Source organism: Phocoena sinus, chromosome 16, assembly GCF_008692025.1.
Source record: "Phocoena sinus isolate mPhoSin1 chromosome 16, mPhoSin1.pri, whole genome shotgun sequence".
NCBI classification, from domain to species: domain Eukaryota; kingdom Metazoa; phylum Chordata; class Mammalia; order Artiodactyla; family Phocoenidae; genus Phocoena; species Phocoena sinus.
Window position 1 is genome coordinate 68,518,645 of NC_045778.1, and position 214,605 is coordinate 68,733,249.

A 214,605-nucleotide genomic window follows, 5' to 3' on the forward strand; every position below is an offset into this window, starting at 1 on the left:
CCACAACAGTGAGAGGCCTGCGTACAGAAAAAAAAAAAAAAAAAAGAGAGAGAGAAAAGGGTGGAATTCTCCAGGCACCAGAGGTGGGAAAAGACTTTTCTCTGGCAGGGGAACCACAATTGTAAATAAATGAAGGCATCGGGCAGGCCTGTGGCTGGAGCTTAAAGTGGGTGTTTAGGGTGGACGTCAGGGGAGTGGGATGAGAGTTGGGAACAGAGCTGGTGGGGAGAAGGGAAAGCAAGTCACCAGAAGCCAGCTTAGGAGGGCCTCCTGTGTCATGCTACTTGGTCTGGACTTTGTCCTGTAGCCAATGAGGCACTGCTGATGAGTTCTAAGTGGGTGAGTGACACAACCGGATTGGCATTTTATAAGATGGCTCTCCGGCCCGGTGAAAGGTGGGTTTGAGGGCTGGGCTGAGAAACCGGATGCTACTGTAAAAGTGCAGGCAGGGATGTTGAGGGCGTGAGCGCAAGTGTGGAGGTGAGGGCAGAGCTGAGAGAACAGATGTGAAGGATGTTTTGTGGAGCGCACACTCAGACCGACAAGCCCATGTGCATCCTTTGTAGGGACCCTGCCTGGGGGATGAACTAAGCTTGTGAGCTGGAAGAAGCACACTTCACAGACCCTGGCCGGTTGGAGGAGAAAATAAACTCTGGAGAAAGGGGGCTTACCCAAGACCCCCTGATAAGCACGGACTACACAGATAGCTGCAGAAATGGCTGTGGGATGCAAGGCGTGGCGACAGCTAAAAAATCAACATTTAACAGTTCAGGGAAGAGGGATATCAGCCCGGGCAAGAAAAGAATCAAGCCTTGCCTTGGGGAGGTTATCGTGCTTGTGGAACATTCCAGCCCTTCATCACCACTTGGCACAATTGGAAGAATGAAGGACACTTTTGCAGTTAAGAAAACTGAGGCTCAGAGAAGTTGCTGATTTGCCCAGGGTTGCCATGCTGGTATGAGAAGCATCTAGAACTCAACCCTGGTCTCTGGAGACCAAGTTTAGCTTCTGGCCACACTGTCCTGATTCCCTTTTGTCAAATTCTGTGACTCAAGTCATCTGTTCCATGTGGTCTAACACTTGACCCGTCTTTAGTTCTGTCATAAGGCTTAACATTTGAGGTCAAGGCTATGTGGCAGAAGATGCTCTAAACACTCTAGATGCTGTTTGACCTAAAGCCGTGTGTCCATACAACAGCTGCCGGGCTCTTTGGGAAATAGCAGGGTCTCTGCTAATTAGAGGAGGGGGAGCTCCATGGCTTCCCCTCTCAACCTGCTACCTGGCAGCGTTACAGTAGTAGTTCTGCCACAAGTACCAAGAGGCTTAAAGTCACCCACGTGTGGGTAGGTCCCCCCTCTCTGCCTTTTCAGGCACCCTGACGCCACTTTGCAGAAAAGGGTCACTCTGCAATCATAGCTGGATGGCAGGGTGTGCTGGTCTTCTGGTTGGACCAGGAGTCAGAGACAAGACTGAAAGGAGATCTAGACCTGGAATTCTTCTCTTAAGGTGTTGGGCGGCCAGCTTCACCAGATTCTTTACTTTTGTTTACGCCAGGGCCGCGGTGCCCGCTCCGTTATTTCAATTAACCATCTATCGTGAATATCGCTCATTTTATCCACAAAACTTTAATATTTAACATCCTTTATGCTAATTAACTGAGCCTTTGGTGCGGCTTTACATAGTAATATGTGAAACCCCACCATAGACACTCTGGAGGGTGGGTCATTTAATGAATGGCCTTAGAGCAGTCACTATGTTCTGAAATGATGCCAAGCACTTTGAACTTGACACGTCATAACCCATTTAATTATCTTAAGAACCCCATGAGGTACCTATTAACATTGTCCTCATGTCCCAGATGAAGAAACTGAGTCACAGAGAAAAGTTAAGGAATATTTCCCCAGATGGGGTGTGAGGACCTTGAAAGTGAGCCTGTGGGGGTCTGTCCTCCAACCTCCATCCACAGAGCTAAGCCCAGTGCTGGACACACAAGAAATACGTGTTGGTGATAGATAGGAGTCACCCATATGGCAACTGGCTTTACTGAGCGGCCTGAGGTTGGAGTGGGTGATTAAGTATGTGTTAGCTGAGAGCTATCCTGTAATGACTAATGGAACCCATTTTGCACTTATCATTTTTCTAGTATGCTTTCCTCCAATCTCCACGGCTCAGAATTGGCCTCCGCAAGGACCTGTTTTCCTAGATGTCTGCAGATTGACCTACTTGGTCTTTTCTCAACAGAGACAGAAGTCTCTTAGGCATCTTAGGCTACCATAGCACCCAGCACTCAATGGAGTCTCCTAAAATGAATGAAAGGATGCATGATTCAGGAAGACAAATCACATAGGTGTGTGTGTGTGTTGTTGTTTCCAATTCTGTCTAGCTCTTTTTATAAAAACTTGCTTCATTGACTACCATGCCAATTTGGAGAAAGATGTACAGTTTCCATAATAAATGACAACTAAACGAAGAAATGGAATGGAAAAAGGGAGAAAGATAAATGAACACAAATCCAGTGCATGCTGTGTGCTAGGCACTTTCACATATATATTCTCATTTAACACAAAACACATATTTAAGACAAGCTCAGAGAGGTTAAGCAACTTGCCCGAGCTCACACAGCAAGTAAACAGCTTTGCCACTGGCTCTTTCTGATTCCAACCCTGGCTCTTGCCACTGCACCACAGAGGCAGCAAGAAAATGTGCTTAGGAAAGATGATGTCAATGTCAGGCAGTGTCTAGAAAATGTACAGTTTAGAGAAATGCTCAGAGGTCTGCCTTCCCCAAAAGAGAAAAGGCTTTTGAAAATTTCACTGCACCTTCTATTCAGAATACCCACAAGTCTAGACAGAAAGGGACACCTAAATCTCAAGATCCCTCCTCTCTTTCAGGTTTTCTATTATATTGGAGGGGAAACTTTCCAACATGTAAAACGTATGTAGAATTTTATTCAAAAATGTTTAATAAATCAAACACACACTTAGAACAAGAAGCATCACACAACCCAGGTGATAGCTCTTTGTGAGGCTGGAGATCCAAGGGGGATCTTGTGTTTCTGTAGAACTGATGGGATGGGAGAGATTGGGGGGGGGGGAAAATACACTCTCTGCCATAGACAACCACCAAACAGAGGAAGTTCAAAATGAAAGAGGGAAGATTGAAGCTGCAGTGAAGGACCAAGGAAAGGAAAGAAGCACAAATTGTCACATCAATTATCGCGTGAAGATCCTGAGGTGTTTAATTCACATTGGGCTGCGTTGTGTTTGGAGGTTACACAGTTGTTTTGCATCAATGGTTCTTATATTTTTCCAGGCTTCATAGATCACAGGAGCCAGAGCTACCAATGACCGAAGACCGAAGGGATCACTTTGGCAAGAGGGAGACAGCTCTGAATTTGGAGTCCGTGCTGAGCCCTTTGCCGGAGGAGAGGCTTCTGGAGTCTGATCAAACACGGCTGCCCACTGTCCCTTCATCCATCCATTTATCCAACCAACCAAGCATCTGTTCATCCATTCAGCCAACAAATAAATACTGAGATTCCATGCCAGGCCCTGGGCTAGGGGATAAGTTAGGGCAGTAAACGCAACAGACGAGGTCTCTGGTCTTACAGAGAATACTGCATATCTGAGAAGAACCCACAATGAGACCAGATCAAACGGGATCTCCATTAGAATTTGGGATTTCATTCTAAGTGCAAAAGGAAGATGTCAGAGAGTTTTAGGCTGGGGCATGACATAATAAGATTAGGCTTTTCGCCAATAATGCTATCATACGGTGAAGAATGGATTTAAGAGCAGGCAGGAGTGAAAAGAGGCAGAGCAGTGAAGGAGTTATTGCAAGAGATTAGGCAGGATATCATGTGGGCCTGAACTAGGGTGGAAGGTGCTAGAAGGATTTGAGATGCATTCTGGAGGTGGAAACGTGCTGATAATTTGGCTTTGGGGAAGGAGAGGAAGAGTCAAATGATGATTTCCAGGTTTCCAACTTGAAAAGCCATGTGTATACTGGTGCCATTTTCTAAGATGGAGAGGATTGGAAGAAGCTGTTGATTCTTCCCATCCTCCAGATGGCATTTCTTGAGCATCTACTATGTGCTAGAGACTCAACACCTGCTTCTGAGAAAAAGAAGCAAATCTGTGTCATAGGTTCATCCAGACTCCTGACTCGGCCTGAGAGACAGAGACCCTTCATGGATGATGCTGAGGTACCACGTGGAATTCAGGATCACCAGTGTGTCCGCAAGGTTCCCCCTCCTGTTTACTCAGCTCCAACTTGTGCTCATCAGATCATAAGGTGTTTAAAAGACGAAAATTGACCTGGAATTGGTCATTGGAAAAAAATCTTTATTTTTCTTGTAAAATTGACTTAAATATAATGAAAATCATGCCAAACGATCAGGGTTTTCAATTTCCTCTGGCCAGCAGGGAGCTTAGCTATAAATTTGTAGCTTGGCTTGCTTAACAACTATGTCGAGTTTATGATTCTCATAATAGCATTCTGGTTTTCTCCTTGATATTGATTACCTCAACTAAACATCTGTCACTGTCTGCGCCATGGACCTGGAGCAGTCTGGCCACGTTTGTGGCTCCAGCCATCTCTGATTAGACCAAGTATTGACTATGGATGTTCATTCAAAACTTGGCTATGCCATTCAGGTTTCCTGAATTGGATATTTGAACTAAGGGATGTGGGGTAAATTCCCAGTTAACAGTTGGAGGGGATGTTCTGGGGTGTGCCACCAGATCCCCACTTCACAAATGAAGCCCTCTTTTTCTCAGCGGCCAGGTGTTGGCTGTTAGGGGCTCTCAGCTGCGTTCCTCTCTGAGTGTTCCTCTTAACCAGGGTTGCCTTGCCCAAACTCACACCTCTTTCACAGGCAGAGTCCCTAACCAGTGACAAGATGGTCCCAGTACAAAGTCCCAGCCCGCCTTGGCTCATGGCAGGACAACACTGAAGGCCATCCCAGCTCCAGAATATTCCGTGAAATGGGCGTCTGTTGTGACTGCCTTCCTTCCCTCCCTCCCTGATGGGTGTTGGTCCTGAGAATACCAACTTCCCTCCCTCCCTCCCTCCCTGCTTCCCTCCCTCCCTCATGGGTGTTGGTTGAGAGTACTACCCAACAAACTTCCAGCCCACAAATCTCAGCATCTCTGTTTCCCAGGAAACCCAGCCTAAAACAAGTGGCTGCTGTTGCTGGAGGACACGATTTCTGTAAACACTGGGCACATTGCCACCCCTAAGAATAAGTGATAGTAAGGAAGACGAGAACAGGGAAATTGGTCACGCAATGGGCAATCTTTGCTCTTAGACAAGTTGTTTCCTTCAATAAGTTCTTAGGTGGCTTGGGGTAAAGGGCAAAACCACCACCCCAAGGCTCTCGAGTCCATGCAGTAGAGTAGGAAGAGCTTCAAACCTGGCTCTGTCTCAAGCTCTGTGACCTTGGGCAATTTACTTAACCTCTCTGAGCCTCTGAGTTTCTTTATCTGTTAAATGAGCCAAGTCACCTTTCAGGGTAGTTGCAAAGACTGTATGAGCTCAGAATTGTAAAAGCACCTGGAACACAGAAGCTGCTCCATAAATGCTGGTTTCTTTTCGCAAACATGGGGTGAGGGGCACCCTAGTATCTTCCAGGTCAGAGACTGGGGCGTGTGGTACAATGGATCTGAGCATACTGAACCATGCTGGGTTGGTGGGGGGTGTGTGTGAGGTAGACTGGGGAAAGGTTACTGCCCCACGCCAAGTTAACAAGCCATCTCCCCTTCCCCCCAAAAGAGGGTGCCCCTGGAAGTGAATGGATCAGGCAGAGGTCCCTGGGAACAACGGGAAGGAGCAGTGACATGTCCCTACAATGATGTCATCTCTGATTAGGGATGGCTTGAACAATTTAGCCAAAGACCAGCCACGTGACTCTGAGTGAGGATCATCATGGGAAGGTAACTCCATGAGGCTGGCACCTAGTCTGTCATCTGTATTCCCAACAGCACCATCTGGCACATAGTAGGTGCTCAATAAATCCTTGTAGAAAGAATGACGAAAGATCTTTAGTCCCCCCACCACACAAAGAAGTTCTGATGATTCTGGGGTTTGGAGGGCATAGTTTCTGGGTAAACACTCTGAGGCCAGCTACATCATCAGCCCAGGGCCTCCTCCCGTGTTCCCCAATGTGTCTCCATTGTTTTCCAGGACCCCTCAAGTTGCGTGATGCTCTGGCTACATCTTCAGCTCTCTCTCCTTGAGTAGTGATCCACAAACTATGGGCCTCTTTCTGCAAATACGGTTTTATTGGAACATAGCCAAGGCCATTGGCATAAGTACTGTCATCCCTCGGTGTCTGGGGAGTATTGGTTCTAGGACCCTCCGCAGACACCACAATCCATGGATGCTCAAGTATCTTGTATAAAATGGTGTAGTATTTGCATAAAGCCTACACCACATCCTCCTGTATACTCTAAATCATCTCTAGATTACTTATAATATCTAATACAAAGTAAATGCTACATAAATAGTTGTAAATGCTACGTAAATATTTGCCAGCATGCAGCAAATTCAAGTTTTTCTCTGTGGAACTTTCTAGAACTTTTCAAAAAATATTTTTGATCCGTGGTTGGTTGAATCTGCGGATGCAGAAGCGTGGATATGGAGTGCCCAATGGATCAGCTGTGGCTGCTTTTGTGTTAAAATGGCAGGACTGAGGACTCACAACATACACTGGAGGGCCAGAAAAAACTAAAATTTTTATTACCTGGCACTTTCAGAAGTCTGTTGACCCCTGTTCTAGAGAGAACAAGTGAGGCAAGGGTCCCCCCAAGAAGGCAGTCATTCCTGTTCCTGGATTGGAGATTAGACTCACTGAACACAGGTCCTTTCATCTGTGAGGGTCTGGGGGCTCAGGAAATACCATCCCTGATACCAAAGCCAGTGTGTTTTGCAAAGTCTGCTCCACACCAGCTGCTGTACTTAGCCCCTTACCTTTATGTTCTCACATACACCTCGAGGTAACTCCATGAAGTGGGAACCACAGCATCTCTATTTTGCAGACAAGGAAACCAAGACTCAGAGAGAGTAAACGATTGGCCAGCTATCCACAGCAGGGGTGTGGTGGAGCCGGGGCTCACCCCAGGTCAGTTCTGAGTCTGGGCTGCTGTTCCTAGGCCCTCCCCTCTGCTACCTCCCCGTACGGAAGGCCTAGCAAGAAGAGGACTGTTGTTACTGGGTTGGCCAAAAAGTTCATTCGAGTTTTTCTGTAACATGTTATAAGCAATAAACATGAAGCAGGTTGGTCCAGGCCCAACAGATGTCATGTGATCCAGTACATCAAAGGCTGGGTCTCCAGCAAGGACATTGTGAGAGAGTCTTCCCTTAGGGTGGAAGAATCAGTCTGCTAGAGAACCTGAGTTCCCAAGGCCTCCTGAGGCAGGACAGAGTCTCTCTCCTGCAGCATGTAACCCTACACATGAGAAAAGGTCCCCCAGAGCTCAAGAGAATAGATTGACTTGATCACATCTGAAACCCCCGCTGGGGTGAAGGCTGAAGTCTCTGTGTTTGGATTTAAAAAACAGAGATCCCAGGTAGGTTTGTTCTAACTCCCCAGATAAAACCATATCACATGATAAACTAGTCTTTTGTCCTTCCAAATTAAAAGGATTAAGCATCTTTTAGAGAATTCTCTCTTTTGGGGCTACGTGCAGACGTTTATTCAACTTTAGGGACATAAGACAATGTGTGAGAGACCTGTGGCTACTACACAAAGAGCACAAGTGTTCACTTTTTGCTAGAGATAAAGGGAAGATTACACGTCAGGGAAATGAATCCGGATTCTAAAGGAGAACAACAGACTCACTGGGTCACTTCCTGTTCATGCAGGAAGAAAAGCTTCTGGTTTGTTTTCTGGGAATCTCTCCACAAAGTTAGACAGTCACTAGTTCACACAAGGCTTTGGAAGCTAAAAGAGATGCCTAAGTCGCATGGCTGATTCAGTGATTTGACTTGCCTGGAATTTCCATTTCCACTTTTTTACAGGCTGAGCAGATGCTACGAGGGCTCGAGCTTTGAATCTGGAAAATAGCAACATCGTCGTGCACGCTGTCTCTGTGACCCTTGCTCTATGACCAGATAACCAGCAATGGTGTCAGCGCCCCACCAAGGACCCACTTAGCCACTATCCCCACCTTCGCCACCTCCTAGTCTACGGAAGCCTCCCACCCACAAGGATTTCTGTTCCGTCACCTTGCTTCATTCTTTTTCAGACTTATCACTAACTAAAATTAACTTCTTTACTCTTTCATGGTCCGCCTAACTCCCCCTCGACCAGAATGCATGTTCCTTAAGAGCAAAGTTCACGTCCACCTCCTCTATCCTGGTGTTGCCAATGCCAGGCTCACAGCAGATCATCAGTGGATAATCAATCAATATTCATGTAGTGTTTGTGAATAAATTGAAGGGAGTTTACAAGTGCACAAATACTTTAGCTTTCCATACCCAGTTTTCCTTTTCACGTTGAGTTGGCTATGCTATCTAAGGCGCCCAGGTTACAAAGTATCCAACTATCACTGTAAGACAGTGGTTATTCCTTTGCTCATTCATTCATGATGTATTTATTGAACACCTATCACGAGCCAGCCATGTGCCAGGCATCCCTGCCAAGAATTCAATGGTGAGCAAAACAGAGCGCCCACCTCATGCGCTTTCGGTCCATCGGGGCCAGTAGGGAAGCAGATATTAATGGAAGAGCTATACAGGTATGCAAGTACGACCCTGATAAGTGCCATGAAGGAAAAACTCATGCAGGGCTTCTGAGGAAGTAACGTTTGGGTTGAAATCCGAAAGATGGATCAACTAGGTGGCTATCTAAATGAACTTGCTAAAGAGTGATCAGGGTTAGAGTTAGGAACAGAGTTAGGGGTGGAATAAGGATAAGGGGAAGAATAGAGGAAGGTTAGAGGAGACCTTTTCCAGAAAAGTGTGCATGTATTATAGGGATCAGATGGATGTTGACCAAGAGTGAGTTGATGGCTGCCTAAATGAGGGCGGAGACAAAAAAAAAAAAAAATGGAGAACAAAGGACAGATTGGGGGTAATTTAGGAGGTAAAGTGGCAGGACCTGGTTTGTCCTTCAAGGGTTGTCTATCTGGTGGCTGGGGCACTGACTTTGGCCTTCTCCTGGGCTGGTACCTTTGGGGCCCTTCATGACCAGCAACCTGGCCTCCAAAGGTGGAAGCAGCCACTGAGGAGTCCAAGTACACGTGCCAAGTAGGGATGGCAAATGGGTGAACAGGAGGCCCAGGTGAGCACCCGTCTCAGTCGGCAGCAGGGTTTCAGAACCTGGATTTAGGACTCAGGTGAGAGGATTCCTGGAGCCCTCGCATAGACTGTTGTGCGCAGTGAGGTGTTTACGGGAGCTCACAGTGATGCCTATGAAAGAGATCAGTTGTACCCACGAGCACCCACACTTCACAGGTAACTGTTGCTCTACGTGTTGCTACCTGTAACCAGTGCAGCTATAAAAGGAACGTAGGAAACAATTGGCCCCGAATATGAACACCATGGGTTTTTTTCCCCCTCTTGATCAAAGAAAGACTCCAATGAAAGGAGGAAAAAAAAAAACTAATTAAAAAGTTAAAACCTTATGTAATGAAATTTAAAAGAAAACTTTTGAAGCCAACAAGCAACCATGGGCAAGGCTTCAAAGGGCCCAGAATCAATGTTTGTCAATAGCAGTTTTGCATCCTTTAATTTATTTTTCATGAATATAAAGCGTGATGTTATTAGGAGCCCATCCATGCCTTAATTCTGTTTGAGATCTGGTGAATCCAAACTCTATTAACATTCTGTTCAATCAGCAAATGTCAGAGGCCTGTGGCAGGACTCTCACCCTATTAGGGCTCTCACCCTGTGGCTGGGATGCTAGGGGACCATCGGGCCTTCTGCGCCGAACACTCAGCAGCTACCCCCTCACCCCCAACCCCAGGAGCCAGGGCCACTTTGCTGCTTTCTCTCCAGAAAACAAACCACCCCCATGGCTCAGCCCAGCCCCAAAGTTACCATTTGTTTAATCAAGATAGTTGGTTTGCAAAACATTAAACATTAAACAGTATTTGATGCCTAGTTAATAATTTGCGTCCTCTTCATTTGTTCCTGAATCCTTGGAGACTGACACTTTCCCCCCTAAAGGCATAGACAACAAAAGAAATTGTTTTTAGAGCAAAACAAGAGTTCTTACACTACAAAGATGTTTGCCAGAATGTCTGATCTCCATGTTCTGCTGTTAATGTTTCTGGCGGGAGAGACAGCCTTCGGGGTAAGTGTTCTTTTCAAATATCTGTAGTTGAGAGACTCTGAGGTTATTAGCAGGACCAAACCAGCTGGGCCAGGAGTGATGAGAAACTTTAGTCGTGAAAGGCTGGTGTTGCCAGGTGGAATATGTCCTGATTTCAAGGGCTAATGCAGGCCTGGCATGTTGGTTGCTGTTAAGGGGCCAGTTCCATGAAGCCATGCAATTGACATGAGCCCTCTTGGAGCACAGTCTCCATGAACACCTTCCAACTAAGGAGATCAGAGCAAGAAACTCTGCTAAGGCAGTGTGTTGTGATCTGGCATGGACCTCAGAGATCCCTCTGGGAAGCTGCCGAAAGCTACAAACTCTCTCTCTGTACATGCCAACACACATACGTGTTCTCCAGCTATTTCAGGTGACACTAGGGTAAGCACCCCTGTGCTTTGGCTCTAGAGGAGAATCCGGCTGGCAACAGGTTTACTTAGATGGATTAGATTTGGAGAGAAGCTTTGTGGGCAGCACTTTTTCTCCCATCACCCTGTAACCATGGCTGTAGTGAATGGGGCAGAGAGGAGCAGGGGCCCCAGGAAGGTCATGGTGAGAATGGAAGGAAAGGGACATCAGGGGTTCTCACACGGGGGACTCAAGACATCCGGGAGCAGGTGAGTTGTGGAGGTGTCGGCCCCTGCTGTGTGCTGTTGTGGTCCAAGAGTGTTAGCTGGGTCTCTGTGGACATGTGAGAGAGGGCCTTCACCAGACCTCGCGCCTCTTGGATGGGTTGGAGGCATGAGTGTGGGCTTGGGAGCCAGGGTTTGAATCTCAGCTTTGCCGCCTTCTAGCTGTGGAACAAGTAACAAGTAACGTCGTCTCTATGAGCCTCAGCTTCCTCTACTGCAAACCTAGTGATAATCTCCCCCAGATTTGGGGAGGGTCGAGACCGATTAAATGGGGCAATGTATGTGGCTTTCAATAAATGTTAGCTCTTTTCCCTTGAGATTTCCAAAGTGAATATGAGTTCTCTATAAAAATCAGAGAATGCGCCCCTTTGTTGGAGTGGAGGGGGTTTGAATAGAGAACAAGAAAGGGCTGAGAACTGAAATAACAGTCATAACCTATTTATCTCATTAAATACCTTTGTATCTTATTTTCCATTTCACTCCATAGAGATTTTCCTGCAGGCAGCAGATTAAATTCCAGGTTTTCTGATTAGCACACTTTAAAAACAACAGCTTCTCCTCCCCTTTTGGTCAGCTGTACTCAGACATCTACCTTAGTTCCATATTAAGCTGCCAATGACTCACCTCTGGAAGAGTTTTCTTTTCCAGAGATGACGTGTGTGTGTGTGTGTGTGTGTGTGTGTGTGTGTGTGTGTGTGTGTGGTGTGTGGCTACAATGACCAGTTGTTATCAAACCCCCTACATCACTGATTGTTGTTGGATGTCTGGGGCCAAGATCCTGCAGAAATACCGCAAGTCTAGAGAAAAGCGATGGAAACTATCAGAGGTTCACAAGGGACCCGGAGAAAGTACCAGTCAGAAAGAATTAGATCCTAAAGTTTGCAGGCAAGGAAGAGAGTGGATGCAGTCTGTTTGAAATTCACCAAAAGGTAATGCTCGCCCCAAATCCCTTTTTTGCAAGCCCCAGTGAATTTTTAGGGTTAGCGATGAAAATATAAGTCAATAATGGATAAAAGAGAAAATACGAGAGATAGCCTTTAGGCAATGAGATTAGTCAATTCCAAAGAGGGGATTCAGGGCTTTGGAATGTTTTCTTACTCCAGATGTGTGCCAGACAGGTGGTCGGGAGGGCAGCTTCTGTCCCATAGGCCAGTACACAGACATCCAGGGGAAAGTGGCCAGTTCACTCAGATGTCTAGAGAGTTTGAGGCAACACCAGGAAGGAAGGGGCCACATAGCCCAATGGACAGGGTGGCCTCTCCTGCCCCATGTAGCTAAAAATAATAACCAACTGCTACCATTTGATGAAAAATCCTGTGTGCCAGGCTCTGTGCTTTTGACGCATTGGTCTTTGGGTCCTCCAGAAGGACCCTAAGAAATAGGTACTGTTATTGATCTCAGTTTACAGATCAGGAGCTGGGTAATGTGTCCTCAGGTCACAAAGCTGGGAGGTGGCAGAGCTGAGTCCTAGACTATGGCTGGTGTCCATCTGTCTGGATAAGGTCTCTTGCCTGGGGCCCTGGCTAAGGATGAGATTTCTTTGGTCCATATAGCTTCAGGGCATTGTCCTTCCTGTAGGGATGGGAGGCACTTGGACCAGGGGCCTCTTTCCTGGGTGGAGTGTAACAGATTCCATGTGCCTCTGAAACTTTAAAGCAAAGGGTCTCTGATTGCTGCCCATTGGAAAGGTGCCTGGAGACCCTCCCATGAGGTCAGATCATGCAACAAAAATTATGAAGACTTCTCTGTAGGCTCGTCTTTAACTTAGGTTTTCATTCAGATAGCCACGATCCAAAAACGGTACAGTCAAATATAGTTGTCGTGGATTCCAGGGAATCCTTCTTAGTGCCTTCCTGGTCTGGTCTAGATTTGTTTTCCTTACCTGTCAGTTTTGAACACCTGTCCCCAGCACAGTCTTGTATTGTTATTCCCATTGTTTGAAGGAGAAACAAGCCCAAAGACGTTGAACTAACTTCCCAGCCGGGACAAAGACCCAGCTCCGTCCAATTCCTTGTGCATCACAGGAGGCCCGCTCAACTGTATGTGCCCCGTCCCCAAGGCTTGGACATCTCTTCTTACTGTGGTTCTTAGGGTGATTTGAGGTGCCACTGGCCTCAGCCATAATGTAACTTGACCTCTTCTAGGGTCATAAGCCAGAGGACAAGCTTGTCGGGCCCGCCCTGCTTATCTCAGCCCATGGCAACAGCGGCCTTACAATTAAAATGCATGTTTGCTCCCATTTCTAAGCTTTTTAAACCCTAGAGTTTAGAGTCCAAGAACTCTAGAACTCCAGCATCCTCCTAGATAGAGAGTCACAAAAATGTCTGCACAGACCAGAGGTTGCAAATTGGCAGCTTGGGGTACATCCTGCTCACAGCCTGAGTTTTATTTGGTGGGTAGAAGTTCAGCCTGAAGAGTATTTTCATTTCCTTTCAATTGCTGGGTGACATCTGAGAATCAGAACATTTCACATAACAATACAGATCCCCAGCTTTTCTTGAAAATCAGGCATTCTAGTGACACAGGCTCCCATTCTTGCATGACACCAAGGGGAGAAGGAACTATTGCTTATTAGAAGCTGAATTAGAAGCTTATATTAGAAGCTGAAGCCTCCCAGATCCCACAGGCCCCAGCACCCTCTCTTTCTGACACCCTCTCTGCTTGACAGGTGTACATTATCTACCTCATTCTACCTTGGAAAGAGAGAGGCAGAAAGAGAAAGAAATGGAGAGAGAGCCTGCTTGTCCAGTTATTGTTTAGCAACACTGTGGGTGCTGAGGTATTAGAGCCAATTTTGGATGGTCAGGTAACAGGGCTCAGTGTCTGATTAATTCAAGTATCCAAATCTACCTGGCCCCCAGGACCAAACGAGGCCATGGATGGGATAACACGAACCACCTTTTTCAAAGTGTCGAGGCTCTGGAATGTCAGAGTCTCTTTCAGGCCTAGGAGACATCACTTCCTCCTGCTGTAACCCATTCAGAGTCTTCTGGAAAAGAGAGGGACTGAACTGCACTGCATGTTCTTATAGATTTTAAAGAAACCTGGTCCTAAGCACAAGTCCATCTCATTAGCTTTGGCAGTGTACACTGGTATTTAGGGAAATCAGGTCGCAGGAAATCGCCCGTGTATGTAGGCACAGATATATTTATATTTTCAATTCATTAGAGTTTCCTAAATGCAAAAGCAATTCTGCTGTCACAGAGAAACAGCATGGCAGAATATTCGGCAGCCAGGATTTTAAATAAAACATGCTTTTTCTTCATAATTAATATAACAAGGTTTCCTGGCTTAGGACTTGGCAAAGATCCCAGGAAAAATGAGGGGAGGGGGTTGGTGTGACGTGCTTGTGACTTGATGAACAAATTCGAGGAAGAGTTTGTGCTGAGTGAGCTCCCCTCAATCACTTAATAATTTGAAAAAAAAATTCAAACTCATTGACAACAGTGGCTAATCATAATCATAGCAGCAAGTATTTATTAAGTTTATCGAATCTTTACCACATGTCAGGTATTGTGTGCTTTATGTTTATTATCGCATGTAAAGCTTCCCAACAGCCCTATGAGTTAAGGACCACTGTTATCCTCATTTTACAGATAAGAAACTAAGCTTTACAGAAATTAAGTAGTCTGTGCAAATGGCCCGCCTGCGAGGTTACGGAGCTGGGATTCAAACCCAGGTCTGCCTGATGCCAGTTCCATGCTCATAACCACTGTGTTAGAGGTTGCCATGCTGGGCACTACCCCGAAACGACTGGGACTCTCAATGTGGAATGGAAGGTGTCCAGGGGGACAGTGGCCTCAGACTCCAGTTTCAGGCAGGAGGAAAAGCCACTCCCATCTGGAGGCTCCTTCAACAATCCCCGGAGCTTTTCTTTCCAACACCAGAAGGATCAAGTCTTGCTAGATGGCAACCCACTAGCTCAGTGCTTTCAAAACTTTAGTCATGAATGAATCCATCTTCAGAAATTTTGCCAAAGCCCAGACTAGTTTCTTAATACTTTTGTTGAACAGACTCACTTTTTGCCTACCTAGATAGATATATTTTTAAAGGAAACCATCACTACTATAAATGGGAAAATCAAAGAAGATGAAACAATGCCATTGAATTCTAACCGGCTGCAGCTGTCACGCTAAAACGCAGAGCTGACTCCTGCTTTCTCCTTATTAGGAGCAAGAGGTAGAGGGGAGGGACTTACCAGGGCCACCCCAGTCTGTCTTTGTGATGGGATTGGAAGAGATGACAGTAAAACTGAGAAGGGAATGACTCTCTCACGCTGTGTTTTGATGTGATGACTCTCCCTGGCCAGGCACCACCCAAATCAGCTTGGGTACCAGCAGCGGTTCATGTCCCACAACAGAGAAAGCACAGAAGTAAAGACAGCTTCAGGGGTGGAGTTGGTGCCCATCAATGGGGAAGTTACTTTCCTGAGAACCGACTGGCCAAGGAGGTGAATATGGGGCTTGTGCCCATGTGGTGGGCCTCAGACTCCACCCCCACAGGCCCTTCTGTTTCTTTTTTTGTACACCTGCCTTTTCAAAGGGTTCTGAAGTGCATGGTCACATCCAGAAATGAGTGTTTGTTTTTATCCAGTCTCCTTATCCTGGATGGTCTCACCACCAATCCTTCAGCCCCCTCCCCACAAGTCCTGGGATGAGCCATCCGTACCAATACTTCTCACTAAGTGCTTACCTGAAGAGTAACCCACTGCAAATGCTGTGCTCTCCCTGAGCAGACAAATCCCCCTGAATCAAACGTCAGGTTGGGTAAGGGAATTCTTTCTTTTATCACTGGGGAAACGAGGCACAAAGAGATTCAACAATTTGCACGGGAGCAAAGATAGACTCACCTGTCTCCTTGGCCAGGAGCTTCAGGCCCAAGAGAGGTAAAATCGAAGCGTGGCCAACGGCAGAGTGAGCTGGGGGCTGATTGAAAATGCATGTTCTGGGCCCACTCCAGGCCCATGGGAGCACAACCTGCAAGTGGGGCCCAGGGATCTGAATTCTTATCAAACGCTCCCCAGATAAAAATGGAAATTCCCAGGGTCTACAAACGGGACTCTCCTCTCTGCCCTGCCCCGGCCCGGCTCACCGCATGAAGCTGCAGTCCAGTCTCCAGTTAACTGGGCAGAGGTCTGTACAGGTGGCTCTGAGCCAGGCACGGGGGATCAGCCTCACAGGGAGGCGACCTGGCCTTGAATTCCTCCCTGGCCCAATCCACTCGCGTCCTTACAGGAGCCATGTCACCCTGCTGGGCCTGAGCTTCCTCCTTTGCACATAAAGGGTCGAGGCCAGCTCCTCTTCACAGTGCCTCCTGGCTCATCGCTGTGGTCCTGTGAACAGCTTCATCCAGGCCCTCGAGAAGGAAACCACCCACAGGGACCACTGGCTGGTGCCTCTCCTTTGGCCTCTGAATTTTCCCGTTAGAGCCATCCCTCCTCACCCTGAGCTTCAGATTAAAGCAAAGCCACAGTGAAGCTGCCGATCCTGGGACAGCGTCGCACAGCTTGTGTGCTAAAGCAAGGATGAGATTCCTTGTGACTACAAAGGACTGAGTGGCACCACCTCATACCTGCTAGGATGCCTCGAACCTTTTAAAAATGGAGGGCTTCCCTGGTGGCGCAGTGGTTGAGAGTCCACCTGCCGATGCAGGGGACACGGGTTCGTGCCCCGGTCTGGGAAGATCCCACATGCCGTGGAGCGGCTGGGCCCGTGAGCCATGGCCGCTGAGCTTGCGCGTCCGGAGCCTGTGCTCCGCAGCAGGAGAGGCCACAGCAGTGAGAGGCCCGCGTACCGCAAAAAAAAAAAAAAAGGAAAATAACAAGTATTGGTGAGGATGTGGAAAAATCAGAACCCTCATTTATTGCTGGTGGGAATGTAAAATGGTGTAGCCACTGCGGAAACAGTATGGCGGTTTCTTAAAAAGTTAAACACAGTATTACCATATGACCCAGCAATTCTACTTCTGGTACTGGCCCAAAAGAATGGAAACCAGAGAATCAAACAGATATCTGTACATCAATGTTCATAGCAGTCTTATTCATATAGCCAAAAGATAGAAACAACCCAAGTATCCACCAACAGATGAATGGATAAACAAATTGTGATATATAATGGAATACTATTTAGCCATAAAAAGGAACACATTTTTGAGATATGCTACAACATGGACAAACCTTGAAAACATTATTCATAGTGAAATAAAGCCAGTCACAGAAGGACACATAATGTATGACTCCACTTATATGAGGTACCTAGAACAGGCAAAGTCATAGAGACAAAGTGGAATAGAGCTTACTACGGGCTTGGAAGAGGAAGGAAGAGAGTCGTTGTTTAATAGGTACAGAGTTTATGCTGGGGATGATGAAAAAGTTTTGGCTATAGACAGTGGTAATGGTTACATAACATTGTGAATGTAATTAATGCCATTGAATGGTATACTTAAAAATGGTTAAAATGAAAAATATCGTGTAGCATGTATTTTACAATTTAAAAAAAATGACCGAGGCTTTGCACAGTCGTTCATCTCATGACATAGCTTTTTGCAGGAGGGGCCAGAGTGGGAGGATGTTGTGAGGCAGCAGTTGGGATGGTGCCTGAGATACTGGCAACCCCTGTCCTCTGTCACCTCCGCCTCTCACCCTAATCTTGAGCTGTGTCCAGCAGTGGGGACTGGCTCTGCTGAGCTGTGCAGTCCTGTCCCTGGCTTGCCTTCCAGCCCAGCAGCCTCACCCTCACCTGGCCACAGTGCAGAGTTCTCTCCTCCCCAGCTACCTTTAGGAGCAATGCAAATCTTTTCCTGGTGTGCAGTGACATCTGGTCTACCACCCGGTCATGGTAGAATAACTGCAGAGAAAGAGATGGCTGGAATTTGAGTCCCAATGTCTTACTTACCAGGTGAAAGATTTTTCTGCTATTGGTTCATTCTAAGTCAAGCTTCTAGCCCCAAAGGTCAGGTCTAGCCCCACTTCTCCCCTCTACTGCTTCCCAGTCCTCTGAGAATATTTCCTATCAGTTAATTCCTGGAACCCATCAAGGCAGGTTTTAGCCTCTGCCTTTTTGTTTTGTTTTCAAGAAGGTCTAGAATTGTGAAAGGTAGAGGAAGAAACTGAGTTGAAATAATTACTAGAATAAAGATAGGACAGAAGAGATGAGACCTCAACTCCCTCCACCCTCAAGGAGATTACACTGTAAATCAGTAAGACTCAGTAATCAGTAAGCAGGATCCTTCTCTCTGCCCCTCCCTGCCTTGCCCACCAACCACCTTGAGCCTAGAAGACACCAGATCATGAGACATGCTCCCTGGTGACTGGGCTGGGGGGTGGGATATTAACATTGCTAATAATTTGCTTCTAACTGGAGAAGGCCAAAGTCCTGAGCCACGGGTCCACTGTGAAAGCCCGATTGTAGATGGACCAGCAATTGGATCTAGAGAGGTCTCTCTGAACCTATTGCAAAGCAGCTACCTTTCCATGTGCAAGAAGCTGCTATTCCCAGCCCTCTAAGAGGAGCTGAGGCAGCTGTGACCACTCATCCCTGGTGAGACTGGGAATAAATGTGGTGGACGAAACAGGCAGTGGCTTGTGTGCCTTCTGATCGGGTGAAGATGTTTGCTGAGATGTGTTTGTCACAGTGGACTGGCTGAGGCTGCAGATGACTTTTGTCCCTTCCCCAGATGTCCATGGGACCTAGTGGCCCTCTCTGTGTCTTCCCAGGCCTGGGCAACTCTGGACAAGATTTTCCCAAAGGTTTCCAAGAATAAGGACCCAATCTCTTCACCGGGCACAATGTCCTGCTTCTCTTAGCATTAAGTAGCTCTCCCATTTCCTTCTCCATCTTTTCAACACCATGTTTGCAGGCTGTGGGTCCCTCATCCCTCACAGCAATGGCTCTGGTGTTAGACTGGCTCTTTTCTGGCCCGGCTCTATCATTTACTAGCTGAGTTATTTTGGGCAATTTAATCTCTGCAAATGTGTCTTCTCACCTCTAAAATGGGCATAATTATAGTACTTCAATTATCAAGGATTCTGTGCAATGAAAGAGACAAAATGCACATAAATCATTTAGCACAGTCCTTGGCAACTGTCGGGTCTTAATAAATGCGAGCTGAGATCACAGCTGTCCCTTCCTGCGCCTCTTCCTACTTCTTTTGCATCGATGACCTTCCTCTTTAGATTTGCAAGTCCCAGGCATAGGAGTTCTTACTTCCCTGTCTCTTTTGAAAACTGGAATGGAATAATGGGATGAAAGGAGGCATCCATCCCCCTCAGCCCCCCCCCCCCCCCCCCCCCGCCATCATCCAGGTTAGTTTCAGGATCCAGGTATACGGCATAAATCACTGGCTATTGTCCTAGCCTTTCCGGTTTGGTCCCCCAATATCCAGCCTGGTGTTTGGGCTGCCGGTGCCCACATTTCACCACAGCCGCTTTCTGAGGGTGGATCCAGTGATCCACAAAATGAGTGGGTCTGCTTCCGACCCCTGGGACACCCTGACATGCAGCCCAGGCTGCACAGCTGGGCGGCAGCTGCTTCAGACCCCCTGAGAGCCTGTGGGATCTGAAGGTGCCCCCAGGCCAGGAAGGTACTGTTTTCTTTCTGTTTGCTTTCCGTCTGAGCCCCAGCTCCAGCTCCAACTCCTGGGAAGGGCACGTCTGCCACCTGCTGGCTGTGGGCAGCGCAGCACCTGACTCTCCCTCAAGCTCCAGTTTCCAGCTAAGGGGTCTCGCCCTGGCTCCGGTCCTGAAGGGCTGGATGAAGACAGGTAGAGAGTGACGGGCCCTGACGTCCACACAAGCTTTATGGAGGGAGGATGAGGCAGGCAAAGGACCAGGACTGGCTGTGACGAGGGAGAGACTGAAGGAGGTGTAACATTTGTCCTCAGGGTCCCCTCATGCTTCTTCTATGTCACCTGCCTGCCACTCATGCCCAGAGGTGTCAATGTCAGCTGCTCCCTGTTCAAGCACTGCAGCCCCAGAAACACCCTAAGACCTGAACCTGCCCTTCTTCTGCCAACTCCGCCTGCCACTACCAACCCCCACCAAACAAAATCCCCACCCCTTGTCTATTTCCTGCAGAAACAGGGCAGGGCAATAGTGATGCATTTAAATAGTCACTGTCCAGACAACAGATGGCATCTATCCCTTTCTTTTTTTTTTTTTTCCTTTTTTTTTTGCGGTACGCGGGCCTCTCACTGTTGTGGCCTCTCCCGTTGCGGAGCACAGGCTCCGGACGCGCAGTCTCAGCGGCCATGGCTCACGGGCCCAGCCGCTCCGCAGCATGTGGGATCTTCCCGGACCGGGGCACGAACCCGGGTCCCCTGCATCAGCAGGTGGACTCTCAACCACTGCGCCACCAGGGAAGCCCCCTCTGCCTTTCTTTGCATGACTTTCTCCCCCACAACTTTTTATTTTGTAATTTGTCAAACCTCCAGAAAACTGGAAAGAATAATTCACTGAATATCATTCACCCAGATAGATGCAACACAGAACCTTTGCCATAGTTGCTTTCTGCCATGATCTCTTATGCATTGGGGAAAAACCCAAACGAACTTTTTGGCCAACCCGATATATACATTTGTTTTGTTTGTTTGTTTGGTTGGTTGGTTGGTTGGTTTTCTGAATCGTTTGCACCTAAGTTGCAGACATCTCCCTCCCTACTTCAGCATCTTCTAAGAATAAGGTCGTGTTCCTACAAACCACACTACCATTATCACTCTCAAGAAATTCAACACTAACGAAATAATACTGACATAAGTCTATATTCAGATTTCCCAATTGTCCCAATAATATCCTTTAGGGCTTTTCTTTTCTTTTTTTTTTTTTTTTTAAATCTAGGATCCAATCAAGAACCCACGCTGCATTTAGTTGTCAGGTGTCTCTAGCCTCATTTAATAAAGAACAGTCTTCCCATCTTTTTTGTCTTTTGTGACACTGACAATCTTGCAGAATCGAGGCTAGTTATTTTGTAGAAAGCCCACAACTTGGGCCTGTAACGTTCCCCGTGAGTAGATTTAGGATAAGCGTTTTTGTCCAGAACGCTACAAGTTGATGTTGTGCCCTATTGTGCGTACATCACGTCGGGATGCAGTCTTTCTTTTTACCATTTTACCCAAAAATGACTGAGGAGGCTACAGTAAAACAGAAAATTAAAACTTCTGCTGAGGGTAGAGGAAGCAAATATACCAAACTGCCTAGACTGGGTATGAGGAAGATACATCACACTGACGGCCGCTTCCTGGTCACTGAGACCCACCCAAAGGGAACCCTGTCAGGAGATAGAACTCTTGTTTTCCAAGTCAGAGGTCAGCAAACTTGGTCTGTAAAGCACCCGATAGGAGATATTTGGGACTATACTCTCTGTGTCAACAAATGCCCTGCAGTTGCAGCACAAAGGCAGACGGGCAATGTGTAAGCAGGTGGGCGTGGCCATAAATAAAATAAAATAAAATAAAATAAAATAAAATAAATAAACTTTATTGGCAAAAACACAACTGCCAGGTTCGGCTCAAGGACCTTTGTTTGCTGACATCTGATGTAAGTGAAAGAAAATATTCCAGCTATTAAATAGGTAAAACTTTCTTTTTCTGGTAAGTACTGCATTGTAAAAAAAACAAAAAACATTACCACCACCACCAAAAAACACTATTCCTATCATTATTTACTTTTTTATGCAAAACTTTTTGAGGCATGCCATGTGCCAAGCACCGTGCTCAATATTAGGTAAATACGTCAGTGATGAAACAGACAAGAGCCTCAACTTTCTTGTGAGGGCAGAGCTTGATGTGAGAGACAGATAACATGCAGATAAACATACAAAACTACAAGCTGTAATGGGGACCATGGAGGAAATGAATGGGTGCAGAGACAAAACAATGGGGGCATGTCATACTGATAGGGGAGTCGGGGCAGATGACATTTAAGCTGAGACCCAGTGATGGTCATTGGAGGGGTGGGGTGGAGAGTTTTCTAGGCAGAGGGAACAGCAATTGCAAACGGCCTGAGGTGGAAAGAGCTTGGCTAGTGTCATTTTGAACCTAGGTGTGGCTGGAGATTAGTGAAGAGCAGCAGGAGAGAGGGGTATGGGAGGAGGTTTACAGGTCATAGTTGGTGTTTGTATTTTATTCCAAGAACAGTGGGAAGTAATTGGAGAGTTTAAGCATCTGTCCATCTCCAACCTTAAGGAACTGTCACCTGAGACAATCACTAGACTTGGGCATGAATCCAAATCCTCTCACGGCTGGCTGTGTGACCTCTGAGCCTCAGTTTTCTCATCTGTAAACAGGCTCATAAAGCCTCTTCATAGGGTCGTTAGAAGAGTTAAATGCAGCAATGTGTAGTCGGCCAGAGGAGATGCACAATACATGCTGATCACTGTACCTGACAAGACGGTCAGTACCTGGGCGGCCAGGTTCCAGCATGGGAACAGGTAAGTGCAAGCACTACACATCCACCCCGGGGAGAAAGAGTGATGCTTTGGATCACTCAGCCAGCACAGGAAGAGTGGGGAGCATCGTCAAATAGGCCGCAGCCCCTCTCTCTCCAATCCACGACACCACCGCTCCAGCCATCAGGAAGTACCCCGTGCTCCTGTGTCCTAGCTATGACTCCGAGAAGGCTCGTTTCAGCTCACAGGAGCTCAGGAAAGCACCCAGCCTGCTCAGAGGACTCAACCTTGCTCTGCTCTGTGTCATTTTGTTTTTCAGTTCTCCCTCCTGTCTTTACTCACCGACCCGGACCCAGGTGAGTGTGCGGACCCCCCTGGGGCTTCCAACCCCACAGGCTGGTTCTGGGATGGAGAAAAGGGGGCCCGTACATGCGAGTGTGGATGTGACCTCAGGGTTCCAATGGTTCAGAAGTGTCACGGACCGCTTTGAAGATCTTCCCAGAGAAATGCATTCCTGGGTATTTGTGTGTCCACACACACACACAGTGCTTTACACAATTTTGAGTTGCCTGTGGACATCCCTGATGTCCAGTCTCATGACCCCAAGGGAAGAATTGCTGAAGCCGTTAAACCCCTTCATTTTATACAGAAGGATACTGAGGCCCAGAGAGGGGAAGCATCCTGCCTGAGGTCACACAGCCCATTAGTGTCTGAAATGAGACCAAAAGGCCAAGGCAAAGTGAGGGTGTCTTGAACAATGGCTCCAGGAAGGCCAGCCCTGTGCTACCTCACTCTCTCCACCCACTTCGGTGGGGAGCCAGCCCCTCTGTGCTGAGAGGGTGGTGCCGTGCAGGCAGCCCCCGGCTGGCCCACCGCTGCTGATGGCCTCTCACCAGCACCCCCACTGGGTTGCTCCTCCACCCGGTGTGTCTCCTCAATGGTCTTCCACACAGGCTCTTCTCTCACAGACACACCTGCCACCTCTCACCTGTCCCACTTCCTCTGCCTGGTGCCCTCAGCCAGGCCTGGGCTGAGCAGAGCTGCTCCTTCCTGCCACATCGTCCAACTCTCGGTCTCTGTCTCTGGGTCTGAGTCTCCCTTTGCTGCTCTGAGGCCCAAAGGAGAAAACTCCACTGATTATTTCACTGGGGCAGAGGACACATCCCCCACTGGTAACGACCTGTGTTGGTCACACACAGAGGACAAGAGCCAGGCACATGGAGATCACAGTCACGTCTAAACATTGGATCAAGGGTCTCTTCGGAGCAAAGAAGGTGATAACTGGGTCAAATTCAGCTTGACAGTCAATATTCTCCGGCAGCAAAGCCCTGGATGGGCAGACAGATTTGTGCCGGCTCAAGGCAAGCGAGGCTTGGAACTTGTCCTGCCCTGCAGGGAATGTTTGTGGAATTGGATAGAAATGTACATGAGCATGGTGTGGGGACTGGGGAAGGATCTGTGTCTTTCCCCAAAGCAAAGGAGAGTGTTGAATTCAACAACATATAATTCAGTTGCTTGGAAGAATCGTATTTCAGGGGGCTCCCCCAGCTGGCCAGACCAGCAGCGTACATGGAATCCAGGGTGGGTCCAAGGCCAAGAGATGGGAAGAGCTGCCTCCTCCCCAGCCTTCAGCGCGAACTTCTCAGGCACCACTGAAGGGGCTGCTTTGGTCTGGGTGCCAACGAGACAGAGCTTCGGAACTGCGGGCTTGCACAGAGGAAGAAACAGGACATCTAACACTCAAGGGACCTCACCCTCTTCAAGTGTTTAAAAAGCAGCCCCGGGCTTCCCTGGTGGCGCAGTGGTTGAGAGTCCGCCTGCCGATACAGGGGACACGGGTTCGTGCCCCAGTCCGGGAAGATCCCACATGCCGCGGAGCGGCTGGGCCCGTGAGCCATGGCCGCTGAGCCTGCGCATCTGGAGCCTGTGCTCCGCAACAGGAGAGGCCACAACAGTGAGAGGCCCGCATACCGCCAAAAAAAAAAAAATAAAGAAAAGCAGCCCCACCCCTAGTCCACAAGGTGGGCTTTGTGGGAGTTAACAGGAGTATTTACCTCAAGAAACTTTACTGCCACCGGCCAGAAAGTTTCAAAAGACATCTACAATGACTATGAGTTTATGACACCCTGGATTGTGCAGTGAACAACACGAACAAATGTATGCAGTGGCCCTACTGAGCAGACCTCACAGAAGAGGGAGTGGATACATTCTTTGTGTCCATAAGGCCTTCAGCTTCTATCAAATAGATTGGAAACTTTAGGGTCAGATTTGATCTGCAAACAGGAAGAACTTCCTCATCATCATAGTTGTCAAAAAATCTGAATGGGCTTTTGGGCTCTTGAGTGGTAGTGAGTTCTCCATCACTGGCGGTATTCGAGCACAGGCTGAAAAACCACTTAGTAAGGAGTAGAAAATGTGGGATTTAACATACTGAGATTCTGGGCTTTATAAGAACCCTGCCAAGGGCTTCTGATAGTTTGGTTAAGTAGATGAAGGGATCCTGGAACATGCATGCCCCCGAGTCCATCTCGAGGTGTTCTGTCAGCCTCTGGCTGTGGAACAGGGTGAGATGTAGTGGCTGGGTCTTTCTGCAAAGAGCAGGTTAGGTTCTAAAAACAGCCCTGTTCGCGTCTGATTTAATTTCACCTGAGGGTTGTACTTTGATGGAATTTGTCAGATTCCCCGCCGGCTTTGACAACAGTGTGGCCAGGGAAACGCTGTGCTCAAGTCCACGGGCAAGCTGCTACTGTAGTTGGTCTTGCTGGAGACAGTACATGGTGAGGGCCTGGCTGGAGCAGATGGGCCTGGGCCACAGTCCCCAACGGGTGGCAGAGGAGGTGACCATCAAACAACACAGACTCTGCCCATCTCCCCAAAGCAGGTGACATGACAGCCCACAGGCCTGCAGAAATGCCTCTTCAAAGCCAGCTAGATTCTGCCCAGCAACACAGGCTGAGCCCATCCATCAGCTGTCCTGATGCCTGCCAGCAAGGGTCTCTGCTGGGCTTGCCCTGTCAGCCAGAATGGAAGCATCAAATGCAGGCTGACAGGGATGGGGTTTGGGGGAGGCCCTCGGAGGAACTGTCTGTGCCACAGTGATGGATGGTGCCAACAGGGACGGCATTCCAGGGATTTTTATTCTGTTCCACACATCTGGCAAGCTCTTTAACCCAAGCAGCTGCAAAACCCCATCCCAGGAACTCTTGAGTTTTTCCGAGAGACCCCATGTATGGACCACGATAATCCTGGTTGAGGGACCTGGAGGATGTGACAAAAGAGATTTCCCAATGGTGTTACTTCCTGGAAGCCAAAACCCATGGAGTTTCCGGAAACACAAACCCACAAGAGGCTCCAGGGCTCATAAGCTAGCAAACCAGACTTGGACTTAGGTAGACCTGGCTTCTGATACCATCTCCTTCTGCCTTAGTTTTTCCTTTTCTGTAAAATGGGAATAATAATACCTATGCTATAGAGGTTTTTTTAAAGTTAAATAAGGTTGTGTGTGACCACGTTTATTTTGTATAGTCACCAATACATAGAAAATACTCAGTACATAATAACCTATTATGTGGAATATTTGAGTTAACTCGGGATATTCTTTACCATTCTTCCTGATAAATTCTAAAAACAGACTCTTATAATTAGACAAATCCACAAGGGTTTCTTTTTATACCTGATATGAAATGCTTCTGACAGCTCCCCTGTTCATCCTGCAAAGCTTTCTCCTTCTCTATAGCCTAGAGAAAATCTCAAGTAGTCTGTATTGGAACCTGGAAAACTTTAAAAAAATCTACCAATGGAACCAAATTTCATGTCAGCCTGCATGCAGTCCCTGTCTCCCCAGGAAAGCCCTTGGACAAATTTCTATACTCCTATTAGCTCATCAGGCATTTTCTTCACCAAATATCTATGACCCAAATCTCAAATAGTTTTTTTCCCTGAATTCCCTGTTTACTCTGTACCAGGCAGACACCATCTTCACTGGCAGAGCTATGTGCCCACTGTGTGCCAGCCAATCAGAAGGAAGGGAGGCTTGGCCATAGAGGGAAAGGTTGATCTGTCCAACACATATATTAACAGCATATAGGGCTCTGTGCCGGGCCCTGTGGGGTAGAAAGAGGAATGGACATGGCCCTTTCTCTTAAGAAACCAACTGTCTAGTTGAAGGAAAGAAATCAGATAGACCAAGTTAAATACAAAACTCAAGAGATGTGCCCTCTGAGATCCAGCCGTGAAACCTAAAATTCTGCAACCACCCGGGCCACTGAGGAATTCTAGTATCTAAAATTCGTATCCCACCAGCAACTCAATATTAAGTCATGTGTGTTCATTTGTTATTACTACATGATATGGTTGGCTCTTGAACAATTCAAGGGTTGGGGGTCCTGACCTCCCCATGTAGTCAAAAATCCATTTTGACTCCCCGCAAGCTTAACTACTAAGCGTCTACTCTTGGCTGGAAGCCTTACTGATAACATAAACAGTCGATCAACACAGTTTTGTATGTTATATGTGTTATATACTGTATTCTTACAAGTAAGCCAGAGAAAAGAAAATGTTAGTAAGAAAGCCATAAGGAAGAGGAAATACATTTCCACTGCATGTGCGTATGTATCTACTGAAAAAAAATCCACATGTAAGTGGACCCATGTGTGCAGTTCAAACTGTGCTGGTTAGCAATTTAGACTGGGTTCAGCTGGGCAGTTCTTCTAGCCTAGACAGGGTCAGCTGATCTTGGCTGGGCTTCCTCATGTGTCTGTAGTCAGCTGGGAGATTAGCTGGGCTTTCTTACATGTTTGAGATCTTGGCTGGGGCCTAAGGCTGCCTCACATGTTCCATTATCCTACTTAGAAGAGTCCAAACTTGTTCACACGGCAGTCATGAGAGAGAGAAAGAGAAGCTTGGAGCTGGCACACAATGCATCCACTAGAAGCTATTGGCAAAGCAAGTCCCAAGGCCAGCCCAGACCCTAGGGATGGAGAAACTGACTCCATCTTTTTCCTTTTTTGAATTTTATTTTATTTATTTTTTATACAGCAGGTTCTTATTAGCTATCTATTTTATACACATCAGTGTATACATGTCAATCCCAATCTCCCAATTCATCCCACCACCACCATCCCCCACGCCACTTTCCCCCCTTGGTGTCCATATGTTTGTTTTCCACATCTGTGTCTCAACTTCTGCCCTGCAAACCGGTTCATCTGTATCATTTTTCTACATTCCATATATATGCGTTAATATTTGTTTTTCTCTTTCTGAGTTACTTCACTCTGTATGACAGTCTCTAGATCCATCCACGTCTCCACAAATGACCCAATTTCGTTCCTTTTTATGGCTGAGTAATATTCCATTGCATATATGTACCACCTCTTCTTTATCCATTCATCTGTCGATGGGCATTTATGCTGCTTCCATGACCTGGCTATTGTAAATAGTGCTGCAATGAACACTGGGGTGCACGTGTCTTTTTGAATTATGGTTTTCTCTGGGTATATGCCCAGTAGTGGGATTGATGGGTCATATGGTAATTCTATTTTTAGTTTTTTTGTTTGTTTGTTTGTTTGTTTTTGTGGTACGCAGGCCTCTCACTGTTGTGGCCTCTCCTGTTGTGGAGCACAGGCTCCAGACACGCAGGTCAGTGGCCATGGCTCCCGGGCCCAGCCACTCCACGGCATGTGGGATCTTCCCAGACTGGGGCACGAACCCGTGCCCCCTGCATCGGCAGGCGGACTCTCAACCACTGCGCCACCAGGGAAGGCCTATTTTTAGTTTTTTAAGGAACCTCCATACCGTTCTCCATAGTGGTTGTATCAATTTACATTCCCACCAACAGTGCAAGAGGGTTCCCTTTTCTCCACAGCCTCTCCAGCATTTACTGTTTGTAGATTTTTTGATGATGGCCATTCTGACTGGTGTGAGGTGATACCTCATTGTAGTTTTGATCTGCATTTCTCTAATGATTAGTGCTGTTGAGCATTCTTTCATGTGTTTGTTGGCAATCTGTATATCTTAATTGGAGAAATGTCTATTTAGGTCTTCTGCCAATTTTTGGATTGGGTTGTTTGTTTTTATAATATTGAGCTGCATGAGCTGTTTATATATTTTGGAGATTAAGCCTTTGTCCATTGATTTGTTTGCAAATATTTTCTCCCATTCTGAGGGTTGTCTTTTCGTCTTGTTTGTAGTTTCCTTTGCTTTGCAAAAGCTTTTACGTTTCATCAGGTCCCATTTGTTTATTTTTGTTTTTATTTCCATTACTCTAGGAGGTGGATCAAAAAAAATCTTGCTGTGATTTATGTCAAAGAGTGTTCTTCCTATGTTTTCCTGTAAGAGTTTTATAGTGTCTGGTCTTACATTTAGGTCTCTAATCCATTTTGAGTTTATTTTTGTGTATGGTGTTAGGGAGTGTTCTAATTTCATTCTTTTACATGTAGCTGTCCAGTTTTCCCAGCACCACTTATTGACGAGACTGTCTTTTCTCCATTGTATATCCTTGCCTCCTTTGTCATAGATTAGTTGACCATAAGTACGTGGGTTTATCTCTGGGCTTTCTATCCTGCTCTGTTGATCTATATTTCTGTTTTTGTGCCAGTACCATATTGTCTTGATTACTGTAGCTTTGTAGTATAGTCTGAAGTCAGGGAGTCTGACTCCTCCAGCTCCATTTTTTCCCCTCAAGATTGCTTTGGCTATTTGGCGTCTTTTGTGTTTCCATACAAATTTTAAGATTTTTTGTTCTAGTTCTGTGAAAAAATGCCATTGGTAATTTGATAGGGATTGCATTGAATCTGTAGATTGCTTTGGGTAGTAGAGTCATTTTCACAATATTGATTCTTCCAATCCAAGAACATGGTATATCTCTCCATCCGTTGGTATCATCTTTAATTTTTTTCATCAGTATCTTATAGTTTTCTGCATACAGGTCTTTTGTCTCCCTAGGTAGGTTTACTCCTAGGTATTTTATTCTTTTTGTTGCAATGGTAAATGGGAGTGTTTCCTTAATTTCTCTTTCAGATTTTTCATCATTAGTGTATAGGAATGCAAGAGATTTCTGTGCGTTAATTTTGTATCCTGCAACTTTACCAAATTCATTGATTAGCTCTAGTAGTTTTCTGGTGGCATCTTTAGGATTCTCTATGTATAGTATCATGTCATCTGCACACAGTGACAGTTTTACTTCTTCTTTTCCAATTTGTATTTCTTTTTCTTCTCTGATTGCCATGGCTAGAACTTCCAAAACTATGTTGAATAATAGTGACAAGAGTGGACATCCTTGCCTTGTTCCTGATCTTAGAGGAAATGCTTTCAGTTTTTCCCCATTGAGAACGATGTTGGCTGTGGGTTTTTCATATATGGCCTTTATTATGTTGATGTGGGTTCCCTCTATGCCCATTTTCTGGAGAGTTTTTATCATAAATGGGTGTTGAATTTTGTCAAAAGCTTTTTCTGCATCTATTGAGATGATCATATGGTTTTTATTCTTTAATTTATTAATATGGTGTATCACATTGATTGATTTGCATATATTGAAGAATCCTTGCATCCCTGGGATAAATCCCACTTGATCATGGTGTATGAGCCTTTTAATGTGTTGTTGAATTCCTTTTACTAGTATTTTGTTGAGGATTTTTGCATCTATATTCATCAGTGATATTGTTCTGCAATTTTCTTTTTTTGTAATATCTTTGTCTTGTTTTGGTATCAGGCTGATGGTGACCTCATAGAATGAGTTTGGGAGTGTTCCTTCCTCTGCAATTTTTGGGAAGAGTTTGAGAAGGATGGGTGTTAGCTCTTTAAATGTTTGATAGAATTCACCTGTGAAGCCATCTGGTCCTGGACTTTTGTTTGTTGGAAGATTTTTAATCACAGTTTCAATTTCATTACTTGCGATTGGTTGGTCTGTTTGTATTTTCTATTTCTTCCTGGTTCAGTCTTGGAAGGTTACACTTTTCTAAGAATTTGTCCATTTCTTCCAGGTTGTCCATTTTATTGGCATAGAGTTGCTTGTAGTAGTCTCTTAGCATGCTTTGTATTTCTGTGGTGTCTGTTGTAACTTCTCCTTTTTCATCTCTAATTTTATTGATTTGTGACTCCATCTTTTGGTGAGAGGAGCTGCAAAGGCACATTGCAATAAGCATGGCCACAGGGAGAGGTGAAGAATCAGGTCTCATTTATTTCATCAGATTGGCTCATACCACACCAGAGTACCAATGTGGAATTTGAGGCTGTCAGCTAGACTTGGCCACATCCAGCTCTCCTGCCTCTTCACTACCCTTTCATCTCCTTCCTTGGCTGGCTTTCTTCCCCCATCCACCCCGGATTCGAGGGTCCTTTGACTGGAGGCCACATCCCACTCTTTTTTGTATAATTCTCCATTGTTCCCAAAGCCTTCCTGCACCTGGCATAATACTTGTCCCACTGTAGGTGCACAATACATGTTTCTTACATAGGCAATGGGATGAACTACCAATAGAATAGAAAAGACAAAACAAGCTTTAAGTTTGGAGGTAGAGAAACCCTCCCAGGTGACTCTTCTAAAAAGCATTTTCAAAACATATTGCAACCCACCCCGAATGTCAAGGATCTTGGCCTTCCCTTGCACAGTCTTCCAACTGATGGCTTCTGGCAATCTGGGGCCACTGAGCCTCTGCTTCTTCTATTCCACCTCAACCAAGGGCCCTGGACCCTGGAGAATAGTAGGGACTTAAGGCCTCACTTGACAGGAATGTAACTCAAAGTCTATGTGTTTTATTCCCTCCTTAGCTTCACTGAGAGGTGAACAGATCTTGTAAATAGGGCTGGATTCAAATCAAAACCCAACAGACATTTCATCCATCCTCTGTCACCTGGAAAAATCATACTATTCCATCTTTATGAAAAATCTTCCCTCATTTCCAAATATCTGCAAAAGAAATGATTCTAAACGGTCTAACCAAGATTATCCATTCTGACCCTCGACTTGTGGGAGTGATGGGAGAAATTATAGGAGCGATTCGAAGGCGCTTATCTATAAACACCTGTTGGAAAAACAAAAATCAATTCTCCAAAGAAAAAAGAAAGAAAGAAATGGGGCAATCATCTCATTACCAAACTCATTGTCTCTTCCAAATGTCTGTTTGAAATCTTTCATGTCAAACTCAGAAAAAAAAATTTTTCCCCTTACTTTCTCACCCTTTCTCTGCTTTATCATGCTAGATGGAAAGAAACTTTATTTGCTCCAGGAAGACAATGGCCTTATCTTCAACCTAGATCCTCATGCCTGGAAAGGTGGCCTCCTCTGAGAGCATTTTCATAGTGAGGAAAAGCAGCTCGGGAGAAATAATGAGGAGGCAAAGGGAGTCTTGACTTGACACTGTGATAAATGAGGTGAAACTTTGGCAAGGAACCAGAGTTGGCGTATTCAAAAAGGAAATAAAAAGATAGTTCCATTTTAATGGGAAATATAAAACAGCCATTGTGCAAAAGTCGATTTTTCAAAAGCCAAAGAGATAAAGACTATAAGGGAATGACTGAGAGACGAATAAGATAATGTGGTTGATAATCGGGCGTAGGTAAGGTGCCATCCTCCGGGCCATCGCTGTGGCTCCGTGGGAGCGCCTTTTCAAGCCGGCTATCTGCATTTGCTCCTGCCTCATTATCATATGCATCTCTGGACAGCTTCCTTACAGCTTCAACTTGCTGACTTGCCATACTCCTGCCAGCTGGAGAGAGCAAAGTCAACCCAACCTTCTTCAAATCCCAAACTCCTCTCCATCAGCCACAGAGCTATCAGCATCTTCCAAGGCCCCAGACAACAAAGAGCTTGAGTCCAGGCTTACACACACCTGCTCTTCCTAGTGGATTGGTCTAGTGTAAGGTTTACAACCATGGGCAACGCCATATACTGCCCTTTCTTTCAGTAGGCAAGATCCGTGAACCTTCTCAAGGCTGTCCTTGGACAATCCCTAATTAGCAGGCTGGATATGCAACGGGACTGATAGGACCCCTTTCCCAAGGGTAACTGTGAATTATCTGAGGCAGTATGAGAGGCCCGCTGAAGCAGTTGAGGGAGTGCAATTTAAGGGATATATGGAGATAAACTGCCTTAGCTCCTATGCTGTCATTTGTTAGCTATGTGACCTTGGACAAGTTACTTAACCTCTTTGAGCCTCAGGTTTCTAAGCTTAAAGTAGAGATAATAATACATCTAGATTTTTATGAGAATGGAATGGGGTGGTTCATGTAAAATGCTTAGTCCAGAGCCTGGTACATAGTAAAGACTCAGTAAATATTAACAGTTACGACGATTCTATATAAATAACTCGAGAGTAGTTTGATGCTGAAGCTGAAAGAAAAGGGACAAGTTTCTTTGACTTTATTCAGCTAAGGTGACTGATAAAGTCCCACTGAGAAACTTCATTCACAGAACCACCCAACAAGGCACTCAAGTGCCACTGGATCTGACCCTGGGCAGATCTCATACAGGACCTTGGAGGTTCCCTGCACCCCAGTCATCTTCCTGCTATTTACAGGTGAGAAAACTGAGGCACGGAGGATAGAGTTGGCTTGTCCAAGGTCACGGTTAGTGAAAAGCCATTTCCAATCACGTACTCTTGACCCTGCCAAATGCCAGCGCTGGCTCACTGGGTCATGACAGCCCCCTCAAATGAAAACTCACGGTGCCCGACCCCTTCCATCTGCCCCGTCAGCGTCAGGAGCTGGAAAGACACATGAACCCTCCTTCAGGACCTAGAAACCGTTGGGAAAGGGGGTTTTCAGTGAAATAAAATGGTGACTTCTTTAGGTCTGATGATTAGGGTTGCTTCTGTCCTGTTCCCACATCTGTAGATTGGACTCTCGACCACTATGAGTACAGCCAAGAGTATTACGACCAGGAAGGGAATGCCAGCAGCGCTCTAGGCCATCCCGAGAATCCTGACTGGTACTACGCGGAGGACGGTAGGTACCAGAGCTGTTTGGGGGGGCCCTCCTGGGAGGAGAGCAGCACACCTGGAGGGGAGTTTATGCGTGACCACATGCAAGGGCTCTCTCTTCTCTTCCTCTCTGACCAGCATCATAAAATAGGTATTAAAAATTTATTTAGACTGGCTTTTTTTCAGTTAGAATTACATACTATGAATACTGGGGAGGTTCTTAGAGACCATCTCTCCCACTTTCAAATGACAGGTGAAGCAAGTGAGGCCAAGAGAGGAGCTGACTTAGCCAAGGTCACTCAGCAAGTTAGTGCATCATCATCTAGCTCTCCTGACACTGTGGGTTAGAGTCACGTTCAAAATCATCCCCAGAGCTTTCATGACAGGTAGTCCTAATTATGCAGAAGAGTCTGTCTTAGCATTAGGCATCAAACTGTAGCATTCACAAATTTGCCATTGTGCTGTGCTGGTTTTTTTTTCTCTTTTTCACTCTTCAGAAGATTTGCACAGTTGTGTGTGTGTGTGCACACACGCTCACACATGTGTGCTTCGGCCACGTTTGTTTTTGTTTTTGTGGCTTCTTGAGACAGAAAGGAAAATGAGAAGCTGGGCCTAGGCAAAGCCATGTGACTAAATCAGTAGAAGTAATGGAAAGCACTTAGCAGCTGGAATAAAAGCTGTGTAACTGCGAAGTGGCCTGGAAGGCAGGGCCAAGATACGGGGCATCAGGGGAACATCAGAAGGGACCATCAAAACAAGAGCCAGGCCCAGGGATCCTAGTTCCTGAACCAAAGAACAATGTGTGTGAACAGAAGGATAAAGAATTCCCCAAGGGAAGATCCATTCAGACAACCATGAAAAGCCAAAGGCACAGATGAAATATGACAAAATCTAACTGAACAAGTAGTTGAAGAAAGATGAAGGCCACTGGGTCATTTCCTCCTCGCCGTCAATTCTTCTGTCCCCCTCTTGCCTTTGGTCTTCTTTCCTGATGTTCAGAAAGCTTGTGTTTCATTAGGGGTGGGATTTCGTTCCCCACTTCTGACCTCCACCCCTGGGCACTGGGAGTAGGGGAGGTCTTCAGGCTTGTGAAATGCCTTCGGCATCAGAGACAGACCCCGTGGCAGTCCCAGCGAGCCTGGGAGGAGAGAGACACTGATGACGGGAAAGGGGAGTTACTCAACGAGAAAGGCCCCATCCAAAGCCAGGCTGAGGGAGACAGTCACGATTCCTTCTTGCCTCTCCTCTTACTAACCTGAATCCCTCCCTCTGGTCTTATGATGGCAGTTTTCCCAGCTCTTTAAGGTCAATGCATGTTTCCCCCTTTCCCCAATCACTGGCTAGGCAGTTCCTCTCTCATTTGGGGCAGGAGATGGAAATTCAGTGAGCAGACAGGGGGCTTCTTGCCTGCTGTTCATTGCAACATTGACCTCTGCCCACGTGTTTTAGATCCATGCCTGTCCAACCCCTGTGCACATGGTGGGGACTGTCTCATCAGCGGGGCCACATTCACCTGCAGCTGTCCAGCCCCCTTCTCTGGAAACAGGTGTCAGAATGGTGAGTGGACCTTCACTGGATCCAACCTTCCCTCCATGTTGAACAAGAGGCAGTTTCTCCTCCAATTCTAGGGGGTAAAGAAGGGTTCAGTAATCCCGTGAAAAGGCTGACAATCACACATACTATGTTGTGCATAATAGGTTCCTCAGCATGGTCACAGGCAGCATCTCACTGAGTCCTCACCCTTACATGTTAGATAGGACTAGTATGTCCATTCCACAGATAAGAACATTGAGGGTAAGAGGAGATAATAGCTGGGTTCTGACCAAGAGTGTTTAGACCAACTTCAACAGAGAAATGTTGTTCATATACAAGAGCAGGAAGGCTCTCAGGGCACATAAGGCTCAACCTTGTTAGAGAAAGGGAGCCCAGAGTGTACAGGGGACTTGCTTGTGGTTACACAGCTAATTAAGAGAAGAGCAGAAATTAGAGACCTGGTGCCTGACTCCCAGCCCCATGCTCTCTCTTCCTGCCATCCTCACTCGTGGAGACTCTGATAAACGGTGTGTCCACTTTTAGTGACCTCTTGTGGGCATAACATGAGGCTATGTAATAAGGTATTGGGAATAGAATTCTTACAGGCTAATTGCACCCTTAGAGAGAACCTGGATTCTGTCGCATCTAGCAACCATCTAAGTGGGGTGGGGGAGGAAGTGAGGGTTTTGTGGTTGACTTGTTTTCTCTGTGCCCTCTTCAGTTATTCCTACCATTTTCAATCCTACAAAATCTTTCAATAAATTTTTCAGGATGGTTTGGGATATCAGGCACAAACATAGTCACTGGGTTTATCCCTCAACTTCTTGGAAGAATGACAAAATTGTAAATGGAATATAAAATCAGCTATACAATGGAGAAACTCAAATTGCAGCTCCACTTTTCTGAAGGTGTAAAAATGATCAAGGTTTTTATAAAAATAGCATAATAAAGACTATGAGCCCTAGAAGCTCATAAGGAACTGGGAAGCAATCATCCATGACCCAAGGACAAGAGAGAAGCCTTGTCTAGGTGGGGAGCATGATGTTTCAGAACCATGGACGGGGGCATATGCTCTATCACTCACCAACACCACCTCTCCCCACGCCCCTGCACTCCCCTCCCGAACATTGTACTGTACAGGTACCTCTCAAAGTAAAATGTGCCCCAAATAATGTCCTGTACTTTGTCCCTACTTCCCTATTGATCTCCTACAGTGCAAAACAAATGCAAGAACAACCCATGTGGCCGAGGAGACTGTCTCATTACTCAGAGTTCTCCTTACTACCGCTGTGCCTGTAAACACCCTTACAGGGGTGAAGACTGCTCCACAGGTAAGTGCTGGAGGCCTCTTCTATGCTAAGCTCTCTCTACCGTGGCTTGTGCCTGGGATGTCAATATCCTCCTGTGTGGAAGTCCAGATACATCCAATGTTTTGGCGGCATCCAAGATGGCCCTTTTAACTAGGACTTTCTAAGATTCATTACCTCTGGAAAGTCCAGTGAGAATTGACTTGTCTGTGTCTCTTCCCAACAAAAAAATAATCATCTTGAAACTCATTTCATCTAGGAAGTAAGCCCTGGTCTTTTCCTAGAATGGGCCATGTATATTTATTCACTGCTATGAGTCAGGCATTGTCCCAGGAGATTTACATTCTCTCTCACATTGTCCCCAAAACACTACAAGAAACAGTTTTACAGGTGAAGAAATTGAAGTTCAGAAAGGTTAGCTAACTTGCTTATGGTCACTCAGCTGTCAAGAGGCAGAGCTAAGTTTCAACCTAGCTCAGACTGGCCCCCAAATTCCTGCTCAGTCTATGCATCTTGTTTTTCCTCACTGAGCGACTCATCTACTTATAGACTCTTTTTTGCTGGCCTCCATCATATTGCTTCATCCATGTTTGCTTATGTTCTTAAGGTCTGTGTGTATGTTTTCTTGCATGTCAGTGGGTCTCTCTTTCCCCTTTGGTGACCCATTTTTGTGAAAGGATGGACACCAGAAAAGTGCCACCAATACCTCCTCATCAGCTCAGATGTAGCTGCAACTCCTTCTAAAGAGCCTTCCTGGACCCACTTCCTGTGTTCACAGCGGTTCCTGCATGCAGGCCAAATCCCTGCCAAAATGGCGGCACCTGCTCCCGGCATAGGCGGAGATCCAAGTTCACCTGCACCTGTCCTGACCAGTTCAAGGGGAAACTCTGTGAAATAGGTATGGGTCTATAGTACCACTTCATCAGAAACTCAGGGACATGTGTGAGGCCTCTGGACTCCTTTATCTGTTTGCATTTTGTTGCCAGAACAGGGTTCAAGTCAATTCCCAAGCTCTGCTATTGCCTCGGCCTTCCAGCCTAAGGGCGTAGGGTATGTCTGGCTCCATGTAGAGGAAGTCATAAACTGGGATATAGTGCAGGCAAGTCAAACACTCCTGGGTATCCTTGGGCCTCAACCTACCTACCACTGGTTCTTGTTTGAGCCAAAATTAAAGAACTCAGCTCTCACCCCCCACCCCCATGATATTCCTTGTTTTTAAGCTGGGTTGAATGTGGAGCGTTCAAACCACCTTATTTCTGGGAACTCGTAGTGAAACCTCAGGGTGATCAGCATTCAGGCCCAATCCTCTCACCACCTGATATACCTGCCAAGTCCTTTCCAGGCATGGCACACCAGCTGGTCTCAGTTCTCACATTCCCAACTGCTCTCTCCAAGGTTCTGATGACTGCTATGTTGGTGATGGCTACTCTTACCGAGGGAAAGTGAGTAAGACAATCAACCAGCACTCGTGCCTTTACTGGAACTCCCACCTCCTCTTGAAGGAGAATTACAACATGTTTATGGAGGATGCTGAGGCCCATGGGATTGGGGAGCACAACTTCTGCAGGTAAAGCTTACCATCCTCCCTGTCCTCCGTCTTGGCCACTTGTCAATGGAGGGATTTGTTTGTCCCTCCCCTCTGCTCCTAGTTCTCCTGGGCCAGCTTCGAAATTTTGGAACAGAACACTGAAACTCATCAGCTTTCTCTCTAGGAAGATTTTCCAACTCAGGATAGGTTAGGTTATGCTGCTGTAATGAACAACCCCCAAATCCCAGTGGCTTGAGCACATCAATGTTAATTTCCCATTAATGCTACGCGTGTCATGTAGGTTGGGTGTGGAGGTAGCGGGTATTCTTAGCTTCACTTAGTTACTCAAATACACAGGAAGGGCAAGGCGAGACTGGAACATGGAGCGTGAGGTTTTTACCACCTCAGCCTAGAAGTGACACATCATCTTACCACACATGTTTCATTGGCCGGAAATAGTCATATAGTCTCACATAACTTCAAGGGATAAATGGAACTTCAAAGGGATAAATGGAAAATGGAATGTTTGGTTAGCATGACAGTCTCTGACACAAGGATGTGCAGGTTTTCCCAAATAAGAATAATGCCATTTCTATCCCTGGTGATGACTGGTACCTTCTTCCCCGTCTTCCTGACCATCCTGTTGGCTTCCTCCCACAGCTCATTGTCTAACCAAGACCAAGGACATGCATGGTCTGCATATAGAAACAGAGATTTTTTTGTATGGCTTTAAACTGGTTCCATTAAGCAAGAGGATTTCCCTAGCACAAGACACAGTTTTCCTTCTACTTTCACTTACCTTGAGCTGCCCCCTCCATGGGACTGTCTTCAGGGTGACCCCCAGCAGCCGCTCTCAGAGAATTCCCATGCACAGAACTTGAAGGTTTGGGCAGAGGAGCCCTACTCTCACCATGTTTCTGTAGTTATTTCACTTTCCTGACAAAGAAGGATCTTCAACAGGGATCTCATTTATTTTCCTACAAACAATGTAATATGTCCCGTGGACCTGGCACAAAGCTCGTGAACTACTCCCTGGTTATTGAGATTCTCCTCTGGAAGTTAAGATTTGGCCCCCAAACTATAACCACCCTAATATGTCAAGGTTTGCTAACCTGTTGGAGGAATGGAATGGAATGTGGTCCCAGGGGGATGCGAGAGCTTGGTGCTCTCTTACTCAAAGGACTTTTAATGAGGTCCAGCGAGTTCACCAAGCCTTGACTCCGGCTTACTTTGTTTTTTTTTAATTTTAGAAACCCAGATGAAGACCAAAAGCCCTGGTGTTTCTTTAAAGTAAACAATGCAAAGGTGAAATGGGAGTACTGTGATGTCCCCGCCTGCTCAGCCCTAGGTAAGTCTGTGGCTGTCTGGAGGCCCGGGTAGTGGGGAGGTTGCAGAGCCATAGACAGATGTTCCTGGAACTCCCTCTCTGTCCTACCCCGGTCCTTCCACAACTCCTGCTTTACCATTTGCCATCCCAGTGGCAACCCAACTGCTCAACCCTCTGCTCCCCTCTCGGGAGGTCGAGCAGACTTGGATACCTTTGTAAACTCAGGCTTCCTGACTCCCAGTCAGTTCACTCAGCAAATACTGATCGATTGCTTGCTGGATGCCAGGCGCTATGCCAGGCCTTCCGTGTACAGTGGTGATCAAACAGTGGCTGGGTCTCCACAGCCTCTCAGGATACAGCATGGACTGAATTCCAGCCTCACAGTCTTCCTGCCTCGCTGCCTTAGCCCACCTCTCTACCCACGTCTGAAGCAATGCACCCTCCCTCTGCTCAATGGAATTACTTCCCTGGACAGTTTCATTTCTGTGCCTTTGCTCTTATGGTCACCTCTGTCTGTAATACTGTGTCCCATACCCGCTTTTGTTCATATCCAACCATTCTTTGAGAATCAACCCAAGTAACCACTCCTCCAGGAAGTCCTCCAAGATTTACCAAGTGAAATATTACCTCTCCCTTCTTACAAACTGCATGGGATAGATTGGGCACCATCCATGCAACACTTGCTGCTCTCCCCTTTGCATGACAGTTATGTGTGCAAATGTCTTCTCTCCCCCGCTCTACTTCATCTGAATATCTTCCCCTAGGCACCAAAAAAGCCTCCAGAATATATGTGTGCATTAACAAATAGTTAAATACATACCCAGAGATGGAGTTATATATTTATACACACATTTTTTATTGAAGTATATTTGCTGTACAATATTATGTAAGTTATAGGTGTACACTACAGTGATTCACAATTTTTAAAGGTTGTACTCCACTTATAGTTATAAAATATTGGTTATATTCCCCCGTTGAACAATATATCCTTGTAGCTTATTTTATACCTGATAGTTCATACCTCTTAATCCCTACCCCTGTCTTGCCCCTCCCTCCTTCTGTCTCCCCACTGCTAACCACTAATTTGTTCTCTATATCTGTGAGTCTGCTTCTTTTTTTTGTCACATTCACTAACCTGTTGTATTTTTTAGATTCCACGTATAAGTGATAAACATTTTTTATGTGTCTGTCTACATGTCAGAATAAGAAGGAAAAAGCAACATCTTCATCATTAATCCTATAGACTCGCTTTGTATTAATCAATGTATTCCACAAATGCTAACTGCACACGTGCCTATCCTATATGCACTAGTATAGTCTCTTAGCTCTGGACACTAGTTAAGCGTCCGGATGCAGAGCCATGCCTCTGACAAGGTCCTTCTGAGGATCTACAGGGAGGGTGAGAAGTGTGATTTATTTTTCTTGTGCTTCACAGATGTTGCCAACTCAGAGCCCCTGACCAAACTTCCCGAGTTTGACTCATGCGGGAGGACTGAGACAGCAGACAGGAAGGTCAAGAGGATCTACGGCGGCTTTAAGAGCACAGCGGGCAAGCACCCATGGCAGGCGTCCCTGCAGACCTCGTTGCGACTGACCATCTCCATGCCCCAGGGCCATTTCTGTGGGGGGACGTTGATCCACCCCTGCTGGGTGCTGACTGCCGCCCACTGCACCGAGTAGGTGCCTGCTGGGAGCAGAGGTTAGGGTGGCTGCAGTCTCCAGGAGTGTTCTTCTCTCCCCATCTGAGCAGCATCTTGGCAACTCTGGCAGGACCTGGGGGTCGGATCTTGCTCCAAGGGCAAAAGGATGTTTCCTTACAACCAGATAGAAGAGAGCTCCCATGTGTAGAATGCTCACCACGTGCATTACATGTGTTATGACATGCAAGCCTCGAAACTAGCTACTTAAAGACGAGCAGGAGAGTTCTTTAGCAAGACCATGATTACAGATGGGGATGCTGAGGTGCGAGAAGGTCAGGTCATCTGTCAAAGGTCACACAGCTGACCAGGAGCAGAGCCAGGGTGTGGCTCCAGGCTCTCAAATTCCAGGGCTAGTTCCTGATCATCTTACTTTCCCTTGTAGCTTAAAAGCCAAATATCTAAAAGTGGTGCTAGGGGACCAGGACCTGACGAAGACAGAATTCCACGAGCAGAGCTTTGGGGTGGAGAAGATATTCAAGTACAGCCACTATGACGAAAGAGACGACATTCCCTACAACGACATTGGCAAGTCTCTTCTATCGTGGCTCTCCCATGGGTCTTGTCCTGGGTGGGTTTCTCTACTGATGGAAAGCTGAGGTTTGGTTCTAGAAGGTGCTGTTGCCTTCTTGGTCCCTCATAGACCCTGTAAGGTAGAGTGTTTTAGTTCTTCAAGATCTGTGTTAGCTTTGCAGATACATGGGCACAAGTTCTTAAACTGAGGGGAAGAGATGCTAGGAACATTGCGTTGTGGAGAGAGCTCAGCCTTGAACTAAGAGCTGGCTCACCTCTCTGAGCTTCAATTCCCTCTGCTGTAAAACGGGCACACTGATGTACAGTCTCCACTTCCTGTGTGCTAAGCGACGTGATGTTCACGTATCCCCATGCACACCTGGCACCTGGTAGGCAATGACGTACTTGATCTGCCTCCTGCTTAGTTCTGTCCCCTATTTCTCCATTCACAGACCTCTCACTCCTTCTGCTTCCTCGATATCGTTTTTTCCCCCTTAAAGCCTGTTTTTTTAAAAAAAAGGATTAGAAGTAATTTAAAACTCAGCCTGAAGTGTTATTACTCCTCCGAATTGAAAGTTAAAAGAATGAAATGACCAACGGAGAGTCCTTTTAGTTATTGGGAATGGGGCTTTGCTAGGTCCACCTTCCAATCAAGTTGAAGCTGATGCTTCTTTGACAGAGAGGATATCACTGCCCATTTCCCCTTTCTCTACCTAGCTTTGCTCAAGCTAAAGCCAGTGGATGGTCACTGTGCTCTGGAATCCAAATATGTGAAAACTGTATGTTTGCCTGATGGTCCCTTTCCCCCTGGGACTGAGTGTCACATCTCCGGCTGGGGTGTTACAGAAACAGGTGAGTCTGGCCATGCATTCTCCTGAGGCCCAGGTGAGTTACATCCACCAGACAAGAAAGGGTTACACTCAACTGCCCTCCTGAACTAGATATCAGTGTTATATTCAAAATGTATAAACCAAAGAAAGGGATTGCCCCATCTCTCAAGCTCCAGTTAAATCTCATCACCTTCAAGGAGTCTTCTCTGATCTCCATATCTGTCCTTGGCCCCAACCCTTAGATCTTTGACTTTCAACAAGCCTTGATCCTGTATCCATGGAGAACTTTTTCCTTTCCTAGGTACATTGGAAAGAGGATACATTAGAAAGAAGATGGATTTTGGAGTCAGACAGACTTGTATTAGGTTCTTGGCTTTCTCACTTGACTTGGACAGCTGGGTTTCGGTTTCCCAATAACATCCTAGGTTTGGAATCATGATAACAAGAGACGATAGAATTCTCCAGATATATTCATTAAGTCAGCCCCTGGAGGGCAGGGGTCAGGTTTCATTCACCTTTGACTCTACTACGGTGCTTTGGTCAAGGCTCTCTACATAGTAGCATTCTAGAAACTTTTGTTAAGTCAAGCTATTGATTTATCTCTAGGATTTGGTCTGATCTTAAAAAGTAACCAAAGGGCTACTTTTCTTATAGTACTGACAAGGTTACATCCTCTCACATATGAAATTCAGAAGTGTATATCAAGTCTCTCTCAAATACTCAAAATAGATTTCTCTTCCCCCCAAATCTTGTTCCAAATAATGGAAAGCAAGAATCACTTTAAATAGGCCCATATTCATGAAGAAAGTGAAATGTAATACACACATTTGTCAGAAGGCTTCTGGGAAAGAAGATTTCTGATAGATAATTAGATTTAGGGTTAACCAGGAAACATTTTTGTAGCTAACTTCACTGGAGTCCATGTAAACCTTTCAGCATCGTGGTGCTGACGAGAGCAGATCGAGAAGAACAGAGGTTCTGTAGGCAAGGAAAAGTCTTCTCTGGGAAGCAGGCACTCTAGGTGATCAACCAGGGCACTTCACGCGTCATGAAGTCTCTACTACGTGCAGCCCTCTGTCAGGCATGGGAAATTAAAAATAGGTTTAAGACACCATCCCTGCTTGCCCAACCTCACCATCTAGCTGGGGAGACAGAGGAGGGCATAAATGATTCTGCTGCATGGGATAAGCACAGCACTGAAGGTCTGTAGAACCATCGTGAAGGCTGAAAGCGAAGAGTCCCCAGCCCTGAAAGATGAGGCTGCTCTGCCCATCTCCTGTGAAAACCCTTCCTGCCGAGCTCAGGTCTGGTGGCCCTCTTCTGACTGCTGCTGGCTTCTGGTGGGGCAGGTTCCAGCCTGGTCTCTGCAGTGGCAACCTCCTTTCTCTGCCCCTCAGGAGACGGGTCCCACCAGATCCTGGACGCCAAAGTCAAGCTCATCAGCAACACTGTGTGCAACTCCCGCCGACTGTATGACCACATGATCGATGACAGTATGATTTGTGCAGGAAACCTCCAGAAGCCTGGGCAAGACTCCTGCCAGGTCAGAGACTCCAAATGGTACTTGAAGAAGGAGGGGCTGACAGGACCTTACACCGGGCACAGAGGGCCCTTAGAACCCTGGGCTGGGAGGTGGGTTCAGAGACCCACCTGCCATTAAGCTAGAGGGGACACGTCTGTCCTCTGGCAAATCTGAGTCCACATCAAACCAGGACGACCCAGCATGATAACCATAGCTGTCACTTTGCCCACATTGTCCAACTTAATTCTCACAACCATCTGGTGAAGGGGATGTCATTATCACCGTTGTACAGATGCTTAGAGAAACCATCTTGGCCTATAGCACCTGGGTGGCAAGTGGCAGAGCAGGAATTTGCTCCACTGTGTTTAAATGGCCTCAGCACTGGGCAGCTTGTCTGCGAATCCCAATAAGCAGGGAACAGTCCCAAAGACCAGTGCTTGGAAGGAGAGAGATGAGACGCCAGAGAATTCACGATAATATTGAGTAACCATTAGGGTTTAAGTGTGTGTGTGTGTGTGTGTGTGTGTGTGTGTGTGTGTGTGTGTGTGTGTGTGTAGGGGGAGGGTGATTTAACCCTAATAAACTAATTGGCTGAGCGGCTTCTCTGTGGCCAGAGCCAATTTAGAACCTGCCTGACACCAGCCCCCATATAGGACTTTGGGGGACCAGCATGGGCACATTCAAATCTGAGCTCCTCCCTACAAAGGGACCCAACAATGATCTCCCAGCCTTGAGCCCCTTTGGGGATGGGAAATCACGATCACTCTCCCCAGGGTTTGTGGCTGTACTGTGACCCTCTGCCCCTTCTCAAGGAGCCACAGATATCCACCTAATCAAAGGAGGCGTGTGGGCAGATGGGATTGATTTTCCCTAAGTCCCTAGAAGACGAATAAGGAAACAGATTGTTCAATTCTCTAGGCATTTCAAGGGCTTCCCTTGTAGGCTTTAAAAGCAGATGGTCATGGGTTTGAAAGCTGCTTCTATCCTTTACTTTGTGACCTTTATCAATCACTGAATGGCTTAGTCAGCTCGGGCCTCTATAAAAAGTTACCTTAGACTTGGTGGCTGGCTTAAAAAACAGACATTTATTTCTCACAGTCCTGGAGGCTGGAAGTCTGAAATCAGGTGCCGGCATGGGTGGGTTCTGGTGAGGACCCTCTTCCAGGTTGCAGACTGCCAACTCCTCATTGTGTCCTCTCATGGTGGAGAGAGAAAGCTAGTTCTCTAGGGTCTCCTCTGTAAGGGCACTAATACCATGCATGAAGCCTCCACCCTCATGACCTAATCACCTCCCCAAAGCCCCACCTCCTAATAACATCCCAGTGAGGATTAGGCTTCAGCATATGAATTTGGGGGCAGCGGAACATAAACATTCAACCCACTGCACCGAAATAATTCTCCAACCTCAGGTGTCTAATCTATAAAACGGAAAGAGTGTATCCATAAAATCAGCAGATTGTAGCTAAGATTGAAAGAGACAATTCATTAAAAATCCTACCAGTCGCGGTGCGTAAGCAGCAGTGTGTGTGCGTGTGTGTGTGTGTGTGTGTGTGTGTGTGTGTGTGTAACTGGGGGTTTAATATGAACCAGGCACTGTTCTATGTGTTTTACAAACATTAGTCCTCACATGACCCTCAGGGCGGGGCAGGGGTTCTGTTACTATCCACGGTTTACAGTGTGAGAAACCGAGGCCCCGTTGGCCAGCAGGCGGTAAGCCTGGTTTGGAGCCCAGCAGATCTAACTCCATGGACCATGTTAAACATCAAGGTCATGCTGCCTCTGAGCCCCATCCTCCTTGCCATGTGTGTGCCCTTGTGGGCCCTGGAAGGGCTCTATCCAAACAGGGCACCTCTCAGCCTACGCCAGATCCCTGCCGGAATGAGAAGTTGAGGGCCCCTTGTAATACCTGTATCACTAAGAGTCACGGCGGGTCAGGAAGTAGGGCTGGGCCTGGCACTGGGCCCCGGCCCCGTGGCTTCACTGACTCAGGAAGCCCTCACTGACTCAGGACGTAGGTCGGTATTTGTTTCTCTCCCTTCAGAGCACTGCGTCACATGAGGCATTGGAAGAGCCTTGTTGTTACTTTCCCCAGGGCTGGCCAGCAGTCTCCCCCAACCCCCGCCCCACCCCCACCCCCGGCATCCCCTCACGGAGGGTGGGGCTGTCTCTGAATGTATTCCTATTCACAAGGCTGACTCCTGCGTCTTTTTCCCATAGGGTGACTCTGGAGGCCCTCTGACCTGTGAGAAGGACGGTACCTACTACGTCTATGGGATTGTGAGCTGGGGCCTGGAGTGTGGGAAGAAGCCAGGAGTCTACACCCAAGTGACCAAATTCCTGACTTGGATCAAAGCCACCATGGAAAGGGAGGCTAGCTTTTGAGGTGTCTTCCAAAGCTCACAGCCCATCCTCCTTAACACCCAGCCAAGGCGAGGCCTCACGGGCAGCCGTGGATAGCCCGACGCCTCCGAGTATCCAGGCTCTAATCAGAGACCACTGCTGCCCAGCCTGGGGTGCCCTGGACCAGCATGGCCACCACATCCTCAGGCTCCCTCCTGGGAAACCCAGAAATGAGACACTCAACCTGAAGTATATGATGTTTGCTTCCCTTCCAACAATTGTAGCTTCTAGAAAATCAGTGTTCATCGACTGCCTTCACCTCGGACATGGACATTTGCAAATGTGAGATTTCAGACGGCTTAGCCTCAGTGGGGGTCACCTTTACATCTTTATTCCTCATCCCAGACACTCAAGGCACGCAACAGGGCCACCCACTTCTAGGTGTCTGACGGGACCAAAATACAACATTCTCCACCCACTTTCAGAGGGTTGTTATTTTAATAAAGGAGGATCGGAGCATGGGCTGGGGTGCTGTTTTCACAGTTGGCCCCAACTGAAGCCATGTATGTCCCTGGCGTGCAAACTTCCTCTCCAGCTTCTCTCCCAAGAATCCCAGGTGGACGCCGCCCACTCACAACGGCAGGGCCTTCCTCCTTTTGACGTGAAGAATCTCGGTGGCATCTGGGTTCACATCTCCCCTCTGATCATCTCCAGTCTCTACAGCCTCCTGCCCCCCCTGCAGAAATCAAACACACCTCCCTGAGTTAAGACGAACCTTCTGTCCTGCTCCCATAGGACAAGCTGTCTAAAATGCTGGCACTCCCCTTCCTTTCTCCCTCCTCCGTCCTCCCCAAGAAGAAGGATCCTCAAGGCAAGAAAGAGAGAGAAGTAAAGCCAATCTCTCATTTAGACGTGGCATCTTTCTTCCGAACAAAGTAGGGTTCAAAACCCAGACTGTTGTAGCCAGCAAGTCCCTGACCCCTTCCGTGAATGTAACGAGCAAACAGCACAGCCTGGGCTGCCGCGGCTGCTACTGATGTAGCCCCGGCACGTTTTGTCTCCGAAGAACTTACGGCTGTGACTTCAGAGAAAACCCTGCAGGAAGTTTAACCCGGGTGTCATCCTCCTGGTCACCTCAGACCCATGAAATTAGGCGCCTTGCCTGAGCTGCATTTCACATGTCTTTAGAGCCAGCTGACCTTTGGCCAAAAATAAAGTTTGAAAAGAAACAATGAGTATGCCTTTCCCCCATGGTCTTGCAAGCCAGCCCGCTACTCACGTAAGCTCCCCGGAGACCCAGGCCCCTCGCGTTGGCCAGCTCTGCAGCCCGCCGAGCCATTTCCACTTTGTAGGAGCCAGGAGGTGTCCAGCCAATACCTCTGGTCAGGTTCAAGTCTGATTTGTACTTAACCTTGGGGGGAGGAGGGAGGCAAGAGGAATAGGTCAGCAGGCTTTGGGGGGAGGCTTAAAAAGCCTGCCCTGGAGAATATGCTGTCAGTGAAGCCCCGTCAAGGGAGGCAATTCAGCTTAAGCAGGAGCTCCCTGGCATCGAGGACCCTGTGTGCTGGGAGCTGGGCCAGCATAACGCTGTCCTCTGCATCTTTCCATTCAAGTGATGGGGCTGTAACGGGGGTGGAGGGTCAGAGACCTGGCTCAAGGCCGAGCTCCCATGTTGACTTGCTCTGTGGCCTTACGGAAGTCATTTCCCTTTTTTGGGTTTCAGTTGCCCCCCAGAGAAAGGTCACGGTCCAGGCGACTACTAAGATCCCTTGGAAAGAGTACAGCACAGCAATGAAGAGCTTGTGCTCTCGCATCAGACCAAATGGGGCTCAGATCCCAGGCCCGCCGCTTATTTGCCATGTGATCTTGAGTTTGTTACTTCACCTCTCTAAGCCTCAGGTTCCCCATCTGTGAACTGGGGCAGTGATGGGCTGGTTGTGAGAGCTATGTGGCACGGCGCTCAGAAAGCATTCGGCACAGAGCCTGGCCCACAGGAGGGACTCAGTACATTGCAATTCCTGTCATTTCTTCTGGCACTCTTGAGTTAGGTCTCCTGGGTTCTATCTCAGCCCAGGTCCTCCCTGAAGGTAACATGGGACATGGGATTCTGGCCATCTCTTATGAAGAGGCCCCAGAGGCCGGGCCTCGGCCAGGGAGTGAGGGCAGCCCACATTGCTCTGCAGCTCGTGGGCCTTCTCGGCATGCTTCAGGCCCGGCTGCTCTGGGTCTCAGGTGGGCTAGGGCAGGGGCTGCCTGTAGCACACACTGCTGGCCAGCTGCTGGCTCCTCTTGGCTTAGAGGAAGCCAGGCCGGTCTGGGCGGCTGTGGAACTGGGACCGACTCTTAGCGAAGTCCTTCCTGTACTCGTTGTCACTCTGGAGTTTGCTGACACTGAGGAAACGCTTCATCCTCGGGTCGTCGTGGATGCTGCAGTACCCAGTCTGCAGGCCCCAGTCCCGCAGGGAGGCCTCTCTGTACCGGGAGTGCAGGTCAGAGGTGCAGAGGGGGGTCATGGGTGCCCACCTCCCTTCTAGGACCAGTCCTCAGGATCTCAGCAGGAGGTTCAGCCGTGGGTTAAGGGCACAGCTTTGGATTCAAGTAGACCTGGGATCTGGATCTCCCTCTGTTGCCTACTAGCTGTGTGGCCTTGGGTCAGTTACTGAGTCTCTCTGGTTTCTTGGTTTCCCCATCTGATAAAATGGGAGAATGAACCTCCACCCCATGGGACATTGAGAGGATTCAGTGGGGGCTGAGCTTCATGTCTGGCACAGGCTCATATGCCCACCGAGTGTTGGCTGCTGGTATTATTGCTGCTGTAATGGTTAATAATCCAACAGCAAGAAAAATGTGCCCACTCTCTCAGTAGCCGCTCATCCTTTGATTCTTTCCAGCTTGCAGGGACCCAGTCCAATGCTCCTCAAACCATCTATAGTGAAGGACAGGATTCATTTTGTTTCGATTTTTAAAATTTCCAATCTGTCAAAAGTCCGATATGCGGTCCTCCTGCCTGGGATTAGTATGTAGTGGTACCAGGTACATTTGACAACACATAAAAACTGGCCTCTACTCTGCTCAGCCAGAGAAGTCCACCAGTCACAGGCTTGGAGGTCATAACGTCTAATTGCTAAGAACGTTTCTGAATGCTTGCTCTTGATTTCTGTACTTATCTCACTTTGGACCAGTAACAAGCCACTCGTGAATGATGACGTATCTAGTTAATGATATCTTCCTATTCAGTAACGGAAGCTGCCGTGTTTTGTCATGTTCTGTACATGACACTATGAACCCTTTTGGTTTCATCCCTACATCAATCCTAGGAGACCAGTATTAGATGTCTATTTCACAGATGGAGATATTTGAGTTCAGAGAATTTAAGCAACTTGCCCAAGACCATAGAGCCAATTCCTAAGTGACTGAGCCAGGATTTGAACTCAAGCCAATCTAGGGGGGAAACCCAATCTCTTTCTATCCCATCACGGTGCACTTCAGCTAAAAAAAAATCGTCCCTCAATTAAAGGTCAACAAATCAACCATACGTTAATTGACTTCTAGGTACTGTCCACACGCATCAACCTATAAGAGTGCCTCTCTTAAAACAGAGGGAGTGGGAATAGAACCCTCCCCAATTCCAAATTTCTGGCTAAGATGCTAAAAAATAAGGCCAACTTTTTTCTTTCATTTGAAATATTTGTTCAGTTTTGGTTGCCGGTGGTTTGCCTTTCAACAGATCTGGGAAAACCAGAGCAAAACCTATCAGTGAGAGAGAGAGAGAGAGAAGAGGGAGAGAATGTGAGGTCTTACGTCACTGGCAATCTCCCTGGATGCCCGGGCGGTCTGGAACGGGATGGCGTCCAGCCTGAAGTCATAGCCACCATCCCGGGTCTGTTCCCAAGAGTTTCTGTAGATTTTCTAGTTGGGGAAACAAAGAAATGAGTGAGCGGGGAGTGAGGAGCTCCATGTCTGGAATGCTGCTGGCTCTCAGTGGGAGTGGTTCCTAAACACGCACCCTCTGTCTTGCTGGTGCCCAGAATGGCAGAGCCCGTGGTCCCACATCCATCCTGAGGACTTGCCCAGCTCTGGCCACAAAGGGCTTCGGCTCTCAGCCCCCAGCCTGAGCATCAGGCCCTGCTCTGGTGGGTCTTGGGGTCTGTGGGTCTGGCTCATTTGCTACATCCCACTGGTACCAGGTGCCCCTGACCCCCTTCTTTCTGTCTTTGCTTTTATTTCAGTGTTTCAGGTTTGCAGCTTCTAGATGCCCAAACTCAAAAGTTCAAGAACCCTGTTTCTTCCCACATGCCGAAGGTTCTGTTCCTTGGGTCCTGGCACCCACATGTTCACTGGCTCCACTGACTTCCTGGGGGCCCCTGGGCTACCTCTGATGCCATGTCACAGCATCCCTATGAAGCATGCTGTATCCCACATGCACCCCTGGTGCCTGCACTGAGGGGAGAGCCTTCCCCCGAATTAAATTGATTGTCAGGAACCTGCCCGAGTTCCTGACCCCCGTATGTCACATCTTCCTCTTTCATTTTTTTCCCTTTTCAAGTTGTTCTCACACACCCTCGGGGAGTCTGTAATCACATCCTCTCAGTCCTCAGGTAGACCCACATCACCGATGGAGGCATCAAAATCTCCCGTGCCTTCATGTAGCTAATTTTTTTTTTTTTTTTTCAAGATAAGGGAATGGCTCCATGAAAGGAGTCATCTGGAGATCCCAGCGGAAGGCTGTTCTTTATTCCGCCACAGAGAAGGGAGACAGCAGGCGAGGCACATCGCCAACAGATGACAAAGTGACAGCCCCAGAGCGTGTCGGTCTCTCACTCATTCCCAGAGCCAGGGCAGGTGAGGGGGCCCTTAAGAACCTTACTTTTGTCACTTGGAAATAGAGGTCAAGGCTGAGGCTCTGTTCTACAGGGGATTCGGGGGATTAAGCCCAGGAAAAGTGGCACAAAAAAAGCGAAGTGCCCTCACGCCACCCCACAACCGGGCCTGGAGCTAGCGGGGACCATGGAAAGCTTGAGCCAAGCGCGGTGGAGCTCATCGTTCTTCCCTGCTGCTGTTCGCCACCTCCACCTTCATCCCCGCCTCCGGCCCCAACACCACAAACCAGGAGCCAGACGCCTATTTTGCTCAAGCAGCGAGAAATACAGAACCAATCATCGCTGGGGTCATCACCTTACGGACAGATCACAATCAGGGCCCAAAGGATTAGATTTCCTGGGTCACCACTGAGTTTAGCCGGCGGGACCGAGAGGTATGAGGAAGGGGAGGGGCATTCAGACAATGACAGACTAACCAGCCCCTCCAGCATTACGCTTCCTGTTCTGATGGTCCCGCAAATGTTAGACTAGCAAATCGAGTCAAAGCCCTTATCATTCCCTGGAAAGGGGTCTGCTGCGGTGCCTTCCTAATGAGCGCCTCCATGCCAGATCTGGGCTAGGGAATGACACCGACCCATCCACATAATCAAACTCCGAGGTCAGCCCACTCTGGTGTTCAACGCATCCCAGCCTCTGAGGCTCTGTAACAGAGGGTCAACTCCAGGGCACGGCCCAAATTGGTGTTCTCCCAGAGGTGCTGGACCCCCGTCTCCTGTCTCCCTATATACTATTTGCTTGATTGTCATCACTTCCTCCCCGGGTTTTTTTTATTCTGTTGAGGTTCTTGCCTTGCCACTGGGAGCCTTTAGACTTCGCAGGCGCTTTGATTTGGAACCCTGGGTGCTCCTCTTCTTTATCACAGTGGGCACAGCTTTGCCCTCATCCTCACACATTAGAGTCATTTGATTCTTTAGTTATTTCGGCTGCCTTACACATCTCAGTGGCTTTCTTTGCCCAGGAAGGTCACCTTCCCTCCACATCATCCTCACAGAGCACTTGATCCAATTGTGCGTATCCTCCACGCCCCCGAAGAAGTGCTCTTTCAAAAGAGGTCCATGAGTTCTCCATACCCGCATGCCCTGGCGGCTAATTTCAGCTCCGGAACTCGGCAGACTGGCATCCCTCGTGGGAGGAGAGATGCTTCCGCCACCAGCCTGGGGTGGCTGTCCTCCTTAAGCTGGGCCCCAGATGGGCTGGTAGTTTTATCCCAGTTTCCAGGGCCATGGGCCTCCAATAGTTCCTCTAATGGGGGCCTTGCCGCATTAATGAGATGGATGTTTTGTCCGAGCTCCGCTGAGGGGAGGTCCCGCTTCCCCAGATGGAGGTCAGCCCACCAGCTCCGCGGAGGGGAGGTCCCTCTTCCCCAGATGGAGGTCAGCCCACCAGAGCTGCTGTTCTAAAATTATCCCTCCCACAGCCCTCAAAAGCATCAAATGGTCATAATAACTCATATTTACAAAGCACCATCACATTCACTGTGTGGGATCCCACAGGGCTTTACAAACGCAACAAACTAATACACACGCTAACTAGAAGGCGCCTCTCGCCAACCCCCTGTTGATCTTCACGGAGCCCCAGGACACAATGGCCGGGCCAGGGCGGGGAAGAATGGCCAGACTCTGGGAGGCCCCGCGCTGCCCCAGGCCGACACACTCAGCCTGTGTTATTCTGATCTGACAGCGTCTTTTGATTCTGCCGCCTCGATACCTGTTATCCCAGGATCACAGCTTTGCTGGAAGAGCGGCCGCCTATTCTATTACAACCAGGGGCCTCCAACCCCTGCCAACAAGCCTGGGTTTAGGAAACAGCATCTCCGTGATGCATGCAAAGGGCACACATCCAAGGGAAACAGACGTGTTGGGGTCTACAGCCTCACACACAAAGGAGCGGATTGTGTTTGGACCAGATGGACTACAATTGCAGCATCTTTCTAAACGGCAGAAAGCAGAGAAAGCGCCACTTTGTCTCCAAACTTACACTGCTCTGAATGGCTAAGGAGAGGTGTCCAAAGAACAAACAGAGCAGGTGTCTACACCCGCGGGGCCAGGGCACCGGCAACACTGCTCTGGCCGTAACCCAGCACCTGACTGAGGTCTCTGGAGCCATGCCCAGCATTAAGATTTGAGAGCTAGAAGGACCACAGGCATCGGCTAGCACAGCTCCAGCCCCATTTTACAGCTGGGAAACTGAGGCCCAGCGAGGAAAGTGGCTCAAAGTCACACATGTCGCTTGTCCCACTCTCAATCCATGGTTCTTTCCACTCCAGCCTCCCTTCCTGGGACATTATTTTTTTTTTTTTTTTTTTTTTTAACAAATAAAATCCCGTTTGGACACAGATCATTTTACAGAAACAGGCACACACCACACGAACCGCTGGTTCACTTACATCGCTCAGATGCAGCGCGTTGAGGCGGGCTCTAGTGAAATCGGGGTGGTCGGGGACCAGGGTGTATCTGTGCCGGGATTCGGCATCCCCTGACCTGTACAGGCGCTGTGGGGAAGAAGGCTCACAGTAAATGGAAAACCCGCACTTGCTGCAGCCAAGGTGAAGAAGGGGCCGATTCCCTTTCCTGCCCCTCCCTCGCCCCAGGGCACAGAAGCCCATGGAGAGCATCCCTCCAGAAGCCACCCAGGAAGGGAGGGGCCCATGTGGCCAGGGTCAGGCGGTGGCGGGGTTGGTTTTTTTTTTTCTTTTAAGAAGATGTTGGGGGTAGGAGTTTATTAATTAATTAATTAATTTTTGGCTGTGTTGGGTCTTCGTTTCTGTGGGAGAGCTTTCTCTAGTTGTGGCAAGCGGGGGCCACTCTTCATCGTCGTGCGCGGGCCTCTCACTATGGCGGCCCCGCGGCCTCTCTTGTTGCGGAGTACAGGCTCCAGACGCGCAGGCTCAGTAATTGTGGCTCACGGGCCTAGTCGCTCCGCGGCATGTGGGATCCTCCCAGACCAGGGCTCGAACCCATGTCTCCTGCATTGGCAGGCAGATTCTCAACCACTGCGCCGCCAGGGAAGCCCCCGGGGTTGGTTTTAAATAAACCCTGCTTAAAATATTCATCAAGATTTGCCCCAAAAGGGTCACAAACCATCACTCTGGCTGGCTGTACCTGTGTGTTTCACAAACAGTAAAAGTGGGTGGATATTTCAGAGAACCTTTGCAACTGGTCATTGCTCAAGCTTTTTACTAGTGACAAGATGCCTTCATACCTCTGCTACTTAACACTAATAGTAATAATAAAAAGACACAACAGCTAAAAAGTCTTAGATGCCTTAATATCTGTTCAGAAGTGTCAAGTTTTCACAGTCCACCCTGTGTCCCAAGAAGACACAATTTTAAAACTCAAGCTTGGGCTTCCCTGGTGGTGCAGTGGTTGAGAGTCCGCCTGCCGATGTAGGGGACACGGGTTCGTGCCCCGGTCCGGGAGGATCTCACATGCCGCAGAGCAGCTGGGCCCATGAGCCATGGCCGCTGAGCCTGCGCATCCGGAGCCTGTGCTCCGCAATGGGAGAGGCCACAACAGTGAGAGGCCCGGCCCGCACACCGCAAAAAAACAAAAACAAAAACAAAAACAAACCTCAAGCTTTATCTTAGTTGCTATTTTTAGGGCAGCGATCTAAGAATTGCAAACAATTTTAGGAAGCGGTTGAGTCTCATCCAGTTTTAGAGAGGAAATATAATATTTAATATTCCAACCCTTTCCCAAATTCAATTTGGGTTTTGCAAATGTCAACTGGTCAGTACAACATTTGGGCTCTGTGAACATGGGGCAGCTTTGTCAGTGTGCAAAATCCAATCCCTGGACAATTTCAGAGAAAAAAATATATATGTAACTTCCTATTCTTTGAAATTAATACAGAGAGAAGAAATGGGGCTAAATCATATAGAGAGTAAAAGCAGAAAGAAGCTTTTGATATAGCCGTTTTGTTTTGTTTTGTTTTTCTAATTGGCTTATGCTAAGCTTTTAACTCCATTATCATTTATCAACAATTAAGATGTATCTGATCTAGTGTTCGGTAAGGAATCATCAATAATACTTAGTATTACTATTGTTATGATTATGAGTCAAACTAGAGACATTTATTGAGGACTTACTATGTTCCGATACTTGCTAAAAGCTTCACGTACTTTTATTTATTTAACCCTCATTTAATTCACTCAATCTTACGAAATGGTTGCTATTATTACCCTCCTTTCAAATAAGGGAACCGGAGTTAGAAGACATTAGAAAACTGACCCAAGATCGCCCGGGGAAGGGACAAAAGGTTTGCCCTCACATCTTAAGCACTGACCACTGCACAGCACTACCCACTCCTGGGCCTGGGATGAGTGAAGAGAAAACACCCACCTCATTGCAATGCATGTAGCTGTTCTTGGCATGAACTAGGTCTGGAGAGTCAACCACCGTGGTGAATTTGATAGTGTCTGGTTTTTTACGGTATTTGGTCTGTAAGAGAAGGACCAAGATTCTCATGAAACAATCAAACACCATGCACTTTTCTGAGTGCAGCTTCACCCCATCTACTCAGTACCAAATGTGCCAATGACGTGATTGGAAAACACGTCTCTCTTCTTGGTGGGCACCTCACCAGCATACGGAAGAGATCCAAGCTGCCTCTGTGATAAGGAACATTTTCCGGGTATTTACATTCTTGAAAAGAGAGGCTGCAAAATGCCACAGCTCATCACAATAAAGGAATTCAATAAAGGGAGGGATCCAGCAACAAGGTGGCCCTGCCCAGACCCTATAAAAGTAGGTTCTGTCATTAAGGAACTGAAGAAAGCTGTGGCACCCTCAACGAGCTCCCAGGGCAAGACTCTCTAGGTCATCAATACGGCGGGGAGTTCAGTGAACGTAACCATCTCTGTGCAACTTTTCACAGCCTCTGAAGTCAGACGACCCCCAGACACTGGACTCTGTGAGTAAACTCAGGAGATGGGTGGCAAACCCTCTCCCTGCCTCTCCAAAGATAATGGGCCACCTTAGATCACAATTGTACATTAACGCCTCTCTTGAGAATCTTCTAATGCATCACCCCTCTTTCACTGCCCGACTGGAACATGCCTTTAACTCCCCCGCAAGTGAATTCACTGGGAGGGAAATCTTGTTCTGTCTCGGGATTTGGCTGAAAATGGCCCCAGAGAAATATCAGGAGTCCAGTGGCCATGGGGCCCTCTTGGGATCTCCAGTCCATCTGCAGTTTCCCTGGTCAGGAGGACATAAACGCCAGGTTGCGTCTGTGGTAGAGTCAGATTAATGGTACCTCGCTGATGAGCTCTCCGGCTTTCTTTGCACTCTCTATCTGTGGGGAACTCAGCGCCAGCCATCCTGTCCCCTTCATGCCCATCAGGTCTGATCTGTAGTGCAACTGCAGGAAGAAAATCATTGGCTTTTATCAGGAGAGGGTCGAAGACTGTGGGGCGTTTGTAAAAATGCTTCATCGCAACATTTCAACATCTTCATTGAGGTGCGTTCTGCATGTCATCGAGTCAAACTGTTTGAGTTTGTGCACTCTGTCCAGAATCAAATAACGGGTCCAGTGTACGATACAGGAAGGTCCCACCCGTAAACTGGCTGGATTTGAAGCAGAAGGTACTGACCTGCGGGAACGATCCCTAAGAACGACCTGAGATATACACCCCAGCCCACACATCAGCCCCCGTCATTTTGTTTCATTCTGGCAGTGAGGCGATTGACCGCCTGCCTAAACAGAAACGTTTTTATACACTTTCAGTTGATCAAAGGGCTTTGAGCTCTGGATCAAACCTGCTGTGACTCGGAGCAAATCTCTGTACCAAAATGTGACTCAGTTTCTCTCTGTGATACCTGAAGGTCATGACAACCCCTCTGTTCTCATGAAAACACCTGAGAGTCCTGAGGGGTAAAAGCCACTCTATGTGTTAGATTTGTTTTTTTCTTGCGGTGGTGGGGGGGAGGGGAAGACGATTACAGCGGGACTCTCAAAACTGGAACAAACCTGGCTACACCTGGCGAATGGCGTGCAAGCCATTTTACTCTTTCTGTGCCTCGGTTTACCCCTTCTCCTGCTTCTACTCAAGATTTGCTTATATTGCACAAATGGGCTTAAGGTTTATCCACCTTCTTCCTTTTAAGGACTCAAAAGAGCAGGAGTACAGCATCAATTCTGGGGAGAAAATAGTAAGTGCGGTTTTAAGACAATGGGTCCGTAGTAGGTACTGACCATGTAACCTGCAGCCTTTAACACCTGTGTATATAAAAGGGAAACTTAAGGCATCAAATGAACTCAGTTCTGACATTTTCAAAACAAAACAAAAGACAGTGGGTCTGATTAGGAGTCCCCTAAAATGATAAATCTAATTACCATTCTTTGATTTGCCCACCATTACCTACGATGAGACAGTTGCTTTTCTTCCTCTCCGTATGGAAATTAGGCATTTTTAAAGGTGGAAGGAGACTCTCTAAGGAAATCTGAAATTTGGATCTAAACGAAGTTGCTAGCCTTTCTCTAATTTAGATATAAGCTCTGCTGTAACGCAAAACACCCACTCCTGAAATCAGCCTTTTCGGCCTTTTTAGTTTTCTTTCATTTCAGGAATCACAGTGCCCCTCACAGCTGGCCTCAAAGAGGGTCCGTTTCTGATCTACTGTCTGCTGGTTGAGGCCCCTGTGCAAATTCCACTCTGCTTTCCAACTGGTGCAGGGAGACATCACTCAGGTCCCAGAGCACGTTTCAAAACCCCATGTCAGGGAGATTGCTTTTTATACCGCGATCTTTCAGTCTACACCGGCAAAGCTTTTGCCTTCCACTCTGATAAAGAACAGAGAAAATTGGATAAATTTCTAAGTTAGAGAGAATCATCCTACAGGGCCTCTTCACAGCCAGGCCTTGCTCCTTTCATAAGTGAGATGAAGCGGGGGAGCACGCTTTCAACTTGTCTTTTGTGGAGCTGAACAGTGCGAGCGCAGGTGAGTCAGAAGGCAAGACGCAGGTTCCCCAAAGATCTGACTGCGCCTTAGACTCTCTTATAAATGAATTGTCTATTGATATTTCTGCTCCCAGCCCAGCTTTGACTATTCACGCAGACCCTAAAAACAACACGCCTGCCCCAGACTTCACGATAAAACAGGGAGAGAGAGGAGGGGAGTCGAGGAGAATCGGCCCAAAGACCGTTTCAAAGAAGGATTCTAAGATAATAAGAGACCTTCTCAGGATGCCCAGCTGAATTTGGCTTCCCCACATGGCAGCCTCACTATTTGCCCTTGTATATATGAAGGCCTAGAAGCCACCTTCGGAGTCCCACGTGGGGTTTCCCGGCACCCCTATCCTGGAGCACAGTGCAGCAGACACACGAGCTGCAGCTTTCAGCCCCTGAGTTCTAACAGGAATGACATAAGCAGATGCACCCAGGAGGCGGCCAGGGGAAGGGGTATATTCGTCATATTAAAAAGAATCACCATAACCACTACCTCGCACAGGGTGTGGTTTGCTTTAGACTCATTATCTCATTCAGTCCTTGCGCCATTCTCAAAGGACGAGCTCTTATTCCCATCTACAGAACAATGTCGGGGTTTAAATGTTTGTTCGGATTCTCAGAAGAGTCACCAGCTGCTGTCCTGTGGGGATGCTGCATGGGTGGTCCCTAAGAGAACACTCGGGAGCCAGGGCACCTGGGTTCCTAATCTAGCCACCAGGGGGAGCCAGAGAGCACCGAACCCAGAGTCGGGAGCCCAGAGCCCCACTTTGCCTCTTACCAGCCGTATGGTCTTGAGCAAATCATTTCCCTGCCGGCTTATGACCCTAAGCAAGTTACTGAAGATTACAGGTGCCTTAGTTACCGCAACTGTAAAAATGGGAGTAATGCCAGTACTTACCTAGATACTACATGACATGGTTCGCGCACGATATTTAAACAAACGCCTGACCCAGGATAAGCATTCCATACCTTTTAGGTATTCTTATTGTTGTTGTTGTTTGTGATGGTGGGGAAACTGAAGCTAGGAGAGCTTAAGGAGTCTCCTGAGGCTGGGTAGCCATAAAGGGCAGGGCCGGGACCGTCCCTTTGTCCCTGCTTGTTCTTTGCAGGATGCCCTGCAGCCCCTGCGTGAGATCACGGAAGGGAGTGTGCACTGGCAGATTGGGAAAGACTAAGAGGTGACTGAACCAGCACCGATTCGTGGTGGAGCGTGGCCTGGGCGGAGCACACGTCTCAGATACATCCCTGAGGTTAGCGTGACTTGAGCAATCACGGCCTTGAGGACCTTCTCCCCAGGGGTGAGCCCCTAGTCCCACAGCATTCTTTCTGGCCTGGGCGGAAGAGGACAGGAGAAATGGCTGAAGGCTACTGAGGGCTACTGTTCCTACCCTAGATTCTGCTGAACTGAGTGAGCTCATATTAAGCCTCTGTCTCCTTTTCGCTATAACATAACCACATGGAATTGGACTTTCAGCGATGACTCTGAGAAGACTAAAGCCTCAGAACCATCTGTGGACACTGTGCGGGGCTACTGTTCACAGCATCTTAGAGTCCAAGACCCCCCAGTTTAACAAACCTGAAGTTTCAAAACAATGCATGAAGCACAACACAGTCATTTTTCAATTAGGCAATAATTTCTCAGCACACGTCATTCTAATACATCTCCCATTTGGTAAAATGTCAGTCTAAGATTGCCAACTAGCGTTTCTTGGGAAGGATCCTCTGTCTTAGTTTGTTCTTCCTCTTCGGCTTTTTTTTTTTTTTTCTTTTTTTTAGTGTTAGACTATCCTTTCTTTTCAGAAGTAACAGTGATATAAATGGTAGTCTGAGGGAGGATTTGGTTTTTGGTATTGTTCCTTACTTAGTTAAATAGTCTGACATTATGTTGATGCCAGCATTTTAAAAAACATTAATCTATGAATCCTGAAATCTGAGATCACCAATTAAATCAAACCTCTTTGCTTTTCCAGTGGAGACATGGAGGCCTAGAAAGCCAAGTGGCCGTGGAAGGACTGCCAGTGAGTGACGAAGTTGGGCTTCCAGCTTGGGCCCCGACCTCTCCCCGGTGGCCTCTGTAACTTCCTCAGGCCCTGTCCTGTCCCAGGAGGTTTCTCTTCTCCCCAGGAATAGGCCACCGACAAGAGGGTCCCGGGCTGGGCACCAAGTCATGCTATGAGTTCTTCGTGGACCTCAGGGTGGCCTTCTAGCAAGCGGAGGGCTTTCTAAGTGGGTCCTGGGCTGTGCTTCAGTGACCACGTGCCCTGAGTGGGGACCGATAAACTCACCCTGCTCTACACTCTGCTGGTTGGTGCCCAACACGACACTGCAGTTCCAGCAAATCTCGAGGCATAATTAGATGACCCTGACGTTCATTAAGTCACATCATCGGTGTCACACTCAATCATCCGTTAGGTGTTTACAACAGAACCAAACTAGAAGCAGCCGCTTCTCTGAAGGCCACCAGAGTCGGAAGGCTTGGTGGAGAACATAGCCCGAAATGCTCACACCCACTGGCGCGTTCCTGCAGACAAGGCACCGTGCTCAGTGCATCATATAGACCAGCCCTCAACTGAGAACCGGGTTCTCAATCGGGTGCAGATTTGTCCCCCGGTGCATTTGGCAATATTTGGAGACATTTTTGATTGTCACGCTAAGGGGGTGCTGTGGGATGTAGAGGGTAGAGGCCAGGGACACTGCAGTGCACAGGACAGGACCCCGCGACAAAGCATCCGGCCCCAAAGGTCAAAAGGGCCTCCTGAGCTGGGAAACCCTGATATGGATGATAAGGACTGATGTGACCACAGTCTCTTGAGTTCTGCTCTAACGTGAGAGCGCCTTCCTCCTAGGGGAGCCACGGGGCTGGGGAGACGATACACGGACGCCCGTGTGGTGCAGAGCCTGCCACGCGCACGCGCCCGGTAAGTGCTGACCGTGACCACATTTTCACCGCGGCCCCGGCCCGGCTGAGGGAGCCGAGGCTTGGAGGGGCCTGGGACTGACTCCAGAGCCTTCCACCACGGGGGCAGTGGCTGGTGCTACCCACCTACAGGCTTGATGACCTTGCGTGGGCCAGGACCTCCTCTCTCTGGGCCTCAGCGTCCACACCTGCCTCGTAGGAAGCGTGACTCCCCTGCACCGGGTGGCAGGAGGGTTGGGAGTGTGGGCCCTGGAGCCAGTCCTGCCTCGGCCCCTCCCACGCGACCTCGCCTGTGAAACAGGAGCAGCAACGGCCCCCACCCCAAAGTGCGGTAGCGAGGGTGCCAGTACTGGCAAAGCAGCCAGGGAGTGTCAGCTCTGGGGGCAATTCTTCTCCTCGCCTCACCACCACGCCTACTGCACACAGTCTAGCCCTGAGCCTCTGTCTCGGACCCCATCCCCATCCCCTGCGACAGCCTCTTCACCCACCCACACACTTGCTTCACTCCAGCCTCAAATACGCTGAGGCTGCTGCCCCTCAGGGGCTTTGTTCAAATGTCACTTTTGCAGTGAGAGCTACCCTGACCCCCATTTTAAGTCGCACACACACACTCACACCCCCCTGCCCAACTTCCCTGCTCTGTTGGTCTCCATCTGGCATACTACACGCCTCACTTATACTTTATCTCCCTCCCACAGAACGGAAGCTCCATGACCCTGGGAGTTTTTAGACTCTTTTGTTGACTGTTGTATTTTTAGACTCTTTTGTTGACTGCTGTATCCCCAGGGCCTTGAGGGATGCCTGCTACATAGTAGGTGCTCAACAAATATTTGTTGATTGATTGAATAATTCCAACCATTCCAACCTAGATGGCACAGACCAAGCAAATCATTTGGGGGATCCGAAAGGCTAAGGAAGAAGCAGAGATTTACACGCAGGCCTGGTGGGAGGAGGAAGGTCGGGGACTGATGTGTGATCCACGGACCACCCCCCCACCCCTACCTCACTCTGCAGGGCGTGAGCTTTCTTGGCCCAGGCCATCTTCAGGTCCTCGGGCAGTGCCGTGAATTCGTGGCACCGTGTCCTGTAGTCGCGGTCGCTGGCCAGGGCCTGGGCCTTCCTGGCGTGGACCAGGGGCACCATGTCCATGGGCAGGTGGCACTGGGCTCTGTTGCCCGCCGCCTCCCTCCTGTACTGAAGCTCACTCTGCAGCCGGCCCATCCGCTGGCAGTGCTGGAGCCGGGGGTCGTCTCTCACACTCTGGGCCCCGATCAGCCTCCCTCGCTCCTTCACAAAGTCGTGCCTGTAGAGAAACTGGAAGGGGGGGGACCAGGCAGTCAGGGGCTGGCATTTGGGATGCTTACATTCCATTTATGCATTTTCCTTGCAGACTGTAAGAAAATCACCTGTTCTTACACTAGGAGGAGAAGATTATAAGAAAAACCACAGTGAGGCTGGCCTGAGAGCACGGCTTCCTCCCTGGGGGAGAAACACCGCTCCCTTCCTCCCATCTAATTAAAACCAGATCTTTAGAACCAAAGTGAGGGGCCCACTCCCCTTACTTGTCCTGTGCCCAAAAGGAACTTATCAAAAAGGGTAAAAGAGAAACTTGTGCTTTATCCCCTTGCACTTGGTAAAAACATCAAACCCCAAAGACAGGATCCATTTATTTGAAGTCTACATTTTCTGCGATTTGTTTGTGGGAAACAGAAAGTCACCTTCATGTCCCAAAGCTATGGATGCTATCAACAGAGTGGCTGAAACACAGCTGAAAATGCTACCGCCGACGCGGGAAACGACAGAGAAGCAGAATCACAATCTCGACCGCGAGTTCTCTTTCTAATTCTGGGTGGAGCTAGAAAACGGACAGTTCACACATTACGGGGAGATCGTTGCCTAGACACTGCAATTAGAAATAAATCGTAATCTTCTTCCTGCTAGAGACTTTTGCCTGCATTTAGCTTCTGATTAACAGGGCCTTTCTTTCCCTCTCTCCGTCAAAGAATCTCATTCGTGACTAATATATTCTGCAGGTGACATCCTGTCTCACATGGTGATAGATTTGCTTTAATTCAGGAAAATCAGCCGTAGACATTGTTTTACATGAAGTTAACAGAAATTAGGCCGGATGGAAGGTCGTATCATTCAACTCACATCACTGGCTATATCTCCAGAGACCCGAGCCGCCTGGAAGGGGAGGGCGTCTATTGTCAGCTTGTAGCCTTGAACACGGAGATTCCGCCAAGACTCCTTGTATTTTGCCTACGGTAGGAACACATGTAGATCTTCTTTAAAAAAAAAAAAAGTACATGACTCAAAGAACAAATGCTACCCCCTTTTATTTGTAGTGTGGTGTTCCAGAATCAATTCCTGACAAGCAAAAGCTTTCGATTTTGCAAAGAAAATCTCATTAGCACCCTCTCGGAAGTGGGCTCTGACACGCAGGTATCAACACATCTGTGTAAGGTATATTTCACATGAGTGTCTACAGGATACATTGTTTAAAGTTTCTGTGAAAGTCACCAGGGTCACTGTTAGGTCCCGTCACAGACACAGACACATGTGGCCCTGGAGCACATCTCAACCTCAGCAACGGGAAAGGCTTACATCACTCAGGTTGGCTGCGTTTGTTTTCGCTCGGACAAACTCGGGCAGGCCCAGGGTCATTGTGTACTGGTGTCTCGCGTCCTCGCCTGCTGCTTTATAGAGGCGCTGGGCAGGGAAAAAAAAAAAAAAAAAGGCAAGAAGGTAAGTGCTGTGCATTTCTGCAGGGCTGGAGTTCCCTCCTTTGCAATTGGGAAATACGTTTGTAAAAGGCCATTTGCTGTGTCATGGGTACACCTTCAGCCTGGAGAAGATGTTTTTTTTCAATAGAGATAGTCCTTCATGAGTCAAATTGAGTGCTGTGAAAGGAATGGGGACAAAACTGCAAGTTGCTTGTGATGGGGCTCAGGACATGTTACCCAAAATATGGTACCTTGGCATAGTGCGTATTTTAAGCTGAAGGAACCTGGAAGCAGCAGGAGATGGAAGACCTCTCTCTGACCTTCTCCCCTCCTGTGGGAGCTGCCCTCCCTCTGACACAGGGAAGGAACAAGCTCATCTCTGACCTCGGAAGGACCGAGAGGCATTTGAGCAAACAGACCTCGCTAAGTGTCCCCCAGTTCCCTGCCCTTAGCTCACCCCCTTTTGCCCTACACATTTTCCCACGACTGTCCACTCTTCATCAAACCTAGAATAAAAACGCTCAGGTTTAACCGTCCCTCCCTCCTGGACTCCATTTCCTTGTGAAGACTCCTGCACCACCTAAAGCCTATATTATATACATTTGTATGCTTTTCTCTTGTTAATCTATCTTTTGTTACAGAGCCCCAGCCGACAACCTAAGATGGGTAAAAGAAAACATATTTTCCCCCTTCCCTATACTTTGCTCAATAATAGGCCGAGGGAAGAAAAACACCTTTAAGAATACTATCGTGGTTCTTCCCATTGCAGACTTTTTTTTTTGCTGAGGACACAGTGTAAAGACAATACTAAGATCTGGGAAATTTAGGAGAAGCTCTGCCGGTTGGAAGGGAGGTTCCCAAACCCCAGTCTGCATCCTTTACTAAAATCCCGGGATCCTCCCATGGGCAGACTCACACCACTGCTGCGCGGCACGGCCTCAGCCGTTGTGAAAGCATCTGCTCTCATGATTAGAACTGGATCTGTGGTTGCTGAGTCCTCCAGGGCCAGAGGCCACTGCAGGAGGCACTGTTACCCCTCAGCACCCCAACGACAAAGCAGGCGAGAAAGGTTCAGTGGGAATTTTAACTTGATCATGTCACGCTACACAGCCCTTTGGATTTTCTTATCCCAAGCTTGGAACTAATGTGTAAATACCCAAATCTCTACTGACTTTGAAAAGTCAGAGTCAGGAGGAGAATTTTAAAAACGAAATTTCATTCTCTGCCAAGCTCACTCGATATTTCAAACTTGTCAGAGGGCCACTAAGAAGACGTAGAGCTGGAATGATGATTTTATGGAGTGAGATTCTTTCCCCTGGGACCCACCCCTCTGCTAGAATATTAAAATGATAATTGGGTAAGTGGTGAGTGAGAAGAGGAAGCAGAGAACTAAGAAGTTTGGCAAACATCACACTGTATCACTGTCCCCGGACAACCACAAATCTTTCCCGTCATCATCATCAGAGTGACAGCGGAGAAATGATTAGCCGACATGTGCCCAGCCAGAAGAGACGAATGGCAGACCAGCACGTCTCCAACTTTGACGTGCACAGGAAACCCGTGAGGATCTTGTTAGATGACCGTGTGGATTCGGTGGGTCTGGGGTGGGGCCTGAGGTTTGGTATTTCTAACAAGCTCCCAGGGGATGCTGATGCCGTCGGTCCGTGACCACATTTGGGGGGGGCGAGACGACAGACTAAACCAGATTTCCTCCTGGGCCTTTATTCCTTCTGGAAACTGTTGAGGCTCCATCTAATGACATTCTTTTCTTTCCATGCAAACACCCATCCTTCCCGCGACCCCCGCCAATCCCACAAATAGTCACACATATTTTTTTAGCCATCCAGCAGTTTTTAAAAAGCCCATCCCAAAGCCGTCCGAAGATTTTACCTCGTTTGTAATCTGGTTGCTGAGTTTTGCATGAGTGAGGCTGGGAGTGTCTGTCACGGCCGTGTACTTGAATGACTGGGGATGCTGACGATATTTACTCTGAGCTCACACACAAGAGGCAATAAGAAGACAAGGTAAGATGCAAAAGCAGCAGAAGAACGTGCTCATTAAGCACTGGCTATAAAACCTCGTTTTGCAAAGGCTGCTAGTCTGTGGCCCAGAATCCAGTCCGTCCCCTGCTCTTGTGACCTCAGAACCCAGTGGGATGAAGCAGCAGAGAGGAGAGGACGGATGGAATCAGATACTTATCAATGGGAAAGGGAGATCTAGTCCTTTGCTACGAATGTGAACACGACTATAGAAATTCACGTTTTGCTCCCAAATTTCCTTTGCTCGCTGGAAACCCTGGGCTCCTCAGCTTTGGCGGGGGTGGGGGGGGGGTACCAGAAACAACCGTGCAGCTTAAAATAATCCACATGCCTGTATGCCACTCCAGGGGATGGGATTCAGTAAATCGTCAGTGGGCTCTGTACTTTGTTTAAGTTCCAAAGGGGATTCTGATGCACCATGAGGTTTAGAAACCACTCGCTTTAGAGATTTCATTGGAAAAGCAAAGCACAAAATTAAATCTCAACTCCCACAGTGAGGCCAATTCCGCTTGCTCAGAGCTTCTAATCAATGCGTAAGCCATTCTGAGGCACCCAGGCTGGATGCTGATCGCCTTTTGCTTGCGGTGCCTTCCATTATGCCTATCTACCGTGAATGGAAATCCCAGAGCCCTCCCAGGGGTGGGCAAGATTCCTCAGGGAGTTCAAAGAGCTTAGAATTCCAGACTTCGGTAATTTACCAAGAAGTTATCACCAAGCTTATAGCCACCATTTCATATACAGCCGCCAGAGAAGCACAGGGCTTAGATTAGCGCTGACCCTCAGAAAAACCAAATGAGAGAGGTCTGCGCATTCCCATTTGACTGATTAAGAGGTTGAGGCTCAGAGAGGGCAGGTGACTGACTGGCTTGAGGTCACACAGCAAATGAGTACTGGCCTGGAATTTCAGTCACTACATGTGTCTCCAAAGCCCGCCCTCTTTTCATTGTACCACAAGCCACTCTTCAAAGGGACCCTAGGAAAGTACATCTTAGGATCCAGCAAATAATTCTTATATGTTAATATAGGAACTGGCTCGAGATCTGCAAAGCTATCTTAAACGGCATCCAGTCTGAATGGAGAAGGGAGTAAGGAGAGAGGCTGGGTGAGCTACCACTGCTAACAGTGTAGCATCTAACTGGCTTTAGTAAGAAACAAACAGATTGTTGTGTAACCTCTACCGTGGAATATACTTGACACCCCCAACCCGTCCTGGTCTCTGGTTACCTCACTGATGAGTTCAGATGCTCTCTTTCTCCCTTCAATGTCTAACGTGCCTGGAATGACACAGGCAACGCCTCGCATGAAGTTCAGGTCCGACCGGTACAAATTCTACAAGGAACAACACGAGGAATCAGAAGAGCCAAGCTCGCAGAATGAGGAAGGACCCACAACAGACAGCATCGTAATCAGAACTCAAGGCCAAGGCAGTCTCTCCAGATACATCACACTCAGCAAATACACACACGCTTCTTACTTAAATGCTCATTAGGGAGACAAAAATGTAGGTCAGAAGAAAATAATTCTGCTGTCACTTGTCTCCGTAGCTGTTAGAGGGATGCTTGGCGGATTTTTATTTTAATGTGGGCTATCAAAAAATAAACGCTGGAGCGGATTGTGGTTAGAAAGTCAGCTGTCTTGGGGCAAGTGTGGAAATGGTTTAATGGGTCTTCAAAACAAAACCCAGCAGCAGAAGGCGGCATTAATTAATCATGGGTTAAGAAAGAACTAATAAATGAATCCAGAATAATCTGGCGAAGGCCCGAGTCTGTGTGGGTGGAGGCGGTGTGTGTACCTGAGGGGTCTGGGCTGACAGTTTAAAGGGGGCCCCAAGTTCACTCCCCTTCGGCCACCGAGGCGCCCCGGTGCGTGCCGCCTTCCAATTGCTATGGCAACGAGAGGCAGGGGAAGCCAGGGCTCTGCTCAAGTGACGAACGGGCCCTTGAGCTGAGCGTGGCTGCTCCCTCGTTCCTCCACCTGCTGTCGGGTTCCTGACAGTTTACGTCACTTGGTAAACGCTGTACACAGGCGGAAAACTCCAGTGGACAACAGTAACCCGGATCTGAGCACCGCTCAGCTCTCAGGCTCTGCCAAACCAGAAAGCGGGTTTTGGGGGGGCTGTTTTATTTTCCAGCAGAGGCCGGTTACTCGCAAATCTCCCGGCACGGAAACGTGGTGGCAAGCTGGGAGATGAGGCGGGTACCAAAAAGGAGGCTGCTGCCTGTTGGGAAGACACATTCTGTATCTCCTTGGGAGTGAGGAAATCCTCCAACGCTTCCCAACGCTCCCGGGCCTGCCTGCTTCAGAAAACAGGTGGCATGAGCTAGAAATGCCCTCATTGGGGTGGGGGTGGGGGGCGTGAAGGCCTCCAAGACCCCTTGGGAGGACTCAGGAAGGGTCTCTGGGACCCTTATTTCCCTGCCCTCTGCCCAACACTCCCCTCTGCCCGAAGTGGGTCAGTTCCAAAGGGGCTCTGAGCAACTCTCCCAGCAGACCTCAGGCCTCTTCCGAAGTTGGGTGGCCCGGGAACATACGATGCACCAAGAAGAACCCCCAGCTCAAGCTGGGGCCAGAGGCAACACCGTTGGCAAGTCTTGAACATGCAAAACCATAAGCCTTGAAAGCGTCTTCCTTGGACACCATCCGAGTCCCAGCACCCGCTTTCTCATTTATAGTTTTATGATCTTGCATGAGCTATTTAACTTCTTTGAGACTCACTATAGCTTCTCTGTAGAACGGGGATAAAGAGTACCGATCTAGGGTCATTTGGAGGATTAAATGAGATAATGCCTGAAAACACAATGCTCGGAATTCAGCAGAAGTACTCAATAAACTGCTGTCGTTGCTGTTAACAGATTCGTGCAATTGTGCTTATGAAGAGCTAGGCAGGAACAAGCAGGGTAGGTGCTTTAAAAGAAAACCCAGGTACGGGGTTCCTCATCTCCGGAAGCCCCACTGAGCCATCAGCAGTTTGTGGGTCACTGCCTCACGGTCAGATTTAAGAGGAAAAGAGCCTGGAGAGAGAGGCCCGGTCCCCTTACCTCACTCTGCAACCTGTGAGCTTTCTTGGCACAGCTGAGCCTCAGGTCCTCGGCCAAGGAAGTATACTGGGGGAGTGGGTGTCTGTAGTCCTGGTCGCTGGCCAGGGTCTGAGCCTTCTTGGCATGCACCAGTGTTACCATGTCCAGTGGCAGATGGAACTGTGCCTTTGAGTGTTCAAAGTCTTTCCTGTAATTCACCTAGATGGGCAGACAGATCAAGAGCAGCTATTTCAAAGCCGCCATTTGCATCGGGACCATGAGGGAGAGCAATGCGACGTGATTGTCCCAGGTGAGCCCAGGAGGCTTTCCTGGCAGGGCCAGGGCTCCTTTCTTGCAGCGACTGGCTTAACAAGCAGGGCTCGTCTCCAGGTCCTGCCACTCACCATCTCCAGCTCTTGGATGATCAAGGCCCATGGTTCCCCTACTTGGGGAAAATACGGAAGTTCAAGGGACAGATATAATGTCAGTGGTTCCCTTGCTCAAGTCCTTCGATCTTCCCATTTTCCAGAGGCAAGAAGACACATGGCTAAGCCGCCGCCCGCTCCACACGCTTTCTCCCCATCACCCTCTCAAGTTCAGACTGAGACACCAGGGGCTCTCCTCTCATGCTAGGTAACGGAGAGCTTCTTCAAACATCAGATGACATCCCAGTAAATCTGGGAGCCAGGAGCAGTGGGCAGATGCTTGAAAAGCCAGTTCTGAGGGGTGGGTATTCCCGACAGCCCAACATGCATCCTGAGGGAGGAAGGGAGAGGCCCATTTCCAGACCTCAAGCTCTGCCCCAGTCCTCGGAGGAGCGTTTGAAGGTCCACAAAGCTCACTCTGGGCTTTCTGGGGAGTCAGATACATAAGCGCCGCCTCTTCCTCCACCCTTCCCACTGCCCTCCAAGCTCCAGCCACTCGTCCCTAACCTCCGACCCCCACCTCCGCGCACCCTCCCCACCCCTAGCATACAGCCAGGGACAATTCATGTCCAATCCCGCCCCAGTACCGAAAGCGGAGAGAAGTGTTAGAAACAGGGAAACTGAGGCAGAGAACAAAAGAGACGAGAACGTGTGAAACCGTGGAAAGAGCACGCGATGGCGAGCTGGCTGCGCGTTCTAGTCTGGCCCTTGCAAGCTGACCTTGGGCAAGGGATTGAGACACTCAGAGTCTAGGTTTCCTTATCAGTAACCAGGATGAACAAGTGATGCTCCTAGAAATAAGCTGATGATTAAATGAGACACTGCATGTAAAATGTTTAGTCCTCTGCTACATGTTGGACACATATTCGATTTCATCACAGCCATTAGCCAACTCACGTATGGGCAAGGAGATACTGTATACACACATGTGCCAGCACCCAGGGGATCAAATCAAGGGGTGCAAACTCAGATGCCACCAGAGACCAGACAGGTAGCATAAATGAGTGAAGGAGGAAGGCGGGGGGCGGAGGGGTTGGCTGCATGACTAGGAGAGTACAGATCCCTTCTAAATGGGGCTCTCAGTAATCAACTTCAACAGTAGCCTTGAGGAATCCAGGTCTGGCTTCTGCACAGAAGTCTCAAACTTTTATGTAAAGTTTTCCGTTTTGCAAGGTTTGCAATTAATTCGCTCTGCAGACCCAACAGAACACCTCTGCAGTCCAAATCCAGCCCACAGGCCCCCATGTGTGGTCACTGGTCAAAATCCTAGAATGTCCAGCCTGGAAGGGAGCTAAGGGGTCAAGTAGTCCTATCTCTCACTTGACTGAGGAAGAAGCTGAAACCCAGAGGGGCCAAGGGACCTGACCACGCCACCTAGCTAGCTAGGACAGAGCCAGTACCCTCAACCGGAAGGACACAGGATATCTGTCGGCTGTGCGTCATTAGGTGGGGGGCCCCCAGCTCCACTGCGTTCTCTCCCACTTACTTGGCTCTGCAGAGAGCTCGCGTACACTGAATGCGCAAGGCTGATATCATCTTCCAAGCTCCGGGAGCCGAGCATCTGCCCTTTCATTTTCTCAAATGCCTCTTTGTATTTGTACTAAAGGGAAAGAGAGCGGGAGAGAGTAACAGCTCGAGGACAAGGGACACGGAATGGAAGAGGTGGGTATTGGGTGAAAATGTTTTGTTCTTTTGACAGTAACTGGGTGAGTTAAAAGAAAAGGCGCGGGAGTCGTCAAAAGGCCTATTCTTTCATATGCAAGCCTCCCAATGACTAAAGGGCTGGGATATGAAATGGCAGGACATGAGAGCGCTTGGGCCGCCCACACTGGAGGAAGGTGGGTACATTGTTAACAGTCTCTTCACGTGGACTTGCTTTAGGAAAGCGCTTGGTGGAGGGTGCATTTCATCTGCCGGGGGTCCATATTTACAGTCCAGCATCAGCTTTGTACCCTGGCTGGGGGATTTTTGCTGTTGTTGTAAGGCATGTTCCTTCTCACAGTCAGTTGGGAGAGCAGAGGATGTTATCCACAGGCAAAAGAAGGCAGGGGTGAGGGGCAAAGGGAATAAAAATTGGTGAGTATTAAACATTGTCCTAGGAATGGAGGTGGAGGCTTACATCACTTATGATTTCACCAGAGGCCTTTGCCGCCTGGAACGGAATGGCATCCAATCTCAGTTTATAGCCACCGTCTCGAAGTTTGCTCCAGGATTCCTTGTAACGCGTCTGTCGAGAAGATGTACACCAATAAAGACCCTCCCGTGACCTGGTGGTTTCCGGAACTCCCATTATCAAAACGAGAATCTGGTTTCTTGTGGAGTTTTTTTCCCCCAGTGAGAGATCACTGTGGCTTAGCAAAAACCAACAAAGTGTTGGATCCTGCCTTATGTCCACCCCTGGAGGGGAGAGCCATGGGGGTGGGTTTAAAAAGCAAGAGCTTTGGAGTCAGAACCAGATCGCTCTGAGCAGCAGTTGATGGGAAGAAGCAGGCATGAGGTGCGTGGGCACAGCTCTTGATGGAGAATAAAGATGAACGACTGTCTCTACTGAAGAAGAGGAAAGCGGGTGCTGATAGGGAGGATGGAAGGGAAGAGTTAAGTCTCCCAAGTCTCTCTTTGGCTGGATGTCTATATTCCGATGCTCCCATATTCCAGCCCCTCAGTACAAATGTCCTTTGCACTCAGGAAGTTTTCCTAGTCTCATCCTTATCAATGAGCTTGAATCTTCTGCAGGACCAGCTACATAATTTGCAGGGCCCAGTGCAAAGGAAAACATAGGGCCCCTTGTTCAGAAATCTCAACAAATTTCAACATGGTGACAGCAGAGCATTAAACCAAGTGTGGAAGAACAGGACGCTTCTGAGCATGGGATGCAGTACAACTGTGCAGGTCCCTGAACCTCCAGTAATTAAAACCAGCCCCCGCCCCCTCCATCAGCCTCACCTCACTGATATTCATGGCATTCAGCTTGGCCAGCAGGACTTCCGGGAGATCCGCTGTCTGTGTGTAATGATGCTTTATGTTTTCTCCTTGTTCCCTGTATAACCTCTGTGGATGGAGAGAGGTTTTGCATTAAACCCAGAAGCCTCCCCCATACAGCCGTCAGCCAAGTCACACTCCAGGAGACAAGGGCACTGCAGCTGCCATCTCAGCACAGAGACAAGATCTTGGGCGCCCTGCCTCTCCCTGGCTCGTACGGCTAAGCGCGGTGACATGTACTTCATTCCCTCCGGAGTTCTAGTTCCCAGCCCAGAACATGACAGGCTGAAACTTCCCTCTCAGTTAATACTCCACTTGTAGCACACTGCTGAGATGGGTGTCAAATGAGAAAATGATGGCTGGTTAACATCTAGTAATTTCGTTATTAACTATAAGCTAGGAAAGGACATCAAAATTCAGCAGGCACAAGAGAAAATGGCTCTTCCACAGGCGAGATTTTCTCTGGACCTTCTACCCTCCTCCCCTCCTGCCACCTCAAGGAATCTTGTGCTAATAAACGTTTCCTGGGTGGGTCTGGGGTGCTATTCATCTAGAACTCTTATCTGGGCTTATGATAATTCTAGTAGTTAGCAATGACACATGGAGTTGGCATCTGCCACCAGAGAAAGTTTCTAAACCAGGCTTTTCCATCCCAAATCTTATTAGATGTGTCCAAGTTTCTACGTATCACAGCAGTGCCCCCTAGAGTTGGTTAGGATAAGGAAAAAAGCAGCTATTTTCTTTTTTTTTTTTTCCATACAAAAGTTCTTGTTTGACCATCTGTGTTTCTCAGAATTAAATTTGCTTCTGAAGGGGTGATGGTCAAGAAATTATACATTTCTAAACCCGTAAGTTTGTAAATCATCCCATAACATATTCTGACAGGCACTCAAGCCATCTCAGAATGCCTGTCGAATAAGGCCCAACAGGAATAATCTGGTCAATTGGGAAGCAAGGGAGACATTTTGAAAGCCCTCCCCACCAAGTTTTGTCAATTACCCTCATGGCAAGTTAAATGGTCTGAAGATATTTAAAAGGCACGTCCACCCTGCGCAATGACCTGGGGGCCCCTCTCAGTAGAATCAGCCGACCAGGGCTAATCCATGTCTTAACATGAATTTTTAGAGGACCTCATCATTCCGTCTAGTTTACAAGGAACCCTGCGCTGGGAGGGCAAAAGGCCAGATCTTGGCTTCATTTTATAAAGGGAGTATGGGAAATGGCTCGAAAGTTAGTCTAATGTACATAAATCAGACCCAAATCCTTTTCAAAGTCTTTGGGAGAATTCGGAAAGCAAGAATTCCTGCCGTGTGTCCCAAGAAGCCCTAGGCATTCTAATTCCTAGGTGTTATAATTACCAAGAATTTCGCCCAGAAGTCCCATGTCCGAAAACAATGCTTCAAAACAAAAGGAGAGGGGAAAAGACCTCGACCACAGACAAATCCTGGAGACATGCAAATGGGGAGGAGTGAAAGCATGGGGCAGTGGGGTGGTGGAGCCCTCCTTGGTATCCTAAGAGCAGCGGTTAACACCCATCTACATCCTGATGAGGAGGCCCCGCCACTAAGGTGAGCCCTCAACAAAGGATAAGAAGCTCCTTCATCCTTAGAACAACAGAAGGAGCAAGCCAAGAACCCCTGGGCTTCAATCGCAGGGTTGAAAGAAGAGCCCACTCTTAGAGTCATAATGTATATACATTATCGCTTACATCCACTGCTTGGGTGTAACTAATTCTGGCCTGGACCATCTCCGGAGTGTCTTTAATACTGGTAAACTTCAAAGCATCTGGATGCTGACGGTACTTCTTCTGTTGAGCAGAAAAAGATCAAAGCTGTGAATTTTGTGCTGTTCTTTCATGCCATTTGAAAGAGAAAATCATAGGTTGTCTGAGATTAGAGTGAATTTGTGAACATAATTATTATTCGGCTTCCTCCATCTTTATATCCTAGGTGCCTTCAGGTTAATATTTGTTTCAATTTAAGAATAACCTCGTGTCAATTAACATTAAAGGATTTCTACCTGGTGCAAAGAAAACATCTCAAAATTAGGTTATACCAGTAAAATACTAGAGGATACACACTTAGTAAAGGATTTTTTTATATAGCCTTCAAATACTGTCTTGCAGTTGTTTACATATTTTAGTTCAGGTCTCCCAAGCAAGAAAGAACACTCACAGTTACATTTATCAGTTGAAGCTTTCTATTTTCCTTCCACAGAAGAATTGGGCAGAGACTACCAGAGTCAAAACCCTTGCATTTAAGTCAGTGACTGTACATTATCTAATCACTTTAGAAACCGGTTCAGTTAACATACACAATAATTCTATAAGGGTTATAAGAAAAAGGGTGCTATTATTGAAAGGAGTCATCATACAGTTTGAAAGAGGCTGAGTAAAACAAAAAAAAAATTACAAGAAATACAAATGCTAACAAAGTCCTAGATACCCAATTTTGAAGTATTCTGAAAATTATGCTTCAATTCATTCCTTTTTTTTTTTTTTAAATTACAGTTCCAGTAGACTGAAAACAGTGGCTATCTTAACGGGATTATGAAGTATATCTTTTCTCCAATCAAACAATTATTTTAGAAACACTTCCTTATTTATTGGGTTGGATATTTGTATACTGGGTTGTCTTAAGAAGACAGTTCAATATCCAGCTGAATTTGACCCATCAACTGTTTTTGTAAATAAAGATTTATTAGAACACAGTCGTGCCCGTTCATTTACGTATTGTCTATGGCTGCATCATGCTACAATGGTAGAGGTGAGCAGTTACAACAGAAGCAGTGTGGCCCACAAAATGAAAAATATTTACCATCAGGTCCTTTGCAAAAAAAGGTTTGCTAACTCCTGCTTTAAATGACAGGTGTGTGTGCATTTGTGGCTCTTTCACGGTGCCTGGCATTCTGTCTGAAAATTTAGAGGCCAATCCAATTTGACACTAAACTGGAAATGTGCCAAACTGGAATGAGATGGTTGGGAAAAGTTGCTGCAAGATGTCTTGCCTTCCTGAAGTTTGAGGACTAAGTATAAAGCACGGAAGATAAGCAAATCTGTTGAATAAGTTTGCAAAATGTGGTAGAAGATTAAGACCACCATGGGACAAATGGTTCCAAAAAGATCCCTTGGATGCCAGACTTTGATGCATGAAGGAATCATCTCGAAGTCTAAGTGATGTGTATAATGGGAAGCAGTACCATTAGCATCTAGTGCGTAGAGGCCAGGGATGCTGCCAAACATCCCACAAGGCCCAGGACAGCCCCACCGCACAGAATTATCAAAACGTCCACAGGGCCAAGGTTGAGAAACCCTGATCTAATCTTTAAAAGATCTGCTCAGGGATACTGCCCTAAAATGCGAGGAAAGGGCTCCTTTCATAAGCCTTCAGGTCCAGCGAGGGTGGCTGCAAGTAGACGGGAGTGAGATTCAAATAGAAATGAGACCCTCCAACAAAAAAGAACCAGAACCGTGTCACGTGTTCGACACCACATGAATATTCAAAAACTGTTAACACTGCCTGCTGCAGAAAGAAAGAGGGAGAAAACGTGCGTGAAGTCACAAAAGGGCTTTCTAGGTGCAATAAATGTATCTTTTTATCATCTGTCCCGTGTTGCTTCATTAAAAAGGTAAGTTGGTGGGTAGCAATTGAGCTCTGTTTGATTGTCATTATTATTCATAATATCATTTGTCACCCACTTTGTTTTGGCCAGGGCTCTCTGGGCCCCTACTGGGGTGTGTTTGGTATGTAGTTTCCCTCTAATTACCAGCCTTAGTCTGGGTTTTGAGGCCTTTCATGTAGCTTTGCCTTTTGAGTGGAAATTATTTTAATTTTATACAGAAATGCCGCACGCCTAATGCAGCCAGGCCTGCTGCACGCTGTCAGGGAATCTCACCTCGCTAATGAGTTCTCCTGCCTTCTTCGCCTGCTCCACATTTAATGACCCGGTGGCGACCCAGCCCGTGCCTTTCATCCACTTCACATCTGCCCTGTATTGGTTCTGACAAAGGAGAAAGGAAAGAAAAAAAAAAAGGCAGGCCATTGTTGGTGTGCGGACATTTAAAGGGCTGTTAACAGCTCCCCAATGTCGCCTTGGTGCCAGCTGAGTCAAATTAGATGCCACTTTTGTCTTATCTATTTCTGCACAGTCACAGGTAGGGCTCCAAAATGTAAATTAATTTCCCGCTTAATTGGAGCCGCCCTGCTGCCAGCGGCTTTGGCCCCGCCCGACGCCATTGGGGGTGGGGCCGCAGGAGCCAAATGAGCCGCATCCCTCATTACAGGCCACGCAGACCTCCGGAAGAAGCCCGTCCTCGTTGTCTGCTTTGCCTGGTCTCTTGTTTAAAATGACATGCAGGGGAGAAGAAAATGAGAATTCACAACAGAACCCAGGTGGGGAGCTATTTGAGGGAATATCACAAGACATTCGAGGCTTCCCACGGTGCCAGTTCCTTCTTAGGAAGCTCGGTGCGGGGTGGGGGGTATTTCTCATTTTTTCCCTTGCCATTGAAGGAGTACTTTTAATGGAAAGCCATTTAAGTGGACACGTCTCTAAAACTAGCATATCACCTCTCGATCGGGAAAGAGCTCTACCTGGAAGGGTGTGTCTGCGCTGCCTCCACCCCACGCCCACGTGTGACAGTCTGGTTGCAACTGACCTGCCTGTTCGGTTCACCCACTTTCTCTTGCAAGAGTCAACCGAAGATGAAAGAATATAACGAGAAAGGGGAGAGGGTTGTTGACGACTAGCAAGGTGCCCTTTCTAAAAATGGGACTACCAACGTTAGAATGAGTACCAGGGATGCTCTCCCAGAGCAGGCCACAGTTAAGGTCACAAATACATGCCTCCCACCCCACTGTCGCCACCACCCTGCAAGAAAAAGAAATACGGAAAACATATGTAGATCAGAATTCCAAGAAGAAAGGAGTAACTGGATGATTTTTGGGGGTAGTATAGAATCTAAAATGGGCATAGTTTGAGTAAAAGTTAAAGCACTAGGAAGCTAAAATGTTTCCACTTAGGGATCCAAAAACAGGTATCTCAGAGAATAAACGACATCCTGAAGGGTTTGGGAAAACCCTGGCACCAACACCAGCACACACACACATAAACCCACACACAGAGCTTACATCACTCTGTAAACCGTAAGCCTTCTTGGCCCATTCCACTTTCATGTCTGTGGGCAAAGCTGTAAAGTGATGGGATGCCGTCTTGTAGCCTATGTCTGTGGCTAAGTGCTGAGCCTTGCGGGCATGCACGAGGTGGATCATGTCCAGGGGGACATGGCACTGGGATTTGGTGTCCTCGAATCCCTTCTTGTACTCCAGTTCACTCTGCACCTTGGACATTTGCAGTGAGTGGCTCATTTGCGAATCCCCCTGGGCACCCTTAGCCCCAATGAGTTTCCCTCTGGACTTTTCATAGTTCTCCTTGTACTTCACCTAAATGAGAGGAAGAGAGCAGGGGTACATTAGCATCTCCTAAAGGAATTAAGTATCAAGCCATGCAAGAAGGTTAAAGCAAAGCCATACAACAGAATCCTATCAGAATTAGTGTCATAAAAAGCTTGCCTCCTTAGAACAACTGATGTATTTCCTTTGATCAAACAGTGAAAACAAATATTACTACTCATTATTTCCTTTTACACCTGGACTGCCAGAAAGCTCAGAGCTAAACTGAAAGTTCAGCTATAGAACAGTCTTCTCAATTTCCTGGTGAAATTCCATCTTGTCTCTGTATTTCTGGGTTTATTTTTAAGTGGCCTGTTGCCTTCATGAAAGCCACTTTATAATCTTTTTTGGTAACAGTGAGAATATTATAAATAGAAAGTCATCACAAAATGAAAAAGACAACAACTGCTGTTTCAGAAAGAAGCTCAAATTAAAGACAACTGAGGTACATATAAATATTTAGGAGTTATGGGGAGCAAAAGGGAGCACATTGGCCTGAAAAAGCACTGGGCCAAAAGTAATGAGGATCCGAAAAAAGAATAAATATAAAAGTGCTTTGAAAACTGTAACAGAATACTGGCGTGTGGCATCATTTCAACATCATCATTACCGTGGCCTTCAGGAGACTTGGGCTCTACCCTCAAGTCTGCCAGCAAGAACAACGGTATTAATATCTGCCACAATTTATTGAACACTTACGATGAGCCAGGCACGGTATAAATCTGTGTCACTCAAAGTGCATCTGAAGACAAGTGCTGGTTTGTAAAATGTTACCAGTTGATAAGATAAGAGGCTTGTGTCATAACGGAAATCAACCACATTGCCAAGCCACTGTTTAGTTCAGCTGATATCTATATACATTTACGGATATATTTTCTGTATATATATGTACTATATATATATATATATATACACAATAGATACAGAATGTATATATATATATATATATATACACACATGTATATATATTGGGGGTTTTTCTGGAAGCAAGACTTTCTCGATGAAGGAAGCAGAGTTTGACTTACATTCTGTCCTAGGCTCCTCATCTCACATCAGACTCATAACAGACAGCACTGGACTACAGAACACTTAATGTACCTCAATTCATTTCATTTCCTCATAACCGTTTTGCAATTACCAATTTACCCATGAGTTAACTGAGATTTTGAAAGGTTAAACAACCTGCCCCAAATCACAAACTGGTAGGTGATGGAGTTGGGATTTTATCCCAAGTCTATCCGACACCAGAGCCTGTACTCTTAACCGTCAGCAGGCCTCTGCAACCTTAGAAAGTCATGGAATGTCTCTGGGCATCAGCTTATCTGTGAAATGAGTGATTTGGATTACCACTCACACAACCACTGCTCATAATAATAGTTACGACTTACCAAAAACCAGTGTGCAGCAGGCAGCGTACCAGACACTTCAACGATTATCACTGCAAGGTGGTCATATTTATCTACATCTTACACATTAGAACCCTGAGGCTCAGAGAGACTAAAAACCTGCCAGGACACTTTCAGACCCTCCCAGATGTAAATGTCAGGATTCGTGGTGTCGAGTACAAGCTGGGGACTGGCTTACCTCGCTGGCCAGGTCCCTCTTGGCTTTGGCTGCCAGGAAGGCCAAGGAGTCAAGACGCAGCTCAAACCCTTTGGCCTTCTGCTTTTCCCAGTTGCTCTTATACAGTTTCTAAGGGGATTTAGGAGAAAAGAGATCATCCTCACGTGAGAGGGCTTCGCTTAGACTCTTCAATGACCTCTCCAAGAGGCAAACACCTATTACATCCTTCTGTAGAAACCCTGAGAGCCAGAGAAACCTGTAACTGGCATACAACCAGGCCTTCTTGTTCCTGCCTTAAGGCCTCTTGCCACACAGGGCTTTGGCCAAAAGAGGCAGAAATTGAACTCCAGAAGACTTGGAAAATACTAGGCGTCTTCATGGAAGTCTTAATGACTTGTCACGGGTGGAATAACATTGCACAACACACAGCAGCATGTCTGAAAATTCTCTTCTCCGTCTCTGTCCACACACCCCACCAGCCCAGCAGCTGCTCCAGCTGCACCCCTTTTCCTTTCCGATCCCAGCCTCTAGTCCATGTGGGTCTTTTCTTTGTTCCTCCCATTTTTTGTCCTGCCCCCCCACCTCCAGATTTCAAGTTCTTTCTTCTGGAAGGCTCCCTCCATTTCTGTGTGTGAATCAGTTTAGCTTCTGTTGCTCCTTCTAATTCTCCCCTCTACCCATTCCTCGGATCAGGACCCTAAAGACCTGGGAGCCAAGCAGAAGAGCCAAGAAAGGCCCCTCCTTAGAAGACAGAGAAGGAAAGCTGGAACTGTGCAAGCTTTCGTATCTAAGGAACAACTGCCCTGTGAACGCTCCTCTGAGTGTTTTGCATACATCAGCTCGCTGAAGCCTCAAGGCGACCTAATGTCGAGGAGACTAGGAGTGCCCTCATGTCCCGTTTTGGGACAACCAAGAGCGAAGAAACTGGTTAAGCTTGCACACCTAGTAAGTGTTAGAAACAAGGATCAAACCCAGGCAGTTTGAAGCTAATGTCTGAGCTCTTATTTACTCCCCTCTTAACGCTGTTTTAACTCCAGTCCCGGAATAACCACTTCCTCCTACCCCATCCTAGAGTCAGTGGTTCAAATCTCCCACCAGCTCATTCCTACCAAAGGCTGGTCTTCCCTCCCCCTAAGATACTGGTCACGAGCTGTTTACAATGACCAGACGTACGCAGCCTCAGCTGACACAGACACACCGACATGGCCGGTGGGTTCTGTGGACCAGGCGCCTACACGCAGGGAAGCAGAGCCCTGGGCTGCTCACTCCCTCTGGCTGTACCTCACTGAGATTGGCGGCGTTGGCTTGGGCCTGTAGGAAGAGAGGCTCGTCTTTGCTGATGCTGTACTGATGGACAGACTGCTCGTGCCCTGCTTTGTAGACCACCTGTAGGGAGAGAGCACTGAGTCAGAAGCAGGAGGCAAGGGAGGAGGTGGCTGGCCGCTCAGCTCCCTGTGTCTTACGTGGAAAGTCCACTACCAGACCAACCAGACCTGATGCTGCTGGCAGCGTGCAGGAAGCGAGGCTTAACGCAGAAGAGGTGATGCAGGAAGGAGCAACAGCGGTGAGGGGCTGGGAGGAGAATGTAGCCGGGGCGTCAACCTGAGACCCCTCTAAGGTTTTCGTTTTCACACCTCTCCCTTGAGGAGGCGTCGACTTCCCCAAGCTGTTCCCATCCACAGTGTCCATGGCCACAAAAAGTAACCCACCTGAGGGCTCAGATGAGCACAGACTCCCCAGGTGGGAAAAATAAGAAGCATCCCCTGTCACCTGCACCCCATAATCAAACCTAATGTTTCCACAGGTACTGACACCTGGAAAGTGAACAGTAACCAAAAAGGCAACATGAGTGAACATCTCCTCTGTGGAAACCATATCACTCCTGCTCTTTCTCTCTTCCACCCTCTCCCACTCCCCAGCTTGAGTTTCCATGCAGTGGCTTCCTGCTGACTCTGAATTATGCTGATTGCATGCTTTCTGGCAGGTGTACCTGGACCTCTAGGAAGGAAAGGTAGGAACGTCCTGGCCAGGTGGTAGCAGCTACACCTGTTCGGCTGTTGACCACTAACATGTAAATAACATGTGGTGTTTCGTTGTCCCACCTTCCACATTTGAGCTCAAGTGGGCATGAAATGCACACATCCCACAAGCAAATGTTATCCTCCTCTCTCCTGGCTCCAGAATTATGGAGTCTTTGATAAGACAGAAAAGAAGGAGAAAGAAAGAAGGAACTAGGAAAGACTGAAAGCTGAAAAGGAATAATGTCAGTTGACATCTGCCCTTAACAACCAGAGGAGAAGTGTAGTGGGGTGGGGCAGGGAGGCCTGGAAGCCCATAGAGAGCTGGGTCCAGCCTATTTAAAGGAAAGGCTCTTCGGTCCCTGGATCGTGCATGGGCAGCACCCGCTGTTGTCCCTAGAGGTTCCCAGGCCCATGACACAGCAGCCCAGTGGAGAAAGGGCAGCCTGGGACTCACCCCGCTCTGCAGCTCTTGGCTCCTCTTGGCGTGCTCCATCTGGGAACTGTCGGCCACACTGGTAAACTTCAGCTCGTCCACCCTCTGCCTGTAGTTTTTCTGTTTCCAAAGAAAAGGAACCCCATGGCATTAGGATCGGGCTGTCCCCACCATCACACACATGCATACACACGCATACCTTCTGTGACCCAAGCATTTCCCCAGGGGGGATGCTCCAGCTGGTCCTATAGCTTAAAGAGGACGATGCAGACCTGAGACTTCCAGCCCTGGTGAGCTGGTTTTAGTTGCTACTACTGAAAGGGGACTCGAATTTTCCCTTCTGTGAACCCTGTATGTTACCATGAGCCCTGGGATGGATCCATTTTATAAACCTAGATCTGACATAGGACAGTGAGGTGGAGGGAACTTGGACTTTGCAACCATGAATCCCAAGGTCCAAATCTCCCGTCTACCTATTCGGCTTCACGGCCTTGGGCACATCACTGGATCACCTGAGCCACTCGGGCTTGGACTGTACAGTGTGGAAAACACTAGAAGCTGCTTCACTGAGGGTGGTACAGAGGCTTCAATGCCACACTTCCCACGAGTCGAGTCCCTGGGCAGAGTAAGTGTTCACTACGCTCGCCATCGCTGTTATTCACGGTGCCGTCAGGATGACCCAGGAAGTATCAGCTCTAACGAAGGGCAACACCAAGAGTCACATTCAACAGGTGGGTGGCAAGGTGGGATTTGCCCTCCCAGCTCTCCGTGTGCCAGATCACTGGGCTTGTCTTCATCATGTTGCCATCTCACAGCCACAGTGCAACTGGCAAAATTTGAATGTGCTAATTCTGTCCCCCCACGGGGACTTCTTGTCCCTCCCGGAGGCTGGTTCCTCTGGCTTTTCCGTTGGAGTTGCCAGAGTTGATGGGAAAGGAAGCTGCTGAGAATGGCTTATGGAAGCAAAAGCTTCACGTGGTGGGGAGATCAGAGACGAGCAGAGCCCCCAGTGCTGTCAGCAAGAGGGTTGTCGATACTAGTCGAACCCAAAATAGGGACTGGAATATGGAAAACTCCAAAATTTCTTCCCTTCGGGAAAAAAATGAATCTGCAAAAAATATTCCAAAGAGACTTGTACTTTTTCTTTCTCATTCCAGTGTGTTGAATGGGAAAACTCCTTCCCTATGTAATTGAAGGAAGTCACAGTGCCCCTCCCATGGCTGGAAATTCCCGGGCATCCCAGCCTCTGCATTGGTCAAATCATAAGTGTGTAGGGAGGAACCAAGAACCCACTCTGCCCAGGGCAGAGCAGGGACATGAAAAAGGCAAAGGAGCTTGAGGAGCTTGAAAATTAGTCAGTATAGGAAGTGAGACAGGAACGGGCATTCCTAAGGCAGAAGGTCCCCTTACTGCACCCCATCCAAGTCAAATGGGGTTCGGCTTGCTCCACCTGGATTTCAGTTGGTCTCAGAGAAGTTAAGTAATGAGAACCCTCCTTATTTATGCACTCTAACTTGCAAATGTAAAATGGAGATATTAATAGAATACTAGTGTCTACTCACATAGCAATAGTAAATGTGAGCAACGAATGAACAACAGGTATGTAATACACTCAAAGTCATCAATGAATGATAGCAGTGGTTACATAATTATTACCAGTCCATAAATGGCAGCTGTTATCGTCACTATTATTACCATACGTGAGAGAAATGCCAACTCAGCCTTCCTGGCACCGAAATAAGAAACCCCTTTGAAGATCCCAAACAGAGCTCCCGCAATAGTCCCATTTCCAAAAGAAATGTCCTTCAAAAGTCCTCCTCTGCCTGCTGCCAACGCGAGCTCTACACGGTATAAAGAGAAGCACAGGCTTGGAGCCGCAGGGACTTTGTAGAGCATCCTTTCCAACGTTCTCATTTTTATAAGAGAGAAAGAGGATCGGCAGTGTTGAGTGACTTGCCCGAAGTCTGCAGTGAGTTTAAGGCACACGCACCATGAGAATGCCGACCTCCAAACACCAGATTCTCTGATTCAGAAGGAATCACACACTTCTTACACGACAAACATGTTTCCTACGTGACTAACCGTATATCACAACCGTTCCGAACGAGGCTTTGGATCCAACTCCTACTTTTAGTTGGCTTCTTACAAAATGCCTCCCCGGGAAGCTTAAGGGTATGAAAGTTAGTTCAGGGTGTGCTATGCGTGCAAAATGAAGAAGCGCTCTTCTGAGTCTCACTCAAAATAAGCGTGGGGCTGGGGGAGGAATCAGAGGGAAAGGTGGCTCTCTCGGTGGTGACTTGGGCTGAGAGAGACTAGAAGCTGGGGGCCTGGGCTCAGGTTACCTCGCTGACCAGCTGCCCAGCCTTCTTGGCCTGCTCCAAAGTGAGGCTGCCTTCCGTCAGCCACCCAACGCCTTTCATCCACGAGAGGTCGGCCTTGTACTGCAGCTGTAAGAGAAAAACCAAGCTCTAATCAGACACGTGGATGCGGATGGGGCGAAATTAACGGGCGAGTTAGGAAAGCCCTCGATCCTGTATCTGTCTCTGTGGAAGAGCTGCTCTCCGCTCTGTTATAGTCGAGCAGAGCTCTGCTTGGGGGTGAAGCCACTGGCTCAGCTTGTAATCAGAAGAGGCTGTTCTACCTTAACTCTGAAACACCTCACTGCCTTACCGAAGAGAGGGCTTTGCAGACTTTCCGCCTAAGGATCTTATCTGCCAACCTGCTACACTTCCCAGATGTACTTTTTAACATTTACCAGATTTACCATTTTCAACACTTGCTTCCTCTTTGCTCATCCCGTTACCGACACATCTTGACTTTCGCAATAGCTCTGAGCCCCAATCCTCCACCCTTTCGTCTCCACCGTCCTGACTCATTCTCCATCTCTACCTCCCCATCCATCCTCCCTGGGCCTGGCACATCTCCAGAAATTCTTCTTAGTCCTCTGAGTCACCTAACAGACTCATGCACACGTTCTAAATCACTCTGAAATTGTCACTGTATCCAGTGGCAAGAGATGCGTGGGGAGAGCTGGCAAAGGGCCAGGGCTCACCTCACTCTGCAGCCCATAGGCTTTCTTGGCCCAGCAAGTCTTCATATCTTCAGGCAGTGCGGTGTATCCATGCAGCTTCTTCCTGTAGCCCCGGTCACTGGCCAGCGCTTGGGCCTTCTTAGCGTGCCTCAGGTTGACCATGTCCATGGGCAGGTGAAAGTGGGTCTTACTCTTTTCGAAGCCTTTCTTGTATTCAACCTTGAACGCACCAAAACACGCTATATTACGTGAAGCCTGCCTTGGCAGGAGTGATGTGAAAACACCGGAAAGTAGGCCAGGTTTCCATGAGGAACTGGCACTCTGGACGATGGCACCTGTCTGTCCAAAGGATGTGATGCAAGTCTTGGCTCTGTAAGGTGGTGGCACCTGGAAACTGAGGTCTCACACTACTTTGTCTCTGGGAGGAATGCCTCCTAACTCTTTTTCCCCAGTTGCTCCAGGAAGAGAACGCTCTACCCGTGGTTTCTGTAGAAACTTTAAGAGGCAAAATAACAAAGCTTGGGCTCCAGGGCCAGCCAAGCTTGAGTTCAAATCTGATCAGCCCTTTGTCAGCTAGATGACCTCTAGAAAGTCACATTACCTCTCTAATGGCTCAATTTCCTTGGAGGGCTATTGTGATAAGTAAACAAAAGAGTAGCTCAAACCCACATAGCGCAGGGATGGCATAGAGCAAACACTTGATAAATGTTAGCAATGAGGATGGATGGTGTGATGATGGTGGTGATGGTGTTTCTGGTGATAATGATGGTGGTGTGGTGATGGTGTGATGGTGAGGAAAGGTAGTACAGTAGAAGCAGCACGGTGCCAGTAAGTAAGAGTTCTAGGGTCTAATTCTCCACTCCTCCACCACTACCACTGACTACTATATGACTTTGGGCAAGTCCATCTTTTTTTGGCCCCATTTGCTCCAACTGCAAATGGGAAATACCAATTTGTTCTCTGTCTAAACTGAAGCCAAATGCTTCATGACTGTGCACATCATAGGGCTTGTTCTGTAGGCACAACCACAATGGTGACCCAGATGCCAACACTCTTATTCTATTTCAAGCCCTGGGTCCTTCATGACTCATTAGGTAATTATATCTGACTGCATCACCAGAGCGGCATAAGCTGACCTCACAGCTTAGAGCAGGCCATCGTAAAGCAGAAAACCAATGCCCGTGCTTCCTTTCTGCCTGTTCGGCATTGACGACGAAGTCTTAATTAGAAACCAAGTCTGACCTTCTGGCAGAACTTTCCTTCCCCAAAGGCTTCTGGTAAGTGACATTTACCAAAGTTAACCTCCAGCCATTACAGCTGTTTACAAGCAGTGTCATTCTGAGTGGTTGGAGCCTGGATGCCCCAGTTGGTGGCTAAACATTTTGAATATCGTGTGTGTTCGGACGAGAGGATTCATCCAGGACGTCACCTCCATAAACAGGATGCCTCCTGTCTAACTCTCCCAGTAGAATGAAGCTCCATTAGGGAGGAACCAGTTATGTGCTGTTTGTTCTTACGGCCCCAGTGTCTCACACCGTATCTCACGCACAGTAGTTGTTTAGTAAACACCCGCAGAGTGAATAGATGTGGCCGATCACCTTGTGCCGTGGACAGTAGATGCCGGTCACCCTTAGGGATCACATGCTTCTCATCTACTTTAAAAGAACAGTATCCTTTGCCAAAATAAAGAAAGAGGAAACGCTTCTCATGCAAGCCAGGAAAGAAACTATAAGCGGAAGTGGAAAAAATAACAGTCTCCGGTGAAGCAGGCCGGGGGAAGACTTTCAGAGCAGCACAACACTCAGTGAAGCTTCGGGGGATAGAAAAGCGTTTACCTCACTGCTCATCTTGGCAACCTGCAGGGAGTGCAGAAGCCTCGTGTCTGCAGTTCCCAGGACTTTGCCTTTTGCTTTTTCATAATCTTCTTTGTATTTAATCTTGAGAGAAAGAGGAAAGTCGACTGTGAGAGAGAAACTTTGCCATCTAAGGGGCTATGGTTTAACAAGTGCGAGGGGAACAAATCTAAAAAAACACCTCCCAGTCTTTCTCGAACCCAGTGGAAGATTAAAGTATAGCGATGTTTACAATGTTAACAGTCATTATTTTTTTCTGCGGGACCACTGACGTTTCACCGGAACAATTTCTCATGCATTTCTGAGTTAATGAGAGAAAACCTACATTGCTAGCAAGCTCTCCGGAGGCTTTGGCGGCCAGCAGAGACATGGCATCCAGCTTCATCTCAAATCCCTTCCCCTTTGTCTTCTCCCAGCCTTCTTTGTACTTAACCTGACAAACAAGAACGCAGGTGAATGGGAGTCGCTATCCAGAGTCCTGCCAAAAGTTGAACAGAATTTTGTTTTTTCAATAACAAAGTCTTCTTCTGTTTACAGACCAGAATTTTGGCTGTTATCAAAGTGATATCATCAATTATTAACACAGTCGATCCCCTCACTGTAGGGTCATGCGGGGCAGTGCTAATGGGAGGGGGCAAAGAGAAGACCCATGGGTTCATCCTAGCGCTGTTGTTTCCTGATCATGTGACCTTGGACAAGTCACTTTACCTCTTTGGGCCTCAGTTTACCATTTGAAAAAACAATATTATATTATCTGTCTCAGGGTGGCTGTGAGAATAAATTGTATACACGAAAACAGATAACCTAAGCACGTAAGGTGCAACACAGATGTAAGTTATTATTATTGCCATGGTAGTAACACCTGACTCTCTCTATCTGATACCAAAGCCCAGGCCACCAACTGTGTCTCTGTAGTAAATGCCTCCAAGGGGTTATAACAACTGAATAATTCCATATGTAAAGTGCCTATCCCAATGCCCAGCACAGAATAAGCATATGGAAAAGGTTATTCCTTCTTATTTATTTTTTTCTATTGAAGTATAGTTAATTTACGATGTTGTGCCAGTTTCAAGTGTACAGAAAAGTGATTTAGATGTATATGTGTGTGTGTGTGTGTATATATTCTTTTCCATTATGGGTTATTACAAGATATTGAGTATAGTTCCCTGTGCTATACAGTAGGTCCCTACTGTTTACCTATCCTATATATAGTCGTGTGTATATATGTTAATCCCAAACTCCTAATTGATCTCTCCCCATCCAAGGTTAGTTCCTTTCTATGTTCTCCTGCCCTACAAATCCCAACTAGAATGAGAAGCCTAATCATAGCCTAGTGGTGACTCCCGGAAGAAGCTGGTGATTAAGACTGCTCTTCTTAAAACTTAAATTTTACCCACACAGCAAAGCACCAGCTAGAAGTCATCAGGGTGATGATGATACTGATGATGAGGTGTGTGTGTGTGTGTGTGTGTGTGTGTGTGTGTCCCAGCACACATCATACATGTGCGTATACAGTGAGAATTCAATTGCTAGGATCCATGGAGCCCCGTGAACTACCACATGCCATGAGACAGCAAAATTCAAAATTATAACCTGATGGGCGCCTCTGATGAACCTCTCCACGGACAGAATAGGCCCTGGTCCCTGTTTTGCTGGACCATCCTTGCATCTTCATTTTCACGTCTGTGAGTAACCCTCACCACGATCTCACCGATGCTGCTCGCTTACCTCACTAAACAATTCGGCATTGGTTCTGGCCTTCACCAGCTGAGGTACATCCTGTGGCAATGTGTAATTCAACTTATTTTTCTCATAGTCAGCATGGTAATTCACCTGTTGGATTTAAAATAAACCTGCAGGGTAAGTGCATGGTTTTTACATGGGCAGAAGGAGAACTTTGGAGAGAACACTCTCTTCTTCACTTTCTTTTTGTAGGCCTGTAGCCGAGAAGGAGTTTCCGGAAAAGGCCTTTTACAAGGAAGCCTGTAATTTTAGGAGTGTTTTAAATTAACAGATTGAAGACCAAATGAAAAGTCAGACAACTCAAAGGCATGCTCAAAGTTATGAGTTTGCAAAAGATTTCCCTGTGGCTACCTCACCCACTGTTCTCTGAAGCACTTGAGGGTGTGAAACTTATTTTTTTAACTTGCGGCAGTTCTGAACCTCTTGCTATGTGCAGGGTAGGTACTCAAAGAGTAATTATCTAATGCCTGCCCCCATTGGATAAAAGCCATCTTAAATCACACACAAAAACAGCCAACCAGACATTATATGATTCTCAGTGGAAGAACACAGCATCATCTGAGAAGCAGTCTTGCCCCCAAATTAAACCTGAACCTGATCAAACCTATAGATCCAACTACTATGTTACAGGCATTTGGAGGCCAGAGGAATACATGAAGTCCACAATGGGATGCAGTCAGCAAAGCTCAGATGTGGGAAATGTTATAGGACAAACAGTTCAAGTTCTTCAACAAACAACTTGCAAGAAAAGAAAAGTGATAAAGAGGAAAACTTCAAGATGAAAAGAGTCTTGAAGACATATCAACCAATCACAAAGTGTGGACCTTATTTGGAGCTTGATATCTTTTAGAGATTCGTACTAAAATATTTATAGATTAAATTATACAATACTTAAGATTTTCTTCAAAATAATATGGAGGGGGGAAGTGGATGGGCATATAGAAGCAAGACTGGCCATGAGTTAATAGTAGTTGAGCTGAGTGATGGGTACCTGGTGATTCATTATGATATTCTTTCTACTTTTGAATGTATTTGAAATTTTGTATAATAAAACATTTAAATCAAAGAGAGTCGTCTCATGGTTGTAATAGGACACATGTCACCATCAATGAAAGTCAAATCTTTGGGGAACCAGATATCCAGACCCTGTAAAGCAATTACAAGTCCCCCATATCCAGCTGGGCAGAGGCAGGTCACTTACATGACTCAGTTGCTGGGCGTTGATTTTGGCTTGAACAATCTGAGGGGTGTTGGTCACAGAGCTGTACTTCAGCTTGTCAATGCTTTGCCTGTAGTTGACCTGGGTGAAAAGAGGCAAAGAGACACAAGAAGTCATTTGTACTTTACTCTAAGATTTACTTAGCTCCCTCCCGCTCAGCCCTACAGAGCCATGATTCTCAAATCAGCAGAGAAAGAATCAGATTCCATTTGGAGACCAAAAGACACTCCAAGCCAACAGATGGAAAAAACAGTCCACTGAAGACTGAGTGACTTGAACAGGCAGCTCATAAAAGAGGTCAACTAAATGGCTGGTGAATGGAGGAAAATGTGTTCATCCACATCGTTAAATCAGAGAAAGGTGTTTTAAAACCTATAGGCTCCCGTCTAGGCCCTTTAGTCAATTAGGCTTTCTCTCTGTTTGCAGCAGTCAGATCACCGTCAAACACCCCATGCACGGTCTTCATGGCTCTGTTTAATTGTCCAAAGCCCAGGGCCTCTCCCAGTATCCCACACAGTGTGGCAGCTTCTTTAGGCCTAGCTTCTGCCTAAGACCTCCATACCCCTTCCCTGCATCCCTACTAGCTATTGCCAACTCTGTCCACACCTCCACCTACTGCCTCTGGCCATACTCCTCTGGCAGCTGGCTCTGCCCTCACAGGGGTAGCACTGCAGCCAGCACTGTATTTCCCTACTGTTTTCTGTCTGTCTAAACTAGACTCTGATGTCTTTGCCATTCTATCTGACTGCTGTCACCTCCCTGGGTGACAGCCCACCTCAGTGAGTCACAGACCACTAGCTGGATGGCACTAGGTTGGCACTAGTCAGTGTTTGGCCTCATTGTTGGGGAAGTAGTAAGGAGTGGTGGGGACTGGGGCGAAGGGCAGCAGCTACCACTCAGCTCTAGGAGATGGTAATCCTGCATCAAAGTGGGGTTCAGAGTAGACAGTCCAATTACTCCAAAGAAACCAGAAATCTATATTATTATGTAAATTCTTACACTTTTTAAATGCTGGAAAATGGGTTCAATATTATAGTAATGGGTTCAAAAATAGTTCAATATTTTAAAACCCAGTGACCCAAGTGAAACAGACCCAAGGACCAGTTGATACTGCATCTCTTCCTTGTATTCACTCCATTCTTGCCTGTCCCAACATCAGCTAATAATAATTATGGCTAAAAAATAGCACTTACTATGTGCGTGGCACTATTTCAAGTGCTTTACACATACTGATGCATCTAATCTTCCCAACCACTCTGTGGGGTGGGCACTGTTATTATCCCTACCTCACAACATGAAAACTGAGGCACAGAGACCTGAAGTGACTTGCTCAAGGTCACCCAGCTAGTGTCAGAGTTAGGTTTTAAATCCCAGCAGTTGGCCTCCCAAAGTGGCTCCCAGTCTACCCACTATAAATGTGGTTTGCCAAAGCTGGTGTGCTTGGAACTGTTACTTGTTATCTTACAGATGGGCCAGGTGTTCCCTATAGCCAGAGCTAACTTTGTTTAGAGAGGGAAATGGATTCTGACTGACAAATTAGAAAAAAAAAAAAAAAAAAGACTTACAAATTAGCTTCTAGAACAAGATCTAGGAAAAGCAGAGTGTTCCAGATACTGGGCCACAGACTCTTTTGTTGGATTTGGAGAAAAAGGACAGCATTGCTTCAAGCTTTTTAGTTAATGATTCAAGGAGAAAAGGTTTGGCACATTCTGAGCTTTGGACACGGGGTATTTAAGAAAACTAGGAAATATGAAGTCATTTCAATGTTAATCATTAACGAGATTATACTACAGTAGCTTCCTAATGCATTAAGTTAGAGGGAAAATTATCATCTCATAATAGAGTCTATTAGAATTCAGAATTATGCACGATAAAATGTCACAAAACTGTATTTTTTAAATGGCACGTTCCTTCCTGATAATGTTACATTAAGTATGTTGCAGAGTACAATTACTTTCCTCTGCAGGACATAATTAACACTCTGCATGATTAATTATATCTTTGCAACATCACGGATGCTTGGTCATTGCTTCAGTCTACTTTCTGAAAGGTCCCTTTGCTGAGGGTAGAGTCTCATTTTTAATGCTATTAGTGTTTATAAAATCCATCTGAAGGGAATGCTCTCTAATGAAGGACCTGTGCTTGTTTATTTAAATTCAGAGCTACTTGACCACCTTTAAGACTACCAGACAGAAATAGAGACCACAAATCTTCTTGTAAATGGATTCCCCAAACTCCCTGAATACTAAAGTCCCTTCATTAAGGGTGGTAAATTCAAATTCACACGGGAGCCGGGAAAATAAAGCAGATGAAGGTGATAAAAGCAGCTGCCACTCGTTCCCAGGCAATTGCTGCCATGCAGGAACTAGGACCACAGTCCCTATGTGAACTCTCACAATTTCTACATATTGCTTCAAAACCAAGTTTTTTTCAACACCGTGTCGCCGAACAAAATACCTCTGCAGCCTGGATCTGGCTCATGGGTTGCCAGTGTGGAAACTACTTCTGGTTCCAATTAATATTTCTAATCCAGCCTAGTTTAATTCACCTCTCCGACTTCCCCAGGAGCTGACTATAGTCCAGGTGCCTGGTTTGATCCACGGTCTTATACAGACAAACGTAACAGCAAGTCACGTTATGGTGGGAATACAAAATTGTAGAGCGCTCTGTTTTGTTTGCGCCATGAAGCATTTTTTCTAGAATTCTACTGTGAAAATTGGCATTCAAATTTTACAAGATGCACTTGATCCCTCCAGTTTCCCAGGTAACGTACGCAGCCAAAAGAGAAACTTGGCTTTGGTAGCCAAGTTTGACCTTGAATTTCATTAAGGTGAAATGAATAAGTCAACTCGAGCAAACTTTCTGGGAAAAGGAAAAGCAAAATGTAGGCCCTTTCTATTCTTCTACTTCCCATCCCCTGCCTTATCACACGTTTGGTAAGCCCCTTTCACCCATCAAACAATCATTTGCCAACGATTGGCCTTCTTTGTCCTGTAAACTGTTAGACGCCGGAGATGCCCAGCTGAACCTGACACTGCTCCTACTCTGAGCAAAAGGGAAAGATGCAGAGACTGATCTACCAATAGCAAAGCCCAAGTCAGCTGCTGAAGCTGTGCTGATCCCAAAGGAATGTGAAGGAAAGTAGCCCTGAGCATTCAATTAACATGTCGAATGATACATTAAATTATTGATTGATTGGAGATAACGTTCACTGACAACCATGATACCAACTCAGTTCTAAACCACCTTATGTACTTTTAAAATAGTAGATAACATTTACCTTTTTCTTTGTACATTTCTGTATTATCTAAATTTTCTGTAATAAACATGTAGTAAAATTCTTATAATTAGAAAACAACGAATGTAATTAATTATACATATTTCATTGGAGACAAGCCAAACTATAGATAAATAAAATCACTGCTGTAATAAATTAGTGATACATATCATTCCACACATATTTCCCGAGTGCTCCTGGGGAAAAAATTTAAGTCAATGTTACCGTTTCCTCTCAACTTATAGCTATTTCAGTTTACTCCCTTTGGTCCTTAAACATACCACACTCCAAAACTTTAAAAAAAAAGATCATCATTGTTAGGGAATAATTACTTTAATGTGCCCAGCAGCAGACATAGTCCCCAAACTCTAAGAGGTGAAATGGAACCTTAGGATATTTTCAAGATGAAACCAGAGTTGTCCCCGCCTTATGTTGGAAATCTAAGAGTTTCCAAACGTGTATATATGGACTTCCTATCAGAAAAGAGTTCCCCTTTCTCAGTCCCTTCCATCTCCTATGAACTGTTGTATCTTGTTTCTTTCCATCTTCCTGCCTAAGAATCACTCCACTGGGACTTCCCTGGTGGCTCGGATTCCCTAGGAATCCGCCTGCCGATGAAGGCGACACAGATTCGATCCCTGGTCCTGGAAGATCCCACATGCTGCGGAGCAACTAAGCCTGTGCGCCACAACTACTGAGCCTGCGTTCTAGAGCCCGTGAGCCACAACTACTGAAGCCTGAATGCCTAGAGCCCGTGCTCCGCAACAAGAGAAGCCACAGCAATGAGAAGCCCGCTCACCACAACGAAGAGTAGACCCCGCTCACTGCAACTAGAGAAAGCCCGTGCACAGCAACGAAGACCCAAAGCAGCCAAAACAAAGAATCACTCTACTGGAGGGAAGTGACAGGAATAAAGCAGAAAGGACGATTGGAAAAGGACATACGTCTTTCAAGGGAAGCAGTTTCATTGTTGTCTGATAGGAAGGAGTAAGGGTGGCTGGGTAGTTGTAGTCGACAGCATTATGTTTGTAATTGGCCTTGTAGGCAATCTGAAACACAAAGCAAAAAACAAGAAAAGAGAAATTAGTCCCCTCTCTCTTTTGACCTTGTTTGAATGTCATGAAAGCATCTTTTAAAAATAACCAGAAACAAAATTAATTCAGTTTCGTCACCTCTAAGGAAAATTAAATTATGTTCACACTTTTGTTTTTAATTAATTTGAATTCTTCTTCTTAATTAATCTAAAATTAGTTAATGTCATCTGTAGCACATTTATTTTATTTCTTATTAATCATGGAACCCCTTGTAATTTTTTGTTAAAAAGAAGCATTTGCAGACAAGTATATAACAAAAGAGCTTCTTGGCTAACCCCCAGAAAATCAATGAAAAATCAAGAGTCTTCAGAGTATTTAAAAAAAATTTTAAAGGTCAAATTTGACATTCTCAAGTAGAGGAACTTTGATGTTTTTATGTTTTAATAATGAAATCAGTTCCTTCTCAGTGTCCTTTACCTCCAAGATTTACAATTTGGCATTTGCAAACCTGTAAACTGAATTGACAAAGCCAAAGAGAGATGAATAGATCACATGCTATTGGGAAAAGAGGGTCCTGATCTATTTTGTTATGCCAGTATCTTGAGCAGTGCCTGGATACAGGAAGTTTTCAATGAACACTAAGATTGAATGAATGAATGAACCAATCAACCAACCAACCAACCAATTCTAAATACATCGCAATGCTTTGGAAATCTGAAGCATTTCACATGAGAATTATGCTCATCCATTTCTCTTTATCTCTCAGAAACTGAAAGTTTTTCTCACACTGGATCAATCACAATAGATCTAAGTACTCTTCAAAGCAGAGAAAGTTGCGTTTAATAAATTGAAGCTTTTAAAATTTTTCAAAGATTTTTTTTACCTCGCCTTGGTTGCACTGATTAACATTTACAAACTCTTGGGTCAATCTCTACACAACAAAACACTGATGTTTTTAAAAAGGAGGTTGAAAAAGAATTGGCTGAATTCCTTGTGCCCCACCACTCTCCACACCAACAGACCCCCAGGACCTGCAGGCCCTTCACAATAGGACTCACGTTGCTTGCCAGGCTTCCAACTTTCAGAGCATGGAGCATCCGTCTGTCCATCCCAACTCCTTCATAGTGGCCTCTCATGTGGTTCTGGTAGTCTTCTTTATATTTATTCTACATGGGAACACAGAACCTTCAACAAAAGCATTCTCTCCCCAACTCATTGAAGATAAACTACTCACCTGAATGCACTAATCCAAAACATAAATGATTAAATGGAACCTATTTAAGTATTCAGTGTGTCTCTGAATTAAAAATAAGACAAACTTAAAAAAAAATAACTTAAAATTCAAGAAGTTCGGGTGAGACAAGCACACAAGAAAACATAAGATCTGATGCACCCAGACGGCACAAAACGGACCTGATTTTTTTTTTTTTTTAACATTTTCAGTTGTAAATATACCAGATTTTTCCAATGTGAAAACCCATTGCACAGGTGTGGAGCTTTCCAAGGACAAGCACTGATCGTACAGGGGCTGCATGCAAGCCCCATGCTGGGGGCTAGTACACATCACTGCATGCTCTTACCTCCAGTTCTAAATACATGAGGAATAAAACCCCAGCTTTGCCAAAATCTGTGACTTATACACGACACATTGGTCACTACCGCAACCATGTGAAATAACGATGTTATGCCCCAAGTGCAGCTTACCAAACAAAGAACAAAACAGGAGGACAAGAAGTCATAAATAAGAAAAGGTGGGTAGCTTCTAATGAAGCTACATTAAAATCACCTCCCCTGGGAGGCCATGGAGTTTCCAGGCACTGAGAGTATTCCAACAGAATACTATTACTCTGCATCAGACACAGTTCTACTCATCTCTGTTAATCTTCACAAGCGCTCTATGAGGAGGGAGGAATTATTATCATTCCCATTTTACAGAGGGAAAAATGGCTCCAAGAACTTAACGTGCCCGAAGTCGGCCACTTGGCTAATTGTGGAGCCAGGTCCGTCAGCTCCAAAGCTGGTGCTCTTAACCATGGTATTTATGTAGAAGACATTCCTTACTGAGCCTCACGAAGTCCCAAGTGATTTTAAATTCTACTGTTATACGCAGCAGCTAAGCAGAAGTAAAATCTAATAAGAACCTGCAGTATAAAAAAAACCAACTAATACTAAACTTTCTCTGGGTTATTTGTATGGAAATATGTTAATATAAATGTTTCAGACATTACATGAAATTTCTAAAAAACTTATATGTTCTGGTATAATGTTATAAGTCATAATTCTAGTTATTACTTTAAAATGTATATCTCAGAAATAACTAAATTTCCTTGTCAATTGCATTATTACGAACTTTCATCAAATCTTTAACCGTGGTCATTTTTAAGTCTTTTGTCGTTTACAGACAGTTCTGGGTGTACTCATGCTTTTGCAAAAATGTTCCTAGAAAAGGGTTTCATCTTCAAGGAATTCATGGAAAAGACTCTGACAAGTACAGGTTTCTGGTAACTGACTATACTGCTGAACTGAATGAATAAGCATTTTCAGAGCTCTAATGGAAAACTGATGAATTCATAAAAGTGCTAACAAAAGATCAAGATGAAAAAAATTAATTACATGGGACTGAGTGAACTGATGAGGATGATTATAATTTTTGTGACTTTCTGTTTGAATAAAAAAAAATCCCACAAGGACTCAGAGGAAAAAATATACAAATCGATTTTCTCTGCAAAGTAAAGGAGCCGTTACAGTGGAGGATTACTGGACTGAACGTCAATATCATGACATAGTATGAGCGTGTTTCGTGTTTGGTAATTGCAATCATTGCTGCTTTTGTTGCGGTCATCCATTTACAATGCTTGGTGTCAGTTTATTTATCTCTTGTAAAAATAAAATACAGTGTGTGTGTGTGAGTTGTGAAAAAAATTGGAATTAGTAAAAATGAGGGCAAAAAAAAAAAAAAGAAGTAAAATCATATAAACTAGTCCTTGATGTTCTCAAGGATACATCCCCAGACTTTGAGAATTTCCAAATCTGCAAATGCCACTCCAGCATATATCTGCTCACCTGTAAGATGGGGAAATAACACCTGGCTCCCTAGGTGACTGTGCAGGTTAACTGAGATCTTGTACTAATTGAAGAAGCACAAAGTCAAGTTGAGAGGGGACGTTGCATGCTCAGCCAGGCTCCCTCGCCAGCATTGACCAGTAGGAGCCAGATACTACTATACACGAAGGATGCAAGAGGACAAGTACAGTCCTGAGGGCTCAAGGTCAGGTGCATGCCAGGGGATTTAACACTCCATGGACCAGCCCCAGCAGGCAATCTCTATCAAAACTCATAGTATTTGTGCCTAAGACGCCATGCTTCTCCAAGACACCCAGATACATTCACGTAGACTGGTCTCTTAGGAGACCTAGAAATTGAGGTCGTTAAAAAAAAAAGCCCAAACAGACGTGTAGGCATTATAAACTCAAACCACTGGTGAATTTTGAGATCTTGCTCACATTCCTGCATTGAGGTGTTTCACAGTAGTTGATACTATGACCTTTACTACTTTCCAGATCCTTCTTATACTCCACCTTGGAAACCAAAACACCAGATGCACAAGAGAACCAAACCCGAAGTCACTCTTGAAAATGTCACCAGGACTCGACTTGGGATATTTTTAGAAAACTTTCAACCCAAGATTTTAAAATACCAGGCATAGGATACTGTAGGTTAACAATATGCGTTTTCCTTTCAAATAGTGATAAATAATCAGTTTGGTTCTGAATATTAAAAATATACAGCCCCTTTCAAGAGTAAATACTTTAAGATTTCACATAGCTCAAAAAAATGGCAAAATGGTTTTAGAAACCATTTTGTGGATACTCTTGGGGACAGGTGTCTGGACTTCTGGTCATGTCCTGTTTCTTGATCTGGGTGCTAATTATACAGACGTGTCCACTTGTGGAAATTCTTCCTGTTGTACACTTATGATATATGCACTTCTCTGTATGTATACTTAAGTAGAATTTAACCAAAAAAGTTACTTTACAAAAGAGTGTAATAAATGAGACCACTCATAGATGCAAAGTGTCTTCTAATTTTAAATGGCTAGTTGAGCTCCCCTGGGTAGCTAGATATAAGGTGTGAGGCCACAGGTACTAAATAGACTCCAAGTCATCCCAGGTAGCTGGAGAAGGCAGCTGAAGGGTGGTTACCATTAATAGAGGCCTGGCTGGTTTGTCTTACTAGATAAACGTAAGAGCAAAAGGAAATGGAAGGTTCCCTTGTGACCGCTTACCAAAGGAAATGCAACTTGTTATCATATCTTATAAAACATTTGGTGGGAATATAACTTTTAAAGTATGCAAGATGCGGGCTTCCCTGGGGGCGCAGTGGTTGAGAGTCCGCCTGCCGATGCAGGGGACACGGGTCTGTGCCCTGGTCCGGGAAGATCCCACATGCCGCGGAGCGGCTGGGCCCGTGAGCCATGGCCGCTGAGCCTGCGCGTCCGGAGCCTGTGCTCCGCAACGGGAGAGGCCACAACAGTGAGAGGCCCGCATACCACAAAAAATAAATAAATAAAAAAATAAAGTATGCAAGATGCATTGTAATGCTTACAATACGATATAAAATTTTAAAAGAACACAAAACTGTATATACGTTGAATTCTAATTCTACAAATGTATGTTTTTATATCCATATATTAGTTTATGATATATTCACATAGAAAGAGGTCAAAATGGTAACAGTGTTATTCCTGGGTAGAACTACATTATCAGCGGTCTGGTTCTAGTTCTGTCCCTAAAAGTCTATCTGAACCAGAACAAGACACTTTACTTTTCCAAGCCTATGACAAAGCGAGGGCCTAGAGATTGCAAAGATCCCATCTAGATCTAACGTTCTCTGAGTCAAAAGCAAGTTTCAGCAAACTTTTTCTGTAAATGACCAGACGGAAAATATTTGCCCCTTCGCGGAACATCCCATCTTTATAGCAACTCTTGCAGCTCAAAAGCAGCCAGAGATAATATGATGTGTTTCAATAAAACTTTATTTATAAAAACAGGCTGCGGGCTGGATTTGGCACTCAGGCCATAGTTTGCTGACCTCTGGCCTACAGCATCAGAATCATGTGGGATATTTGTTTAAAATGCAGGTTCCAAGGGCTCGGCACCCATCTACTACTTCAAAGTATCTGAGGTTGCTGATGAGGTCCAGGAAATGTCACCCTTGTGATTCTGAGCAATTAGAGCACCACAGGTTAAGGAACACGTTGGGGTAAAAGACTGACTCTTAGGGGTTAGAGAAGAAAAATGTTTTAGGAAATTTGCATATCCTTTTCTGAGTTTCAGATAACTTGCTAGGTGAGTCCTGTGAATAGCCTGCCAAGAGGCTGACAACTCAAATGCCTGCAGGGTCCCGACAGGCAATGCAAACAGAGAAGCTGCTATGAAGAAACTCCAGGACTTAAAAAGGATGTGGGGAGCTAGAGGGGAGATTTCCTTGCCAAACAGTCTTAGCAATTATAAAAATCGTAACCACTGGGTAGGCCAAACAAAACACAGTCTCTGGCAGCCAGGTCAGCCTCTAAGGCGAGGGGAATTCACATGGTACACACAACTTCTCAGAAACCTGACTACAATAATGAGAGAATGAGGGAGGTTCCACGTTCAAAACGCTCCCATCTTTGTTTTCCGCTCTATAAGAATGACATATTGTTATAAAGCTTGTCTCCTCCAGTATTCTGGCAACTAGAAATCTATTGCTGGGAACTCTGGAATATCTGTAGCCCTGTGAGAATTCTGGGAAGAAACTTTTGAACCATCAGAGAAGGATTTAATTAGTTTGATCCTAGGCTCTCTTGTGAATTGCTTTTTACGGACTATTAGTTCTTTGGGAACTGGTAACTCATGTGTAGTTTATGTGGTGTTACACGGAACTTTTCATTCTTGGGTCGCCCCTTCACTGTCTGTCGGAGATAAAGGAGGTGACAGCACACAGGTGAAAATGTCCCCATACGTACCTCACTCACAAGCTTGTTCACGCTCTGAGCCCGCTTAAGAACCAAGTTGTCTTGGGCTGGGAGGGAATGATAATGTGCGGCTCCCTTCATCTTATTGAAGTCCTGCCTGTATTTTATCTGAAAGAAGCACACAGAGCATCTGGAGTTGTTGTTTTCATGCTCCATGAGAGAAGTTACTCCACGCTTACTTCACATTTCATGTCAACATTTATTTAATAGAATTTTCTGGAGGAAAAAATAATCACATGGGTTTTTCCTCCACTGAAGTCCATAAACCACTTAGTCCCTTTTATATTAACATTTTACTGCCCCCTTTCACATTTTTTACACTTTACATTCTAATTCTGCATGAAGAAAGGTCTCAAAATGATCATACCTAAAGGTATAATCCAAAACCCATTCTGCCCTTGGTTTTAACAATCATTTCTCATCCAGCCTCCAGTGATGAATGTGTCCTTTACTTCCCCTCTCAGGGCAAAGTGCACTCTTCTAAGGAAATGGGTAATAACTGAATAGTAACAAAGTAAAGGAGAAGGGCAAAGGGGGTATGACATGGATGCTGGGCTTCTGATTATAGACCAAGTTCAAGTTGGTGTAAGATCTGCAGTGAGCTTGTCACTTTACCAAGTTTAATTATAGCTTCTCTTTCAAGGACTGCCAACCGGCTAACATTCTGCAAATAAAAATCATTTTATCAACTGGGTTACACCGAGTTTGATAATCATACGGTTTATTTTAATCAGCTATTCCTCTGAAGCGCTCAATTTCTAAGATGGGTTATTTTGCAAAGACTCTCCGAACCCCAGCTTATCTAGCTGGGCCGGTATGTGCACTTGTTTCAGCTGGCTTCAAGTAAGCTGTGTGGCTTGTGTCCACGTCAATCTCCTTTGAAGCAGATAAATGTGACCTAACAGCATGAGCTAAAAATGCAGATGTCGGGAATTTGGATGGGAATTGAGGGCTAACATTCTGCTTTGACTCAGCTCTGATAAATTGAACTGTACGTAGGTTTCAGTAAGCACAGCCTTCAAAGTCTCATTTCTCCTTCTTCCGTGACTCTGTGGGTCGTCCCAATGTGGCACTTACATCACTAGCGAGTTCGTTGGCTTTCTTGGCATTCTGATAAGCCGGGGTGATCATGGCCGGGAAGCTGCCCTTTCCTCTGCGCTCGCCGTACTCTACTGAGTAATCCTGCTGGGTCAGTCAAAAAGTTTCATCAGTAATGCTCCCCTCCTGGGATGGGTGGGGGATTAGCAATGATCTCTCCTACAGCCTGTTCCCATGGAGGCCTGCCCACCTTGGAAATTCCTGTGATCACCCCTAAGAGCAGTAGCGCGTGGTCGTTAAGGTGGTAGACACTAGAGGTAGACGCAGCACACAGTCAGCACTAAATAAATGGTAACTGTTATCGTTAGCATCATCATTTCCGTCAGACAAATCAAGATACTCTGTGAGTCTCCTAGGCTCATGTATTTTGCAGTATTCATTTCTTAAATGACACCTGGAAAGTCCTTCTGTCTTCCAGTAGTCTCGAATGCCACCGTTCTCAGGCCCCTTAGCAGATCTATGCAAAGACACCTTGATATTCCACATACTGTCTCCCGCAGTGATGGATTCATTTCATTTACCAAGAAAGAGATATTATGTAACTATTTGAAGTTTTGTAATTTGGCTGAAAAGACTTCACACTGCAATAAGACGATCTCAGCTGGGACCAAATATATATTTCAGACTAAGTATTAACAATCTGAGTCTTAATTTCTTCCTTCCTCCTCCTCCCATCACCCAGGCTCTCCCACAAAGGAGAACCTTCTCTCTCACGGGACTGTCATCACGTTACTAGTGTAAAACTTCCCCAGCAACCAGAGGTACTTCAAGACTCCGTCAGATGCTACCTTCTCTCCAGGGAACTCCTCCCTCACTCCCAGCCCCACCCCAGGCAGAATCAGCTGCTTCCTCATCTGTGTTCCCACAAATCTGGAACAGCCCTTAGTGTGCCCCCTTGGGCTCATGACTCCATCTCTCTCCGGCCTCCTCCAAAGCAGGGGCCTTCCCTGCTCCAGCATCACGGTTCAGAGTCCAGCACACATACTCTCTTAAATGAAATAGTTGGGTCAAATTAGAATGTCCAGGCTTCCTTTTCATCCAATAATGACAACTGTTTAGCCTGAGTGCTCCTTTATGCTTGGCTGCCAGAATGTTCTGGGCCAAACGTAGTAAGTGAAAAAGATAATAACAACAAAGACTCTCAAATTCTTTGGTAACCTCCTTTTGCCCATTCTGCTTTACGGTTTGGAGTTGGCTTGTAGCTTCATTTTAACTTCTGTGCTTATGTGAATATATATTGTGTATGTAAATCTTTTTGAGACCCTTAATCCTATTGGGGAGTTGACAGGTTACAAATAATAGATTACACGGTATAGTCCATTAACGTAAAAAGCTACTCATTAAAAAGAAAAATGGGGACTTCCCTGGTGGCACAGTGGTTAAGAATCCGCCTGCCAATGCAGGGGACAGGGGTTCGAGCCCTGGACCGGGAGGATCCCACATGCCGTGCATCAACTAAGCCCGTGCGCCACAACTACTGAGCCTGCGCTCTAGAGCCCGCGAGCTACAACTACTGAAGGCTGCACACCTACAGCCCATGCTCCGCAACAAGAGGAGCCACCACAACGAGAAGCCCGCGCACCGCAACGAAGAGTAGCCCCCGCTCCCCGCAACTAGAGAAAGCCCGCGCGCAGCAGCGAAGACCCAACGCAGCCAAAAATAAATAAATAAAATAAATTTATTTAAAAACAAAAAGAAGAATGAATTGCTTGGTCTTTTAGGCACTACAGATATTTATAGTGTATCTGACTGTCCGCCTGCTTCTCTATCACTCCCTCCTACTCTCGCCCTGGTGAGTCACAGTAAATCACAGTGAAATGCCACAGGATACGGAGTCCTCTTGACTGACAGCTGCTGGCAGTGCTATCGAATGACACCCACTTTGATTCTTGTATTTGTCATTATCATGATTGGAAACTTCAATCAAAATGTCCTAATAATCAAGGTTCCACTATGGTACTACGAAGTTACATTTCATCGCTGTGTATAGACAGGTCCAGATACACACATGAAATGATATGCGTGTGTCACAACTAGTGGCAGATAGGATAGTCCAAATTTAGAACAAAATACTTTTTGCTAAATATGGAAGCCAAATATTTTTTAAACTGACTTTTAAAAGTTGTCCTGAGCATTCTAAACAACATATTTACAACATGAAACCAATAAAAACGTATTTTCATTGAGTTTTAAGCACTGAGAGACCATTTAACTGACTTATCGTGAAATTTAATAAAATGGCCTTTTAAATTCAAAGCCAAACATTTTTGCTCAGATAGACATTTGCAAAAGGGTCAAAACCTATCTTCACGTGCATTTTAAGTTTCACATGAATATATCCCCAACATAAGCAACTTGGTTTTCTGAGGAAGAGAAATAAGTTATTTGTTTCCTTTTATAAATTATGTATATTGAATGTCACATAGGTTGTAAAGTCTACCCAGTGCCAAAAAGTTTAAACAACTGTCAAATTAAGAAAGAAATATCACCCAAGCCCACTGAATGCACCCTTCCGGCCACACGCTTGGTCTTCCAACATTCTTTAACTTACAACCATGAAAAAATAATGTTCCCTTTTTCCCCTACAACACCTGTCTAGTACCAGAAAATCAGAGGGACGTGCAAATAAAATTAGCTGCAATTGTCACTCAACCTTTTTACATCCTGCCAAGATGCAGCTCATTTAAAAAGTGAAATTGAGAAAAAGGGTTACTTTCTCTGGCATATTGCTTTATTTAGCAACCTAGACGAGAAATTCATTTTCTAAGAAAATGAATGCTGCTACTCAGTCAAGTGCTCACTATTTTTCAAGACATGCATTTTGATCCCTTTTGTGCCTATGCAGTGACAGGTTAAACACAGCTAGTCGTCGTCCTTGGGACTTTTCTTCAATGAATAGATGAGGATGCTTTATTCCTGGCAAGCCCACCATTTTGATACAGGTCCTTTATTTTTAAAAAAGGAAAGAAAAAGTGCTTAGAATCTGTTTTCCTAAGTGAGTCAAGTTGAGCCCTGTGTAATTGTTTGTTTGCTACTTTCAGGCTTGGAAATTCCACCTTCCACAAATAGGGCAAAGAAAAATCACAGCCCAACCCCTGATTAAATGGTCATAGGCTGTGTCACAGGCTAGAGGGCTGCCAAACTGAGAAATGACCATCGAAAAGGGTCTCGCAGGACGTCATTTTATCACGTACCTGTCCATACTGGTCCACATATTCCTTTGTCAATGTGTCCTCAGCTCCAGCAGCTGGACCAGCCATTCCCTTCGTTTCTCTTTGATATTGTTGATGGTACCTCACCTATTTGAAGGGGAAGGATAAAAGTTAGCCTCTTACGCACAGGGGTCAGAACAGTAAAAATGAATATCTTGTGGAATGTTTTTTTTCTGCTTGGATCTAGGGAATGTGTCTTAGACATAAAAGTGCCTGATCGTTGTCTTGGTAAAACTGATTGAAAACTATGCAGGAAAGCGACTTCCTGTATCCACGGTGCAAAAAAACGGAGACAAGGAGACAGGAAGTTGGACTCGCCAGGCCCAGGTAAATTTCTGCTTCCCTCCCCACCATGCAAACATTGCCCTGGACACTTACATCGCTTGCAAGCTCATTGGCTCTTCTGGCTATCTGATAAGCAGGTGTGGTCATAGCAGGAAAACTGCCTTTCCCTCTCTGTTGTTTATAGTCCTCTGTGTATCTCACCTGGAAAAGGAAAACAAATTTAGAATCACGTGCCACCATCCCACCATCTCCCAGGCAATCTGACTGAGAAGCCCTGCTCAGGGCTCCCATAGCGCCCTGCACATCTCCCGTCCCAGCTCTCACGCAATGTAGTTGGCTTAGAGCTTGATGGACCCTGTGTATCTCATTTACCATTTTATTCCCAATACCCAGCTCACTGCCTGATACGTGGAGATGCTCAGTGTAGAATTCGACACATACTTGTGAGCACCTGCTGTGTACCGGGGGTGAGGCCAGGCAGAGCAACAAGGCTTCTGCCCTCGAGGAGCTGCCAGTCAAGTCTGGGAGATGAAAGAGGCTTCTCAACCCAAGTCAAGTGGAAGCCACTTGTTAAGCTGAACCTGGATTCAAGTGGGAAGTGCTTAAACTTCCCACTCAGAGCAATACTAAGTTCCCAGTCTTAGTATGCCGTGGAGCAACTGGGCTATGAAAAGGCAACTGGAAGAAATTCTTCGGAAATGATCTTCTACAGTTTGCAGTGACAAGGAGAGACTTATTTAAGATTAATCAGATATACCTGGTTTGTTACTAATACCGTGTAAACTTTTCTCTCTAAGGAAAAGTTTTTGCAAGGTCTGTGCTAGCTGCCAAATCTGACCTGACCATCCTTGACCTTAGAATGTTCTTCCTGGCCCCCGCTCAGGATTGAGATGCCGCCTGCATTCTCCCTGTCTCTTCCTCCACGTAAGGAAAGAATGGGGAACCTTAAACGAGAATCACTGCATCTGGCCTCCATCATTTCTTACATCACTTTGAAGCTGTCCCGCCGCCTTGGCCCGGAGAAGCTCAGGGGTATCCACCACTGTGCTGAACCTGGAGATGTGTTCGTCATGCCCTCTCTTGTACTCCACCTGGTGAGGGGACAGCATAGAGTCAAGGTCACACCCAACAGCCTTTGTAGGACCTCTCCTTGCAGCTGTCCTGAAGCTACACCATCGGGCAACACTCAACGCAAACATATGGCAAGTCTTTCTGGTTTGTTCTACGGGCTCCTCTCCAAAAAGCATCAATGCTCATGTGTTAAGTCCAAGAGAGTGCCAGGAACTTCTAAACGTTAACAAATATTCATTCATCTCCATAACAATCACATAAGGCAAGACTATGATTTTCCCCATTTTACTGAAGAGCAGCTGAGGAACAGAAAGGTTAAGTAATTGGCTCATGGTCCCACAGGTACTAAGTGAGAAAGCCAGGGTTCAAATCCCAACATTCCAGCTCTAAAATCTGAGCTCTTAACCAGCAAGTTGTGCTACTCTTCAGGAGATTCCACCATCCACTTAATAAAAATCAGTGTCCTTAATGCTAACGCCACCACAAGAAATTATTTGGTCCAGTCTTGTGGTGAGCTACATGGTCTTCTCTCCATGTGATAGATGTGGCCCAAACAAGGCACAGAGAGTGAATGATAGGGAAAAGATAAAAACATAGTTTTCTCCATAATATCACACTAGTGGTACCTACTGCCCCAAAGCACCCTCCTTTTGGATTTTATCTGAATCAATCCCGGGGGTTCACTAATGACAAACATTAGCGTAATCAGTGGTGAATAAGCAGTAAGACACTCACGTGGCTGGCCAGCTGGTTGGCTATCTTGGCCCTTTGATGAGCAGGTGTGATCATGGCTGGAAAGCTGCCCTTGCCCCGCTGTTCCTCATGGTCTTCTGTGTACTCCTGCTGGTCAGACCAATGTCAGCACGAGAACCAATATGAAATCCAATGAGAATGAATAAAACTGCAATAGCAAGCATCATCAGAACCAATGCAATTGGATGTATAAGATACTTGGAAAATATTTCAGTCACCTGGAATAAATTCGAAAATGCCATTCACTTGGTGATTTAAATAACACCTTCAAGGCTGAAGAAAGCATATTTCCCAGGTCAAAGGGTTTCTCCTTCAATGTTTATATTAAACTATGTGGAACCTGGCACAACCCAAGGGATGCCCTTTAACTCAAAGACTTGTATAATAATGCAGCAATTATTATGCAGAAGACTTTCTGGTACTAGAGACAGTTCTACAGCACTGGGAGTGAAACGTCTGCTCTTTTCTGCTCCTAACTTTTGAGTATCTCTGATGGTCTGTTTTCCACCTTAGCAAATTGTGTTTCTGTTGTCTTCTTTCCATTTGCTAAAGAAAAGTTACTAAAGACTAGCAATATTTTCCAGAGTGGTTTCTTCAAAGGGCAGGTGCCCTGGGTGTATGGAGAGGACTAGAGGGTAATGTGTGCGCATCACTAAGGATTTCCATAATCTGGGCTAAAATTGCCTTTTCTACGATGCAAACCTACTAAGATCTCTCTTATGGTGCTACAGGTCAGAAACCTAAAATAGGGCATCAGGGCTGATTCCGTTTGGAGGCTCTTGTGGAGAATCCATTTCTTTGCCTTTTCCAGCTTCTGGAGGCTGCCTGCGTTCCTTGGCTTATGGCCCCAAACACTTTTGACCTCTGCTTCTGTTGTCACATCATCTTTTCTCTGACTCTGACCCTCCTGCCTCCCTCCTTATAAGGACTCTTGTTACATTTGGTCCACCCTAATAATCCAGGATAATCTTCCTATCCTTACCTTAGTTAGGAGTTTGGGTTTAGCAGATATATATAGTAATATATAAAATAGATAAACAACAAGGTCCTACTGTATAGCACAGGGAACTATATTCAATATCTTGTAATAAATTATATGGAAAAGAATCTGAAAAAGAATATATGTATATACATATAAACGTATGCATATGTATAACTGAATCACTTTGCTGTACGTCAGAAACTAACACAACATTGTAAATCAACTATCCTTCAATAAACAAGAAAAATCCTTACCATAATCATATCTGTAACATCCCTTTGGCCAGGCAAAGTAGCATGTATGCAGGTTCCAGGGATTAGGACATGGGAATCTTTCGGGGAGGGCCAGTATTCTGTCTACCACAATCTTAAAATAAAGGAATATTCAAACTAATTGCTAAAGTAACTTTCCAGGGCCCTTACCTCACCCAGTGACTTCTGAGCCTTAGCCATCCTTACGACTTCAGCGTCTGGCAGAGCTCCTGGGCACCAAGCATTCCCTTCCCCATATCCAGTCCAATAGGCTCTCTATAGAGGAAAAACACAAATGTATACAAACACACACCCCACACATTTGCCTGGTAAGATCCCCCTACCTACTCCACCCTCCCGGCAACATACATACATTGACATACATTGTCAATATAAGATAGAAAAAGTAGACATTCTCTAAAAACTATAAACTCCTCTTGCTTTATGGTAGGTCTCACCTAACCAGAATGTTCATTTTTTTTCAAACTAGAAAATAACCTAATATCCTAAATAACCAAACTTTCTGAGATTCACTCATATCATAGAAGAGTTCCAAATGTAACTTAACATTTCTTTGCTCATTACTGCACCAAGATGGGCAGCGGGGAGTTGCTGTGGACAGGCCATCTAAGACTAGTCAGCACTATTCAGCCAAGCTTCACAAACCTGCCACCTGTTGCGTGCCAAGCATTAGATTAGGCAGTTAACACTAGGAAAAGAAAATCAAAAAAGAAAGAAGAAGAAATCAAAGTTTCTCTTTTAATATACTTGTGACCTATCTATGGAGATAAAACTAACATATGGGGGCTTCCCTGGTGGTGCAGTGGTTGAGAGTCCGCCTGCCGATGCAAGGGACACGGGTTTGTGCCCCGGTCTGGGAAGATCCCACATGCCGCGGAGCGGCTGGGCCCGTGAGCCATGGCCGCTGAGCCTGCACGTCCGGAGTCTGTGCTCCCCAACGGGAGAGGCCCCAACAGTGAGAGGCCCATGTACCGCAAAATAAGACAAAAAAAAAACAAAAAAAAACCTAACATATGAAACAATGAGCTATTAGAGAACATTTTTGTGATTAAACGTACTGTATTGAAGATAAAACATAGTGAGAGTTTTGAAAAAGCAATCTGTATATGATGGCCCCTGTTTTGGACAGGAATTTGAGCTGGTCCTCCAGGGCTAAGATCAGTTAACAGATGATGCAAAGGGAAAAAGAAAAACATCTACTCTAGGAGGTCAGTTCCATAAAGGCAGGGACTTTTATCTGTTTTGTGCACTGATGTGTTCCAGTAGCCTGGAACTATGCCTGGCATATAATACTCAATACATATATGTTGAATAAATTCTCGGAGTGGGGACTGCCACGAATAAAAGCATGAAGGCAGTGATAGGCTTCATGTGAAAGACCATGAGGAGGTGGGTTTGATAGGAATTGGGAGTAAGGATGAGGAAACAAGTGGGCTGGAGGTGGGGCAAGTTGCACAGACCATCTTTTGGCGATCTGGAAAGACAGATAATTCACATGTGAAAATATGCTCAACTACACTCCCGATCGGGGAAGTTTAAATTCAAACAACAAAATACAGGTTGTTAAAACTTTTATCTGGTAATACCAAGTGTTGCTGAGTCTGTGGGAAACGGGTATTCTCATACTCTGCCTGTGGGAATATAAAACGTACAGCCATTTTAATGTACAGACAGAAATTTGACAGTTTGTCTACTAAAATTAAAAAGGCACAGACTCTTGATCTAGCAACCTCATTTTCCATTACCTATTCTAGAGAAACTCTCACTGTGTCCAAAAGAGGTCTTGCACAAAGGTGTTCACTGCAAATTCATAACAGAAAAAAAATGGGAATAACCCTGCCCATCAATAAGAAAGCATGATACATCCTCTCTTAATGATTGCACCCATGATCTACTCACCTACAACAGCTTAAAAGGTTGCTGACATACAAACATCTCCAGGGTATTTGTTGAGCGAAAAATGCAAGTTGTAAAACAATGCATATTGTTTCATGGAAAAACAAAATTATACATTTCAATAGAAATATACATCTATAATTTTCCATAAGAAATACTAGCTGACATTTGTTGTGCCAACCAGTGTTCTAAGATCCTTACGTTTATATACTCTGTTAATTTTTACAATAGTCCTGTGAATCAGGAACTCTTTGAAGTTCACTTAAAAATTGAACTTAAAGAAAGCCAAAGAAAAGAATGGTTAAATAACTCATTAAAGGTCCTTCAATCAGTGGCAGTAGTCATATATAAATGTAAGTAACAAAAAAATAAATTATATAGATATTAATTTGTAAATGAGGAGAGAGAGTCTGGAAGGATACCCACAAGACTGACAACAATGGGTACCTCTACAGAAGGAACTGGGATTGGAGATAGTGGACAAAGGGTTAGCTTTGCACTGTTTGGACTGTTTTATGTGGATCATTAAAAACAAATGGGGAATTTTGAAATGATGAGGCTATCAATAGAGAATGACCACAAATTCTCAGGTGATGGGAAGAGTAAATCAGAGACAAGCAGGAAGATGTGTGTGACCAATGTCATATGACAGGCTGGAGAGGGGCAAACCCAGGAGAGGGAAGGTGCTCACAAAGGTCCAGGCAGGAGATGATGGGGCTCAGAGCTGGGACAGTGAAATGGGAGGGAAGGGGTGGAGCTGAGTGAAGGGTCAGAAGAAGAAAGGGCAGCCTTGGCTTCCAGCCTGGTGGCTGATCCCAGTGACAGAAACACAGTGGTTGGAAGGGAGAAGTCAGTGAGCTTGGACTGGAGCAGATCTGGCTGAGGTGGTGCTGGGTCTTCTGCAGACAGCTGGAATTACAAACTGGATAAGAGAAAGTATAACCAATGCCCTCTAGAAGTAATACCGATAATACAGTTCATTTGCATAGTGTGTCATTCTTTTCTCTGTTTCCGAACCCATTTATAACTCTTCCTTCACCTCATCCACCAATGGTTGCCTGTTAGGTGCAGCCGCCCCATCCTTGGATTTCATGTCCCAGTGAAAAAACGATTTAAACCGTTTGCCATCGTCTTGGTCATCGATCTGCACAATGAAGATATTATCAGTAATGTTTCCATCAGAAAAGAGAAAGGAAACAAATAATATACAGCTAGACTGGGGCGGGGATCCTAAGTCTCAAATGCAAAGCATCTTAACTGCAGTACAAGCCACAGCTGTCAATGTCACCACAGCTTCATCTGCACCACCAGCCAGAGGGCACATAGAAAGCACCTGCTGTGTGCAAAGCTCTATTTAGCAGTGCAATTAAAAACGGCAGCATCTCTACAAGCTAATCACACAACACCAAGTGTTCAGCTTAGAAAACACTAGACATTAGAGCAGTTCTTAACTTTAGCCTGTGCACACCCAGGGAGCTTGTTAAATGCTGGCTCCCCAAATTCATGTAGCTGTTCTCCTATGCTTTATAATTTCACCTTTCACATCTTGATCTCTAACACACCTTGAGTTAATTTTTATGTATGAGGTAGATATCAAGGTTCATTTTTTTCGACGCAAGTGTCCAATCACACCGGTACCATTTATTTAAAGATCATTCTTGCTACATTGAAATGCAGTGGTGCCTTTGTTGTAACTCAAGTGACCACATATGTGCAGCTCTATTTCTGGATGTTGTATTGTTTTCTACTGGCCTGTCTGTCTATTCTTACACCAATAGTATGCTGAGTTAATTACTACTACTTTTATAGTAAGTCTAGAAATCTGGTAACCTAAGTCCATTGATTTTGTTCTTCAAGACCTCTTGGCCATTCTAGAATCATTGTATGTACATATCAATTTTAGAATCAGTTTGTCAATCTCTATGAAAAACACCAGGATTTTGGCTGGGATTGCATTGAATGTGTAGATCAATTTGAGGAGAACTGACATCTAACAATATCTTCATGACTTTGGAATAGGCAAAGATTTCTTAAGGAGAACATAAAAGGAACTAACAACAAAAGAAAAAAATCAGGCCTTAAGTCCAAACCCAGATATTATAATGTATGAGATCCAAGATGGGGCCCAGAAACCTGCAACTTTAACAAGCTGAAGTTTAACTCATTAATTTTACAGGTGAGGAAAGAAGCTCAGAGAAGAGAAATGAACTCATTGAAATCATTCAATGATTCAGCAGAGCCAGGTTCACAATCCAGGAATTCTAGTTCCCTGTCAAGGGCACTTTGTCTGGGCTTGCTTAACGTTGCACTAATATGTATACTTTAAAATAGATAAATTGAGAGATCTTAACATGTTTTTTCCCTTGGATTTTGAGAAACTACCACAAACATTACACAGACTCAAGGCAAAGTTTCTTGTTGGCAGCTCCACTGATATTTGGGGCCAGTTCGTTATTTGTTGGGGGGGACTGTCTAGTGCATGGCACTACGCTGAACAGGATAGGTGGTCTCTATCCACCAGATGCCAATAGTATTCCTACCTTCCCAGTTCTGACCCCAAAAACAGTACCCAGACATCACCTGGGGGGCAAAACTGCCCTCCTTGAGAGCCATTGACTTACGGAATCAGAATCACATGACCAAAATAAACAGGAAGCCGTATTTGCTGCCCCGTCTCACAGGACAAATCCATCATGGGGCGGGGGGTGGCGGTGGGGGCCATGCCTGCCTCCCCAGAGACCTTTCACAGGACTCGTGATTATTCAGAGGAAGCAGGAAGAGAGAAAAAGCCATAAATGTTAATAGTGGGGTAAGGAAGCATTAAGGGCTAAAGTTCATTCTCCAAATAGAAGGGAACCCAGATGCTCTATTTTGCTAAAAGTTCCATTCACATCTACCAAACAGGAAATTTTGTCTTAGTAAATATTTATTTATTCATTTACTTTTTAAAGAATGACATTTTAAAACCAGAAAAATGTCAGCCTGCTTCAAATGCCAACTTAAAATCTTTACTTTTCTCCTTCATCACCATTACTGAAGCATCCCTTTCTTTCCTTTTTTTAAATTTTAGCATGTGCACCATGAATCTGTACTTTATTCAATTGGCAAAGTCTCTCAGAGAAGAAAAGGGAGTAAGAAAGTAATCCACCACACTCCCTAGAATGGTTATAAGATCTGGGGCCTTGGGGACTTCCCTGGTGGTGCAGTGGTTAAGAATCTGCCTGCCAATGCAGGCAACACGGGTTTGAGCCCTGGTCTGGGAAGATCCCACATGCTGTGGAGCAACTAAGCCCATGTGCCACAACTACTGAAGCCCTTGTGCCTAGAGCCCGTGCTCCGCAACAAGAGGAGCCACCGAAATGAGAAGCCCTCGCACTGCAATGAAGAGTAGCCCCTGCTCGCTCCAACTAGAGAAAACCCGTGTGTAGTAACAAGACCCGACATGGCCAAAAATAAACAAATAAATAAATTTATTAAAAAAAAAAAATCCGGGGCCTAGAACGGACATTGTTGTCCATTAGATTTTTTCCCTGGTGGGAAAGGAGGAGAAAGGGGTCTCAGTAGTCAATTGTTCAGTACACACACACACACACACACACACACACACACACGTACACACTCATATGTATGTACACACCCACACATATGCGTGTACACACATACGCATGTACATACACATGCATGTAAACACACACACACAGATAACACACATACACACACCACACACCTGCACAGATGTGCACACAGATATGTATACACATGTACATATACATACACATGCGTATGGACCATGTACACACATGTGTATACACGTGTACACATATTCATACCTACATACACACATACATACACTCCCCACATGCACACATACATTTTTATACACATACTCATATGTTTACATAGATGTGAACAAATACACACACACAGGCTTCCTGAGAAGCTCACATCACTGTCTGTGGCTGGAAACAGAACCAGCAATGATCTTGCTCCAGGTTGGGCCTGTCATACAAGTTAAAGGAAAGTGAATCCGCTATCACCTCAGAAAAAGGTAAATACTGGGCTTCCCTGGTGGCGCAGTGGTTGGGGGTCCGCCTGCCGATGCGGGGGACACGGGTCCGTGCCCTGGTCCGGGAGAATCCCATGTGCCGCGGAGCGGCTGGGCCCGTGAGCCATGGCCTCTGGGCCTGCACGTCCGGAGCCTGTTGCTCCGCGACGGGAGAGGCCACAACGGTGGGAGGCCCTTGTACCACAAAAAGAAAAAAAGAAAGCGAATCCACTACCACCTCAAAAAAAGGTAAATACTGTGTGACCTGTCGTAAGAGCATAAGGGGGCCATGCCAGTTGACACCTCGCATAGGATGAAAGATACAGATATTATGGATCTTTTGTAATAAATACAAATAGTACTCTGATGTATAAGTACGTCTCCTTGTGTTCAATCTGTCAAACTCTGGCCCCAGAACTGCAGAAATATCTGGATGTTTGTAAACATAAATAAGTGCTTTTTTTTTTTCCTCATAGAGAGTTTGCCACCCCCTAGGCACATGGGAGTAGACTAATGGAGCAGTTTAGGATACAGGTCCCAGAGTGAGAAAGATCTGGATTTGTGCCCATTGAACTAGCCGGGTAAAACTGGGCAAGTTACTTAATCTCTCTGAGCCTCAGCCTCCCCAACTGTAATATGATAATATTACAGAGGGTTCTTGTGAAGAAAAAGTGAGATCACACAGATAACGGGCCTCAAAGAGTGTCTGGCACTCTATCGAACTGACAGCTAAATTCAGTATTGATTGTAATTTTGTGTAGTTGCCCTTAGACTAAAAGAGATGAAAACAAACAACAACGAAAACCAAACAAACAGAGACGAAAGCAAAATCCTAAAAGAATTCGCCTTCTCAGTAATCTAGGCTTGTGAATTCTTAAGGCTTGTTAATCCTTAGAAATCAATGATATATGAACAACTCTCTGAGCCTCAGTTTCCTCACCAGTAGAATGGGATAATAATTGTATTTACTTTATTGGATTGTAATGTATTAAATGAACTGACTGTACAGTAAATACTATATAAGCTTGTAAAAATAATAAACTCACAGTTGGTGCAAAGCATTTAGTGAAATAAGCTACTTGGCAGTCTGTGTAGAGAGCGACAGGATAATGATAAGCTCAATCTAAACCATTTTCTTGAGGAGGACACAGCCTGGGCAGGCCGGAGAGTCAGGATGAGGTGAGGTAACATGAGGAAGGCAGATTACTAGAGAGCCTTCCACCTCGTGTGTCACTTTCTAATTTTAGAAAGCTGCTAGCTCCATCCCAAAAAACAACTTGTTGTGGAGCATGGGGGAGGGAAGTGAAATGATTCATCATTTTAATAAATGCAAGCATTTAATCAACAGTTATTTGACAAAACTCTACTGTTGTTTTTTCAAAAGAGGTTGGTTTATCAATATGGCCTCCTGGTCTATCCAAACATCAGTTCCAAATAGAAATATCTTTGACCTACCGCTACCCATAGAGAAAGAGATCTTAAACACTGCAAATAAACTGAAACACTACTGAATTAGGAGAGATTTAAGAGTACTGAACCAGAGGTTTCAATGTCTGTACCAAAATATCATGGGGAAAGAAAGGAAAGGCTTTTGTAATACTTTCCAACTATATAAACTTTGTTTTATGTATTAAGCACCTAGTGTATGCACAGCCTATTGCATCAAGCTGTCCAGAGCTGGCAGACACAGAGAGATTAAAATAGATTCAAGGATCTCAGATATTCAAGCTAGATTATCCTGTGTACTGGCCTCTATGTTGTGGTAGGGCAAATAGCAATATTTGTTACTTAAATATACTTTGCTTGTATATGTGGAGAAAATGGGCAGGTTCACATCTAGGCAGAGACACTTAAAATCCTAACAGGTGCCTGAGCTAAGAAATCTTCTTTAAAGGCTATTTTGAAATTCAAAATTAAGTAACTTACCCCACAAATGGCCTCTGGAGATTTCCTCACATTTAGATTTAACGGAGTGTGACAGACACTTGTAAAAGTGTTGTTCTTGGGGTTATGGCTACAAAAAGTAGATATAAGCCAAAATTAGAACTGTACTTTATCCAAGATGACTGACTATTCTTAAAGGTGGAGTCATTTTTTAAATCAAAAATATAAAACCTAATAACTAAATTCAAGATTTTCCAGGCAATGCGTCTTAAAGAAAACAAAGGCTAATCAAATAAATTCAACCTATTTAACTTAAAGACCAAATTTAACTAGAAATGATCACTTAAAAACTTTCTGAAGGAATAGAAAAGGATTCTGAAATTATTTAAGAGAAAACGTTTTAAAGCTTCATGCATATTCATGGAAATTACACTGTTCTGCACAATATTTAATCATTTGACATGAGGTTGTAGTGAATAGATTTGATCTTTTACTTATAAGAAATCTGAAATTTTCAACTTTCTGTCCATTGCATAAAATCCCGTCTTAGGTCTCTGTAATGATTGTATGGAAGTTTGTATGGAAGTAAAAACTTTTGAGAAGGCATTTCTTGGATTTAACCCTGGAGTGTGTGATTTGAACCTCCGGTTGGCTGCTTGTTAAAAAAAAGATAAACACAACTCAAGAGGTGGTGGGAGGAGGCGTCAAACACTTACGCATGACAGTATGGCTTTTTCTGGTGACTCACAAAGTTATTAACCGATAGCATCATCTTGCAAATTTCACAGTGAAAACATGCTTTGTGCCATATCTAGAAATCAAACAGAAAAGATTTAGCAAAATTACCTTTTTTTTTCAGACTCAGGATTCTTAATATATTTCAGGGTAAAAAAAATGAGCTTTAGTGATAAAATGGTGATAAAACACACACACACGGCTACGATACATAAATGAATAAAAAAAATTTGAGGCAATACAGGAGATGTAGCTAGAAATGGGTAGAAGTGAAGAAAGGTGGGGAAAGCATCTTATTTTGGTGGTTTAAAAAAACCCACATGTGAGAAGATAAAGCTATATGTGAGAAGATAAATTTCTCATGTCTGTTATGATTCCCAAAGGCCAAGAAAAGTCTACTGACCTGGTCTAGACAGCTGATCTTCTCAGCAGGGTATACTCCGTACCCACACCTGGAGCAAGCCTGCACATTCATCTTGAAGTCCGAAGAGAGAAGACAAAGATAGGTAACAAGTAAGAAATCCAAGGAGAAGCCCCAGTCTAGTTGTTCAAGTCTCCCAAATCCCGACCCCTAGTAAATTTCTGTGGGCACCCTGACCGTTCAGAATCCAACTTCCACTTTCCTCCGCTGACCTTCTAGTTTGAAGTCAGCAGCTGGATGGTTTTTAAAGCTGCCACTTACTCAAAGGGCTATTTTGGCAACTCGCTCAGCACGCATGCGTCTGGGAAATGAGGTGGAGGGACTCCTAGCTGACATGCTTCTCTAAATAGAAAAGTGAACTCACAACAGCATCACGTTTACGTGGATGACCAAATCCTCGTGTAGGATCAGGCAGCATGTAGCAGTTTAACACTAGCTGTGATCATAACCCAAGAAAAGAACTCGAAGGCATACACCACACCCTCATCCAACGACCAAATGAGAAAGCTTGCTCTGTGAGGCCTGTGAGTAAAGCAGAAAGTCCAGCTCCCCCCGCAAAAGAAAATAAAACAGGACTGACTCACTCCACAGGAGGGTAAATACCATATCTGAAATTTAGCCTTGTCTATTAAAAATGTTTAATATTACTCAGCCATAAAAAAGAAATAATGCCATTTGCAGCAACATGGATGGACCTAGAGATGATCATACTAAGTGAAATAAGACAAAGAAAAAGATAAATACCATATGATATCACTTATATGTGGAATCTAAAATACGACACAAATGAACATATCTATGAAACAAAAAAAGACTCAGACATAGAGAACAGACTTGTGGTTGCCAAGGGGAAGCGGGGCAGGAGTGGAAAAGACTGGAAGTTGGGGATTCGCAGAGGCAAACTTTTATATATAGGATGGATAAACAAGGTCCTACTGTATAGCACAGGGAACTATATTCAATATCCTGGACAAACCATAAAGGAAAAGAATATGAAAAATATATATGTATATATATGTGTAACTGAGTCACTTTGCTGTACAGCAGAAATTAACATAACATTGTAAATCAACTACAATTCAATAAAACTTAAAAAAATAAAGATGTTTATAAGAGAAGGACGGCAAACTTGTTAAGATATCAATTCATGTGTAGCTTCTGCAAGAATGCAAAACTAAGAACAGATGAGAACTCTTTGAGTGCCAGCTTCTGTATGTTATCCTGGACCTTTCCAAGAAGTCCTTGCCTCCCAGGCTTGAAAGGGAGCAGCTTGAAGACAAGCTCTCTTCTTGGCTTTGTGAAGCCCCTCATTGCCTTCAGGGGTCTACCTAAATGTCACTTAAAACAGACCTTCCAGAAACAGCTTACAAAAGATGGCACCACACCTGTCCCCACCCCTCAGCTCACTGCCTTCTATGACCCTCCCCCTGCTTTATGCTCTTCACAGCAGTTACCACCACCTGACCCCTTAAATCTTACTATATCTACTTTTTTTTTTTTTTTGCGGTACGCGGGCCTCTCACTGCTGTGGCCTCTCCCGTTGCGGAGCACAGGCTCCGGACGCACAGGCTCAGCGGCCATGGCTCACAGGCCCAGCCGCTCCGTGGCATGTGGGATCTTCCCAGACCGGGGCACGAACCCACGTCCCCTGCATCGGCAGGCGGACTCTCAACCACTGTGCCACCAGGGAAGCCCACTATATCTACTTTTAAAAATTATCCGCCTCCTCCATCAAAACATGAGTTCCATCAAAATAGGAGCCTTGGTCCTTATTGTCCTTTCTGTATCCCCAGTGCCTAGAACAAGGTCTGATATGGAAAAGGGGCTCAACAAGTATTTATCAAATCAAAGAAATCAACTTAATACTCACACCAAAATACCTACAGGGGACAGAGGTGAAGCCATAGGTCACATGTCCCATCTGAACCACTCCGTGCCAGCAATCTGTCATGAGGCAATCAGTACCCGGCATTGCCAAATTATGATTTTTCCAGAAAAGCCAGATATCTGCATCTGCACCCGAAATTCTCTCTTTTGTAAAACACTGGGAATAAGACAATAAAACAGAAACATGGGCAGTACTTAGACGGCAGGCTACCAATTAGTGATCTGTGGCCTAAAGAAAAGGCTCTGAGGAAACTCTGCTGGAGGGACCCCAGGTAGGGCAGAGAGAAATCAGTGGTGCTTTTGTGTTGTGTTGGGAGAACCAGGGGGAGGAGGCCACAGAGCGAGTGAAGAAGAGCAGTGTTGCCATGACACTGAGAGGGTGCAGTGTGAATTCCCCCACAGATGGAGAGTGGGCATAGCACTGCCTCCTCAGCAGGGGAAGAAGGCTCTACGTAGGGGCTCTAGACCCAGGAAGACTCCCAGGCTGAAATGTGATACAAGGCAGTCTGAACAAAGGGGAAGAGCAAAGGCAAAGAACTAAGACCTATAGGTTCCCCACACGTTTTGCTCCGTGTGGGATTTCTCCAGCCTTACCTGGACCTGGGCTGGAAGCCCCAGTAATCACAGAGAAAGAACTCTGCCCCCATCCAGAGGGATGAGGAATCGCAGCCAGATTTCCTTTAAAGAAAAAACTACCTAACACTCCTCTAAGGTTGTGATCGCATCGCTGCTACAAGTTCTCGGTCACCCTTGTGAAAACAAGGATGGCCCAAATGAAAGATGTTAAATTTGACTCCTACCATCACTTCTGCTTTTAAAAGGCACTTATTATGTATCAGAAATAGTGAGGAAAAACAACCCCGTAGAACTGGAAATGGGACAGTTTAAGGACCTAAAATGAACCCTTGTTGCTGGCAAGAGACACACAGCCCTCATCTGCTTGACAGACCTTGTGGATGGTCTTCCCTGTGCCCAGCTGACCCCTCTCACAACCAGTAGAGCCCCTCCCCCTTGTCACAGTGATTACATGAGGTCCTCCAAGCCTCAGCCAATGAGCACACATGCTCTTCTGCCCCCCGGCATCGGTTCAGCCAATGTGTGTTAGCCTGGGTTACCCAAAAAACAGAACCTGGGGCAAAGGCTTATGTGCAAGGACTTTATTCAGAAGTATGGTCCCAGGGAGCAGAAGTAAGAAGGCAGGAAACGGAGCGGGGGAGAGTCAACACGAGGGTCCTTTCCCAAAGAAGCCACCAGACGCTGGACCTCTTGGTCTCTTTTTCTAGGGTGAAGAGGAAGACTTGTGCTCTACTCATGTGAGTTTGGAAAGGAAGCAGCAAACAATGATATGGGCCAAGGCTGGAGAAACACAGGAAATACAATTAGAAGAGAAAATCATTTGGGTCTAAAGGGTCAGTACAATTATTATAGAGGGAAAGTTCAAAATTGTTTCTTCCCTTTCACATATCTATGATTTTATTTGCTGGTACAGTGATAATCCAGCCTCGGAGCAATACATTGGGAGTTCCCATGCCAGTCTACACTACAGAACTGAAAAAAGAAAGTTTTCCTTCAAACCGTCTTTCTACCTGAGCCAGCAATGAAATCCTGTGTGCAACACATTTTAACAATTGCATGATATAATTTATGGTAGAACCTTCTTGTGGATGAAAAATTCATTATTTTTCTAGGCAACCTGATCCTGGTTCTGCCATTAGAAAGCTTGTGATGTTGGCAACCTCTCTGTGCCTCAGATTCTTTATCTATAATATGAGCAGAAGGATTCGTTGTTAAGGCTCCTCCACATCTAACACTGTTTCATCATATTTCAGGAATAACTTGCAAAAACAATTTTATAAATCAGATAAATTAAAGAGTAATGTATTTGCCTTACTAATAGGATTTTTCATTTATCCCATGATTCACAATTGAATTCCTTCAAAAAGTAAATTATCTTTGTGTCTAAAATAATTTAGTTTGCCTGATATTTTGCAAATATGGGTATTTTTTTAAGCGTAAGTTTATTATTTTTAAAATTTATCTACGGCTGTATTGAGTCTTTGTTGAGGTGCGTGGGCTTCTCATTGCAGTGGCTTCTCTTGTTGCAGAGCACAGGCTCTAGGCGTACAGGCTTCAGTAGGGCTTAGTTGCTCCGTGGCATGTGGGATCTTCCTGGAGCAGGGCTCGAACCCCTGTCCCCTGCATTGGCAGGCAGATCCTTAACCACTGCACTACCAGGGAAGTCCCACAAATATGGGTATTAAAGAGAGTAGTGCAGCCTGTCTTAGTCTGTTTTGGCTGCTGTGACAAAATACCACAGACTGAGTAGCTTATAAACAACAGAAATCTATTCTTCACAGTTCTGGAGGCTAGAAGGCCAAGATCAGGGTGCCAGCATGCCTGGGCTCTAGTCAAAGCCCTCTTTGGGTTGCAGACTGCAATTTCTCTCTGTGGTGGAAAAGGCCAGGGAGCTCAGTCTGGCCTCCTTTACAAAGGCACTAATCCCATTCACCAGGGCTCCACCCTCAAGATTTAAGCACCTCCCAAAGGCCCTACCTCCTAATGCCATCACTTTAGGGATTAAGTTTCAACATACGAATTGGGGGGTGGGAGTGGCACAAAAGGTCAGCCTATAGGGCAGCCATAGTGGAAATTGTGTAACTGCTTGTTTAAAATATTCACGAATTCAGTATTCTAGCAGAAGTTAATAAATTATAATTACTCCCTTACCCTTGCCTGGGACCAGTCTTTCTTAAACGAAGAAAGTGTCCTTACCTGGTGAGATTTTACGGACAATATTGAAGTCTCAGCCCCAGAGGAGAGCAAATAAAAGACAAGATGTGGTTCTTGCCCGATGTCACACCACGAAGGTTCACTCCTTTCACTCGAGGCGTTGACAGTTTCACAGCCAACATCTCTGGTGTGAATAAAACTGTAATTTCTCCTCAGCTATTTACACCTCAGTGCGACTGTGTTCATTACCTGGTCCCCTGAGGAGTCTCGGAGAGCAAGGCCTTGGAGGCCTCAGTTGGAGGCCAAAGGTTGAAAAAGGACAAATGTGGGAGGGTGCGTGGGTGTTGCGGATGTGGGAGACGCCGGGGTGAAGTGGTGCTGGGGGGACTACACTGACTCTCCCACATTAGACCAAGTCACGGCCACGTACCCAGTGGCTGACACATGGGGGCACTCAATAAATAGTCCATGAATGATTCTGGCGCTACATCCAGGCCAGCAGGCCGTGTTAGGCACTGGGGACGCGCTCTGCAGAAAACGGAGTTAGCGTCCTGCTGCCCAAGGCTGAGAAAGGCACGCCAGGGACTCGAAGCAAGTTCTGCGAGGCGGGAGACCACGGCGGCTCCCAGCGCGGGCCCCTGGGCGACGGTAGCTCTTGCAGATGTGGGCGCCCAGTCCCCCGAGGGGCGCAACCCGCGCAAACTGGGGTCAGGGTCTGGCGGGGGAGGCGCCTTCGAGCCTTGGGAACTGGGTCCTGGAGCTGGTGTGGAGGCCGAAGGCCAGGTGTAGACGCGGGCAGCAGCGGGAGGGCAGGAGCTGGGGGCTCCGACGAGCGCCCCATCGTCCAGAGCCGCGAAGCCGGCTGGGCGCGCTCTTCAGTTCGCCTGGATGGGGAGGCCGCGTGCGGCGGGTTCGCGGAGCGCGCTTTCCGGGTCACTCGGAGAGCGGTCTTAGACCTCTGCAAACTTTGCCCAGCACGGTCTCTGGTGCCCGCGGCCAGCTTTGCTGAGGGCGCCCTCCGGCGATGGCGCGCGCGACAGTTGGCCGGCTGGGCTGGGCGCGCTTTTCCCGAAGGGGCGCGCGGTGGCCTGGTGGTCCTGCGCGCGGCCAACTTTACGGAGCCCGGGGTCCCGAGCCGGGGGCGGTGTCCGCAGCCCCGCCTGCCCGGTCCGTTTCCAGCCCCGGGCGACTCCTCCCCTGGCCGCGTAGGGGCTTTTACTTTCGCTTTCGTTCGAGCGGCCGCAGACTCTCGGCTGAGAGACGGAGACGGCAGCCAGCTCTGGCCTCCCGATCGCCGGGGGAACGGTAACTTCCGCCTCTTCCGCCCGCCGCCGCCCTCCTGCCCGGCCTTCCCCCGCCTCCTTCCTCCCTTCCCACCGAGCACGGTCGGTGGGGGCCCGGTCCCTTCGGGCTAAGCTGCCCCGACGGCCGGCGCCCAACTTAGGGGAAGAAGGCTCTCCGCCACCCCCAGCATTGCCTGCTTCGTTCAGCTTGTCCTCCCTTCCCTTCTGGTCCCCGGGCTTGGGACACCCGGTACTATTCGGGATTTGGAAAAGAAGGAGGGGTGGATTTAGGAGGGCGGGAGGGGTTCGTTCTCTCGCCTGGCTAACTGCGGGGGCTCCCGTGTTGACAGCCCAGGGTTCCAGTCCCAGCGTCCTTGCCCGTCAGCTGTGGGGCCTTGGCCCTCTCTGTGCTTGTCTGTGAAATGGGGATAGTGGTGGGCCCGGGCTGACGGTTGCCGCGACGATGGAATGAGGTGATTGTGGTGCATGGCAGTGCATCTGTCGGGGCTTAGCAGGCTACCCGTAAGCCGCTGTCATCTTTGTTCAGGTACCCTTGTGCACGGCTCTTGAAGATTCCTTCAGGAAGCGGAAGAAGGCAGGACTCAGGCTGCCGCCTTTCACCGTTGTATTCAACTTCGCTTTTTGGGGAGAAGTAAAATTATATGTGGGTGATTCTGAGTCATTCGCAGCCTTTTCCCTTGAACTCCTGGGCTGGCCAAGGACGTGGCCCTAACCTTAGTTTACTTACAGGCCATTTCCTCCTTTAGGGTCTATGGCCTGACCTTCATCCCAGGTAGCCAGTCACTGCCTAGGTTCATAATCCATTTCTGCTTCCTCTTAGCTCTGTGGCTTTGGGCAGGTTACATAACCTCTCTGAGAAAACTGAAGTTTCTTCTGGAAATACAGCCTCTTAGCAGTGCTGTGAGCATCAGGTGGAGTACTTCATTGCCCAGCAGAGCCCCCTCCCCCTCCAGGTGCTGGAGGTGAGCGGTGGAGGTCCCCTGGGCTGCTTCTCTTCGAGCCTTTTAGGAAGATTGTCTTCGTTGGGGCAAGAGTGAGGCACAAGTTGTATTATGTCACTTTTCAGGGGAAGCAGCTGCAATGAAGCTGGGAACTGATTTCCTACCAGATCTGTACCAGTCGCCGATTAAGCATGTATAGAAATAATCACTAGAGGAACTTTTTTTTCAGTCTCCACAAAAGCTGTTTAAAATATTAATGTGATTTTAAAATAACAGTGAGGGTTGACAGTTGAATGTTGTCTTAGTGTTGAGTTCTGTGGACAGTGGTGATAACAGGGAATACTTAGTGAACATTTAGACACCATGCTTAGCATTTTACATGCACTGTTCCACGCATCCTCATAGCCATGTGTGACTTAGGCATCACCATTCTCCCATTTTACAGATGACGAAACTCAGGCCTGGAGAGGTTGAGTACTTTGTTCAAGGTCCCATGGCTAATAGGTGGAGGCACTGATTTAAACCCCTGGTCTGTGGTTCACCATAACTGGGTTCTCAGCCTCCTTCCTAGGTCCCTTTGGTTCTGTGGTCTGTCCCATATCAACAATTTATTCGGGGCCCTGAAGGATTAAAAATTTTTTAAGTACATTTCAGTTGTGACATTTATAAAGAAATTTTGAGTGCCTGCCATGTACCTGGCACTTTTCTATAACTGGAACTATAAAAGGATGATTAAGATCTACAAATAAGAGTCCTAGTGGATAATAGTAATAATAATAATTAGTAGAGTGCTTACAGAGAGTGCCTGACATGGTTAATGCTTCATGTGTATTATATATTCATTTATTTAAAGAGAAGATAGATGTTTTTAACAATTGAAACAATTGAATAAGCAATATTCCCTTGAATGGCTGACTGCTCTTTGCATCCTGAGCGTTACAGAGGGGACGAATGCAAGAAAATAACGCCAGGCATGCCCTCTCCAAGTATAGCAGACTGAGATAGGCCTGCATTGTCTTGGGCTGTGAAGATAAGCAGAAATAAAAGGTCAACACCAAGTCTTGGCTTGACTGATATGATGTGACCGAGATCAGGCTCTCCACTCGGTCACCACCCTCGTTCTGGGTGAACTTGATTTCACCCAGGAATTAAGCCCAGTCTCATAGGAATAAGAAAGTCACTGAATGTTTAGCCTTACAGATTTAAGAGTAAAGCCCTAGCACTGCCTCGTTCTAGACGCACACTCTGGCAACTTGTTAGAAGGGACTCTTGCTGCCCTCCTGGACGGTAAACAGCACCAACCCAGAAAGATGCTGTAGGTTTCACACAGAAGACCCTTCTGGCCTAGTGTTTGCAGAGAAAGTTCTGGAGATCCTCCTACCACTGAGCCATAGAAATCAGCCTGCCGCTAAGTCCAAAGCTCCCTCCAAAAATCTGGGGGGGACGCGGGATTCAAACTGAGCCTCTCCGTCAATGAAGCAGGTCAGGTGTTTAACGGGCATGCAGTTCCCTGTGCCTCCCTCAGTTCCACCCTCACTGCTTCCGCTTCTCAGACCTCAGGTCAAACATTTCCTCCCCTGAGAACCCTCCCTAATTCCTCTGGGGCTAGGTCAGGTCCCCTACTGTGGCCACAAGTTGTTCATCCTCATGGCACTGATCACGGTTGTCCGTCAACATTTGTGCTGTTTATCAGTGCCTGTCTCTCAACAAGGCAGGACCAGGTCAGGTGTATCCCCGGCTCCTAGCACACACCTGGTGCCTTGGACTTCCAGGAAATTATATCTATATATAATGGTCACATTGTTATATCATCATACTTCCTAGATTCAGTCTTTAAGATTAGCCTTAGCAAAAGACTCAAGGCTTCAACACCACATGTCGAATTTAGTGTCTTTTTCTGGTGGATTTTGTATAACATTAACTTGCTAATTTTGAAAATACGTCCGTGCTTTGCTAATAACAATCCACATTGAAAAGTAACTAAGTCTGTATAAAGGAAATGAAATAAAAATGACTGTTTTCTGCATGCCCGGACTTACACTCATCTCCTCTGGGGATGGCTTATCTCTGTGTTCAAGAAACATTTTGGGTCCTAATCAGAAAAATCTTACTGCCTCACAACTGGAAACAGGTTGGTGGCTATGATGGGGGGTTCACGATGTGTTGAGGAACAAGATAGCCATCGGACTTCTCATTGTCTTTGTAAAGATCCGGCTACAGGATTCGCCCTTCCTCTCACTTCTCCCCTCACTGCCCAGCTCACCCCTAAACAAGCTGCAAGGTGACGTGATAATGCCTCTCGGGGCTCAAGGACACAAGGTTGGTGTTTTGCCATCTTGGATACCTCCCCCCCAGTTGGATTCCTTCTGCCCACCTCCAAAAGTCATTGCTTGTGCTCTGGGGCACGGGGGTTCTGTGAGATAGATGCCATCTTGTTTTCCAGTGGTGTGAACACATCCCTGGGTGAGCCTGACAGGAACACAGACCTGCAGCTGCCAACCTGGCCCACTGTGCGATTGCTCAGAGATTGAGATCGGCAGGAATTAGAGTCTGGAGAGGTTTCCCTTTGTTACTGAAGGCCAGTCCCTTTACGGGAAAGGACACAGGACTTGGTTTAGGAGAAACGACTCAAGGTTCTGCTTCTGACCAGCTGTGTCACTTAGCTAATTCTCTTCCCTCAGCGCATTTGTTTCTTCCAGCTTCCCACTCAATTAATATTTATCTAGCAAATACTTTTTTTTTAAATAAATTTATTTATTTTTACTTTTGGCTGTGTTGGGTCTTCGTGGCTGCGCGCGGGCTTTTCTCTAGTTGCGGCGAGTGGGAGCTGCTCTTCCTTGCGGTGCGCGGGCTCCTCATTGCAGTGACTTCTCTTGCTGCAGAGCACGGGCTCTAGGCGCACGGGCTTCAGTAGGGCTTAGTTGCTCCGCGGCATGTGGGATCTTCCCGGACCAGGGCTCGAACCCCTGTCCCCTGCATTGGCAGGCAGATTCTTAACCACTGCGCCACCAGGGAAGCCGGATCTAGCAAATACTTTTTGTGTGCCAGGGGCCTCTGCCATGATGAACTTACATTGTCGTGTTTGAACCAAGCAGTAAGTAGAGTGCAAGTAAACAAGATCAATAGAAGGCCTGTAGAGGGACTGGGGGAAGGGAGGGAGTTGGTGAGGTAGGTGTAATCCAGGAGGACCTCCTGCAAAGGTGCCATTAAACTGAATTCTGAAGATTGAGAACTAGCCATCTGGGCAAAGATGGCCTGTCCAGCAAACATTTGGGTGGTGACTCCCAGAAAGGGAGAACCAGAAGCCCTGATGGACCCTGAAATGAGCATGGTGAGCCCAAGGATGCTAGGAGGCTGGGAGGCTGAATGGTGTGGTGGTGAGGAGTGGGTTCTCAGTGCCTGTTTGCCGGCTTCTGATCCAAGTCTAGTTTACTAGTTACTTAGCCTGGGACTAGTTACTAACCTTTTCTAACTGCAGCTTTCTCATCTGTCAAAAGACAGTGATCATAGGGCTGATCTAACAGCATTTGGGGGAGTGTTAAATAAGATAATGCTTATGAAACAATTAGCACAGCAAATAATAAGTGTGAGTTTCTATTCTTATTATTGCTATTTTTACTACTTAAAGTAAGGGAAGTAGAAGGTGAGTAGGGGATCCTACTGGCTGGTAGTTATCCTAGATCAGGGCTTGGCAAACCTTTTTTGTAAAAGGCCAGGTAGTAAATATTTGGGGCTTTTTAGGCCACATGATCTCTGTCACAATTACTCGACTCTGGTTGTGGTGGGAAAGTAGCCACAGACAGCATGTAAATGAATGGGCGTGGCTATGTTCCAACTTTATTTACAAAAACAGGTGGTGAGTACTTAAAGTGAAATTTTTAGCACTGAACACCTGTATGTAGGAAAGAAGTAAGATCACAAATCAGTAAATTCAGCTTCAACCTTATAAAATTAGAAAAAGGAAGAACAAGTAAAACTCAAAGAAAAACCAAACAAACAATAAAACAGGTGGTGGGCCATAGTTTGTCATCGACTCCAGTACTAGATAATGAAGACCCTAAGATCCAATGAGTTCAGTTTAAGATTTGAACTTTTAGATCGTAGGGATCTCGTGAAAATTCTTGAGCAGGAAAATAATTTGATGGAAATCTACTCTGGTAGAACCATGTAAAACCATCTGAAGCAGAAAGAGAACTTTATACTCCAGGTCGTTGCTGTTTTTTAACCGGGTTTGAGTGATGTCGGGCAAAGGATGAGCATCTTATAACCTGTCAAGAATTTAGGGGGAGTTTCTTGTTGTTACAGACTTTGACGAACCTTCCACAGTTTCTCATGAGCAGTGAACATTTAACAAAATCCTGAATGCTGGATCAGAAGCTCCCAGAGGGGCAGGGACTTTGCTTTCTTTGCCACTGTGTATCCAGTCTCTGGAATGAGGCCTAAAATGGAGCTGGCACTGGAGCATTTGAATGAGTTGTTGGTGCAGCAGCCCTGGAGCCCAAATATGCAGTACTGGTCATCTCCAGGCTTAATTAAAAGCTATGTCGCTGAATGAGTGTTATTTAAAAATATCATGAGGCCAGCGATGCCACTGGGTAGCAATTTTCTGGTTGGTTTTTTTCCTTCCAGATGGCGGACAGTCAAGACCATACTGAGGAGCAGGGGGCTGGGGACTCAGCAAACAATGACACAGTTGATGCGAAGCCAGACCGGTCCTCTTTTGTCCCATCACTCTTCAGGTAAGTTTCCTTCCTTGCTGAGTTAAAGAGGGACCCTGGGCCACTTCAGCCTACCACGCCTCTGCCCTCTCCACCCACCCACCCACGCAGAAGCGGACCTTCAGGGAAGGAGGTCTATGCTGTGCGTGGGAGATTTGCACAGAATCCTGCCAGCTGTGTGTGACAACACTGGGGTCCCCCTGTGCACTCCCCTGTCCCCAGGGCAAGCCCAGGTATGGGAGAGCCAGGCTCTGGGGGTCTCCTGCCTGGCTGCTGCGTGTCTGAGTGGCAGCTGCCCAGGAGTGAGGGGCTGTCACCGTCAGAGGTGATTTGCCACTAGCCTCCTTCGGGGCAGAGCATGGGCTGCTGCTGCCAGTGGGAACAGCCTTGGCTGAAAGGCAGAACTGAAGGCCATGGGATGGGAAGTTGTAGGGTGGCACTCTGCTGATTCCTACCTTTTCCTTTTTGGAGTTCACTTTTGCAGTTCTAAACTTTGCATTTAATCATAATAATAACAGCTTCATTTGCTAAGCTTCTGTATGCCATCTCAGTGTTGCATGTGTCCTCACAGTCAGTCCCAGGAGATGGTTCTACTCTTACCATCATTTAACAGGTAGCTAAACTGAGGCATTAAGAGGGTTAGTAGAGCTTCCCTGGTGGCGCAGTGGTTGAGGGTCCGCCTGCCGATGCAGGGGACACGGGTTCGTGCCCCGGTCCAGGAAGATCCCACATGCCGCGGAGCGGCTGGGCCCGTGAGCCATGGCCACTGAGCCTGCGCGTCCGGAGCCTGTGCTCCGCAACGGGAGAGGCCACAACAGTGAGAGGCCCGCGTACCACAAAAAAAAAAAAAAAAAAAAAAAAAAGAGGGTTAGTAGCCTGCCTTTCTGGTGGCAGTTAATAAATGGCAGAGCTGAACCCAAACGGTACCAGCGCCACTCCCTTAACAGCTCTGCCGTGCTTTCTATTTAGAAGTAGGGCTGCAGGGACGTGGGAGAAGCCCCTTCCCTCCCCTCCTTAACCTTGGTCATGTGAGTGGTATTCCCTGGCAAGAGGCGGGAGCGGTCTGTGCGTCACAGCATCAGACTTCTCCGTAGCGCCTACACCAAGCCCCACAGCGGAGGGACAGCGAGGGGGATAGGGGGCGAGATTAGGGAGTGCTCCCAAGCAGTGTTCGGGGGGAGGGGGAGAGCTGGTGATGAGGGGCATCCTGGCTCCCTGCAGCATCCCGCAGAGATCCTTTGGTCATATCATCCCAGACGTGACTCGGAGAAATGGGGAGGCCTTGGCGTCCTGGGTCCGAATTCCATTGGCACTGGTTGCCATTGAGGGTCAAAGATATCTGATGAGGTGACCAGAAAATACAGCTCCAATTACTGAAAACTTTTCAAAGCCATGAGTTCCAGTGGTCCAGGCTAAACCACTCCCCAGTGCAAACCCTTTAGAGCAGTGGCCTTCAAATGTTTTTGCTCACATACCCACCAAATAATGTAAAACTACACACCCCCTCAGAAGAGTTGCAAAGGATGTAGTAATATTTCAGTTTTCCCATCTCTCCGAGTATTCAGGTTAAGCAGGTTGCCTCTAAGTGAAAGAGAAACGGGAATCATATAATAGCCATTTCATAAGTCTTAGTTAGATGATGTGGCAGTTTCTATGTCATCTAAGATTTCAGGGTGGGTGAGAAGTCTACCCTTCTCCTCTCTAGTGGGAGATGAACTGGGAACTGGGAACTGGGAACTGGGAAAGGGGAGGTGGTATCATATTCAGACAGAGCAGTTTTAGGAAAAATACAAATGGAAATTGAGGAACCGGCAATTCATTTACTTAGAATTGTCTTGTCTGCACCCCTTGGAAAATCCCTGAGTACCCTGGTTGGAGACCACTGCCTTAAAGACCCATCATTTTGCAAAAATAGGTGTGGTCTGTGATGTGGGGTTTTTTTTACCCCCTTAACTTCTTTAGAAAGGTAAATCAGCCTGGGTAATCTTCTGTATTCTGGTCCACTATACCTTTTTTTATAGTGTGGCTGGTATTGATGTCAAGCTACATATTATCAAAATAAACAGTGAATATTTAAATTAAATACTTGCAAAATATTTAAAAATTCCATTTTATGAACTGCTTATTTTAGTTGTATGAATTGCAAGACATGATTGTTGAATTATTAAATGTACTTGAACTACAATAAATGTCAATTTAATGTCTTATTCATCTAGGTTGTGAAATGTTAGTTGTTTATTTTCTTTGCCTTCTCTAGGCATCTGACTCGTACCCACGTGTTAGATGGTACACGGGCCGTCTACCAAATAGGCAATCAATGCAAATAAAATTCAATCAGGATTTGCGACATACCCGTAAAATTTAGATTTTTCCTTCCTTTTTTTTTTTTTTTTTTTAACTTCAGCAGGATAGAAGGTCCTTTCACCTAGTAAAGTATCACTGGCTTTAAAATTAATCACTTGAGATGCCATTTTTGGTCACATCCATTATTTCATTTATTCATTAAATACTTGCGGCGTGACAGAGAGCTTAAGTCCCTTGCACCAAATACCATGGTTGTTTAGTGGCAGAACCAGGATTTGAACCTGTATTCACCTGCCTCTCAAAACCAAGCTCTCAACCACCAGTCTCTGTTGCCACCTTTATGTACCTGGTTCTGTGTTTGGCCCTGGCGCTGCAACCAGGGGCAAGAGCAGTGAGGTCGACGTGGCCCTTGCCTCACTCACGTTCTGGTGGGGAAGGCAGACATGGAACCAGTAACTGTGGTGTGATGACCCCCCGGAGGGGACAGAGCAGAGACAAGGGGAGATGAGCTGAACCAGATTTTAGCAGGACTTGTCTGCAGGTCATGTAAAGGATTTGGAATCAATCCTAAGGACAGCGATGTCACTAAAGGGTTTAAGCCGTAGAGTGACTTGATCGATTACACCTACGGAAACCCACAAGACCACTGGAGCTGCAGCATGGAGGGGAGTGCACTGAGGAGGGGTTTGTGGTGAGGGGACATGAGTTAGGAGGCCATTGCTGCTCCCCAGGCCAGAGTGGATGGTGTAGATGGAGTGGGACCGGGGCTTCCAGAGGTGCCTGGGAGGTGGAAGCCACCAGACTTTGACCAAGTGGAGGGAGAGGGCCGATGAAGAGGCAAGTGGCACCTGCACCCCTGGGAATAGTTGAAGGCGGCTCGTGCCCACTGAGCCCCCTTGCTCAGCAAAGAGGTAAAGCCGTGTATATTTCTAGTGTCACAGTGACAGAACCGCACCAGCATTTGCTGCCTCTCAGTGTTCCCCTGACCGTGCCTGCTGCCTCGGCTTTGCTGACTGAGACCTCGTGAGAAAGTTGGCTGGCGTCAGGGACCTTGTATATGATGGGGTGAGACTCTGAGTGTGATTAAAACAGGGTGATCTGAAGCAAAGAGGGAGTGTCCCTTATCACACCACACCCATGGACGCCCCACACTTACCCTCTGTGCCTTAAGGATTCTAACTGGGATTGTTATCTGTGACTCACTGGGGTGACCTGAACACAGCACTAGATGCTGGTTGTTTCCTGCAAATCTGGCAGGTGTGCAGTAGCCCCTCCCATGGCCTGTGGGAACATCGCTGGCTGCTCCCTGCAGCTGACGGCAGGCACCTTACCCCTCCCGTCCCATCCCCAGCTCCCTTCTCTAAGTGTCAGAATTGCAGGGAGGTAAGGCAGTGGAGGGGGCAGTAGCACCCCCATCCATCTCTAATCGAGGACCCTCGCCCTCCTCTGGAAACCTCAAGGATTCTGGGAAACAAAAAGACGCCTCTTTTTCCCCCAAAAGCCTGGGCTGGACTCAGGTGGTCCCAAGCCCTCACACTTGTCTTGGCTTTTTTGTGTCAGTGCCACTAGATGGCATGACAGCATCATTTTATTTCCATTTCACTGGACCCTGAATAAACCAGGCAGTTCCTTAATTCACTTTTCTTAAAAAGAAAACGATTGATTGAAATATCTTCAACTTATCTGATTATTGGAGAGCATCTGGAAAACACAGAAAACCACAAAGGAAAAATATGTAGAATGTAAATTTTACACTAGTAAAGTGCTTGGACTTAAAAAAAAAATGACTTAGAAGAAATAAGTACTGTCTGCCCTCTGATCCACATCCGTGGATCTAACCAACTGTGGATCAGAAATATTGGGAGTGGAAATCCAGAAAGTTCCAAAAAGCAAAACTTGAATCTGCTGAGTGCCAGCAACTATTTACATAGTATTTACATTGTTTTAGGGATTATAAGTAATCTAGAGATAATTTAAGGTATAAGGGAGGATGTGCATAGGTTATATGCAACTACTGCTCCATTTGAAATACGGGACTTGAGCATCCGAGGATTCTGGTATCCTCAGGGGTCCTGGAACCAATCTCCTCGGATACGAAGGGCCAACTGTGTGTGCACGGTCTGTGTTCATTATGAGCCATAGCTGATGAACAAGGCGCCCCGTCATCTGCGAACTTGAAGAGGGATCCCTCTTGATGTAAAGGTAACCCTAGATCCTAGACAGGGTTACCGGTCATGCAAGTCAACGATGTGGTCCCTGCCCTGGATATAAACTCAAGTTCTTAGTGAATATCTAGGTACGGGTATAGAAAATAGCTAATAACAGGTAGTAACTGATTGCAGAATTGTAGAGTTTTGGAAGCTGTGGGAGGCTGGGAGAGGAACGATGAGGGTGGGCCTGGAGGAGTTGGGACTTGTCAGAGAAAAGGCAGTGGGGTTATCAGGGGACTAGAAGAGCCCGCCTGCCGGGGCCAGAGCCACGGTGGAAATGATGGTCAGGCCCCACGGCACAGGTCTGGGAAAGTGGGTAGAGCCCATGGATGGGCTGAGTTTGATCCTGGTGGCACCACTGAGAGCCACTGCACATATAAGACCAAGCCCTGCCCAGTAGCCTGGAAGATGTCCCCCTTCCAGGAACACTTCAGCTGTGAAATCAGAGGCTCCTTTCTGAGTTCTGCTCAAGGTCACTGTTAAAGGAAATAAAAAACAGATTGCACACGCTCTCAAATTTCCCCAGGGCCTTGGTGGAGCCTTGGGTGTCCCTGCTGAGGGGTATTTATCCTTCCAGTTCCACGTGAAGAGGGCAGGAGAAAAGGCTTGTTTTCAAAGCTTGATAAGCTCCCTACTTTTGAAGCACTGGCTCAGATCCCATGAGATTTCTCCTGTGTATCATCTTTGTGTTCTGACCTTTGTCCTCCTGGAGTGTGTTTCATAAATGCCACTTGGTTGTAATTCTTCTTTCTCCTGGGCTGCAACTTGAGTTGCTCCACCAGTTGTGTTACATGTAAATATGTCCCTATTTAAAAAAAAAAATAGTGTTATTTGTGTAATTATAAGAAAGATCCAGGTGGCCTGCCTGTTCATTTGGAGGCGGGTAGGGGGAAGTGTTTCAGAAGAAGCAATGCTTTGGAATTGGAGAAAAGAACAAAGAGAGCAGACCTTAACTCATCCCAAGGACTATGTCCCTAATTAAGCAAAAGCCATTCAGTCACACTCGTTTGATTGAAAGAGGCCAGGTCTGAGGCCCCTAAAAAGAAAAAGAACATTAAAACATACCCAGGCAGTTTACTTTTCAATAAAGGAAGGCTTCAGATTCAGACTCCAGAATACTGGATGCCTGTCTCCCAACTTTCTATATAAAGAGTAATAAAGAATTAATGCTATATTTGAAGTAGTCATGATACCACTTAAAATGACAGCAGTGCTGGTATGGAGTTGGACAACCTAGGTTCAGATCCTGGCCCTGAGTCCCACTCTTCAGTTGAACAACTAGAGCAGGTGTTTTGACCTTTTTGAGCCTCAGTTCCCTCATTTGCTGGACAGGGATATGAATTCCTATCCACTGGGTTGTTTGTGAGAATTAAATTACCTGATAAGGGAGAAATCATAGAATCATAATTTCAAACCGGAAGACTCCTTGAAAGGTAATTTATCCAGTTCCCCTTCTGTGTAACGATCAAAGAAAGTGAAGGCCAGAGAGGCAAAGTCCTCTATCCATAGTCACCCAACAGGACCAAGACCCAGGTCTAATTTGGGGTCCATTGCTCCCCCGCCCCTTACGTCAAGTGCCACCCACAAGTGCAGCAACATCTAGCTATTCAACCATATTAATCCACCAGCGGGGTGTTTTTTTTCTTCCACCCAATTGGGTCAGCAAATTTAATTCTTCGTTGAAAGTGCTCCCTTTCTGCTTCACTTCAGCTGAGAGATGGTATACAGACAGCATTTCAACAGGGCTAGCGATGGGGTTTCTGATAAAGAGGGTCACGTGCCCATTTCAGGAGCAGCGAGCCACACCTCTGAACCATGGTCATAGGCTCTACTAAACCTTTGAAGCCATGACTTCTACGTGTATAGAATACCTCTAGTTATTTTAGATTATTGCTTTTCTAGAGGGGAAAAAATAAGCTCTAAAGTTAACAGCAAAAGTGAGGAAGGGAGGTAAATGTCAGGTTTCCATAGTGATAGAACTTTTAAAACACCGTTAGTGTAGAATTAAGTCCAGTAATAGGAGAGTATTATGAAAATAAGCCCCGTTGCTTCTCAAGGGAGCTCATAATCACAAATAAGAAATGTGCATTATGGCCTTGCATATTCAAACCCCAAGCTTGCTGGTGCTTAGGGCTTTCTGTCTGGCCTGCATCTGGTAGGGTGAGTTTGTATACTGCTCAGCTGAAAGTGAAAAAGATGGATGAAGTGGTTGTGTAAGAATCAAGACTGAAGTGTGTGAGCTGTTCTCAGTTCTGGAGCCTGCAGCCACAGTACAGACACCATTGTGTCTCCCACTTCATTCTAGGCTATTTAAAGAGAATTCAGTCCTTTATTTCCCCTGAATGATGTTTTTCTTTGAGTCATTTGTCAATTTTTATTGCCAGAGGTCTCTGTTCTCTTTTTAAGGGGGAGGTTGGAAACATGGAGGCGGATAATTCTTCTCCTAAGCCTATTTTAAACGGACTTTGTTTCCCAGTGTAAGTGTACTTTTGCAAATCAAGTTTCAGAGAAGAATGCACGGAGCCAGTTTTTTCTCCTTCACAAACCTGAGGATGGCAAGTGATTAGGAGGTTTCCCAGGAGTGCAGGTGTTATTTATAACTCCCCTTCATCAGCTTCCACGTTTCACTGACTGGGACCTTGAACCAGGAAATTGAGAAAAGCATTGCTTAATAATTTTGGTTTTTATGCATCCACCTCTTCCTGATTGCATTTGGAGGGGCGGAATGGGGAAGTGTGATAACTCCTGAGTCATTCGCTTTATCCAAGACCCTTGAAAAATGTTTATCTGCTTCATTTGAAAATTAAACTATTTGGTATGCCTCTATGGTCTTTTATTTTATTCTTATATTACTACCTTGAGGACCTTTAAAAGAAAAAAAATAACCTAATGAATTTGAACTCTCTGATTCAGCACGAGCTCACTTCCTGTTTTTGTTCACTCACGTAGAACTTTACATATTTTGCACTTCCTATGTGTGCTGTTTTTGCCACCTTTTGTAGATTTGGCACTTCGGTGGGTTGCCCACATCTGCGTGCTCATCACTTTAAATAGCTGTGTAGTATTTTATTCTCCTGATACCCTGTCCCCTGCTTAGCCATTTCCCCATTGTTTCCAGTTTTTCACTCTCAGAGATGGTGCTGCATCTTTGTGGAAATGTGGGTTTTTTTCCATGGGACCCCAAGTTCCTAGAAAGTCGCTTTTTCTCTAGGGAGCTGTCCTGGAGTGGGGAGGATGCAGCCATGTGGAGCCTGAGCATTTCTGCCGGTCAGCAGAGAAGGGGGAGGCCAGTGTGACTTTCCCAGCCCCAGTGTGAATGGTCCTATGGAAAACTCCAGCGTGCGGTTCACTGCTGATTCAGTCACGGGCCTTCAGGGCCGGACGGACTGTGCCAATCTTCTGCCCCTGCTGTGCTCCGAGCATGTTGAGTTTTTATTATTTCAGAGAAGAAGGAAACTCGCTGCCGGTCATCGCAGGGCGAAGCCTAGTTCTGATGCAGAGGGGGTTGCTTTCAGATGGAGACATGAGGTACCACCTTCACTCTCTCCCTTCCTCTCGGTCTTGTTCTGTGCCTTGGTATGTCAGGACTGCTGGGAATGCCCTCTACTGAAATCCTGAAACCATGAATGAATCATCCCAAAAATATTTAGACAAAGCAGCTATGAAAACCAGAGCCCTAGTTCCGGATGAAGCAGCCCTGGGGAAATGTGTGCCTGGTGGTGTGTTTACTTTCATGCTGATGAATGTCTGCAAACAGACAGAGCTACTGGGAATCCTATTCACGGAGACACTTTAGAAAATAAATAGGAGCGGGTTTGCAGTGCTTATATTCCCTTCCAAATATAGAAAGGTGTAATTCATGTTTCGAGCAGCCTGGGGGATCTTTAAGAAGATAAAACCTGTATTTATTTACTCTGGTGATGGGGAAAATTATACTTGTACCCAGAGTGGATTGTAAAAATTTTTCGCGCACTTTCTGAGGCTTTTCACTTCTTTGTATAGTAGGTACAGTATTTTTATCCTATAATGTTTTCTGGTATGTGTTACTGTAGACTCTTCAAGGAAGTCTCTCTATATAAATAACTATCAGAGCTTGGTGGTAACTCTTTGCCTCTTGATTTTGCTGAAATGACTGCGAAATCTGAGGCTCCAAATAATGGCTCTCGACCTGAGAAGTTAGGATAATCTAGGTCCTTCCTGATAATCAATGCTGGTATTATCTGTGTTCCTAGCAGAGATTCGAGCTTACCAAAATACATCTGGGAAATGAAGACAGTGGTCCTTGCACATATGAGCGAGGAAATAAAACACCAGCAAACATGAAGGATGGTTAGGAAGCGCCATAGTCAGCCAACCTGCTTGTGTAAATTAACTGCTCGTTGTATTTGAGTGCACACTTGAATGCACTTCCGTCAATCTTTCTACCAGGCTTTTGTAGTTGTTGTGACCTTGCTTGTCCAGCCCTAACCAAGCACAGTGATTTCGTGGCCAGATTTGTTGTTTTAAAATCTGCAGCCAATTGTATATAACACATGAGCTTTTAAGAGGACTTGGACCTTTTAATTCACTGGTCTGGTTTATCACAGCCTTGCACTTAACAGCAGGTTCCAAAACCAGAATCCTGTGTTTCCCCTCAGTGTAGTAATCTTGGCCAATGTGTTCAGAATGTAAAAAGGTCAAGTTAAAGACTAAGTGTATCAGCACAAAATTAGCAAAGGGAGGGAACAGAATGGGGCCTGGCGAGGGCACAATGGGAAGTGATAGAATCTGGCGTTAAAAATACCCTGGCCAGCCTTTATTTGTTACATCTTTCCATACCTCTCATTTGTACTTTGCAGAACAAATGGGGGTAATGATTATTAACATACTTTGTAATGCATAAAACCCTATTAAAAATATTAATGAAACAACAAGGTCCTACTGTATAGCACAGGGAACTGTATTCAATATCCTTTGATGAAACCATAATGGAAAAGAATATGAAAAAGAATGTATATATATGTGTGTGTGTGTGTGTGTGTGTAACTGAATCACTTTGCTGTACAGCAGAAATTAACACAGCATTGTAAATCAACTATACTCCAATAAAATAAATCTTAAAAATATATCAGTGATACTTGTTCCTGGTGACTTAGGGACTATCTTAAGTGGTTCCTCCACCATTTGTACCGTTTGTCAGATTCAGGAGAAAGGCTGGTTTCCATTGATCTGGACTTGAACAAAGTGCGGGTGCCCACCTGTTGGGGTCTGTGTAACAGCAGTTCCCACGTGTGCTAGCATCTTCTGCAGAAAAGGCCAAAAGAACCCAGGACGACAAGAACAGCCACTTTTAGAAAATCTTGTCTTTGGGGGAGGATCACCAGCTGAAGAAGTTTCTAATCTGGATCCTTGAAAGCTTCTTATCACCCTGTTCATTCCCACCCTGGTGCCCACCCCTGGAGAACCTGTGGCACTGAGCTGTGGACCAGACCACTGCCATCTCTCTGCAGTTGGCTGATTAATGAGCACCATCTCTTTGGAGCCCTTGAGGGCCTTGCTTCTGTCCAACAGCAGTTGTTTATCTGATGATCTGCCTGGCTCTGACCATTGATCTCCAAACAAACAGTAGCTCTTTATGAGCTGCTAGCACTTCGGTCACAGAGCTCACCTCCCCCGACCGTGCTGATAGTGAGTTACAGGGCCACCAAGGGTGTGCTGGGGACTCACCCAAACATTGTGCAAACAAGGGAGAATAAGGATGGCATTGCTTGCAAAGTGGCATTTCCTGGAAGCGTTTTGGTTGTGCTGTTAATTTCGGTTTAATGTTCAGCTCGGCTGTCACCTCCGGGAGACCTTGCAGGTTTCGTGGAGAGCCATAAATCCCACACATGACCCTAAATATAACCACGCTGCTGACCAGGGCCGCCTTCCGCAGGCCGTGCTCCCCGAGGCATATCTCATTTGACTTTCTAGCCGAGAGCTAAGGGGCCCAAAAGCTGCAGCCATGTGGAGAGTGGTGTTTGATAGGGTGGGACGAGCTGGTACTCTCTACCCTGCCCGGGAGGAAGAGGGACTAGCCCGCAGGGACCTCTGCTTCCATGGGCTCTGGAAGTAGCGAAGGGGCTTGAAACAAGAGTGGAGACTGCAGTGAAAGGTGAGGGCCAAGCGGGCCCAGGCAGTGGGCACACAGGCTAGTGCTGAGGCCCTCAGGCTTCAGAGGATATGAGCGTCTCCAGGAAAATACCCAGGCCTGGCTCTGATCCCCTGGGTCTAGGGTGAGGCCTGGGAATCTGAATTTTAACAGAGAAACCCTGGAATAAGGGACGTGGTGTCAGACCTCAGAATAAACCTGGACACTACCCCTGCCTAGCTTTGTGATCTTGGACAAGCTAATGTAATCTTTTTCTATGAGATATGGAGTTAATGTCTCACAGAGTTGTTGTAAAGATTACACGAGATAATATATGTAAAGCAGTAAGTGTTCAAAAAGTAGTACTTATTAGAACTTTATTTATTATTGTTGTTACTATTGACACATAGAGGAAGAAGGCTAGGGAGAGGGGTAAAATCACAGTGGAAAACAGAGAAATGGGGTGTCCAGGGACGCCTTTCAACAATTCGCACAAAAAAGTATGAATCCAAAAAGTCCAAAAAGTAATTTTCAAAATAGGTCTTGAAATCCATTTGCAGCAAGTGATTTTTAACTGTTAAATAATAATTTTTATTTTAATCTTTTGAGTAGTTAACTTATTCATAGATAGAAAGAGAGATATACAGTCAAAATTCTTTCTCCTTCCTGCCGTCCTGCTCTTGGCTCCAGAACACAGGTAACCGCTTTTGATGCTATTTAATAAATAACTTGAGGAGTAATAATGATGTTTATTTATTCAGTACAACTTGCTACATGCCGCATACTGTTCTAAGTGCTTTGTGAATATTAACTTGTTTACCAGCTCTGAGGCAGATGCTATAATGTTGTCCTTTTTACAAATGAGGAAACTGAAGCCCAGCGAGGTTCATACGGAACTTGTCCACGATCGCTCAGCTATGTGGTGGAGCAGGGTTTCAAACCCAGGCAGTCCCGCCCCGGAATCCATGGATTTATCCATTATGTCATCCTGCAAGGGTCTGTTTATGCAAATACAAGCAAGATAACGAATTTTTCCTGACACGTAGCGCAGTGTTCTCATTGTTTTGCCCCTTTGTTTTGTTCCACCCTTAACACTGCTTATTGGAAATCATCCCACATCAGGATAGGGAGAGCTTCCTCATTATTCTAACAATACTATGTGGTTTAGATTCAAGACCCTGCCTTTTACAGTCCACCCAGGAAGTCGAAGCCGAATTAGATCTTGATTCTTGCCCTGCTGGTTATTATGGGAGTGAGTGTCTAACTGAATAAACTTAGGTCTGCCACCCAGGTCTTTTAATTGAGGCCTGCTATTAGGGTTCAAAACTGGACATGGGAACCCCAGGGGGAAAAAATGGAAGAGAACTTGTCAGTCCAAAAGTGTTTCCAAACAGTATTGGGTGTCACACACAAAAGAAAGACTCAAGCAAAGCGATTGCCCTGTGTTCCTGCGGAATCAGCTACTGGGGCTCCCTAACGTACGCCCCTCTCAGGAATCAGCCCCCTTCCTATATGTGAGGCTGTACTTAATTCATATCTCTGCAGCAGCCTGGCAACAACAGCTGGCAAAGTGGAAGAGATGGCACTGCTCCCACAAGAGGGAAAATGGGGTGACAGGGAGATAGATAATCCCCAGGAGAAGGGACCCCAAAGCCTCACAACTAGTAGGTGGTAGACTCTAGTCTCTTGGCCTCTTTTACTTGCGGAATCTATCCATAGGCAATAGACTTTAGTCCACCTGGTTTCTTCCTGGCTCCTTTCCCCTGGTGACTTCTCGACAATCATTTCTTCCTCTTATTTGTCTCTCGTTACATGCTTTAAGCTCATCATCAGAGTTTGCTTCCCCAGACTTAAGCTACAGATGGAGTTTTCCCAAAGCCAGTGCCTCTTAGGAAGATGAGCTCAATGGGATCAAGTTGCTAATCACTCTCTGATACACATCTTCGGTGTGGGAAGACCTGGGTTTAACAAAAAGCTATTTGAGTTAGAAGGAAAAATTAATATGGACTGACTCAAATCCAGAAAGAAGCAGATATTAAGTTCATTTTGAAAAATGAGAATTCAGTTTAGGGGAAGGATAAGAAAGGGAAATTGTCCTTATCTCCCTTGTGATATTTACTGGGGAATCACATAAGAATCACATTTCATATTCATTTTTAAGGTACTTTTCATAACCATGGAAAATGTTTTCTTTAAAGTGTGTATATCTTTATATACACACTTTTGTGTTCCTTTTTTTTAAGCAGTTAGTTTTCCAAATTCTATTCTGATAGAAACAGAGTTCTTTTCTTTTTCGTGTAACTTATATCTGAGCCTGTTTTTCTTATAAAAAATGCGCACTGGTGTAGTTTGGCTTATGGCAGCCTAAAAAAATCACAGCTTGTTTATAATTTGGATATCATTGTACAGTTTGTTTTAAAATAATCTGTATTGCAGAAGACAGAAGTGAAATTTTCTCTCATAAAGGGCATAAACTTGACCTCCAGCCTGCCAGACGTCATGCTCCTCTTGTTAGGGTCTTCGAGTGGGCTTAAATTAGCTAAAGTCCTCTCAGGAGCCAATGAGAAAATGCAGGTGAGAATTTTATCAAGATCCCAGCCCATAATAAGCCCTGACAAATGCTAATTGTTGTTATTATTACCTATAAAATGGGTGTGATTATGCCCCCTCCACCTACCTCAGAGATGTCAGTTGAAGACCGACATCTTTCTGACTTACTTCACTCTGTATGACAGACTCTAGGTCTATCCACCTCACTACAAATAACTCAATATCGTTTCTTTTTATGGCTGAGTAATATTCCATTGTATATATGTGCCACATCTTCTTTATCCATTCATCTGTCGATGGACACTTAGGTTGCTTCCATGTCCTGGCTATTGTAAATAGAGCTGCAATGAACATTGTGGTACATGACTCTTTTTGAATTATGGTTTTCTCAGGGTATATGCCCAGTAGTGGGATTGCTTGGTCGTATGGTAGTTCTATTTTTAGTTTTTTAAGGAACTTCCGTACTGTTCTCCATAGTGGCTGTATCAATTTACATTCCCACCAACAGTGCAAGAGGGTTCCCTTTTCTCCACACCCTCTCCAGCATTTATTGTTTCTAGATTTTTTGATGATGGCCATTCTGACCGGTGTGAGGTGATATCTCATTGCAGTTTTGATTTGCATTTCTCTAATGATTAATGATGTTGAGCATCCTTTCATGTGTTTGTTGGCGATCTGTGTATCTTCTTTGGAGGAATGTCTGTTTAGGTCTTCTGCCCATTTTTGGATGGGGTTGTTCGTTTTTTTGATATTGAGCTGCATGAGCTGCTTGTAAATTTTGGAGATTAATCCTTTGTCAGTTGCTTCATTTGCAAATATTTTCTCCCATTCTGAGGGTTGTCTTTTGGTCTTGTTTATGGTTTCCCCTGCTGTGCAAAAGCTTTGAAGTTTCATTAGGTCCCATTTGTTTATTTTTGTTTTTATTTCCATTTCTCTAGGAGGTGGGGCAAAAAGGATCTTGCCGTGATTCATGTCATAGAGTGTTCCATCTATGTTTTGAGAGGGGAGACTTTAGGAGGTAGGAGACCAGACTGAGGGCATTTCTCTTTTAGAAATAAAATGATACGACAGAAGAAATTTGGCCTTATAAAAGTGGAGGATAAAGTCATGTTGAAGTTGAAAACAGCAATATGGAATCTGAAGTTTCGACTTAACATAGCTAAACTGTAATCTGGACCAAAGTAGGAGGAGAAAGGGGAAAGACCACACCCTTTCAGAGATTCTGAGAAACTCAGATAACATTCAATGAAAACTCAGAGTGAAATACCCTTGGACCCACATTCATCAGGGAACAAGCTCAGTTTTCACTTTCACTTTACTTCTTCCAACTTTTGATAGAACTTTGGGAGGATGGTGGACAAATCATTCTAACAGATACTCAAGAGCATAAGGCTCTGGAACGCTGACATGAAGGAGGAGGCCTGGGTGATGGTCCCACCTTGCCGATCACTAGCTGGGTGACCTTGGACAGCCCCCTGCCTCTCTGTGGACCCCAGTTTCCATGTCTGCAAAATGAGCAAATAAAACCTGATTCATTCATTCATATGACAGTTTTTAACTTCATTGCCCGACTGAAACCTCTCATACAGTATTTAGTAGAAGTGGCAAGAGTGGACATATTTGACTTGTTCCTGATTGTAGGGCAGGAAGCATTCAGCCTTTCATCATTAAGATGAAAATTCAATTAACTATCAAGTCAAGAAGAAAACGGGAATTTTATTGGCGCCAAACCGAGGGTCATAACCCGGGAAGCATATTCTCAGAAAGCTCTGAGAACTGTTCCACCTGTTAGAAGTCAAAGGCACAGTCATATTCATTTTCGAGACATAGGCTCATCCATCAAAATGACATACTGATGTTTCACATAAAGTTCACCAAAGTTACATAGCCCAGATAAGCATATACAAAGCCAGCAGCAAGTCACCCATGACCCCCTACAGAACTGGGAAAGAATGCTGTTTTAAGAAGTTACGTTGCTAGTATCCGAAGAGAGAAGAAATATTGATCTTTACAGTTGAGCGGGCACTCCTGTCTTTGAGGAGCTCTGGTTAACGTGGAGTGCAGAGGTAAACTGCATGTTAGGGACGGAGGGAGGAGGCCCAAACAAACACAGAGAATTTTATGTTTAATTTTTTCTTGTTCCACCTTAAAATATAAATTTTATTTCATCAAGTATGATATCAGCACTGGGTTTTTCATAGATGCCCTTTGCAGGCTGAGTTAGTGCCACTGTCATCCTAGTTTGGTGAGCATTTTTATCACAGCAGGGTGTTGGATTTTGTCAAATGCTTTTTTGCACCAATTGAGTTGATCATGTGGTTTTTGTCCTTTATTCTATTCATACAATGGATTACATGGGTTGATTTTTGGATGTTAAACCAACCTTGTGTTCCTGGGATCGATCACACTTGGGCATGGTGTATCACCCTATTTATAGATTGCTGGATTGGTTCATCAAGGAGTTTTGCATCTGTATTTAATAGGGCTATTGGTCTGTAGTTTATAACAAATATTTATTGAGCAACTCATATGCCAGGCGTTGTTCTAGGTGTTGGGGATTCTGCAATTTTTCAAGAGATTAAAAAATCTCTTCTCTCGTGGAGCTTACATTCAGACGGTCGACTAGCAGTGCAGCTCCCCACTGACATTTGTCATTTTTATCCTCTAGCCTGTCAACGGTGCCCCAGATTCCAGTCTCAGTGCCTGTGTGCCTGACTCTTAGAAAACTGGACGGTCAGTGTCTGGAGATCGGAAGGGGCCTACTTTCTTGTTTAAGTTGCTGTTCCTTTTTTCCCCTCTTAATGTAAACGTTAATTAAATTATAACATCTACATAGAGAAGTGCACACACTTATGTACCCTTTTGTGTATGGGTTCTTTCACTCAGCGTTACCTGTCTAAGATGCATCCATGTGGCTCTGTGTTGTCATGGTTTGTTCACGCTCATTATTGTAGGCATATATTTTATTGTGCTCACTTCACCGTGCATCACAGATAATGTGTTTTTTTACAAGTTGAAGGCTTGTGACAACCTTGTGTTGTCAGATGATGGTTAGCATTTTTTAGCAATGAAGTACTTTTTAATAAAGATATACCTACATTGTTTTCTTAAACATATTACACACTTAATAGACTACAGTATGGTTTAAACATAACCTTTCTATGCACTGGGAAACCAGAAAGATCATCTGACTTGCTTTATTGGGATATTTGCTTATTGCGGTGGTCTGGACCGAACCCACTATATCTCTGAGGTCTGCCTGTCTATAGTATTGCATTGCTTGAATATTCCACAATTTATCCATTCTACTGTAAATGGACATTTGGATTATTTCCTGTTTGGGGCTGTTTAAATAGTACTGCTGTGCACATGTGTGGCTCTGTTGTTAGGTAAACGTCTGCTCTCCTTTGAGCTATATACCCAGGAGTAGAATAGCTCTGTCATAGGATATGTTTAAGTTCAGTTTTAGTAGGTTCTGCCAGTTTTCCACAGAGGGATGTACAGAGGGGGCTCCCGCAGTAACGTATGATAATTCCAGGTGCCAAACGTGGTCATCAAGACAATGAAACCATTCTGAGGAATGTACTGGTATTGCATTATGATTTCAGTTTGCGTTTCTGTAGCATCTAATGAAATTAAGCAGGAGATCTTGTTCATTTTAAACATGACAGTTAAACAGATCCAACTGTCCACCCCAGCTCCATTTCTTTTTCACAGACATTGCAGCATTCTTGTGCACCCCTTTGATGCTATTAGTAAAAACAAGAGGCCATTCCTGTCCAAACATCTTCCACAGCCCCTGACTGGCTTTGTATTTCCCCAGTAAGAAGAAGAAAAATGACTCAGGGAAATCGGCCAAGAACCCCCGGGACCGAGTGCCTACGTATCAGTATAACATGAATTTTGAGAAGGTGGGCAAATGCATCATCATAAACAACAAGAACTTCGACAGAGCGACAGGTGGGCGCTGTGGGCATGGGCTAGCCTCTCCCGTTCCCTTCCAGTTTCTTCAGCTTGCATTCAGACTTGTATCAGATGTTCATCAGGGAGACACTGTGCCCACCTCCTGTGGCAGACAGCCCCTCCGCAGGTGGTACTCGAGTGTCCAGGAGAGAGGGATGCGGGGAAGCTGGGAACTTTCAGTCTGAGAGTCCCATCGTGTGCATTAGCGGATGTAATATTTGGACCACATGTGGGATCTGGCTGAGGATCAAGGCGGGCTGTTTGGGCTGACTGGGCCTGAGAGTCGCCATGACGAGGCTCACCTTTTGTAGGTGGGCTGAGCTACCCTCTCCTTTGAGTTTGCTTCTTATTTCAGTCGCTCATCTAAATCGTGACCTTGGCAGCATTTACACCGGAGCACCTGGCCTGATGGTGCCAGCACGTGGCACTCATCGTGGACTCGGTGCTTGATTCCCACAGGAATGGGTGTCCGCAACGGAACAGACAAAGATGCTGAGGCTCTTTTCAAGTGCTTCCGAAGCCTAGGTTTCGATGTGACCGTCTATAATGACTGCTCTTGTGCCAGGATGCAAGATCTGCTGAAAAAAGGTGCACTCCTGCCCTTCCTCCTTCAGTCTTCTTCCTTCTCCCCACCTGGTCTGGGGAAGACACCTTCACAGGCAGGAGGGAAATGTCTCAGCGTGGGAAGCCCTTCCTTCCTCTGGGTGACTCCATACCTGTCTCTGGGGCACCGGTCTCTCTGGAAACTTAGATCTCCCCCTAAAAAGGTGAAAGCAGCTTACATCACAGCAAGAGAAATAGGTTCTGTATCTACAGAATGGTCTCAATTTCAAAACGCCAATTCCATGTTCACAAAATTGTTTCTTTAACACAACCCCTGCATGTTGGCCAACAATATTATCATGCCCGTTTCATGAATATAGGGACAGAGCTTTGGAGAGGATAAAGGCCATACTGAAGGCATAGTTAGTAGGGGCAGAACCAAACCTCAAGCCTTGGTCTTCTGATTCCAGAACAATTACGTTTTCTATTACCCCACACCATCTAGTGGAAGCCACCTAGGATATTCTCGCATTTAGGGCAAATGATTGAAAGTAATGCCCTCCCAACTCATTAGATGGTGACCCATGGGCAGAGGGTAGGTACACAATTCCAATCAGTGCTGCTTTTCTTAGCTGTGCAGCTAAACAAAAAAAGACACCCCCCCCCATAACTCTCTTAAGTACCCTCTCTTATATTTTTAAAAACTAGGCATCTTTTCCTTATTTCTTCAAACAGGAATCTTAAGAGCCCACCTTCTGTACCCTAGTAGGCCACATGGTAGAGCAGACTGGAAGTCAAGAGTACAAATGTGGGGTCTAGTCCAAGTTCTAGCAGCTGGGCGAGCTAGGCGAGGCATCTGTGCCTTCTCGGTGTTTTACTTTCCTGAAATGCGGATCATGATACCATCTCCTCCTGCTTCTTGGGGCCGCAGTCAGCATTAGCTGAGGGAAAGTTTGTGAATGTGATTTGAGAAGGGTAATGGCCTCTACAGATGTAAGGGCTTGCCCAGTTGTAGTTTCTGTCCTTATGAAAAGGGAGTTATTCCACCCGTGTCCAGGGCATGTCAGGATCACAGAATTCTCACTTATTGTCCTGTCAAAGTAGCAACATGGTGATTTTTCTAGACAGGACAAAGTTCTAGGACCTCTCCAAGATTCCATTTTTTTATCAGTGAGATAAAGATAAACGAGGCCTTCTTCAAGCGGCTCTTGTAGGGATTAAATAAGATAACTCCGGCAAAGTACCTAGATCACTGTCTGCCCGCAGTAGGTGCTCAAGAAATTCTTTACTATTTTTTTTTTTTTTTTTTGGCCACACCGCACAGCTTGTGGAATTTTAACTCCCCAACCAGGGATCGAACCCGGGCCCTCGGCAGTGAGAGAGTGGAGTCCTAACCACTGGGCCGCTGGGGAATTAAGAAATTCTAAATCTTCTTCTTCCCTCATCATTGATGAAGAGAAGAGAAGAAGAAAGGATAGGTTATAGTAATTAGTTAGTTAGCTAGCTAGTTAGTTAGAACCACAGAACCTTAGATGAAATCAAGCTGAGCCAGCCCATGACATAATTTATGGTTCCTCTCCTCAGTATCCTAAATTGACAGCCAACCTAGCATTTTCTTTCTTTCTTTCTTTTTTTTTTTTTGTAATCTTAGTTTTTACTTTTTAAATTGTGGTAAACTACACGTAACAAAAGTTACCATCTTAACGACTTCTAAGCGTGCAGTTCAGTGGCAGTGAGTACATTCACATTGTTCGGCCATCACCACCCGTCTCCAGAAGAACCCTTTTCATCTTGCATAACTGAAACTCTGTCCCCATAACACACTAACGCCGCATTTCCCCATCCCCGCAACCCCTGGTAACCACCATTCTGTTTTCTGCCTCTGTGAACCTGATTACTCTAGGAGCCTCATATACATGGAATCGTAGAGTATTTTTCCTTTAGTAAGTGGCTTCTTTCGCTTAGTGTGTCTTATTTTCTTTAACAAATACTTGCCAATACTCCTGTGGTCTGCTTTACAAATATCAACTCATTTAATGGGTACTGTTGTCTCCATTTTACAGACAAGGAAACCAAGGCACAAAATGGTTAAGTAACTCACCCAGTGTCACAGACCTAACAAAGGCCACACCCTCCAGCAACCCCATATGCTGTCTCCCAGCTGCTGCCTGAAGCCCTCCTACCCTTGGGGTTCTCTTCCTCATGAGAATTCTAGAATTCTCCCCCTCTCTAACTTCTCTCCAGTGTCGTCCGGGGTGCTTCTTCACTATCTGCCCGTCTCTCTGTGTCAGTAAAAGCTGCCAGGCTGGAAGGGAATATCACCTCTGAGGTCCCACAGGACATAGGTTTTAACCTTTCAATGTTTAAATCGCTTGCAGCTTCTGAAGAGGACCACAGAAATTCAGCCTGCTTTGCCTGCATCTTATTAAGCCACGGAGAAGAAAATTTAATTTATGGAACAGATGGCAAGACAGCAATAAAGGACTTGACAGCCCATTTTAGGGGTGATCGATGCAAAACCCTGTTAGAGAAACCCAAACTCTTCTTCATTCAGGTAATCCCTTTCCAAAGTCCATAGAAATGGCAGAAGATTACACAATGACTTGGATTGTGTCATTTCTTACAAATCTACATGCCGTTTCTATTGGGGTATGCAAATTTGGGTTGTATTTTTCTACCTCTAAATCCTCGCCATCTGCATTTAGATCGCGTTGGATCACAAATTATGAGAGTTTAAGACATTGCAGTATTTTTATTTGCTCTGCTTACTGATGTGACACATTATCAAATTATCCTGAAGATTGTTGCATTGCTAGTACATGCCAAGCGTAGACAACACTGGGACACGGCAGTGAACAGCACACATGTTTCTGTTCCCAACTTCACGGAGTGATCTCTGCTTTGATATTTAGGCTTGCCGGGGAACGGAGCTTGATGATGGGATCCAGGCCGACTCAGGGCCTATCAGTGACACAGATGCTAGTCCCCGATATAAGATCCCAGTCGAAGCCGACTTTCTCTTCGCCTATTCCACAGTTCCAGGTATCACGTCCATTGTCTGCTAACCAGACCATGCCATCCGGCCCACCATCGAAATGAAGGCTTGCAGCTATGTCAGTTTCTTACTGCTGTAGAAATAAATTGCTACAAACATAGTGGCTTAACACACACAAATGTATTACCTTACAGTTCCAGAGGACGGAATTCCAAAATGGGTTGGCAGGGCTACAGTTCCTTCTGGAGACTGTAGAGGGGAAAATCCACGTCCTTGCTTTCCCAGAATGTTAGAACCACCTGCATTCCTTGGCCCGTGGCCTCCTTCCTCCAGCTTCAAAACCGGCAGCCTCCCATCTCTGACCCTCCCTCCACCCTTACACCGCTCTTTCTGACTACAGCTGGGAAGGGTTCCCCTCTTTTAAGGACTCCTGTGATTAGATTAATCCCACCTGGACAATCCAGAATAATTTCCCCATCTTGTTTCCTTGACCTCGATCGCATCTGCGAAGCTCTTTTTTGCCATGTCTGGTAACATATTCACAGGCCCTGGAGTTAGGGCATGAACATCCCTGGGCGCCATTATTCTGGGGGCCATTATTCTGCCTACCACAGGGGCGTAGTCACTTTTCTCTCCAAAGAAGGCTGAATTCTCTCATTTATGGTTATTATTATCATTGTTGTGAATTATAAGAACAAACATTTCTATGGCACTTTACAATTTACCAAGTGTTGTTCATGTCTTTTACCTCAATCATCCCTGAAATAATTGCGTAGGTAGTTAGGAAAGGTGTTACATCTGTCCTAATTTTACAGATAGAAGAAAAAATTGAGCTTGGGTGAGTTTAGGTGACCTGCCCAAGGTCATGTAGAGATTTTGGTATGTAATAGAGTTAGAGCTCAGACCAGGATTCTTTTATATGGCAGCCTGTTAAGATACACCAGAAATGCCTGCAGCAAGCAAGCCACCTCAGGATTAACCAAGCTCCAGGTCTGCCTGAGTGAGTTCAGTGAACTTCCTTTGTTTGGGGTAAAAACCATCACTAAGTTAGAATTCTCCCAACTGTAGTAGTAGTTTGTCAAGTGCTTGATACAGAGGTACTGGTTACAGTAAATAGGCCATTGTGTTTGGAAAACCAGTTCTGGCGGGATCTACAGATGGGGTTTTGTGAGAATGATAACGTCACAAGTTTTAAGGATTGTGCGTGGAAGAAAGAAATCTGGTCTCCTGCCCGTGAGAGGGAGACGGAGTCACGGCAACATGTGTCTGTGTGAACCAACCTGTTACTCAGGTTGGAGGTGCTCTGAGCCAGGTCTAGCAGAACTAAAGGAAGAAGGGTGAACTCTAGGGAGGCAGGTGAGAGAGCCTTCTGGAAAAAAGAGCTGCTGTAACTGGGTCTTGAAAAACCAAACAGCAGGAGGAAGGGAGAGAGGGCTCACCAGACAGAGTGCCCAGGGGCAGGTGGCTCAGTGCGTTGGTAAAACTCAAAAGGCTGGACCACAGGGGCTGTCAGTCTGCTCCGGCTGTGCTAACGTAAGACCACAGACTGGGGGGCAGAAATTCATTTCTTACAGCTCTGGAGGTTGAGATCAAGGTGCCGGGCATTGTGGCTTCTGTTGAGAGCTCTCACCCTGGCTTGTAGACCACTGCCTTTTCACTCCCACAGCACAGAGAGGAGCGAGAGACCATAGCACAGGGTGTGACCGGGCATTAGCAAAGTTCAAACCCGGACAGGTAGACAGGGAGCCACATTGTCGTGGGCCCTGTGGGCTGTGCTAAGCAGCCTGAACTTCACCCTAATATAGGGGTGCGAGGGAACTGTTTTAGGTAGGAGAGGGACAGGATGAGATTTGTGTTTTAGGGTGGTTACCTGTAGGACACATACCCTGCACGGATAGACAGGGAGTACTGTCACTTCAGAAAAGCATGTGCAAAGGCCCCAAACACTGACAGCTCCTACTGGGTGGTGAGCGGAGCAGTGGCCAGGTCAGCTGATTTCATCTTCTTTCTCTCCCGTTGAAGGCTATTACTCATGGAGGAACCCAGGGAGTGGCTCCTGGTTTGTGCAGGCCCTCTGCTCCATCCTGAACGAGCACGGGAAGAGCTTGGAGATCTTGCAGATTCTCACCAGGGTGAATGACAGGGTGGCCAGACACTTTGAATCTCAATCTAATGACCCATGCTTCCATGAAAAGAAGCAGATCCCATGTGTGGTCTCCATGCTCACCAAGGAACTCTACTTCTGAAGATAACCATTCCAGGGGCGCATTCTAGCTGAGAAGCTACGGATCATTTGTTGATGAATCAGATTTTTTTTTTTTTTTGATGCTTTGAAAGATCCAGAAATTCTAAAAGATTTTAACTTCAGGAAAATTGATTCAACAGGAAACTTTCTGGTGCTGTCTTATCGTCTCTGAATTTTCAGAGACATTTTTTTTTTTAACATTGTTATCCATTTGGCGACTTTCTCTTAAGATTAATTTTCTGTTTGTCTTTCTTTTTCCTTGTTGTCACACTTAGTACATACAACAAAAATGACCTCTGCAGATGAGTTTTGGCTGTGTCCACCATGATTGGTGGTGACTTTGGTAGACCATCAGAGTCATATTTGTACCTGGCAAAGAGAGTGCTTGACAAAAAACAGCCAAAGGGATATTCGTTTGCCTGTATTGCAGAAAGTGGGTATTGAATGCGGTTTGAGTAATGATTTTCATTGGCTTACAGCGGATTCTCATGCAGAAATTCCCAGATATGTTAGAGGGGGAAAAAATGTAATGATTCTAATATGTAGTAGTCACGATCCAGTCAGGAAAACAGAAACCATTCTAAGTATTTCAGTAGATGGAATTTAATAGAGGAAATTGACATACATAGATGATGAAAGAGAAGATAAATGAAAGGAAGCTGTTACCACCTAGGGCTATGAGGAGGTGTGGTTCCCTGAGTCCAGAAGCTGGGGTCATACACAGGAGCTGGAAACATGGTTGGGGGCTGGCTGGTAAGAGCTGGAACCACCTAGGAGTTGTGGGAAACGGAGCCGTGGCAGGAACAAAGCCATTGCCCGAGATGGGGCAACACCAGATGAGTCAGACATGGCAACATACCCGGGCTTCACCTCTCCTTCTGCCCTCTAGTCTTCCTCTAACACCTTACCCTTCCAGCCCTACCTGGAAGCAATCTGGCAGGGGCCCTGGGAAGTGTGATTTCTTGCAATACAGAGCATAGCAAGGGAGAGTGAGGCAAGGGGGTTACAGAAATAGATATGGGCCTGGCTCACAATGTGAATAGAAGGAATCCTATTCCCTGTGTTCAGTGAATCATCCATTCAATCATTTATTCATTGAGTTGTCAGATAATCTTTGTATTACCTGTTATGTGCAAAATCATCTATTTTAGCTTTAAAATCTGCCTGGAACTTTTTCGGTTATCCCAAGCCTTATTCTGGGTAAATTTTTTGTTACCTCTAATTCTCTAAATGGGGGAAGGTTTATGGTGAAGATATTTGCACTGTGTTTTCAAGGTGGTGTCCCCTTTTGAATCCTTGATAATTACTGTTTTACTCTGCCCGATAACTTGTTAACAAACAAATGTTTATATTTATTGATTAAAATGTGGTTAATTCCTAATCTGCTCAGTTTGCTTACCTTTTGAAGTTTTTTTTTATTTCAGTGGGAAAATGAGAAAACAGGATAAGAATTGACCCTACTGACTTGACCTCAACACAAAATGTAATTCATGTTTTCTTTTGAAGCTAGAACATTAATAAAACAACAAGTAAATAATCACTTAGGAAGCCGAAACTCTTCACATAAAGGGTTAATGAACTTGTAAAGCTGTTTGTGATGGGCTGGCCCTTTTTAATTTGGCAACAAAATCAGATGGTGTAAAAGTATCTTCTTTCAATAAGAAAACTAATTTAGGGCCAGTTTATTAGACTTGTCCCTGTTTCCTGCCGTCTAAAATATACCAAATGTTCAAAATTTAAGTGGTGATCATAAATCAAGAAAATCAACAAGCACCTACCCCACTTTTCCCAGAATTCACAGGCTGTTCTTTGGGAAATAGACTCCCCTGTTAAAGATTCCTATCTTAGAAATAAATATGCCCAAGTGCATTGTAAGTTGAAGTAAAAACCATAGCACTCTACTTATTGATATTTGCCTTGTAAGCTGCATTAAAGAGACAGAAGTGATTCCAAGTGTCAGCATTCTTTTTTTTTTTAATTCTCTGAGCAGTCATTACGCTTATAAAATAATATTACCTCATACCCCTTAGTCCAGAAATATAAATCGCTGTTAGGAAAGAGCCTTCGTTTATCAAGATCAGAAATCCTGTTCCAAGTTGGGTATGTGTTCATACCTGTCTCCATTCTTAAACTTTCCAATCTTTTTATAATCTGAAATTCTGATGACAAATTACACTAAAGGAGAACTCAATCCTGGTGAACACACATTCCTGGTTATTGTTATTTAGAATCCAAGCTTCCCCCTTTTTGCAAAAATACCAGGCAGAGTGCTGTTGTGGGTGAGAAAGATGCCACACTTGGCATGGTGGGCTCAAGTCTGGGTTTATCTTTGTTTGCTTTTTCTCATGGTGCCACTAGCCTATTTTAAGTGCCAGCTTTAGACTCTGCCTAGAGCTTTTTCCTCTGAGCAAATTTCCATAAACCATCATAAACCTATTATGTTCATAAATTGCCCAAAATAGGTCTCAAAGTGCTGGGATGCAGTGTATTCAACATGGTTTAAAACCTCAAGAAAATCAAGGTTTCTCTGTGAGAAAGAAGATAATGTCCACTGAAAGGACATAGACACCGGTTGACAAATCCTTTCTTTTGTCCAGCCTTGCAGTGCGTCTCCTGAAATCTTTTGTCCAGATACTCTGGCCACCAAGGATTGCCTTTTGACTTCCTAGGAGCACACCTTTCGTCTGGCTTTCCATCTGTCAGGCCTTTTCCAGCAGACATCTGGCCAGGTGAGAAGCTGCGGTGGTCACCAATTTAAAGCAGCCGCAATGCATCTGTGTCCTTAGGCAGGGACACAAATAGCAGTAGCCCCGGGTACCATGAATTTCCAAAGGAATGTGATCCTTCAGAGTTCTTCAAAGATAATGGCAAGATCAAAAGGTTCTTTTACACTGTCTTGCCTTGTAAATGTTTTTGCCTTGTAACTATCAATACCAAGTGTGTGCTGGCAACATCCACATCCCCTGGGAGCTTGTCAGAAATGCAGAATCCCAGGCCCCGCCCCACTCAACAAGAATCTGCATTTTAACCAGATCCCCAGGGGATCCACATGCACAGGACAGTTTGAGAAGCTCAGTTTTGAGGGCAAGGACCACTTGTTTACACATTTTTGCTTCCCCTCTCCACTGAAACTGAAGCTGATAATATAGTATATACCTAAAAAGAATTCATGGAAAAACATCTATTTTGGAGTTTTCACAGAAGACATGTTTCAAGCACGTCTTAACCTTCAGCAAAAATCTTCTTGTAAAACTCTACCATGCCCTTAATTTCCATGGTATACTTTCTATGCCCTTCTCCATTTTAAATGAGCCTTCTGCTGAGTGATATAATAGGATTGTTTTTATGTTCTCGAAGTGCTTGAGAATATGAATTGCAGGCTTTAAGATGTCTTCCTGGACAGAATGGGATTAAGGGATCCATTCTGCGCATGTTTCTGCTGTGGGCAGGAGCTGTTGTGCGTTGAAACCACAGATCCCATCTCTTCCCACCAGTCCTCCCAATAGAGAGGATTATTGCCTGTCCCTGCCAGTGTGCCCTCGGGCCATAGATCACATCACCCTTCCGATAGATTTCAGGACTTTGTTTTGGATCAGATGGCAAATAATTCTTTCGGATTCGTAAATCATTAACACAAATACACCAAGAACACATGTGGAAGACCCCAGCCACCACCGCAGTACTGGTGTGGACGTGGAAACCCCATTAGCTTGCAGGTTCATGCTTGAATAGCCTTCTAAAAGTACATGATCAACATCTGAAAACCCAAAAGCCGAAGATGATGAGTTGGCTTTGGCATGAGCTTTGGTTTATATAAATATTTATGGCACTACAGTTTTCTGATAAGTTTGTTTTAAGCATTTAAAGCCAAACGATATCAAAGGATTTAAATTTGGAAGGCACTTGGGGTTGATATAACTGCAGAAATACAAGGCCAGGCATTTCTTGAGCTTTGATGGTCTGACCCAGGTAGATGGCATGAGGTTCAGGAAGGATTTGGGAAAAAGAGGAAGGTAGAAACAGTCTGATAGGTTTGGTCTAAATTGCTAGTTCCAGGGAGTTCCCTGGTGCCTAGTGGTTAGGACTCCGCGCTTTCACTGCCGTGACGGCCTGGGTTCAATCCCTGGTTGGGGAACTGAGATCCCGCAAGCTGTGTAGCACACCAAAAAAATGGAATGAAATGAAATGAAAAATTGCTAGTTCCAGCTTAAGTTGTTTAAGGCATATCTCAATCCTCACAGCATCAAACTTTTTTCTTAGGATCCAGGGTTAGCAGAGGTGCTTTTAACCATCAGTATTTAGAAACCTGGCTCTGAGTCCCATTAAAAGATAAACTGAGGCATATTAAAATTTTAGGAATTTATTCGCTCCAAAGGGGAAGTGGTTAGAAGTGCTCCCTCAAAGGGAGCTGGGGAAAATCTTTTACAGGGAAAAAGTGGAAGCAGAAAGGAAATTATTGGTTGGCTATAGCCTAAACCCTAGTTGCCTGTGATTGGTTGTACTTAGCTTTCGCTTTCGTAAACTTGAGATGTTTATAGGCTTAGATTTTAGTTTGCTTATGTCAGTGCAGCAACACTAGAGCTACCTTGAGTCTGATGGCCTCCTTGTTTAATTAACAGTCTGATAAAGTTCTAATCCGAGCTCTGACATTTGACTGTTTAATACCCATATAACCTTAGACAATCTTTCTGTTTCCCCATCAACCCATGAGGACAGTAATGTTGTGAAGATTAAATAAGATATGTATGTAAAGTGCTTAGCACAATGCCTGGCACAAAACACTCAATAAAAGGCAGGTATCAAAGGATGATGAAGAAGATGATGATGTGAAGACAATGATTTTAACACGAAACAGGGGAAAGGCAAGAATGGAAGATGCTCCACTGGACCCTCCACTCTTTCTGCCTCAAAGTGAGGTCTCCCAGAAGTGCAGGAATTACACCAAAGATTGATTTATACAGCAAACATTTAAAAAGCCCTACTAAATGCCAGATGTTGTATTAGAGGTGGGGCTAAAAAGATGACCGTGAAATGATACTTTCCCCAGAGGAGGTAAACAAATCACTCCAGTAAAATTGCAGCTTACATTTGTCTATTTATTGAGTTGTGCATTCATTACTCTGGAGTACAGATGAGGAGGTCTCCCTCTGCCTAGGGATTCAGAGAGGGGTTCCCAGAGGACATATCTAATTCTCTTCCATTTAGCCTCCCAGCAAGGCTGAGAGGAGGCAGCAGAGACAGGAAAGGAAGGTCAGCAGGTAGAAGGTGTTTCCTTTACTCTAGTGATTCTTACATTTTAGGGTACCTGAGAACCCAGGAGGATCTGTGCATGAAGCAGATTCCTGCACCCCACTCTGCCCCCGTTGTAATTCAGTATTTCCAGGTTGGAGACCAGGAATTTGCATGTTTGCCAAACCTGCCTGGAGATTCTGGTGTAGGTGGTCCTAGGACAGTGTATTTTATATTGATAGTAAAAGCCTCCCTTGCAGATCAGCGTGAGTGGCAGCAAAACCTCAGTTAAATAGCTAGGAAAGGGACTTCCCTGGTTGTCCAGTGGTTAGGACTCCATGCTTCCAAGGCCCACATTCCACCCCTGGTCAGGGAACTAGATCCTGCATGCCACAACTAAGAGCCTGCATGCTGCAACTAAAGATCCCGCATGCCACAGCTAAAAAGATCCCACACGCAGCAACGAAGATCCTGAGCGCCACAACTAAGACCCTACGCAGCCAAAAAAAAAAAAAATATATATATATATAAAAAACCCAGCTACAAAAGACCATCAAAGGGCCAGCCATGCATTGGCTATTCTCAGATCTGGTGACTTAGTCAGTTTGGACTGCTAACAAATTACTATAGAATGAGAAGCTTAAACAACATTTATCTCTCGCAGTCTGGAGGCTATAAAGTCCAGGATCAAGGCACAGCAGATTTGGTGTCTAGTGAGAGCTTGCTTCCTAGTTCATAGATGGCCATCTTCTTACTGTATCCTCACGTGGCAGAAGGGACAAGAGAACTCTCTGGGGTTTCTGTTATAAGGGCACTAATCCTATTCATGAGGGCTTCACCCTCATGACCTAATCACCTCCCAAAAGCCCCACTGCCTAATATTGTCACATGGCAGGGGTGGGGGGGTAGAATTTCAACATGTGAATTTGGGGGAGGGGCACAAACGTTCAGTCTATAACATAGAGGTAGCCACCCTATCCCAATTCCAAATGTGCTAGAACTAGAGAACACTTGCCCAGGAACTTCCAGAGGCTGAACAGGAACTTCAAGCCCAGGATGACTTTTGGAGGAAGCTTGGGAAGTGTGAGGGAGCTTGCAATGAATGGGTCCAGATGCACGGGCTTCTCCAGCTGGTATCTGCAGGCACACCTCTTTCCTCTTCCTCTCAGATCACTTAGGCAATCATTTCTAGGCAAGATGGGCCACTCGTGTTTTCCCTCTCCTCCAGTGCCTCTTAGGTACCACAATGTAAAATACTTTCTTTAATAACATTACTGACAGTTTTAAAGGAACTTTTCTCTACCACACCTTTCATAATTAATATTAACTGGTTTAATGTTAAGTAAGGAAGGGAAAAGTTAATTCTCAAGTGTATGTTTTTTTATAGTAGGATATATGCAGGACCAACTCTTAAAAGCTTAGGAAAATCAGCTCTTGCAAATTATCTTTTCTGAAGCTTCCAGCTGTATTAAGTGCTGACAGTTTTTAAGCACTGAGATGAAAGAGACAAATTCTTTTTCTTTTGTGTTGCTAATTACAATTTTTCTTGGCATTATGAAGCCTGCTTTTCTCTTGAGACGTCTGCCAGCATACATTAATTGCACAAATATTTACAGACTGCTAAAGCATAGGGGCAGCTTATACCAAAAAAGCTATGGAACACTTGAAAAACAGCCTCTCTGACACACTGTATTTGTGGTCTGTTACCCAGAATCAGCATAAACTATTTGCTCCTTAGCCTCAGCAAACGTGTTTAAAGAACATTGTCCCTGGGTTAAGTGTTTACTTTGCTGGCAATGGATGCTGAAGTCTTCCTTCAAGAGACTTGTGGATGACACTTCTTTTTTTCAGGGTTAAAAATAAGATTTCCAAAAATATGTATGCATCTTATGGATTGCTACGCTGTCAACACTTTTCATCTCCTAGGCCTCCCACATGGCATGGAAGAGGTTTATCCAATGGTTGTTCCAAATCCCAGGAGCTTCAGAAAGCTAAGTTGAACAAGCTGGAAAATTTGAATAGCAAAGCCACAAGGCTCTTTGTACCGTCTCATTTTCCTAGTATGCTAGTTGAGAACAAAGGCTCTGGAGGAAGAGCCCTGTTCCCATCCCAGCTTTGGCACTTCCAAGTTAGATAACCTTGAGGAATCTCTCAAGCTCTCTAAACCTCAGTTTCTCCATCTTGAAATAGAAATAGCCATATGTAGGTACCTAGGAAATTGTATCTGCCTCTAAGTGTCTTGTGAGAAATAAATGAAATAATGAGTACAAAGTGCTTAACACAATGCCTGGCACACAAAATACTCAGTAAATGTTTGACTGTTTTTTAAACCAGCCTGACCTTATTAATAATTTAGGACACAAGAAGGAGATTAGGAAGGAGGGGAAAAAAGGAAGTGCAAGTGGATTCTAATCTACAGAAGAGGCTTTCTGAGGATTAAGGCTACCCATGCAGAGGAGAGGAAGAACGGGAGCAGGAAAGGAAGGCAAGAGAATTATAGGAAGGCCGAGGAATGGCGTAACCACCAGCCTGAGCTTCGGAAGAGGAACGGGCGCTGAGTGCAGAGATGTCCAATAAAATACAAGGTGCCCAGTTACATTGGAATTCCAGGCAGAGCAACAAATTTTTTTAGTGTAAGTGTGTCCCAAATATTCCATGGAATATACTTATACTGAAAAATTATTCGTTGCTTATCTGGAATTCCAATTGAACTGGGTATCCTGATTTTATGCGGTTACTGTTTATTGTGTGTGTGTGTTTGTCTATTTGCTTGTTTTGCTCAATCTGTCTGCCCCAGCCCTAACTCTGCAGACCATTGTTCCAGCTTCCATCACCTCATCTTGGCCCAGAATGCCCACCTCACAGGGATGTTGGGAGGATTTAAAGAAAACTGTGTGGAAAGGGCTTTGCAAACTCCAAAGAACTATAAGATCAAATAAGGAGACATTTCCTTTGGTGGGTGTTGTTATGAGTCATCAAGCAAAAGTCAGGTCTTTGTGAATTTAAAGAGATAAATGGAAAATTCCAGGGAGTCTATGGAGTTTATTCAGAAGGGGCGATTCTAAAGACCCTGAAGGGGACTTCCCTGCTGGCGCAGTGGTTAAGAATCCGCTTGCCAATGCCGGGGACCCGGGTTCGAGCCCTGGTCCAGGAAGATCTCACATGCCACGGAGCAACGAAGCCCGTGTGCCACAACTACTGAGCCTGCGCTCTAGAGCCCGTGAGCCACAACTGCTGAAGCCCGCATGCCTAGAGCCCGTGCTCCGCGACAAGAGAAGCCTCTGCAACAGGAGACGCCACCGCAACAAGAGAAGCCCGCGCACCGAAACGAAGAGTGGCCCCCGCTCGCCGCAACTAGAGAAAGCCATGAGCAGCAACGAAGACCCAATGAAGCCAAAAATAAATAAAATAAGTTTTTTTTTTTAATTCTAAAAAAATAAAGACCCTAAGGAGATTGACTAGATGTGATGGTTCTCAATTGTGACTACACCCTAGAATCACCTGGAGATTTTTCCAGCCCCGTGCCCAGGCAGTATCCCAGACCAACTAAGTCAGGATCTCTGAGGGTGGGACCAGGAATCGGTGTTGTTAAACCTCTCCATGTGATTCCAGTTTGCAGCCAAACTTTAAACTAGTGGTAGAATGCACCCTGGGAAGGGGTAAGTTGAACAGTTTAGAAACTTTGGAGCCTGAGGAGGGTCCTACGGGATAGATACATTCTTCAGTGAGACTGAGTGTAAGAAGGAGAGAAGGAAAAATAATAAGAAAAACAAGAGAGGAAGCAATTATAAAGATAGATATGTTCCGTCTGCTAAACTTTTAAAAATAATATAAGTACCAAGAGCAAATGAGTATGGCTAATTTAAAAACCGGGAGATTTGGGTGTGTGCTAGAAGCAGGAGTTAGATAAGAATACCAAGTAAGAATTTTCTGTGATAAATTAACCAGCGCCTAACAGTCCCATAGCCGATGTGAACAGTGGTCCCTCTCATTTCAGAGGGCAAGAGGATCCACTTGTGATTGAAGAGAGCTCTGTTGGAGGATTTGTACTTTCAGTGAAGTCACAGTTGGTTCACAATTTCTCTTCCAACTTAGGACTTGTGGGAGCTGAAGACGAATTTCTCTTTCAGGCATAAAGATCTAGAAGGTGTGGGTGGGTGGATATGTGAAAATGCACTAATTTGTGTTCTGGGTAAACCGCGCCTACATAAGAAGCACCACTTATCTTTGACTGATCATGATAGACACCAAAAAGGAAATAACCTTTTATACGTATTTTTTCTCAGTCAACAGATATTTATTGAGATCTGTGCTAAGCACTGTTCTTAGCATTGGGGAAAGAACAGGTAAAAAAACAGTCTTTTCTCTCATAGAATTTATATTTTATTCTATTTTTTTTTAATTTTTTTTTTTTTTTTTGCGATACGCGGGCCTCTCACTGTTGTGGCCTCTCCCGTTGCGGAGCACAGGCTCCGGATGCGCAGGCCCAGTGGCCATGGCTCACGGGCCCAGCCGCTCCGCGGCACGTGGGATCTTCCCAGACCGGGGCACAAACCCGTGTCCCCTGCATCGGCAGGCGGACGCCCAACCACTGCGCCACCAGGGAAGCCCATAGAATTTATATTTTAGTGGAGAAGACAGATAGTTAATATGATTTCATGTAGTGAGAAGTATTATGAAGAAATACAGCAGGATAAGAAGCTCAGGAATGGGGAGGTGGGTGAGAGGAAGGTTAAGTTAGGTAGAATGACTGGGAAAGGCCTCCTCAGAGCCACATCTGAGCAGAAACTTGAGCAGAGTGATGGAATGGGCCACGTAGACATGAAAAGAAAGGAGTTTCTAGGCAGAGCAAGCAGTGGGTGCAAAGGCTCTGAGGCAGCTACCACCTGGGCCTATTTGAGAAACATCAAGAAAGCCAGTGCTGCAGAACAGAATGCTGGGAAATAAGGGTGAAAGGCGGGCAGGGCCAGATCGTGCAGGGCTCTCAACCATGGCGAACACAGTGGATTTCATTCTGATACAACGAACGGGAAGCCATTGGAGAGATTTGAGCGGGGAAGTGGTAGGATTTCATGAACTATTTATTGTCAAAGATACTCTGGAGAATGGACTAAAGAGAGAAAGTAGAAGCAGGGAGCCCAGGAGTTGCAGTAGTGGCCTAGGTGAGAGACGCAGGTTGACATGGTAGTGGATGTCATGGGAAGTGGTCAAGTGTGGGCTTTGTCTTGAAGGCAGAGGCAGCAGGATTGGCTGACAGATTTGGAGTAGGGATATGCGAAAAGGCTGGAAATTAAGGGTGATTCCGGTTTATAGCCTAACAGGTAGATGAAATGGTGCAGTTTCCTGAGACTGGGAAGAGGTTTGGTGGGAAGGGTGAGGATGGTGAAAATCAAGGTTTCTGTTTTGCACAAGTTGTTTGAGCTACCTACTGAACATCTATGGTAGACCCTGATGTTAACCCATCCATTTGCTCTGCATTAATTTCCAATTGCTGTTCCAACAAATGCCCACAAATTTCGTGGCTTAAAACAACACTAATTTATTCTCTCGGAGTTATGAAGTTCAGAAATATAAAATCAAGGTATCCGCAGGGCTCTGTTCCATCTGGAGGCTTCAGGGGAAAATCTATCAATCTTTCCTTGCTTTTTTCAACTTCTAGAGGCTTTACATTCCTTGGTCCCTGGCCCCTTCCTCATTTCTTCAAAGCCAGCAGTGTAGCATCTTCTCTCTCCTCTGACCTCCTGCCTCCTTCTTATAGGGACCCTTGTGATTCTAGCAGGCCCACACAAATAAGCCAAGATAATCTTCCCATCTCAAGATCCTTAACTTACTCACATCTGCAATGACCATTTTGCCATGTGAGGTAACATATTCACAGGTTCCAGGGTTAGGATGTGGACATCTTTGGGGACCATTATTAACCTGCCACATCTCCTTGTCCTCAAAACGCTGACTGAGGTGAAAATAGCAATGTGCTCAACTACAAAACTATATTTCACAGACATATTTTCAGGTAAAAGTGACAAGAGCATCTTATCCAAGGGGGACTGTAGCAGATGCGGGGGCAGCCACATCGGTCTACTCCCAAGTGTCAACACCCACGTGTCCCTCTGGATCCCTCTGGCCTCCTGAGCCCACTTTGCTACATATATGACAGGTCAGCAGTGCCAGAAATTCATGTCCCCCTGATGATAGACAGGAGTTGGTCTATAAATACCCCAGCTCCGGCACCCCTGGGTGGAATAACTAAGGTGAGTGTTGTAGAATAGCTTCCAGAGTTTCCAGGTGGGATCCAGCTCCAGTTACCCTCAGTGGTAACTTACCAGATACCAAACATTTTTATCAGCTGGCTTCCCTTCTTGGTTGTAAAACAGGGAATATAATAATATCTGCCCTGCTTCCCTCGCAGGATTTTTGTGCAAGCAGGAGACACTGTAGAAGTGCCTTGTAACTGGCGAACTGCACAATCAATTAAGCTGGTACTATTATGAGACCCGCAGACTGCTAGGCCTGTTAGGCACCAGGAAGTCATCTGGTCCCCCCTTCCCAGGGGGAAAAAGGGGACAAACCCAAGGTCTTCCAGTGAGCTGAAGCAGACCAGAAGCATAAACTTGGTATCGTGATTCTAGGCCTGGTGGGTTTCAACTCTGTCATGATGTTTATTACCAGGTGACTCTTAGATGATTTCTGAGCCTCGTGTAGCCTCTATTTACTCAAGGGAAACATGGAAAGGATGACTTCACACCCCCAATGCCACTATGAAGTACTTTGAAGAGTCTTTAAACTCAGAGAGGAGCCTAGCCCCTCCCATTAGAGGTGTGGCTCCTACACAAACTCATTTATAAGTTAAATTACAGACACAACGTCCTTGATTTATTTGATAAACCCTTATAAAGTGCTTACTGTGGGCCAAGCACTTTACAAATATATGCTCGTTTCATCCTTGTAACAACTCTAGCAAGTTGGTACTATTATCATTCTCATTTAAAGACAAGGAAACTGAGGCATAGAGAAGTTAAGTGATTTCTCCAAGAGCACAGAGCACAATAATGAGCTCTGGGAACTCTGTAAGTCTGACTCTATGCTTGAAAATACTATGCTATGCCGAGTCATCTTCTTTTTTTACCCTTCCTTTTTTATCCTTTTTCTCCTATAAACTCTCTCCCCCGTCTCTATCCCTGGGCCAATTCCTCATGTTCAAATCATACATCCCTCAATCAAAATGATTTCCATTTGCACAAAACAAACAATTTAATGCAAACTGATTTCAACAGTCAAGAGAATTTCCGTTTCTCCTAACAGGAAAGTCCAGAGGAAGGATGGAATTCAAGCACAGTTTAATCCAAAGTTTACCAAGCCATCAAGACAGAGGCACTGTATCTCTGTGATTCTTTCAGCTCTGTTCTTTCCTTGCATCATCTTTATTATTAGGTTGGCTTCCCCGCACGGAAGCAAAATGCCTTCCCATCCACGCACTGTGCTGCCCAGAGGAAGAGAAGGAGCCTTTGACCCAGCATCCCACTCACAAGTCCTGAGATTCCCTCTGCTTCTGGACCAGTGGCTGAGGCCAACTCTGGAGTCCCGAGTGTGTCCACGGTCCAAGAGTCACGTGGGTCCCAGGGATCACTGGGAAGTGGGGGGTCTCTTTTCTACTATGCTTGTCCCTCCCTCTCCACTATTGTAAACTTCACTGCCATTCCTTCTCTACCAACTCTGTTCCCATTGCCCCAGTGCCAACCAGGTGGGCAAAATAAGGATTCAGGGCAATAAGGGGAAAGGAAGGGAAAGAAAAAGAAGCAGCCCCCGTCATCCCTCCTTTGGACCCAGTGGTGGTCTTTTGGCTGTCTTCCCAGCCTACAACCTTTGGGCCATCTTCTATCACCTATACACATTCCCTCATCCCCAGAAACTGGGGCCCAAGTGTTCTTTTGAAATAAAGAGGATTCTGACTTCAATCGTCTATGGATCCAAGGGTCCTCCTTTGACATCTATGTTTACTTTTGCTTTTACAAATGAGTTCAACTATTAAAATAGACACTGTTGTAGGTATGTGTTAGGGGAGGTGGGCAGAGATGATTAACTTTATTCTGTTTTTCATTTCAAAAAAACTTCAGAGAATTTCGAAAGGATTTTGTTGCATAAACTAGACATCCATGTGGATGACCAAACATCTTAGCCCCTAAGTTCCTTGACTTCCTCATTGCCAATGACCTTCTTACACAGTGTAGCTCAGCCACCCGCTCCCTGCAACTGTTCTACTTTTAAGAGCATCAATCAGTAATGCTCTCTCCAAGCACCACTTCCTACCCTTCCAGCCAGCTTATTTCGTCTATCTTCAATCTCACCGGTACTTCCTCTCCAGGAGCCCCTCCTATCATCTCTTCCCTCCTTATGCCCCTCTGATCCCATGGTTCACCTATTTGGGCACCCTTTTGCAATTATCCTAAACTCCCTTGCTCTTTTGTCCTTCTGTGGCATCTCCCCAGCACAAATGCTAACCTGGAATGAACCTCACCACCTGGCTTCCCCATGTCTGCTCCTGAAAGGCTGGATGCTACTAGAGAAAATCACACATCAAGCAGATAGGAATCTTGCCAGATTTATGGTCACTACCCTCAATGGACTGTCAACACTTCCAGCATCAAGATATACTTGTAGATTGAGTAAATATCTAGGGAAGGAACTCTGGGGATTCTGAAATGTAAGGATTGCATGCAGGTAGAGGAGCGAGCAAAAGAGGCAAAGAAGATCAATCAGTGCAGAAGAGAACCAGCCGAAAAAGTAACTTGGAAGTAAAGGAAAGAGAATTTCAACAAGGCTTCGCTAACTGCCATTGTCTCTTTTGAGCAAAACTCTGTGTCAGGCTACTCTGTGGACCGACAGCCAACCAGTGGAGGGCCAGCTCTAGGGTCACATGCTCGCCCCGATCCAAAGACCAGGCTGGCTCATTGCCTTCGACAGGCGGTTGAGGAATGGCAGTTTCAGCTAGCAAAGGTCACTGATCACAACAGACATGTGAAAGTATGAGGAAGCATCAAGAATCCCGAGGGCTTGAAAAGGCTGAAGAACAGGTTTGGTTGAAATGAGGAAATAGAAAAGGTAGAAGGATGGGAAGTTGCAGTCAGAAGGTAGGATACCAGCATCAAAGTGATCAAAGGCCAGACAGGGGGCTTCCCTGGTGGCGCAGTGGTTGAGAGTCCGCCTGCCGATGCAGGGGACACGGGTTCGTGCCCCGGTCCGGGAAGATCCCACATGCCGTGGAGCGGCTGGGCCCGTGAGCCATGGTCGCTGAGCCTGCGCGTCCGGAGCCTGTGCTCTGCAACGGGAGAGGCCGCAACAGTGAGAGGCCCGCGTACTGCAAAAAAAAAAAAAGGCCAGACAGGGATGGGTAATTACAAGGTCCAAAGTGTGACCATGGGAGTGGTGTATGGAAGTGAAGTAGAGGTGTCACTGGAATATTAGAGTTCGTTGTGTCTGATCTCGCTGGCCACGTTATGAGCTCTCAAAAGACATTCATGTTTTCATTTATCTTTTGACCCATAATATAACACCTTGCATATAGTAGGCACACAATAAAGAAAGAATGGGGGGCTTCCCTGGTGGCGCAGTGGTCGAGAGTCCGCCTGCCGATGCAGGGGACACGGGTTCGTGCCCCGGTCCAGGAGGATCCCACATGCCGCGGAGCGGCTGGGCCCGTGAGCCACGGCCGCTGAGCCTGGGCGTCCGGAGCCTGTGCTCCGCAATGGAAGAGGCCACAACAGTGAGAGGCCCGAGTACCACCAAAAAAAAAAAAAAAGAAAGAATGGGAGAGGCATTTAAGCTAGCTACTTGGGATGCAATGATCAGCAGAAGCAGACACAGTACTAATAATCCTCATGGATTTTGCAGTCTTGTGGAGGGAGAGTCAGGCTTTAATCAAATAATCAGACAATCGAATATAAAATTATAAATGGGAAAATGTGTTCTGAAGTTAACACAGCACCATGATAATGTATCATGGGAGAATATGACCTTGTCTGGGGGAGAGAGGGAATCACTGGGAAGTGATAGTTGAGTGAGATCTGAAGGATGAGTAGAAGTTAACCAGGTGAAGAGATGGGAGAAGAATGAATCAGAGAGAGGGAACAGTACATACACAGGTCAAGATGCCTAGAGGGCAGACAGTACAGGCGAGAGCTCTCAGAGGTGATCTTGGAGAGGGAGGCAGGGGCCAGGTGATGATGTCGGCAACAGATGCTCTCCATCTTACTGGTAACTGTACCTCAGTTTTGTTCAGATGCTAAGGAAAAGAATCATGATTGGTCCAAGCCAGCCCAGGAAATCTCATTTCCTTTTGGCCAACAATGTCGTTGCCATTGCCTCAAGGGCGTCATTATAATCAGAACTGAATGGGTACTTAGAGCTCCTTGACAAAGGGACAGCAATTGGGGTCATGAGGCCCTGAAAGCTGGCAACCTATGCAGTGTCACACAGGTGGTGGCAGAGCAGGCCAAGAGCCCAGACCAACCAATCCCAGCCCAGGATTCAACACACTAGAGGGTACGAAAGGGCGCGTGTAAGCTTATAGTCAAGACAGACTCGAGTTTTGATTTCTGGTGGTCACATATGAGCTGAATGACTTTGAGCAAGTTCTTTTTTCTCTCTAAATTTCAATTTCCTATTTTTGAAATTAAGGAATCACAATACTTATCCTGCAAAATTGTTGGGATTAACTAAGATAGTATATGTAAGTGAAAAATTCCCAACAAATGTTAGGTCATGTAATATAAACCATTCAGCTGTGTTTTGGTTAAGAGGCAGCAGAGCTAAAGAGCTGTTTCATGATACAGAAGGACAATTGGTAAAATCATGAAATAACTTACTTGATATTTCAAATGAACAGATGATTGCTCTTTTGCAATAGGCATTTCACTCATACATTGTTTACAGGTCACTGGAGATGGTAAAGGAAACTATACTTGCATTTCATAAGTATGTTTACTTTTTACAAGCTTCGTATTTGGTGTCTGCTTGCCAATTTTTTATTTTCTACGTGGCATCTACAGTACAAATAACTCTCATAAGCACTTGTAAGATATATTAAGCTTCTTCTTCAAGGAGCTTTGTAACACTAGTAGGAAAATATGACCAAAAAAGCCTAGAACAAGGTGGACTGGGTGGGTAGATGGCTGGTTGGATGCATGGATGGATGGATGGATGGATGGGAAGTCCCTCTGTCTGTCTAACTGGTTCATCGATAGCCTTTCCAAAGGAATACAGCCTTAAAGAAATTTTCTCTCTTCCCTTTTTTGGTTGGGCCCCTGGATTATTACATTGGGCTGTCTGTAGCTTTATAGTTCTGAGTAGGTGGAGATCAGCACAAGCTTTTCAAGAACTCCTTAGAGCAATAACTTGTAATATCTGCTTAAAGACCAAATGTAAAGATACTAAAAACTATTTCCAGAGTAGTCAAAAGCTGGCCTTAAAGAATCATCCAAAGAAATACATTCCAAGGAATTATTTCTCCTAAATCAAGCAAAACCCATCCTGTGCAGGAAGTGAACAATAAAATAATCGTTTCTGCATACCTGAAGTCCATCTAAGTCTGCTGAATAAAGGAACCAATAATACTTGTACCTTCCATAAGGTGCCAAAGGGAGAAGCAGAGAAATAACCTTTGTTGAATGCTTACCATAGGCTTTTTATGGTGAAATCTTACTTAATCTTTAAACAGATCCTGTGAGGTCAGTGTTCCACCCCATTTTTCAGATGAGGAAGCAGACTCAGAAAATTGAAGTAACTAGCTAAAACCACTCGGTGAATACCTGGCAGAGCTGATTCAAGTCCAGTCACCTTTCACTTCTAAAGGGGCTGTAAGAAGTTTAATTCATTTGCCACTTCCTCTTTCTCCAAAGAACAAGTTAATATAAAGGAAAATATACCTAAGGCCCTTCGGTGGTTAGATATCACTGAGAATGACCATTCATGGCCGCCTGCTTGTTTCTAAGAGTTGGTGGTGGCTGTGCAGGATGCTCAGGAGGGCCTGCCCAGTGCTACCCTGTTGACCACTCCATCGTGGAGAAATAAGCAGGTCTTCCAGAGACCCTTGGCATGTGCAAATGTGTTAGAGAAGTCAGGTTTTATTTCCTCATCTGGCACAAAGAAACCCTTCCTAACTTCCCCAGGAGGACACTGGGAGGATATGGATGGGTGGGAAGCAAAGGAATTGTTTCAATGGCAGTCCTTGCAGGAGGTCAAGACTGGGCTGGGACTGTTTTCAATAAGAGTCATTGTGTTCATGGTCCAGAGTCCAGCAGGAATTTTTTATTTGTTTGCTTTTATTTTGTTATTAGATACCTGGAATGCCTGGGGCAGCTCTGTGCCAAACACAAGAAGAATGAAAGCCCAGGACTTCCCTTGGGTCACCAGCTTCCTTGAGCTTGGATTAAGAGTAAAATCTTCCCGAAGATAGAAGTTTGGGAATTTCCCATTGACTCACATTTCAGAAAAAGCTTGTACTTAATCCTCAGAGCTCAGAGCGAGCCGGGGTGAGTTCAGGAGACACAGGGACAGGACACTTCGCTGAGAACCGAACCAGTGACCACCTGGCTTCCAGTAAGTACTGCTTGACGTGACTGGTTGGGGTTCTCAAGACTGTGCTGATCTGGAAGCTTAACCGAACAAAATCACTGTTACGGGCTCTCTCTTCATAACCTTCTTGGGCTGCACAGAGGGAAATAGGACCTCTTGGTATCACATTCATCAGATTTCATTACAATGAACAGATTAGGCAATAAGACTGGATGCTGTCTCCTGAACAAGATCAAAGAGTTAAGTCTGAAAGGCTGTTTTATTTGGGGGCAATGACAAGAAATGAAAGCCAAACTCTGAACAGATTTAATTCTTTTTTCTCAGGTGAAAGGAAGAGCAAAGTAGTTCAGACACCAGCTCTCAAGTTAGGACACTGCTTCTAACTTCTAACTTCTGCTTCTTTTTAGTTATGTGATCAAAGGCAAATTACTTAATCTTTCTGGTAACAGTTTCTTATCTGTAAAATGGGTACTGTATCGCTGTAAGAATAATGTAAACCTTATAGTATTGTTATATCTCATTGCTATGTTGAGTCTCACTAGATTTCATATATGTAATATATAATATTAAAACTTTGCTTACATTATATAAGCAAAATTTATATAATAGATTTCATATGTATGAATATAGTAGATTTCATATATATGTGTACATATACTGAATTTCATAAAAATTGATATAGATCATAGGCAATATATATTATGTGAAATCCAGAATATGTATACATATATATGAAATCCTTTATATACACATATATATCTGAAATCTATTACACAGATTTTGTTTAGAAGTGCTTGGAATGTATGAAGTACTCAATACATGCTAGTCATTATGAAACAATCATAGAATCATAGACTCTCCGAACTGAACATGACCCAGCAAGTCACACTTGTCAGGCACCTATAAAATGCTCTTCGCCATATTATTTCAGGTGATGCTGACAGCAATCCTATGAGGGTGGTGATATTACCACTTCCATTTTATAGATGAAGGAACACAGGTGTAGAGAGGTGCGATAATGTACCCAAGATCACCTGTCATAACTGATGGAGATGAATCTGGATTCCAGAGTTAATACTCTAAAACTGCCGTCTCATTTTACAGTGGGTAAAAAAATACCACCATTTAAAAAAAGCAGGAAGAGTGGTCCCTACAAGAGACTTTGGGGCCCTTCACAGACATTGGAAGGCCAGAAACGTCCTCCAGAGCTCTCCTTGCCGCCCACGGTGTGCAGGGAGCATGAATGTGGGTGGGAGCGTGGAGCGGCGTGGGGCTCTGCACAAGTCACCTCGCTCGTTTTGCGTAAAATGAGCTGTCTCCCAGGACATTTCTGCGACACCAAAGCAGTCATGTGAGCAAACACATTTTACAAACCGTAAAGGCTTAACAAAGAATTATTCTATCAAGAAAAAGAATGATTTGGGGCTTTTAAACAAAGAGAGCTTGCAGTAAAAACACTGCTTTAAAATATGTTCCCCTCAAAGCGGTGGGGGTGGTGGTGGGATGAATTGGGCGATTGGGATTGACATGTATCCTCTGATGTGTATAAAATGGATGACTAATAAGGACCTGCTGTATAAAGAATAAATAAAATAAAATTCAAATATTAAAAAAGAAAAAGTTCCCCTCAGCTAGTCTCTCCTGCACAGTCCTGCAATCTCACCTTTGAACTCCATCGCTCACTAGGCTAAATGCCCTGTGGGAAAGGTGGTCAAGTCCCACATGCAGGGATGAGGGGAAAGGCGATGGGCTGAGAACCACTGGCCCCCAGTTCTGCTTCAGGCAGTGAAATCCCTACAACTGGAAAGAACCGCAGGGATCTAAAGCAAAACCTCAGGGGTAAATTTTTTTTAATGTCCATGGTTGGCAAATTTTTAGGTGGGTTCTATTCCTTTTCCTTGTACAGAAATGCTCTTCCAGGGAACAGAAGGCTTTGGTCTCAGTGGCCTGGTGCCTTCACCAAGTATTACAGCCCATGGCACAGAGCTAAGCATGGCCCTTACGCCAGGGGAGGGCTGAGGGCACCAGAGATCCTACATATGCCTTAAGGTCCCCCAGGGACCTGTTTGTTACTTCACTTGTTATCTGTTTGTTATTTGTTCAAATAATCACTATCGTTATTATACAGAGATACCTCAACAGAGAAAACCATTTTTTAGTTAGGGAATGTGTGAGTTGTAGGTCCAGGAAAACCCCACTTGTCTTCAGAGGGTTCCCATGTGCCTTTCACAAATCACCAAAAGTATGCTTTGAGATCTTGCAGTCTTAACCTTAAGACTTTCATCTCTGTTTACTATATATATGTACACAAATAGTATATGTATACATGTATATAGTATACTATATGCGCATGTATATATATATATATATATACATATGCACACACACACACTATAGTATAGTATATGTATATTGTATACTATATGCAATATACATATATATTTCAGGAATTTCCTTTGAGTCATTTATGCCCTGGGAGGAGTGAGTGGGTTTATGCTGGAGAACGGGAGACCTCAGGAGAGGAGGAATGACATCATGCCAACTGCATGGTAAAGAGCCCTTTGCCTCTTCCCATTTCCTGGGACTGCCCTGGGACTGCCCTAGCACAGCCCTGTTCAGTGTTTCCTCCTATTCTGAGAGTGTGATTCAAGGTAAAACTTGGTCACCAATACATTCCCGTTTCAGAGATCTCACCTGCCCCGTGGTCTCTTACCCTGTGGGCTTCCTCTCCTTGCAGGGCCCCGTGTCAATCATGGGATTGCCAGTAGATCTGTGCAGGAAAGGACTTGACCTCTAGAGTCAGTTTGACCATGTCAGCCTCAGCCCCCAGTGCTGGGCAGCCCTGGGAACGGGGCACACAGGCAGTGGAGGCAGTTTACGGATAGGGGTATGCCCTGGTCCTTGCTCTGAGGTTTCCCTCTAGAGAAAATGAGTTCCTGGCATGGAGGAGGGCTTATCTTAGGCTTCTTTTTGGCCAGAAATGCTTTCTCAGCTGCTGTTCATCCATAGCATGCTGCCCTCTGCCCTGTTCTCGTCTCTGTTCCTTGGTGGTGTTGCTATCCCCAGGGGCTGTCTTGTCAGAGCCACTTATGAAGCAGGAGCAGAGGAAGTCCAGGGAAGATGCTCCTTTGGTCATCCTAGCAACGCCTCCACAGAACGGGCACTTGGTGAACACAGGCTGCTTGGGTGGGTCCTCATCACCATGGCTACTATCAACCTCAAGGGCAGAATGGGGAGAGGGGAGACGATAAGCCATCTGACCAACGTTGGGAGCACCATCCTGACGCTTGGTGATTGAGTGGCTAAGCCTATACCTTTGTTTGGGGACTAACGCTTAACACTTCTTTTTGACAGGTGAGAACAGTCAGCCATAATGGAACCCAAACCTCGGAAGAGTTCAGGTACCCAAGGGACATATTCTCGGAAGGAAAAAACTCTATTGAAAATAATGATCCATTCCCGTCAAACTAACCAGGATACAGAAGATGGTTTTAGTAAGGATAATGGGTGGCACTTCTGCGACAATTATTCTTGGTGTGGAGAACGTAGCGGAGGCTATTAGATTCAGCTGATTATTTTGTAAGCGCTCACTTATCTAGAAACTCGGCATTTTCTGATTTTCGTGGACCAAATGTTCCATTTGTTGCTGGGAGATGGTACTAACAGCAAACTATAGCCCAGAAAAGACTGGAGAATATTTCCTTAATTTTATGTGAAATTCTCACTTGGAGACACTGCCAAAATTGTTATCAGGGCTTATTATGAGGATAGGTCAAGGGGTATTATTCAGATGCCTCGCTGTAGTTGATCAGTCAGAAGTTTAGGATGAACTAACTTAAAAATCAAACTATCTGATTCAATTCCAAAATGAGTACTTTCGAATATTTATTCAAAGCACCTATTATTAGTAAGTCACCGTGCTTCGTATTGCAGAGGATGTACAGGTTAATTAAGAATAGTCATTCTCTCAATGAGTTTGTAATTTCATTGGGATATTAAGATAAACACATTCCAGTAGCTGTATTGGGAAGTTAACATAGGCACATACGATCAGGCTATGATAGGTAAGTGCAAAATTCTGTAGAGTCTGAAGGGAAAAAAAGCACACGCGTCATTGAGCTGGCCCCTAAAGGCTGTATAGGGTTTTAAAAGAGATTGGGAAAGAGAGCACATCTCAGCAGAAAGGGATGGCATGACCGAAAGCAGTGAAGTGGGTTCGAGGCAGGTTGTGTTCAAGGAGAATGTAGCTGTAAAATAGGAAGGACGGGGGGAGAACAGGAAAGTGGTGCTATATGGTGCCGGATATTGACCTCATATAACCGGCAACGCTTGAAGCATTTCAGCACGGAAGTGGTGTCATCAGATTTGCTTTTTGGATTGCTCATATTTTTAGAAAAATAGCTTTATTGTGGTATAATTGACATACAATCAACTGCACATATTTAAAATGAACAACTTGATAAGGTTGTGTGTACGTGCCTGGGAAACAATCACCACAGCGGGATAGTAATCACAGGCATCACTCCCAAAAGTCTTCTTGTGCCTGTTTATAATCCTTCCCTCCAGCACCCAATCCCACTCCCCGTTGTTCTGCTTTCTGTCACTCTAAGTTCGTTTGCATTTACTAGAGTTCATACAAATGGAATCATACTGTATGAACTCTTGTCTGGTTTCTTTCACTCAACATAATTCTTTTGAGATTCATCTATGTTGTTACCTATATCAAGAGTTTTTGGTTTAGATAGTCAATTGAATTATTTATTTATTTATTTATTTATTTTTGCTGTGTTGGGTCTTCGTTTCTGTGCGAGGGCTTTCTCTAGTTGTGGCAAGCGGGGGCCACTCTTCATCACGGTGCGCCGGCCTCTTCACTATCGCAGCCTCTCTTGTTGCGGAGTACAGGTTCCAGACGTGCAGGCTCAGTAGTTGTGGCTCACGGGCCCAGTTGCTCCGCGGCATGTGGGATCTTCCCAGACCAGGGCTCGAACCCGTGTCCCCTGCATTAGCAGGCAGATTCTCAACCACTGCGCCACCTGGGAAGCCCCGTCAATTGAATTTTTATGTCTTAAATAGTCAGACAAAAATTTCACATATTTATCCTTGCAGTTACCACTTCAGCATTCTTCATTCATTTGTATAAATTCAGATTTCCATCTGGCATCATTTCTTCCACCTGAAGGATTTCCTTTAACTTTTCTTCTAATGCAGGCCTCCTGATGCTGAATTCTTTCAGCTTTTGCATGTCTGAAAATGTCTTGAAACTGCCTTCGTTTTTGAAAGATATGTTTGCTGCCTATAGAATTCTAAAATGACACTATTTTCCTTTCAGTACTTTAAATACGTTGTTCCACTGGGTTTTGATGTTGTTGTTTTGCTTGCGTTGTTTCTGATGAGAAATCTAATGTCACTCTTATTTTTTCTTCTGTATGCATTATCTCTTTTTTCCCTCTGACAGTTTTTAAGGTTTTTCTTTATCACTGATTTTGAGCAATTTGGCTATGATGTTCCTTGTTAGAGTTTTCTTCCTATATTTTGTGTTTGGGGTGCCTGACCTGCTGAGATTTCTGAGATAGTTTTCTTTAAATTTGTAAAATTTTCAGCATTATTTTGTCAAATATTTTTTTCTGTCTCCCTCCCCCACTTCAGGGAATCCAGTGACCTGAAACTTGAAATTGTCCCACGATGCACCAGTGCTCTTTTGTGTTTGGGGTTCTTTTTTCACTCTCCATTTGTTTTAGTCCCATTAATCCCATCCAGTGTTGTTGTTGTTTTTCTGAGACATTGTGGTTTTCATCTCTAGAAGTTCACTTTGGATCTTTCTTATATCTTCTATATCTCTAACTTCCTGAATGTATAAAATACAGTTGATAATAACTGTTTTAATGAACTTCTCTGTTAATTCTAACATCTGTGTCAGTTCTAGGCCAGTTTTGAAGGATTGATGATTATCCACATTATGGCTCATGCTTTCCTGTCTCTTTGCATGCCAGCTAACTTTTGATTGGTTGCCAGACCTTGCAAATTTTACCTTGTTGGGTGCTGGATATTTTTGTATTTCTATGAATCTTGAACTTTTTTCTGGGATGCAGTTAACTTCCTTGGAAACAATTTGATCCTTTTAAGACTTGCTCTTATGATTTGTTAGGTCTGGAGCAGTCCTCAGCCCAGAGCTAATTATTGCCCACTACTGAGGCAAGACCTTCCTGAGTACTCTACCCAGTCCCCCATCAATGATCATTTTTGCCAGTTTGGCTGGACAGAACTGGCACTTTTTCTGGCCCAGTGAGCACTGGGCACTCTTCCCTCTAACTTTTTCTGATGGTTCATTCTCTGGCCTTGGGTAGTTTCCCCCACACACGTATACTGATCAGTATTCTTGAATACTTGAGGGGGACCCTGTGACTGTCTCTGGGATTCTCCCTCTGTGCGGCTCTTCTCTCTGTCCTATGAGCTCTAGCTGCCTTGATCTCCCTGAACTCTCAGCTCTGTTTCCTCCGCTCAGGGGTCCATCTGGGCCCACCTCAGTTCCCCTTTCCTGTGCTGTGGACTGGAAACTCCGCCAAGGAAATTGTAGGGCTCACCAAGTTTGTTTCCTATCTCTTAGGGATCCATGACTTTTATTGCCTATGACCAGTGTCCTGAAAACAACTAATTTATATATTCTGTATTTTTTGTGTGTTTCAGACAGGAGAGTAAATCCAGTTCCTGTTATTTCATCTTTGCCCAAAGTACAAAATTGGCCAGATTTGGCATTTACTCTCAGGGCTATGTCGAGGATGGTTTTGAAGATGCCAAGAATGGAATTAGAGAGTCAATCTAGACAGTTACTAAAGCAGTATAGTGAAAAACGTATGCAGGCCTTGAATTCATGTGACTTTAATGTATTGAAATGTATGAAGGTCTTGACGGCAGTGGTGATAGAACAGAGAGATAGGGGTGGATCCAGGAAGTAAAATGGACATGACTGATGACTGACTGGACAGAAGGGTGATGGAAGGGTGAAAGTTTAAGAGGACTCTAAGTGTTCTAGGAGGGGAGGCTAGATAGATGTTGGTGCCACCAAGTGATCTAGGGCACCTGAGAGAAAAGGATGAGAGAAGGAAGTTTATGGGAAATCGAGGTGGAGATGTTCAGGGCCAAAAATGATCTATCCAAGGGTGAAAATACTGAGATTTTGTCCTAGAAGTTCCCCTAGAGACTGAATTTTGCTGATCACATCCCTGGTATGGTGTTTAGCATGTTTCTCTGTTTTCTGTATTTCCTACAAATTGGATCTAGAGGGTTGATGAGGTTGTTTCAGTGTTTTTTGGTCAAGGCTAATCCATGGATGGTGTTGTCCATTGCTTTTAAAATAAATGCAAACTGTCCCATGGTCTAGTGTCTACCAGGTGCTGCAGGATTCGTCTGCAGCCTCATCTTATACCACTCTTCCTCTCTTACTCACTCTGTTCTCTTACTCCACTCTGTCTCCTACTGGGGAGAAGCCTCTCGGTAGCTCTAGGGAACCACTCTGAAGAGGTAGGGGGAAACCAGCTTATGCATGACTTTTGGCTAGAAAATACATTCAGTCAAGAATACATCTCAGTAGGGCTTCCCTGGTGCCGCAGTGGTTGAGAGTCCGCCTGCCGATGCACGGGACACGGGTTCGTGCCCCGGTCCGGGAAGATCCCACATGCCGCGGAGCGGCTGGGCCCGTGAGCCACGGCCGCTGGGCCTGCGTGTCCGGAGCCTGTGCTCCGCAATGGGAGAGGCCATAACAGTGAGAGGCCCGTGTACCGCAAAAAGAAAAAAAAAAAAAAAGAATACATCTCAGTAAAAGATTGCTGTTAGTCACAAAGAACAGATACCTCAAGTTAATGATTTTAGTGCTCATCTATGTACGGGAAGTTGCAAGGATTTGGATTCATTAAAATTCTTCCTGAAATACCTCTGACTATCTATGGGGACTGTTTTTCTAGATCACAGAGTGCCGCATCCTGCTTTTCATCCTGAATTCCTCTCAGGGTGCACTGTCGGTCAGGGACTGCAGTGGCTACGATGCTCTTGGCTTTCCTTTATTTTTCACCTCCATTTTACAAATGAGGAAACTGAAATTTAGTGATTCAAGGTGTTCTGTAAGTATTTGTTCAGTAAATAAATCTGTGAATTTGTCCAAAGCCACACAACCATTAAATAAAGGAGCTAAAACTTTTTGCTTTTGTCTCCTTCTGTTTTTCTCTTTCCTTTTTTCTTCCTTTGTGGGAAGAACGGGGGCAGCAGGCAGAGCTGCTGCAGAAGGAGGAGAGGCAGGGAAGGTGAGGACGGCTGGCTGAGAATTACTGGATACGAGCATAATGTCTCCATCAGCTGTAGTACCTAATCTTCATTCTGTTTTCACTTAATAAAGCAGTGCTAATTCTTTAGTAAAGGCTGTCTTTTACCAAACCATGGATGAACTAGAACTATAGCCTGGATGTAAAAGCAAAACCAAGGTCTTCTTTTTAAAATAAATTTTATTTTAGCAACATTAATTTTTTCTAGATAAGGAAAGTAGTACATATTTCTTGCAGACCTTTTCAAAAATATAGAAAAAATCAAAACTGCCTATACATGTCCATCCTTACAGAGAAGCAATTAACATTTCGGAAAGCTCCTATTTAACCACTTTCCCACCTTATTTTCAATAGCAGGTGGTTTTGCTTTTGTTTGGTAAGTCCAAGGTCAAGGCAGAATTACCTTGCTGCTGCGGCTGGTGGTTCAACAGGAAGGGAGACAAATCTTTGCTCACATCTAGAGAGCCACCGGCATCCGGAGAGCCAGACAGGTGTGAGCTGAATTAAAGAGCTTCTAAATGTCATCTGAACAAAGGTCCCGACAGTGGATGAATAAGAATCACACACTTGGTCCTGGGTTTTTTGTTCTCCTGGCCTATTATAGATGTGTTTTTCCATAACTGAATAATGTGAAGACCTTTCCAGCAGTAAACAGTGTTCTCCAATTGAAGCAGTTCTTCTCAGAAATTTATAGGGAACAGACTGACTCCTGTTCACTTTCTTTTATTAGGCAAACAATTTACATTATATTATGAAAATGAAGTCTGCAAACAAGATTACTTTATTAAATCACCACCTCCTCAGCTTTTCTTCTCTGCAGTAAGTATTCACAAAGATTTAACAGGCCTCCCACCAGCCTCATGAGCATTTTTAAAATCCTTTCTCTTCCTTTGAGATTTAACTGAGATGCAAAATGTTTTCATTTTTCAGACCTCTTGGAAAAAGCGGCTTTTCATCCTGTCAAAGAGTGGGGAAAAGGGCTTTAGTCTTTCCTATTACAAAGACCATCATCACCGAGGTTCTATTGAAATTGATCAGTGCGTATCCAATCAAGAAAATGTTTATAATAACAAATACTAACGTGTTGCCTGCAAAATAGAAAAAAGATTAGAAAACGTTAATTTGTGGAACTAAGAGTCCAACTGAAATAGGAATTCTGAATTAAGTTTTAGGCTGAACAAAGTATTTTCAATCAGTGATAAACCAGATCTAAACTTATTTTCTAAAACTATTGGACAATTTTCAAAGTATTGATCAAACAGATCTCAAGTTTTATTCAATTTGAAACTTAATAAAAACCATTAGTCAATTTCTTCCTAATTTTGTATTTGCATCTGTTTAATACTTTATATCTATATCTAACAGAAGTTCCAGTATAGCAGTCGGCATCAGTAACCATGAAAAAATGCAATCTGTACAGAAGATGTTTAACTGCCATCATGACGAAGTGATGTCGATCAGGGCCACTAACAGGGAATACTTCCTCATTGGCTATGACAGGTAAGTAGTACGATAACACAGGGTGTCTCCTGTATGCAAAATAAAAAACAAACAAAAACATTTTAAACCAGTACACAATAAACATGCCTTGACTAGAAACCCATGGCCACAACCTTAAACACCATCTTGGCAGTCTTTATTATGTGTTAAAATACCTTGACAAATCACAGTATTCATTTCCTAGGGCTGCCATAGCCATGTACCACAAACTGGGTGGCTTAGAACAACAGAAATTTGTTGTCTCACTGTCCTGGAGACTAGGAGTCTGAAATCAAGGTGTCGTAGGCCATGGTTCCTCTGAAGGTTCTAGAGAAGATCTGTTCCAGGCCTCTCTCCTAACTTCTGGTAGTTCCTTGGTTTGTGGCAGCAAACCTCCAGTCTTTACATGGCAATCTCCCTATGTGCACGTCTCTACGTCCAAATTTCTCCTTTTTATAAAGACTCTAGTCATATTGGATTGGGACGCCCTTCTCCAGTCTGACCTCATCTTAACTAATCACGTCTGCAACAACCTGACCTGACTTCCAAATAAGGTCACATTCTGAGGTACTGAGGATTGGGATTTCAACATGTGAATTTAGGCGGGGGACACAATTCAACCCATGACTGTCACCATCACCACAGATACATTTTATGTACAAGAAACCAATACACTAACATCTACCCAAGGTACATATATTGGGGAGTGGCTATGCTCGTCCCTGAAGGAGTCTTCAGTTTTTAAGAGGGGCTCCTGGTGTTAGCGAAGATGGCAAATGGATTCTTTGTGGATGATTACCTGCTTGACAGAGAGGCTAAAGTTGGAGAAGGCAGCTGTACGGAGGCGACAAATGCTCAAGCCCAAGTGTCCATATGAAGACATTTGATCTGCTGCAGATCAATCCCCAGGCGAAAGCCTTCCTTTACAATTGTCTCGGGAGTCAATAGAAAGAAGGTGTGATCTATATACATTTGCTCAAATACCTCCTTAAATACATGCACTCCCTAAAGGGAGGCACACCTAAATAGCTACACCAAATGGCGCTGACAGGTTAAGGGGCCACTTAAGAACACAAAAGAAATCCGTTTCAAAGTCAAAAGCTCCAAACCCTGTGATTATACTGTTACTTTCCACTTTTCTTCCCATTTCTCTGAGCTTTGCTCACAGAGGTGGCACGAGGGTTAATTCTGGTGTGTTAGCATGGAGGTGGTAAGGATCCAAGGAGGGGGGGTGCATTTAAGCCACTCAAGAAAAAGATCCTGGGGCTTCCCCGGTGGCGCGGTGGTTGGGAGTCCGCCTGCCGAGGCAGGGGACGCGGGTTCGTGCCCCGGTCCGGGAGGATCCCACATGCCGCGGAGCCGCTGGGCCCGTGAGCCATGGCCGCTAAGCCTGCGCGTCCGGAGCCTGTGCTCCGCAACGGGAGAGGCCACAGCAGTGAGAGGCCCGCGTACAGCGAAAAAAAAAAAGAAAAAGATCCTTATTTCCCTGGTACCTACCCCATTGCCTGTCCAATCTTAATAAAAGAATCCTCCTCCGGTTCAAAATGAGCGCAGGCGCCGTTGTTGCCGCATGCCGGAAAGTTTATTCCTATCAACAGGGAGAAGATTAAAGACTGGGTCTCTTTCTTGTCATCACTCTGCCGGAATACGAAAGCAGCACGCCAGAATACAGGGGTAACTATTTCACTGATAAAATAGCGGGTCACCCGAACAAAGCCCTCTTTCACAAGGAAACAATGTGAGCTATTTTTTTTCCCCTCCTTAGCAACTGGCATTAATACAAGGAATAAATAAGTGAGAAAATGTACATCCTTGTTATTTTTATGACTAACAATAGAAAAAAATTCTTTTGTGTTTTGCAAGAGAGCTAAAATACAGACACTTCAAATTTTCATTATTGGAGTAGGAGGAGTGGCATTTTTTAATAGTAGCTGAAACTACAGTATTTTCCATCATTGTTATTCAAGGTACATAACAGCTACCTTTGGAATGACTGAGTCCAGGGTGGTTTCTAAAAAACATGCTTTTTACCTATCTTATATTTTCAATATAAGGTTTTTTTGATGTAAGTGCCAGAAATTTTAAGTTGTTTATTTACTTCATAAGAACCTTTGCTAATTTACCTAAGTCCTTTCTTAGGACAGACCTTTATAAATGAAACTTTGGCCTCTAGGTATCGTTTTGACATTGTTTCTAGATTGTTCCATGCTTACAACAAAAGCAGAGGCCAAGGAGAAGGGAAAGCAAAGTGTGTCTACAAGTACTCAAATGATTAGAGTGAAGGAGTGGGGTACAGAGGGACACAGCTTTGAAAAGACAGGTTGAGGGAAACTTAGAGCATCTCTGAAGGCCAGGCTGGGAGTCCTCAAGGGTTTTGGAACAGGAGAGACACAAGACCAGCTCTTGTCTAAACGGGAGAATGCTGGCCAGCAGTATAAATGTTAGTGGTCAAAGATTGGAAGCAGAGAGCCCCATGACCAGGATGTTGCTTCATTCTAGACAAGAGATCAAGCATGCCCTGATTCCAATATTCCTTTTTGATAAGCAGGAGAAACCCTCATTTGGTGATAGAAGGCCCTCTTCAGACCCCATCCATCTCCTTGGTTCTTCCTGCACACTGGAGGCTGTCAGCACGACCACAGCAAGAAAAAGTCTTCCAGACATGGTAATCGGACTTACCTCTCTTAGGACGCCCTGCCTGGGAGCCAGCTGATGCTTCAAAAGTCAATGTATCTGGGGCTTCCCTGGTGGCGCAGTGGTTGAGAGTCCGCCTGCCGATGCAGGGGACACAGGTTCGTGCCCCGGTTCGGGAAGATCCCACATGCCGCGGAGTGGCTAGGCCCGTGAGCCATGGCCGCTGAGCCTGTGCATCCAGAGCCTGTGCTCCGCAATGGGAGAGGCCACAACAGTGAGAGGCCCGCATACAGCAAAAAAAAAAAAAAAAAAAGTCAATGTATTTGACATCTTCCTCAAAGCCTAATCCACCAAAGAATGATTCTTAGTCCTAGGATCTATCGTATATTTAGTCTGTTTCCCCTACCATCACGAGCCTTACTGCTTGCCCTGCCTACATCTAAATGTATTCATTCATTTTGGATGCTCTTTGATATGCATCCAGGTACATCGGGTATGTTGGGTGGAGATCCCCCCAGCTAAACAAAAGCCTGGATGGTAGCCTTTTCCCTCCTTCCACCAACAGGGCAAAGATTACTTCTGTAAAAAAAAATTCCCCGAACACCACTTGACCATCTGTACTCCTGAGGCAAAATCAGAGTTCTTATTATTTCCTATATTTACCCAGATCAGTCTTGCTTCTCCGTGTGTGTGTGTGACTTCATTTCTAATGAAGTCCATTGGAGGAAAAAAATAATAATGCATTTGCCCCTTGAAAATGATTTGTAATTGTGCTTTCAGCTCTCTTGGATTTGCAATCTTCCCAATTCTGGATATTATTAATGAACAGGCTGAGTGGTTTTTTTCTTCTGCCATGGATGCTATTTTGTCCCTTAGAGATGTAACCACTGACTTTGCCTTTTCCCTGGGTACCAGGCACATCTTAATAGGGCATAGCCTCCTGTTTTATCTAGCTGGAAGCTCTCCAACTATTTTAAAAGCCTTATGTAGCATATCAAATGCACCAGGCCAAACACTTCATTTGGTACTTGTAGGAAAGGTGGTAGGAAATGGGGTTGAGAAAGATAACTCTTTTCAGTAAATGCCTCTCTAGCTTTTCACTCCTGTACCCCTTCTCCCTAGAGATAATATTATTGGTCATTTTGCCTTTTCATACTATGTATTCCAATCCAGTGATTTTCCAATCAGCTTCAGTTAAGAGAACCACCTACCTTGTTGGGAGTTGTTGTTGCTGTTTCTAAAATAAAATGGGAACCCTTCCTCATCCCAGACTCAGCATGACCTGGCTTCATGAATTTGGAGCTAGAAAAACGGACACAACTCAAATACATCTTTTTTTTTTTTTTAATCACTTTCTTTCAAGGACTTCCTAGAGAACATCCAGGGTTTTTTCAACACCACCACCACCCCCCCCCCCCCCCCCCCCCCGCTTGCTCTAAGGCATTGTACTTGGAAGAATTGAATTGTACTTATAACAATTTTCCTGCCAGGCAAAGCAGCTACTTTGTACTGTCCTGTATCTATTAGAGAGGGAAGCAGTAATTGGTTGAACCTAGATCACCTTGAAGCCTACAATTCATACTATCACATGATTGATGCTACAAAATTGCATTGCTATGGAAACAGTAGAATTATATAAGCAGAACACAAAAGAGGAACACTGAGCGGAAAGGGAAAAGATGCAGTGCCTTGACCCTGGGCTAATTAGCTTCTCAGATGGCACTGAATGAAAACTAGAAAAAGAGGAGGGTGGAGGATTCAGTGGCGGAGATTAGAACACCACCCACCGGAGAGAATTACTTGTTCTGAGTTACAGGACCCAATAATAGAGAAAAACCTGAAAGATGGGCTTATATTTTTATATCAGTGGTGACCCAGACTCAAGAAGCAAGTTCAAGTTGTGTGGGCTTCTAGATGTAACCTTGGAAGATCCTCGGATGTTCTCAACCCAATTAATCGATTATGCCTTCTCCAGAAAACATGTGGCTTAATTCTGTCTCTTGCAAAGACAAAGAAAAAGCATTAACTCTGTCTTCATCTCTTTATTCAGCATTTAATAGAAAAAAGGTCTTCAGGACTCAGAGAAGCTCATCTACCGCATGTCTTGTCAGAGACCGCTCAGGATACAGAAGAAGAGAGTCATTATATTAATCCTCGAAGTATTCTTTTAGAGGTAACCCCTTCTGTTTACTAATCATTTACTCCTTCTACAAATATTTACTGAGCCCCTGCCAGGCACTGTTTCTGAGGCATTAAGCTGGTTTCAGAATCAGACACAGGTGATGTGCTCACAGTGTTGACACTTTAATAGGAACCAACCATGATACGAGACAGAAAGGGCTCCACGCTGAAGAGAGATGCTCGTAAAATGCTCAGAGGGCATGGGGGTGGTAGGCGGGGAAGCTGACTTCCAGACAGAGGCCAGGGAAAGTTCCATGGAATGACATTTGACCTTACATGATAGGCAAAATTTGGACTTGAGGGATTGATCTGGGGAGTCTTTCTGCATTCTAGGAAGAGATAATAATAATATGAGCAGAAACAACAATACCCTTGGGTGATAAATTGTGTGGCATATACCAACCGGTCTATTGATCATTTGGAATTCCCTACTGAGTGCCTTCTGTGTGCGAATCCTGTACTGTGCTAGGCATGGTGGCTACCGGAAAGGACCTGATATCACGCCTGCCCTCAGTGCTCACAGTCTTACCAGTTACCACCTGACGATGCTCCACCAGAGGCATGGTCAAAGAGCTCTGGAAGCAAACAACAAGGTCCTACTGTATAGCACAGGGAACCATATTCAATATCCTGTGATATACCAAAATGGAAAAGAATATGAAAAAGAATGTGTGTGTGTGTGTGTGTGTGTGTGTGTGTGTGTATACACACACACACACACACATATACATATATATTGGGTTGGCCAAAAAGTTCATTTGGGTTTTTCTATAACAGCTTATGGAAAACCCAAACGAAATTTTTGGCCAACCCAATATATATATATATGTATATATATATATAGCTGAATCACTTTGCTGTACAGTAGAAATTAACACAACATTGTAAATCAACTGCACTTCAATAAAATAATACTTTTTTTAAAAAAATAAAAGAGCTCTGGAAGCAATAGAAGTAAAGACAGATTTTCTGTCTCCACTGGAGTCAGGGAGGGCTTCAAGACACAAAATGGCATTTGACAACATATATGATGAATAGTTCAGTTGAGCTCTAACCCAGCGTGAGTGGCATATTAGGGGAAAAAAACCCACAGCAACCAGAAAAAAGAGCCAGACCATAATGGGTCTTGAATGCCAAGTTGATTTCATGCTGCAGGCAGGACAAGGGGCAATGGTGGCTTCTCAGTTAGGAAGGGGCAAAACCGAATTCTCTTCTAGTACTATTAACCCAGCAGCTATATTCAAGGTGGACAGTAGAGAGAAGAGAATGGAAATGGGAAGTAGGAAGGCAAAATTGGGGGGAGGGGGGCAGCATTTCCCAAACTGGGTTTTTCTATAAGATGGTGACGTGTTCATACATAAGAAGCATTCTGAGGTGAAATAAGTTCTGGAGACACCAAATCAAAGTAAGTTACACAAGCTTCTTCACTGAAGAAGTCTCAGAACCTTTTTAGTATGCAGTGGGGCATACTGTACAGCAGTATGAACGCACAGCATTCCCCAAGCTCATTTGACCACAGGACCCCGCTTTTCATGCCAGTGCTCTCTGGGACATGGTGACGGCGACTAGTCTTTCATGACGGTCCAACCAACCAGCCAGGTGGTACTGAGCGCTAGCTGTATGCCCGGCGTTTGCTAGGTACTTTACGAGATGCAAAGTCTAGTAAGGCAGATAAAACTAAGCTGGAAGACCACCACAAAAATTGAGTACAACACCGTGTCGTAGAAGTTCAGAGAAGGGAGAGGTTGGCAGTGGCTGAGGTGATCGGAGGGGGCTATGGGACCTCAAGCCAGGCCTGAATACAGCTTCATTAGACAAAAGAGAAAAGGGGAAGAAAACTGCATGAAATGGGCACTAGAAGAACACCGTTTGTAGGGGCGTAGTGGGAGGGCTGGCTTGACTGGAAAGAAGTGTTCCAGTGATGGTTCATGGTTAATTTGTTAGGTAGGCAATCGGAAGCCCTTAGGGTTTTTGAGAAACCATTGCCCCAAATGACTTAGTTCCAACAGGCTAGTGGAGAATCCCCAGAGGACAGTATTTTCTAGAATCCTTACAGCCCCTTGAAGTAACTTGACTGCCTGTGAGCAGAGTAGCCCGAGGCCAGCTCTGCACTATGTCGGAGCCTTTGACCCACTCAGGTGTCGTGATTCTATAATAGTATCGGTTGGGCAAAAGAGTTCATGTCATCAAGTGCCTAGTGATGAAAAGAACAACGGACAGCAATTTACTCCAATAGGACACTTGTATCAGGAACGTGGGGAATCCTAGAGAAGAAAGCAGATTTGGAGTCTGCCAGAAGCTTTACTGGTTCATTCCCCCAGAATGAGCACCACTGTTCATCCAACGGTAGACATACCGTTTCAGGGACCAGAGCCGTCAGGTAGTGGGTGACAAGGTACCTGGCTTATTGATAGACTCACATCCTTACGTCTCTGCCTCTTGTCTATAGTTGGATAATGAACCCATTGAACCCATTGGACCTGGTAGTCCAGACCAGGTCTCCAAGGCAGTTGAGGGTCATTACATGTCCATGAAATCCTGGTAAGTAAAACTGCCGTACCTTAAAATTTGATCTTAGCTAATGTCCTGTTCTAGAACAGTTGCTGCAGATCATTTAAATAGTTGATATAATAATACAAAAGCATTACCACAGACCAAGCTCAACACGCCATTCAGTCATCTCAAAACAAGTGAACGTGAGAATGGTTTCTCTACCCATAGAAAACCATTAGTGACATCCTGGGGACATTTTCTGTCTCCCGGGGCAGTTCTTTTCTATTTTGCATTTACGTCTCTCACACGCTCACTTTGTCTCTCCAAACCCTCCCAGTGTAAAGGGCTATTTTGGTCCCATGTCCATTTTTAGAAGGAAAGTTTCTTGGATTTGGTTCTAACTGTAGCTGGGATTCTGATGGTTGGACATACTTCAAAACCTTGTTAGTTTTCACATGGCTGTTAGATACTTAAATCTGATTCACACACCACGGAAAGCTGTAAATAGATAATGCTGAAAAAGGGTTTGTGTTAACTTCTTGTACTCTAGTGTTTCCGAAGAGTCGTCCCATAAGTCTGCTGATGGCAAAGAGGAATCCCAGACCCTGGCAGATATCCTGAATGGGGAGCTTCACCCACAAGAACAAGGCTCAGGAACAGGCTCTTGTCTTTCACCTGCCAATACGGAAGCACAGATCACGAATGACGAAAAGGGGTCGGCCTCACTAAGTGTTGTGCAATTGTCTATACTAATCAAGTAAAGTTCTCATTTCTCAAATTTTATGGGTCCGTAGAGCAAGGCAGGCTTCCATTTGTACTCAGAATTCACATTTTAATCTCCAACTCAGCCAAGAATCTGTCCAGCTTGCCCTTCTCACTGATACAGTAACCAAGGACAGTGAATACCAGAGTTGGAAGTGCAGCGAGCAGTCCCCTGGGCTGTGAGTGGCATTTTCAAATACTTTAAAAAATTCTGTTCTTTCAGGTTCTGGAACCTTGGATCACCCTGACCTGGGTTGTATATCACCCAGATTTTACTATTAAAATGACAGGCATGCAAGTCACATGAGGTTTGGTTGTAGACTAGGCTGGAGAACTTTCAGGTTTTAAATGATGCCAAGAACATGTGATGAGATCGTTCTCAACTTTAACTCTTTTCAGTGTCTCCTTCTGTGGAGAAGTGTGCAAACTGACATGATATATAATGAACTTCGTCCATTTTTTACTCCTTTTCCATTGTCTACCATCGCTACCACATCCCAAGGGGGTGGAGGAGGGCATTAACGAGTAACTTAAATTCTTATCCTTCTGCAAATGTTTTGGACAATCTTTAATGGCATAACACCATCTCAGGTGTCGGAAGCCAAAGTCCATTCAGAAGGTACAGTTCAGAGCCAGAGAGGGTTGCCTGACTTTTACAAATGTCTTGTAGTAACATCCCCGATGAAATCCAAGTGGAGAAGCTGAACGTGTTCCTTTATCCTCCTGACATCATAAACCATCTTGCTCTCAGAGAAGCTGCAGGACGGATATGGTAGGTAGGAGATTTGAGGGTTACTGATTATAAATGGGGTTGGATGGTATGAAGACAGTCATTATATCCTGAAACACTGTATGTGGCAAAACTGCCTGGAGAACTCGGACTCTCGTGCTGCTGTTGTCACAAAACGTCTTTGATTGAGGCGGAAATAAGGATACTGTTGTATAGGAGGGACAGCTGGGAGATAGGTGGGTATAGGAGGACCCAAAAGTCCAGGAGGACTAAATTTCTGATTTTTTGAAAGTGAGGAAAAGTGGGCAGGAATACGTATCGTCCAAGGAAATCATTGCCAAACAACGAGCAGTGAGTATTTCATGAATGAAGTCAGTGAGGTCAACAAGAATCTAAGGTCTAAAAGAAAATGGCATACCAGGGTCGAAGACTTCTAGACATCAGGTAAAAACCTGCTGGTCAGGGACTCAGACACAGAAGATTGTGTGGCAGAGAATTTTCTTACAATGATCACTGTTTGTTTGACTGTACATTCTTTTAAAGACCTTGTAATTCATTTTGATGGAAGATTACCTTTTTAGAATAGAAGAAAGCTTGTTAATGTAAACATCACACATCAATTATAAGTTCTGTAAGAGGGCAGGAACCACAACCTGCCATTTTTCCAAACTTCCCACAATCTAAGGCTCAAAACATATTTGACGGAAACTATGGACTCCTCTACACCTGAGCTTGCTCATCTAATAATTCATCTATTTTTGCATGACATATTCACTGTGTGCTCACTTTAAATACTGGGTTTTTCCGTATCGTCTTACGGAAAAACCGGAACGAACTTTTTGGCCAACCCAGTACGTAACATCTTCTGTTTATGGGGTTATAAAAAAACATTTTTTTTAAGGTGGTTCCATACTTCTGGGGTCTCAAAGCCGTTGAAAAAGACAGCTGCATAAACAAGTAAATATAAAATGCATTTGATCCGAGTATACAATAAGCGAGGGGCTCAGACAATGCAGTAGAAGTCCAGAGGCAGAAGAGATTAATTAAGGTAAAGGAAGGGTAATGTAGGAGGGCTTTGGAAAGGCAGTGTCATTGGAGTTGGAGTTTGGAGGAAGACTCAGGCTCCAAGAGTAATGATAGAGGAAAGAATATTCCAAACAGAAAAAGAGAGTTCGACTACTTCAGATGTAGCGCAATATAGCTAAAGAAGCTAGTAATAGTAGTGGTAGAATAGAGTGAGGAGCCCCATCTGTATCTCCATCTGTGCCCCGCACTCCCAGCAAGCACCGTCTCACTCTTGCGTTGGATGCTGTACCCCCATTGCAGTGTGGCTCAGTGGGATGGCCCCCCGCACCTGGGATGCTTATTTTTTCACGGAGATCACCTTTTCGCCGTGAATGACCTGAAGCCCCAGAGCCTGGAGGAGGTTTCCTTGTTTCTCAGCCGGTCCATCGAGAGGGAGGTGAGTCCTGCTGATTGGCCCTGGTCAGGGCAAGAGGGAACAAGATCAAGGTCTTGGATGGTGTCTGAACAGTGCTGTGCTCTGAAGACAAATGAGACTCTGCAAGCCGCAGCCACCATATGTAAATAAGAGAATAAGTGTAAATAACACTTCATAAGATACTTCTAAATAACAAGAATGTTATTTTAGGACCCTTTTAAAATTCTTTTGTATCAGGTAGTATTTGGAGGGAGCACTGGGCTAGGAGACTGAACGGCTGGGTTCAAGACCTCAGATGCAGCATGACATGGCAAAAAAGAGCTTGCAGTGGAATCAGGCAGGCTCAGTGTTTACATCCAACCTCCTTCAACCAAATGGTGCCTCAATCTTCTCTTCTGTAAAATTAGGGATAATGATAATGCTAGTTATTGGAGAATTAAAGGAGATAATATATAACATGCTTACAACAGTGACGGGCACATATTAGGTGCTCAGTATGGTTACTATTACTTCTTCTGCTATCGGCAGAAGAAGAGATCAGAAGATCTCTCAAAGTTCTTCCAGCTCTGAGAGTTTATGATTAAATATGTCTTATCTCTTCTGCATCACACAATAACTTTGTTGGTTAGACAAATTGTACTACCCCTACTATCTAAATGGGAAAACTTAGTAAGAATTAGGGAGTTGTCTAAGATACATAAATAGTTAGTGTTAGAGCAAAAGGACTCATTCATTCCTTCATTCCTTCACTCACTCACCATTTATTGAACATCTATTGTATGCTGTATTCTCTGCTAGGTCCTAGAGCCACAAAAATGGCCTCGGCCTGAGCTCAAGGAGCTTACAGATTAGTGGATAAAGCAGGTATATTATGTGCTAGTTACAGGTGCAGTATGTGCCTTGAGATACGAACAGAGGATCATGGCATCACAGAGGAAGAATGAAGTTAATCTATTTGAGGGAGGCCAGAAAGGTGTCTCAGAGAAGGGGATGCTTGACTTGGGTTTTGAAGACTAGGGTAGGGGTTTGTGTGGTGGCAAAGGGAAGCTTTCAGGAGTCCAGCCCAACGCTCTAGTAACTGTAATATATTTCCTCTGCCAAAGACCCATGCTGCGGCCAAGTGTTCAATATAATCTTCTGAAAGTTACCAAACAATATGCTTATCCAGAGACCTAGGCATCAGCTCTGAAGCCAAGAAAAGGGTTTTTGCCTGGGAGCAGATCCAGGAGGAACTCCACCTGGGTGTTGCTGGCTGCAGTTTATCAAGACTGCCTTCTAGATTGTGGAGTCACTTGCATAAGAGGGACTGACAGCATTTCTTTTGGGCTCATTCTGCCTGACCCCCTTTCTCCTAGATGCTATTGAGAAATACATGTGTTCACCAATATGATTATTTGAAGATCAAAAAACTCCCCAACTTGCCCACCCCTACCATTCCTGATCTATTTCTTTATGTTAAAAACAAATATCCAGTCCTTTTTAAAATTCAAATAGCTGGTCCCTGAAAGGAAAAAGGATAGTGGAAGATGGGAAGATAAGAACGAAAGGAGGGGCAGTCAAAGGCCTCTAATGTTTTACAGCAGCTGAACCAAGCAGATGTACTTTCCATCCTTGAGAATGAAGTTGACAGAAATGGGAATTTGGGGTGAGCGTGGGTAGGGACAGGAAGGGGAGAGAATGTGAGATTTTAAAAGGAGGGGGAGGAGATGTGCATGGGAAAGGGGAGGAGATGCTAGATTGCAGGAGAAACACATAGAACTTCAGTCTCCTCCCAATTTTGTCAGGGGCTGGTCCTGTCTGGTGGTCTTATTTGGATTCTCTTGTTTCAAGAGGCTTTTTGTTTCCTGATACAAATGGGCCCATCTGGAGAGGACTGATGTACTCTGGAATCTGCCCTAAGGGCTCAGGCCAGTGGAGGCCAGAGAATAAAAATCCATCTTCCACATTAATATATCAATATAAGTCATCCTGGTTTTTTCCGGCCCAGATTTTCCTCACAACCAGCTTCAAAGGGTGTGAATGAGGACAGACTGACACTGAGAACCAACAGTCCTAAAGATAGTCTTTAGTCATTTAATGTTCTTCTTTCTTGTGTTTTAGAAAGTAAAACTCACCATCGCTCGGATCCCAAATTCAGAGAAATTCCACGCAATAGCCTGTACATGCCACTTACCAGACCAAGGTATTAAACCTTCTAAACTGGATACGTCTGTACTGGAGAGGACACTGGAGAGGAGTCTAGCCATTAAAAAGGGTCAGCAGAAAGGATCTGGAGAGTAACGTGCTGGGGCCCACTGCCGACAAGCGAGGATGGGCCCCAGACTCTGTGCTGAGCTCTGCCCCTCACCGCTGTGTGATAGCAGGCAGTCAGCACAGCTCTCTGAATTTCTCCATCTGCATCTTAACAATGGGAATAACCATCCCATCTCTGGCTATTGCGTCAGGGATGTTGAGAGGCCCAAGTGGGATGATAACTATGGAACACAGTGAAAATGTAAGGCCTTATTATCTCAGACTTTGTCCCAAACACCACAGACTGAGATTGGGTAAGTTTCTCATCTAAAAGGTGCTGTGTGTTCTGTGAGGTCATGGTCCACACAGTCTCTTCTTTGTTAGGGAATGGACAGTTGGAAACACTCATTTCGGGAAGCCAAGATTCCCGAGAGAGATGTGGTACCGTATCAGCCTTCCCAGACACCTCCCGCTATTCATCACATGCAGAATGCTAAGACACAGTGACTTCTTGGATTCAACGATCATCTTGTTTTCTTAAAGACCAAGGAACAATTTTAGAAGTCGAAGCAATTTTAAGGTTATATCCAGCAAAGTTTGCTTGCCCTACAAGTAATAAGGGAACTGCTTAGCACTTCTAAGTTTGAAAGTTCTTAACTAATTGATGCATTAACTCATTGATCCTAAAAGGCCGAAAGGATCAAGTCTTTTTTCATAAATAAGACAACAAATTCAGAGAACTAAAGGATGAATCAAGGATGGGGGAACGGTAGAGCAAAAGAGGCCTTCGGAAAATAGATCTTACTGTGTTGCCATTTCACACGGGAAGAAATCAAGGCCTCAGACATTTAATGATGTATTTTCTTCATGGCTCCTGGTTTCATAGCTATTTAGTGGCAGAACCAAGAATCTAAAACCAGCTCTGAGAAACAGATGTCCTGATCTTCACTTTGTATTTGGATTTAGATTTGAAAAGACCTTCAACACACAGACGAGACACTCAAATATAGTTCATTTTCTGTTATCTAGATTGTACACAAAAGTATTAAAAAATTTTCATTTGCATGCCCTATTGGACCTACTGTTTCTTTTTCTTTTTTTTTTTTTTTTTGGTAAAGCTAGATTGGAGTTAAGACTCTACTTTTTTCCACTTTTATTGAGATATAATTGACATATAACATTGTATTAGTTTAAGGTATACTGTATAATGATTTTATATGTGTATATTGACCTACTGTTTCTACTTCTAGAAATTTATCCTACAGAAACACTCACACAAATACACAAAGATATCCGTAACAACAACAACAAAAATCCTTTGGGAATTGCTTAATTATGATGACATCATATAATTGAACATTCTGCAGATGTTCAAAGTTTTACATGAATGATTAGGAAAGATGTTCACAATATCTTAAGAATGAAAGAAGCAAGTTGCAGTATAGTAGGTATAACATCATCCCACATTTACAAAAATAAATGACTGGTGTTGGTGCATATAAAATTTTCCCAACCCTGGGCTTCCCTGGTGGTGCAGTAGTTGATAATCCACCTGCCAATGCAGGGGGCACGGGTTCGAGTCCTGGTCTGGGAAGATCCCACATGCCGCAGAGCAACTAAGCCCATGTGCCACAACTACTGAGCCTGCGCTCTAGAGCCCGCGAGCCACAACTACTGAAGCCCGCACACCTAGAGCCCGTGCTCTGCAGCAGGAGAGGCCACTGCAATGAGAGGCCTGCACTCTGCAGCGAGGGATAGCCCTCGCTCGCTGCAACTAGAGAAAGCCCACCCACAGTGACGAGGACCCAACGCAGCCAAAAATAAATAAATAAAATAAAGAAATTAAAAATTTTCTCAACCCTAACTGGGGAGAGAAATCCCTCCCTCACAGGGGTTGTTATGATGTTGAAATGGATGATGTACAAACAGCCCCTGACACATTGCCTGATATGGAGTAAGCACTCAGTAAAGGTTAGTTATACTGCTGCTGCTAGGACAATACCATTTTTTGTCTAGAAGAACATACATCAAATTGTCAATAAGAATCATCTCTGAGAAGTATGATCACAGTTGGCCATTGGGGGGAGGCATTTCTATAACGTTCGAATTTTTCTCTCTTTTTTTTTTTTTAACTATCAGCACATGTCACATTTATAATGAAAAATAAATACAGGTGTGGTAAATAATATATATATATATATAAACATATTTATATATTAAGCCTTCATAAGTAGAAACCAAGCCACCTTAGTGAAGGAAATTTAAAAAAATATCAAGGTAAGTCAGAAAGAGAGAGACAAATACCATAAGCTAACACATATATATGGAATTTAAGAAAAAAAGAATGTCATGAAGAACCTAGGGGTAAAACAGGAATAAAGACACAGACCTACTAGAGAATGGACTTGAGGATATGGGGAGGGGGAAGGGTAAGCTGTGACAAGGCGAGAGAGAGGCATGGATATATATATACACTACCAAACGTAAGGTAGATAGCTAGTGGGAAGCAGCCGCATAGCACAGGGAGATCAGCTCCACCTGGAGGGGTGGGATAGGGAGGGTGGGAGGGAGGGAGACACAAGAGGGAAGAGATATGGGAACATATGTATAACTGATTCAAGAAAGCAGAAACTAAAACACCATTGTAGAGCAATTATACTCCAATAAAGATGTTTAAAATATATATATATATATGTATATATATATATCAAGGTAAAACTGTCTGGGAATCAGCAATGGGGCGGGTACACTGCTCTGAAGCCCAGAGGTCCTTCTCCTGTTTTGCTCAGACGTCTAAGCTGAGATGGATAGACAAGCACTAGCTCCCAGGCCCTTCAGTTCCACACTGAGTGGAAGAAGAGCCTGAAGACTAAGGTGCTGAAGCGTTTACGTGGCTCACGGAGGTGCCGGGAGAACACAGGACTCCTGGCTCCCAGTCCGTGCTCTCCCCTGTGTAATGAGGATAGAGAGGCTGCTCCTGGCCCTCTCTTCGTCCCAGAACGTTCCACCTGCAGCCGAACCATCTGGGATACCTGTTACGAAGATCCTGCTCTAGGGGCTTCTCCCACATGAGCAGTTTGTTCCCCAAAGGAAGTCTCAGGGCAGATTTCAAGATCTCCCACAACCCAAAGGTTCTGATTTGGTAGTTCTGTTGTGGGGCCCTGGAATCTGCCTTCTAACAACCAGGTGACTGGACTGCAGGTGGACCAGGGAGCACTTCTGGGGAGCATCACCCCCCAGGGTAACAGGGAGAGGCTGGTGTATCTTCTGAGAAGCTACAGGACACGGAATATGCACGAGGGTGATTTTGAGAGGAAAAGGCCCTTCGTTTTCAACAGTTCTGGAAGAGGCTGATGACAACCACCCCTCCGTTCCCCCTCCAGAAAGGAACCCTGTGCCTCTGCTCTCTGCCACTGGGGAGTGGCCCCAAGGAAAGCTGGTGACTGGCCCAGAGATCTGCTAACCGAGGCATCTGTCCCACACCCAGCTTTTTGTTAGTCGGCCAAGAGAACTGTAGGACAGCCTGCTGAGAGATGGGGGCAAGTCTCGAGGCCAAGGCGAAAAGGACATGTGCCTCACAGACATGTAATTCATCAGAGCAGAGAGGGTAGGATAGACCCTCCTCCCACTGTGCACCCCCCACCGCATCCACACCCATCCTCGGTGCATAGAGTCATCTGTGACCTTCCTCTTCCAGAGCTGCCCTTGTTGTTCATTCCAGCCCGATTCCAGATGGACGAACATGAGTGAAGGTGGAGCTGGGGGCTGCAGAGTGGTGAACCCAACTGTCCCTGCAAGAGATAGCCCTATTCTGGGCATATTTCTGGAGGAAAGGAGGTAACGAGAATGGATTATAAGCTAGTCTTGGCCATCATATAACCTAGGCCTGAATCTGGTGCACTTCAGTCTTGCTGGGGAAGAAACCAGAGCTGGCAATGTGAAGAGAATTACCTGGGCTCCCCAGCTCCGCGTGGCCCCTCCAGCTTGCAGGTTGACATCTTTTCTGCCCTTGCTCAACCTTCCAACAGAGCATTTGGAGCTGCCACCTCTCAGCCACTCCCTCTTCCTAATGGTTGCATCATGCCTCTAGGACAGGCCTCAGAGGGTGTCTGTATCTTTCCACTTTGTTCTTTCTGCTGAGGACACAAACTATTCAGAGTGAAACCTAAACAGCAGCTGGTAAGACATGCAGTGGACATGCAGGGCCAAATACATCTATCCTGACTCAAAGCTGCTGACATATTAGCATGGATTCCAGAAAGGCGCTTACATAGATGTGGGTGCGTTTGTGGGCATGTTGATGGGTTGCGGGGTGGTGGAGAAGACAGGTGGGAGCAGCAATAATTCTTTAATCAGCTGAGAAGTTGAAGCACTCAATCTCCCCACCCCTACCCCTTTCTCTTCAGGGCTTGTGCCAAGTACTTTCCCTTAGGATGAGAAGGGGGATCTAAACTGTCATAAACAGGCCCAGAGGGAGAGGGCTTTCAGATTCAGAAGCTGGATTAACTTAGATTTCTATCCTGAAGTTGAATACACAGACATGCAGGAAATGTGTTTTATTGAAAAATCTCTTTAAAACATCTGAGTTGATGAAGTCTTTGTCTAATGATCAAGAATCTGGAAGGACCTCCGGAGCCATTCTCCATATCAACTCTGGCTAGATGGTTCTGGATATCTAAGGGTTTAAGTGAACTTTGCGCTCACAGGACTGGACTCTGGAGCTGGGCTGCCCAATTCAGTAGCCACTAGCCACATGTGACTTAAATTTTTAAACTAATTAAAATTAAATAAAATTTAAAATCTGGTTTTGCAGTTGTACTAGCCACACTGGAATCGTTCGGTAGCCGTATGATGGTAACTGGCTACAGTACTGGGCAGCACAGATGTAGAATATTTTCATCATTGCAGAAAGTTCTAGTGTACAGCCCTGCCCTAGAATGTTAAACCCCTCAGAGGGGAACAATTCACACCTGCCTTGCTCTCTACCATATTCCTAGCACGTAAATACATTGCACTGCTCACAACAAGGGCTAATAAATACATGTTAAAAGAAGGAATCGAGTTGGCGGGAAGATGGCGGAAGAGTAAGACGTGGAGATCGCCTTCCTCCTCACGGATACACCAGAAATACATCTACACGTGGAACAACTCCTACAGAACACCTACTGAAGGCTGGCAGAAGACCTCAGAGCTCCCAAAAGGCAAGAAACTCCCCACGTACCTGGGTAGGGCAAAAGAAAAAAGAAAAAACAGAGACAAAAGAATAAGGACGGCACCTGCACCAGTGGGAGGGAGCTGTGAAGGAGGAAAAGTTTCCACACACTAGGAAGCCCCTCCGCGGGCGGAGACTGCGGGAGGCGGAGGGGGGAGCTTCGGGACCGCGGAGGAGTGCACAGCGACGGGTGCGGAGGGCAAAGCGGGGAGATTCCTGCACAGACGATCGGTGCCGACCGGCACTCACCAACCCGAGAGGCTTGTCTGCTCACCCGCCGGGGCGGGCGGGGCTGCGAGCTGAGGCTCGGGTTTCGGTTTTGGACGGAGCGCAGGGAGAGGACTGGGGTTGGCGGCTTGAGCATAGCCTGAAGGGGTTGGTGCGCCACGACTAGCCGGGAGGGAGTTCGGGGAAAAGCCTGCACCGGCCGAAGAGGCAAGAGACTTTTTCTTCCCTCTTTGTTTCCTGGTGCGCGAGGAGAGGGGTTTAAGAGCGCTGCTTAAAGGAACTCCAGAGACGGGCGCGAGCCGCGGCTAAAAGCGCGAACCCCAGAGACGGGCGCGAGCCGCGGCTGAGGGCGCGAGCCCCGGAGACGGGCGCGAGCCGCGGCGGGAAGCGCGAGCCCCAGAGACGGGCGGGAGACGCTGGGGCTGCTGCTGCCGCCACCAGGGGGGCTGTGTGCGAGCACAGGTCACTCTCCGCGCCCCTCTTCCGCGGAGCCTGTGCAGGCCGCCACTGCCAGGTTCCCGGGATCCAGGGACAACTTCCCCGGGAGTACGCACGGCAGGTCTCAGGCTGGTGCAGCGTCACGCCGGCCTCTGCCGCAGCGTCACGCCGCCTCTGCCGCCGCAGGCCCGCCCCGCACGCAGTGCCCCGCCTTCCCCCATCCCCCAACCCCCGGCCTGAGTGAGCCGGAGCTCCCGAATCAGCGGCTCCTTTAACCCCGTCCTGTCTGAGCGAAAAAACAGACGCCCTCCAGCGAGCTGCGCGCAGGGGCAGGGCCGGGTACAAAGCTGAGCTCCTGTGAGCTGTGAGAGCAGGGAGGAGAGGGGGAGGTCTCTCCCGGCAGCCGCGGAGGCGGCGGATTGAAGCTCCACAATCAACTTGATGTGCCCTGCATTGTGGAATACCTGAATAGACAGGGAGTGATCCCAAATTGAAGAGGGGGAATTTAGGAGCGAGATCTGTGAATTTTTTCCCTTTTCCTCTTTTTGTGAATGTGTGTGTGTATGCTTCTGTGTGAGATCTTGTCTGTATACTCTTGCTTCCACCATTTGTCCTAGGGCTCTATCCGTCCATGGTTTTTTTTTAAAAAAAAAAAAAATTTTTTTTTTAATAATTAATTTTAATTGTAATAACTTTATTGAACTTTACCTTCGTTCTTTCTTTCTTTCTTTCCTTCCCTCCTTCCCTCCTTTAGACAGCGAATCACCCCAGGTTGAGGGGGTGGTCTCTGGGAGCAGGATTTATGATTTTTCCCCCTTTGCCTCTCTTAGTGAACGTGTATGTGTATGCTTCTGTGTAAGATTTTCTCTGTATAGCTTTGTTTCCAACATTTGTCCTAGGGTTCTATCTGTTCTTTTTTTTTTTCTTTCTAAATATTTTTTAGTACAATAACTATATTATACTTTATTTTATTTTTACTGTATCTTCTTTCTGTCTTTTTTCCTTCTTTCCCTCCTTCCTTCCTCCCTTCCTCCCTCCCTCCCTCCTTTCTTTCCTTCTTTGCTTCTTTCTTCCTTCCTTCCTTTCCTCCTTTCCTTCTTTCTTTCCTCAAACTTCTACTAATTCTCTCTACATTTTCTCCTTCCTTCCCTCCTTCCTTCCTTCCTTCCCCCCTCCCTCCCTTTCTTTCCTTCGTTGCTTCTTTCTTCCTTCCTTCCTTTCCTCCTTTCCTTCTTTCTTTCCTCATACTTCTACTAATTCTCTCTACATTTTCTCCTTCTTTCCCTCCTACCTTCCTTCCTTCCTCCCTCCCTCCCTCCTTTCTTTCCTTCTTTGCTTCTTTCTTCCTTACTTCCTTTCCTCCTTTCCTTCTCTCTTTCCTCAAACTTCTACTAATTCTCTCTACATTTTCTCCTTCTTTCCCTCCTTCTTTCCTTCCTTCCTCCCTCCCTCCCTCCCTCCTTTCTTTCCTTCTTTGCTTCTTTCTTCCTTCCTTCCTTTCCTCCTTTCCCTCTTTCTTTCCTCATACTTCTACTAATTCTCTCTACATTTTCTCCTTCCCTCCTTCCTTCCTTCCTTCCCCCCTCCCTCCCTTTCTTTCCTTCTTTGCTTCTTTCTTCCTTCCTTCCTTTCCTCCTTTCCTTCTTTCTTTCCTCATACTTCTACTAATTCTCTCTACATTTTCTCCTTCTTTCCCTCCTACCTTCCTTCCTTCCTCCCTCCCTCCCTCCTTTCTTTCCTTCTTTGCTTCTTTCTTCCTTACTTCCTTTCCTCCTTTCCTTCTCTCTTTCCTCAAACTTCTACTAATTCTCTCTACATTTTCTCCTTCTTTCCCTCCTTCTTTCCTTCCTTCCTCCCTCCCTCCCTCCCTCCTTTCTTTCCTTCTTTGCTTCTTTCTTCCTTCCTTCCTTTCCTCCTTTCCCTCTTTCTTTCCTCATACTTCTACTAATTCTCTCTACATTTTCTCCTTCTTTCCCTCCTTCCTTCCTTCCTTCCTCCCTCCCTCCCTCCTTTCTTTCCTTCTTTGCTTCTTTCTTCCTTCCTTCCTTTCCTCCTTTCCTTCTTTCTTTCCTCATACTTCTAATAATTCTCTCTACTTTTCCTCCCTTTTATTCTGAGCCGTGTGGATGAAAGGCTCTTGGTGCTCCAGCCCAGGAGGCAGGGCTCTGCCTCTGAGGTAGGAGAGCCAACTTCAGGACACTGATCAACAAGAGACCTCCCAGCTCCACATAATATTAAACGGTGGAAATCTCCCAGAGACCTCCATCTTAACACCAGCACCCAGCTTCACTCAACGACCAGCAAGCCACAGTGCTGGACAACCTATGCCAAACAACTAGCAAAACAGGAACACAACCCCACCCATTAGCAGAGAGGCTGCCGAAAATCATAACTAGGCCACAGACACCCCAAAACACACCACCAGACGTGAACCTGCTCACCAGAGAGACAAGATCCAGCCTCATCCAGCACAACACAGGCACTAGTCCCCTCCACCAGGAAGCCTACACAACCCGCTGAAACAACCTCAGCCACTGGAGACAGACATCAAAAACAACGGGAACTACGAACGTGCAGCCTGCAAAAAGGAGACCCCAAACACAGTAAGATAAGCAAAATGAGAAGACAGAAAAACACACAGCAGATGAAGGAGCAAGATAAAAACCCACCAGACCTAACAAATGAAGAGGAAATAGGCAATCTACCTGAAAAAGAATTCAGAATAATGATAGTAAGGATGATCCGAAATCTTGGAAGTAGAATGGACAAAATGCAAGAAACAGTTAACAAGGACCTACAAGAACTAAAGATGAAACAAGCAACGATGAACAACGCAATAAATGAAATTAAAAGTACTCTAGATAGGATCAATAGCAGAATAACTGAGGCAGAAGAACGGATAAGTGACCTGGAAGATAAAGTAGTGGAAATAACTACTGCAGAGCAGAATAAAGAAAAAAGAATGAAAAGAACTGAGGACAGTCTCAGAGACCTCTGGGACAACATGAAACGCACCAACATTCGAATTATAGGGGTTCCAGAAGAAGAAGAAAAAAAGAAAGGGACTGAGAAAATATTTGAAGAGATTATAGTTGAAAACTTCCCTAATATGGGAAAGGAAATAGTTAATCAAGTCCAGGAAGCACAGAGAGTCCCATACAGGATAAAATACAAGGAGAAATACGCCAAGACACATATTAATCAAACTATCAAAAATTAAATACAAAGAAAGCATATTAAAAGCAGCAAGGGAAAAGCAACAAATAACACACAAGGGAATCCCCATAAGGTTAACAGCTGATCTCTCAGCAGAAACCCTACAAGCCAGAAGGGAGTGGCAGGACATACTGAAAGTGATGAAGGAGAAAAACCTGCAACCAAGACTACTCTACCCAGCAAGGATCTCATTCAGATTTGATGGAGAAATTAAAACCTTTACAGACAAGCAAAAGCTGAGAGAGTTCAGCACCACCAAACCAGCTTTACAACAAATGCTAAAGGAACTTCTCTAGATAAGAAATGCAAAAGAAGGAAACGACCTATAATAACGAACCCAAAACAATATAGAAAATGGGAATAGGAACATACATATCGATAATTACCTTAAATGTAAATGGACTAAATGCTCCCACCAAAAGACACAGATTGGCTGAATGGATACAAAAACAAGACCCTTATATATGCTGTCTACAAGAGACCCACCTCAGACCTAGAGACACATACAGACTGAAAGTAAGGGGATGGAAAAAGATATTCCATGCAAATGGAAACCAAAAGAAAGCTGGAGTAGCAATTCTCATATCAGACAAAATAGACTTTAAAATAAGGACTATTAAAAGGGATAAAGAAGGACACTACATAATGATCAAGGGATCGATCCAAGAAGAAGATATAACAATTGTAAATATTTATGCACCCAACATAGGAGCACCTCAATACGTAAGGCAAATACTAACAGCCATAAAAGGGGAAATTGACAGTAACACATTCATAGTAGGGGACTTTAACACCCCACTTTCACCCATGGACAGATCATCCAAAATGAAAATAAATAAGGAAACACAAGCTTTAAATGATACATTAAACAAGATGGACTTAATTGATATTTATAGGACACTCCATCCAAAAACAACAGAATACACATTTTTCTCAAGTGCTCATGGAACATTCTCCAGGATAGATCATATCTTGGGTCACAAATCAAGCCTTGGTAAATTTAAGAAAATTGAAATTGTATCAAGTATCTTTTCTGACCACAACGCCATGAGACTAGATATCAATTACAGGAAAAGATCTGTAAAATATACAAACGCATGGAGACTAAACAATACACTACTTAATAATGAAGTGATCACTGAAGAAATCAAAGAGGAAATAAAAAAATACCTAGAAACAAATGACAATGGAGACACAACGACCCAAAACCTATGGGATGCAGCAAAAGCAGTTCTAAGGGGGAAGTTTATAGCAATACAAGCCCACCTTAAGAAGCAGGAAACATCTCGAATAAACAACCTAACTTTGCACCTCAAGCAATTAGAGAAAGAAGAACAAAAAAGCCCCAAAGCTAGCAGAAGGAAAGAAATCATAAAAATCAGATCAGAAATAAATGAAAAAGAAATGAAGGAAACGATAGCAAAGATCAATAAAACTAAAAGCTGGTTCTTTGAGAAGATAAACAAAATAGATAAACCACTAGCCAGACTCATCAAGAAAAAAAGGGAGAAGACTCAAATCAATAGAATTAGAAATGAGAAAGGAGAAATAACAACTGACACTGCAGAAATAAAAAAAATCATGAGAGATTACTACAAGCAACTCTATGCCAATAAAATGGACAATCTGGAAGAAATGGACAAATTCTTAGAAATGCACAACCTGCCAAGACTGAATCAGGAAGAAATAGAAAATATGAACAGACCAATCACAAGCACTGAAATTGAAACTGTGATTAAAAATCTTCCAACAAACAAAAGCCCAGGACCAGATGGCTTCACAGGTGAATTCTATCAAACGTTTAGAGAAGAGCTAACACCTATCCTTCTCGAACTCTTCCAAAATATAGCAGAGGGAGGAACACTCCCAAATTCCTTCTACGAGGCCACCATCACCTTGATACCAAAACCAGACAAGGATGTCACAAAGAAAGAAAACTACAGGCCAATATCACTGATGAACATAGATGCAAAAATCCTCAACAAAATACTAGCAAACAGAATCCAACAGCACATTAAAAGGATCATACACCATGATCAAGTGGGGTTTAATCCAGGAATGCAAGGATTCTTCAATATACGCAAATCTATCAATGTGATAAACCATATTAACAAATTGAAGGAGAAAAACCATATGATCATCTCAATAGATGCAGAGAAAGCTTTCAACAAAATTCAACACCCATTTATGATAAAAACCCTCCAGAAAGTAGGCATAGAGGGAACTTTCCTCAACATAATAAAGGCCATATATGACAAGCCCACAGCAAACATCATCCTCAATGGTGAAAAACTGAAAGCATTTCCACTAAGATCAGGAACAAGACAAGGTTGCCCACTCTCACCACTCTTATTCAACATAGTTTTGGAAGTTTTAGCCACAGCAATCAGAGAAGAAAAGGAAATAAAAGGAATCCAAATCGGAAAAGAAGAAGTAAAGCTGTCACTGTTTGCAGATGACATGATACTATACATAGAGAATCCTAAAGATGCTACCAGAAAACTACTAGAGCTAATCAATGAATTTGGTAAAGTAGCAGGATACAAAATTAATGCACAGGGCTTCCCTGGTGGCGCAGTGGTTGAGAGTCTGCCTGCCAATGCAGGGGACACAGGTTCGTGCCCCGGTCTGGGAGGATCCCACATGCCGCGGAGCGGCTGGGCCCGTGAGCCATGGCCGCTCAGCCTGCGCGTCCAGAGCCTGTGCTCCACAACAGGAGAGGCCACAACAGTGAGAGGCCCGCATACCGCAAAAAAAAAAAAAAAAAAAAAAATTAATGCACAGAAATCTCTGGCATTCCTATATACTAATGATGAAAAATCTGAAAGTGAAATCAAGAAAACACTCCCATTTACCATTGCAACAAAAAGAATAAAATATCTAGGAATAAACCTACCTAAGGATACAAAAGACCTGTATGCAGAAAATTATAAGACACTGATGAAAGAAATTAAAGATGATACAAATAGATGGAGAGATATACCATGTTCTTGGATGGGAAGAATCAACATTGTGAAAATGACTCTACTACCCAAAGCAATCTACAGATTCAATGCAATCCCTATCAATCTACCACTGGCATTTTTCACAGAACTAGAACAAAACATTTCGCAATTTGTATGGAAACACAAAAGACCCCGAATAGCCAAAGCAATCTTGAGAACGAAAAAAGGAGCTGGAGGAATCAGGCTCCCTGACTTCAGACTATACTACAAAGCAACAGTAATCAAGACAGTATGGTACTGGCACAAAAACAGAAAGATAGATCAGTGGAACAGGATAGAAAGCCCAGAGATAAACCCATGCACATATGGACACCTTATCTTTGATAAAGGAGGCAGGATTGTACAGTGGAGAAAGGACAGCCTCTTCAATAAATGGTGCTGGGAAAACTGGACAGGTACATGTAAAAGTATGAGATTAGATCACTCCCTAACACCATACACAAAAATAAGCTCAAAATGGATTAAAGACCTAAATGTAAGGCCAGAAACTATCAAACTCTTAGAGGAAAACATAGGAAGAACACTCTATGACATAAATCACAGCAAGATCCTTTCTGACCCACCTCCTAGAGTAATGGAAATAAAAACAAAAATAAACAAATGGGACCTAATGAAACTTCAAAGCTTTTGCACAGCAAACGAAACCATAATCAAGGCCAAAAGACAACCCTCAGAATGGGAGAAAACATTTGCAAATGAAGCAACTGACAAAGGATTAATCTCCAAAATTTACAAGCAGCTCATGCAGCTCAATAACAAAAAAACAAACAACCCCATCCAAAAGTGGGCAGAAGACCTAAACAGACATTTCTCCAAAGAAGATATACAGAATGCCAACAAACACATGAAAGAATGCTCAACATCATTAATCATTAGAGAAATGCAAATCAAAACTACAATGAGATATCATCTCACACCAGTCAGAATGGCCATCATCAAAAAATCTAGAAACAATAAATGCTGGAGAGGGTGTGGAGAAAAGGGGACACTCTTGCACTGCTGGTGGGAATGTGAATTGGTTCAGCCACTATGGAGAACAGTATGGAGGTTCCTTAAAAAACTACAAATAGAATTACCATATGACCCAGCAATCCCACTACTGGGCATATACCCTGAGAAAACCAAAATTCAAAAAGAGTCATGTACCAAAATGTTCATTGCAGCTCTATTTACAATAGCCCCGGAGATGGAAAGAACCTAAGCGCCCATCATCGGACGAATGGATAAAGAAGATGTGGCACATATACACAATGGTATATTACTCAGCCTTAAAAAGAAATGAAATTGAGTTATTTGTAATGAGATGGATAGACCTAGAGTCTGTCATACAGAGTGAAGTAAGTCAGAAAGACAAAGACAAATACCGTATGCTAACACATATATATGGAATTTAAGGGAAAAAAATGTCATGAAGAACCTAGGGATAAGACAGGAATAGAGGCGCAGACCTACTGGAGAACGGACTTGAGGATATGGGGAGGGGGAAGGGTGAGTTTTGACGGGGCGGGGGAGAGTCATGGATATGTACACACTAACAAACGTAGTAAGGTGGATAGCTGGGGGGAAGCAGCCGCAGGGCACGGGGATGTTAGCTCGGGGCTTTGGGACAGCCTGGAGGGGTGGGAGGGGGAGAGTGGGAGGGAGGGAGACGCAAGAGGGAAGACACATGGGAGCACATGTATGTGTATGGCTGATTCACTTTGTTGTAGATCAGAGGCTAACACACTATTGTAAAGCAATTATACCCCAATAAAGATGTTAAAAAAAAAAAAAAGAAGGAATCACTAAATGTGGGGTTAAATACCAATTCACAAGCATTATTCTAGTTTGTTAATGGTTTCAAATAAAATATACATATCAATGACTTTTATAACTTTTTTTCTTTTGGTATGGGGTCAGATCCAATTAATTTAAAAGCCAAGCTGTGGGCCTTTTTAATATAAGCTGTTTTCTCAACAATTAACAGGTTTTTATGGACTAGTCAATATTGACTTGGGAGCTCTCCTGGGGACACAAAAAATATGCAAGATCTAAAACTCATTAACAAGAGCTTATGACGTAGTAAAAAAAGAGGAAAATGATCAAACTGTGATCTCTTGTTTACCTGATGTCATTTGAGAAGTCACCCTCCTCTAGTTTAAATTTTAAATTACGTTCATCATAATCTTTCTGAAATTTGTTAACACTCTCTTGCCTTCTTAAACTCTTCTTACTCAGGGTCATGGTGATGGGCATTATTTTACCATACTCTAGTAAGTATTTTCTAAGAAGTACTGGGACATGGAAGACAATTACATATATACACACACACACACGCACACACACACACATCTGGTCTAATGTGTCATTTAAGGCCAGTGTTTCCTTACCAATTTTCTGTCTGGATGACCTGTCCATTGTTACAAGTGGGGTTTTATTTTTTAATTTTTTTAATTTAATTTTTTTAATTGAAGTATAGTTGATTTACAATGTTGTGCCAATCTCTCATTTTTTCTTATACAAAACGATCCTGGACGGCTTTTGTTTATGCCATGGGCTGGGGAGGCAGATGGCGCCTCGTGTACTCACTGTACATACATTAAGGGTTAGTACTCTACAAGTGTGTGTATAAGAGGTTTTAGGAGGAGAGCCCATTAGTTTCTAGTACAGGGGCTCTGTGACATTAATTTGAGGTGCTCAGCTGTCTTGATGGTGGTAGTGGAGGCTTTGTCATTTGCCTGCCTCTTGGTTCTCAAGTGTGTCCCGGAAAAATGAATGGGGGACAAAGTAAAATTACCCTATAAAAAAAACTAGAGGATAATTAATTACCAAACTGTATGGTGACAGAAGAAAGAGATGGTGATGGAATGGAGTACATTCATGACTAACATTCAGTGAGCTGAGCGTACACACGCTGGTGAATCCTCCAACAGCCTTGTAACACCAGGACTGTCACTACCCCCCATTTTGTACGGGAAGCCAAAGCACAGGGAAGCTAAACAACTTGCTCAAGGCTGTGGCTGATACATGACGGAGCCAGAATTTAAACCAGACTGGTTGGCTTCGGAGGCCACAAGTCTAACTACATCTGAAAGCTTCTTGGAGGAGCAAGGAACTTGAGCTCTGCAAGAGGATAATCCACAGGCGACAGTGACACAGGCAGGAGCGAGCATGGAGCCTACTGTCCAAGTGCAGATGAGGAAGGTGTGGAATGACTCAGATTTTTTGTACAGCTCTGATTTCAATAATATCCACTCCTTGACTGGGCCTCTTGCCCAGGAGAACCATAAAAGTCGACACCTTCTGTTCCAGGAGCCAGGGGAACTCTATGGAGGCTCCTATTATGACTGGTTAGCATGTTTCATACCCCTTCTTTTAGATGGCCATCTGGCTCCGTGTAACATTCGAGTTAACAAGCAATTCACAGCTCCAAAGGCATTAGGCTAGAACTCTGGACAGGAGATGAGTAATAAAGCATCTTTGACTTTGCAAACCTTTTCATCAAGTAGGAGTAATAGGAACATGTGCATAGATAACTACAAGCCCTAAATCCTTTGTTAAAGTACAAATTCAGTGTTAAATGAGTAAAAGGCTTAAAGATTAATCCTATTTGGTTGGTTTGGGGAGAGCCTCATAGGAAGGGTGATTATTCATTTATTTATTTACTTACTTACTTAGTTATTGCGTGGTGTGAGGGTGAAATTTTACCTATGGAAGAATGAATAAAATTTCCTTGATTCTCTAGAACAGGCCAAATCACCGGCGCACAGACATCAGAATGTAACTGGCAGGACCAAAGAAATCCGCGAGGCCCTACAGCACTCCTTCCTTAATTCTTACACCATCTAAGCCCTTTGAATTGTCACCAATGGCACTTCTTAAGCACATCTTGGGTTCAGAGAACTGTGCCAAGCACTCGTGATATCAACAGAAATAAAATACCTTCCTTCCGGGAATTAATAATCCCTAATTAAGGGCGGGAGGGTAAAAATTGCTTAGGGGTAAAACTTTCCCAAATAGAATGGATATATTGTCACACAAAAATGTGTACATGGATGTTCATAGCAGCATTACACATAATAGTCAAAAAGTGGAAATGATCATCAATTGATGTACAAATAAATTAAATGTGATATGTCCATACAATAGAACATTATCTAGCCATAAAAAGGAAGGAAGTATTGATATTTGCTATGACATAGATGATCCTTGAAAAAGTGCTAAGTGAAGAACGGCAGGGACAAAAGGCCACATATTATATGATTCTGTTTATATGAAGTGTCCACAATATACAAATCCATAAAGACAGAAAATAGATGAATGGTTGCCAAGAGATGGGGGGAGGGGAGAATGGGGAGTGACTGCTAATGGTCTGAGGTGAAAATGTTGTGAAATTAGATAGTGGTGATTGTTGTACAACTCTAGATATACTAAAATCCACTGAATCGTACACTTTAAAAAGGTGAATTTACGGTGTGTAAATTATATCTCAATTTTAAAAATATGCAAGAAAAATGTCCCTCATAGACTCTAAACTGGGGTAAGGAAATTGGATATCAAGGCATCCCCCCAACCTTGAAGATAGGGTTCATTTATAGTTGATGAAGAATAAAGGCAGGAGCAGCCTTTCCCATGACCGACTAAGCAGATTTTTCTAAAACATGGCTTCATGTGACGATGATAAGAGTATCCTGTTGTAAGAAACAGTTGATCACCTGATTAACATCTTTAATTCCTTTATAGGTGTTCTTTTTTTTTTTAACATCTCTATTAGGGTATAATTGCTTTACAATGGTGTGTTCGTTTCTGCTTTATAACAAAGTGAATCAGTCATACATATACATATGTTCCCATATGTCTTCCCTCTTGCGTCTCCCTCCCTCCCACCCTCCCTATCCCACCCCTCCAGGCTGTCACAAAGCACCGAGCCGATATCCCTGTGCCATGCGGCTGCTCCCCACTAGCTATCTACCTTACGTTTGTTAGTGTGTACCAGCAAATCTTAAGATAAAAGTACCTCAAGGACCAGGGATCCCATTTAAAGTCTCATTTATACTAAGGTGCAAATGACTATGTGAGCCTTAGAGCAGAAGGATGGTAAGAGAGGACAAGAATGCACTCAGTGCCTAGAAGGGCAGGATGTGCAGAGCCAGACTACAGAAAATGAGGAAAGATACCAATAAATCATCCAAAACAGATAACATAATTAACTTATCAAAGTAGCTATTGATACTGGCGAAAGTGGCCAGAAATTATAGTCAGTCCTCTAAAGCCTTCTTCTAGGAACTGCTGAGAAAACATAATTGCTATTTTTGTTCAGAGTCATATGTAGGACTGGCAGGATTTTCTTGTGCTCCAAGGAAAGGTAACTCCTTGATCAAATTGTTTTTTGCCTTATATGCTAATCCAATCCTGCTGTCTCATAAATTGTTTTGCAATCCCATTATCTTGCCACAAAAAAAATCGCACCGAAATTTAACACTGTAGCCAAAAGGTCTTCCCAAAGCCTAAACAATGCCCAAATCAGGAGGATCCAGCTGGGAGACCAGAAGCTCTAGCAATGAGCTACGTGGAAGAAGAGTAGGACTTGAACTCAAGAAGAGGGAGATCTAGGAAGAAATTGGTCTTAACCAATTACAGCTGGCTAGCAAGATGCTGACAGCTCAAATCAGCCTGGATGCTGTGATCCAACTTTTATTTCATTAATATTCTCACACTTCCAAGTGAAGTGGCTGAAATCACAAAAGCTCTGCCAGCATTCCTCTCCGCTTACATAAGCCAAACTTGAGCTGCGCTGTGGATTTATTAGGCAGTGCTGTGAACATTTTAATGCAGTATTTATTTACTGAGCTGTATAAATAGACTTGATAGTAATGACACCATCATTTTAGGAAAGATGCTCGTCTTCATATGTTGGCTGTTAGACATTTGCACATTATTCGTTATCTTCAAAGCATCTTCCACCATCCCCTCCCCCTTGCACTCCTTCCCTCCTAATTTTTTGAATCTGAGAGTATAGATGACAGTCCAGATCATTTAAACCATACAAGAATTGCCTGGTTAACTCTCTACGGTGCAGGAATTAAATGAAAAATAAGAGTAAAGCTAATCAGAGCGCTGTGAGTATTTTTAATATAGTATTTGCTTACTTGGCAAACACTTGACCCCCAAGGTCCAGCTCAAATGCCATCCTTCTCTATCTCTTCGCCTCCCTTTCTCAAGTAGAACTGATTGCCCCATCCATGTTTCCACATCAATTTGTATCCATTTCCTCTGTAGCATGTAAATCTATTACTTCTTTTGTCAATATATCTGTTATTCCATACAAGTCTGTGGATTCTTTGCAAACTAAGCCATATCTTGGTCACGTTTATATTGTTAGGATCTGTAAGAGTGCTCAGAATAATAAGTGCACGTCGAATTAAAGTGAAATATGGGGTTACAGTCTCACAATATGGGGCCTTCCCCAAAGTGCAGCTACACATGCCCACAGCGCACCAAGTCTCCACTTGGTTTTGGTTATGAAGATGAGTTCTTAGGGCTGGATACTTCAGAGATGCTGGGGTGATAGGGTGCTAACATTTGTCATCAGCAAAAACCCTCCACTTTTCTCTTGAGTCAATAAGAGTATTTGCTCAGTGCTGCTTAATAAGGCTTGGCGCTTAGAAGTTGTAGAAGATGCCTACTTTATTCTTTAAGATGTAGAAAGGAATGGAAAGGGGTCTGGATTTTTGAGCCTCTCTTCAATTACACTAGGCACTGCTTTCTGAACATTACTCCATTTAACCTTCTCAACAACGCTTCAAGGTAAGTACTACCAACCTCATTTTAAAGATGAGGAAAATAAAGCTCAGTGAAGTTAAGTAATTGTCGCAAGGTCACAGATTCAAATCCAGGTGACCTGGCTCCAAAACCCACGCACTTACCTTATGAGGCACGGTCTTCGGGGTCCCACTGATCTGTCATCTAGCTTCTGTTTGACCTTGGGCCTGGAACATTCCCTTCACCTCCTGGGCCTCAATTACTACATCTGTAAAATGGGAATGATACTACCTCTTTTGGCCAAGTGATAGCCTAAGTTTTTAAGGAGCCCTTGTAACCCTCTCAAGCCTGTCATTCTAAATCTACTCGGGGAGATGTGACTATCATGAAACTAGTATTGTGTAACATAAGAAAGAATGAATCTAAGTGTTAAAATCTACCATATAAACAAAAAGTAATGCAGGAATTCGGAGGAAGATAACATGAATGTAAGCTAATGTTCTCAGAGAAGCCCCCCTTGGAACAGAAGTGGGATAAAGTGGGACTAAAAGAATGAATGAGATTTGGAAAGACAAAGGAAGAGCAGATTGAACAAAAGAAGAAAAATGTTTGAAATGAGCATGATAGTGAAAAGAGCACTGCATACTAGGATGAAGAAAACGACCGTTTATTGTGTGTTTATTATATAGCAGGAAGCGTGCCAAGCACTTTGTAAGCGTTACTTCATTTAACCCTTGCACTAATCTTGTGAGGTTAGCTATTTGAGGATCTCCATTTTACTGATGGGAAAACTAAGGATCAGAGAGGTGAAGTGATTTGCCCAGGGTCACAGAGTTATTAAATGGTAGAACTAGGAATCTGACTCCATGCTCTTGACTAACCAGGAAAGATGGCACATGTCAAAGAAGTTATTCAGAGGACTATGGGAAACCAGATGGCCTCTGTAGTCACTGAGATTATCAGTCTATGTGAATTAATTTTCCCATAAAGTGTTAAGAAATGCAACGCCTTAAAGATAAATTCCCTTAAATTCCTATAATTTGTCCTACCCTTTGAGAGAACAAAGGGTAGGACAAACCCAACTTATTTGATTTGACCTTTTCTGGGTACGTTGTATTTCTGCCAATGTCAATAGATTTCGTTTTTGTTTGTTATATATCCTGATGTCATCATAAAGTCAAGGTGGTTTCCTGTATCTACTTTTCTTCCCTTTTGAAAATTATCCTTTCTTCCTCTTTTCAAAGTTAATAACTAATAACTTTTTTACTTAATAACTTATGTATTATTCCATGTTGAAAAAACAACAGTGAGGGGGTTGGCAATGAATAAACAGATTTATTTCTTTAATTCCATCTGATAGATGGCAGCCAGATGAAGTACTTTACAGAGACACATTTCCCAAGCATTCTATAGAGGAAATAGTTCTTTGAGATCTTTGTAGTCCAAATTTCTTTTAATTTCATTTAACAAAGAGTGCCAAGTTTTATTATTATTCTTATAATTTCTAAATTAATTCTTCATGTGCCTATTGATATTTTTTTCTTTCTGTCTCTTTCTCCCAGGTTTTTAACTCTCAGCTCTTCTCTATGAGCTCTTTAACTAATACAACTCTTTCTATATGTTAGCATATCAGAGAATCTGGTTCTCTAGAGGCTTTGGTTCTATCATATATTTAGTCCTTGTATTCTAAGCAATTCAAGAATTTAAAGCTAGACCTCTAACATAGAAATGACATGATATAAGAGGCCCTTTTTCACCACACTGCACAAAATGGAAAAATCAAATGCTATGACTATGTGGATCAGGGGTCAAGAAGTGATCTGGCTTCAAATTAAGCCACCTTTGACCACTGGCCCCTTTGGGTTCAGAGAGAACTACTCTTTAGAAGATCACCACGCTCTGAAGCACCCACATCTGCTTTCTTTCATCTGCAATGACAAAAACTCAGTCAACCTATCACCCAACTTCAGGGCGTAAATGTTGTGCCTTCAAGGTTGGGGCCCCTACACTTGGTGGGAGTTTGTGCCCAGAGTGTGTGGCAGTCGCTTGAAGATTCAGTGACCATCACGTGAAGCTGCTTTTACACATTGCCTTGACTTTCTCAGGATGCCAATTATTAAAGACCAAAATGAATACCCAGCAAAGGGTAAGTCTTTCCAGACAGGAAAATTCTGGATCCCATGGTTCTAGATGTGAAGATTACCATTTGGAAAGGAAGTAAAGTGTGTTGAAAGTCAGCATTTGATAATAGTTACTGTTCTAGCTCTGAGGAATATAAATGAACAGAGGAAGGTATGGTGAGGTGGTGGGGAGTCAGTCCACTTCCCATCCCCTCTCCTTGAGTGCCCAACTCTCCCTGGTGCCCTCCTGCGAAAATTCTGCCATGTGACCCCCCAACTGTAAGTCCTGATTAGGCAGGGGCACCAGAGTGCATAGCCATTTCCTGTCAACCTACCTGGCCCTGGAGGGGGCCTCATACTGAAATACATAACCAAAGTATCTTAATACGACATAAATCCATTGGAAAACGACATGGAGAATTATGCAGATTGCACTTTCTTTAAAAATGACTGGCAGGTGGAGAGGAATTGGGCAGCAGCTTCCCATATGTGAACTGCTTTTCATTTCAGGTCTGAAATAAAACCAAACTTAATCATCACGGCAGGACTGAATAGCAGTATGCCTACGTGTTCAGTCCTTATGTCGATTCTTTCCCAGATTAACATTCGCCAAGAAAAATAGAAAGCTACACTTAAAACTGAAGTTGCATAGTTCAATGCAAATCTGTAGGTGTGTATTGAAAACCTACTATGTGCAAGACATCCTGAAGATATAAAAGTGGATGAAATATAACACTTCTTTCTATTGCCACCTCAGGCATTGCAAATTGTCAAGGTGAACACCTGGCTGCAAACACGTGGGCTGAAGATTTGAAAAATAAAAATCAACGTCAAGGCCAAAATCCTGTCCTTATTCTCAAATCAATGACCAACCTCAGCCTGAAAGTGGGAATAAGATCTAAGTGTTAAATGCTCTTTGGCCTTAGTAAATCCTCCAAATTTCCAGTCCTGGCTACTTGCTGGCCAATTTGTATTTGTTTAAGAAAAACCATTGGTTCAACAAATATTTCCAGCACCTATTATGTTCCAGGGACTATTTAAGGCACCAGAGCTGTAGCACTAAACAAAAAAAAGCAAAAATAGTTGCTTTCATGGAGCTTACATTTTGGTAAAATTGTCACCTCGAGCACAGAAATTATAATAGTAGATGTGTTTTCCATACAAAGTTGACAGAGAGTATGTATTTTCTGCCAATACTTTCTAGGAAGAATTTTTATTGACTGACCTCTGAACTGAAAATAAACTTCTGATTTTCCCTCGGTGTGTCCCATGGATACCTGAAGTATACGAGTTAATAAACTCCTGTTTGTTTCTCTCTTGTTAAAAACAATAAAACAAACTCTTCTAAATAATACTGTTGATGAAAAATTAATCAGACTCTCTAAGAAAGAAATGGAAAATTTTATTCGAGCCAAATTTGAGGATTTTAACCCGAGAAAAGCATCTCAGGAAGTTTGAGAATTGTTCCACCTGTTAGAAGTGAAGGCATAGTTATATAAATTTTTGAGACAGAGGGCTATACGTTAAATGATGTACTATTGACAGTTTACACAATCCAGATCTAGCACCATCATGGCCCCTTACAAGATTAAGAAGGAATGTTATCTTTTAAGGAGTTGTCTTATTGATGCTAGGAGAATGTTGCTTTTTATGGTTGAGCAGGTATTTCTGCCGATGGGGAAGTTTGGTCGATGTATCATGCAGATACACAATGCACAGTAGTGGGGAGAGAGGAGGCCAAAGGGCAGAGAAAACTTTTTGTGTCTGAATTATTCTTGTCTTGCCATAAAATATGAATTTTATTTCATAATATGCATACTGGTTACTATTTAATTAAACCCTTATTTTAAAAAAATTACGTACTTACCCTAAAATTAAGTATAACTATGTTATTGATTAAATACATATATTTTAATAAATCATTTAAAATTTTAAATACACTTAACATGCTGACAATATCAAAACACTTTCGTGTATTTGCTGTGATCTTGCTGGATTGCGGTTTCTTGGCTTTCCCTTCACAGCAAACGTAATCTCTTGAATAACTTGGTTTTGTTCTGAGAAGTAACAATCCCACTTGTGTACCCTTGTAAAGGCCTCAAATATTTTTCACTTCATAATTTTGCTGCGTTTGCAAAGTAGTTGGAATGGATCAGACATCTCCTAGCAACAACTTTTGGATATAAAAAGTCTGGAATTTAACATTCCAATGATAAAGTGCACCATTTGGACAAAGCAAGAAATTAAGAACTTGCAGAGGTTTGCATTTATCAGAAGAACTAAAAAGAAGAGTAATGTCGCCAATGCATTTAACAGTGGGGTTCCCAAGGCAGTGAGGTGCTGGTGGACAGCAAAACATCTGGATGTAGTCCGACCTTCACCGTGACTCACTGTGCAACCTTAGATGAATGATAAGTTCTCTGGGTTCCCATCCCTCTCCAGTTTAAACCCACATCTGGCCTCCAAATAAAGAGCCTTCCCTCCCAAACAACTTGATGAAGTAGATTGGATCTCCGGGAGTAATCCCATTTAGTTTTAAATAGAACCAGGTGGAACAGTCCATCTTAGTGATAACATTTTGACTGACGTTGACACAAATCTCAGGAATTTAAAACGGCCCATGTCCTTTTCAGTACCAAAGGTCACTGAAATGATTTCCTTCCATGTACAAAATGATTTTAATAGAAATTTAAAAATCACATTACCTCCCCTAGATCTATTCTGGGGGTCAGAATGATCAGAATTGGAATCTTGGCTAAATCCAAATTGATAATGCTGGGAAATTCATGGGACTATAATCCTCTAGATAAAACAAGGGTGAGAGACTCGGCTGGTGGGTTGTTTTCAAATGGTTTCAAGACCCTATCTCCCTAGTTTTGTAACTCATTTCTTCAGCCATGAAAATAAATAATTGCACAATATTTTCAGAACTTAAATCAGGCTGAAATCAGGCAATAAGACTAAAAGCAAATGAATTTATTCTGCTTCTCTTTCATGTGCCCTTTTTTTTTAA

The 214,605-nt window shown here is 45.0% G+C and overlaps 4 protein-coding genes across 16 annotated transcripts; 3 read left to right on the forward strand and 1 right to left on the reverse strand.

Annotated features, from left to right (window-relative positions):
* Positions 1-10,147: 10,147 nt before the first annotated feature.
* Positions 10,148-47,079, forward strand: HABP2 (hyaluronan binding protein 2). 2 transcript variants are annotated; one of them, XM_032609316.1, is made up of 13 exons: positions 10,148-10,297; positions 22,651-22,687; positions 33,162-33,272; positions 34,697-34,804; positions 35,995-36,111; positions 36,866-36,985; positions 37,483-37,654; positions 38,866-38,963; positions 40,378-40,618; positions 41,025-41,167; positions 41,870-42,004; positions 43,380-43,525; positions 45,722-47,079. In XM_032609316.1, the coding sequence occupies exons 1-13, from the start codon at positions 10,229-10,231 to the stop codon at positions 45,884-45,886; spliced, it is 1,662 nt and encodes a 553-aa protein (XP_032465207.1). In that variant the 5' UTR covers positions 10,148-10,228; the 3' UTR covers positions 45,887-47,079. The 2 variants fall into 2 exon arrangements, with proteins under 2 accessions (XP_032465207.1, XP_032465208.1); XM_032609317.1 differs by having other exon boundaries at positions 10,181-10,297; positions 43,383-43,525.
* Positions 46,442-120,862, reverse strand: NRAP (nebulin related anchoring protein). 7 transcript variants are annotated; one of them, XM_032609312.1, is made up of 41 exons: positions 120,730-120,862; positions 116,053-116,124; positions 115,631-115,725; positions 114,957-115,044; positions 110,025-110,129; positions 107,240-107,344; positions 105,818-105,922; positions 104,998-105,102; positions 104,105-104,212; positions 103,709-103,813; positions 100,494-100,598; positions 99,408-99,524; positions 94,459-94,566; positions 93,311-93,415; positions 89,072-89,170; positions 87,856-87,960; positions 86,453-86,560; positions 86,110-86,211; positions 84,296-84,493; positions 83,586-83,690; positions 81,265-81,363; positions 80,071-80,175; positions 78,811-78,918; positions 76,906-77,217; positions 75,671-75,775; positions 73,485-73,583; positions 71,741-71,845; positions 70,917-71,024; positions 70,284-70,397; positions 68,394-68,591; positions 66,580-66,684; positions 65,207-65,305; positions 63,198-63,302; positions 62,745-62,852; positions 61,593-61,904; positions 55,981-56,085; positions 55,065-55,163; positions 53,111-53,215; positions 49,646-49,753; positions 47,124-47,255; positions 46,442-46,580 (listed from the first exon to the last, which is right to left on the reverse strand). In XM_032609312.1, exons 2-41 carry the CDS (start codon positions 116,122-116,124, stop codon positions 46,476-46,478), a joined length of 4,776 nt encoding a protein of 1,591 aa, XP_032465203.1. In that variant the 5' UTR covers positions 120,730-120,862; the 3' UTR covers positions 46,442-46,475. The 7 variants fall into 7 exon arrangements, with proteins under 7 accessions (XP_032465203.1, XP_032465202.1, XP_032465200.1 ...); XM_032609311.1 differs by having other exon boundaries at positions 100,494-100,601; XM_032609309.1 differs by having other exon boundaries at positions 105,818-105,925.
* A 783-nt stretch (positions 120,863-121,645) lies between these two features.
* On the forward strand, positions 121,646-151,950 carry CASP7 (caspase 7). Of its 3 annotated transcripts, none has more exons than XM_032609323.1 (7): positions 121,646-121,992; positions 127,562-127,671; positions 144,647-144,783; positions 145,246-145,374; positions 147,708-147,883; positions 148,242-148,371; positions 150,347-151,950. In XM_032609323.1, the coding sequence occupies exons 2-7, from the start codon at positions 127,562-127,564 to the stop codon at positions 150,568-150,570; spliced, it is 906 nt and encodes a 301-aa protein (XP_032465214.1). In that variant the 5' UTR covers positions 121,646-121,992; the 3' UTR covers positions 150,571-151,950. The 3 variants fall into 3 exon arrangements, with proteins under 3 accessions (XP_032465214.1, XP_032465213.1, XP_032465215.1); XM_032609324.1 differs by lacking the exon at positions 121,646-121,992 and adding an exon at positions 122,050-122,220; XM_032609322.1 differs by lacking the exons at positions 144,647-144,783; positions 145,246-145,374 and having other exon boundaries at positions 121,684-121,992.
* Positions 151,951-151,995: 45 nt separating this feature from the next.
* On the forward strand, positions 151,996-191,704 carry PLEKHS1 (pleckstrin homology domain containing S1). 4 transcript variants are annotated; one of them, XM_032609319.1, is made up of 16 exons: positions 151,996-152,052; positions 153,167-153,298; positions 166,728-166,769; positions 168,131-168,392; positions 171,723-171,769; positions 177,411-177,499; positions 177,611-177,717; positions 178,046-178,180; positions 179,758-179,833; positions 180,708-180,824; positions 182,844-182,966; positions 185,424-185,515; positions 186,018-186,224; positions 186,900-187,001; positions 188,286-188,421; positions 190,501-191,704. In XM_032609319.1, the coding sequence occupies exons 5-16, from the start codon at positions 171,742-171,744 to the stop codon at positions 190,678-190,680; spliced, it is 1,392 nt and encodes a 463-aa protein (XP_032465210.1). In that variant the 5' UTR covers positions 151,996-152,052; positions 153,167-153,298; positions 166,728-166,769; positions 168,131-168,392; positions 171,723-171,741; the 3' UTR covers positions 190,681-191,704. The 4 variants fall into 4 exon arrangements, with proteins under 4 accessions (XP_032465210.1, XP_032465212.1, XP_032465209.1 ...); XM_032609321.1 differs by having other exon boundaries at positions 186,018-186,182; XM_032609318.1 differs by lacking the exons at positions 151,996-152,052; positions 153,167-153,298; positions 166,728-166,769; positions 168,131-168,392; positions 171,723-171,769 and adding an exon at positions 171,794-171,862.
* The last annotated feature ends 22,901 nt before the right edge of the window (positions 191,705-214,605 follow it).

Coding starts and splice junctions, on each gene's coding strand:
- HABP2 (XM_032609316.1), top strand. CDS start 10,229: ATGTTTGCCAGAATGTCTGATCTCCATGTTCTGCTGTTAATGTTTCTG. Junction 38,964..40,377: donor CCCCGCCTGCTCAGCCCTAG/GTAAGTCTGTGG, acceptor TGTGCTTCACAG/ATGTTGCCAACTCAGAGCCC. Junction 40,619..41,024: donor ACTGCCGCCCACTGCACCGA/GTAGGTGCCTGC, acceptor TTTCCCTTGTAG/CTTAAAAGCCAAATATCTAA.
- NRAP (XM_032609308.1), bottom strand. CDS start 116,124: ATGAATGTGCAGGCTTGCTCCAGGTGTGGGTACGGAGTATACCCTGCT. Junction 105,103..105,817: donor CCAACCAGCTGGCCAGCCAC/GTGAGTGTCTTA, acceptor TCCCCTCACCAG/GTGGAGTACAAGAGAGGGCA. Junction 86,561..87,855: donor ATGCCGAATTGTTTAGTGAG/GTAAGCGAGCAG, acceptor CTTGTTTGTCAG/GTTAAGTACAAAGAAGGCTG.
- CASP7 (XM_032609322.1), top strand. CDS start 121,712: ATGGCGCGCGCGACAGTTGGCCGGCTGGGCTGGGCGCGCTTTTCCCGA. Junction 121,993..127,561: donor TCCCGATCGCCGGGGGAACG/GTAACTTCCGCC, acceptor TTTTCCTTCCAG/ATGGCGGACAGTCAAGACCA. Junction 147,884..148,241: donor CCAAACTCTTCTTCATTCAG/GTAATCCCTTTC, acceptor TTTGATATTTAG/GCTTGCCGGGGAACGGAGCT.
- PLEKHS1 (XM_032609318.1), top strand. CDS start 171,817: ATGATCCATTCCCGTCAAACTAACCAGGATACAGAAGATGGTTTTA. Junction 179,834..180,707: donor CAGCACGCCAGAATACAGGG/GTAACTATTTCA, acceptor TTTGATAAGCAG/GAGAAACCCTCATTTGGTGA. Junction 186,225..186,899: donor CAATTGTCTATACTAATCAA/GTAAAGTTCTCA, acceptor AATGTCTTGTAG/TAACATCCCCGATGAAATCC.